The sequence below is a fragment of the Narcine bancroftii genome, chromosome 4 (genome assembly GCF_036971445.1).
Source record: "Narcine bancroftii isolate sNarBan1 chromosome 4, sNarBan1.hap1, whole genome shotgun sequence".
Lineage (NCBI taxonomy): Eukaryota > Metazoa > Chordata > Chondrichthyes > Torpediniformes > Narcinidae > Narcine > Narcine bancroftii.
In genome coordinates, this window is record NC_091472.1 from 40,353,274 (window position 1) to 40,580,447 (window position 227,174).

At 40.9% G+C, this 227,174-nt stretch overlaps 3 protein-coding genes and 1 long non-coding RNA gene across 11 annotated transcripts; 3 read left to right on the top strand and 1 right to left on the bottom strand.

The window, feature by feature from the left end:
• The first annotated feature begins 83,092 nt into the window (after nt 1-83,092).
• On the top strand, nt 83,093-111,774 carry rhoq (ras homolog family member Q). Of its 2 annotated transcripts, XM_069931110.1 has the most exons (5): nt 83,093-83,656; nt 83,975-84,033; nt 89,717-89,881; nt 109,006-109,101; nt 110,591-111,774. In XM_069931110.1, exons 1-5 carry the CDS (start codon nt 83,512-83,514, stop codon nt 110,744-110,746), a joined length of 621 nt encoding a protein of 206 aa, XP_069787211.1. In that variant the 5' UTR covers nt 83,093-83,511; the 3' UTR covers nt 110,747-111,774. The 2 variants fall into 2 exon arrangements, with proteins under 2 accessions (XP_069787211.1, XP_069787212.1); XM_069931111.1 differs by lacking the exon at nt 109,006-109,101.
• pigf (phosphatidylinositol glycan anchor biosynthesis, class F) lies at nt 111,065-213,248 on the bottom strand. 6 transcript variants are annotated; one of them, XR_011355647.1, is made up of 6 exons: nt 212,827-213,248; nt 212,622-212,713; nt 209,223-209,339; nt 172,425-172,533; nt 119,999-120,140; nt 111,238-111,301 (listed from the first exon to the last, which is right to left on the bottom strand). XR_011355647.1 is itself a non-coding variant. In XM_069931105.1 (5 exons), the coding sequence occupies exons 1-5, from the start codon at nt 213,055-213,057 to the stop codon at nt 111,188-111,190; spliced, it is 663 nt and encodes a 220-aa protein (XP_069787206.1). In that variant the 5' UTR covers nt 213,058-213,248; the 3' UTR covers nt 111,065-111,187. The 6 variants fall into 6 exon arrangements, 5 of the variants coding, with proteins under 5 accessions (XP_069787206.1, XP_069787209.1, XP_069787208.1 ...); XM_069931105.1 differs by lacking the exon at nt 119,999-120,140 and having other exon boundaries at nt 111,065-111,301; XM_069931107.1 differs by lacking the exons at nt 111,238-111,301; nt 119,999-120,140 and adding an exon at nt 117,694-117,750.
• Nucleotides 149,292-179,530, top strand: LOC138760486 (uncharacterized). 2 transcript variants are annotated; one of them, XR_011355648.1, is made up of 3 exons: nt 149,292-149,424; nt 175,011-175,120; nt 175,571-179,530. It is a non-coding gene; the product is annotated as an uncharacterized lncRNA (long non-coding RNA). The 2 variants fall into 2 exon arrangements; XR_011355649.1 differs by lacking the exon at nt 149,292-149,424 and adding an exon at nt 171,485-171,711.
• A 3,688-nt stretch (nt 213,249-216,936) lies between the features above and the next one.
• Nucleotides 216,937-222,907, top strand: cript (cysteine-rich PDZ-binding protein). The gene is made up of 5 exons (XM_069931112.1): nt 216,937-217,033; nt 217,248-217,313; nt 217,401-217,455; nt 219,786-219,889; nt 222,187-222,907. The coding sequence occupies exons 1-5, from the start codon at nt 216,940-216,942 to the stop codon at nt 222,249-222,251; spliced, it is 384 nt and encodes a 127-aa protein (XP_069787213.1). The 5' UTR covers nt 216,937-216,939; the 3' UTR covers nt 222,252-222,907.
• The last annotated feature ends 4,267 nt before the right edge of the window (nt 222,908-227,174 follow it).

Below are 227,174 nucleotides of genomic sequence, written 5' to 3' on the forward strand. Positions count from 1 at the left end.
TCTAATTTTGGCAGGACTTGAAGGGAATGGGCTGGTAGGACAAGAAAAATGTTGAGCCCAAGATGAAGGTGTATATAATTTCATCAGGGTGATTAAAAACTGAAGCAAAGGCAAGTTGGCATTGTCGAAATGCATATTAATTACATTGTTAATATATGGAGGCAATGTTAACTAGGGCACCCAGACTTGCCAATCCAGATTTAACAAAAAGAGGGCAAAGGTGGAAAGGTGGGCAGATGTTTACAAGTTCTGACTGATGAAAACTTAGGTTACATCTTCAGACACATTACAAGAATGTAAAACTGGCCTGAAAATTAATAATTTTTTTTTAAAAAAAGCTTAATCCTGATACCGCAAAGGCAGAAGTAGTTCCTGCCTTTGCACACTTATTGCCAGAGTGGCACAATTGGCTAGGAGTTGGCACAACACCTTTACAGCACCAGCTGTCAGGACTGAGCTTCAAGTCCCACACCGTCTATAAGGAGTTTGTACATTCTCCCAGTGTTTATATGGGTTTTCCCCAGGGAGTCCAATTTCCTCCCACTGCTCGAAACACACTGGGGTTGTAGGTTAATCGGATCTAAATTGGATGGCATGGACTCATGGACTGAAAAGGCCTGCTTCCATGTTGTATGTCTAAATTTAAAAACTAAAAAAAAAATTAAAATTAAAAAAAATTAATTTAAGAATATTAAATGAAACGCAGATGGAATCCAGGTATAATCCAGTGTGACATGCATATTACCAATAAGACAAAAATAAATTGCACATGCAAAGCTAAGTGTTCCAAATTCTCAAATTAAATGTAAAAATTGAACGGTATTGAATGAAATTAAAAGTCTGCAATTTTATTGGAAGTTACATTAGTATTGAATATAGCTTACACCCAATCTTAAAAAGGTTCAATGAGCTTAATAAACATACAATGAAAAAAAGTCAAAGATTTCTGACAATATTGCCATTTGAGCATTGGTACAAATGGGAAGATGGAAATTTATGGTCAAGAGACGCAAAAATAACATAACAGAGAAGTCTTTTACTGATTGAAAGATACCTGCCATCTGGTATTTCAGATGGTTAAGTGAGCAGGCAGCCCATTGACTTACCTATTGACACCTGCATTTGAGAGTGTGTGCCAGGAATTGGAATTAGAGTTTTAGAAATGGAACGCAGAGAAGTATTGATTAGGCTCATCGAAGAATTATTATAGAGTAAGCAAACTACTGAAGGAAGTCAACAGTGAAAACAACATAGAACTTTACAACACAGTACAGGTTGTACTGACTTATTTAGCAAACTAAACCTTCCCTACCTCACATCCACAACCCTCTTATTTTTCTTGGATCAATGTGCATTTCTAGGAGTCTTTGAAATATTCATATCTCAATACCATCATTCCTAGCAATGCATTCCAGGCACCCACTACCCTCTGCGTAAATTTTAAAAAAAACACACTTACCCTTGACGTCTCTCCTCATCTTGTACAAATATCCTCTGGTGTTTACTACTCTTGCCTTGGGAAAAAGGTGCCAACTCTTCACCCTATTAATGTCTCTTATAATATTGCACATCTTTAAAAGCCCTAGCTCACTCAATTTTGCCTCATATGTTCTCCAATCCAGGCAACATCCTAGCAAATCTTCTCTGCACCTTCTCCATAGCTTCCACATCCTTCCTGCAACCAGAACTGAACACAATTCTCCAAGTGTGGTCTAACCAGAGTTTTATAGAGCTGCAAAATAACCTCGTGACTCTTGAACTCAATCCCCTGACTCACGAAGGCCAGCATACCGTAAGCCTTTTTAACTAGCCTATAAACATGCAGCAACTTGAAGAAATCCATGCATTTGATCCCTAAAGTCCCTCTGTTCTTCCTCAGTATGAAGAATATCACTTCTTGTTTGTTCAGAATGAACTTCATCTGCCACTTCTCTCCCAGGTCTGCATACTCTCGATAACCTGTTGTAAACTACAACAACTTTCTGCTTCCTCCACAGCACTTGCAACCTTCGTGTCATTTGCAAACTTACTGACCTATCCCTCCATTTACTGTTCAAGTCAATTCTCAAATCGACAATGCCATGGTTCTATGGATCCCATGCTTTGACATGAATGAGTCTACCATGGGGGACCTTGTCACATGCCTTACTAAAATCCATCTACCATTCTACCCTCATCAATGTCTTTTGTTCTTCCTCAAAGATCTCAATTAGGCTTGAGGCATGACCTTCCCTCTCAAAGCCATGTTGACTATGGGAGGAGTCACGCGATGGAGTAGTGGCCGGACGGTGAACTCCAGCCCTCTCCAGAAAAGTCGGGAAAAACGAGAGAAAACACAAAGGCACAGAAATAAAAGTTACAGAAAAGTGAGTATAAAGGTGGAAAGAAGATGGCGACAAAAAAAGAAAAGTCGAAAGCAACGGTAAGAAGAGAGGAAGAGAAGACAAAGGAGGAAAAAGGTGAAGGCCTTACCTGTCCGAAGAGGCCCGCTGCGGAGAGAGAAACCCGCTCCCTCAGGTCGGTAAATAATGGACTACAAAAATGGCTCGCAGAGCCGAGCAAAAGTGCGCAACCGCGCATGCGCGAAGTTTCGCGCATGCGCGATGCGAATGAAAAAAAACACACCGACGGGAGGGGGGACCAGCTGGGGAGTCGATCTCCACAGCCGGCAACGACAGCTGCAGAACACCTGCAGCAAGAAGAGACCACAGAAGACAACAGAAACAAGATAGAAGAGGAGGAAAGGGCAACAAAGAAACAACAGATGGCCAACCCAGAGGAAGAAGAAGAGGAAGAGTATGGTGAAATAGAAGAAGAAAAGAGAGGCAAGGTAAAGGATATACTTGCTCTTATTAGAGGATACATGGAATCATTTAAAGAATGGCAAACACAGGAATTTAAGGATTTAAGAAAAAGAATAAACAACACAGAAGAGAAAATAAATAAAATGGAGATGACCTTAACAGAAATGGGAAAGAAAATGGACAAGATGGAAGAGCGGGCAGTAGCAGCAGAAATGGAGGTAGAAGACTTAAAAAAGAAATTGGAGAAATCTAATAAAAAAACTAAAGAGACACAAGAACTACTAGCTCAAAAAATAGATACAATGGAAAACCATAACAAAAGAAATAACATAAAGATAGTGGGCCTTAAGGAAGATGAAGAAGGCAAGAATATGAGGGAGTTTATAAAAGAGTGGATCCCTAAGACCCTAGGATGTCCAGAACTACAGCAAGAATTGGAAATAGAAAGGGCACATAGAGTATTGGCCTCTAAACCACAACCACAACAAAAACCAAGATCGATTGTAGTAAAATTCCTAAGATATACTACAAGAGAAAAGGTACTGGAGAAGACAATGGAAAAAGTAAGAGAGGGCAACAAACCACTGGAGTATAAAGGGCAAAAAATCTTCATTTATCCAGATATAAGTTTTGAACTCCTAAAGAAGAGAAAAGAGTTCAATACAGCAAAGGCGATTTTATGGAAGAAAGGGTATAAATTCATACTAAAGCATCCAGCGGTATTGAAAATATTTATTCCAGGACAACAAAACAGACTATTCTCGGATCCAGAAGAAGCACGAAAATTTGCAGAACAATTACAAAAATAGACTGAGGGAGGAAGACGGGTAATGAGAGTTAAGATGATCACAATTGATATGTATGTGGGTAAAGACAAAAATAGACTGAGGGATGAAGACGGGTAATGAGAGTAAAAATGATCACGATTGATATGTATGCGGGTAAAGAGGTATAAGAGTGAATAGAGACAAGGAGCATACGTGAATGTATCTGTACTTAGAGGAAAATATAGATAGTATAGACAAGAATTAATAAGGGAAGGTAATGGAATAGAGAGAATAAGGAGGGAATTAAAAGAGTGACCTTTGTGACATATGAAAAGTGAAATCTTTTCTGGGGGAGGCGGGGTGGGGGGAAATAGCGGTCACTGCAAAATCAGTTGACGCTTGCGAGTGGATTCGCAAATCCAAATGGAGAGGGGAGATGTGGTTGTCCGACAAGGGATAAAGGACAACTCAGGAGGTGAATGGGAGATTGGGAATAAATAAGATAGAAATAGGAGAATAAGGAAAATGTTGGATGTTGTAGGAATGTTGTCTTATAAAGAGTTGAAAATAAGAAAACAGAAATGGAAAAGGAGGAAAGGTAATGATGGAAAAACGGAAAGAGAAGATAAACAAAATATAAAAGGGCTACGCTGAACTATATGTCTTTAAATATTAATGGAATACATAACCAAATTAAAAGGAATAAACTACCAAATTTAAATGAATAAATGTATTCCATTAGAAAAAATAACATATTGGTTAAGAAATAATATTGAAATATTCGAACAAGTATAGGAGCCTTACATTAAATACAATAGCGAAAACCTACCGGGGACAAACATTACCTAAGTTGATGGAAGGAGAAGGAAAGAAAAGAATGGACTCAGTAGAATTTCTGGTGTAATTTTGTTGAATGACAACATTGTCTGACTGGATTAATGCAACCTAGATTGTATACCTAAAATGGATGAGAGGGGGGGTGGGGGGGTGGTTTGGGAGGAAAGGGGGGGGGGGGGGAGAAAAAGTCACTGTATATGTGTGAAAAAGAAATTGTGTATATCATGGCTAATGTGATTTATGGTGTGAAAAATAAAAAAAATTAAAAAAAAAAAAAAAAAAAAAAAAAGCCATGTTGACTATCCATAAGACTCTATATGCTCTATATGCTCATAAATCCAGTCCTTAAGAAATTCTCCCCAATAATTTGCCCACCAATGATGCAATGCACACTGGTCTACAATTCCCATGTGACTTTTTATTTAAAAAGGGACTTCCTATTCTCCAATCCTCCAGTATTTCACCTGTGACCAGGGAGGATGTACTCACTTTCTGTAGTAACCTGGTTTACATCTCATCTAGTCCTAAAACATGATGGTGGAGATTAAAAAAAAAGAATTGGCATTTTGGGTTGAGACCCTGCATATCAAACCCCACTCATGTTATTAAACCCACTGAGTGTATTACTCCAGCTTCTCCAACCTCATTTCCTGTGTTATTAATAAATGCTGCTGAAATTTAAGAGGAATGGGATTGTCGGAATAGAACTTGAAAGGAAATTGAATGGACAAGTAAGATCTTACATCCAGCTGAGGGTGAACTTGGAAGAGCCAACACCGCAGAAAAGTTTCCAAAGATCAAACACTAGGTGTGGTAGGCAAGCACAATCGAGGCAAAAGCACGAGATACCAGACCATTCCATCTGCTAACACCAATTAACTCTGTATTTTTTTTTAAAAACTAGTCACCTCAAGATACATTCAAACTTATTTCCCACCCCCACCTCAAGATACATTCAAAGTTATTTCCCCCTCCACAACAAGATACATTCAAACTTATTTCCCCCCCAAGATGCATTCAAACTTATCAAGATACATTCAAACTTATTTCCCACCCCCACCTCAAGATACATTCAAAGTTATTTCCCCCTCCACAACAAGATACATTCAAACTTATTTCCCCCCCAAGATGCATTCAAACTTATTTCCCCCCAAATACATTCAAACTTATTTCCCCCCCAAGATACATTCAAACTTATTTCCCCCAAGATACATTCAAACTTATTTGCCCCTCCACCTCAAGATACATTCAAACTTATTTCCCACCCCCACCTCAAGATACATTCAAAGTTATTTCCCCCTCCACAACAAGATACATTCAAACTTATTTCCCCCCCAAGATGCATTCAAACTTATTTCCCCCCAAATACATTCAAACTTATTTCCCCCCCAAGATACATTCAAACTTATTTCCCCCAAGATACATTCAAACTTATTTGCCCCTCCACCTCAAGATACATTCAAACTTATTTCCCACCCCCACCTCAAGATACATTCAAACTTATTTCCCATCCCCACCTCAAGATACATTCAAACTTATTTCCCACCCCCACCTCAAGATACATTCAAACTTATTTCCCACCCCCACCTCAAGATACATTCAAACTTATTTCCCAGCCCCACCTCAAGATACATTCAACTTATTTCCCCCCCACCCCAAGATACATTCAACTTATTTCCCCCCACCTCAAGATACATTCAAACTTATTTCCCCCTCCACCTCAAGATACATTCAAACTTATTTCCCCCCAAGATACATTCAAACTTATTTCCCCCCAAGATACATTCAAACTTATTTCTCCCCCAAGATACATTCAAACTTATTTCTCCCCCAAGATACATTCAAACTTATTTCCCCCCCAAGATACATTCAAACTTATTTCCCCCCCACCTCAAGATACATTCAAACTTATTTCCCACCCCCACCTCAAGATACATTCAAACTTATTTCCCCCCCAAGATACATTCAAACTTATTTCCCCCCCCAAGATGCATTCAAACTTATTTCCCCCCAAATACATTCAAACTTATTTCCCTCCCAAGATACATTCAAACTTATTTCCCCCAAGATACATTCAAACTTATTTGCCCCTCCACCTCAAGATACATTCAAACTTATTTCCCACCCCCACCTCAAGATACATTCAAACTTATTTCCCATCCCCACCTCAAGATACATTCAAACTTATTTCCCACCCCCACCTCAAGATACATTCAAACTTATTTCCCACCCCCACCTCAAGATACATTCAACTTATTTCCCCCCACCCCAAGATACATTCAACTTATTTCCCCCCACCTCAAGATACATTCAAACTTATTTCCCCCTCCACCTCAAGATACATTCAAACTTATTTCCCCCCAAGATACATTCAAACTTATTTCCCCCCAAGATACATTCAAACTTATTTCTCCCCCAAGATACATTCAAACTTATTTCTCCCCCAAGATACATTCAAACTTATTTCCCCCCCAAGATACATTCAAACTTATTTCCCCCCCCAAGATACATTCAAACTGATTTTCCCCCAAGATACATTCAAACTTATTTCCCCCCCAAGATACATTCAAACTTATTTCTCCCCCCAAGATGCATTCAAACTTATTTCCCCCCAAATACATTCAAACTTATTTCCCTCCCAAGATACATTCAAACTTATTTCCCCCAAGATACATTCAAACTTATTTGCCCCTCCACCTCAAGATACATTCAAACTTATTTCCCACCCCCACCTCAAGATACATTCAAACTTATTTCCCATCCCCACCTCAAGATACATTCAAACTTATTTCCCACCCCCACCTCAAGTTACATTCAAACTTATTTCCCACCCCCACCTCAAGATACATTCAAACTTATTTCCCACCCCCACCTCAAGATACATTCAACTTATTTCCCCCCCACCCCAAGATACATTCAACTTATTTCCCCCCACCTCAAGATACATTCAAACTTATTTCCCCCTCCACCTCAAGATACATTCAAACTTATTTCCCCCAAGATACATTCAAACTTATTTCCCCCCAAGATACATTCAAACTTATTTCTCCCCCAAGATACATTCAAACTTATTTCTCCCCCAAGATACATTCAAACTTATTTCCCCCCCAAGATACATTCAAACTTATTTCCCCCCCCAAGATACATTCAAACTGATTTTCCCCCACGATACATTCAAACTTATTTCCCCCCAAGATAATTTCAAACTTATTTCCCCCCCAAGATAATTTCAAACTTATTTCCCCCCCCAAGATACATTCAAACTTATTTCCCCCCAAGATACATTCAAACTTATTTCCCCCCAAGATACATTCAAACTTATTTCCCCCCAAGATACATTCAAACTTAGTTGCCCCTCCACCTCAAGATACATTCAAACTTATTTCCCACCCCCACCTCAAGATACATTCAAACTTATTTCCCACCCCCAACTCAAGATACATTCAAACTTATTTGTCACCCCCAACTCAAGATACATTCAAACTTATTTCCCACCCCCACCTCAAGATACATTCAAACTTATTTCCCACCCCCACCTCAAGATACATTCAAACTTATTTCCCACCCCCACCTCAAGATACATTCAAACTTATTTCCCACCCCCACCTCAAGATACATTCAAACTTATTTCCCACCCCCACCTCAAGATACATTCAAACTTATTTCCCACCCCCACCTCAAGATACATTCAAACTTATTTCCCCCCACCTCAAGATACATTCAAACTTATTCCCCCCCACCCCAAGATACATTCAACTTATTTCCCCCCAATTCAAGATACATTCAAACTTATTTCCCCCCACCTCAAGATACATTCAAACTTATTTCCCCCCACCTCAAGATACATTCAAACTTATTTCCCCCCCACCTCAAGATACATTCAAACTTATTTCCCCCCACCTCAAGATACATTCAAACTTATTTCCCCCCACCTCAAGATACATTCAAACTTAGTTCCCCCCACCTCAAGATACATTCAAACTTATTTCCCCCTCACCTCAAGATACATTCAAACTTATTTCACACCCCCACCTCAAGATACATTCAAACTTATTTCACACCCCCACCTCAAGATACATTCAAACTTATTTCCCCCCACCTCAAGATACATTCAAACTTATTCCCCCCAAGATACATTCAAACTTATTCCCCCCAAGATACATTCAAACTTATTTCCCCCCACCTCAAGATACATTCAAACTTATTCCCCCCAAGATACATTCAAACTTATTTCCCCCCACCTCAAGATACATTCAAACTTATTTCCCCCCACCTCAAGATACATTCAAACTTATTTCCCCCCACCTCAAGATACATTCAAACTTATTTCCCCCCACCTCAAGATACATTCAAACTTATTTCCCCCCACCTCAAGATACATTCAAACTTATTTCCCCCCACCTCAAGATACATTCAAACTTATTTCCCCCCACCTCAAGATACATTCAAACTTATTTCCCACCCCCACCTCAAGATACATTCAAACTTATTTCCCACCCCACCTCAAGATACATTCAAACTTATTTCCCACCCCCACCTCAAGATACATTCAAACTTATTTCCCCCCACCTCAAGATACATTCAAACTTATTTCCCACCCCCACCTCAAGATACATTCAAACTTATTTCCCCCCCAAGATGCATTCAAACTTATTTCCCCCCAAATACATTCAAACTTATTTCCCCCCCAAGATACATTCAAACTTATTTCCCCCAAGATACATTCAAACTTATTTGCCCCTCCACCTCAAGATACATTCAAACTTATTTCCCACCCCCACCTCAAGATACATTCAAACTTATTTCCCCCTCCACAACAAGATACATTCAAACTTATTTCCCCCCCAAGATGCATTCAAACTTATTTCCCCCCAAATACATTCAAACTTATTTCCCCCCCAAGATACATTCAAACTTATTTCCCCCAAGATACATTCAAACTTATTTGCCCCTCCACCTCAAGATACATTCAAACTTATTTCCCACCCCCACCTCAAGATACATTCAAACTTATTTCCCATCCCCACCTCAAGAAACATTCAAACTTATTTCCCACCCCCACCTCAAGATACATTCAAACTTATTTCCCACCCCCACCTCAAGATACATTCAAACTTATTTCCCAGCCCCACCTCAAGATACATTCAACTTATTTCCCCCCCACCCCAAGATACATTCAACTTATTTCCCCCCACCTCAAGATACATTCAAACTTATTTCCCCCTCCACCTCAAGATACATTCAAACTTATTTCCCCCCAAGATACATTCAAACTTATTTCCCCCCAAGATACATTCAAACTTATTTCCCCCCAAGATACATTCAAACTTATTTCTCCCCCAAGATACATTCAAACTTATTTCTCCCCCAAGATACATTCAAACTTATTTCCCCCCCAAGATACATTCAAACTTATTTCCCCCCCACCTCAAGATACATTCAAACTTATTTCCCACCCCCACCTCAAGATACATTCAAACTTATTTCCCCCCCAAGATACATTCAAACTTATTTCCCCCCCCAAGATGCATTCAAACTTATTTCCCCCCAAATACATTCAAACTTATTTCCCTCCCAAGATACATTCAAACTTATTTCCCCCAAGATACATTCAAACTTATTTGCCCCTCCACCTCAAGATACATTCAAACTTATTTCCCACCCCCACCTCAAGATACATTCAAACTTATTTCCCATCCCCACCTCAAGATACATTCAAACTTATTTCCCACCCCCACCTCAAGATACATTCAAACTTATTTCCCACCCCCACCTCAAGATACATTCAACTTATTTCCCCCCACCCCAAGATACATTCAACTTATTTCCCCCCACCTCAAGATACATTCAAACTTATTTCCCCCTCCACCTCAAGATACATTCAAACTTATTTCCCCCCAAGATACATTCAAACTTATTTCCCCCCAAGATACATTCAAACTTATTTCTCCCCCAAGATACATTCAAACTTATTTCTCCCCCAAGATACATTCAAACTTATTTCCCCCCCAAGATACATTCAAACTTATTTCCCCCCCCAAGATACATTCAAACTGATTTTCCCCCAAGATACATTCAAACTTATTTCCCCCCCAAGATACATTCAAACTTATTTCTCCCCCCAAGATGCATTCAAACTTATTTCCCCCCAAATACATTCAAACTTATTTCCCTCCCAAGATACATTCAAACTTATTTCCCCCAAGATACATTCAAACTTATTTGCCCCTCCACCTCAAGATACATTCAAACTTATTTCCCACCCCCACCTCAAGATACATTCAAACTTATTTCCCATCCCCACCTCAAGATACATTCAAACTTATTTCCCACCCCCACCTCAAGTTACATTCAAACTTATTTCCCACCCCCACCTCAAGATACATTCAAACTTATTTCCCACCCCCACCTCAAGATACATTCAACTTATTTCCCCCCCACCCCAAGATACATTCAACTTATTTCCCCCCACCTCAAGATACATTCAAACTTATTTCCCCCTCCACCTCAAGATACATTCAAACTTATTTCCCCCCAAGATACATTCAAACTTATTTCCCCCCAAGATACATTCAAACTTATTTCTCCCCCAAGATACATTCAAACTTATTTCTCCCCCAAGATACATTCAAACTTATTTCCCCCCCAAGATACATTCAAACTTATTTCCCCCCCAAGATACATTCAAACTGATTTTCCCCCACGATACATTCAAACTTATTTCCCCCCAAGATAATTTCAAACTTATTTCCCCCCCAAGATAATTTCAAACTTATTTCCCCCCCCAAGATACATTCAAACTTATTTCCCCCCAAGATACATTCAAACTTATTTCCCCCCAAGATACATTCAAACTTATTTCCCCCCAAGATACATTCAAACTTAGTTGCCCCTCCACCTCAAGATACATTCAAACTTATTTCCCACCCCCACCTCAAGATACATTCAAACTTATTTCCCACCCCCAACTCAAGATACATTCAAACTTATTTGTCACCCCCAACTCAAGATACATTCAAACTTATTTCCCACCCCCACCTCAAGATACATTCAAACTTATTTCCCACCCCCACCTCAAGATACATTCAAACTTATTTCCCACCCCCACCTCAAGATACATTCAAACTTATTTCCCACCCCCACCTCAAGATACATTCAAACTTATTTCCCACCCCCACCTCAAGATACATTCAAACTTATTTCCCACCCCCACCTCAAGATACATTCAAACTTATTTCCCCCCACCTCAAGATACATTCAAACTTATTTCCCCCCACCCCAAGATACATTCAACTTATTTCCCCCCACCTCAAGATACATTCAAACTTATTTCCCCCTCCACCTCAAGATACATTCAAACTTATTTCCCCCCAAGATACATTCAAACTTATTTCCCCCCAAGATACATTCAAACTTATTTCTCCCCCAAGATACATTCAAACTTATTTCTCCCCCAAGATACATTCAAACTTATTTCCCCCCCAAGATACATTCAAACTTATTTCCCCCCCCAAGATACATTCAAACTGATTTTCCCCCAAGATACATTCAAACTTATTTCCCCCCCAAGATACATTCAAACTTATTTCTCCCCCCAAGATGCATTCAAACTTATTTCCCCCCAAATACATTCAAACTTATTTCCCTCCCAAGATACATTCAAACTTATTTCCCCCAAGATACATTCAAACTTATTTGCCCCTCCACCTCAAGATACATTCAAACTTATTTCCCACCCCCACCTCAAGATACATTCAAACTTATTTCCCATCCCCACCTCAAGATACATTCAAACTTATTTCCCACCCCCACCTCAAGTTACATTCAAACTTATTTCCCACCCCCACCTCAAGATACATTCAAACTTATTTCCCACCCCCACCTCAAGATACATTCAACTTATTTCCCCCCCACCCCAAGATACATTCAACTTATTTCCCCCCACCTCAAGATACATTCAAACTTATTTCCCCCTCCACCTCAAGATACATTCAAACTTATTTCCCCCCAAGATACATTCAAACTTATTTCCCCCCAAGATACATTCAAACTTATTTCTCCCCCAAGATACATTCAAACTTATTTCTCCCCCAAGATACATTCAAACTTATTTCCCCCCCAAGATACATTCAAACTTATTTCCCCCCCAAGATACATTCAAACTGATTTTCCCCCACGATACATTCAAACTTATTTCCCCCCAAGATAATTTCAAACTTATTTCCCCCCCAAGATAATTTCAAACTTATTTCCCCCCCCAAGATACATTCAAACTTATTTCCCCCCAAGATACATTCAAACTTATTTCCCCCCAAGATACATTCAAACTTATTTCCCCCCAAGATACATTCAAACTTAGTTGCCCCTCCACCTCAAGATACATTCAAACTTATTTCCCACCCCCACCTCAAGATACATTCAAACTTATTTCCCACCCCCAACTCAAGATACATTCAAACTTATTTGTCACCCCCAACTCAAGATACATTCAAACTTATTTCCCACCCCCACCTCAAGATACATTCAAACTTATTTCCCACCCCCACCTCAAGATACATTCAAACTTATTTCCCACCCCCACCTCAAGATACATTCAAACTTATTTCCCACCCCCACCTCAAGATACATTCAAACTTATTTCCCACCCCCACCTCAAGATACATTCAAACTTATTTCCCACCCCCACCTCAAGATACATTCAAACTTATTTCCCCCCACCTCAAGATACATTCAAACTTATTCCCCCCCACCCCAAGATACATTCAACTTATTTCCCCCCAATTCAAGATACATTCAAACTTATTTCCCCCCACCTCAAGATACATTCAAACTTATTTCCCCCCACCTCAAGATACATTCAAACTTATTTCCCCCCCACCTCAAGATACATTCAAACTTATTTCCCCCCACCTCAAGATACATTCAAACTTATTTCCCCCCACCTCAAGATACATTCAAACTTAGTTCCCCCCACCTCAAGATACATTCAAACTTATTTCCCCCTCACCTCAAGATACATTCAAACTTATTTCACACCCCCACCTCAAGATACATTCAAACTTATTTCACACCCCCACCTCAAGATACATTCAAACTTATTTCCCCCCACCTCAAGATACATTCAAACTTATTCCCCCCAAGATACATTCAAACTTATTCCCCCCAAGATACATTCAAACTTATTTCCCCCCACCTCAAGATACATTCAAACTTATTCCCCCCAAGATACATTCAAACTTATTTCCCCCCACCTCAAGATACATTCAAACTTATTTCCCCCCACCTCAAGATACATTCAAACTTATTTCCCCCCACCTCAAGATACATTCAAACTTATTTCCCCCCACCTCAAGATACATTCAAACTTATTTCCCCCCACCTCAAGATACATTCAAACTTATTTCCCCCCACCTCAAGATACATTCAAACTTATTTCCCCCCACCTCAAGATACATTCAAACTTATTTCCCACCCCCACCTCAAGATACATTCAAACTTATTTCCCACCCCACCTCAAGATACATTCAAACTTATTTCCCACCCCCACCTCAAGATACATTCAAACTTATTTCCCCCCACCTCAAGATACATTCAAACTTATTTCCCACCCCCACCTCAAGATACATTCAAACTTATTTCCCCCCACCTCAAGATACATTCAAACTTATTCCCCCCCACCCCAAGATACATTCAACTTATTTCCCCCCACCTCAAGATACATTCAAACTTATTTCCCCCCACCTCAAGATACATTCAAACTTATTTCCCCCCCACCTCAAGATACATTCAAACTTATTTCCCCCCACCTCAAGATACATTCAAACTTATTTCCCCCCACCTCAAGATACATTCAAACTTTTTTCCCCCCCACCTCAAGATACATTCAAACTTATTTCCCCCACCTCAAGATACATTCAAACTTATTTCCCCCTCACCTCAAGATACATTCAAACTTATTTCACCCTCACCTCAAGATACATTCAAACTTTTTTCACACCCCCACCTCAAGATACATTCAAACTTATTTCCCCCCACCTCAAGATACATTCAAACTTATTTCCCCCCACCTCAAGATACATTCAATCTTATTTCCCCCCACCTCAAGATACATTCAAACTTATTCCCCCCAAGATACATTCAAACTTATTTCCCACCCGCACCTCAAGATAAATTCAAACTTATTTCCCACCCCCACCTCAAGATACATTCAAACTTATTTCCCACCCCCACCTCAAGATACATTCAAACTTATTTCCCACCCCCACCTCAAGATACATTCAACTTATTTCCCCCCACCCCAAGATACATTCAACTTATTTCCCCCCACCTCAAGATACATTCAAACTTATTTTCCCCTCCACCTCAAGATACATTCAAACTTATTTCCCCCCAAGATACATTCAACTTATTTCCCCCAACCTCAAGATATATTCAAACTTATTTCCCACCCCCACCTCAAGATACATTCAAAGTTATTTCCCCCTCCACCTCAAGATACATTCAAACTTATTTCCCCCCCAAGATGCATTCAAACTTATTTCCCCCCCAAGATGCATTCAAACTTATTTCCCCCCCAAGATGCATTCAAACTTATTTCCCCCCCAAGATGCATTCAAACTTATTTCCCCCCCAAGATGCATTCAAACTTATTTCCCCCCCAAGATGCATTCAAACTTATTTCCCCCCCAAGATGCATTCAAACTTATTTCCCCCCCAAGATGCATTCAAACTTATTTCCCCCCCAAGATACATTCAAACTTATTTCCCCCAAGATACATTCAAACTTATTTGCCCCTCCACCTCAAGATACATTCAAACTTATTTCCCACCCCCACCTCAAGATACATTCTAACTTATTTCCCACCCCCACCTCAAGATACATTCTAACTTATTTCCCACCCCCACCTCAAGATACATTCAAACTTATTTCCCACCCCCACCTCAAGATACATTCAACTTATTTCCCCCCTCACCCCAAGATACATTCAACTTATTTCCCCCCACCTCAAGATACATTCAAACTTATTTCCCCCTCCACCTCAAGATACATTCAAACTTATTTCCCACCCCCACCTCAAGATATATTCAAAGTTATTTCCCCCTCCACCTCAAGATACATTCAAACTTATTTCCCCCCCAAGATACATTCAAACTTATTTCCCCCCAAGATAATTTCAAACTTATTTCCCCCCAAGATACATTCAAACTTATTTCCCCCCAAGATAATTTCAAACTTATTTCCCCCCCAAGATACATTCAAACATATTTGCCCCTCCACCTCAAGATACATTCAAACTTATTTCCCACCCCCACCTCAAGATACATTCAAACTTATTTCCCACCCCCACCTCAAGATACATTCAACTTGTTTCCCCCCACCTCAAGATACATTCAAACTTATTTCTCCCCACCTCAAGATACATTCAAACTTATTTCTCCCCAAGATACATTCAAACTTATTCCCCCCAAGATACATTCAAACTTATTAACCCCCCCACCCGCCCCCCAAATCCCTGAAATCTATGTGGGATTGTTCAACAGGTGAGTTTGATTCCCCCCCCCCCTCATTCTGCCATTGTTTTTTTGGGGGTGGAGGAAGAATTATAAACTTTTTAAAGTATCACATTTGCACGTTCATGGCCATGAAAGAAATTCAATGCACTCTTCACACCCAATGAAGTAGCATTCAGTCGCATTCTAAAATAAATCAAGTCTCAATTCCAAGCAGTGTTCTGAACGACGCCAGGAACACATGCCGAGCGAGCGATCTTACCCATAGGACGAGCACAAGGAGACTCTTCTCCGCTGTGGCACTGGACAACTGTCCCGGCTGCATGCACCCACTTGCCGCTGATTAACCTATCAGACCCCCCTCCTTCCTTCCCCAACAGCAGGCGGCTCCATGCCCTGCTTCTCCTGTCATGATGCTGGAGGAGGGCGCAGGACAAATGACCGCGTCTACGTGCGGTTTCGGAGTGATGTTTTCATTCTTTCGCGAGTACGTGAGCGAATGCAGCTTCCTTGTTGCACGGACGCCTGTAAAAGGTTCTCAACCACAAGTCGAAATAAAGTTTGTGTGTATGTCTGTGGGGGGGAGGGGGATGTATTGACCTGCACGTGTGACCTGGAGCATGTCAAGAAAAAGTCTGTGTGGAAATTGGTCCCATTAAAACATGTCAAGGGCTTGACTTTGTCTCTCCTTTCGGATGTCGTTCAGGTAACAAAAGTTGTCCACAAAAATGCACGAAGCTCCATCTGGTCAAGTGCAGGATCCTGGGGGTCAATGTGGAGGAATGGATGAAAATTCATCTCCCTCCTGCTGTAAATTAATTCCTCACAGTTGAGAACGAACTCCAATCTCACCTAAAACTTTGCATATCATTCATTTACTTGGGCATTCACACCTGCTGATGTACTACCTCCTCTCACTTGAAGTGACCATCGCTCTCCCATGAATCTTCCTGAAAAATTCCATCCACACCATCTAACTGTCAGCCAACTAGCCATTCTTACACACTATTTCCAGCAGGAAGTTGACCAGATGATTTTAAATAAACCCCATATGTTTTAAAAAAAACTTGGTATGAAGTCTGGCTGTATGTGCATCCCTCCTTATTAAAATAAAAGAGTATTTTTAAATTGTTCTTTTTCTCAATGAAAATCAAACCTGTGAAATCTGCTATTTCTAATGATCCCTGATTATGATCTGTGTTAGTATGCAGTATGGAAAACCAACCCTTCAGCTCAACTCCTCTGTGCTGACCGTGTCCCTACCTGAGCTAATCTCATTTGCCTAGATTTGACTAAATGCCTCAAAGCCTTTCCTCTCCATGAACTTACCCAATGTCTTTTAAATGTTAATTGTCCCCATGTCTACCACTTCTTTTGGAGTTCCTTCCATGTACCCACCACCCTCTCTGGGAGAGATTACCTCCTTTAAATGTTTTCTATCTCATTACAGTACAGATCCTTCAGCCACAATGTGGTGCTGACTTACATCAAGCTATCTGATTGTACAATTACAATCTGATGAAACAGCATTCTCTGATCCTTGATGCAAAACATGCAGACACACAACCAGACATAACACATATACAGATAAACAATACATATGCAGGACAGATATTCGCATATGCAAACAAATAAATAAATATTGCTTTGTGAATTTTCGAGTCATTGATAGTGAGTGTGAGCAGTTCCTTTGGTCGTTCAGTATTCTTACTGCCCGTGGAAAGAAGTAGTTTGGTGGTACTGGCTCTGATTCTCCTGTACGCCTTTCCTGATGGAAGCAGCTAATAGATGCTGTTTGCAGGGTGGAAGGGGTCCTCACTGATTTTTGCACACCCTCTTCAGACAAAGATCCCGGTAGATCACATCAATGGGTGGGGAGGGAGGTGGGGGGAGACTCCAGTGATCCTGTCTGCCAATCTTATGGTCCTGTGTATTGACCTCTTCTCCATTTCTCTGCAGCAACTATTCCATACTGATGGAGCTGGCATGGACAGTGTCGATAGAGCTCCTCTAGAAGGTTGACAGGATGGTGACCATTAGCCTTTTCCACTTCAGTCTTCCCAGGAAGTACTTGCGCCTTCCTGACAAGTGAGGAGATGCTGTGTGTCCATGATAGGGCACTAGTTAAGTGGACTTCAAGGACATGGTGATCTCTACTCTCTCCACTACCTAAAGTAAACTAAATCCTCACTACCGCATAACCTTCTATTTTTCTTTCATCCATGTGCTGATGAGTCTCTTAAATGCCCCTATATTTCCAGCTTTCACCACCACGACTGACAATGCATTCGAGACACCAACAACTCTCTGGGGAGTTTAAAAAAAAGCCTACCTCTGATATCCCTCCTGAACCTTTCCACCTTCAGTTTGTACAGATGTCCTCTGGTGTTTGCTGCACCCACCCTGGGAAAAAGGTATTGGGTCTCTACCTTATCTGTGCCTCTCATAATCTTGTATACCTCTATTAAGTCTCATCTCATCCTTCTTTGGTCCAAAGAGAAAAGCCCTGACTCTGCTAACCTTTCCTCACAAGACATGTTTTCCAATCCAGGCAGCATCCTGGTAAATCTCCCCCACACCCTTTCCAGAGCCTCTACACCCTTCCTGTAATAAGATGACCAGAAATGAACACAATAGCTAAGTGTGGGCTCATCAGAGATTTGGAGAACTGTAACATCGCCTCATGACTTCTGAACTCAATCCCTGACTAATGAGGGCCAGCATCACCTTAAATCCATGGGGAATTAGGGAAGTACACATGCATTTATTTATGGCTAATAAGTTTAAGTTTGTTGAAGCTTATTTATTGCATTCTAGAACATAGAAATCTAGAGCACAGTACCAACTCTTCAGCCATCATTGTTGTTCCAATTTAAAAGCCTTCTCCAACAACTGCCTAAATTTCCTTATTGCATAATCCTCCATTCTTCTCAGTTTCATGTACCTATCTAATAGTCTGTTAAAAGATCCTATTTTACCCTCCTCCACCACAGTTGTGGAGGGTTTTAAAAAAAAGTCCCCCAAATTCCCAATGGAATTTTTACCTAAATTGTAATGGTAAGGAGGAAATTAATGGTTTTTTTGGACTGGTGTCATGTGAAATAGAAATTGAAAACTAAATTTACCATTATTAGTGTCACTGGTATTTTTCTGAGAGTTGCTGGAGGTTCTTCTGTTTTGTCATTGTAGAGCTCGTCGAAAGAACCAAAGACTTGTTGATCCAAACCAAGGCTTTTATTAGCAAAAGACAGGAGCTCTTCACAGGTGGCCGACCAGTCCGGAATGATCCGACCTGGCTAGGGACACAACCCTTTAAGGCCCAGACAATAGGCGTGGCTTAGCTCAGCCAATCGCTGTAAGCACAGTCTAGATACAGTAACTATATACACTATGTACATTGGTGATAGATCTGTACTATCACAGTCACATCATCATCTTCATTTGTCGCAGTTGAGATTCACAATTTTCTGGGAACTTGACTCCTTTGAGCCTCATCTGATTTTCATGTGCAGTGAGGCGTATAATTAGAATTTTTATAAAAACTTTTCAGAGTTCTTGGATAGTGAGAAACATGCAGTCACTAAAGGTTTGTCCTGGAGCATCAAATATTCTGTTTCCTGAACTAAAGTCACAATTGACCATTTTTTCTACCATTTCTCTCAATGTTGTTGAAATTTAAATGTTAATCAATGAACCAAACTACATTTTAATTCCTATTTGTGCCAAATTTCTCTATGCCACTAGTGAGGAAAAATTGTTTGTATTGTAAATGGTCTTTCCAAACAAACTCCAACAGTCTATGTAATAACGTCCGAATCAAAATGCCGGTATTTTGGAATATGACAAAACTTGACCATTATCCATGTTAGAAAAGGTCAGGTGGCTTCAAGCTCCTTCTTTTGAGATGCAATCAATTACTAAACAATTTAATCTAGATTTTACATCTTGCATAGCATTTGATCGTATTCTTATTTTATTAGCAATTAATGGATAAAAATTAAATGGGTATATATTGAAATCAAGGAGTCTCATTAAAAGTTGCTTGAAATAGCTGTAAAATTCCAGAATTATGATCAAATAAAGTTTAACTTGTCAAAATATGGAAATGCAAAGGTGCCCTCCTCGAAAAGATGTCTAATTTCTTTCTAAGATTATATGTTGTGTTTGTTAAAATATGGCAATCTTATTTGAATCATACTGGCTTAAGGATATAAAAGGTTTAAATAATATAATTAGGTTAACAGTGTTGAATTCCTAAAGATCAAGACATGCTCAAACACTCCTTTTTTAATGTTAGTAGTTTGGGGGTGGAGGGGGGTGAGATTTGGGCAGTCATATGAGACTGTAATTTTAAAATACTATTTAAGGTGAATGTATGAGTCTTGTACAAATTAAAATAAAATATTCAAAAAATAAAGTTAAATTTGTCAAGATTTTTTGAATATGTGGCCATAAAGTAATCTTTGACACTATAAGTAATAACTCAAAAAACCTGTTGCGAAGAATCTTGTATACAGTACTGCATAGAACAGGTCTTTTGGCTCATGTCTGTGTTGAAGATGATACCTAAATCAAACTAAGGGTCTGCTGCTTGAACGTGATACATACGCGTGAAAGAGTCAGCACAACTCCTTTACAGCGCTAGTGATTAGGACTGAGGTTCGAATTCTGCACTGGCTGTAAGGAGTTTGTACATGTTTGAGTGGGCTTGCCCTAGGGGAACCGGTTTCCTACCACCATTCGAAATGTACCAGGAGTTGTAGGTCAATTGGTTGTAAATTGGGCAGCATGCACTCATGGGCTGAAATGACCTGTTACCGTGCTGTATGTCTAAATTTAAAATTTAAATATTTCTCTATTCCCTCCATATTTGTGTGTCCATCTAGAAGCCTTTAATGGCTACTATTATATCTGCCTCCACTGTAAAAGAAGCTTGCTTCGCACATCTCTGACATTTTTTTTTATCTTGAGAAAGAGATTCTGATCACCTACCCTAATTTTATAAACTTCGGTTAGCTGTTCCCTCAGGCGCTGACACTCCAGATAAAATCAAACCAAGTTGTCCAATCTCTTCTTGTACTTTATACCTTCTAATCCTGGCAGTATTCAAGTTCAGGTTCTATGAGTAGACCAGTGAGACATCTCAGACACAATACAAATAAAACACCTTGTCCACATGCCATTTGCCTTCTTTGCCACCCTTTCAACGTGCACTTTCAAGGAACTACGGACCTGAATCCCTAAAACCTTCTGCATGTGAATGCTTTTATGAGTCCTGCTGTTAATTGTATACGTTCCCCTTGCATTTGGCCTCACCACGTTCAACAATTAACACTTATCTGGATTAAACTCATCTGCTTTTTTTCTGCCCATGATGTGTAAATAAGCTATATCTCTTTATATTCTTGATAGGCCTCGAATCTGTCCAAAATTCCACTAATCTTAGTGTCATCTACAAGCTTACTAACCTACTCACCTTTTCATCCAAGCTATTTATATCTTGTCTGGTCCTGGGAACTTATCAATCATAATGCTTTTAAGTAGAACCAGCACTTCATTTTTCTTAACCTCAACATGCTCCAGCGTATCAGCCAAGTCTCCGTAATGACCACAACATTGTTATTCCACACACTGATTCATGTTCTAAGTTCATCTCCCCAGTGGCGGGTTAACTGCCACTCGTGCCCTTATGCTGAGTTTTCATAAGGCTCCCCAGGGTCAGTGTCATGAGGGGGGGCACTTGCAGGCCATGACCTAACTCAACTCCTTCCATCTCTCTCTCTCTTACACACACAGACACACTTGTGCATGCCACAGCTTGTTTAGTGGAATTTTTCCATACTCTGTAAACTTAAGGACAAATCAGTGCGTTGTGGTGGTAAATTTAATTTTGGATGAAAATAAGGGAGGGCAGGTGAGTGGGAATTATTTTTAATCAGTTGTAGTTCCAACACTTTGTGTGTTTAAAATGGAAGATTCAGCTATTTAAATTGAAGCTTCATAATAACACTCACATCATAAAATGATTTTGTGTGGATGTGGGTCATGTCAGTTTCAATCTTTAAAGCTGTTCTATGCTTTACCACTCTTTTGGGTTAGTATTGTGATTTTGCTGTTCATTTGGAGAGAATGGGTGAATTAATTCTAAATGTACAGTCCCCGCTCTCTTCCCCTCACCCTCTCATTGACGCCATTGTTCTCCGAGGATGCTCCCCGAACCACAAGGCCCCTCCAGGTTTCCCAAGGCAGCTGAACTGCTTGGTTCCCCCTCATCTTGATCGATAGCTTGTCAGCCATTCTGTTTGGACCCACCATGACGAGCTGAGAACCTCTGACCCCGGACAGAACGCCCCCCTCACCCCCCCCCCCACCAGGCTGCCAGTAGAAGTGCAGAAAATCCTCAATGCAAACCGGGGCACAGGGAAGACCCTTCAGCCTGCTGGATTTGTGCTGCTTGAAGACCACGTTCTGTACTGTATGGTCTTCCATCTCATATCAAGAATTTATCGAACACAATGGTTCTCATCCTATGCCATAGAATAGATGGTCTGTGGTTAGTAAGGGATTATCTAAGGTGGTATGTGAGTGAAAAAAATAAAGGTTGAGGACCACTGATCTAATATATCTGACACGGAGAAAGATCCTGCCTCCACCAGCTCCTCCAGAAGCGAACGGTGGAGCACCTTTCAACATAGTTCTCTTATCCACACTGCTAACAATGTCAATGGCCCGGGTGGCAATAGCTCAGTGTGGAGAGGGGTGCATGAGGAGGGGAGGGGTTGGGCTGGTAGTGGAGTGCCTTTTTGCTTTTAGTAGTTTGTAATTGCATGCATGATTAGCCGAGCTTTGCAGCAGGAAGCAGATGCTGCAGACCTCAGGCTCAGACTTGTTTGCGCTTTTTGCAAGTGCGCGGCGTGAGCATTGATTGAGCGACTAGAGGGGAAGTACGACTACACTAATATGTATAATGTTGTACTTAGTACTAGTACATAACATAATGGGCATAATAATATCATGAAGACAAGTTATATGAGTCAATTAAAACAGACCTTTTATTCCATGCGATAGAATCATTAAAACCATAACACGACTACAGCACGTAAAACAGGCATGATAGAATCATAAATAGAACCATTAAACCATAGAACAATCACAAAAGCACAGAAAGACCATGATGGAACCATAGATAGAACCATAAGGACGACAAAAGCATGGGGACACCAGCAGTGGTCAGTGGGCGTTGTCCAACAAGATGCACACAATTTGAATTGAAGTACCCCTGCCTTTCAACTATATAGCAACCATTGGAATTTGCAAACTCTGGTACAATACAATTTCCAGAAGCTACTCTGTTGTTCATAATTTAAACAACATGAATAAAATAATTAAAGTGATCACTTTTCCACTCCCATGGCTGGCAGTCTGGCAGAGACCCAATTGAATCAGTTGTCCCTGACATTTCTGTGAGTGATACTGGCACTGCATGCGTGATTAGTTGAGCTCTGCAGCAGGACGCCAACGCCACAGACCTCAGTCTCAGACTTACGCGTGCTTTTTTCAAATGTGCGATGTGAGCATTGAATGGAAGGTAGCATTGGGACCAGCGGACCGTGAGACCCCGTTGTTGATTGGGTGAATGCTGCTTCCGCGATCACAAGGCGCAAACCTTGAATGAGCGATTAGAGGAGAAGAGTGACTACACTAATATGTATAATAATGTTGTACTTTGTACTGCATAACATAACATGCATATTAAAATATCATGAAGACAAGTTTATATGAATCAATTATAACAGACCTTTTATTCCACGTTATTATCCATCACAACTCAATTCTTTGCTACCCAGATTATTTAGATGGTGTTGAATGTTCACTTGGTTTATGGAAAAGCAAGTGACTTGTTGTTGGGGCAAGGGTGTTGCGCATATGCTGGAATATAACAAACCAAGAGTTTAGGAACCCGGGTGTGCTTGAGTCCTGACGAGCACAACACACGACCCAGGCCGGCAGCAGGCACCAAACTACCTATGTAACCTATCCCAGAAGTGGGACTGGTAGTTTGGTGCCTCAACTACCGGCTTGGGTCATTTCATGCTCATCAGGCCTCTCCTCAATCCTCCACCTTCCCAACCACCAAACTATTAGATTTTTAGTTTGATGGGAAGGTGAGGATGATTGGGGGGTGGGGGTGGGGGGAGGACCTGGGTTGAAAAGCAGTTTGCTATGCCCCAGAGAGTGCCAGGAGGCAGACACTTAAGTAATTAGGGGCACTCTGGTTGGTGCCACTGTGACGGACGGACAGGACACCTCACTGAGATTACAGAAAGGTCACCTCTCAGTATCCCCAGTGACCCAGCCCAGCGATACCACGCCCACAATAAGAGTGCTACTAATTACTTAACTAACTGGCTGACTCAACTCAGGTAAAACTGCTTTAAAAATTTAACCCCCACCGGCATCCAGCACTCACTCCCCAATCCTCTACCTTCCTCAGTTCCTCCCACCACCAAACTATTAGATTTTTAACACCCAATTCGATCAGAGGTCCAACCAATTGGATGTTAAAAATCTAATAGCTTAGTGGAAAGGTGGAGGATTATCTATTTGGCAATCATCGCACACACGGGACAAGTGACACGCTGCAATTCTGCAAAAAACGCAAATCTTCATTATGATGCCGCCAGCCCACCAATGCTGGCTTCCAGAAACTGCCGCACGCACATCACCCCAGCAACAACGCCACACCAACTCTGGCCATGCCCACACTACCGCCAGCTTCTCCTGCACAGATGCAGTAAGTAGAGAGCAGGCGTCTACCCTTATCTGAGTAGGCTTCAGCCTACTCAGCCTAATGGTTAATCCACCACTGCATCTCCCCTCCCTTATTCCTAGTACTTCTTGCATTGAAATAAACACATTTCAAACTCTCCAACTCCAATTCATGCTCCCTCCACTCCTGTCCTTCCTCACAAACTCACTACACATTGCATCAACATTGCACCACCATCTACTCTATTCTCTGCCTTTCATTCCGGTTCCCATCACCCTGGTAAACTAGCTTTAAACCCAGGAACAGCAAATGAAACCTTCCCATAAGGACATTAAACCCCTCCAGTTCAGATGTAAGCAGGTCCCATCTTCCCTGGAAGAGAGCCCAATGATCCAACAATTTGAAGCCCTCCCTCCTGCACTCTCTCTTTGGCTGCACTATCCTCCTATTTCTAAGCTCCCCAACATGTAGCACAGGTAGCAATTCTGAGATCACAACCCTGGAGGTCCTATCCTTCAACTTAGTACCTAATTCCCTGAACTCTCTTTGCATGAAAAACACAGAAACTCAGGAGGTCTCACACACATATATAACTGATGTTTCAAGCCCAAACCCTTCTTCAAGGTATGAGTATAAAACAGGCAGGCACCCAAATTAAAAAGCTGGGGAGGGAAGAATGGGCAGGGGGAAGAATGCAGACCAACAGGCAAAAGTTGGAAATCATCTTACCTGTCAATCAAGGTCACGTCCAACAGAGACACACCTTGCAATTGGCTCTGTTAAGCACCTTGCCTTGTTTGGGCATACATGAACTAGCCCTTCCAGCCATCTGCAGGGTAAAACTCACCACATGAAGAAGCTCTCTTTATTTTACCCTTGGGAATGAATCCTAGCTCCACTTCAGGTTGTGAGTCATGGATAATCCTGGAGAGTCCTGTAAGACGTGTGCCGGTACAAGGTCGGGGACTATTGTGGTGCATTCCTGAGGACTATTGTGCCTTATTCATTATTATTGGTGCAACTACATTCTGTAGTTAATCGCGGTGCCATGCTTTCTAGTGAGCAAGGGGTAGAGGGTACTATTTGTTTCATCCTCTTATTTAGCTACGAAAAAAAGAGATTCATAGCAATCTGCCTGGAATAGTAAATATCGGTTATTTAGCTGCGTCCAATGTGCATGAAGTGTGTGTAGTTTCTTTATCTGTGGGTGTGAATGTGATCCCTGTTGTGACTCCCCCTCCCCCCTCCACTCCCTTGTGTAAATAAAGATCCTTGTTTGTGGTTAATCTGTGTTCAGACTCATCACCTCTTGGACACTTTGATCTCATGTTCTACATCACAGTCACTTCCTCAAAACGTTGAATCAAGTTTTTAAGACATGACTTGCCTTCTGCAAAGCTATGCTGACTGTCCCTAATCTGACCATACCTCTCCAAATATACAAAAATCCTCTCCCTAAGTATCCTCTCCAATAATTTCCCAGCCACTGATGTGAGGGAAATTGTTGAAGAGGAATCTTGGCCACTGTGGTAAAACCACTATTGTATGTAAATGACATGACCTTTTACATTTGACCCTGCTCTCACTGGCCAGCTCGTGGCTCCTCCCCATTCTCCCCACAAGCCCATCCCCAGTTTGAGAACAGGTCAGTGTGAGCCAGCAAATCAAGGGATGTTATCCAACACTTGCTAATAAAAGCCTTCAGTTTCCAATAACTTCTGTCTTTGTGCAATTGATCATTCATCAATTTTATTAGCAAGATTTGGATTCCCCCGGAACATGGACAGATACTTGAAGTTGGATGCCTAGAAATCGACCTGAGAGAATCCGAAGCAGCCTACAAATTCGTTCTCTGGCGCTGCTGCTTCAAAAAGTTCCTCGCAGGCCTCAGCAGCTTAGATCTGGGACGACGAGGACTAGCTCCATCTGGTATTTTCATACATCGGGCACCGAGTCTATTGGATGGCCTGGGACTGCCAGACATACAGAGATGCCATGGATATCCTGAAAGGCCATACAAGGTACAGGTGAATGAAGTCTATGTACAGCACGTACTCCACTCACGCATGCAGCAACCCAGGGAAATTTTCAATGACTTTGGCAGGGCCCTGCAGGAGCTTGCAAAGGACTGCCATAGCCAGGCTGTGAGTGCAGAACAGCACACAGAACTGCTGTTCATAGGCGTCCACTCCAATTACATGAGGCAGAGGCTACTCGAACAGCAACAACTGAGCCTACCTCAAACCATCGAACTGGCGAAAACTCTGGAGGTGGCCATTCACCACACGGAATCATTCTCCAGTGAGCAGGCGGCTGCCTCATGGGGAACATGGGCACCACCATCTTGGGAGGCGGGATCACAAGCCCCCTCCCATGCTGAGCTGACCTCTGCTGCCGTTAGCAACCACCCTGCTACTTCTGCGGGCAGGACAAGCACCTGAGGAAATGCTGCCCTGCCAAGGACGCTGTCTGCTCCAACTCTGTGAAGAAGGGACACTTTGCAAAAGGTCTGTATGTCTAAGCAAATCCCCAAGTCCAGCAGCATTTGTGTGAGTGGAGGGGGCACCATCTTTTATGCAGTCACTTCCGCCAGAGACGCCCTCACACGCGCACCAGGGAGGTCACCAACCACGGTGACTTCACTTCCAACTTCTCCCTCTTCTCTTCTGGCAAACGACAATGGGGCCACGTGCACGCCATGGGGGCTGCCATCTTGACCGCCATCTTACCGGACCACCAACAGCCAATGGCACTCCATGGACGATGAGCTGATGCTGGCATTGGTAACCCTGAATCAACTCTCCGGGTCTATGATGGACTTTCAGGTAAATGGTCGCCCCACCACTTGCCTATTTGACAGTGGGAGGACTGAGAGCTCATTCACCTAGACACTGTACAGCACTACACCCTTGGGGTGAAGCCTGTTAAACACAGTGTCTCTCTAGCATCCCATCCCACTCTACAAAATTTGTGGCAGTTGTACTGTGACACTGACGGTCCAGGGCACGGTCTACCATAACTTTAGGCTCCTAGTAAAGCCACAGCTCTATGGACCCATCCTACTTGGATTAGACTTCCAGTGCAACTTGAAGAGCGTCACCATGGAGTATGATACGCCCCACCCTTGAGCAGTTTTTAAACCGCCTGCCCCTTCCTCACCACATGGCCGATCAGCAGCCCCAAACCCAATCACCGCATCTGACATGCAGCCTCTCCATGCTCTGGATTCCACCCCACCCGCCCCTGTTTGCTAATCTCACCCTTGACTGTCAGCCCATCGTCACTAAAATTCAGTGGTACAGTGTCGACAACAGGGCATTTATTAAGTCAGAGGTGAAACGCCTCCAAGCTGAGGGGTGATAGATCAGACTACAAGCCCCTGTAGAGCCCAGGTAGTGGTGAAGAAGAGAGGGGAGAAACACTGGATGGTCATAGATTACTCCCAGACCATCAACAGGTTCACCCAGCTGGATGCATACCCCCTGCCCCGCAGAGCCGACGTGGTGAACCAGATCACACAATACAGGAGGTTTTCGACCATAGATCTTATGTCCGCATATCACCAGCTCCTCTACCACCCCAAAGACTGCCAGTACATCACCTTTGACGTGGATGGCTGACTGTACCATTTCCTGAGAATGGGGTGTCTGTCTTTCAAAGGGAGATGGATCAGATGGTGAATGAACATGGGCTGTGGGCCACTTTCCCATAACTTGACAATGTTACTCTCTGTGACCAATGATCAGCAGGACTGTGATAGGAACCTCAAAAAATTCCTCCACATCACGAAATGGCTCAACCTCACATATAAAACAGGGAAGTGTGTTTTCAGCACATGTGAGGAATTGTGAGGAATGGAGTCATCAGCCTGACCCCAACGGCATGCGCTCCCTGTTAGAACTTCCACTCCCCCACTGCCTCAAGGCCCTAAAAAGGTGCCTGGGGTTTCTCTCTTATTATACTCAGTGGGTTCCCAGCTATGCGGAGAAGGCCTGACCCCTCATTAGGGCCACCGTATTCCCCCTGTCAGCAAAAGTCCATGAGGCATTCGACCACATCAAAATCGACATTGCAAAGGCCACAATGCACGCAGTGGACGAGTCCAAGAGGAGAGCGATGCATCAGACTTTGCCCTGGCCACCAGGCAGGCAGGCCAGTGGCGTTTTATTCGTGCACCCTCCAGGGCCCTGAGATCCAGCACTCCTCCATCGAGAAAGAGGCCCGGCTATCGCTGAAGCAGTACAGCACTGGAGGCACTACCTTGCCAGTAAGCATTTTACCCTGCACTCAGATGCCCTGTCTCAGGGGACTTGAGCCAATGTGCAGATGGACCAGCTGTATGCACTGCATGATGGCCTTTGCCACCCAGGGATCAGATGTTTTTTCCACTTCATCAAGGCCCGTAATATCTCCTACTCCATTGAGGACATTAGGACGCTGACCAAAAATTGCCAGGTCTGTGCAGAATACAAACCTAGCTGATCAAGGCCACTTGCCCCTTTGAATGTCTGAGTATGGACTTCAAAGGACCACTACCCTCCATGAACCACAACATGTACTTCATCAACATCATCGTTGAGTACTCGCAGTTCCCCTTTGCCATCCCCATGCCCAGACATGACTGCAACTACAGTCATAAAGGCTCTGAACAACCTGTTCACCATTTTCAGATACCCCTGCTATGTCCACAGTGATAGGAATTCGTTCTTCATGAGCGACAAGCTGCATCAACATTTGCTGTCCAAGGGGATCGCCTCTAGCCGGACCACCAGCTATAACCCCAAAGGGAATGGCCAGGGTGGAGTGGGAGAGTGGCACGGTCTGGAAGGCAGTTCTACTAGCCCTAAAGTCCAAAGGCCTCCCTGTCCCCCACTGACAAGAGGTCCTCCCAGAAGCCCTTTATGCTATCCGGTCCCTCCTGTGTATGACCACCAATGAAGCACCTCACAGAAGACTTTACATTCCCCAGGAGATCAGCGTTGGTAAGCACCTTACCTACCTGGCTGACGTTCCCCGGGCTGGTCCTACTTTTCAGGCATGTGAGGACCCATAAGTCTGACCCTCTGGTCAAGAAGATCCAGCTGCTCCATGCAAACCCACAGTACACCTATGTGACACTCCCAGATGGATGCGAAGACACAGTATCCATCGGGGACCTGGCACACCTCTCAACCAGCCGACAGGTATGCCCCCACCAAGCTCTCCAGGGCCTCAGCTCCTCACCCCCACTATCCAGACCAACCCAGCAACCGACACACACACCCCCATCCTCCTGACTCAAGCAAGTACCTCAGCCAGTCCAACTGAGACTGATCAGCCAGAGCGGACAGAGACCGCCATGGACCCCCGGACCGGGGAGCGCCAGTCAGAATGTGAAAGGAGGCTGCCGGGCAGACTAAATTTATGAGGTTGGCTGACCATAGCATGCACCCCATCCCCGGGACTTCTTTTTAAAAGAAGGGGTGAATGTGGTGAATCTGTCACTTACGAGACCTTACAAGCATAAGAGTACAGAAGGAGCGTAAAAGAGAAATCAAAACTATAATAATCACAAAAATAAGCAATAATGAAGCAACCAACGGAGAATAGTGTGGCCCAACCCCCCAAATGTACTAGCTAACCATGAAAAAGGATTCCAACCAAGGCTCAAACTAAACTTGTAGGCCACAATACCCAGACGCTGGAGCTCACGAACAGATTTTGAAACATGCTGAACAATAACAGAAATATAACTGGATACATCAGGAATATACGAGCAACATTCAGGACCGACAATGGCACACGTGCCACCCTGTTTTGCTAACAGAAAATCCAGGGCCATACGATTCTGTAAAGCCACTGTCCTGATGACAGAGAGTTCATCATTAAGTTCATTAAGGCCCTGACTGACAGACAAAAGGGCAAAGGATGTCTCATTGGCAATAGAGCTCATCAGTAGTTTGTTTAAATACTGAACGCTTACGGCACCGTGAGTAACATATGTCAGGCTTCTTTGTTCCAGGTCCTCCGTCGGTGTGGTATCGGTGTGGCTGATAGTGGCTCATGGAGTAGGAGCTCATCAATTTGTAAGCCTTTAGGGAAATGCGAATAACGCCATAACCTGGGATCAAGGCGCCAAAGAAAATCTCAGCACCGGAGAGGGCACGTCTATGCCGAAGGACAGGGGACATATGCATAAGCAAGGGACGGTCCTGTAAATGGGAAAAATGGTGTAGGTAGGGGACGGGGTATGCCAAATAGCAACAACTACCCCAGGTAAGGGGTAGCCAGGCAAAGGCGTGAGACCCACAAACTCAATAGGTCCCATTCACAGGGTGCTTGGAAATAAAAGGGGAATATGCCAGACAATCACTGAATCCCAGTGCATCGGCAGGCTTGTCGGGGAACTTACAAAAGCAGACAGAGCCCTTCACCTGTTGGGAAACAATACAATAGGGGGGTGTCATATTATAAGGCGGGGGGGGGGGAGGAATATGCCATCCTCAAAAAATACCCAAAATATCATTTAGACTAAAGAACTGGGCCTCCTCAGGCACAGGCTTATTAACATCAATGTGAACCCTGCCTTTGGAGGGATCAAAATATTTCCAGGCAGCAACCTCCTTTCGGGTGAAATGAATGAGGATCATGGGAATGCCTGTATGCAAAGGGCCTACGGTACAAATCCAACAATCAGAAATATTCAGTCGGTGAGCGTACACATAGGAAACATGGAGAAAGGAATTGTCGGACAAATCTGAAGGAATGTTTGATGGTGGAGTAGGCCACCAACCCTCCACAGAACCGTAATCCTCCCACCACTTAGCGACAGGAGGTGCAGAGTTATTACAAGATACAAAGCGGGTACAAAAACGACCATCACAGAAGTAGGGAGCGACCCCTTCAGTTGGTCCATCCACAAACAAAATATAGGAACCGACACTGGGAATAACATATCTATATAAGCTGCACTTGAGGCGCGTGACCGAGGACTTCCTTGGTGTAATGCATCGAGCCGTGTTCCCCATGGACAACTCCCTTGGAACGTCCAATTGCTGGGACCAAAGCAGTTGTTAAGCCAGATCAACAGGAGCGCAAGACGGAGGACCTGGAACAAAGAAGCCTGACATATGTCACTCACGGTGCCATAAGCATTCAGTATTTAAACAAACTAAATCATCCTTTCCCTCAATAGCTACCCACCGAGTGTTACCCTGGGCAAGTGTCACTATTTCCCCTTTTACAGGGGGGCCACTACCTGATGGTGCCACCCATACCTTTTGTCCGACATTCTCTGGCTCGGGAATGGGGGACAATGACTGTTTTTCCTCTGGAATAGGGTGTAGTTCAGAAGCGTGAAGAAGTCGGTGGAAAGGTGTACCTCCCTTTAAAGGGCGATGATTCAAATTGTCGACTGCCTGCTGCAGCACATGGCACCACCCCTTCAGGGTCCCCAGTGGTGTTAATAAACGAATTTGTTCCTTCAGTAAGCCGTTCATTAATTCAACTAACCTGGAAGCCTGCGGGTAATAAGGAATATGGTGAACCCATAAGATACCTTTGTCAGTTGCCCAATCACAGATTGCCTTTCCGGAGAAGTGCGAGCCATTATCAGACTGAATTCCTCTGGTACATCATAACAAGAAATTAAATGGATTAGTCCTTGGAGAGTGCTAGCTTGGTCAGCCGTCTTGGTGGGAAAAGCAAAAACCAGGCCTGAAAAGGTGTCAACCATTACTAGGACGTAACGTTTACCCATACAATCTGGCATGGGGCCTATGTAATCAATTTGCCAGACCACAGCTGAGTGAGCTCCCCGTCTTATTCGGCCGTGCGGACCAGGAGGAACGGTGCGGGACTTCACAAGCTGACATGCTGGGCATGTATGCATGATCATGCGGACATCATCCAGATGGACGGGTAAGCCATGTGTACGGGCCCACATAGCTGATCCCTTATCCCGCAAATGGCCACTCTGTTCATGTGCCCATTGAGCCAGGGGGACGGTATTGGTGTGGCTGATAATGGCAAGCTGATCTGCTACTGCATTATGTTGTGCCATGTTCGTCGTCGCATTGGTATGGGCGTCAACATGATATACGGTTATCTCATGATGGTGGGAAGCATCCCACAACAGCTGCCATAACTGTTTGCCCCTTACTGGGCGGTCATGTATCAGCCAGTCGTTCATTTGCCAATCAGGCATCCATACCACAAGTCCATTAGCCACAGCCCAGGAATCAGTAAACAGGCGAAGAGGGTGATCATGGGGGGTCTAGTGGTAAAGTGACTGCCTTCAACTCAGCATTCTGGCTGGGGCCACCATCCCCCTCCTCCGATAAGTGAGTTCCCGACCTGGGATGGTAAGCCACCGCCTTCCACTTCTGCTTTTCTTACACCCACCGGCTGCTACCATCAGTAAACCAGGCGTCCTCTTGTTCTGCTGGAGTGAGCGAATCATATGGTTTACCCCACTGAACTGGTGAAGGGGGTATGGAAGGAGGCAAGGCGGATTCATGTCCTCATGACGAGATGGAAGATCAGCCACCTGTTCGTGTTTGCGGCCCACCCCTTCAGATCCTCTGGTCGCACGACTCTGAATATACCACTTCCATTTAACAGTAGAAGACTGCTGAGCCCGCCCGATCTTTAGATTAGTGTCATTAGCCAGGACCCAGTTCATTATTGGAAGTGCTGGTCGCAACTGAACATCTGCATCACCTGTCATTCTTTCCGTCTCCAGCAGGGCCCAGTAACAAGCCAGTAACTGTTGTTCAAAAGCAGAATAACGAGTGGCAGCCTCGGGCATGGTTCGTGACCAGAAGCCCAGCGGGACTCGGCGGGCCCTCTTGTTTCTGCCAGAGGCTCCAGGAGGCCACATCATCAGTAATGGAGACCTGTAGTTTGTAGTGGGTATCTGGGATGCGGGGAGCAATGGGCAGGGCCTGAAGAATAGCCTGCTTGGCGGACTGGAACACCCTTTCCTGATTGTTACCCCATAAAAAGTCTGCTTTCTTTCGGGTAATCTTGTAAAGAGGATGTAAAAGCAATGCCAAGTGTGGAATATGGCGTTGCCAGTATCCCAATAACCCTAGAGTCTCTTTTTTGTTAGTAGGAGTGGCCAAGACTGTGATCTTACTGCGAACTTTATCGGGAACCACCTGTTATCCAGCATGCCACTGAATTCCAAGGAAGATAATTGTCTAGGACAGGCCCTGTACCTTGGCGGGGTTAATGGGCCACCCTCTTTGCATCAGGGTATCTTGGACACTCTCCATACCTTCCTGCACCATCTCCTCCGTGACCCCTTGGATCATCACATCATCAATATAATGGTGAATTGAGAGAGAAAGCGATACTGGCACCGCCTCCAAATCATGGGCAATTATGCTGTGGGAAATAGTCCTGAGGGAGGCGGGTGAAGGTATACTGGCACCCCTTCAAGGTAAGGGCGAACTGATCCTGTGAGACCTCAGCTATAAGAATACTGAAGAAGGCGTTAGCGAGATCAATGAGAGCACACCATGTTCATGAGTTCCCAGTAGCAATGTTTTCAATAAGGGTAACAATGTCCGAACTGCCGAAGCAAGTGGTGGGGCATGTTTGTTCAAAACACGATAATCAACTGTCATTCTCCATGAGCCATCTGGCTTCTGGACCGGCCAAACAGGGCTATTAAAGGGCGATGTGGCGGGCCTCACTACCTCTTTTGCTTGCAAAGCATCGATGGTGGCAATAATCTCTTCCTGCCCTCCAGGGAGGCGATATTGTGGAATGCATACTGGTTTCGGGGGGCGGGGGGGGGAGGCACCATCACAGGATCCTAATTAGCCCGACCCACCACTAGTCTTTTTGTAATAGTCTGAATTCCAAATGCAAATCCCCCTTGGCTAGTATTAAGGGCCGTACCGGCCAACATATTGATAGCCAGGATACACTCGTCAGTGGCAGTCACCAGGACATGTAACCATACAGGGAAGGACCATCACCCACCGTGATGTGGACTTTTATTTCCTTCCCCAGGGTGATCACTCCTCCCATCCCCTCTATTCAAAATGCCGGTCCAGTCCAGAGGTCGGGGTTACTAGGAATCACCGAGTGCTCCACATCGGTATCGACAAAGGCCAAATATTGGCGGTCATTACCCCCACCCCAATGGATTGTTAATGGTATGTAGGGCCGCAGGTCCCCGTGTATCTGCCGTATCTCAATGGAGTAGACACGGGAATCCCGCCCGCACCCTCATGCCTTAGTAGGGTTCGGGGGCTTCCAGGCCCACATGCCACTATTATCCATTAGAGCCTTTTTAACCAATTGTTGTATCTCATCACAGATATCTGGAGCAGGAGAAGCCAGCTCGATAGAAGCAGCAGTGGGAGCAGAAGGCACAGCTGGGCCAGAAGGACTCAGCAGCTGGGGATGATGTTCCCCTGCCTTCCTCTTATAAAGGGCATAAAGGACTGCGGTAGGTTTCCCATCAATATCACTTTTAGGTACGCCTAACTTTAACAAGGTTAGAAAAAGGTCCTTTCTTGTCGGTCCGTTATTAGCAGCAGGCCCTCTCCTTTCATCCTGCTTGTCTGATTTAACCTGGGTTGTACGTGAGTGGATTTTACCTCCCAACTCTAATTCTCTAAGCCCAGATAAGGCGTGCACCGCCTCAGACACAGGATGCCCAATTAGCGGACTAGTTACGAACAGAACCAGTCCCCGTATAGTGGGTTGGGTGGATCGAACCAATCAGGTATGCATTCCAGCTGTGAATATCTCTTCGTCAGGGCTCCCCCCGATGTACCCACAGTCTCAAACACCCTACATACAAGGCAGAGGCCAGGGCCTGTTGATGAATTACCTCTATACCCTCCTCTGGGGTGCCCCAATTATTCTGCAAATGCAAATCCCAGTTTATTGGTGACGGGTAAACTCGTAACAGGGCATCCCCTACAGTGGTAAATAAGTAATCCACCTCTCTCATTCTACCACGTAGCTCAGCAGTGACCCAGATATCAGTAGTCAACGTTCCTAATCCCAACAATTCCTCAGGGGTTAAAAATACATTACCCCCTCTTTATTCCCAAACATGCAGGAGCCAGGCCACCAAAGTTTCTCCCGTCTTTTGCCTAAATTGATCTCCAATGGCAGCCAGCTCTTTTACAGAGAAGTCACGTATCGTTGATTGCTCCTGACCCGTTTCCACTTTGGCCCACAGGGCCCTCTACCCAATCTATGGGAGGAGGCTGAGGCCATCCCGTAGAGGGGCTGGGCCATAGAGCATAAGCAGGGTTTCGGGTATCTTCCCCTGGGTCCGCTTGGGAGACTGGGGTATCTATCCCTTCAATCTCTAGCCTTACATCATCCCCACTTCCATCTGTTTGGGAAGTCCACTGCCTTACGGAGCGGGCATGAAGAGAGGGTGGAGAGGGGAGTATGTCAGGCACATGGCAAGGTGTATCTGCATTATTACCATTGTCATTATTCCAGATATTCCCTTCCCAATCTTCAATTACATCAGGATCGTCGCCATTCCTTATCATGGCATGAATATGATGTGGATCAGGTTTTACTCCATGCCTTTCCTTATCTGCACAGAGCTGCTGCCAGAGTTTAATATTATGGCAGATCGTTTGGACATGCTTATCCTCTCATTCTTTGGCTCGGTCCTGACTGGTGTGAACAATCTCGCTCATCATGGAATAGCGTTGTCGCATGGCTTCTAGCTCCTCCTCTAGTTGCTCTCTCTTATGCTGGGATTCTACTTCTCTTTGAATTAATTCTGCTTCACACTGAATGGCGCGGTGTAAGGCTGTGGCCAGCAGCCAAAAACCATCCATCAGCGCCCCTTTTTAACAGGAAATGTACTTTCTCGAAGGAGAGTGGCAACCCGCTTTCCCAGAGGCGCACTTGATGGATCTAACTTCTCATCCCAACTAACGGGTGGTCCCAACATGCCAAACCCATCATCTTTAGAAGTCCATCCTGGAATCAAGAACTGCTCAGGGCTCACCTCTTTCTTTCGGCAAAACATCTCGAGACCAATCCTGCCGACTACACCAATTGTCCTGGGTAAACTTGTACCTCTCATTTTGTTTCTTTTAGATTGGTCACAGTGTTTGAGCTACCGAAAGAAAACAAACACACACGCCGAGAGCACTTCAGTTTATACAAATCTTTATTACAAATTCTGAAGCTGATATCAAACTACAATATGCAAGCCCTTCCCAATTATACTTATCAACGCCTGGACTGGTCCCAACTGCCGAAGCGAGGCAACGACCGCACACTTGTAGTATGTTGTCGGGACGCCGGTAGCAGCTTCTCCACCTCCCCTGACCTGGACATTGGCTGGACTCTAGAAGTTCTTCTTCTTGCTGAGAGATGTTGCCACCTCTCGGAGAGTCTCAAACTTCAGCAGCAGGACCATGGCTTATATTACCCAAAACCTGCTTACTCAAGCACCTATTCCCAGCACAAAAAGAAAGATAAGCGAGCAAGCTAGCATGCCTAGGCTTCTATCGAATATCACAACTTTCAGCTTATCAATTTGAATACAATGGTTTATTTTGTGTCAAGGTTAGGTCTCTGCCTGAAAGACTGTGACCAAAACAAGCAGGAAGATTAAATGTTCTTGGTACACAGATGTCTTTTTGTCAGATAACGGCATCTCTCGGCCCCATGGTGGAATTTAGCTCATGTCTGCTGAGTCTCAAGCAGGTTACTGATTCTCAGCCTTGCAGGAGCAAAAAACGCAGTGAGCGTTTAAATCCTCCAATACACCACTATAGTATGTAAATGACATGACCTTTTATGTTTGACTCTGCTCTCACTGGCTGGCTTGTGACTCCTCCCCTCTCTCCCCCATAAAGGCTGTCATGCCACAAACCTGCCTTCAGATCGAGCCCGGGTCAGGGTGAGCCAGCAACGCAAGGGATGCTGTCCATCTCTTGCTAATAAAAGCCTTCAATTTCAATAACTTCAGTCTTTGAGTAATTGATCGTGCATCAGCCATATGCTTTCTTTTTATACTGCAAACTGGTCCGAACCAGTTTAAATTTAAATTTAGACATACAGCAGGGTAATGGACCTTTCGGCCCATGAGCCCATGCTGCCCAATTATACCCAAATGACTTATAATGCCTGTACATTTTGAAGGGTGGGAGGAAACTTGAGCACCTGAAGGTAATCCACGTGGACACAGGGAGAACGTACAAACTCCTTACAGACAGCGTCTGATTCAAACCCTGCTCACTGGTGCTAAAACAGTTCAGCTTCAATCGCAATGCTTACCATGTTGCCTCATGCTAACTGAAACCCGTTGAACAATCTGTTCCTTCCATTGATGCTGTTTGACCAACCGAGTTCCTCCAGCCAATCGTGTTTACCTTCAGATTCCTGTGTACCTCCCATTCTGGCTTATTTGTCCAGCACCATAGCAAACACAATGAAGAATATAGACTTGCCCAGACAATTTTAATCAAATAAGATTTGTCAAGGATTGCACTTGTGTGGCAAGCTGATCATAATTTAAATTCATTAAAAGGTGTACACTGAATTTAGAAAATCAAAACAATCCTGATATGCCATTGATTCTGCAAGATGAATTAGAGATTAAATAGAAAATATAATGGTATCCAATCAGAGAATGTTTCTTACATCACCCTCTAATATGAGTTAAAGCAAAACCAAAGTTTAGCTCAATAACTGAGATGTTATGGAAATGGAAGAAACATACTTTCATCCAGAATAACCCTCATCTGCTCCATGGAAACATCATAAATGTTTCAAAAACCAAGCTGATTAGCCTTTACAACATGGAAGGAAGTTTATGGGCATTACCTGCTCTGGCTGTGTGATTCCAGATTAGATAAGGCCAGCATGAGATGCCATTCACTGAGGGGAAAGAGTTTGAATAATCAGACACCAAAGCCAGTCCCTGATCTGAATTATTTACAGAAGGCATCTCAACACAAGGAGAGGCCCTGGGAATGTTGTATCTACAAAATTGTTAAAATTCACAGGAAGGGTAAGGTAAACCAATTGTCAGTATCCTCTCATAGGCCAATGTTCTCAGCATCTAGGCCCTGGTTACACAGGTGTCTAGGCTAGACAGGCCAGATTGAATATAAAGACATGTGTTTCTGAAGATGACTTGTGGGCTGCCTTCAGGAGAGCATCCAATCAGAACAGAGTACCCGGCCAAGTACTGAAAACCAATGCTGACCAACTTTCCAATGTATTCATGAATATCTTCAACATCTCACTCTGGCAGGGCAAGGTACCCAACTGTTTCAAACAGGCCTCAATCAAACCTATGCCCTATAAGAGTGTGGTAACCTGCCTAAATGATTTCCTACCAGTGCCACTTACATCTTCAATTATGAAATGTTTTAAGAGGCTGGTATTGAAACGTATTAGCACCTGTCTGAACAGTGACATAGATCCATTCCAATTTACCTACCACAACAAGGTCTCCCCCGACAATGGCCGACTGCCACGGGTGAAGAATTGATCAGTTCTCCATGGATATTTTTAATCTGTCTCTGGCCCAGGCAGTTGTTCCCATGAGTTTCAAGATTGCCACTATCGTGCCAGTGCTGAAGCGTCCCACCAGTTGCACTCAGCCCCCATTATTGCAAAGTACTTTGAGAGACTGGTTTTATCACTTTTTAAATTCTGCTTTCCCATCACCCTACACTCTCATCAATTTGCCAATTGTACGGAGCGTGCCACATGATGACGTAGGGCTAGATTTGAATCATCTACTCTTTCTGAAAATGTTTTTAAAAAGCGTTAAGAAGCCTGAACTGACTGCAAGAAAATAGAAGAGGAAGCTATCGAAAGGACTACAGAACTATAAACAATGCCACCTAAGAAAGATAAAATGACTGTTACTTTTCAAGAAAAAAAAGCTGATAAAGAAGAGAGGCCGACCTCGAAGAAGGATCCTGGAACTCTCTGGAAGGCAAGAGCCCATGGTGACAGATCTGGAGCTGGGGAGACATTGGATATCACTGTACAAGGTCTCCCCCGACAATGGCCGACTGCCACGGGTGAAGAAGTGACACTGTGCATGCGCGACTCCTTGCGCATGCGCAGAGCACAAAAAAAACGGAGGTATTTTTTAAAAAGCCTCCAGTTCCAGTGATGAAGTTGGGGAGCAGGAAGAAGGAGGAATGTATGTTGAGCAGAGAAAATAAAGGAGCCTTGTTTATCTACAACTAAAATGAAGAAGTATATGGATTCTTTCCAGCAAACTTATTACAGTTAACAAATGAAGTTAAAAAATGTAATGAGGGTATAATTGAAAATAAGGGTTCTAGAAAGAAGGTGGAGAGAATGTTGTCTCAAATCGAACAAAAATTTGAAGCGATGGTAAATTAAAGGCATGTTAAAGAGCAAATGAAGAAGATTCAAGCTGAGGCGGCTGCAACTAAAGAACAATTAACACAAAAAATTGATATGTTAGAAACTATTAGTAGAAGAAATAATGTAAAAATTGTTGGACTTAAGGAGGTCGACGAAGGGCAAGATATGAAGAGATTTTAACAACGTTGGATTCCGCAAACTTTGGGGGTAACTGAATTTCAAAGAGATATTGAGATTGAAAGAGTTAATTGAGAATTATGACTTAAGCCACAGCCAGATCAGAAGCCACATTCAATTCTGGTCAAGTTACTTCGATATGAAGTGAGGGAGAAGATCTTGGAGCTGGCTGTGAAGCCAGCGAAGGAGATACAATTGCCATTGATTTATAATGATAATAAGATTTTCTTTTACCCTGATATAAGTTTTGATTTGTTGAAAAAAAGAAAAGAATTTAATGCTGTTAAAAATGAGTTATTCTCTTTAATACACCTAAATTTAATAATTGTATTATGAAATATTTAATTAGTATTTTAAATGTAGGAGTGGAGATAGAAAGTTGGACGGTTATTGGATTTTATGAGAATTTAGATGGCTGATAAATTGAATTTTATTAGTATTAATATTAACGGGATTAAAACAGACATAGCTTTTTTGCAGGAAACACATTTGATGGAAAAAGAACATCAACAATTAAAAAGAGATTAGATAGGAACAGTAATAGCATCATCTTTTAATTCTAAGGCTAGAGGTTCAGCAATATTAATTAATAAAAATTTAAGTTAAAATATTGTATATTAATAAAGATGTAGTGGGGAGATACGTTATGGTTAATTGTCAGATTTATTCCGAACAATGGACTTTAATGAATGTATATTCATCAAATGTAGATGATGGCAAATTTATGCAAGATGTTTTTATGAATTTATTAAATGCCAAGGGAAAAGATATATTGGGAGGGGATTTTAATTTTGCTTTAGACCCTAAATTAGACAGATCAGGAGATAAAATGGTAAAAAATAAGGTAGCAAAAATGGTAAAAATTTGATGAAAGATATGGATTTAGTGGATATATGGAGAAAAACACACCCAAATGAAAGAGATTATTCTTTTTATTCTTTTTGATTTAAAACATATTCATAGATAGATATGTTTTTAATTTCTGCACAACTTCAATATAGAGTACAAAGAGTGGAATATAAAGTGTGGGTTTTATCAGATCATTCACCTTTAATTTTGTCTATTTCATTGGAAGAACAAAAGGTACATTATAGATGGAGATTAAATACTATTTTGTTGAAGAAAAGGGAGTTTTGTGATTTTATGAGGCAACAGATAAACTTTTTTCTAGATACTAATAAGGATTCAGTTGCAAGTAAGTTTGTATTATGGGATTCAATGAAGGCATATTTGAGAGGTAAAATAATAAGTCATACTTCAAAAATAAAGAAAGAATATATGAAAGAAGTAACTCAATTAGATAAAGAAATAATTAAATTGGAGAAGGAAATTCAAGTACATAAAGATGAGAAGAGAAAATTGTTAAAGTTGAAGAAAATAAGACTTAATGTTGTGCAGACTTATAGAGTGGAGAGAGATATAATGAGAACACGACAAAAATATTATGAGTTGGGTGAAAGGGCCTATAAAGTTTTAGCTTGGCAATTAAAAACAGAACAGATTTCTTGAACAATAATTGCTACAAAGAAACTATCAGGACAGATAACTTATAAAATGCAGGAAATAAATGATTATTTTAAAGACTTTAAAAACATTATCGTTCAGAGTCTATGAGAGATGATAATAAAACAAGAGATTATTTGAGACAAATTAAATTATCAGTGTTAAAGGAGGACAAAAAGATAAGACTGTCTGAGAAATTTTCAGAAAAAGAAGTTTATGAGACTTTAATGTCTCTACAGAAAATAAGGTGCCAGGTGAAGACAGTTCCCAAAAGAATTTTATGAAGAGTTTAAGGAGCTAGTAATACCTGTATTGATGGAGATATTAGGTCAAATGAAAAAGGTTCATGATCTATCTGAATCTTTTAAAACAGCATTAATAACTGTAATTCCAAAAAAGGGAAAGATTGTTTCCATCCTTCTTCATATAGACCTATATCATTATTGAATACAGACTATAAAATTGTATTGAAATTGTTAGCAAATGGGCTAGTTGAATTTTTGCCAAAATTAATAAATTTAGATCAAACTAGTTTTATTAAAAATAGAAAAGCAGCAGATAATATAGTTAAATTTTTTAATTTGGTAAATATAGCACAAAATAGGAAGATCCCCACAGTAGTGGTAGCATTAGATGCAGAGAAAGCATTTGATTGATTGGCATGGGATATTTTTTTATTTGAGACACTTAATGCTTTTGGTATTCCAAATACTTTAAAAAAACTGGATAAAAGCATTGTATGATCAACCAAAAGCAAAAGTGATTACAAATAAGCAGATCTCACAACCCTTTTTGCTTCATGATGTTATACTATATTTAACGAGACCAGAAATATCTTTAAATAAGTTGACTGAGAGCTTTTAAAAGTATAGGTTAGTATCGGGTTATAAAGTGAATGTTCATAAAAGTGAAATAATGCCTATGGTGGATATGGATTACTCTCAATGTAAAAGATTGACAACATTTATATGGCAAAATGAAGCAATTAAATACTTAGGAATTAAAATTAGTAGAAACAAACAAATTATTTGCCATTGTTAAAAAAAATTGGAAGAGGAGTTGAAAAGATGGAAAGATTTACCAATAATGTTAATAGGATGAGAGAATTGTATTAACATGAATATTTTTCCAAGAATAAAGTATTTGTTTCAATCATTGCCCATTCAAGTACCAGAATATTTCTTTCAAAACTTGAAAAAAAAATACGTGAATTTCTTTGAAAAGGTAAGATGTCAAGAATTGATTTAGAAAAAATGAATGTGGATATTTGATAAGGGTGGACTAAGACTACAAAATTATAAGAATTATTTTAAAGCAGCTCAATTGAAGTTTTTGTCCTCCTGTTATCAACGGGATGAAAAATTATTTTGGATTCAAATAGAAATGAATAAAATTGGTGAAACTATTCCAGAGTTAATTTTATATAAATGGAATAGTGAGTCGTTTAAAGGAACTAAAGATTTTTACGCATTGAAACATATTTTAAACATATGGAATAGAATTCATATTGAGAGAGGAATTAAAAATGATCAATTACCAAAAATGTTGTTAAAACAAAATCAACTTCTTCCTTCTACTTTGAATGTTTCTTTATTTGATAATTGTTATAGTAAAGGTCTACAGAGAATAAAAGATTATTTATTAGGATCTTTTTTCTTTACTTTTGATCAATTAAAAGATAAATACAATATACATAATAATGCAATTTTTGCGTATTATCAATTAAAAATGTATTTGAAAAAGAGACTGGGAGTAGATTTGAAGCTCCCTAAACAAAGTCCATTTGAAGATATAATAACAGATACATCTGTTATTAAGAAATTTATCACTAATGTTATATAAAAGTACAAGAGACTGTAAAGAAAAAAGATTTATATAAATCAAAAATCCAATGGGGGAAAAGATTTTAATATACAAATTCAGACAAAATTATGTTATGAAAGTGTTACAAATACAGTAAATGTTAGATATCAAATGATTCAATATTATTTTCTTCATCAATTCTATTATATTTCACATAAGTTAAATGGATTTAATCCTAATTATTCAAATAAGTGTTTTCGATGTGCAAAAGAAGTAAGGACTTTTTTGCATTCAGTGTGGTCTTGTGAAAAAGTGGATGGGTTTTGGATTGAATTGAGTTTATTATTAGGGCAAATTAGGAAGATAAAGGTACCAAAAGATGCAAGAATATTTTTACTTGGAGATCTATGAAAAAGATATAAAATTGAAATTGGACAAATACCAAGAAAATTTTTTAAGTATTGCCATAGCAACTGCAGAGAAATGTCTAGCAATATCATGGAAAGACGATAGAGAAGTGTTATTAAGTAGATGGTATACTCTTTGGCTTCGCGGACGGAGATTTATGGAGGGGGTAAATGTCCACGTCAGCAGCAGGCTCATTTGTGGCTGACAAGTCCGATGCGGGACAGGCAGACACGGTTGCAGGGGAAAATTTGTTGGTTGGGGTTGGGTGTTGGGTTTTTCCTCCTTTGTCTTTTGTCAGTGAGGTGGGCTCTGCGGTCTTCTTCAAAGGAGGTTGCTGCCCGCCGAACTGTGAGGCACCAAGATGCACGGTTTGAGGCGAGATCAGCCCACTGGTGGTGGTCAATGTGGCAGGCACCAAGAGCTTTCTTTAGGCAGTCTTTGTACCTCTTCTTTGGTGCACCTCTGTCTCGGTGGCCAGTGGAAAGCTCGCCATATAACACGATCTTGGGAAGGCGATGGTCCTCCATTCTGGAGACGTGGCCTACCCAGCGCAGTTGGATCTTCAGCAGCATGGATTCGATGCTGTTGGCCTCTGCCATAACGAGTACTTCAATGTTAGGGATGAAGTCGCTCCAATGAATGTTGAGGATGGAGCGGAGACAACGCTGGTGGAAGCGTTCTAGGAGCCGTAGGTGATGCCGGTAGAGGACCCATGATTCGGAGCCGAACAGGAGTGTGAATATGACAATGGCTCTGTATACACTAATCTTTGTGAGGTTTTTCAGTTGGTTGTTTTTCCAGACTCTTTTGTGTAGTCTTCCAAAGGCGCTATTTGCCTTGGCGAGTCTGTTGTCTATCTCGTGGTCGATCCTTGCATCTGATGAAATGGTGCAGCCGAGATAGGTAAACTGGTTGACCGTTTTGAGTTCAGTGTGCCCGATGGAGATGTGGGGGGGCTGGTAGTCATGGTGTTGAATATCTATATAGTATTTCCCCTCTAACCATATATAGATTTTATGGTTAATTTTTCATCCACCTCTTCTATCTTTTCCACTCCACTTAATTAGTAACTTTTAATAACAATTAATGATTTCTATGCTAATATTACTGTATGTTAAATGGTAGGTGTTTCTTTATTTTCTTACTTTTGGGTGGGAGGGGGATGGGGAGAAGATTATAAAAGTTTTTTTTATCATTGGCGATGGATATTTGATTAATGTTTTATTCTTTTTTTTACCTGTGATGATGCAAACATTTATTTATTTATTTTTAAAATTGCCTATCATGTCAACAGGTCAACAGAGAATGCCATTTCCATGGCGCTTCACTCTGCCTTGACCCACTTATCAGAATGCTGTTCATAGATTTTAGTTCAGCATTCAATACTGTGATTCCCTCCAAAGTGATTGTCAAACTTTGTCAGTTTGGTATCAGCTCATCTCTCTATAATTAGATTTTGGACTTTTTGACTAACAGACACCAATCTGTTAAATTAGGCAATCTCTTCTCTTCCATTCTCACCTTGAACACTGGTGTGCCTCAGGGTTGTGGGCTGAGCCCTCTCCTATATTTCCTTTTTACCTATGACTGCCTTTCTGTATATGATTGTAATTACATGATCAAGTTCGTAGATGACACCACGGTGGTTGGCTTGATCAGAGGGGATATTGAGTCAGTCTATAGGGATGAGGTCATGCACCTGGCCGCATGGTGTGCTGACAACACCTTGGCACTTAACACTCAGAAGACCAAAGAGATCATTGTGGAGTTCAGGCATGCTGGAAACCACAGTCATGTCCCTATTTACATCAAGTTTTAAATTCCTTGGAGTCCACATTTTCATTGATCTTACCTGTCCCTGCACTTCTCCATCCTGATCAAAAAGGTGCAACAGCACCTATAATTTCTGTGGAGAATGAATAAGGTACATCTCTGTCCCAAGATATTGATTGGTTTTTATCGCTGTACCTTTGAGAGCATACTTACCTATTGGCATCTCAATTTGGTATGGCAATTGTCTTGTATTGGACCATAAAGCATTTCAACAGGTGGTGAAAAATGCCCAGCAGATTATCAGCATCCAATTGCCCATCATTGAGAGCATGCATGAGTAATGCTGTCTGAGCATTATCAAGGACGCATCTCACCCAAACTATGGACTTTTTACTCTTCTCCCATCTGGTAGGCACTACAGGAGCCTTCACTCTCAAACCAACAGGCTCAAAAAGAGCTTTTTTTTCCCAGGGCTGTGACCCTGCTGAACCTTAAATCACAGCACTGAGTGGTACTGCACTGTCAGTACTTTTATAATTGTTTGCTTGTGGAATGCACTTGTTTTATTTAAACATAGTTATTTGTATATATCTTTATTTTAACTTCTGGTTGGAGGCTAATTTGTATTTCATTGGCTTTGTATTTTACTTGGCACATTGACAATAAAGTTGAATATAATCTAATGTAAAGAAGGAGATGATTGTGGACTTCAGGAGGGCCGGCAGCATCACAGTGTGGTACATTTGCTGCAGAGAAATTTACAGGATCAAAATAGTGGAAGAGAGGATCACTGGAGTCTCCCTCCCCCTCCCCCCCCCCCCATTGTCATGATCCACCTGGATCGTTCTCTGAAGTGGGTGCACAAAATCATTGTGGACCCCTTCCTCCCAGCTGCTCCCATTGGGCAAGAGATACAGGAGTATCAGAACCAGCACGACCAAGGTGAGGAATAGCTTCTTCCCACGGGCAGTGAGAATGCCTGAACGACCAAAGGTACTGCTCACACTAACCATCTGAGATTCTCATATTCATGAAACAATATTTATTTATCTGTTTATATAGGTGAAATACCTGGACTGCATATGTATTTTTTGTCTGTATGCATGTTATGTCTGCATTTTATTTGCACCGAGGACTGAAGAACATTGTTTCATCAGGTTGTTCTTGTACAATCAGATGAAAATAAACGTGATTTGACTTGCAAACCAGAGGAGTATGATCCAGTGATAATTGGGGGATTAGAGGCGGAGAGGGTGGGCAAATTTAAATTCCAGGGAAACCAGTATTCCAGGTGTAGATTCATTACTCCCCTGTACAGTAGCAGCAGAACCTCCCTGCTCTTAAATTCAACCCCTCTAACAATGAAGTTCAACATCCCATTTATCTTCTTGATTACATGCTGTACCTGCAAAGTAACTTATTGTGATTCATGTACAAGCACTTCCTCGTCTCTCTGCACAACAGCATGTTGCAATTTTTTTGTTTAAATAAAAGCCCAATTTACTATTTTCCCTTCCAAAGTGGATGATCTTGAATTTACCCGTATTGTACGCCACTCACCTAACATTTCTACAGTGTATCTTACTGTATATTTTCTGTGACCTCTACAGAGTTTGCTTTTCCACTCAACATAGTGTCAACAGCAAATTGGGATAAGCTACACTTGGTCCCCTTTTCCACATCATTTATGTATGTTGTGAACAGCTGTGAGGCCATCATCAACTCCTGTAGCACTCCAGTAATTATTGATTGACATCCAGAGAAACTCCAATTTATTCCAACTGTCTGTCTTCTATTAGTTAACCAATCCTCTCTCTGCGCAGATATATTATCCCCCAAATCTGTATATCCTTGTCTCATGTAAAATCTTTTTGCGGCACCTGATCAAACATTTTCTGGAAATCTATTTGACCACATCAACCAGTTTCCCTCTATCCACCATGCTTATTATCTCCTCAAAGAATTCCAGTACACTGGTTACACATGGCCTGAATAAATGCTGTTGGATCTCTCTGATGGGGCAATTTCCATCCAGATGTCTTGTTATTTCTTCCTTAATTATAGCTTCAAGAACTTTCCCAACTATGGACATCAAGCTAAATGGTCCATAGTTATCTGCATTTTTTCTGCCTTATTTTTAGACTGTGCCATTATATTTGCTGTCTTTCAATCCACTGGGACCTGTCAAGCATCCAGAGAATTTGGGTAGATTACCACAAATGTATCTGCTATAACTTCTTTCTTTCAAAACCCAGGGATACAGTTCATCAGGTTGAGGGTACTTATCTCTTTTACTTTGATATCAATTATATTGAGGTCCTCAATATAATTAGCATCAATCTTAGGTATTTTACCTGTGCCTTCCATACTTTCATGCCTGGCATCTGATTCATGGAATAGGCCCTCTACTCTGTGCTCCATCATGAGGAGAGATTAGTGGGCAGGGAGGGAAACATTCATGAATGTACCCAAAACTTACTTGAAAAATGCAGCAGCATGCCTGCTGACTCCAGAGAACCTCTGGACCACAACCACTCAAGATGAAGAAGAATGTGAGACCCTTGCAGCAGCTCTGCATAAATGGTGGAAGGAGCACATTCCTTGAGGCAAGTGGAGAGTATTCCATCAGTTTGTTTTTTTAACCATGCTTTGTAGATGGAAAAAAGGCTGTGAGATATCAAGAGATGTACTAGTTAAAAGGCTCCAGATGGCTGACTTGTTCTTGTAGCTAGAACATTGATGTGGATGGTCCAACTAAATTTTTGGTCAGTGGTGATCCCTATTTGGATATTTATGGAAGTGAATTGGTGATGGTAATGTCTTTGAGTATTGGGGATAGAACCATAGAACATTACAGCACAGATACAGGCACCTTCGGCTCTTCTAGTCTGTGCCGAACTATTTTTATGTTTAGTCCCACTAACCTGCACCCAGTCCATAGCCCTCCATACCTCCCCCATCCACCTACCTGTCCAAATTCTTCTTAAATGATAAAACTGAGTCCACATTCACCTCTTCCGCTGGTAGTTTGTTCCACACTCCCACCAATTTCTGTGTGAATAAGGTTCCCCTTATATTTAAGATTCCCCTTTCACCCTTAACCCATGAACTCTGGTTTGTTTCTCACTTATCCTCAGTAGATAAAGCCTACCTATATTTACTCTGTCTATCCCCCTCATAATTTTAAATACCTCTACCAAATCTTCTCTCATTCTTCTACGCTTCAGGGAATAAAGTCTTAACCTGTTTAACCTTTCCCTGCAACTCAGTCCTTAGTCTGGGTAAGATCCTAGTAAATCTTCTCTGCACTCTTTCTAACTTGTTGATATCTTTCCTACAGTTAGGTGACCAAAACTCAACATAATAGTCCAAATTTGGCCTCACCAATTTCTTATACAACTTTACCAATCCAATACTCCTATACTCTGCTCTGTTACATCACAGACCAGCAACAATAGAAATTCAGCAAGACAGTGTTATTTTTAAAACAATATATTTAACATCTTACTTAAATCTACCCTAACAATCCCCAATTATGCCTAACTGTGTGTGTGTGTGTGTGTGTGTGTGTGTGTGTGTGTGTGGATTACCCAAACTATTACAGCATAGGCTCAATTCTAGAAAGTTAATTCAAAGTTCAGTCTTATAAAACCTGTATTGAAACTTGGACTTTTAAATTAATGATCAGAATAAATTTAAAAGGAGGTGAGGGAATGAGTGATCAGACTGCCAAAAACTCACAAATCCTTGTCGAGTTGCTTCCTGAGTAATGTCCTTTCATACAAATGCTTGTCACAACTCCCCATTTCCTTGCACAGGAGAAATGAAACATGTGACTTCCAGGATGCTTCCAAACCCCAGGCACAGGTCAGGTCTCTCTCTCTCTCTCTCTCTCTCTCTCTCTCTCTCTCTCTCTCTCTCTCTCTCTCTCTCTCTCTCTCTCTCTCTCACACACACACACACACACACACACATCATCTCTTTTTCCTGAATAAACAACCATTGTTCTTTTGTTCTTCCAGAATATCAACTTTTGTTTTAGTCAATACTCAATGGTGCCACTCCATCTGTGAATGTTGTGAAAACTGTGAATTGGTTGCGGCCTGCATCAACCCTCAAAATGATACTCACTAAACAAAACAGGAGCTTTTAATAACTCCTATAACATCCCAACTCCTATACTCAATACTTTGATTTATGAATGTCAATATGCAAAAAGCTCTCTTTACAACCCTAACTACTTGTGACACCATTTTCAGGGAATTATGTATCTGTATTCCCAGATCCTTTTGTTCTATTGCACTCCTGGAAAGATCGACCATTTACTGTGTATGTCCTTTCTTGGTTTGAGGTTGTTGAATTCACTTTTTTTGGAGTTTATCATTGCCTGACACTTTTGTGATATGACTCCTATTTGCCATTTATCAGTCTGGCCCTGGGGTTTGCTGTTTGCAGACATGAAGTGCTTCATTTAATGAGGAGCTGGGAATGGAATTAAATCAGTAAACATTCCCATTTCTGACCTCATGATAGAAGGAGGATAATTGATGGTGCAGATAACTTGGCCTAGGACACTGTTCCAATGAATTCTGTTTTATCAATGATTTAATTTAGACATACAACACAGTAACAGGCCATTTCAGGCCACGATTCCAAGTCGCACATTTTACATCCAATTAACCTACACCTCCAGTATGTTTTGAATGGTGGGAGGAAACCAGAGCCCCCAGGGAAAATCTACATAGACCCAGGGAGAATGTACAAACTTCTTTTTTTTAATATATTTTATTTTTGTTTTCTTTTCATAGATACTGTATACATATCAAAATTTTACATTTTCCAAGAAATATAATATATAACTTTTTCTTATAAAACAAAACACAACAACCCCTCTCACCACCCCTCCCCCCCCCCACCACCCTTCACCGTATAAATCCGTACACCGTCAGGGCTTACTTTTGGATTTAAAAAAGAAAATCCTCATTGGGGAGGTCAATTATATTTTTATAATAAATGCACCCATTGTTTTTTATATCTATCTTTATAATTTTTTATTATATTTGAGCCCCTATATAGTCCAAATATGGTTGCCATATTTTTATAAATACATTGTATTGTTCACGCTACGTGACCATAGAAAAGAACAACATGCACACCAAAGCCTTGGAAAACAGAACTGGTTTATTGCTCTGGCTTTCGCGTTTATATGGGCTCCGGAGCGCTAGCCAGCCTTCCCACCAGAGTTCCCATCTTCCCGCCATGCGGGAGATCACCTGGGAAGACGGCCAGTGTCACCCTTAGGTCTGCACAGTTGTCGCATTCGTCTGCTATTTTGTGCACTGGTCTGCATTTCTGTGCACAGGCCGCTACACAACAACAATCGGGCCATTGTCTGTAGCCTTGGATGTGCTGCCTGCATCATGGGGGAGGAGTGGAGACTGGCTCATTACAGTCCAGATATGCTGGTTTCAGGCAGTTGATGGTAACGCTGATGTCGAGCACGAAGGTGGAGGCCTTGTCCCTGATGACCCTGTATGTCTCTCATAAGGTCGTTATAAGAGTGGCAGGTGTGCACCCCTTCTCACAAATATGTACTGACAAGTCTTTCAGCCGCTGGGGAATGTTGTGCTTGGACTGGCCATGTGGTGGGGGTTGTCACGGGGATCATGGACCCCAGTTTTCACCGCAAGTTCTTGGGGGTGGCTGTGGGATGATCTGGGCATTTGTCGGGGGCAAGGTACACCTCAGGAATGATTAAGGGCGCACTGTAGTGTATCTTCACCACCAAGGCACCGAAGTCCTCCTTTAGCATGATACGAATCCCCCAACAGAACCCAAAGCAGTTCATCCACCTAGTTGGGACCCTTGAGCCGGGCCATCAAGGTTACCTTGAGGTGCCTGTGAAAGTGCTCTCCCAACCAATTAGCCTGAGGGTGATACACTGTGGTGTAGTGGAGCTGTGTCCCCAGAAAGTTAGCCTGCGCTGCCCAGAACCCAGAGGTGAATTATACCTCCCTGTCCCCAAATCTGGACACCCATGTGTCGATCAGTGCCCTGCCACAGGTTTATGTGGTGGTATCAGCCAGCAGGTCCACTCAGGCCACCTTGTGGAGCAGTCAACCATGGTAAAGAGGTATCTCGTCCCACGGGAAACTGGTAATGGGCCACTATTTCAATATGTACATGGCTAAACCTGTGCCATGCTGGTTCAAAGGTCTATGTGGGCTCTCATGTGAACCTGCACTTTGGAAGACTGGCAGGTCTTTGGCCCACTGACTGACCTGTTTACAGAGGCCATACCAGAAAAACCTGCTGGCCACCATTTTGACAGTGGCTCGGATTGCAGGATGTACCAGGTTGTGGATGGCATTAAAAGCTTGGCACCTCCATGCAGCCAGAACAATGGGGTGGGGGCTGTTGGTAGGGATGTCGCAGAGCAGTGTCTGGTTACCTGGGGTGACAGGGATGTCCTCTACCCCTAGGCCAGAGACAGCTCTCCTATACAAGGGGATCTCAGGGTCCTGTTGCTGCACTTTGGCGAGAGCCACTTAATGGACTCCCTAGGACAGGGCATGGACTGACTCGATCGCAGGGCGTGACAGAGCATTGGCTACCACGTTGCTTTTCCCTGTATAATGCTGCATGTCCATGGTAAATTTGGACATGTAGAACAAGTGTCTCTGTTGTTGTTCTGGAAGGCGAAGGTCAGCGGCTTGTGATCGGTGAAGACCTTGAATTGCCGGCCTTCCAAAAAGTAATGGAAATATCTTATCGCCAAGTATAATGGCAGAATATCTCAGTTGAAAGTGCTGTATTTAAGCTCTGGAGGGTGGAGGTGTCTGCTGAAAAAGGCCAGGGGTTGCCACTGACCTTCATTGAGCTGTTCCAGCATGGCCCCTATCACTGTGCTGAAGGAGTCGGCTGTCAGAGCTGCAGGTGCCTCCAGCCTGGGTGGACCAGGAGGGTGGAGTTGGTGTTCTGGAACACCCTTGAAGACTCCCAAGTAATGTCTTTTGATTTGCTCACCTTCAGCGCAAAGAGGGGGCACATGATGCGTGCCACTGCCGATATGAACCTGTAGTAAAGGTTTATCATATCGGTGAATTCCCATAGCCCTTTTACAGTGTGTGGCTTAGTAAAGTGCCGGACCATCTCAACCTTCTTGGGGAGGGGTGTAGTCTGTTAATCCTGTGACCCAAAAGTCAATGGTGTCCAGGCTGAATTGACACTTGATGGGGTTGATCATCAGCCCAAACTCTCTCAAGCGGGTGCATAGTTGTCTCAGGTGGGCAGCATGGTCTTTGCAGCTGCAGCTGGTGTCCAAATAGATGAACGCAAATGGGAGGTCCCGGCCCACTGCGTCCATCCGCCACTGAAAAGTTTGTGCCATGTTCCTTGGACTGAAGGGAATGCAGAGAAATTCAAACAAGCCAAAGTGGGTGAACAGGGTGGTACCCCCAGATAATGTCCACCTTGGAGAATATTCATGCCCCGTGCAGGTTGGCAGCAAAGTCTTGGATGTGGGGCATGGGATATCTGTTGGCCGTGGTGGCCTCGTTGAGGCAGCGGTAGTCACTGCATAGTCTCCAACCCCCCACTGATTTTAGCACTATGTTGAGGGGAGAGGCCCAGGGACTGGAGTGTCACACAATCCCCAGCTCCTCCATTTTCTTAAACTCCTCCTTCGCTAGGCTGAGCTTATTGGGAGGGAGTCGGTGCACCCTGGCATGGAGCGGTAGCCTTCGGTCAGCATGTGGTGCCTTATCCCATGCTTTGGCTCAGCCATGGAGAATTGTGGTGCCATTATCTTGGGAACTCAGGCAGCATGTGGGTGAATTCATTGTCCGAGAATGTAATAGAATCCAGATAGATAGAGATAGAGTCTGAAAAGTTTTGACATGCACCAAGCGACATCCCTTGAGGTTGACAAGCAAGCAGTGGGCCCGAAGAAAGTTGGCCCCCAGGAGCGGTTGTGCACTGCTGCAAGGGTGAAATTCCATGTAAAGCAGCTGTTGCTGAACTGAAGGGGGATGATGCAGGTTCTAAAGGTCCGAATGTAGGTGGTGCTGGCTGCCCTTAGGGCTGGGCCTACTTGCTGTTGTGTGTGTCTAGGCCGGCTGGGGGTAGGGCACTTATCTTGGCACCAGTGTCAACCAGGAAATGCCTGCCGAACAAGGAGTCCCAGACATAGAGGAGGCTATCACATGGGCCAACCACCGCAGCCATCAACGATGAATGGCCAGGGCGTTTCCTGGAAACCCACAGGGAGGGCAGGATCGACGGACCTCCGTAGCCCATTGCTGGAAATAATAGCATAGCTGTCCTGGGGTATTAGCTTGCCTCTCCGCTGGTCTTGGACCCACAGTCGGCTGTTTTTGGGGCTTGCTGATGTAGTCTATGACAGCACTGGTGTCCTTCTTCACTCTCTAGAGCACACATGTCAAACTCTGGCCCGATATAATTATATTTGGCCCGCAAGATCATTTCAAAAATGTATTAGAGGTGGCCCATCCTGCAGCGAGAGCCGATGCTGTTTTTTGGTAATGTCACCCCCACCATCCTCCCCCTTCATTGCACATCCTTCCCCATTGTAACACGAGAAATTGTAACACGAGAAGTCTGTCGATGTCATCAGCCAGCAAGCCAGTTGGAAGGCTCCCCATACAACCAGTCACTTCTCCCACCTGTCGAGCGGTGCGGCGGATTGGCGAGCGCCTGTGATTTCCTGTCGGCGCGACGGGCATGGCAGGCTGCGCACGGCCACCGGGCAGCGCGAGCCCTGCATGACTGGCACCGGATGGCCCTTCCACAGCGCGATCGCACTTCTCCCGGTTGCCACGGCCTTCAGCGCTTGCACCCGTGCGGACCCCAGGGATGGCTGGTTCGGCCCTACACGTGAAGAGAGAGATGGTGGCTGTCCACAAAGGCTGATCGGCAGTGCGCTGGGCCTGAGTGGGTGGGTAAGCAGGGGTGGGCAGAGGGTGTAGGTGAGGATTAATGGGCAGGGGAAGTTATGGTGGTGCGAGGGGCAGTTAGAGGGAGGGATGAGTAGAAGGAGGGGTGGATAGGGAAGAGGTAAAAGGGGAGGGGCAGGGCGAGTAGGGGAGGGGTGATTAGAGGGTGAGAGACGGGTAGAGGGAGGAACAGGTTAAGGGGAGAGGCAGTAGAGGGGCGTGTATAGGATGGGGTGGGTAGAGGCAGAGCGAGTGGAGTGAGGGGTGAGTAGAGGTTGGGTAAAGGACTGGTCAGGTAGAGGGATGGTGGGTCGAGGGTGAATAGAGGCCTAGAGCCTGAGGAGTGAGCAGGAAATGCTGAGTCCTGATGCAGGCCAAAATGGACACAGCCTGTGAATGCTGACTACATCAGGTCAAGCAAAGGGTGAACTTGAGCCACCTACTCCTGACCTGTAACATTATCCTCCTAAAGTTATATCCTAAAGTTTAACATTACATATGTTGAAAGAAGATGTTGAAAATTTTCAAAAAATATTTAGTTCGGCCCTCGACTTAGTCCGAGTTTTTAATTTTGGCCCTCGGTGAATTTGAGTTTGACACCCCTGCTCTAGAGGATATCGGCCCACGTCGTGACCCACTGAGGGTCACTGAAGTCCTCGTCCCTGAGCATGAGTCGGATATTCTTGGGCATTTGCTCCAGAAAGATCTGTTCAAAGAGCAGGCATGGTTTGAAGCCCTCAGTTAGAGCGAGTATCTCGCTCATTAGGGAGGATGGGCCCTGACCCCCATTTGTTCATATGAAGCAATCAGGCAGCGCGCTCATGCCCGGAGAGCCCGGAAGTGCAGGTGAATGGCTCTTTGAGGGTCGTGCATTTGCCTTGCTCCTGAGTTTGCCATAGGAAATCTATGGCCCTTGCCATTGTGTCCTGATCGAGGGAGCTCACGATGTAAAAGTAATAGGTGTCGTCGGTGGTGATGTGTCGAAGCTGGTACTGTGTCTCGGCCTTCTCAAACCACATGTGTGGCTGCAACACTCAAAATGTTGGGAGCCTGAGGGAGACCGTGTGGATGATTGCTGGCTCTGCTTGATCCATCAGGGTCACCAATGTAGCATTCTCTCTATGAGAAAGTGGAGAAGTACGAAATGCACACCAAAGCCTTGGAAAACGAGACTGATTTATTGCTCTGGCCATTGCGTTTATATGGGCTCCAGTCTGACATCAGGGCCCTGTGTCATTGGAGTGCCGGCCTGGGATTGGCCGGCATTTCTGCCAGAGTTCCCCATCTTTCCGCCGTGCATTAGGTCACCTGGGATGATGGCCATTGTCACCCCATGTCTGCGCGGTCGCCGCATTTTTCAGCCATTTTGTGGGCCAGTCCGCATCTCTGTGCGCGGGCCACTATTACATTATATTTGTTCTTTAGATTGTATGTGATTTTCCCAATAGGTGTTCAACTGTTCCTCTCTGTCTTCCACCGTGCTATCTGTAGAGGAGAATCAGATTTCCAAGTAATCGCAATATATTTCTTAGCCACAACAAAAGCTATTTTAACAAATGAAATTTGGAATTTAGTTATTTTGTTACTTATTTCAATAAAGTTGCCGAAAAGATAAAGCTCTGTATCATCCACGAAGGATCTTGCCAAAAAGGTCTCACCTTCACACATGTCCATGTAGCATGTACAAATATTTCTATTTCTGTTCCACATCTAAAACACATCTCCGATTTTGATCTATGTAGTTTCTGTGGCGTGGGGTATAATTGGTGTAAAAAAATTATATTGTACTAATCCGTATCTTGCATTTATAATTGACATCATGCTATCCAAACACCAATCAGACCAGTATCTGTAACTCCTAAATCTGACTCCAATCTCTACATACCAACTACTTACAGACAGCATAGGATTTGAACCCCGGTCCCGATTGCTGACGTTGTAAAAGCATTGCGCTAACCACTACTCCAACTGTCCTGCCCTTGTTAAGGCAGGGGTGGCGAAATTACATTCCTGGGCCAACTGCAGCCTGTTGCCCATTTATAAGTGGCCCATTAAAAAAAAAATGGCAGCGCTGCCAGAGCTGGTGTGGACCCACGAAGTCCACTGCCCAGTCCAACTACCCTCGGTTGTGTACAAGCTTTAAATGGCCTGTTAAAGGGTATAAAAACTGTGGGGCTGAATATCACTTGGCTCCTTATATTTTTCTGTATGTGGCCCATACCAAAAAAAAAATTTGGCCACTCCTGTGTTAAGTGAATTAAAGTGAGACTTGAATGATTGCATAAAACCACACACATTTAGTTTATAAGGATTTATTTTAATTTATCTTGTTTCAGGCAGGCATCAGTAATATATGTTAATAATAATAAAGATAAACTAGAAACAAGGTCCATTCATACATTTGATTTGTTGCCCTTCAGCATCCATTTAGTTCTTGGAGTGAAATCCCATAACATGAATAGCATAACAAAAGAATTCAGTCGAAGTCTGCTTGTTTGAGAATAATTATTCTCAAACATTTACATTGTTGGCTGAGATTCGACACCAATACTTCAGTAATGTTGTGAGTCCCACATCTTCCAGCTAATAATGGGACGATCACACTCCTGTCTGCTTTGGATCATAAAGAGCATTCTTGTACTTAGGGTTTAAAAGGCAATTCCAACTTGCCCATGGGCTGGTCAACTCACAAAGTCACTCATTTTTCCATCTGTGTCCTGCTGTGTAAAGTTATTCTCAGATGTAGTTCACCACTTTGCAGCACACTAGATGGAGCTACTATGCCTTTGCACAGAATTCTCAAAATGTGACATGCAACTTGTTTAAAAACAAAGTTTCTTTTGCTGTGATGGTAAATCATGATCTTGCAATTTCTATAATTTGGGCTCTTGGTATTGGCCACAAGAAATGTTTCAAAATTCTCTTCTCTCCTTTGTTTTAAAGGATGGCTATTACCACTAAAAGGAGCAGAAGGTGGTAAGATATACAGAAGCTTCTCTATCTGTATCACCATTCAGACAGATGAATATCCCCTAACACATTTACAAGATTCACAGCTCTCTGGTTGAAGTAACTTCCCCTTTCTGCCCTGAATAGCTGTTGGGCACAATAATCACAGAGACAAAACTGAGGGGAACGATAGGCTTTATTACACACCAAGACTTGCTGGCCCGGGTCCAAGCTAGGGAAGTGCAGGGAAGGAAGAGGTCACTCGAACTTTATGGCCTGGGTTACAGGGGAGGAATCCATGGAGGAGTCTAGGAGAGGATGTCATCAGGAGGGCGGGCCAGCCTGTGCCTGTACTGGCCAGTACCTATAATAAACCATGTCATTATAATAGCGAACCCTTACTTTGAGATTGTGACTCCGGTCCTAAACACCATAGCCAGGAGATTCATGAATTACCAATTTACCCTGCAAGGTTTTTGTATATTTTATTGAAATCAAACTCTTCTCATTTTTTTTGTGTGTGGGGTAGTCAGCTTAAATTCTCCTCATTCGGAAAACTGACCATCCCACAAATCAATCTGTTGAACCTTTGCTGCACTTGCCAAGTATATTGGGACAGCCCGGTTAGCATAGCATTTAGCAAAATGCAATTACAGAGCCTATAACCTGGGTTCTAATCTGGTCCTGTCTGTAACAGTTTGTGTATTCTCCCCATGTCTGTGTGGATTTCCTCTGGGTTTCTGGTTTCCTCCCACCCTTCATAACATGCCAGGGTTGTAGGTCAATTGGGTGGAATTGGGCGGCATGGGCCAAAAGGGCCTGTTACGGTGCTATATATCTAAATTTAAAATATAGCAGGAGAACAGATCTGTATGGACTCTGGCATAATTGATTGCAGTACAGGTACTTGGGTTGTTGCTTAGCTATTAAAAAGATAGGGAATATTGGTGATTGGCAGTTGTCCTTACTTGTAAAGACTAATTATAATGACAGTACAGAGAGTTGCTCACATGCAAAAGCTGTTTGCAAGTAAGTAGGTTGATGGGAAAGGCTCTTCTTTATTGAGAAAGACAGGCGTATGCTGTAGATATTCAAAACAAAACATAGGGAGAGTCCTTTTGGTGAACTTCCTTGAGAGATCTGTTTGCCTCATTATGTTCTCTGAGGTAAAAGTAATATCCCTAGCAGTTGCTGTCAGTGATTCCTGAGAGCTTTGATGAAACGAAACAAATTCCAATTATCAAATTAATTTTATTTTCATCATATAAAAACATAATTTTAACTTGTTAATTGAGGTGTAATTAAATTTCTAATGATGCCCTAAACATAAATGCCTCCTGACACCAATAAATCAATTTTATGCTTGGACCTCAGTTCCTCCAGAATAATTATTTCAACATTATACGATTTTAAAGTTATGCATGTATTTTGATAAGTCAAAAGGAAAATAATGTGGGGAAGATAAAAGGAAATATAAAGCCAGCTTTACCCAGGAACACTGATTTGTTGAGATCTTGGTTCCAATGTACTAAGATCTGGCACAAGATCTGACAGGCAGATAGAACAGCTCAGGAGAGTCAAGACAGTAATTCCCCCATTTCTCGGTGACAACGTATGGACATTTCCTTCACACACTCTTCTACAGGGAAAACCAGAATAGCCAGGAAGGACAAATAAGACAATTTTTCATCTATATATTAATCTCAGCATGCCTTCTTGAAAGGATTTAAGAAAGTGCCAATTAACAGATTTGTACGTGGGTTTGATCAGCTACAACTATGCCTTTGGCTACTCCATTCCTCCCATCACTTCCTTGCTGCGGTTGGATTATGAATCTATTTCAATTTGGATATTTCTTTTCGAACAATGAAGTTGTGCTGGAAGAAGCTGTCATAAATTGTATGAACAGATTGTATAGGATGTTGAAGAATACAGTTTTTATGCAGATGTACCTCCTCATTGTGATCAATGCAACAATGGAGATCCTTCATTAATTCATATATTCTGGGCATGCCAGAGTCTTGCAGAATATTGGATCGAAGTATTTCAAACTTGCTCTGCACTTTTTGAAGTTAATTTTTAAACCAAATCCCTTATCTGCTATATTTGTTATCATTGGAGAAAATGACATAACTTTAAAGGCATCTGAGCTACACGAATTAGCTTTTTTTTCTCTTATGGGTAGGTGAGCAGTGTTGCTCAGATGGAGGGACATTACCCCACCTAATCGTGCTCAATGGCTACGTGACGTCATGTCACGTTTAAACTTAGAGAGGATTAGATGCTCAATTTCCAATATGAATGTAAATTTTCAAAAAGTGTGGGGACTCTTTTTGAATGACTTTTATAATCTTTGATTTGTTATAAAGGTAGAACTGTTGACTAATGAGGTAATTTATCTCTCTGATAAGAATTCTTTCTTTTTTTGGCTAAACAGCCTCTTCTTGGTAGTTGGTTTAAATTTTCCTTTTTTTAAAATAATAAAATATCAGTGGAATATAATCTGTTTGATTAAAATGTGGAAATATTATGGGTTGAGTGTAATGTATCTTTTTGAATTTTTACATATGTACTCTGTATTTTTGGATGTGAAATTTCAATGTTAATAAAAATATTGCAAAAGAAGAAAACAGTCTCTGGTCAGTCCAAAGAGCAACTGTTCTGCTAAAGCATTGTTATAATTGAGACAAAACATAAATACCTACATTTAATTATGCTTGAAAATTTCTCAGAGGGGTTCATTAGATAATGGGGGAATAATCATAATCTCCTAGCCACCATTTAATTTGTCTAAGCCTTCAGCAGTGTGCACATCATGGATGGTCATTTTATGAAAGCACCACAAGTGCTTCCTCAATAACAAACATTTAATTGTTTTTTTGCTCTGGTGCCAGTTGAGCTGGTGTTTGCTCTAATCCTCCTAAATTGTTTAGGAAGCTCGAGGAATTGAAGCTTGATCTCTCCTTTCAGTTTGTCCTCTTTCTGATTGACTGTGAGCCAATGGATGGGAAGTTTGGGCCAATGACAGAAAAAGATTAGCCTCAGGGTAGAAATTGCCCCAATCAGCACCAGGAAAAAGAGGTATTGTGAAGTGAAGCAGCGAGAAGAAGATACTGGGATAAAAGTTATACGGTCTGTGAGTATGGCCTTCAGATCTTGACTGGTATGGCCACAATGAGTTGGGTATCCATGTCTTCATGGTTTGTTTTCATCAAATTCAAGTTTATCATCTGATTGTGCAAGTGCAACTTGATGAAACTGTGTTCTCCAGTCCTCAATCCAAAACATGCAACATACAATCACACATACAGAGAGCAATGCATACACAGGAAAAATATACATATATAAAAATAAATAAATGTTGTTTAATGAATAGTAGCTTCTCGGATAGTTAGTGTGAGCAGTTCATTTAGTGGTTCAGCATCCTCATTGCCCTTGGCAAAAAGTTGTTTCTCAGCCAGGTGGTGCTGGCTCTGATACTCCTCTATCTATTTCCCAATGGGAGTAGCTAAAACATGAGTGTGCAGTGTGGAAGAGGTCCTCAACGATTTTGTGCACCCTCTTCAGACAACAATCCCAGTAGAACACATCAGTGAGGGGAGGGACACTCTAGTGATCCACTCTGCCACTCTTATCCTCTGATCCACTTCTCTGCAGCAACCAAACCACACCGTCAAGCAGCTGGCCAGGATGCACTCATATAGCCCTTGCAGAAGATTGACGTGATCATGGCCAGTGGCCTTGCCCCCTTCAGTCTTCTCAGGAAATGCAGTCACTGTTGTGCCTTCCTGACAAGTGAGAAGATGTTGTATGTCCACGATAGGTCACTAGTTAGATGGACTCTGAGGAACTTGGTGCTCTCTACCCTCTCCACGAGCAAGTTATTGATGTGTAGTAGTGGATGGTCATTTTTGGTCCTCCTGAAGTCCACGATCATCTCCTTCATCTTATCCAAATTGAGACGCACTATTTAACTTGTGTAGTGCTGGCCAAAATCCAACAGGATTCCCATCCTATAGTATTTCATATGAAGTGCTGTTATGATGTTGTAGTTGTCAGAACATTTTCTTTTTAGTAAAAAGTGGTGTCCCACCCATGCAAAAAATGAAAGGCATATATATTAATATTTATTGGTGAAAATACTACAGCTTTGGAACATTTTTTGCACAGAAATCTAATTTTATGCAGCTTTTTTTTAAATGGAAGACAGCGGAAAGAGTCATTGGCCTACTTAGTGATTGCAAAATAAAATATAATACAACATTTCGTAATTACACATTACAAACACTAGCAATAGTTCATGAGACACATTTCACTCGCCTGCCAGTTTTATTTGTTGTGAAATGCAGCCCCATTTATAAATGCACCAAATATTCCTACTAAAACTCCTCTGAAAATGCTGGAAATACTCAGCATATCAGTCTGCATCCATAGTTGGATGTTGCATTTAGCCATTAAAAACATACCGGAGCTGCTGCAACAGCAGTGCTGCCCCTGATGTGGATCATGAGAAAGTGCTTGTGATCCTCCTGACCACTTGAGGGAGTCAAAGACTAGTTTTTGGGCAGCTTGGGTTGAATTCAAGATGGATACCTCTACATGGTTATGTGTGTACTTTAGCTAATAAACTATAGTTGCTTTAAAAGAACCCAAGTTCTTTAATAAAATGAACACCACATGGTGGAAGAAACACCAGGTGTGTGCAGAGTGTGTATCAGTGGTTATCAGCAGAGATATGGAGAGTGTAAAGAAATCTGATGCTGTAAATTGGACTAGAAATATTGACCACGAGTGGAAGTTGTTCAAACAAAGATTCATGCTGTATCTCCCAGCCATTGAACTCGATAGCAAACCTGATGCACTGGGACATCAAGCACTAGAGGTTTTCAATACATTTGTTTTTGCTAAGGCAGAAGACCAAGGCAAGTTTAACAAGGTTATCGAGATGCTTGATGAACACTGTCCACCAAACAAAAGTGAAATGTTCAAGAGGTACGTGTTTCGCTTATGCACACAGCAGCAGGGAGAGAGCCTTGAATCATTTTTAACAGACTTGAAGTTAAAAGCAAGAACATGCAATTTTGGATCACTACAAGATTTAATGATCCATGATCAAATTGTGTTTGGGATTAGTGATAAGAAAGTGAGAGAGAGGTTGCTGCGAGAGACAGAGCTTACCTTAGCTAGAGCTGTGAAGATATGCCACGGCAGTTAATTAACTCTTCAGTACGCGAAAATGTTTGGTGATAGTGTAAAAACCAGTGAAAACAAAAGCATAGCCATAGCCACAGTGTGTGACCACACATAAGCAAGAAAATGAGATATAGGAAACAACAGAAATTTGGAGAGATATTCAAATGCAAATGATGTAGCAGTCAACATGCACCAAAACAATGCCCAGCCTGTGGAAAAATCTGTAATAAGTGCAAAGGGCAGAATCACTATGCAAAGCAATGTTTTTTTCAAATGAGAAACAAAACAGAAGTGAACACATGCACTCTGTACACATTATTAGAAGAAACTGCCCTCAGTGATAGTCTTTTCGTTCACATGGTAGTGCAGGAAGATTATAAACCAAGACACTGAACAGACAAACATGAACAGAGTAGAGTAGGTTAACTGGACTGTGTCATTGCATACAAATGGAATAAATATTCCTTTCAAGCTAGGCACAGGGTCAAAGGTCAATTTGATCTGTGACCGCGACATCAAGGCATGCAAATTCTGTACAGATCAAAGCCTACAATGGACAGATCATCAACACAAATGGAACATGTAAACTCAAGGTGAAAGTTAAAAATAAAGAACACCACCTCAAGTTCGCAGCAGTCCCAGAGGGACATGAATCACTGCTTGGTGACATTTCAAGGAAAAGGGATGTAATGACAGATTGTTAATCATCCTCCTAACCACTAAAGGGAGTTGGAGACTAGTTTGTTGGCAGTTTGAGTTGGATTCAAGATGGATCCCTCCACAAGGTTGTGTATGGACCTTAGCTAATAAAGTGTAGTTGTTTTAAAAGAACCCAAGTTTCTTTATTAAAATAAAAGAAACATCACAGTGCGGACCCACGGAGAGTGAGGAGAGGAGACACAGTGATCCTTCGCAGGGTTCTAGTCCAGTCTAACTACTGATTGCTTCATACCAGCTTTAAATAACCTGTTAAAGGAGCCAATGGAAATTTATTTTAAAATCCTACGATCATGGCGTCTTGGCCGAAGATGGCAGCATCTATGTTCAGAAGCAGCCTCGAGGGGCTGCAGACTCTGGAGAAGCAGAGGACTGGTGCAGGACACCAGAAAATGGGGAGACCATCCCCTCTTTGAGAAGGAAAAAAGAGGAGATGACCCACTGTACAATGATCACTGCAACAGACCAGTGATCTGTCACTGAACCAGTGAACACACAGGTTCTTGGTTGAGGCTGTTGGTGAGTCAAGGCGAGTAACCCATGCCAGGCTGTGGAATGCTGGAGACTGGCTCAGACTGGCTGAAGTGGTATCAGGTATCGGATCAGGGATGCAAGAGGGTGCTGAAGGCACAGACACTGGGTGACTCTGGGGGGACTCTCTTTTGCTTTTCTTTCTCTGACTATAAAAGGTTCCTGGCAATTTCTGCTAATGGCATACATGTCTGTCTTACAGCAGACTAAAGTAAATTTCATGTAATATTACATCTGTTTCATTACATGACAATAAATCTTGAATCTTAAACTGTTTAGTGGTTACGCTGTACTTTGCCAAGGAGTCACGCTCCATCATGAAAGAAAGGGAAGGAAATAATTAACTGATAAAAGAAGCAACAAAGAAACTGTTACTTACCTTGAGATTGAGTTTCTATGTGGATTCCTTGATTTTCCACCATAACCAATAAAGATCACAGCAAATTTACTAGATATGGTATAAATGCAATCTCTATGCAAATCCATTGTATCTGCATCTGCAAGGATAGTAGGAATTCAGGAGAATCATGGTAAGATCTTGATGTTACTGCATCAATGAAAAGAATAGACTCAAAAACTTCCTTGATTAAGGGTGGCATGATAGGCGTAGCATTTAGCGCAATGCTGTTATAGCACTAGCGGTACGGGTTTGAATCCAGCACTGTCTCTAAGGAGTTTGTACGTTCTTCCCGAGTCTGGTGAGCTTCCTCCAGGTGCCCTGGTTTCCTCCCACCCTTTGAAATATACAAGGCTTGGAGAATGATTGGGTGTAATTGGTCGGCAGGGGCTCATGGCTGGAATAGCCTGTTACTGTGCTGTATATCTACATTTATTAAAAAAAAAATTTTTAAATCTCAGTACCGACGAAGGCAAAATAACCATGCATTAGTTTTCACCAAACGTAGCAATGAAAGAAATAAAGTATCAAAAATATGTAATTCCCAATCCAGTCATTAAACAAACTTTGTGCAATAAAATGGAGTCAGTGTAATGAGACTTCCTGCTCACCCGTTTTTGAAGTATTAATTCTCACAAGTTTTATTTTACAATTTTTAGCAATCTAATACTTTTCACATGTAAAACTGATGTCATCACCTGCAGGTTTATTGTGGGTGCAGTAAGTTATGGCCAGATCTCAATGTGCCATCAATTTATAATGTTTATAGAATATTCAGAAATTTGACCCTGTATTATTTTTGGCAAAGTTTACAAGTGCTACTGCAGTTCTGAAAGAGGGAAGTATATTTCTGAAAAATACAATTTGGAGTCATCGTCTGCTTCAATTGATTCCATCACCTTACTTCCACCATCCTGTTGCAGAAGATTACTGTAGATGTTGTTTCCACTTTTTGGAAACATCCTTAATGCTTTCCTCTATTATTGCGTAAGGTTGAGCCTGAATTCAGATAATATTTAAATGGAACGTTAAGAAGATTGCACTATTTCCATTTTTTAATTGCAGTTGGCAATATTCAACTAGAGATGAAGACATTCTAAGTTGTTTATCAACTCATGAAAGAATGGCTTAGATTTTGCAATTGCAATGATGGTGAAACTGCTGGAAGATCTCAGTAGGTCAAGCATGAAGGCAAAGGATGGTCGGCATTTGAAGCTGAGAACATGCATCAGGACTGAGAGTGTAGAAAAGAGATTGCCAGTATAAAGAGGCAAGAGAAAGCAAGAAGGATCTGGTGGGTGATAGGTGCAACAAGTGAGGTAGAGGATCACGAGCAGATAGCTGCAGAAGGTGGAGGAAGAGTGGGCTTTGAGACAGAGGCTGGAGGGTAATAGGTGAAAACAGATAAGGAACGCATGTTGATGAACATCACCTTCCAGCCTTTGTCTCTACCTTACCCCTATATTTTCAGTCTGGATGCAGAGTCTTGACTCAAAATAATGACCATCCATTTGCCTCCACAGATGCTGCTTTCCTGCTGTTCCTCCATCCACTTGTCCTTTGCTCCAGACTCCAGTATCTGCAGTCTCTTGTGTCACCATGAAACCGTCAGCATTTGGTGTAAGTGACTAAGATTTGAAATGGCAGCACTCCTGGAGCTGCTGTAATGGCAGCCCTGTCACTGCATGTACATAGGAGAGCAGAGAGTCGAGACACAGTGCTGCTCCGCAGGGTCCTACGACCAGATTCTGGTGCTGATAGCTCTGTACTGGCTTTAAATGGCATGCTAAAGTAGCCAACATGATTTTTAAAAATCCAGCAACCATGGAAGTTTGTGCCCAAGATGGCAGCACCTGTGATGGGCAGCAAAACACATGGGCTGCAGACTCTGGGGAGCAGTGGACTGGTGCAGGAAGACTCTCTTTTCTACTTACTTTGAATATCCCCCATTGAGAAAGAGAGGCATAGGACAATCATTCTTAAACATTTTTTGGCTTCAGCCCCCTTAGGACTCTGCTCAAAGTTTATGGGCAACATAAAAGATTTAAAAATATTGTATGATATCAGTTCATGGCCTGCCTTAAATGTCCCGTGGCCCCCAGGGGAGGGGAGGGAGGGAAGTTCGGCTCCCGTTGAGAATGGCTGGAAGAAGAGACGACCCTGAAGGACTGTGACCACAGCAGCAGGCCAGTGAGGGTCTCAGCAGCTAAAAGAACTACACAGGCTGCAGGCTGTTAGTAACTTGTGGTCGAAGGACCCACAGGCTGAGGGCTAGTGGAGACTGGCTCATGAGACCCAGGTATCAGAACTAAGATCTGAGAGGGCACTGAGGGCAAGAAGGACTCAGGGGCTTGGGTTCTGAAGGCTTTCTGTTCCTGATCTGGAGCTCAGGCTGCCAATGGTTTGAGCTGGAATCTGTGTGTTTCAGGGAACTGCGGGAGGTAATTCACAAAACTCAGTGTCGCTGAATGGACTTTCTTTTGCTCCTCTATTGTTAGGGGCACAATCAATGGTCATGGTGACCCCTTGTTTGCCTTACAACAGACAATAGTTGAAATATATCATGAATATGACATTTATCATGTATTATTATGTGACAGTAAAAGGAAACTGAACCTTTGAAGTGCGCTGATTGAACCTGAAAAGCCGGAAGTTGCTGTGAACGATTCTCCACACTTCCAGAGGGTGCATTGATGTTCAGCCCTCTCCAGCATGATCTGAGATTCGTGAATGGATGAGAATTCCTATACTTAGAAATTAATTCTGGTGCTAATGCACAGAAGAGCCAAATTTTGCAAGGTGGCATCTAACAGTAAGCCATGCACATCGAGATGTTGATCCTTCTTCAATTTGTGCCCGTTACTTTTTTGATTCAGTTCAAGGTAGTGCATAGGGCAGATACATCTATGGACAGATTGGCCTGTAGTTTTCCTAATATAAGTTCTATTTGTGATAGGTGTAAATCTGAAGAGGGCACTTTGACTCGTATGTTTGGTCCAGTATAAAGTTAGATCATTTTTGGCATGATGTTTTTGAAACTTTAGCTAAAGTGTGGGACCTAGATTTACAGCCAAACTTGCTCACAGCTATTTTTGGAATCACAGTATTGGGATCAGGCTTTGCAACTGCTTCATCCCAAAGGATAGTAGCCTTTTCAATGTTAAATGCAAGAGAGCTAAATTACTCAAATGGAAAGATTGTAATCCGCCTACTTTACTTCAATGGCTTTCCTCCATTATGTCATGCTTAGATTAAGAAAAAAATTAGAGGTCGAACATTTGATACGATCTTTAACTTTGAAAAAACCTGGCGACCGTTTATTCAATATTCTCGTATGACTCAAACTAATAAACAAAATTGAATCATTTCCAGTTTTTTTTTCCCCCAAGTGCGTTGTGTTTACTCAGGAAGACTCTCTTTTCTACTTACTTTGAAATTACTCTCAGAACAGACTGACCAGTTGTTTTTGTTTTTTGGGGTTTTTTTTTCTTTTTTTCATCAGAATAAGATTTTTTTGGTTTTATCTATTAACTTTTTATTTCCTTACACAATGTAGCTGCCAATATATGGAAATATTGAATTAATTTGAAAGTACTTGATTGTTATTGTTAAGGACAATGTTCACATTTTCAGTATATTATTCTGTTTTTTTTGGTGGATAATTAATAAAAAGATTAAAAAAAGAATGAAAGAGACATTGATTGCAGGATCAATCACTCGGATAGATCATAAACAGTGAAAGATAAAAAGAAAAGCAGACAAAAAATATCCTTGCCCTTTTTCACCAACAAACACATGCTATTGATTGCTTTGATCTGATTTTCATTTTCAGCTCAAGTTCATTGTCACATGTGCCAAGATGCAGTGATAGAGGATGTTTTGCAAGCAGACCAACAGACAGTAACGGCAGCGCTGCTGTTGGTGCGGACCCGGGGAGACCGGAGGGCGGAGACACACCGCTGCTCTGAAGGTTTCATCTACCCGGTCCTAATGTCGGCAGGCTTGAAACGGTCTGTTAACAGTACCCTTGGTGTTTGAAAATAAAATCCTGCAACTGCAAGGTCTGTGCCTGAGATCATGGCGCCTGTGCTCGACAGCGGCCACAAGGGGTTGCAGACACCAGGGGGGCAGCGGGCTGGCGCAGAGCACCAGAAGTATAGGGGGGAAATCCCCACTGACACTGGTATCACTGGGGGGGGAGGGTTGCAGGGGGTGTGGGTGACACTATCGGGTGGGGGGGAGGTGACACCAAAATGACTGTCTATAAAATTTTTGTGCAGTATTTCAGCAGAAATTGATTCTTTTTTTATAAAAATATCCCTGTTGTTAGTTTTAACAACAATAACATTTTTCGTAAGCCTGGCTTATTGTATCAATTGTGCAAAGGCTAAATCTTGATGCTAATTTTTGAACCTTTTAATGCTCTCCGGACAAAGCCATTATTATTACCCAATTACAATGTGCTTCGAATCACGTGGTTTTGTCTTCACGTGCTACAAGAACACACTGTTGTTTTCATTGCTGCTGGTGTTTTATAGTCGCTGCTTTTGGCAAATTTTCTGGTGTTTTAGCTACAATATTGTTGTAATTAAGTACTTGTAAACCTATATCAATAACTTTTTCAGAATGAAGTAGTAATTAAAGGAAAAGGAGAAAAATAAAAACAACTAATAATGTTGTAATTCACTGTAGAAAGATTTTACAAAACAATTTTGTTGTTGGTATTCATATAATCTAAGAAATATTACATTTAAGGAATTCACAACTATATTTATCACATATTATTCTATATTTTTACATCTATAGATTTTTTTCAAAAATCACTCATTTGTATTTTTTTTATTTCAAGGTGTAATTTTAATGTTGCTCGTTGTTTGTCCCACTACTGCTGCCATTACATTCAGTGATATACGAGAATTATGATTTACAAGTCACATTACTACAAAAACATGACTAAGGATTCTGCATGGTATGGTACAGGATGAGGTCCATAGTGGGGGTGGACGACGGACACACTATGATTTACCACACTGGGTGACACTAAACCTAGTGACGCCTCTGCCCATTGAGAAAGATAATTATGAGCGACAACCCTACAGCACAGCAGTGTACCAGCAAGGGGCTCAGTGGCTGAAGGACCCTACAGGGAAGGTGACCACAGCAGCAGACCAGCAAGGGACCCACACAGGCTTAGGACAACTTACGATTGGGGGACTTGTAAGGGGTGTGATCTGCAGGACACTGGCTCACGAGAACCAGGCATTGGAGCCAGGATTCAAGAGGGTGCTGAGGGCAAGAAAGGTTTCCGAAGGGTCTCAAGCGCTGATCATATCGAAAATTTGGATCTAGAGCTCGATTTGCCAATGAGTCTGTGCATTTGCAGAGACTGCAGGAGCACTGAAAGGCAAATCCACCGACACTCAGTGACTTCACTTTTGCTTCACTTTCTTCTATTGTTAGTGGAGCAGGCAATGCTCATGGCGAATCTTTGACATATGGCAGATAAAAGTATATCATGTATGTTATATTCCAATGGATTATTATGTGACAGGAAAAAGGTACCTTGACTTTGACCTTGACATCTCATACATAGTACAAAACAGTGCAAAGTATTGAGCTGCTCAGAGAGATCAGTTGGTATGGAGTAAAGGCAACTTAATGTTTCTATTTTGGGGTTCATTCAGGTGGAAAGATGCTGTCAATGAATCTGGTGGTGCGTGATCTCATAATGGCAAACTTTCATCCTGACAGGAGGGAGCATGAAGAGAGTGAATCCAGAGTGGGAAGAGTCTTTTTAATTGTTGGCTGTTTTTCCAAGATGTTGAGGAGGAGTTACAGCTGGAATTGATGGAGTTGACGGAGGGGAAGAAGGTGTGTGTGTTGGCCTGAGCCATGTTCAAAAGCCTCTGCAGTTTCTTGCAGTCTTAGGTGGCGCAATTGATGTACCACACTTACTGAGAGGATACTTTCAGTGGTGCATCTGAATAAGATTTTTTTTAAATTTAGAGAGGCAGCATGGTAGCAGGCTCTTCCGGCCAATGAGCCCATGACACTCAAATGCACCCATGTGATCAATCACCTACTAACCCTGTAAGTGTTTGAAACATAGGAAATAGGAGCACTCAGGGGAAACCCACTCAGACATTGGGAAAGGGTACAAACTCTTTACAGACAGTGTTAGCTTCAAACCTGTAATGGCATTGCACTAATCATTACATTAATTGTGCCACCTCAAAGTTAAGAGATGCCAAGTTTGCTCAGACTTTTGAAGAAGTGCAGGCACTGATGTACTTCCTTGGTCATTGCGTTGCTGTGGATAGAAAAGGACAAGTCATTGGAGATGTTTACCCCAGGAACTTAAGGCTGTCCACTATCTCCACCTCAGTTGATGCAGATTGTTGAGTGAGCTTTTCCCCTCCTCTGAATACCTCTAACAAGCTCTTTGGTCTTGCTGACTTTGAGGAAGTAGTTATTGTCTCAGCTCCAAGCAACATGTCCTCCAACTCTCTTCTATACTCCGTTTCATCGATGGTAAAGATCCTGCCAAAAACAGTGGTGCGTCCACCAATTTATGTTGGGAGTGGGAGTTGTGTTTGACAATGCAGTCATAGATGTACAGGGAAGGTATGACTGAGTATGAAGCCTTGCAATGCCCCATTGTTGAGGATGATTTTAGAGGAAATGCTGTCACTAATCCTCACTGATTGCACCCTGAGATAGAAAGTCATGGACCTAATTGCAGAGGTCACATAGCTTGGCGATTAGTTTGTTGGGTACTATAGTGTTGAATGCAGAACTGCAGCCAATAGATAGCAGGCTGTTCTAGGTGTCTTTGTTATCTAGGTGTTCCAGGCTTGAGTGTAGGGCCAGGGAGATGGCATCTGCTGTGGACCTGTTCTGGCAGTGTGTGAACTGGAGTGGGTTGACAGTGGCTGGTTGGCTGGAGCTAAAGTGAATCATGACCAACTTTTTGTAGCACTTCTTGATGGAGGATGTCAGAAGCAGCGACCGATAGTCATTTAGGCCTGACACTACATTCTTCTTTAGCATCAGAATGATAATGGCCTTCATAAAGCACCCTGTGGGAAAAAGAAGTTGAGATATCTGTGAAAACAGCCACCAGTCTGTCGGTCTGCACAGAAACAGAGTAAAACTAAATGTAATCTTTTAGTATTTTAGGTTTAGATCATACCAACATTGATAAAATGATAGCATAGGAAACAAAATTAATAAAGTCAATTAAAATACATGGGAGGCATTAAATATAAAGGAGCACATACTATATAATCCAGGCCAACATCTGTTTTCTGTTAAAATGTCCAGCCTCTGCATTATATTTTGTTTCTAATAAAAATATCAACATAGCTTGCTTAAAATGAGAAGATGACAGGGAAGGGGATGCAGCCAATTTCACAACAGCCATCTTACATTAAGTATACCACACCCAAAAGATGCTCCACATTACTCAATCTGCACTAGAGAAATATTAGAGAGAGAGAGCTGGATGCGCTGTGACTGAAAAGGCTCATTTTTCCACAGATTCTGATCATAATCTCACGTCCACTCACTTTGGGAAATGTCCTATATAGCCACTTAAGGAATAAAGTTCTGTCACTCTGCAATTCTGTGAGGATCTATGCTGTGCCTTCCACATGGATAATTAAATCTTGCAAGGTAATGAAGCTTCAGCATTCAATTGAAAAATTATCTGCCTGTCCACTATGGGAAAGCACTATCTTTTTTACAAAAAGCATGTGGATGTGTGGTTATTGGAGCGGGCAATGCATGAACTTATATAACCATATATAACCATATAACCATTTACGGAACGGAAACAAGTCATGTCGGCCCTTCGAGTCCGCACCGGTTCACTAGAACAACTCCACCAGTCCAACCCTCCCACTCTCCGTCAATAACCCTCCAACCCACTCACCTCCATCTACACATCCAACCTTCTCTTAAATTACAGAAGGGACCCTGCCACAACTATCTCATTCAGAAGATCATTCCATTCTGCCACCACTAATAAGCAAACTCTAATATTTCTCCTAAAGTTTTGCCCCCTTACCCTTACCTCATGCCCTCTTGTTCCAACCTCCCCTCCCCTCAGGAGAGTCTGTTTATGTCTTGTCTATCTATTCCTTTCATAATTTTAAATACCTCTATCAAGTCTTCTCTCAGCCGTCTACGTTCCAATGTCCCAGTCTCTTTAATCTCTCCCTTTAATCCAGATGTTGTAAGCCAGACAACATTCTTGTAAACCTTCTCTGCACCCTCTCCACCTTATCTATATCCTTTCTATAATTTGGAGACCAGAACTGAGCACAGTATTCCAAACGAGGCCTCACCAATGCCTTAAACAGCCGCAGCATCACTTCTCAGCTCCTATACTCTATACTATACTATGATTTATGAAGGCCAGCATACCATATGCCTTCTTAACCATCCTGTCTTCATGGGAATCCACCTTTAGTGAACTCTGTACCATAACCCCCAGGTTCCTCTGCTCCTCTGCATGCCTCAATGCCCTCCCCTAAACTGCATATGCCCTATTCTGGTTATTTTTACCGAAATGCAACACCTTGAGGTAACAGTTGCTGGATTTTTTTTTGGTCACAGCCAACAGGACTCTGCATCCCAAGATTATTCATTAGATTGGATCCCTAGGATGGTAGTTTGCTGTCTGAGCAGTGATTGAGGAGGCATAGTGTTGTTCACCAGATTTTAGAGAAAAGAGACATCACCACATTGAAAGTTACAACATTCTTGACAGACTGGGGAGAGGGAGACTGAGCACCTGAGAATCAGTAGTCATGGAAAATGATTAGGTCATTTTGCACTGAGAGGGAGGAAAAAATGTCTTCACACAGAAGTTGATGAATTTTTGGATTTATCAACTGTAGATGGTCAAGGCGATCACTCAATGAATTCATCTAAACAAAAACAGATGAATCACAGGATATTAAGGGAATCAAGGGATGTAGGTAAAATGCAGGAAAATTGTGTTGAGTTAGAAGATGAACCTTGCTATTTATGAATGACAGAGCACAGTTGAAGGGCAAAGTGGCCTATCCTTGCTCCTGTATTTTCATATCTTCATGCTCTTCCAATAGATTAGAAGAAAACTATATTATTTTCCTCCCAGCATTGTACAATGGATTATAACAGCAGTCTTCGGACTTAGAATTTTAAGTCCTTAAACCTTAGGTAAGCATAAGTGTTCACAATATATTTCACAGATCGTACAACTGTGTAGCTATTCTCTTTTATTCAAGAACAGACAGAGAACACTTGCACAATCCTTTGAATGAATCAAATCACACGCGTTAAAATTTAGAGAATCACTTGGCACTTCTGTGGACGTAAGTGTAGCATCTGCTCGTAATTAATCTTGCTCTTCTGATTGTATTTGTTAAATTGGAACCTCTTTTGGAGATGTGCACTGATATAATCTGATCAGATACTATCATCTTAGAGGTGGGTTTATGCAAGTATGAGAAGAAAACTGGAAAAGGTAGGTAATGCATTAAAATGGAACAATGTTCTCCACTTAAATCTGTTTCAGCTGCAAAGTTGGAGCTTTGTCATAAAACAGGGGTGGCCAAACTTGCTTAACATAAGAGCCTCATACTATAAACTTCAGATGTTTGAGAGTCGTAGCAATCACGCAATTACAAGCCACACTCACTAACACTATCGTTAGCCCGAATGTAAAACCGCCCAAAATACCCGAATGCAGTTGTCGGGAGGCCACCTGAAAGCAGAGAACCCGTCCCCAAGGTGTACTTACTCAACCCACCTCGGGGAGGTATATTCTCCACTTCCGAGCGCTCCCCCTAGGCACCTGAAAGCAGCAGCCTGAAAGCGGCTTTCAGGTGCCTAGCAAGGGATAGGCTGATTACAATCAGCCAGCGACCCAACTCCCTGCGCCTGATAGCCCCCCTCCCGCTGCCCGGCGACCCAACTCCCCGCTGTCTGCCAGCCCCCCGACCGGCGCGGGGCATCAGGGCTGGGGTCCCTGCCCTACCCTGACATCCCTGCCCTGCCCTGACATCCCGCACTGGCCACCCCAGCCTGACGTCCAGTGCCGGCTGCCCCAGCCCCAGGAGATGGCGTTTGCTCCGCGGCACCTCTCCCTGCTGCTGTCCCTTCAAGTGGCAGAACAGCGCCTTCAGCGCTGCCGCCTGAAAGGTCCGCACCCACACTCGCAGCCACATTTCCCAGGCAAAACCACCTGAAAGGGTCTCTATTCAATGGCCGTGAGCTGCACATTACATGTCAAAGAGCCGCACGTGGCTCGCGAGCTGTGGTTTGGCCACCCCTGTCATAGAAGGATCACAGACAGTATCCTTTTCCACAAACCTGCAGCTCCCCTTCTGTGGAAAATCTGCGCAAACCCCAAATACTGAAGCAAACATCGCAAATGATAGAAATCTGGACAGAAATGTTCAGCTGGTCAGGCTGCACCTGTAGAAACATAAGTGCAGCAATAGTAGGAAGTCATTTGGCCCCAAATGCCTGCTCACCTCTCAATGAGATCACGGATTTCTTTTTTACTTGAATGCTGCTTTCCTGTACAAACCAAATACCCTTTAATTTCCTTATCATCCAAATATCTAGAAGAGAAATTAATTTTCCATGCCACTTCACTTTCGTCAGGACACCCTGTTCACCTTAATTGCTCTTCATCTTCGATGTATCACCTAACAAAATTTGATTTCACAGCCATATCTCTTTCTTCATTAATGAAGTCTGTCACTTGCTTATTAACAGATTTCTATCAACGCTATAGCGGTCAAAATTAAGAAACTATGAGGAGTTATGCCTCAAACATATTTTAGGTGTTATTCCCTTGCCTTAGTTTAATTGGTTTCCAGTTGGAAAGGAAGCATTCATGATTCACTTGGGTTAAGTAGTTGTGCATTATGAATCTTTCATACCGACAAAGTAATGGATCCACCAATACAATCACCTTATTGTTTAGCAACAATAAATGTGCTTGTTTATCAAATAAATTAAGATGTTCAGGCAAATTAGTGATGATAAATTATTTTCTCTTCGGGCCTCTGTGCATATTTCTTCACTTTAATTCTGTCGAGACAGGAAGCAGTTAACTGGAGTTAGCAGTAAAAGCAAACATCTATGACTTGGAAAATCCCTGGTGAAATATTTTGGACTTTAATGCATTCACTATGACGACTGTCTTCTGCTTCCGCATCCCCAGTCATGTGAGGAGTTATATGGTTAAATGGTTATTTTTTAAAAAGGATGAATTTGAAAATGAAGAAGGGGACTAACTAAGTGCTCAGTTGGGTGCACTAGAAATTAAGCAAAGTTAAAATTGCCTTGCTAAATTAATATAACATTGAATCAACTTGTTCACCAGATGATCCAGGGACCTTAGGAATGCAGTCCACCAAAGGACACGAAGAGCATGATGAAATGGCTCAACTTGTGTCGACTTAAATGTAACGTTTGCTGTGATTGCATTATTTCAAGGAACAGACCAATGAAATCAAGCAGACCAGGAAAGGAAGATGTGGAATTGGTAAAATCAGTATGTGATAAATTCCCAAAATCAATTCACAAACAGAAAATTCACTGACAAAATTCATTGACAAAAAACATCACCAATCATCTAATTCATCGATGGAAAATTCACCACCTCTCCAGCAGGTGAAGCTGCCAGGGTGCTTCCCCACACCAAGACTGAACACAGGATGAAGGAACTAAGCAAGTCCTCCCCAGCTGGTTTCTGGTCTTCAAAAACATCTGCACCATTAAAACTGGGTTAGTGTGGCTCCAGAGGTGCCCCGTCAGTGTCTCCATTCACTCTCTCTCCCTCCTCTGCATCACTCTCCTCTTTCTCTGCTTCTTCCTCCTCCTCTTCCACCTCATTGTCTTCTTCGTTCTCCCATCCGGGTAGTTTCTGCGGATCAGGTTCACAAAGAGGTCACCATTATTGATTGAATCCTCCTCGGGCTTGCCTTCCATTTCCTCCCCCAACTGCAAAGCTCTCTTTTGGGGTGAGTGGTGGAAGAGGGAATAGGGGGAGGGACATCATGAGAGTCCAGGACCACAGCACGAAATTAGCTCAAAATTGGCATCCAGCTCCGCATCCCGGCGAGGATGGGAGCAGGAAAGCCGAACTCCCCCATGGACTTGGGGGTGTGGGGGTGGGGAGGGAGAAAGAACTAGCACAAGTAGCCACGGGTCCAATTACATTTTTTATTCATTTGATTGTTGGTGAATTTTCTTGGGATGAATTTGATGGTCAGTGATTTTTCCATCGGTGAATTAGATAGTTGGTGAATTTTAATTGGTAAATTTTCTGGAAGTAAATTGAATTTGGTGAATTGACCTGTAACCAAATCAGTAGAGAACTCGTGTCTTTCTTTCGGGGAACTGCAAAAGCATTTAAACTAAATTATTTTTACTCAAATATACAAATGAAAATATCTTATACTTTCTTTTAAAGATCTTCTGGCCACTCTAATATTCAATAAATAACTTTTCACACAGTGTTTCCTCACTGAATTACTTGTGGATCAGGTCCCATTAAATTTCACGGCTGTGGTAAAACTATTATTTTGCATGTTAGCTAATTATTACATGCAGCACTGGTTTGGAGATCCTGTAGATTGTTACACAATTTAAAACATAGCAAGTAGCTATAAAAATCACATTTTGCCAAATTTTAATAGGACATAATTATTTTCAAGATCATCTTAGAAATTTGCAAATATAATTACAATGTGGTGTTGTTAAGCAACAATAATTCCTTTAACATCAAGTCTACAGGGTAGCTTAAACAGGATAAAGAATTTTTTTTGTTTGTTTTTTTTTGGTGGGGGCATGGTTTGTTTACATTGGTGATCTAAGTAAATATATTAAACTACTTCAACAGTAGTTTCTCACACTGCTAAATATACAAGTGACATTGTGATTTGATTCTGTCTTCTGACTTGAACAATTGAACCAATTGTCTATTAGGCCTGAGGTGTGTAAATATTTGGAAAGGATCACATATTTAATTGCATGGTTCAGCACCTTTTGCCCAACAAAAAATTAAATGAGCTTTGATCAGTGACAGAATCATAACGAAGTGCTGATTTTACTGCATGTTTATTGTTGCCGATATTCTTACTTGCTGCAGCCAAACAGGTCAATACGATCCTTCAAATGGAACAATGAAAATTAATTACCACAGTATGTCAAGGCAGAAAATAGATAAGAGGTATGAAAGGGTAGATAAATAAATACTCAGTTGCATTTAGTGCAAGAACGAAAATGATGTTTCAGGGGTGCAGACCTATCTGTTGGTGGTCCCAAAGTAGTTTCTGGTTAAGGTAATATGGGAGGCTCAAGAGCCTGATAGCTGTTGGATGAAAACAGTTCTTCAACTTGGAGGTGCTGGACTTATGGCTAGGGTCATGGGCAGGAGATTGGAGTCCAGGATGTACTTGGCTAGGTTTACTGCTTCCTGCAGCCTTTTGTGTTTTAGGGCACTGAAGTTTTCAAACCAGGCTGTGACGCAACCAGTCAGTATACTTTCCATAGTACACCTGTAAAGGTTTGACAGAGTATTTAATGACATGCCCAATTTCCCCAGATTTCATAGAAAGTCAGGGTGTTGCTGTGCCTTCTTCATACTTGTTTCGATATGCTGGCTCCAGGAGAGGTCCTCCAATATTAGACTCCCAGGAACTTGAAGGTACTAACTCTCCCCACCATGGTCCCTCCTGAAAGTCCACAATAAACTCCTTGTTCTTGATAATGTTGAAAGAAGTTTGTTGTTCTGGCACCTTAGAACAAGATTCTTGATCTCCATCTCATATTCTCAGTTATCATTTTCCATTATTTAGTCAACCATCGTTGTGCCATCAGCAAATTTATAGATTGCATTAGGACTGACTTTACTCTGCAATCATGAGTATATGGGAAATAGAGCTGGGAATAAGCACAGCCTTGCAGTGACCTTGTGTTGATGGTCATTAAGGAGGAGATGGAGGTGTTCCCAATTATAACTGACTGGGTTCTGTGATGTGGAAATCGAGCATCCAGTTGCATAGGGATGAACAATGTCCCAATTCTGTTGTTAATCTCTGACCAATAGTCAATGAACAACAGCCTGATGAAGGTGTTCCTGTTGTGATTATGGGTGAATTGAAGTAGGTTCAAGTCCTTCTTGAGACAGGAGTTGAGCTGCTCCATAACCAACCTCTCAAAGCACTTCTGACAAAAAAAGCCACTAGTTGTGGAGGCAGGTCACCTTGACCTTCTTGGGGATGTCCTTTTGAAGCAGGCAGGCATCTTAGACTGCAACAGCAGAAAAAATTGCAGCCTGCTGATCTGCATAGGTTTTAGGGATGTAGCCAGGTAAGCCGTTTGGGTCAGATGCTTTCTGAGGGTACACCTTTCTAAAGATTCTTTTTATGTCAGCCTCAAAAATAGGGAGAACAGAGTTGCTGGGAGCTGTGGGGCCTCATGAGGGTGCATCATCATTTTCCCTCTTGGAACAAGCATAGGGTGTGTCCAAAAGGGATGTTTCGAAGTTAATGATACTACTTTGTTTTTCCTTACAGGGCTTTGATGCCATGAAAGCCCTGCAACAGCTATGGAGCATCAATCTGTGACTCCAGCTTAGTCCAGAATTGTCTTTTTGCATTGGTAATTCCAGATACACCAGCATTTCAGAGAAGAGTTTTCTTCTTATCTTGGTCCTGTCTTATCTTCATCTTGAGACTTTGTTTTCTCAAACCCTACCCCTTGTCTACAATGTTTTTCCACATCATGATGGAAGATTGTCCCCTAGAACTTTAGCTTCATTCCCTCTACACAGCTTCCTGAACTTCTGAGATTTTTCAGTTTTTTTTTTGTTTTTAACACAAATTTACAGAATCTATAGTTTTATTTTATTTTATTTTGGCTTTCAATTACTGTCTTCAACAAATGGAAACAGGCCATATCCATTAAGCATTTGCCATTATATCAAGCACTTTACAACCAGTGAAATGTAGTCGAAGACTGCCATGTAAATAGTGTTGCTTCCCACATTTCTCTTGTAGTTGTCTCTGGTGAAGCTCAAATCCATGATACCTCCAGGTTCATGGAACCTACAATGTAACTTGGAGCAGCTCTTTGAATATTTGGAGGGGGAACCTGGCCATGATTTTTCCTGTGGCAAATGGCAGGGAAACTGTATTTATCTTGCTAACTACATTTCTGAGTCCTCCTGACATATCCACTTCTTCCTAGATGTGGATGATATGTTCATGGATTTGAGTGTGATGGTCTCCAAACTGTGGGAAATAGGTAATTGTTCATCCTGCAATGACCACAATCCAGAACCAAGATCAAATACTTGCTCATTGGCATTTGTCTTGCAGATGTCGAAGTGCATGGCCATGAACTTCCACATCTGCAAGACAAACATCCAAATTCAATTTGATCCCACTGTACAACACTGCACTCTGACAATATAGATCCACATCAAAACCCTCGACAATAAAACCACTTCTCTTATTTTGGGAGTCACTTCTTGGCAAAAGCAATGATGAAATTCACCAACATAACCTTCGGTCAATTGAATGAAAAGGATTGCCTTCGACTTTTAAAGTGCAGTCACCATTCTAATATGTGTAATGTTCCAGCAAGTCAATGTGCAGTAGGTTCCCTCATGTCTCCTTGAAATAATGGTGAATGCCCAGGATGACCGCAAGGTGAATGATCTTGCTCATCTTAGAATAGAGCAATGGGATCTTTATTTTCATCATAAAGGCCGATTAAGCTTTAATTTATGATATGTGAAAAATAGCACCTCTCGCTCTGCATCTCTCCAACATTACTACATTAAGACATCGGATGGGATTAGGTACTCAGGTTTCTAATATTGTGATTTGGAAACACACTTCCTTAATCCGATGCAAGAGTGCTACCATTGAAACTTTGTTCATTCAGTGGCTTTGTTATCAACGTGTCCCAACTCTAACTAAGGCCTCATGATCAACATGTTAGTGGTAGGAGAAAATTATTGAAGAAAGTGCTTATCCTGATCAACTGCATCAACCCCAAAGCTCAAACTAATCAAACTAAATTTTGTCCTGCCTTTAAAACAGGACACAACTCAGGAATGTGATGGAATAGTCACTGCTAAAACTACTCTTACGAAGCTCAGCTCTGTGACATTCTATGTAATGCAGCATTCCAATTGATTCATGCCTATGTATTGAACTTGACATGCAAGTATGTCACTATAACTTCACTGTGGATTTGATTAGATACGATTAAAAGGATCCTGTTTTACCATTCATCACTTATTTTAAGCAGAGGTTTCCCTCTGAAATCAGAATCAGAATCAGGATTTATTGTCATGAACAAGTCATGAAATTTGGTGTTTTGTGGCAGTGTCATAGAGCAAACATAACCATCTTTTAACAATACTATAAAAAATAAAAATAATACTGCATGAAAAGTAAGGCAGTGTCTTTGGTTCATTGATTATTCAGGAATCTGATGGCAACGGAGAAGAAGCTGTCTCCTTGTGCCACTGAGTGCTCATTTTTAGACTCTTGCACCTTTTTCCCGATGGTGGTTGAGTGAAGAGGGCATGGCCTGGGTAGTGTGGGTCTTTGAGGATAGAAGCTGCTTTTTTTAAAAGACAGCACCTCATGTAGATGTCCTCGATGGAATGAAGTCTGGTGCCTGTGATATCGCAGGCCGAGTTAACAACCCTCTGGAGTTTATTCTTGTCTTGAGAGTTGGCGCCTCCATACCATGCAGTGATGCAACCAGCCAGAATACTCTCCACAGTACACCTTCAGAAGTTTTGAGAATCTTTGGTGGCATACCAAATCTTTTCAGACATCTCACAAAGTATAGCTGCGGGCAAGCCTTCTTTGTGATGGCATCATCGTGGACATATCCTTGGAGATGTTGACATTCAGGAATTTGAAGTTCTTGACCCTCTCCACTACTGAGCCCTCAAAGACTGGGTTGTGTTCCCTTGACGTCTTATCATTGGTTACAATAGGATGTAGAGCTTTGCAGAGAAATAGCAGATGGAGTTCAATCTGGATAAGTGTGAAATCATGCAGCTTGGAAGGTCAAAATGAAGGGCAGAGCACATGGTTAATGGCAGAATTCTTAAATGCGGAGGGACAGAGGGAATAATGGTATTGAAGGCTGAGGTGTAGTCTATAAAGAGCAGCCGTATGTATGAATTGTTGTTTTCAAGATGACCCAGAGCTGAGTGGAGAGGCAGCGATGTTGCATCTGGTGTGGAGCGATTGTGACTGTGGGTCCAGGTCTTTGCTTAGGTATGTATTAATTCTGGCCACTCAAAGCATTCTATCACAATAGAAGTTAGTACTACTGGGCTTTGGCAGTCCATGCTACTCTTCTTGGGTACCAGAATGATTGATGCCCGTTGAAGTTGGTGGAACTTCTGACTGCCACAAAGAGAGGTTGAAAAAGTCTGTTAAAACTCCGGCTCGTTGGTTGGCACAGATTTTCAGTACCCTGATGCCTTGTGAGTGTTCACCCTCTTGAATGATGTTCTGACGTCGTCCTCAGAGACAGATATCACAGAGTCCTCAGCCTTTTCAGGGATTCTAGTAGGCACTGTTAGGTTCTTCTTCTCAAAGCAGGCATAGAAAGTGTTCAGCTCATCAGGCAGTGAAGCATCGCAGCCATCTATAGTGTTCACCTTCACTTTGTAGGCTGTAATGGCCTGCATTCTCTGCCATAGCTGTTTATGCTATCAATGAGATTTCTTTTTCAGGGACATTTTCAATTATCTTAATAGATTTATTTAATCCCATATATTTAATCATGTATTTAAACTCTCCGGATGCATTGGCAGGTTCGAAATCATGTCCCCAGATCAAAAGACACCAGCTCCTGAGATTTGACCAACAACCACCACAACACTTCTTTGGAAGAGAAACTTGGAGGGTCCCTGTGTCGAAAGAACTTGTTGATTCAAAGCAAGGCTTTTATTAACTAAAAGACTGGAGCGTATCACAAGTTGGTCGACCAGGTCCAGCTTGGAGCAATCCTTCAAGACCTGCCAGTAGGTGTAGCTACGCTCTCAGCCAATCACAGTCATCCGACACTACCCTCTGTACAGAGACACATTGGTGATAGAATCTATACTTGTTTCAATCCTTTCACTTTTGAGTTTACTCGAGGACAATACAAATATCACACAAATTATAAGGTCGGGCGGACTGGCTCTCTTGGAACACAGTTTTAAAAATGGGTGGTATCTCCCTTTAAAAAAGTCTACCACTGCTGTGAGACACTACGTTGACAGCAATAGGATGATTTGGCATCAACAAAATAAATGATAATGCTAAAAAAAAATGATTTCTCTAACGCTCGCTTTTCCAAAGGAGAGCTCGCAAATTGCACCCTCGCTTTTCCGAGTGGCTGTAAGTGCGTTTTAAATCTCAGCGCTGCTCTGAATCGATGAGGTCACTTTATTGTCACATGATATCTGCAGCAATGATACAATGACTCTCTCGATTTATGCTATGGGAAGCACTCGCCCTCTCTGACCGCCCATTGGCTGGCCGCGGAAACATCTGCTCCGGTGACTGGGCGACGAGTCAGTCAGTCAGCCGGCGTTCCGCCCACCTCCTTGCCCAGGCTAAGTTCGGGGGGGCGGGGGCTTGTCCAATTCTCCCGGAGTGTGGTCCGACTCTGGGACAGCGGGAGAAGTGCAAAGAGCAGTCAGCTGCCGGCGTGTGGAGTTAGAAATTGCGACATTGGTGCGGCTTGTGGCAAGAAGTTCAGACGGGCCAAACTCTGTCTTAAAAAAAACACAGGAGCTCCCCGCTTGTGTGTTGCACCGCTTGCCTCTTGACATATCAGCCGGATTAAGGCAGGGGAGGGAAGGAAGGAGAGAGGGCGGGGGTCCCATACCAGTTATATATTTTATTGGTTGAAGAATAGTTTTGGGGAGGGGGATGCAATTGTTTGAGAAGCGCTGGACGGGTTGAATATGTGGAAAATGGCAGCTTTGACATGTCCCGGTGGAAAGCTGATTGGGAAGCAATGAGTTGCCCTGGCCATGGCCAATGGGACGGGTTCGAAGAGTATGTTAAAGTGTGTGGTGATCGGCGACGGAGCGGTGGGCAAAACTTGTCTCTTGATGAGCTACGCTAACGACGCTTTTCCTGAGGAATATGTGCCAACTGTCTTCGACCATTATGCGGGTATTGTGTGTTTTTTTTTAATGTATCCTCTTTTGTTATCATCCCCCCCCCCTCCCACCCGCTTTCTTCCCCCCCCCCCCCCCCCCCCCCACCTCTCGCTCTCCTCCAGCCCCGCAAGGCTCAACGCGAGCCCTCCAGGAAAGTTTCAATGAAGTTTCGCGGTCTGCTTTGTCTTTTTCAACCAGACGTCTGCTTTTTTTTTTGATGTTCCCTTCGATACTAATTAGAAACATTTGCTGTACTTTTTCCCCCCCTCTGTAAAGCTACGATAATGTTTCATTGAATCTAGTGAAATGTTCTTTTTGTGTGTTTGAACAGTCACTGTCACGGTGGGAGGTAAACAGTATCTCCTTGGACTTTATGATACAGCAGGACAGGTGAGCTGAACGCCACTCTTTAAAACAGCAGCGAAACGAGCATGCTTGTAATTTTTGTGTGTATGGTGTAGGACATATGCATTTTAAAGCAGGGAAGGTTAGCAGACTCTAATAACCATTTGATGACTTCATGACTGCCGCTTCCTTTATATCTGAGAGATCTCTCTGTGCACTGAAGTCCCTGGGGGAGGGATTTATTGCAAGTCAGTAAATCTCTCCCCAAATACTGTTTGGAAAAATAATGGCAAGTTCAAAGCACTTGGGTAGGATTATGCTCCAGTTCCAGCCATCTGTAGCCAAGGAGAGGTTAGCCTCTTGAAAGCCAGATCTCAGCGTTTGCCTCCCCAGGAACTTCAAAATTATTGCTGGATTTGTGCCACAGATACAAATTAAGTTCGTTCTGCAACATTATGGGTGGTATTTCACAGCATAGATTATTTAATGTTGAAGTTGATGTAAGGGTGCATAACTTTAGAGATCCAGAAACAAGAATTGACACTGCAGGCTCACAGTTGAAGGAACTAAAGTGTTCCCTGAGGCCTCTTTAATGTATGTGCTTTAGTATTTCTCTCCCTGTTCTCAATCACTCCAGACTTCTTGTTCTTATTTTATTTCTTGTTTGGATCTAATTTAACACCACTTCTTTGCAAGTCATTCCTGGTCTTGTGCTTTATTCTTCCCTTCATTAAATTTCATTGGTTGCAGACGGTTTGCATATGCCCCATTATTAGCCTGCATCTCCAGCAGTTTGTGGTACACTATCTTTAGCCACTTAATTCAACTTGTGAATGAATGCTGGAAATGACTACTCATTGTGTATAAGAAATTTTGGCAGGTGATTTTAAAACAGTTTTGGTATTGAGACAATTTTTCCTCAGTGTTGAGTAAAGATTTGCCAAAGTTGTGTAATGTTGATGATGGCTGCGCATCATAAACTGTAAATGAGTTTCAATGTTTTTTGTTCAATGTTGTCCTTGTAATTACAAAAATGTTGATATTTTAATTTTAATTATGTATAATGTTAACATTTTCCATCTGTTATCTTGATAGATAATTTGAATAGTAGTGTAAAAGTATAACTTGTATGAACAATATTAACTTTGATTGAAAGTAAATGTTATGCTGACTGACAATTTGAAATGTCAGTCAAGTTGCACATCAGTCGTTTTGTATCATAAAGCAATGGTGTGAGTTATTCCCTGGTATTATCTTTGAACTGACTGCTATGCATGATTCTTCTGTCATTTTTATTCAGTATTATGGTGTACTTTCCCATTTAAAAAAAATTATTTGTACACATTTAGTGTTATCTTGCAACATGCTTGAATCATTCTAAAATTGATTTAAATAACACTTAGTTTTGTACTTAATTTGCCTAATTTAAATTATTTCACTTTGAAATGAGAAAATTAGACTGAACCACTAGACCCAAAACAACTTGAGGAGAGAGGCAGGTAATAATGAAGATCTATCTGGCCTTTCAACAAACAAATCGGCATGGAATTAAATGTCCCAGTGTAATGTTAATCTGGGTATTGAAGCTAATCCATAAATCAACTTTGCGGAAATTTTTGATTGTGTACAATTTTAATAGAGGACAAGAGAGTTTTTCCAGGTGACAGCAATGCCTTTCACTTAGAAAAATGTATTGCTTATTTCACATCACTATGAGCGCTTCCTGTTGTGTTTCCTTTAATGCCCAATATTACCTGGTTTTGATGATTATTTGTTGGATTGCAGTAGTAAATGTATATGGTCATGTAGGTACTCTTTAGCCTGATTGCATCAAACTTCCCACAGGTAATGCAATTGCTTGGTTTCATTTTAAAAGCTTAAATTATTTGGGTATAATGTGGTTTATAATAATCAGAACCTGAGTATCCAAATTAAGTTAAGATAGCCAAGATGAAAATTCTCATTTTTGTTACTTGGAATGAGTCTTTAATAGATTGTACAGTCCTTCAGCTGTGAGGCAGCCATTCAAAAATAATTTTAAAGTTTTGTTGGTGGATGCTATTTTTTAAAATGAGTAAATTAATCGTATTATAACATTTTAAAATGTGAACAATAGAAGAGTTTCTCACAGTGCAATTGGTGAAGTTGTGCTGTTTTGATCTTTTTGGTGTGATCACTTTTTGGAGATAGGGTCTGATTAAACAAATGGAGTCCTCAACTAGCCAAAGTTTTGAAAGCATAAATAGCTTACTGAATCATCTGATCGTGTCTTGGTTATGTTGGTTTAATAATGTAAATAAATTGATTGTTTTTCTCCATCTTTTCCCCCACCTCCACCCCTCCCATTAAAATTGTTCCCGGTCGTGACTGACGGAATTGCAAGTATGGCTACATGCATTTCTTTCAAGGGAATAATTCCTCCTGTAACTGGATCCTGATTCATCAGCATCTGCAGAAAGCTTGATCTCCGTTGGTGTATGTTTGGTTAATAAAATTGCAGACGGGAGCTGCGTAGCTTTCTTTAATTTCTAAATTCTGTTGTTCTGGAAGCATACTCCACAAAGAAAGCATAGGAACTTTTCTAAAACGCTGAACTTTACATTTTATTGGGAGTAAAATATTTATGTATCTACTACTGGTTTTTTTTTTAAATGAAGATGTATATTTGTTTTGAATTTGCAATGATGAATCCCTTTCCATTCAAACATTTTACACTTTTTAAATCTTGTTTTGGTCTTTCCCTCGCCTATCATGAATTGACATTTTTGATATTTGTAGGACACATGCTCTCCATCTATTTTTGTCATGCAGATGGTTTTGATTGACTCACCCTGCCATGATTAAGATTACAAGCATGAAAGCAACAGATGGTCAATTGCTTTACAATTTTAAATTTGTATGTTTTTGGTAGAGTTTTCTCCTGAAGGTAAATAGATTAAATTAGTAATTTCTATGTTGGACCATATTTATATGTTTAACATTCATGCAGTGTATTTCATAGCAACCTTGTCACTATAAATGTTTCATTTTACTTTGTGTTGAAACATCTGAGAAGGATTTTAAATGTCACTTTTTGAATGATACAGCACATGTTTTCCAGGCTTTTAATCTGGAATCTACCTTGTAAGTTAATTAATGTTCCACCCCCCCCCCCCCGCCCCAACAACTTTCACATTAAACACTGCAGCAATTCTGCTTGCTGAAATTCGGAATGTTTTGAATTATGTGGGATGCAAGTTTTAGGTTTTAAGTGTGCCTTGATACATTTAAGTTGCAATGGCTTCAATTACTTATCAAAGATATTGAAGTTATAAGGAGATGTACGTTGTTCATCAACTTTCTTTATCATAGTGTAAATTAATAGACTCTCTTTGAGGGAAATGTGCGTTGGGTTTGCTTTTCTCATGCCTTCTCCTATCTCCAACAGCATTCACATGGAGGAATGGAACATTATACGTCACATCTTTAGTTATTCCACTCCTTCATGCAGTGCAAGCAATTGATGATTAGTATGGTTGATTACTTGTAGCTAATTATGTTGAGTTTTAGGTTTGAGTGGAAAGAGGATTCTCAAGTTTAAAATTCAATATGTCGTGTGCATTGCTCTAACTTTAGACTGGAACATTATAGTTTGTTGTAATCAAAGTTTCCTTTATAAAATATATTCTATTTTTTTTTCATGATAACATTTTGATGCTAAATTTCTTTGTTTTAAATAGCATTTAGTTTTTATCAGAATTGTTTGGTGTTTGTCACTGTAAGAATAAATCTTAAAAATCTCCATCAGTGGAAGAAGTTAGCACGACCATGACCTTTGACATGTCTTCAAATCCATCAGAAAAACTAATTGCATTTTATTTACACTGTCACCAGCAGTTTATTTCTTTATGGAATTCATTTGCCAAACTTGTGAAAAATGGTTAAAGCAATAAAAATAATTGCAGCCGGAATTTAGTTTTTTTTTTAAATGTTTGACATAATAACAAAGCTATTTAGTATGTGGAGCAATACATTAAAACCAATCTTGAGCTTTTTGTGTTAAGAACGTTTGTGTTCCACATCTCCAGACACTTGAGCACTAAGCAACAGGACTATTAAATATGAGTTGGTATTTGGGCAGTAACTACCACTCATGTCTAAATTGTGCATTTCGGCTGGCTAGTTTCTAATTGTGTCACAACATGGAATAATTCTAAAGAATCTTGTTTTTTTTTTGAGGAAAGGTCAACCAAAAGGCTTAGTTACATCTGGAATACAGGAGTGGGTTATTGTTCTAATTTCTGTTGGCCATACACTTGGATTTTAATGCTATGAAATAACTTGTAACCAAACTCGGGGACCTGAGACTCTTTGCAACTGGATCCTCTGCTTCCTCATTGGCAGACCCCAATCAGTGTGGATTGTCAACATCACCACGCCTCAAGGCTGCATGCTTGGTCCCTGGCTCTATTCCCTATACACTCATGGTTGCACATCCAAGTCTGGCTCCAAACCAATCTATAACTTTGCTGATGACACCTCTGTTGTCGGCTGAATAACAGGAAATGATGATTCGAATACAGAATGGAGATCAAGAATCTGGTTGTGTGGTGCCAAAACAACAACCTTGCTCTCAGCGACACCAAGACCAAAGAGCTTGTTGTGGACTTTCAGTTGTCTTCATTGTTGGGATGATAGTGGGGAGGGTTAATACCTGGGAATTTGCATGTAAAGAACTTCTTACAGATCCAGCAGATTGAAGCAACCATGAAGAAAGGACATCATTGTCTCTACCTCCTCTGAGGAAATATGGCATCTCATTGAATACTATCAAATGTCTACAGATATACTGTGCAATAGGTTGCATAATGGCCTGCTTTGAGAACACAAGGCACGGTGGAAAATTGCCAAGTCCATCAGGCACATTAACTTCTCATTCGTCTATTTGAGCTGCGGCCTTAAGAAAACAACCAACATTATAAAGGAACCCTGTCACCTTGGTGACAACTTCTCGCTGCTCCCTTCACACAGAAGGTAGAGGAGCCTAAAGTTCAGCATCTTGAGATTCAAGAATGTTTTTATTTAATCCAACAGCTATCAGGTTCTTGAACCTCCCTGTCTACACTAACCCTGATCATAAATTTGTCTGGGACCACCCAAAGATCTTTACAATTGAAATGTCATTTTTATTTTATTGCACTAACTTGGTGTATAGTGTATCTTGCTTTCTTGTTTGGCTACAGTAGATAAGAATTTTAGTGCATCTGTATGTATATTTGTGTAAATGCCAATAAACTCTGATTACATATTAAAGTATACCATACAATCCTTGTTCAGTCAGCATTTGTGATTGTTGGCCATGAGATAGCACATGTCTGACTATCTTCAGATCATAAATGAATCTGTCCTCAAATAACCTATTTTAATTTGCAATTGTTTTTCATTGCATGAATTTATATGTATTTTCTACTCTGAATAGAAACTATCTTAAAAATGAAGAGCTATGCATAGAGGCAACCTTGTTTATTCTAACATTTCTATTTTATTTTTACTAAATAATTTGCCTGCCTTATTTAAAGTGGATGTTTAATTTTAATAAAGACGGTTTTGTTCACACAGTGTTATGATGAGGTAAGGAAGGATTAACATTGGCAATCTGTCTCCTCTGTCAGGGATGCCAGTAATGATTGTCTACATTTCCAGTTTTCATTTGGGCCTTTTCATTACAGTTTCTAACTTGCTTTCACAGGAAGATTATGACCGTCTGAGACCTTTGTCTTATCCAATGACAGATGTCTTCTTGATCTGCTTCTCGGTTGTCAATCCAGCATCATTTCAGAATGTAAGGGAAGAATGGGTGCCTGAGCTTAAAGAATATGCACCAAATGTTCCATTCCTGTTGGTAGGAACACAGGTACATTAATTTTGCAACGTAATAATTGTCCAATGAAAATTTGTTCAATGTGTCCTCACTATAAATATAGTCAGTAAAATAAGCTTTGTAATATACAGATCAATAGTTATTTCCTGTCTTCACAAAGTAGATCTTGGGTTCCCTTCCCCTGAGTTTGGCGGTCAGATCTTGAAATGTCTTTACATAACAGTCTGACCTCTCATCCAGATGTTTTTGGTTTTAACTGGATTGACTTCATTTAGCACAAAAGAAAATTGGTGTCGTTGAATGTACAGAGCTAGACATTTACTTTTGTGGAGCTGCTGCTCTTTGAGTATGCATTAGTGAAACATGAAGACACATTTGTGGCAGTTGATTAAAACCTGGCAGATCAAAGATTTGGGGGAGGGAATGGAAGACCGTTTAGTTTGCACACCTGTAATTGTATATACTTCTAACCTCATTGCTGAATATTGGAGTACAACATGTAAATTTGGTTATATTAAATTAACACTTTGGATAAAAGAGTAATTCTACAGATTTGAGTATCTAAAATGAACTGGGAGTGAAGGTCAATCAGGTATAATTGGGTGGCATGGGCTTGTGGGACGAAATGGCCATTACCGTGCTATGTCTAATTTTTTTTATTTTAAACTGTCAGCTCTTCGACTGCACTCAAAGTACAGAAGATTTGGGGGTGGGGTGGGTGGAACCTCATAGATGCATTTTGAATGCTGAAAAGCCTGGACAGAGTAGATTTGACAAGGATGTTTCCCATGGAACGGAATTGTAGGACAAGAAGGCATAATTTCTGGCTAAAAGGGCGTCAATTTAAAACAGATGCAGAACATTTCTTTAGTCAGAGGGACGTGAGCATGTGGAACTTGTTGCCACAGGCGGCTGTGGAAGCAAGGTCGTTGGGTATATTTAAGGAAGAGATTGACAGGTTTTTGATTAGTCAGGGCATCAAAGGTTGCGAGGAGAAAGCCGGGGTGTGGGGCTGAGTGGGTGAAAGGATCAGCTCATGCTAAGAATGGCAGAGCAGGCTCGATGGCCCACATCTGCTCCAACATCTTGTGATCTGATGATTTAAGAGACTATGCAGGACAAAAGGGAAATTGATATGATGTCTCTATAAGAATTGACATGTCCTTGCTAGAATGAATGGTTTCCAGTTCTGTAAAAGTTGTGTAAATCAAGAAGTCAAATGAGAAAGGAAGAAAATTCCTTTCAATATATCAACATCAATATTGTTTTATCGATGTTGTATTTGAGATGGTCTGTATTAATGGTGATTTATATTTGGGTAATATCTTCAATGGATATAAGGTACTGTAAGACTTCATATAGAGTATTGTGATCAGTAAGGGGCTGTTTGTTTAAGAAAATATTTGCTGACGTTGAAGTGGTTACAAAGGAGGTTCACTAAGATGATTCTGGGAATATCTTGAGTTTGAGAGCTCTTGGTCTGTATTTGTTAGAAGAATGAGGACGGATCTCATTGAAGGATTTCAAATGTTGAAAGGTGCAGACAGAGTAGATTGAGAAAGGTTAGTCTATGATAAGAGGGCACAACTTCAGGATTGAAGGGTGTTCATTTAGAACAGATGCCAGGGAGTAGTAAATCTGTGGCATTTGTTGCCGCAGACAGTTGTAGAGGCCAGATCATTGAAACTGATTAATCAGTTCTTGATTTGCCAGGACATCATGGGTTAAGGGGAGAAGGCTAGGCTGTAGGGCTAAGTGAGGAAATGGATCAGTTCATGATTAAATGGTGGGGAAGACTTGATGGACTGAATAGCCTATTTCTGATCCTATATCTTGATGGCTATCATAATATTTGATAGCAAATACTTTGAGTAAGAAGACCAAGCACAATATTGGTAGGACAATCCACTCAGGAAATCTTTCTCAATAGGATTTCTACCTCTCAGTTCGAGGCTGACGAGTACCCATTTGTAAAGGAAAAACATCTGGGTTGGCAGGAGGACATTTTTCAGCACAAAATGATAATGCAGGTTGAGTTGTGAGATTTGAATCAAGATGTGTCCCACGGAATCAATATGTACAGAATATATTTCAAATGGTTCAATTCCCTGATGCCTGAAGCCCTTGTCTTTCATGGTGGTGGAGGTTTTGGGCACGGATGTTGCTGCTAGAGTTGTCTGGAGAAATAACTGCAGTGCACACTACACAGTACAGTCACTCAATGCTTGTGGTGGTTTGAACATCAAGCCAACACATTGCTGTGTCCTGTATTGAGCTGAGCCCGTGGAGAGATTTTTATCACACTTCCGATTTGACATGCACACAGTGGAAAGATGTTTGTGTCAGGCAGGCAGTCAGCTGTTGTGAAAATCAGCTTTTAATCTGTTCTTGTATCTACAGTATTTGTGTGGCAGGTCCAGTTGAATTTCTGGTTATCAGCATCCAGGATGTTGTTCAAGGTCATGGTAATTCTGTTGAGCATTTAGGATGGGTGGTTGGGCCCTGTTTCCGATAGAAATGGTCAATATCCGGCCCTGTCTTATCTCATCATGTGCTGCATGTTTTCAAGATCTTGATGCATGATCATGCCCTACGGTGTCCTGTGATGAGTTGTGAATTGAATTGAAACCTCAATTATCAGTCAACATCTTGGCTCTTGACCTTTCTTTTTAAAAAATGGCAGTGCGGTGATGATGCAACTGAAGGTGTCTGAGCCTTGGATACCATCTTGTTATGTCCAGAGACTGGTAAGATACTACAACCATGTACCTTTATGAAAGGTATGACTCCTGTTGTATCTCATTGATGCCCCTTAACTTCAGTGTGATCAAGGCTGCTAGATGCCATGCTTGTATCAAATGTTGTTCTGTGTAATGTGTTAAGTTCAGCCCTTTGGTCCATATTTGGACCAAGTCTGTGATGGTATCCAAAACCTGATGGTGCTGGAAAAATTTAAACAGACTATAGATGAACAAATTATTGGCAAGCCCCACTTGATGGAATGGTTGATGACATCGTCTGTCAGTTTGCTTATTATTGAGTAGTTATTAGCTAGATTTGATTGCTTTGTGAGGAGCAATCGCCTGGGCAATATTTCAAGTTATTGAGATGCCTGTGTCCTTGCTGAATTGGAACAGCGCGATCAGTCTAGAGAGTGCTGCTATGGAAAGGTTGTTCAATCCAGCCATTCTTGCTCTTATTTTTGGCTCTGGCCCCCTTAGGACTCTGCTCAAAGTTTATGGGCCCCCTTCCATGTGAAGCAGTCAAATTTTGATTTCTTCCAGACTTCTCTCCTAACTACATAACAATTTTTGTGAGTTGAAAGGAAAATGAGGGCTTTGCTTAGATGTGCTAAGGCCCATGGGAGGCCTTAGGGGTTCCAATTGAGTGGTTAGTTTAGACCAGTATCCACCACTGTAATCCTACGGCTCCTAGAACGCTTCCACCAGCGTTGTCTCCGCTCCATCCTCAACATTCATTGGAGCACTTTCATCCCTAACGTCGAAGTACTCGAGATGGCAGAGGTCGACAGCATCGAGTCCACGCTGCTGAAGATCCAGCTGCACTGGGTGGGTCACGTCTCCAGAATGGAGGACCATCGCCTTCCCAAGATCGTGTTATATGACGAGCTCTCCACTGGCCACCGTGACAGGGGTGCACCAAAGAAAAGGTACAAGGACTGCCTAAAGAAATCTCTTGGTGCCTGCCACATTGACCACCGCCAGTGGGCTGATATCGCCTCAAACCGTGCATCTTGGCGCCTCACAGTTTGGCGGGCAGCAACCTCCTTTGAAGAAGACCGCAGAGCCCACCTCACTGACAAAAGACAAAGGAGGAAAAACCCAACACCCAACCCCAACCCACCAATTTTCCCCTGCAACCGCTGCAACCGTGTCTGCCTGTCCCGCATCGGACTTGTCAGCCACAAACGAGCCTGCAGCTGACGTGGACATTTACCCCCTCCATAAATCTTCGTCCGCGAAGCCAAGCCAAAGAAGAAAGAAGAAGAAGAATCACTGGTCTCTATTGCTTCTTGATATGTTGATCAATATGTAGTGTAAGATCTGTAGAAGCTTTGACCTTCAGAATTGGTTGGAACTATCATCAACACTTTTGTGCGGGGCTTTACTTGTGGTCAGTAGTTCATCTTCACATGTTGAGTTAGTCTTTTAACAAACTGTGGTTTGAAGGAAGACATTTATGGTGTGTTTATTATTAGTAACTTGTTTGAGCACAGGGAAGGAAAATTGAAATCCACATGGCTCATGGTGACTATTATAGCTTCATGCTGGCTGCCTTGAATGGTATTGGCAGAGGACTGAGAGAACTACAGAGTGACTAAGGAGTGAGCAGTTATGAAAGCTTTAAAAGCTAGGGACTTTATTTCCATCTTCAAACTGCCAATTAGACACTGAGTAGGATGAAATTTAATATTATCTCAGTGTTTGTAACATATAATGTCTGTCTTGAAAGCAACGTTCAAGATATCCTTTTCTAGATATAAATCACTTATTTGTGCACCCTTTTGGAAGAATAAAGTGTGCATGAATTCCTCTTTAATCTATTGTCACTTTATAATGGGGTTAAACCTGCTGGGAGATGCCAGCAGATAGTCGTTGATAATCTTCCAGAATATACCCCTAATAAAAAGCAGCTAGTTCAGAAGAGGAAATTTCACACTTGTTGGCAGTGTCACGCGGCTCTTTCTGCACTCTAATATTGGACTGTTATTAAATCTGGGGTGGAGCACAAACTCGCTCAATTTCTCCGCACTGGGAATTTTCACTGCACCTAAGCTAGATTCAGCTGGTGCTGTAATAATAAGCTAATTAATTTGAATGGCTGCAAGAAAGGGTGGGGGGGGGGGTGGGGGTAGAGAAGAGGTGAACACAAGGAATCTTATTTCATTTAAAATCAAACCAGAAAATGCAGGAATCGGCAAGTGCATTTACCATTTTCTAACTTCCAAAGTCCGCATTTTTAAAAAAAAGTTTAAATTACTTGTTTGATGTTTGAGTGATTTAAAAAAAAAACCAAAAAAAAAAAATTTTTTAACTTTAAATTGTTGAATTGAAGAATGCCAACTCATTGGAAGCATTGAAGATTACTCCAGAGATAGATTTTTCATGGTTACCAGCTTTTTCTTGCTGCTCCATGAGAGGGATATGCCATCCTGCTCAGGTGACCACATTACCTTGTAGCAATGAGACCTTGCCACTTTGGATCGAGAACTTGCAAACAAAGTTGGTCAATATCTGTAAATAAATAAAAGTAAACCCAAATTCTTCCCATGTTGAGCTCGGGCAAGTTGCTATTTGCAGAAAGTTTTGGCTCATTGGTTTTGTGTGAAAATGACATCTTCTTTGGCTTGGCTTCGCGGACGAAGATTCATGGAGGGGTAATGTCCACGTCAGCTGCAGGCTCGTTTGTGGCTGACAAGTCCAATGTGGGACAGACAGACACGGTTGCAAGGGAAAATTGGTGGGTTGGGGTTGGGTGTTGGGTTTTTCCTCCTTTGTCTTTTGTCAGTGAGTTGGGCTCTGCGGTCTTCTTCAAAGGAGGTTGCTGCCTGCCGAACTGTGAGGTGCCAAGATGCACAGTTGGAGGCGAGATCAGCCCACTGGCGGTGGTCAATGTGGCAGGCACCAAGAGATTTCTTTCGGCAGTCCTTGTACCTCTTCTTTGGTGCACCTCTGTAAAAGAAAGTAAAATAGCTTCCCGTCTTCTACCCCCTCCTCCATGCCCAACAAATAATGAAAACCATTATAAAATGAGTCTGCTCATATTTGTGTGTATTCTTGATTGGAAACTTGAGACCGGGTGCAGGCTGTTTTAGCCTTTTGAACCTGCTCCACCGCTCATCAAGGCCTTCAATTCCACTTTCATGCACTATTCTTGTATGCCTTGATTCCTTCATCACACTGAAATCTATTCATCAGTCTGTTTTGAATAAACCATGACTGAGCCTCCATGGACTTTGTGGCAAAGAATTCCAACAATTCACCGAAGTGGAAATAAAGAAACCCCTTAATCCCAAATGCCTATTCTTTATTCTAAGACTGACCCATTTGGCACAGTAAAATATTGACCCCATTGAACCTTTAAGAATAATTGTAAATTTCATTTGGATCTTGCATTCTTCCATGTTCTGGAGCATCCAGGCGGATCTATTCACCTTCTCCCTGTATGGTAAATCTACCATCCTGTATACGTTCATAAAAGCTTCATTGCATTTCTTCCAAGAAAATTGAGATGAAAGCAATATTCTGGATGCAGTTTGGTCCTATTGAATTGCAGCAAAAAACTGCAAATTCCAAGGATCCGTCCTGGAATCTCGACGTTGATGCAATCACAAAGCAGTGAGGTGTCTGAGGAAATTTGTTATGTCACCAAATACTCTCCACAGGTGTACTGTGGAGAGCATTCTGGCTGGTTGCATCACTGCCTGCTATGGAGATACCAACTCTCAGGGCAAGAATAAACACCAGAGGGTTGTTAACTTAACTCCATCAAGAACATTGACATGAGGTGGTGTCTTTGAAGAAAAAAAGCAGCCTTTATCCTCAAAGGCCCCAACCACCCAGGCCAGGCCCTCTTCACTCTGCTGGCACTGGGAAAAAGATACAGGAGCCTAAAGTCGAGCACTCAGTGGCACAAGGACAGCTTCATAATCAACGAATCAAAGACACTGCCTCACTTTTTGTGCTCTAGTACCGTTATTATTATTTCATTTGCAGCAATGTCATAAGATGGTTATAATATGAATGTTTGCCCTAAAGATGCTGCTGCAAAACATTGAATTTCATGACTATTGTGTTCAGCTTTGGTCGCTGTGCTTTTGGAAAGTAGGAAAGGGTGCAAAGAAAATTTGAGCATGTTCCCATGACTTTTGGGGGGGGGGGTGGTGGTGGGCTGAGCCATTGGGAGAGGTTGAGCAGATGGGTCTTTTCCCCCTTGGAGGGGAGGAGGATGAGGAGTGATCTAGAGGTACAAAATGATGTGAAATAGATTGGATGAATGCAGAGTCTTTTGATCAGAGTCGGGGAATCAGTAATGTGAGGAGAGAGAGGGGGAAGATTTAACCAATTTGGGGGGAGGGGAATAGGGTGCTGAAGGTGGTTGAGGCAGGTACTATTCCAATGGTTAAACAATTGGATAGATAAACGGATAGGATGGTTTTGGAGGGATATGGCTTGAATACATTCAGATGAGACTAGTGTGGATGGGACACTGGTTGGCGTGGGCAAGTTAGAAGAAGTTCTCTGTCTCTATGAAATTTGTGTTCCTCATTGCTTGCTGCACCATTCGTGTACCAAAACACGAGTTCCTGTGGAAATCAGCATTTCCTAGTCTTTCACTCTGCATTTCTTGAACATTAATGTGGATGGCCTCGCATTGATCTTTGTATTCTGTTTGGTTCTCATCGACTAAATTGGCCTGCCCTGTTTCTCCCTAATGCTTCCTTGAACCCTCCTGATAGTCCTGCCTGGTTTTGTATTTTGTGTGACATCTAAAGGGTCATTCTGGGTTCAGGCTCCTGGAAAGTTGTTTTCTTAGCTGCAATTTTTCAATGGCAAAGTGAGGATTTTTTTTTTTGCTTACCCTCAAGTCCACTAGAGTGGTTGTACACCCACCTGATCTCTAAAGCAGAAGTAATCATAATGTTGGCAAGGAGTTTCTGAATTTTGACTCACTGATAATAAGGCAACAGGGATATTTTGTATTTATTTCAATTCTTTACTGAAAGCTATTGGGGATGTCAATAGCAACTTGTATTTGAATAGCATCTTTAACATCCCAAGGTAACTTGCAGAATTTGGTATTCGACGACACAAAGGTATAATAGGACAGCTGATTAAATGTTGTTCAAAAGTCACATTTTAAGAAACGCCTAAACGAATGAGAAGAGTAAGAATGATCAAGTGAAACCTCCAGAATTCGGGATTCGGACAAGTGTGGCTGATTCTTTTTATAACTGAAATGCATAAAGGGTCAGAATACAGGAGAGTTATGAATTTGTGACGATTATAAATCAGGAGGAGGATGAGAATAGTTGGCTCTAAAGGAATAAACAGATATTTGGAAGATTTTTTGAGGCGGGGTTGAAACAGGTAAACAGGAAGTGAAAATGTTTGGTCTTTCTGAAAATATGGCTTTGGAGGCCATGTTGAAGGATATAATTGAGATTCCATTATAGAGCCATTGTAACATGAAAAGTCACAATATTAAAAACAAAAACAATGAGAGTAGAGTTGTTTTGTCTGTGAACTTTCAAAAAGGTTTTGGACAAAATCACAGAATGCACTTCTGAATGTTGCCATCCAGACTGCTGTGGAAATGCTACTCTATCAGAGGTACATTTTTGAACCAAGTCCCATCTGATTTATTTATTGGGGTAGGATATGGGATTGGGGGGGGGAGCCCATGTCACTTTCTTTATGTTGAAAAGCAGGTGCATTCCAAATCAAATTGAATTTCTACATTCAGCACGCTAACAGGCCCTCCTGGCCCATGCTGCCCAATTAACCGTGAACCCCCAATACGATTTGAAGGGTGGGAGGAAACTGGAGCACCTGGAGGAACCTTTGCAAACACAAAAGGAGAACGTTTGAACTTCCTTCCAGACAGCGTGGAATCCGTTCCCTAATCGGTTGCATGGTAATAGCATTGTACCAACTGCTATGTTAACCATGCCGCATACAGTATTTCTTCATCAGCGTTATTGAAATTGTTTGGCCGGCTGCTGTCCTAGTGTTTACAGGAAATAGCGCTGTTTGGATTGGCTGCTATGATTCAACAATGCTGATTGCACTATTGTGATAGCCAGAGACCATGGAAGTTGTCTGTGTCCATGCTGTAGTGCCTGGTCTCCATTCATCTTGAATCTCTTTAGCATTGAACCAAAACCTTTCTCTGTCAGTACCTTTGGCATTTGCTGTTTTTAACATCTAACCCATGTTGAGAGAAATAATGCATCAGCATTATCTACTTTTAATAGAAGGAAGTGGTCCTTGATCTCTAGGGACCTTGTGGAGAGTTTTTTTGTTGTAGGATTTAATGACTTTGTGGTGATCTCATTGGTTTGCTGCCCTAAGCAGATTTTTGGTAATTCTGATGTAGTTCAGATGAGCTGCTTCAGTTGTCACGAAGCCAGTGTGATTAATTTGGATGATGGGTGGAGTGTGATATGGTGAGCTGCTTTGTCCTGACCGAACCTTGTTTCAGATGGCAGTTGTCCAGGAAAATGATCATTACTTCACACTTGTGTCTTTTTTAAATGGTGGAACAGCTTTGATGAATATGAAAATAAGTCACAAGCCATGAAATGCACCCCCCCCCACCCGTGTGATCTTGTGGCCAAACAGCCTTCAGTATCATTTCCAGTTAAGCGTCTAGTTGATGGTGACTCGGGAAGATTTGATGACATTGTTATTTAGTTTGAGTTACTTAGCTGTGGTTGAAGATTGATACTGCCTGTTCAGGCTTTACTCTTCATCTTGCTGATAATGTGCATGTAGAATCTGATTTGCTTCATTATCTGAGAAATCGTATAATCTGAGTTTTTTGTAAATCGATCAATTCTGAGGAGAGGGGATTGGGTGTTGTGAAAGGCAGCTCATTTTTAAAGATAGAAAATTGGTACACTAGGGGCTAACTCTGGGCAGAGAGCCCTAAAATAATTGAGATTTATTTGCAGGTTCCCTACATTTATTTTTAACGCTCTTGTAGAAGTTGAGCCTTTAAGTGTTTTATGATCAGCTTGTGCATAGATTCTACACCAAAAAAAAACTTCTGTTTTAAATTGTTTTGGTATTGATCAATGTGGCTCCACAGTCTTCCTGAAGACTGTGCTTGCCTTTGACTCTTGCATTATTTCTGTCCACAAAGTTGTTGCATAATGCCATAAACATTGGGGAGGAAATCAACCCACCACTTGTTATCATTTCTTCTTTGGCTTGGCTTCGCGGACGAAGATTTATGGAGGGGTAATGTCCATGTCAGCTGCAGGCTCATTTGTGGCTGACAAGTCCGATGCGGGACAGACAGACACGGTTGCAGCGGTTGCAAGGGAAAGTTGGGGTTGGGTGTTGGGTTTTTCTTCCTTTGTCTTTTGTCAGTGAGGTGGGCTCTGTGGTCTTCTTCAAAGGAGGTTGCTGCCCGCTGAACTGTGAGGTGCCAAGATGCACGGTTTGAGGCGATATCAGCCCACTGGCGGTGGTCAATGTGGCAGGCACCAAGAGATTTCTTTAGGCAGTCCTTGTACCTCTTCTTTGGTGCACCTCTGTCTCGGTGGCCAGTGGAGAGCTCGCCATATAACATGATCTTGGGAAGGCGATGGTCCTCCATTCTGGAGACGTGACCTACCCAGCGCAGTTGGATCTTCAGCAGCGTGGATTCGATGCTGTCGGCCTCTGCCATCTTGAGTACTTCGATGTTGGTGATGAAATCGCTCCAATGAATGTTGAGGATGGAGCGGAGACAATGCTGGTGCAAGCATTCTAGGGGCCATAGGTGATGCCGGTAGAGGACCCATGATTCGGAGCCGAACAGGAGTGTGGGTATGACAATGGCTCTGTATACGCTAATCTTTGTGAGGTTTTTCAGTTGGTTGTTTTTCCAGACTCTTGTGTAGTCTTCCAAAGGCGCTATTTGCCTTGGCGAGTCTGTTGTCTATCTCGTTGTCGATCCTTGCATCCGATGAAATGGTGCAGCCGAGATAGGTAAACTGGTTGACCATTTTGAGTTTTGTGTGCCCGATGGAGATGTGGGGGAGGGGGGGGGGGCTGGTAGTCATGGTGGGGAGCTGGCTGATGGAGGACCTCAGTTTTCTTCAGGCTGACTTCCAGGCCAAATATTTTGGCAGTTTCCGCAAAACAGGACGTCAAGCGCTGAAGAGCTGGCTCTGAATGAGCAACTAAAGCGGCATCGTCTGCAAAGAGTACTTCATGGACAAGTTGCTCTTGTGTCTTGGTGTGAACTTGCAGGCGCCTCAGATTGAAGAGACTGCCATCCGTGCGGTAATGGATGTAAACAGTGTCTTCATTGTTGAGGTCTTTCATGGATTATCATCACCCTGTACAAAAACAAAGGCGAGAAATCAGACTGCTCAAACTACAGGGGAATCACGCTGCTCTCCATTGCAAGCAAAATCTTCGCTAGGATTCTCCTAAATAGAATAATATCTAGTGTCGCCGAAAATTTTCTCCCAGAATCACAGTGCGGCTTTCGCACAAACAGAGGAACTACTGACATGGTCTTTGCCCTCAGACAGCTCCAAGAAAAGTGCAGAGAACAAAACAAAGGACTCTACATCACCTTTGTTGACCTCACCAAAGCCTTCGATACAGTGTATAAGAGCGCCTCGGATGCCCCCCAGAGTTCCTCAACATGGTTATCCAACTGCACGAAAACCAACAAGGTCGGGTCAGATATAGCAATGAGCTCTTTGAACCCTTCTCCATTAACAATGGCGTGAAGCAAGGCTGCGTTCTCGCACCAACCTCTTTTGTTATCATTTAATGGGTGAGCAAATGTTCATAGCCACTGTCTACTCTAGCACGACCCAATTAATGTTAATGAATCCAGAGCCCTAATTTCTGAATGGTCATGTGCTTCCTGTTTGGACTGTTTTAGATCCAAAAGGACTCAAAAGTATTTTCACTCTGTTTAGCATTTGGTTATTTTTGCCATAAATATTTGCATTCAGTTGGACCAAACTGAAAGGGTATGTAAATACTTATTCTTGCATTGGATGCAAATGATTTTGCCACTGGGAGAATGTAACAAGCAAAGTAGCCCTTTTCTGAGATGGAAAGGATTTTGCTTTTGAGTTGGATTAGTGCAGTGGTTCTCAATGTTTTTTTTCCCCCATTCACCTACCTAAGAGCACCTATTGTATCCTGTGCTAGATACTCTGGTTAGTCAGGGATTACTTAGTGGTATGTGAGTGGAAATAAAAAAAAAAGTTGAGAACCACTGGTCTTGTGTAATAAAGGATCAATTTCCCCAACTGATGAAACAAAGGGTCTGTTCCCATGTTGTAAATGGAACAAGAATTGTTTTCTTTCATGGGTGGCACTGTGGTACAGCTAATAGGTTTGCTGCTTTACTAGAGCCAGAGACCTGAGTTCAATTCTGACCTAGGGTGTTGTCAATGTGGAGTTTACATCTTGTTGTTCTGTGACCATATAGGTTTCCTTTTGAGTAAAACTAAAGTCTGCAGACACTATGATCGAAATAACAATATAAGGCTGGAGAAATTCAGCAGGTTAAACTGTGTACTTTGTATAGGAAAGATAGACGCTGTTACAAACTGCATGTAACGAGCAGCAATAGACAATGAACCAGACAGTGTTTAATTTTAAAACACTAATTTTATTTCTAACTCTTAAACTATAATCTTAACTCTTAAACGATCCCCAATTATATGTGTGTGTACTTATACGATATACCCAGACCATTACAGTCTAGGCCAAAAATCTAGAAAGTTACTTCAAAGTTCAGTCTTTTATATTCAGTGTTTAAGTGCAGGCCTTTGAAATTTGATGCCCACATTTAATGATGAATTGATGGGAAGACTGGAGTTGTGGCTGGTACACACTCTCAAATTCTCCTTGCGTTGCCTTTGAAGAAATGTCCATCCACACGAACTGTGGATATAACACTCCTGCTCCTTTTGTAGGTCAGACTTGAATTGGGTGGCCTCCACGAAGGTTCCAAGACCCTGGTACTGGTCTCTCCACATGACCTTCATTGATGGTCACTCAAAATGAAGCACTTTGCTTCCCAAAAGATCCTCCTGGCACAGGTCAATCCACCAAAAAGGCCCAGTCATTTACAGAGCATGCTTTGCTCTGAATTCTGCAGAAGTGACTGGCCACAAGAGCTGCTTCAAAAAGCTGTTTTCTCTTCAGCCGTCAGAATGGTTCTCCCTTTGCAAAATCACAATGAGTTTGCAAATGTATTGAATCTGAAACAGACTGTGACAAACCTTCCCTCAGTTCTTCCAGTGTATTGAATTGTCACTGGCCTGAGACTTGTGTTGTGATGGTGCTTGTGTGAAGTGTTAAATGTTAACTGTAACCATTCAGTTCCTCTATACTATCCCTTACAGTGATGATCCTATTTTACAAAAACAGGAGCTTGTAATGATACAAAACCAACATTTTCTTTGGGTGCTCTGGTTTCTTCTAACATCCCACAGACTTGATTAATTGGCTATTTTAAATTATCTAAAGTGTGCAGGTGGAATCTGGTAGAGGGCAGTTAAAGAGAATGAGGGAAGAATTTAAAAAGAGAGTAATTAATGTAGAATTAGTGTAAAATGGTGAATGGCATGAAGCCTATGGGCCAATGGTCCAACTTGCGTGTTGTCTATTTCTATGAATGTTTGGTTGAGTGGTTTGTTTTGCCAGATCTCAAATTGGAAATAAAATCTTTGCCAAGCTTTTCAATTACATACTGTAGTGTATCTATTTGCTTAGAAAATATTTTAATGGCAATATTTTTCAAAGTTTCTTAATATTTTTATTGATTGTTCTTTTGCCGATTGGAAATCATTATTTTGCTTTCAGTTCACCAATTAACACATTAGATAACCAACAGCTTGCTAGTATTTGTAAAAATCTTTGTCACAGGTTCACAGAATAACAGATTTAGTCACAAGTTTAGAGAGTTAGAATATTTATCATGGTGAGATTATTTTTTCAGTTTTAAGTCGTGCAAATGAAAATGCTTCAATCAAAATATTGTCTCTAATTTGCACAAATCAAAAACATGAGCATTAACACATTAACAAATTGTGAGAATTTCATTAACAAAACCTGTTTGGGCAATTCCCATGTGAAATTGCCATTTGTAACAGAATTTTTAGTGTTTGTTAACAGACCTGGCATTTTTGGTGGGCTGGGAGAGGAGAGCAATTACTTGTCTTTTCAAGTTTCATTATTCCAAACCTACTCTTTCATGGTCCAGCTCATTTACCATTTTAAGAATTGGGTACAAGAACTTCTATAATGAACTCTCAATTTCTATATGTACTTGAATGAATAAATTGATAAACATCAAATACCAACTTATCTGGAATGCCATCCTTTAGGAAAATGTTGCCTCTATTCATATCTTTTTTAAAATAACGCTGTATTCTAATGAACAACTTGGCTTTATTGGAGAGATTTTGACCCAAGATTATTTGACAAAAAAACACAAACCAATTTTGGTATATTCACCATTGGGAATCCACACTTCAAACAACATTCATTCTCTCACCAAATTCACCAAAATATTCAATTTCCAAAGGGTGTATTTCAGTTGAGGAGGGTATATTTTGTTGGAGATTATGCCCCACACTTATTTGTAAACTGCTTCCTGCTTTTGAGTTTTTAGATTTCAATATTTTTTAACTTGAGTGATTTGTAATTTTCTCTTTTCTAAGGGAAGAAGTAATTGCTTTAGCTCTCAAGCCATGCTTTAGCCCAGCTCAGTTGATGTTTCCTGGTAGCCATCCCAATTCTTTCAAACTCAAATGAATTGGTTTTAAACATTTGTGACGAAGGAACATTTGTTACATCCGTGTAATTTTAATATCCAAAGTTCACATGAACTAAAAAAAAATGTGTATGTTAATTCAATGGTCTTCATAAAAGCTTAAAAAAGTGGTTAATAGTTCACATTCAATTTTATTTCCTTAATGAGTGCCCTAATTGGATTGAAAATAATGCCAACTCCCACGTCTCTTCCATGAATTAAATCTAAGAAATGCAAGCAAACAATAAGAAAAAACTTAGTGATATGTTGGTGATTGTTGTGAGATTCTGGTGAGCTTTAATCATGCAAGTTGGAAAAATGTTTAATTTGCATCACCTGTGTCTGGAAGTGTCCATCAATACAGCAAATTTCAAATATTGCAAAAAGGATTAAAAATACATCCAATATATTTTACAATTCTTGTTCATTTGCTCCTTTGTGATATATCAAGACCATCTTTTAACGTCTTGACCATCAGCTGAGGTGTTGATATTTACCACCTGTGATATTTGGCTGTGCTACATTTTTTTTTACTTTCCATTCCAAAAGAATGGGAATACTACATTTTTGTTAAGTCGCTGTCAAACAATAACCATAAACTTATCACATTAATGACTTGGCAGAAAAATATCAGAAATAATTTTTCTATGTATGGCCATTCTGGTATCAAGTGAACTTTGTTCACATCAGTAAAGGGGTCTCGGTATCTGGAACTACAGGGGAAAAAAAGTTGCATAAATGCCTGCTTATCATCAGATATAAGCTGATATTTGATATTCTGGGAACTGTTCCTGTGTCACATTTCCAAAGATAAAATGGAAATCAATTAGAATCTGGTTTATTGTCATGAATACGTCACGAAACTTGGTTTTGCAACAGCAGTATTATCCCGAAAAGGTGCAAAATTACTATAAATTGCAATTCTGTAAATGCACTATTTTAAAAATGTTGAATGACTTGATTTTAAAATAATTTTGTTAAATTACTTAATGGAGTTACTATCTCTAATAAATGATCTTTTTCAACTATCCATTATTCGAAGACCGATCTGAATGATTTGTTTTTGCTGGCTTGGTGTAGTAAAACCTCAAAATTGATTAGATTTGTTGGTATCTTCAGGACAAGGACTTTGTTTGGTGTGATCTGTGTATTTCTTTGATCTTGTGTTAAAGCTGCTGTTGTCAAGTCTTTAACCATGTTAATAAAGAAACTCTGTCACCTTAATTAATGAAGACGTACTAAGCAGATACCTTTCCAGTTTATAGTGAAATCTGCATGTACTAATGCATTATTAAAACTCTTCAGTGTAATTTAGAGCTGTTTCAGATTTAAGTGGAAGGCTGATTGGGAGTAAATTATTCCAAGATCAACATTTTAATTAGAAAAACAGGGACGTGTATTCCAAACTTTGTGGAGGCATTTAGGATGCATTCCCCTAAGCATTAGAATTGATTATTGGAGTCAGAACTTTGAATTTGTATGTTAAATAAAGCAATTTTATGATAGGTGGTGATTTTTTTTTCCTGCTGAAGTTGTTTCCTCCTGCAAAAAGCTCTTTTGTGTGTCTCAATTTGCAAATGAAGTAATGCGACCCAACTTCAGATTTGTCTGCTTTTTCATAAAGATCTAAACAGGTTCTGAGTATCGAGTGCAATTTTCATTCCATGTGCTTGATTCTTAGTGAAAATGGTTGCAATGAAAATTTAATAGAATTGAATGTTTTCAAGTGAAATTTAAAAAATATATAAATTAAGTATAGAGGCTTAGAAAAGCATGATATGATCAAGAATTGAAATGCCGGGAAGAAAGAATTTGGGATGTTATTTGCAACCATATTGAATTAGGGCATACTGAACAATGATCTCATGAAACTCTCAACACAATTCTTAATTTTAAAGATTTGTGGGACCACTTGTTAAAATCTGATCTGAACCTTCATTTCTATTTCAAATTCATCATCATAACCTTCAGTTTCCTGAAGAGTTCAAAAATAATTGATCTCAGCTTTTTGAATATCTTCAAAAAGAAGAAACCACCATAGCCCCCCTGAGGTATAAAATTCCAAAGATTCACTGCTCCAAAGAGGAAATTTCTTAACTCTGTTCCAAATTTTTCATCCCTTCCATCTGGGGATATGGAATCTGATAGAAGAACCTGGTATAGTACCACACAGGAGTGGGCCTTTTGGCCTTTGATGTCTGTTGTGACCTTGATGCCTAATTACAATAAGACTACTGCTTGCATAGGATGTGCATCCCTCCATTCCTGGTATATTAATGTATCCTACCCTTCCACTTCTGCCCCAGGCACCTACCATCCTCCCTCTCCTCACCCCACTTTAAATTCCTGTCCTCTAGTATGTGGGTTTTTTTTTTACATAGAAAAGATTCTGACAGTCTACCTTTATCCTTGGCTCTCATAATTAATAAAGTCCTGTCAGTTCTTTCTCCCCTTCCACCCCCCCCCCCCCCCCAGCCTTTTTTCCAGAGAAAACAACCTCAGGTTTGTCCAACTTCTCTTTGTAGCTCATACTCTCCACTGCAGGAAGCATTCTGGTAAAATCTCTCCTGTACCCTTTCCAAAGTCTCCATATACTTCCTGTAATGGGGCACTCAGAATTGCATGCAACACTTTAAATGCAGCTTAACCAAAGTTTTGTCTAGTTGCAATGTAACTTTTCCCCAGCCAGTGAAGGCAAGCTTGCCTTTATCACCCTATCCACCTGCATAGCCACTCGTGTGGTTCTTACCCCACTAACCCCACCATTCACTACTTTTTCTGGAGTCAGCAAGAGTGGGAATGCAATGTTTTTCGGTGAGAATTAAACATATTTTAATGCTTAAAAAGCCGTCCCTTGTTATTGTTGTTTAAATGCTGATACAAGTGATTTGCTGTTGCTACAAGGTGTTTTTTAAAAAAAAAAATGACAAGTTATCCAAAAATCTCAATCTTAAATAGGCCCAGTCCTGACCATTTCAGATAATTGGACTTGTACTGAATTTGCAAGTAAATCTGCTATATCAATTGAGAGGTAATTGCCTGTGGCGTTTGTGGTTTTTCATTAACTGCTGCAAATTTGTGCTGTTATCCCTTGAAACCAACCAACAAGACAGTACAGCAGATTAAAAAAAAACTCCATACAGTAGTAGTTCCAATAGAGGCCTTTAATAGTATTAGGTGATTATTTAAGACTACGCTGATATTTCAGCAGATCTCTCATTTCACATCGTAATTGATGCATCTGTATTCCACAAAGATACTGAAATCCCTTGAGCGTGGAAAGCAGAAAGAAGCAATATTCTTCACGTTGTCATTAAAAAATGCTATTCTTCATATTCGTATTCTATAGGGAATTCCGATTATTCCTACCATTTCCTAATCTATCACCATTTGGGGCATTCACTTGATGTGAGTCCCTTTTATAGCTTCGTTTCCTATGTGACTATCATCTTTATAAGCAGCAATTTTAAAAAAAAAACTGGGATTCCAAGAATAATTCTTTTTTTTTAAATTTTTTATTTTTCACACCATAAATCACAATAGCCATGATATACACTTTTTCTTTTCCACACATTTACAGTGACTTTTTCTCCCTCCCCCCTCCCTCCTCCCAAGCCACCCCCCCACCCCCCCCTCTCATCCATTTTAGGTATACAATCTAGGTTGCATTAATTCAGTTAGACAATGTTGTCATTCAACAAAAATACACCAGAAATTCTACTGAGTCCATTCTTTTCTTTTCTTCTCCTTCCATCAACTTAGGTAATGTTTGTTCCCGGTAGGTTTTCGCTATTGTATTTAATGTAAGGCTCAAGAATAATTCTTTATGCTGCCTCATTATGCTGCCTCATTAGTTCCAGGCTGTCAACCTGTAATTTACTCTTCCCTTCCCACTTTTTATTGTTCTTCAACTGATTCTCTGCTCTCATCTCCTTAATCCATGTCCTTGGTTTACAACTTCATTTCATGTATTGATTTGCTTTTTGATGGATCAGACTTGCCATAGCAGCAGACTCCTGTATCTATGCTGGTTACATCCTTAAAGTTGGGCTTGTCATATATGTTTTGATAACTATTTCAAAAATTCAAATAATTTCAGTGGCCAATTACTTAAAATATTGTAGCATTTTCAACAAATATTAGACAAATTGGTGTGCAGTTCTCAATTCTTTCTTTCTATTGTACTTAATTTTATCTTCTCTCTTGCAATCCACTGAATTTCTTCAATCCAGGGAACTCTGAAGATTTTTTTTTTAAACCAGTACTGCCACTGGAGAGCTGATTTGCTTTTAAATTTAATATGAAATTCAATAATTGCAATATCTATTTTTGCCTTGTATCACTGTAGTAAAATATTGTGCTAATTGTATTTGTGGCAAGTGTGGAGTCAAATTCTAGCACCTCTTGGGTTAATCTGATGAAAATTGGTGTAAAATTTGGCTCTGCTTTAAGATTTTGATTTTGATCTATCCTGAGCTCTCTTCAAATTGGCTAGTGCTGAATTCTGTCTGCCGCTAAAAGTCGAGCTCATCAGTAGATTGCACCAAATCCACAAAAAACAGAAATATTACTGTTCAGCACAAACTGAGTTTGACAACTTGCAAATTCAGATTGTATGGATTGTTTTTCAGATCGACCTTCGTGATGACCCAAGAACTTTAACTAGGCTAAATACCTTGAAGGAAAAGCCTGTAACTACAGAACAAGGGGAGAAGTTGGCAAAGGGGGTAGGTAGTGTACTTCAATTAATATTTAGCATGGTTTTTCTTTGGACCATGATCCTAACTTCCTCATTTTTGAGATTCAAACTTTAGGTTTGTTTTTCCAGTACTGGGTAAGGTTATTCTCTAACAGTTTCACTGTTCTTACAATGAATAATAAAAAAATCTTTCATTTATCAATAAATTCCATTTTCATCAAAAATACTCCATAGTTCAAAACCCACGCTCTCTGCAACAGTTCTGGATTCTATAATAGGATTGAGATCTGGTGTTCTCAACCAATAAGCCTCTTGCTCAGCTGGTCATGGTGTGGGATCTGTACCATGAATTGAAAGCTGGTAGATATACATAGGCCATTTAATTTAGAGCACATAACAGCCAGTGCTTGATCCACAATGGATACATGAGACAGCTGAATAGGTATAAAGAAAGGTGTCCTGCATGTGTAGATTAATGCAAGTGTGATCTATAATTTTGCTTATTAGACCTGAAATGATCGTAAATGAACTTTGAACTCGACAATTGCTCTTTCCTCTTGCTTTCCCTATCATCTCCCCCAATATTTCATGGATTCGTTTGCTTTGCGCTTTGGATCTTGTACACGTTTAGTAATAGGGTGGGTGGGGGAGAGAGGGTGGAGTGTGGCGGAAGCAAACCTAATTTTCCTTTTGACCATGGCTGATGTAATGCAGTCCAAGAGCTAGGATAGTCTTCATAGTAATAGTCTCAGGGATGTTTGTTACAAAAGTGTAGGTTGGCTAATACATCACCAACAACCTGTGTTCTAATTGGGCACTGCCTTTAAGGAGTTTGTTCTCCCTGTGTTGGTGTGGGTTTCATCCATGCATTCGCACTTCCTCCCACATTCCAAAGACCTACATGGTTAGTAGGTTAATTGTCATGTGTGTATTTGGGCCACGTGGGCTGGAAGAGGTTGTTACTGTGCTATATCTTTAAACTCTAAAGTGTCCAACTTGAACTGGCTTACACATATTGGCTTGAGGATAGTGGCATATAATTTTTTTTTAGATTTGGACATACAGCATGGTAACAGGTCATTCTGGCACACAAGCCCGTGCCGACCAATTGATCTAAAAACCTGGTATGTTTTGAATGGAGGAAAGCCACACAAACTACTTGCAGTCAGCCCGTGATTTGAATCCTGGCCCCGGTCGCTGATGCCGTCACAGCTACACTAACCATGCCACCCTTTTGTTCAATTATGTGCTGAGTTCTGTCGGTCCAAGCTCCATCATGAATGCAATTTCAGTGCTAAATAGCCCTGTAAGTTATTGAATTAAATTTAGAAATATTGATTGCTTTAGTTAATTATACAGTACTGGACTTTTAATCCGGTAACAAAATGGTCAAAACCACAGGTGATTGAAATTTGAAATAAAAATATAAAGCTGCACAAGTATTTGCTAGATTTGGTTTTATTTAAAATGAGTAACTTTTACAAAGCATAACTCAATTCCTTTTATCTGCCTAACAGATTGGAGCCTATTGCTATGTGGAGTGTTCAGCATTAACACAAAAAGGACTGAAAACTGTTTTTGATGAAGCCATAATAGCTATTCTTACTCCAAAGAAAAATCTTTTGAAAAAAAGACTTGGATCAAGATGTATAAACTGCTGTATGATCACATGAGGGTGCAGAATAAACTGATCCAGTCCACTGTGAAGAACCCTCTAACCATAAAATAAGTGCTTGTATTACATGTGTGCATTACAACTAAAGATGAAAGTAATTTAGATTCATCATCAAACTGCACAAGTTTTGTACTGACCAGAGGGGAGTAAAAACAGAAAATTAATATCATCTGGAGGAATTTCCTTCCCTGGAAGGTACAATGTTAGGATTCTCAGGGGTCATTTCACTTGCAAAACTTACAATTTATTTCCCCTTTTTAAATTGGGAAACAAGTCCTCTAAGGGATTTTTCACAAAAAAATCTCTTGCAACACCCTTGTTCAAGTAAATATTTTATTCGACAAAACTTAGCCCTGGTAGAATGCCTGATGCCCACATATGCAGTTCAATATGGAGCTAGTTTAACCAAATGTTGCTGCATTTTCACCAACTGCAAAAATCATCTGCATTTGTATGTGAGGTGCTTCCTGTTCCAGTATATCCATAAAGGTGCGATGACAAGACTGATGGTGAATCCAAGTGTTGCTCCAAGTGTGCAGGAAATTGGCCACACCTGTAAAAAGTAACAAACACACAATGTTGGGTTAAACGAGGAATCTCTTAAGCACACTTTGTCCTAACCTGGCTCTAATTAAAGCGTAAAATTAAATCTGTTACGAGCAGTCAGATTTGTTCCATGTTGCTGGCACTCGCATGCAAATGAAAAGAATTAAGATTTTGTTGCAGCCATTTACATACACAAATACCACTTTTTTTGCCGGTTTTACCAACTTTGTTATTTAAAAAAATGTTAAACACTAACTACGCCATGCCTGTATTAATCAAGATCTTTCTTGATCTTAAAATATATAGGAAAAATCCTCTTGGTATAGAATGTGAAACACAGCTTCCAAGAGTTTCAAACTACGTCTAAAGTAATGTTTGACTCCCTCTTCCTACTCCCTGCCCTTGAGTGTAAATAAGCTAGATGCTGAGGAATCAACTTTGTAATGTTGTTTGATACAAAAATAAATTTTATTATCTCAATGTGTAGTGGGATACAGTAATTTGTGCTGCAATTAGAAATGTGTTCCTGCCAATTTTGCTTAAATTGGTCACAGTAGACAACTAACAGATTGTAACCAAGTGGAGTAAAACAGCTGTCATAAGCACCAACTTTCAGATTTGTTTTAAATAAAGCAGAGGACATTTGATTTATTTCAGGTTTATGCATTTACGAGTGATGCTGATGTTTTCCAGATTGATCTAAATGAATTGTTGAAACATTTTTTTAAAAATTCAAAGCTATTCCTGATCTTAATGCATCTGCACAGAGGGTGTTAAATGTATAAAAATATCAAATGGATTTAAAGCAAATGCACCTTGTTAAAAGTAGAAGAGTTTTTGCAGCTCTTTCAATTAACATGGGGAAAATCTCAACACAACATTTACATGATGATGTACATTAAATTTTTGGTTTAGAATATTCTGAAAAAGCCATTAGCACCAAAGAAACTGTCTTTAAGTGTTTTGATTTTCTTTGCTTCAATGTAGTGGTTAGTGCAATGTTATTACAGCACCAGTGACACAGGTTTGAATCTGGCGCTGTCTGTAAAGAGTTTGTATGTTCTCCAAGGGTCTGCATGGGTTTCTTCCTACCCTTCAAAAAAATATATCGGGTTTTGGTCAATTGGGCTCTTGGGCCTGTTACTGCTGTATGTCCAAATTTTAGGCACCTGCCCTTATTAACTCATTTTTCCTGGGGTTGGGGGACCATCCGATGATCCTGATGCAATCTCAAGTCTGTTTTATTGGTCTTTAACTTATTCCACAAGTACGTTCCTTCACAATTTAAAACCCATACTTTAATCTCTCCTTGCATTAATAAAACTTGACTAATTTTTCAATCTTGCAATTTTTAAACCTCTGCTACAGTATCTTGACTGACACAAGATTCTGAAACGACTTGACAGTGAGGATATGGGGAGGCCACTTCCTCTTACGGGACAATCTTCGAGAAGTATGAATCAATTTTACAAAACGAGTTCATCCATTTAAAGAGATGATGAGTTTTTTTGAAACTCTTCCTCCTAGGGTGGTAAGAAGCAATCTTTAAATGTTTCTCAGGCAGAGATAAATGGGTTCTTGTGGGTAAATGAGAATGTGAAGTTGAGTTTGCAATCCGATCAGCCACAACCTTTTGAATGTGCAGCTGGATCAAAGGGTAGATAGGTGACCCATCCTAATTTGTATAAAGTTCAGGCAATGCAAAAATTTAACCAATTTATTCACGGGTATTTATTCATCCATCTATCTATATCTCTGCATATATACAGCTGTTCTGAAAAGTTCAACAATTATAAAAAATGTTATTCTTTTGCAGTCACTTTCCAAATTTTATCTTGCCAAATTTTGGTTTAAAAAAATCTGCCCCACTGATTCAGGAGAACACCATGAAAACATTATATTCCCCAAGGGAATATCTATGCTTTGTAAGTACTGTGGATCTGTGTGGGCTTTGGGGAAAGTGTTTTTTTTTATTAAAAGAAAACTGGACCCTACTTTCACTCAAATGACTTTCCTTTAATTTTCTCAGCATTGGTCTGGAATGGAAAAATAAGCAACAATTTGCACTTTGAGTTACCATTAATGCAGCAAAAAAAAAAGTCCTGAAGCACTTCACAGAGCTAAGTTTAGAATAAAAGTTGAAATGTAAAACAGAAAACGAGTTATAAAGACATATGGAGGAAATGAGTTAAAGCTTGGTCAGATATGCTGCGCTGGGTGGGTCACGTCTCCATAATGGAGGACCATCGCCTTCCCAAGATCGTGTTCTATGGCGAGCTCTCCACTGGCCACCGTGACAGAGGTGCACCAAAGAAGAGGTACAAGGACTGCCTAAAGAAATCTCTTGGTGCCTGCCCCATTAACCCCCGCCAGTGGGCTGATCTCGCCTCAAACCGTGCATCTTGGCGCCTCACAGTTCGGCGGGCAGCAACCTCCTTTGAAGAAGACCGCAGAGCCCACCTCACTGAAAAAAGGCAAAGGAGAAAACACCCAACCCCAACCCACCAATTTTCCCCTGCAACCGTGTCTGCCTGTCCCGCATCGGACTTGTCAGCCACAAACGAGCCTGCAGCTGACGTGGACTTTTACCCCCCTCCATAAATCTTCGTCCGCGAAGCCAAGCCAAAGAAAGCAAAGGGAACTGTAATAGGTTTAGTTAGGAAATTACAGAGCAGAGAGATTTGGCAATTGCAGACAGCAACCAAGGGCAGAGTGATTATGTCTGGGAATTCTCAGAGTACAATAAATCAGAGGGCACAATGAGTAAAGATTATGGAGGTAGAGGGAGGAGGAGGTGATGGATCCCAAGACCATATTTTTTAAAGGCAATAAAATCAATTAATTGAAAACCAAGACCTGATTTAATATTAAATATTAGAATACCCAACCATTAAAGTTTTAATGCTCTGAAAATTGGTGGTAAATGGGAGGAGTCTAAGATTACAGAATAATATTGATCAGTTGGTACATTTGATGGAGCAATGGCAGATGGAATTAACCTCCAGCAAGGTGCTGACACTTGGGAAGTTTATCAAGGGGAAGATGTACCCTTTGAACGGTGGGGGCCCTCAGGAGAGTTGAGGAATAGAAAGACAATATGGTGGATCCATAGATCTCTAAAGGTTGCAGCTGGTAAGGTAGTATGGCTGATATGCCATACTGGTCTTCATTAGCATGTTGCAACTTAATAGTCGAGTACTCTGTTGAAGATCGGAAAATATCCAAAAGCTGATTATTTTTTTTAGCACTGACATGACGTCACAAGTGGGGGGACAAAAGTCAATGCCTGATTTTCCCACGTGGGGCTCTGTTGGCGCCAGTTTGATTACAACAGTTTTTTAAAAAAAAACTACAAAATCTTGGCTTCTGCCTGGGAAGATGCCAAATGGAGTTGGGTCCAAGTCTTCAGCATCGGCTGGAGTGGGCAGCGATGACTCCATTCTGAACATCAGGTGCAGTGCTGTTCGCATTGAAGAAGTCACCTCAGGCTCCCGGGCAGGAGCGGGGACTGTAGTCTGGGCCCATCAGTGGTGGTGGGGAGGTGTCGAGGACTGATAGTGGTCAGGGGGATGGTCTTCTTTTGTAAGCAGAGATCAAGGTTTTTTTTTTGATAAGTACTCAACATTATTCCATGTGAATTTTCTGCTTGTGGCATCATGCAACCTGCTGATGCTACTGTGCTGCTTAGTTCCATTGCTTCAAAATCAGAAAAAAATTTAATTAGGCCACAGCTGGGCTATTCAAAGGATGAAAGTGCATTGTGGAATGTATAATGGAGACTCACCAAGATATAACATGGAACATCAACCCACAATGTCTGTATGGAACTTGATGCCCAAATTTATGCTAAAATTCTGTTACCTGCACATGATTCACATCCCTTTTTTCTCCCCCCTGCATATTCAGGTGTCTGTCTAGATTCTAGAATATTGCCATCATATCTGTTTCCACACAACCTCCTGGCAGTCTGTTTCAGGCACCTGCCATTCTCTGTATTAAAAAAAAACTTGTTTGAGCAGAGTCTTGAGTGGCATAGCCCAAAAAGGTTGAAAATCGCTGCTCCACCCTGTCCATAACTCCACCAAGCTTAGAGTCATCTGTAAATTTGCAAATCCACCAACTTACTTTCTCATTCAAAGTATTTATATTCATCACAACCAACAAGGGGTCAAATGTTTCCTAGAATTGAATGATTCAGTTGTGAAGAGGGACTGAATAGGAGGGTAAGGGAAGGCTGAGGACATACCTGATGGAGCAATACAAACTTTTGAAAAGACACAAGGTGTGTGAAGAGAAACTTAAATCCAGAGGACATAAATTTTAGGTAAAGAGTGAAAGGGTTAGAGAGGAACACAAGTAAAACGTTTTGCACCCAAACAGTGGTTGCAATTTGATATGCACTGTCTGGGAAGTGGAAGGAGACTCTCAATAGCATCAAAAAAGTATCTGGACAATGACCTGAATCATCAAGGCATAGAAGACTATGAATAATATGTACAATAAGATTATATCTTTCTTACATCCACTTTATTCATGCATAATTTTAAAAGACTTGGTTAATTCCTCGCTTAAGCTTTTTTTTGTACTGAAAAATAAGATGAACTTCATAAAATTCAAGTTGCATTTTCACCAAAATATTTTCATGAATCCAGCCTCATAGCGAAAGTAAAACTCAAGTAAGGTCTTGAACCAAAAGTGTAAACAGTGAAATTTGCGTTGCCAAAAATACTTATGAGATTTACCATTTTGATGACCAAGTCTCATAAAGTATCCAGGAATCCACTTACACCTGCTGGATTCCATTTTTTTTGTGGAAGGCATAGAAACGAAGAAATTTTGTTCTTTTATTTCTTTGGAGTACAAATTTCATTGACATGGTGACTATAGGCATTAATCAGTTTAGAAAGAGAGATATGGGTGTACATATGAGCACACATACGCTCCTGACCATAGACACGCTTTGTTTAAATCTCAAATCTCTAAATATGGTTATGAAACAGTACAGAAAAAAATATACTGTTATGGGTTATATTATCTATTATAGATATGTCTTTAAAGAGATAGATTATGGGGGTTTAGTGTAGATCACTTCACAAACACAGTAACGCTTCACAAAAGACATCTCACTTAAAATCCAAGAGCTTTGCTGAAGCTGGACATTCAGGCTCCGGTTGGTTTTGCAAAAGACAATGGAACTGCTTTGGAAAGAACTTCAAAAGCAAGTGCAAATGGAAAAGTCTGGGCTCAAGTGCTGATAAGATCTTTCAAAGATTGGGTTTGGAGCCCTGTAAGAAGTCATTTGGTTTTTACAAACAGAGAGAGGAAAGAACAAACAGGATTCTTAGAGAGTAGTCAATTCTACAGTAGCAGTGCTGCAAAATAGCGAGCTGGCAGCATGTTGAAAAACCCCATTTTGAAGATGGGTTGTGAGTTCTGAGTTCAGCCTGTTCAAAACCCTTGTAGTCCTTACAAGAGGAGATGGCTGGCTAGAGTGTTTCACCTGAAATAAGGGAAACAAGAGGAACTCTTGTGACCTGGAAGAAGAGGTTATCATTTGGAAAACCCATGAGGGGGAAAGTTTCTTTGGCAAGACACTGAAGTGACTGATTGGAGGAAAAGAGTTAGTGTGTGTCCAACGGGCAACAAATTGCCCTCTGAAACTAACAAGAACCTTCCTGAGCAGTAACCTATTACTTTTAAGCACCAGAGCCTGGTGGAGATTCATAAATGTTGAATTCTGTGCACAGTATAAGAATTGCCTGATACCGGTGAACTTGGAGGAGTGAGAAGTGTGATTGGACGGTGAATCAAATAACTTTCCTGAACATAAACACATTACATACATGTGTACTTAGAATTAGAAGGGGATTGAGTTAGGTTAAGTTGAGTTAATAGTAAGCTAAAGTTTGATCCTGCTTTTATGTTTAAAGAAAATTAAAAGCAACATTTGTTTAAGTAACCATTGTCTTGGTGAATTTCTATTGCTGCTGGGGTTTGGAGTCCTCTGGGCTCGTAACATTACACATCAAATGAACACTTATTCATCCAGAATAAAAATACAAATTGAAAGTATTTATCATAATTTTTAGAGCATGGTTCAAAAATGCAATCGAACATGTAGCATTTTTGTATAGTTTACATGTAAAGTATACACTAATTGTAATAAAAGTTAACTAACAATAATAACTATAGAATTTTAAAAAGTGTACATTGTAAATTTGTCACACTTATATGATATAGGGAATTGTGAAAATGCCATCTAAATGGTTAAACCAAAACCATAAGCATCAATTTTACTCCCATACAATTATGCAAGCGTAAAATGATACTTAACTTAGTGCAAGTTGATGCACTTATGACCTTAAGGCTGAGCTTTGTCTGGTAAACCCCACCATTCCCAAGTTTACTTGAAAGTTAGGTGTCAGTTTCTTGATCAACTTCATGTCTAGTTATTTCCTGAATATGTTGAAAGGAAGAGCATACCAGATAGCACATAGTTTTCAGCTGCTACAATTGTTTTTATATGATCAACATTGGATGAAAAAACAAAACTGGAATGGTAGGAAGTTTACTTCTTTAAAAAAAAAATGCAATCCTTATAAGAAGTTTTGGTCAATTTAAAAGAAAAACTATGTAATGCATTGATTATGCAAAACAGGCAATTTAGAAGCCCTTGTGAACAGTGGCTTTGATAATGATTTGCTCATGGAAACGTTTTGCTGATATTCAGTGACTAATGGTAATTTCACACATTTTAGAAAACTTAAGACTGCATCCGTGAATATGGGATAGCAGTTCGTTTCCTCTTTAGTATCATGTGCATATTTAATAATAAAATTGGTCAGATTTAAACTTCCTGTTGTGGCTTTCATTTCCAAAAGTCAAACTTCATTTCTTTGCAAAATACAAACCAAGGCATGATTTATAATCTGATCATATTTCTTTACATTTTCCATCACCCTCCCCATCACTAGTCCCACATAAAGTCAATTTACATCTTTGTTCAAAGCCACCTACAGTATTTGCTAGATCATTCAGTTTTAGACCGCTCCATTAGTTTCCACGAAAAACCAAAAACTGTCAATGCTGGAACTCAAAACTCATTCTCTTATGAAACAACTTCTCCTTTTACCACTCACTTCCTTCAATTTAATGTGCAGCTGCGTCCCTGCAAGGGTATAAGTTCTGCAGGACCTTTTGTTTTAAATCTCAGGTACCCTCCCTTGCCCGTGTACTACTTCCTGCTCTTGTGCAGGAACCTGGAAAGATTCATCAGTATCGCTGCCAATTTCCACCACCCTGTTCTCATCTTCACATCTATATCTCTGATTCTTCACTTCCTAGAATTCTTTATTTCTCACACTGGGATTAGGTTAGCAATTAATATCCATCTCAAGCTGTCATTACTAAAACTCTTCCACTCCCCTTTGATAATGACATCTTCTACACCAGTAATTTTCAAACTTTTTCTTTCCACTCACTCATATCACCTTAAGTGATCCCTATGCCATAGGGGGGTCTGTGATTAGTAAGGGATTACTTAAGGTGATATGAGTGAGTGTGGAAAAAAGGTTGAAAATCACTGCTCTCGACCCAATTGTTACTGAAATATTTTGCTTGAGAAAAATTGTCATTGGCCCATTTCCTTTGGAGTTATGAAACCGTGCACATTAGGTACAATTAAAACAGTGGTTTTCAAACTTTTTCTTTTCACTCACGTACAACCTTAAGTTCTTCTTTGGCTTGGCTTCGCGGACGAAGATTTATGGAGGGGGTAAAAAGTCCACGTCAGCTGCAGGCTCGTTTGTGGCTGACCAGTCCGATGCGGGACAGGCAGACACGATTGCAGCGGTTGCAAGGGAAAATTGGTTGGTTGGGGTTGGGTGTTGGGTTTTTCCTCCTTTGCCTTTTGTCAGTGAGGTGGGCTCTGCGGTCTTCTTTAAAACAGTGGTTTTCAAACTTTTTCTTTTCACTCACGTACAACCTTAAGTAGTCCCTTACTAATCACAGAGCACCTCTATGGCACAGGGATTACTTAAAGTGGTATGTGAGTGGAAAGAAAAAATTGAAAACCTCTATTCTACACCAATGCTTCCAAGAACGAGCCAATTGACCAAGCTTGAGTTAATGTGTGGATGGGGTTTATAGTAGTTTGAATATTGATTATTCAAGAACACAATGACAAGTCAAAATGGTGAGACTTGCCATCAGTAGAAAAATTGTGATAGATCCTGGTCAATAATTGATAGAAAATAAAAATGACATCAGCCCCAATATTCCAAAAAGCACCATTATTACATAATAATAATTTGTGAGCCTCGCAGTATTCACCTTGCCCATTTGCTTTGATATTCAGAAAATTGGGGTTAGGAAGTTGTGGGTTTGAGCTTCATGCCAGTAACTTGAGTGCACAAGTTAGGTGGATACTTCAAACCATTAGAGAGTACATATGCTTCAATAGAGGTGTAATTTTTCAATCAAGTTATCAAATTCTTGCTTTGGTCTTCTTTATTACATTGATACCCTCTCAATGTGGAAAAAAAAACCTCCTGATAGTATATGAAGTATGAACCTAGCATTTGTCACTCAGCCATTACAATAAAAATCATTAGTCATTTGCATCATTATTGGTAGTGGTTATTTGCTATTTTATTGAGAGCACCACACAGAAACAGTCCCTTCTGTACAACTTGCCCAGGCTCACCGTGCTGTTCATCCACACAATCCCATTTGTCTGCATCCAGCCTGTAAGCCTCAACTTCTTTTCCATCTAAGTACTTGTCCTTTTAACTGTATCTGCCTCCATCGTATCTGCTGGCAGATTTTTCCAATTTATTCACCATCTTCTGTATTTAAAAGAAAAATTTCCCATCACATCTCCTTTAAACTTCTCCCCTCACCTTAAGCCAATGTTTCTAGTTTTAAACACCTGCATTCTAGGAAAAAATAAATTTAAATTTAAAATTTAAATTTAGGCATAGAGCACAGTAATAGGCCATGAACCCATGCCGCCCAATCACACCCAATTGACCCACAACCCCTATATGTTTTCGAGGATGGGAGGAAACTGAAGCCCCCGGAGAAAACCCATGCAGGCATGGGGAGATCATACAAACTCCTTACAGATTCTAACCCCATCCCGATCACTGGCGCTGTACCAGCATTGCGCTAACCACGATGCTAACTGAGCCATCATACTTTTATAAACCTCAATAAGGTCACCCCTCCGCCTCCAACGTTCCAGTGAGAATAAACCCAGCCTGTCGTTACAAGTTAAGCTCTCCATTCAAGGCAACATCTTGGTGAATCTCTTCTGTACTCTCTTTAATGCTCCCATATCCTTGTTATGGTTGGGGAATCAGAATTGGACACAATATTCCATGTGCGGGCTGAGCAACATTGTTTATGGCAGCAACATTACATCCTGACAAGTGAGAAGATGTTGAGTGTCTACGATAGGTCACTAGTTAAGTGAACTCCAAAGGACTTGGTCCTCTTATTCAAGTGCTCAATGAACACAAACATGATAAATGCCCACTTCATAACCCTATTCACCCACGCTCAAGGTCCCCACGTACATCAATACTCTCTGATTCTTAGGCTAATGTCCTGCTAATATTTGACATCCCAAAATGCATCATCTCACACTCTTTTGCTTTAAATTCCATTTGCCAACACTCTGCCCAATTGTCCAACTGATCGATGTCTTTCTGTATCTATCTACAACCTTCTTTGCCACTGAATACTTCACCAATTTAAGTGTTATCCGCAAACTTACCATCTATGTTCTCATCCAAGTCATTTATACTATGACAAGCTTCAATGGTTCAAGCACTGATTCCTGTTATAGGCTTCCAGTTACACAAACACCTGTCCATCACTACCCTCTCATTCCCATCTCCAAATCAATTTTGGATCCTGTCTGCCAGCACAGCTGGTATCCACATGCTCCAATTTTCTAGACCATTTTATTGTGTGGGACTTTGTCAAAGGCCACATAGAGCAGATTTGTATTCATTACCACAACTATAGTTTAAAATGTCCTACTTTGTTTTGATGTACTTTGTGCTATGCTGAAACCATGCAAGCTCTTACATAGTGTTTTCTTTCAAACTGAAAATCTGATGTTTTATTTAAGATCGAAATTAACAGGCATCGGTGACAACGATTGTAATTCCAGAAGACTGGGGAAACCAACTTCAAAAACTGGACTTCCCCACACCAAAAACCAGGAAGGGATCCTTTGACTTAAATTTGTCCAGGTACTCATCTGCATTCTACATCCTGTTCAGTTTGGTAGCAGGACGTTGAGTACCATCACGGTGAGCACTGGCGCACCTCAAGGCTGTGTGCTCAGCCCATTCCTGTTCACACCAGATCCAGCTCCAGTGCCATCAATCTGCAAATGACACAACAATGAGTCGCATTGCAGAGAAAAGGAAAATCTTGTGAAATGGGGCGAGAGTAACAACCTGAGTCTCCATATGGACAAATATGAAGGAGATGATCGTGGACTTCAGGAGGATAAGGAACTTCCACCTTCCACTACACATCAACAGCTTCATAGTGGAAAGAGTGGAGAGCACCAAGTTCCTTGGAGTTTACTTATCTAGTGACCTATCGTCAACACTCAGCATCTCCTCACTTGTCAGGAAGGCGTAACAGCGATTTAACTTCCTGAGAAGAAAGAAGCGGGCAAGGCAACTGACCACCATTATGTTAACCTTCTACAGGGGCTCTATTGAGAACTCTTCTTCAGAGAAATGGATTGGAGGTCAATCCACAGGCCCATAAGAGCAGCAATGGAGTCTCCCTCCACTCCCCCTCATCAGTGTGATCTACTGGGATTGATGTCTGAAGAGAGCGTGCAAAATTGTTGAGGACTCCTTCCACCCAGCACACAGCATCTTTCACTTGCTCCCATCAGGAAAAAGAGAGAGGAGTATCAGAGCCAGCATCACCAGGCTTAAGATCAGCTTCGACCCACAAGCATTGAGAATGGTGAACAACCAAAGGAACTGCTCACACTAACCATTTGGAAAACCCTGATGGGGCAAGTTTCTTCCACAAGACATTGATCTGAGGGAATAAATTTGCGTGATGTCCAACGAACAACAAATCTCTTTCTGAAAACTGACAAGAACCTTCCTGAGCGGTAACCTTTAAGCACCAGAGCCTGGTGAAAATTCATAAATGTTAAATTCTGTGCACAGTATAAGAATTGCCTGACACCGGTGAACTTGAAGGAGTGAGAAGAGAGATTGGACTGTGAATTAAAGAACTTTCTGAATTTATACACATTACATACATGTACACTTAGAATTAGAAGGGGGTTAAGTTAGATTAAGTTAAGCTAATAGTAATAAGTTAAAGTTTGATCCTGTTTTTATGTTTAAAGAAATTAAAAATGACTTTTGTTTAACTAACCATGTGTCTTGGTAAATTTCTATTGCCGCTGGGTTTGGGGGGCTTTTGGGCTTGTAACAAGTGCCTCTACTTCCTCAGGTGTTGTTGAGGTTTGGTATAACATCAGAAACCATGGCAAATTTCTACAGATGCGTGGTGGAAACTGTGCTGACTGGCTGGTATGGGGAAACTAATATCCCTGAGCATAAAGCCCTGCAAATGGTAGTTTCACAGCCCAGGCCATGATAGGCAAAACCCTCCCCTTCCCATTTACAGGACATTGACATTGGAGAACAGAGCAATCGTCAAGGATCCACAGCACCCAGGACACACTCTGTTTTCGCTGCTTTAATCAGGAAATGGTATAGATGCCACAAGACTTGCACCACCATGTTCAGGAACAGCTGCTACCCCTTCAACACCAGACTCCGCAACAAAACTCAAGAGAGTCATTTAAGGACTCATACTTATGCACTTTTATTGATTTTTAAAATTCTCTCTGCATTGCAGTTTGTTTACATTTATTTCTTTGTTTACATGTGTACATTGGGTACAGTTTTGTTTTGCATTTCAAATAAATGGTAATCCTGCCTTGCCCACAGGATAAAGAATCTCAGGGTTGTATGTGATGTCACGTATGTACTCTGACGATAAATATGAAATTTGAATACTTGTCCTGCATTTGTAATTTTTGTCTGTATGTGTGTTATGTCTGGTTGTGTGTCTGCGTAGTTTGCACTGAGGATTGGAGAATGCTGTTTCAGCGAGTTGACTTGTGCAATCAGATGACAGTAAAGGTGACCTGAGTTGACTAACAATATCATCGACCACCTGTGTCAGCCCTATCCTCACTGAAGCAAACAATTTATTTAACAGCTGAAGTACATGTAGTGGACCAGCAGTTACCAACAAAGAAATTGCCGAGCTCTTGAAATGCGATTAGCAGGTTTTTTGTAAGTCTGTACAGAGCAAGCTCAATCCATATACGAGAGAGGCCGGAGCTCAAATTAACTGGAAAAAAAAGTTATCGATAGGAGAGCACATGTGAACAGTGATCACAATTCTGGAAGACTTAGCACAGCTATGAAAAAAAAGACAAAGACTGACTGGGTATAAATGCTCTAAACTGGTGCACAGCCAATTTCTTCAGGCTGGGATTTAATTTAATAAAAATCCACCAGAAGGGAAATCAATTTCAGAACAGCGCAAAGCCCCAAAACAGTATATATCTATTAAAAAAGGAGTTTCCATGTCTAGACACTCATGGATGCTGAGAAACACACAGGAAGGATAAAGCATGAAGAAATCCTTTGACAACTTCCATGAGCTCAATGCTGCAGACAGCGTGTAGTATAGTAGATGCAGTAGAGAAATAAAAAATAATCAGAGAGGCAATGGTACTGGTGAAAATATGTTTGCAGCGGGAATATAAAAATCGAAGTAAACCCCAAAATATTCCAGAAATATGTGAAGGAGAAAAAAGAGTCAGAAAGGAAAGATTAGGTCCAATCGGAACCAAAAAAACCTTAAGCGTGGAGTTGGAAGATACTTAGACATCTACAGCAATAGTACAAGCCTTTTGGCCCAAAGCACTGTGCCGACCCAATAGCTTACTCAATCTGCTGAGAATATCCCGACTGCACAACGCTAAATTTTCCTCAGTTCTCTTTAAAGATCCTATTGTACCTGCCTCCACCACTGATGGTGGCAGCGCATCCTATGCACCCACCTTTTACATCCACCCCACACCCGGACTCACTCACAAGCACCTTAAAACGATGCCTTCTTGTATTATCCATTTCAGCCCTGGGAAAAAGCCTCTGGACATCCACATGATCATTGTCTCTCATCATCTTATGCACGTCCATCAGTCCATCATTCGTCTTCATTTGCTCCAAGGAGAACGGAACAAATTCACTCAACCTATCCTCATGAGGCATGCCATCCAATCCAGACATATCCTTGCAAATCCCCTTTGCACCCTTTCTACAGCATCCACATCCTTCATGCAGTGAAGTGACCAGAACTGAACACATTATTCCAAGTGGGGTCAAACTAAGCTCTTATACAGCTATAACATTATTTCACAGCTTTTCAAACTCGACCTCACATTTAATGAAGACAACACACTCAATGCCTTCTTAACCAACAGACATTTTCAACCTGTGCAGCAGCTTTGAGTATCCCATGGGCCCAGACCCCAAGATCTCTGTGTTCCACACTGCTCAGACTCTTCCCATTAATATAGTATTCTGCCTTCAAATTTGATTTACTGAAATGAACCATCACACTTTTCTGGGTTAAAATCCATCTGCCACTTCTCAGCCCAGCTTTGGAGCCTATCAACGTCCATCTGTAATCTCAAGCAATTCTCCAGACTATCCACAATACCACCAACATCCATGTCACCTGCAAACTTACTAACCTACCCTTCCACTTCCTAATCAAGGTCATTAAAAATAATCAACTTTTGAAAATTTGGAATCAATTTGGAATTAAGAAAGTATAGGACTGTTTTGAAGTTAGTAAATTTATTACTTTTCAACGAATGAAAAGAAAAATTTAATGTCCAAAATAATATTTTTTTTGTTATCATCAGGTTAGGGCTTTCTTGATTGACAAGTTAGGTCATAATTTGATATTAACTACACAGAATGAATTAGAAATATTGATAAATAAAGGGGTTACTAATGTTTATTTCAGAAATGTATAGATTACTTCAAAAATTTGCTTCCAAGTTAGGAATCCGCAAATCAAGATTAAGATGGGAGGTTGATTCAAATTAACAAATAGATGAAAATGACTGGAAGTAATTGTGTAAAGAAAATATGATGAAAATTATTAATGTTAGACTGGTTCAATATAATTCTTTACATCAATTATATTTAACTCCTCAAAAAAAATTTTTTAAAGTTAAATCCAACATTATCAGATTTATGTTTTAGAATGCTTTTTGCATTCTACTTGGGAGTGTTCAAATATAATTCTTTACATCAATTATATTTAACTCCTCAAAAAAAATTTTTTTAAGTTAAATCCAACATTATCAGATTTATGTTTTAGAATGCTTTTTGCACTCTACTTGGGAGTGTTCAAAAGTAAAACCTTTCTGGTTAGAGGTTAACGTTTGGAGAAAATATTAAGAGTTACACTCTACAGTATCTAATGTTATTTTTGTTGGGTAATATTAAAGTGGTTAGTCCTAAATTACGATGAAATTGTAATCAAATTGAATTTTTACAATTGGCTCTAGTTGTTTGTAGGAAGTGCATAGCCATTACTTGGAAATCAAATATGGATTTAGGGATGGAGAGTTGGCATGCGGAAATGCATTCTTGTATTCACTTGAGAAAATAAAAATTTTCGTAATAAATACCTTGAATTTCTTGAAAATATAGAGCCTATATTTACAATATGTTTGTTTGAAGGTGTAAGGGACTCTTGAAGGCTCTTTCAGCTGGTAACCCTTAACTACATTATTGATTGTATTGAGAATAATAATTCCTTTTGGCATTCTCCATTTTTTGTCCTATGTTTAGTTTAGGCTTCGTGGGTGAGTGGTGGGGTGGGTGGGAGTGTTCAGGGTTTCTTTTAATACATAAACACTTATACCACATGTATACTTTATTTTATTATATAATTTTTTTGAATGTGTATGTATGGATGTGATTTAAATTTTTAAAAATAAAATGTTAAAAAAAGTCATTAAAAAAAACCACAAAGAAGATTCCTGCAGAACACCACTGGTGGGGGAGGCGTGGCAAGATGGGGTAGAGTCTAGACGTGTAATCTCGACCTCTCTGGCCAGACTTTTAAGAACCCACTTTTAACTCTTTGTTTTCAGGTTTAAATTTTTTAAAACTTAGTTTAAAGTATCAAGGAATTGTTATGGATATTAATGGTAAAAAGATTAAACCTCAAGTACAGAAAAAACTACATTTTCGGAGTGTTGAAGATTTAGAGCCTAAACAGTCTGCTACAACTTCAGGTTTGCTTTCTTTCAAGTTTAAACCACAGAGATTGCCTGTGGGAGCTGAAAAAATATCTACGACTCACCAGGAGAAGGACATCCCGTTCTCAGGAGGAAGGTGCGTGTGCCCCCGATGTGGATCCTGATTCTGGCAGCCTGCTGACTTTAATGGTGGGGGCACGCAAAAAGACGACTCCATTGCTTGAAATACCCCAGGATATACTCCAATCTGAATATTTGGGTCTTTTTTTGTGAGTTTTTGAAGCAACAACGGATTGCGGGGGAAGAACAGCGTCGGCCCCCTGAGGAAGTCGGGGTGCCATCGCTGGGACTCCAGACCTGCAGTAAAACTGTTAAATTGCCAGTTGTTGAAATGCAGCAGGAGCTGCAGTTACCTGGTTCTGTCACTACGCAAGAGAAAGCAGGGCTGAGCTTTTCTGAATTACAATGTAAACAGCTAAGCCTCATCATTCAGCCTATGCTGAATGAAATGTCTCAGAGGCTCAGTTTGGAACTGGATACAGTTAAAATACGTGTGGAAGTATTTTGTGCAGATTTTAAACAATTTCAGGCTGCTTTTTTGAAATGTCAACAACAAGTGGCTTCTAATACAGAAAAAGTGTTGGAGGTGGAAGAATCTGTTAAAGAATTGCGAGAACGTGAGAAGGAGTTAGAGAGGAAAGTAGATTATTTGGAGAATCAAAGTAGAAGGAATAATTTGAAGATTGCTGGTTTGCCAGAAGGTATGGAAGAACAAGATCCTCTTCGTTTTTTTTACCGAATGGATTCCACAAATACTGGGGCAGGAATTTTTCACTGGAGGTCTGGTATTGGAAAGAGCTCATACAGCCTTAAGAAGAAGACCTCTGCCTGGTCAACTACCAAGACCCGTGATAATTCGATGTTTGAATTATTTGGACAGAGAAACTATACTTCGTTTAGCAGTGCAAAATGTGAGACAACGACAAGCTCCATTAATGATTCAAAATAGTAGAGTTTTTTCGATCCTGATTTGAGTCAAGAGGTTATTCAGCGTTGGCATCGATTTAATCCAGTTAAAGAAGTTTTGTGGCGTAAAGGTTATAAGTCTACTTTTCGCTATCTGGCAGTGTTGAAGGTGTTTTGTGGAGACTTTCAATCTCGTTTTTTTGAGAATGAGCGTGAAGCAATGAGTTTTGCTGATTTGTTGCCAGATGCAAAAGGACAAAGACGTAGCCCACCATTGTCTCCTGGTTGTTCTGGAAATGGAAGAAACGGCAGAAATGGGAATGGAAAGAGTCCATTTCCTTGAAATGGGGTCACTGAGTCTGGAATTTCTTGGATGAATAGAAGAACTTTTTTATTTTTATTTTCTTTTTATGTCATTATGATTATCTTGTTGTTATTCTTTGTTTGGCTGGGGAGGGAGAAATTTGCTCTATGTTCTACTAGTCATCAGCCACTGGTGGGTGATCCACACCCAACTTTTGTTTAGGAATTACTATCTTTTGGTAGTATTTTTTGGGGGTTTTCTTTTAAATCTTTTTTTTAAATTTTCATTTTATTTAGACTTTAATTTGTGGTTACTTTTTCTCCTATTGGAGGGCCTATTTACGTTGATCTGAGTCTTTATATATTGATATTATTAGTTTTTAGTAATATTAGTGGATATGTCATAGTTGAAGTTTGCTACTTTTAATGTTTGGGGTTTAAACAGTCCGATTAAGCGTAAGCGTATTTTTATCAAGTTCAATCTTTGGTAAAACATGTGTTCAGTAGAGATATGATTTTACTTGAAATGATTAAATTTGAGACTTTTGGCATAATGAGATGAAATATTGTTTAATAATGGAAAAAATTATATATGTTTCACGGATAACTATAGTTTTTTTATTAATAGGTGGTTGTTATATCCAGAATATTTACATTTTGATTTATATTGACTAGATTTTAATAAGTATGCTTTACTTTTCTTTATTTTTTTCTTTTTTCTTTATGGCTCTCCTTAGGAAAGTTGGCTGAAAGGGGGGGGGGGGGGTTTCCTTTTTTTTCTTTCTTTTTTTAAAAATATATATAAAATATAATGTTCATGCTTTGCTTATTGTTATATATGTTACTTATTATCTGTATTTTGAACAAATAAATAAAGTTTTTAAAAAAACACCACTGGTCACCGAACCCCATGCAAAATATGAGCAATTTACAACCAACCTCTGCCTTCTATGGAGAAGACCATTCTGATTCCATACCTCCTTACATTCTGAATAAGCTTGGCATAGGGAACCTTATCAAAGGCCTTACTGAACTCCATATAAACAACATCCACTGCTCTACCTACAGTGTGTTTTGTTACATCCTCTAAGAATTCAATCAGGCTCGTGAGACACGACCTTTCCCTGACGAAGCAATGCTGACTATTACCTACTCAGATTATGCCCCTATAAATGCTTGCAAAATCCTGTCTCTTCAAAAGCTTGACGACCACTGAAGCAGGACTCACTGGTCTATAATTTCCTGAGTTATCTCTATCCCTTTCTAGAAGAAGAGAACAACATTTGCAACCCTCTAATCTGCAGACTTCTCCGTCCACAGTGATGATACAAAGATCATCACCAGTGGTCAACAACCTCCTCCCTCACTTCCCACAGTAGCCTTGGGTAAACCTAGTTTGGTCTGTGATAGATTATGTTATATTTTATATTGTATATAGATATGTTTTAAAGGAGATAAATTGTAGCAGGTTTTTAGTGTAGGTCACAAACAAACACTTCACAAACACAGATCTTATTTGAAATGCCAGAGCTCTGCTCTAATAAATTACCTATCTCCAACCAAAAACGTTTAACCTTAGGACACTGCCAAGTAGAATGCAAAAATGTACCAACTTCCTGTTCACATCTGAAGCATAAATCCGAGAGTCTGATTCAATTTATTTAACTTTTAAGATGTCAAATATAACTGATGAATAAAATTATACTGTACCAACCTATACCTCAGATTTATTCTGCTTTTCGTTCTTTCTCTACACAACTCAATCCAATTGCGCTTATCTATATGCTTATTCAAATCTAGTTCCCATCTTTGTCTTGAATGATGAACCCCTACTTTCTGAACTTTCTTTTGTAACAGCCTATACATTACTGAAATAAATTTCTTTATTTCACCGTTATACAACTTCTGTCGCTGCTGGGAACAACGGATCTTGACCAAAATTCTCATGTAAGAATCTCATAACCTGATAAAAACAAAATCTTGTACTCTCAGGTTCCTTAAACTTCTTCATTCTACTAAAAGTAATTAATTTCCTCATTTCAAAACAATCCTCAATCTTCTTAATACCATGATGTTGCTAAATCTTTAGAAATTTATTTCCCATAGAAAATGGATAAGTCTATCTTGACATCAAATCTCCTCCTCCAATAGCTTTATCAATATTGAAATGTTTCAATATAAAAGTTTCTCTATTCGCTGTTAGCAATCTTGAATTCCATTTGCAAATAACATCTTGTGGGTTTGTTTCCCCTATTTTCCTAAATTCTATATTTACTCAAACTTGTATTACAGGTACACAATCCTTTATCCAAACATCTAAAATCCAGAAAGATCCAAAAAACGGCATTTTCTCTCTGGTACTGGTACAGCAGAGAGAGAGAAAAACAGCAGCGTGACTATGTGGGGGGGGGGGGGGGGGCGGGAAACGGCAGCACATCTAGGTTGGGCAGGGGGGGGAGAGATGGCAGCGTGACTAGGTTGGGCGGGGGGGGAAAGAGACGGCAGCGTGACTCAGGTGGGTGGGGGATAAAGGATTGTGTACCTCCATATCTAAGTCATACATTAATAAAATGCAACTGGGTTGCTTTATAATAAAATTGGGGAGCTGCAAACATCTAAATCATATTTCCATGTTAATTCTTCCAAAGAAACCCTTCCCATTTTCCCTTTCCATAAAAATTTTCTAACACAAGCATTTAATTCCTTAAAACAATTTACTTCTACCTATTAAATCAATGGGTAATGTATTCCATATTTTCAAATCTTCTCTTATTTTCTTCAATAATAATGAATAATTTAATCAAAATAATTTTTAAAATTCTGGTTCCACATGAATGCCTGGATATGTTATTCCAATTTTTGGCCATCTAAAATCAATTGCTCTCTTACATTGTGTATAATCCCCATTTACTAAGGCATAATTTCACTTTTCCCCCCCCAATTGATTTTATAACCAGCTATCTCCCCATATTCTTTTAATCTAACTTTAAGATGGTGCAAGGAATTTAAATGATCTGTTAAATAGATCAAAACATCATCTGCAAATAAATTTATTTTATATTCTTCCTGATTCACTTTAATATCAATTATCTTTGAATTTTGTCTTATTAATTCAGCTAAAGGTTCAATTGCTAAAATAAAACTGGTGACAATGGGCAACCTTGTCTCCTTGATCTAGTTAACTGAAAATGCTGAAACGTGACCATTAGTCACTACTTTTGCACTAGGGTTCTTCTACAGGTACACAATCCTTTATCAGGACATTTAAAATCCGGAAAGCTCCAAAATCCGGCAAGTGGGAAGAGAGACCAGCAACGCGAGTCGGGCGGGCGAGGGGGAGGGACTGGCAGCATGAGTCAGGCGGGCGAGGGACCAGCAACACAAGTCGGAAAGATGAGGGAGAGAGACAGCAGCGTGAGTTGGGCGGGTGAGGGGGTGGAGAGAAACCGGCAGCATGACTGGAAGTGGGTAGGGGTGGATACAGCAGCACAGATCGGGTGGGCTTAAATCTGACTTTCTGAAATCTGGAAAAATCCAAAATTCGGGACACTGTCCCCCAAGGGTTCCGGATAAAGGATTGTGTACCTGTATAACATCTCAACACAATCTATAAATATTGATCCTAACCCACATTTTCCCAAAACTTTAGAGAGGAAATCCCATTCTAATCTAATCAAATGCATTTTCTACATCTAAAGCCACTATAACACTCAAATCTCCTCTCTTTTGAGCTAAATGTATTAAGCTACCTGATTTCTTTCTTGAAGTCTTTCTTGCATTTCTATCCTCAAGTACCTCATTTGCTCTATCTGTTATACAGCTCTCTCCTTTTCTGAACCAGATCCCCAATATCCCTCAAAATCCAAGATTTCCTATGCCTTCTAACCTTGCCTTTGATCCTGACAGGAACATACAAACCCTATACTCTCAATTTCACTTTTGAAAGCCCTCCACTTACCTCGCACATCCTTGTCCGAAAACAATTTATCCCAATCCATGCATTCTAGAACCTTTCTCATTTCCTCAAAATTCTCCTTTTTCCAATTTAGAATCTCAACCCGAGGCCTAGACTTATCTTCCTCCATAATTAACTTGAAACTAATGGCATTATGATCACTGGATCAAAAATGTTCCCCTACACATCCTTCTGTCACCTGTCCTGTCTTGTTCCTCAATAGGAGATCCAGCAATACATTCTCTCTAGCTGGTATCTCTATATACTGATTTAGAAAACTTCTCCTGAACACATTTGACAAACTCCAAGTCATCCAGCCCTTTTACAGTATGTATGTGAGTACCAGTCAATATGTGAAAAATTAAAATATCCTATCACAACCTTATGTTTCCTGCAGCTGTCTGCTGTCTCCCTACAGATTTGCACCTCCAATTCTTAATGACTATTGGGCGGTCTATAATACAACCCCATGAGTGTAGTCATACCTTTCCCGTTCCTCAGCTCCACCCATATAGTCTCAGTAGACGAGCCCTCTGGTGTGTCCTTCCTGAGCACAGCTTGATATTTTCCCTGATGAGCAATGCCACTCCTCCCCCTTTCATCCTCCCCATTCTATTGCATCTCATTCAATGGAAGCCCAGAACATTGAGCTTCCAGCCATTCCCCTCCTGCAACCAAGTTTCACTAATGGCGACAATGTCATAATTCCACATGCCAATCCATGCTCTAAGTTTGTCTGCCTTTCCTATAATACTCCTTGTATTTAAACAGATGGACCTTAGAAACATTTACACCATGAAATATCTGTTGACCTTTAATGATGCAATTCTCACATCATCTTTTCCCTCCTCCACTTCTCTATCTGCTCGAGCACTCTGGTACCCATTCCCCTGCAAATCTAGTTTAAACCTACTGGAGCAGCACTAGTAAACCATCCTGCAAGGATTTTAGACCCCTCCAGTTCAGATGCAATCCGTCCTACTGGAACAGGTCCCACGTTCCATGGAAGAGAGCCCAATGACCCACAAATCTGAAACACTCCCTCTTGCACGATGCCTTTAGCCACATGTTTAAATTGCATTATTCTCCTATTTCTAACCTCACTAGTTCGTGGCATGGGTAGCAATCCTGAGATCACAATCCTGAAGCTCCTGTCCTTCAACCTCATGCCTAACTCCTGAACTCTCCTTGCAGGACCTCCTCACCCTTCCTACCCAAAATATTGGTCCCTACATGGACCGTGACATCTGGGTATTCCCCCTCCCTCCTGAGAATGCCATGAACTTGATCTGAGATATCTTGGACCCTGGCACCAGAGAGGAAACAAACCATTTGGGATACTCTGTGAAAGCTCTCCAAAGGATGCCTACCCTGAAGAAGTTTGCAGGGAGTTTTGTGGGATTCTCTCTCACTGTTCCCCATCTGTCACCCCTGCTGCTCTCAAGTTCTAAAAATAATCCGCCCCCTCCACCTATCATGTCCCACCCTCACCACTCACCTTCCCCCTTTTGTTTGAACACCTCTCATGTTCCCCCACACCTTGATGAAGGGTTCAAGTCCGAAACTGGTGATGTATCTTTACCTTTGCTACATAAAGGCACTGTTTGACCTGCTGAGTTTCTCTAGCATTTGTGTGTTTTTTTCATCTGGGATAATTGATCTCTTCCACAGAACCCCTTATCTGTCCCCCTAACTATGGAATAGGTTACCACTACAGCTTGCCTCTTCTCCTCCCTTCCCTTCTTAGCCACAGGACCAGACTCCATGCCAGAGACCTGATCTCTATGGCTTTTCCCTGGTAGAGTATTGTTCCCCACCCCTCCACACAGGGTTGCCTTGCACTGACTGCCTGCTCCCTTTCCTCTCTTAACTGTCACCCATCTACCCTCCTCTTGCCTCCTTGGTACAACAGCACCCCTGTAACTCTTGTCTATCACCCCCTCTGCCTCGCAAATGATCCGGTGTTCATCCAACTCCAATTCTTTAACTCAGCTTGTCAGGAGCTGCAAATGGATGCAATTCTTGCAGTTGAAGTCGTCAGGGACACTGCTGGCTTCCCTGACAACCCAGCTACTGCAAGAGGAGCATTCCCCTGTCATCATGACATCAGTGCTCTGTGATTAATAAGGGATTATTTCAGGTGGTATGTGAGTGGGAAGGGAAGGCTGAGAATCACTGTTCTAGACTCAATTGTTACTGAAATATTTTGCTTGATAAAAACTGTCATTGGCCCATTTCTTTTGGAGTTATGAAACCATGCACATAGCAAGTCAATGAGGTACGATGAAAACAGTGGTTTTCAAACTTTTTCTTTCCACCCACATATCACCTTAAGCAATCCCTTACTGATCACAGAGCACCTACAGCATAGGGAATACTTAAAGTGGTATGTGAGTGGAAAGAAAAAGGTTGAGAACCACAGCTCTACTTTATTCCGAATGCTTCATGCATTTAAGTACAGTATCCTTAGACCAGTATCTGTTACCAATTTTGCTGTATTTCTACTATACACCAAATTATCTTGTCTTTTCACATTATTTTTGACTTTGTTCTATTTTCCACTTTCTCAACCCTGACTCCCTTCCACTCTAATCTCTGCTCCTCACATTCTGATTCCCACTCCCCTGCCAAACCTGTTTAAACCCTCCCCAACAGCTCTAGCAAACCCCACAGTTCAGGCGCAGCCCGCCATTTTTGTACAGGTCTGACCTTCCCCAGCAGAGATCCAAATGATCCAGAAATCGGAACCCCTGCACCATCTCTTCAGCCACGCAGTCATGTTCCTACCCTCTCTGGCATATGGCACAGGCAGCAATCCTGAGATTACCAACCTTACAAATAAAAAAAGCAAACTTTCAGTGCCTGAGGCCCATCAGGAGCCCTTCATGAGATCATCATCCTCTCAAATCCCACTTCTGATACCTGGTACCCATGAGCCAGTCTCCAGCAGCCCACAAACTGATGCAAGTCACTAACCGCCCAGCACAGCAAGTGTGGGTCCTTCAGCCAAGTGAAACACGCTAGGCTGCAGATGCTGTGATTGTAGTAAAAACACCGAAATGCTAAAGGAACTCAGCTGGTCTATAGGAGACAAGATATATGGCCGATGTTTCAGGCCTGAGCCCTTCTTCAAGGAAAATTTCAGAAAAGGCAGAAGTAGGATGTATCAGAAAGTCTCAGAATTCAAACAGTGGGGGAGGAATCCAGACCAACAAAAGGTGTTAATTAGATGTGATAAGGGGCGAGGTAGAATTGATCATATCCGCGCGAGAGGAGGAGGCAGGGAATGGAAAAACAACAGGGGAAGCAAGGAGTGAGGGTGGGGGGGGGGGGTTAACAAAAGCCAGAATAGTTGCTATCAATGTCATCTGGTTGGATGGTGCCCAGTTGGAAGATGAGCTGATGTTCTTTCAATTTACAGGTGGTCTCAGTCAGGCAGTACATGACACCATGGACAGACACGTCAGCAAGGGAATGAGATGGAGAATTGAAATGTGTGGCCACTGGGAGATCCTTGCTATTGCGGCGGACAGCTGAGGTGCTCAACAAAGCGATCTTCCAGTCTGCTTCCAGTCTTCCGATGTAGATCCCTCGCTGGTCTGCTGCCTTGGTCACCTTCCTGTTGGGTTGTTAACCCTTGTCAACAGGGATGCCCCGTTTCTGGTGCCCTGAACTGGTCTGCAGCTCCCCTGGAGTTTGCAACACCTCATGGTACACTGCTACGCGTAGGCGCCACCAACTTGGGCACAGTCCTCCGCGGTTGCAGGATGTTTAAAAAAAACCCGTTGGCTCCTCTAACAAGCTGTTTAAAGCGTGTACAGAGCCGTCGACATCATGACTGGGAAGTAGGACCACGTAGAGCAGCACTGTATCTCAGTTCCCCATTCTCTTTGGTCCGCACTAGCGGCAACACTGCCATGATACCGTGCCATCATATATATATATATATATATATATATATATATATTTTTTTTTAAATTGAGTCTGGAGAAGTGCAAGGGATTTGAGATCGTGGGGATTAAAAAACCAAGGGATGACATGATAAATGTGAGGTGATTGGAACATCCAGGAGTGCATTTCCATAAATGCCTGATGGTAGCAGGATTAGTAGATGAAATGCTTAATGTGGCATTTAGAATAAGTGTCTTTATAGGCAAGGAATACAAGAACAATGGTAAAACTGTATGAAATCTGATTTTGCCAACAAAAATGGTATTTTGAGTTCTCACCTACATATCCAACATTGCTTTGTGACTCATAGTAGAACAGCCTGGTATCTTAGGACATTAACACCTTTCAAACTCTCATTATTTAAAAATATTAGGTTTCCTCCTTTTTCTACTAAAGTGGATGACTGCAAAATGTTTCCACGTAGAATTCCACCTGCCAGATCTTTACGCATTCACTTAACTGTCTACATCCTGCCACCCACTTTCACATCAGCAGCCAGGCGAGTTAAACTGGGTCTGCTCATTCATATCAATTATATAGATTGTGAACAGTTGAGGCCTCAGCACAGATCCTCAAAACACCACTTATCACAGCCTCCCAACCTGAAAATGAACAGTTATTCCTACTCTCACTTGTGCCCATCAACTAATTCCCAATATCCCATTAAATTTTATTGTCATAAATACGTTTAAAACCCCATCACCATGTACACTAATTTTCTTTATCATCTCTTGTGTGGCACCTTATCAAAGGGTTTTCTGAAAGCACATAAGCTGACTTTCCCTCTGTTAAATGCACTACCAGGCCATCATGCAAACAAATCTCTCTTCCATCAATTGTCTCAGGAAAGCTACCAACATATTTTAGGACCTATCCCACTCCTGCCCCACTCTTCTTCCCTCTTCCATCACGCAGAAGATACTTGAAGACAAGAACTTCTAGATTCAAGTATAGTTACTTTCCAGTGGTTATCAGTCTCATAGATCTCTCATTGGTAAACAATATTGCCCTTGCACAATTTTAATGTTACCTTTCTCTCTGACTTTACAATACCCATAAGCCTTTGATTACAACACTACACTTTTGTTCCATTTTTGCATTACCTGCTGTACATTGGCACACCTCGATAGCATGCAAAATAAAGCTTTTGATTCTATCCAGGTATGCATCACAATGAACAATTCAGTTCCTTTCAGAAAAACATGCTGATTCTGCCCAATCTTTTTTTCTTCAGACACAAATGTTTTGCTTAATTTCCCTGCCATTTCCTTACTCCTAATATAATTTCTCTCAGTTGTAAGACACTTATGTTAACTGTCGCTAATCCTTTTTTCATATGTATGGAATGGTTAAAAGTCTTGTGCTTCTTGCTGGATTACTCTTATATTTCTCATTCCTTAACATCGCGTTTTCCCCTCACCGAATACAGATTTTTTTTCATCCAGATCTCAGGCTTACTTTTCCCTTTGACATTTATTAGCATTTTTCTTTGATTCAATGGTTTTCACCTCTCAATAACTGAAACCTGAACCAATTTTTCTCTTGGAGCTTTTTATGTCTTAAAGGGATAACCATTCTTTAAATATTAGCCATTATTGGCTGACAGTTGCATTTGTTTAAATACAGTTTCACTAGACACCACTGACAATTCATGCTTTTGCAGTTTGCTTTATTCAGTTTTAAGACCTAATTCTTCTAATAATTCTTCAAACTAATTCTTCATATAAAATTCCCTCATATTCTGATAATTTCTCAAATGGCCTTTAACCAGATCATCGTTTTTCATCACACAATAAATCTAACATTTCATTTGCTGAACATACTGATCTAGATATAGATCTCTTTTTATACACCATGAATTTGTACTCCATTCTATTTCTGTTATGCTAATGTGGTCTGCTCAGACTATTTGTGATTAAAGCCCCACGTCATTATTGAATTACATCTTCTCACATGCACCATTCCGTTCCTGATTAATACTATGTCTACTTTACTACTACTTCTTGCAGGACTTGGAACAATTTCTACAAATGTTTTAGCCCTTTGCCATGTTATAGCTCTGCTCAAGCTAAATCTACTTGACTTTCTGAACCTGCCTCAACTGCCTTTAATATCAGCGCTGCACTGCCTCCACTACCACTTTGCTAATCTCTTCAAATGCATGAAGTATTTAATTCTGAAACTTTGTTGTTCTACAATAATGGCAATTAGACAACAGCTATCTACTTTTATTTGGCTGTTAATTCCCCTGCCTTGCTATGAACATCACGTGCATTTAGAGCATCAGTTTGCCATTTCTCCCCGCTTTGACTCTAATTTATGTTTGTATGCACTCTCCCTTCCCCAAGAGACTGATTATCATTACCCATTTTCCTATCTGACACTACGCCTTTATCTTTTCTTTTAACCTTCTTGTTTGATGCTGTTAACAGAAACGTAATCAGTAAAGATCATTTTGGCCACATCAACAAGATCATGAAATACAATAGAGAAATCCTATCATGGACCTCCACCACCTAAAATGACAGAAGGAGAAGACAACGAAATGAACTGACTCAGTATATAAAAATGAAAGACAAAAATTTCTTGTTTATTTTTATTAAGTGACGACATTGTTTAACGGGTTTAATGTATCTTATAGATTGAACTTTGAATAAATGGGAAGGGGGGAGAGGGAGGGAGGGAAGGGAGGGGGGAAAAAGGGGAGAAAATGACACTGTATATATTCAAGAGAAAAATGTCTGTATGTATTTTGGTCAGTTTGGTTTATAGTGTGAAAAATAAAAAAAATTAAAAAAAACAAGATCATGGCCAATCATCACCTAACATTCACTGGTGTAATATCCCTCAATTCCCCTAATCAAAGTTGCAGACGTAGTTACAACGAGAGACTGTTTAGCCTGGGGTTGGTTGGTTGTTGGGGGGGGGGGGGGGGGGGGTTGCAAGAAATGGGCAGATTTAATTGAACTGTATAAAATTGCCATCAATTTATATAGGGAAGTAAAAAGTATTAATTCCTTTACAGAGAAGCAGTAAATGGGTGAAGATTTTACTTAAATCATTTGGGAGGAATTGACAAAAAGAATATGCCACTCAGTGAATGGAGGGTCTGGAACTCACTGCCTAAGAGGAGGAGCAATTAAAGGACAATTATCTCGAGGGTATGGATCCCAGAGCTGGGATAAATTAAAATCAGATTTTGGCCAGCATGGACATGGGAGGCCAAGTGGCTTTGTGTGTTGTAAACTTCTACATTTCAATGCAGAGAATAAGAACACCGGACAACAAAGATTTTGGGGCTGTTGATCATGAAAATAATCTTTAAATTTTCCCATCACATACTTTTTTTTTAGATGCAACCTATTTTTGTGATTTTGTGTCATATTTTTAACATGCTTCAAGCATACAAAACCATGAAGTGCTTACATGTCATTGAAAATTAATTTTCGCCATTCACACTTGGGCTTCTTTCCTGCTGATCCTGGTGCAGTCAGTGACGAACACGATGAAAAGTTTCACCAAGACATTGCAACCATGGAAAAGCAATATCAGGGCAATTGAAATCCATCAATACTGGTCTACTATTGTTGAACACTGGCATGAAAGGTATTAGATGCTGAGCACAGAAGAAAATCAGCGGCAAAACATTTTTAGGTCAGTTGAACTAACACAATGTGGCAGCTGCATCATGCGATTAAACATATTAACTTCAATAAAAGTTAATTTACTGTTTCTCCAACTTCCTATGTGATACAGTAAATCTGAAATTATCTTTGTGTTCAGCTTGAAGATGTCTATCATGATCCCCAATTTTATTTTCAGGAAGCAAACCTTTGAAAAAAAATTGTCCAGTGTTATTGCAGTTACAGGACTTTGATGAGATGTTTATTACCACAGATTGAAACATGCTTTTTTACTTAGTGGCGGGGACAACAGGCTAGTGACACTGGTTTGTGCCTTTATGGCAAACAAAAATCTTTTTTTATGCATCATGGACATGGACAATGAAGGAATCTTGAAGCTTCTGCTTGGAAAAGTTTGTAAATGAGAATGAACCCTGTGTAGCAAAACGTAACCATTGGCAGATGCTGCGATTGCAGTAAAAACACAAAAATGCTGGAGGAACACAGCAGGTTGCAGTGTCCATCGGATGTAAATACATGACTAACCTTTTATGTCTTAGCCCTTCTTTCTTCATGGTATAAGGGCTCAGGCCTGAAACGTTGGCTCTATATCTTTACCTCCTATGGATACCAGTAACATTCTGAGTTCTTCCAACATTTTTATGAATCCTGTATAATATTTTTGTTCTGCGTGGGGAGCTGCTAGATAATGATTACTCTCCACAGGTGAAAAATTCAAACAAACTTGAACCTTACTGAGATTTATCTGTGCCGTGAGCATGGAAGGGATTGTGTTTCTTTTCCTTTGGTGGAGTTCTGCTCAGTGGGAGGGGAGGGTTACATTTGGACGCTCAGTTGTATTTCATGAAACTTGATCAGCAGGGAAGAGGTGAATGCAAGTGCAAGCTGAGAGTTACTTGCTTACTAAACAACTTTTGCTTTAAATCAGCGACTGTTTGAAAACCATGTTTACTCTCCCCCGTAAATTTGTGCGGTGATGGGCCATTTGTTTAATTATTCCTTACCGACTTGGTAGAAACTAATCAATTTAATTGAAAGTGTGTTATAGGGGTTTATGCCCAGGAACAAAACCTTTTTCTGTTTCTCTGTATTTCTGTGGTGGGGACGAGGCCTCCAGACTTCGACGTTGTTTGCTGCCAGTGGCCGAGGAGAAGGCAGGGGTGTGCTGGAGCAGGCTGTATCGTGTGCCTGGCTGGGAGGATCTGGTGTGGAAGTGTCGGGGAGCCTGTAGTGGCCATGTCGAGTGTCTGGTCTGGATGTTCTGGAGGCTGTGCCGTCTTGGAGAATGGAGCCCTGCAGTGGATGGTGGGGTCAGCGAGGAGGTCGTTGGGTCTCTCTATATTGTGGCGAAGTTTGAGTATGTGAACTGTGTGGTGGTTCTTCGCTTCAAGCTACTAAGTCTATGAAAATGTAACTTGTCTCCACTGTGACTACTGTCTAGTTTATTTTCATCTTTTGTTGTGACATTTGTACTGCCATTTTTTATGCACTGTGTAGCTCTGTTCCAGCCTCGTGTCGTTTTTTAAATCTCATTTATTGCTGTGCACTGTTTTACAGTCTGATCTTCAATGACAATAAAGGCATCATATCATATTGATATTTTATCATCCACTTCCAAATCCACTTGTTTTCTGCTGAACGCTTTGTCCTCACATTCACTGGATCTGCCATTTATTTTCAAGTCAAGATTTTAAGAGACTCAAAGGATTCGGTCCCTTGATCCCTAACCAGTGATCGTCATCACACGCAGCCTTTAAAGTCTGGTTTGGACTTCGTTGCCAAGGCCAAACCTTTTCATCAACCACTAGTTGTTCGTTATGCACCAGATATCTGCCTGTACTTGTGCATCCAAACACTAATCATTGCCTCCAGAAAGGAACAAGAATGGAAATAAGAAGCCTATAAAGTAGTCAAAGGTGATAAACTAAATTTCATTTGTTGAATATTTCTATTATTTCTCAGTTGCAAAAAGGACAGTTCATTGAACCATTAAAGTTTAGCACATAGCAAATGCATAGTATTTTTACATTTAATACACAATGCCGAAGAAAATTCTATGAAAGAATATGTTCAGTGCAGCAATTTTGGCGAACGAGTCCAATCAAAATGCTGAACAGACCTGCCATGTTAAAAACTAGTCAATGGCAATCTTCAGTGCTTGGCATCAATGGAATGAACACCAAGTCTTTGCCATTGAGATTGACCGGAAACTTAACTGCACCATTCATATTAAAAGCACAAGCAGATATTCTGTGCTGCCTCATCTCTAAAATAGTTTGGCCAAAGTTATTGGACATGTGAAGAAATCAGACTGGAAAGAGGGGTCAAGAGAAGTAGTCGACTGATAATAATAGGTGCTGCATGGGATTTAAAACCAGAAATGAAGATGGTATCGCTTATGGGAAGCATCTATGTAAATAGGAGGGTGCAAAGGCAAACACTTGGGTGAATGTGGAGAAAATATCAGTTGTAAATAAATGATTAATGAGCAGCAATTGTGAGCCGACATGATTTAAATGAGTTAACGTACCAGAATGTTAGAATCACTGAGCAACAGCACAGAAATGAATCTTCAGCCGACCAAGACCATGCATCTATTTTGTTCTCAACTCCAATTCCATCAACTCAACTCTAGATTCTTTCGTCAATGCACACATTTGGGGCAATTTACAGGGGCGAATCAACCGAAAAAAAAAAAAACATGTTTTTGAGAGGTTGGAGGAACGTGGAGTATTTGGGAGCAAATACACATACTCACAGGGAAATCAAGCACCCTCCACAAAGATAGCACTGGAGGTTAGGATTGAACCCTTGTGGCTGGAGTTGTGAGACAAATTCCCCAAAAGCAGTGCCACACTTCTCAAAGCATTTTTTTAATTACACAACTACACTTTAGAAGCATCTTAATGAAAAAGCCGAAACAGTTTGAGAAGTTTCCTCATCAAAAGCTTCTGAAGAATAGTGAAAAATAAAAACTTAAAAGCACATCTGAATTTATTTGCAACGAAATATCATTTGGAAGAGATCCATCTGACCAATGAAACCTTCACTGGTTTCCTCCTCACGACTAGCTTTATGACGGGTAATAGATACAGCTTATCATACAGAACCATTAAATCACAATGGAAGTCTACATACCAGTCACCTTTCAATCCAATGGTACTAAATAAATGCTAATAGAGCTTTTATGAAGTGGAATTAATCTCTTACAGAAATGTCAATGCATTTCCCATTCAATTTACATATTAACAATGTCTGCCTGCCCAATCGAGACAGCAGTTTATGACTTGCAGACATAACTAACTTTTTGCTCGATAGAACTGCACTTTTCTCAAAGCTCAAATTTCAAATTTATTGTCAGCGTACATACATGACATCACCTACAACCCTGAAAATATTTTTTTCCTGCTGGCCAGGCATAATCTCTAATTACCAGTGATTGAAAACTGAACTCAAGAAGAAAAAAATTGTCAGAAAAGAAAAATGCAAACAGACGACACAAATACAGAAAAATAATATTCATTAATAAATAATGAGAAGAGTCTGAGATTCAGATTTATTGTCAGAGTACATACGTGACATCACATACAACCCTGAGATTCCTTTTTCCTATGGTGTTATGGTCCCCGGACAGTTTTATTTTCAGACTAGGGAGAGGACTGAACCTACGGTGGGGGAGAGAGGATCGTGCGCTGCTGTGAAGCGCTGAAGTAGTGCTGGGAAAACTGATAGCTGCATGAAGAAGCGCTGAAACAGCGCTGGGAGAAATGACAGCTGTCAGAAGCGCAAGAGCCACATGCTGGAAGCCAGTGGACTTTCAGAGAGCACGCCCGCTGTGGTAGTTGAAGAGCCCAGCACGCTGAGTTTTGGTCAGGTTGATCGGAGGGCAGTCAGTTAGACGGTCGGTCTGTGTGTATGTACTCACCTGGCAGTTCTGCAAACCAGAGGCTGAGTTGCTTCGTTCACGGGTGCTAGCACTGCCGTCCGTAACTATCTATCAGTGTGCTCATACAGTAGCTTCATGTGGGAGAAAGGAGACTGAACTACTTTGTCCATGGGTGCCAGCAACCTATTGTCCTGACAGCAGTTTGTGTCACTCTGATACCAAGAGTTTGTGTGTGTCTGACCTGAGCTTCCCCAGTCACCTTCCAAGAGGAGAACTTAGTGTGGCAGGAGTCACTTGATGACCTAAGACAGGGTGTTTAGAGGGGAAGACTTGTGTGACAGAAGGTAACTTGTTAACCCTAAGGTGGGCTTCAGAGGCGTGAACCTTGTGTAGTGACAAGGATGTCACTAGGTGAAAATTCATGTGCCACATTTGAAACTCAGGGAAGTTGTAAGTCTACAGTGATCACATCCAACTAAAAGACCAGCATGCAACCAAACTAAGAATCCCAAGCCTGGAGACCAGACTCTGGGAGCTGCTCCTTTTTGATTGATGGACTTGACCTGACTGGCTTGAGGTTTTGTACTAGGAGTTTTATTTTGGGCATTTTGAGCTTGGATTGTAATGGTCTGGGTTTTTTTTTCCTACATACATGTTATAAATATCCATTGTTAGCATATTGTTTTCATAAAGGCTTATGTTTGAGAGTTTTTATTGAGTTAATTCGATTATTGACAATTAATACATTTTGAGTTAAACTTAACCCATCTGTTCATGCATCTCTCAATTGCTACTGGCGAGGCATAACATAAATTGGGGACTCATGTCCAGGATAGTTAACCAAATTTGGGAAGCTTATTTGTGTATGTACACTAGGAAGAGCACAGAATTTGGAGCTTAATAACCGATTAAATTTTGACTGATTGGTTAAATTCCTCCAGCAGGCTAATTAAGTGTGTGTGGAAATCAGCAGCGAATTTATGGAGTCACATTCTCTGGAAGAGTAGCAGAGGAAGCACAAATTGGTGGTTATTGCCCAAAAATTAGAAATTGCTTCAGTAAAATCACCAATGAAAAAGGTGGAGATTGAAAGGAGGATTGCAAAGTGTTAACGTACATAACGGAAGGACAATTTGAAGAAGGTGTGTGAAAACATTTTTCCAAGAGTCAAACTTCTAGGCAAATACAGTTGGAACTGAAGAGATTGGATATGGAAATGGAACTTAAGAAATTAGAAATAGAAACAGGAGTAACTGAGAGACAAGAGAGATTAGAAATGGAAGAACAGGAGAGAACTAGGCTATATGAGTGAGAGAAAAGCTTTGAATGGAGAAAGAAAGGAGGGAAGTAACAATAGGTCTTGGAGGAGGGTTTATAGCTAGATGAGACATTAGGCTAGCTCCACCATTTGATGAAGCTGCAATAGACAAGTACTTCCAGCATTTTTAAAAGGTAGCTGTGAATTTGAACTGGCCAAAAAGTCAGTGGTCCCTTATGCTGCAGAGTGTGATTAGGGGAAAAGTTGAACAGCCTTATTCTGCCCTTACAATTGCGCAAGCTGTGAATTATTACATGGTAAAAGAGACCATTCTGAAGGCCTATGAACTAGTCCCAAAGGCCGACGGACAAAAGTTCACGAACTCAAGGAAAATATGAGAAAGTTGTGCGCTTTGATCGGTGGTATACTTCCATGAACATAAATAATGATTTAAGATCAGTTGAGGGAATTAATAATAATGGAAGAGATGCGTCCTGATGACATCAAAGTCTATTTGAATGAGAAAGAAACAACAACTTGGCAGGATTCTGTTAAGAGAGCAGATGACTATGACTTAACCCATAAGTTTAGGTGGACGTCAAGTAAAACTTTCCACAAAGGTGAGAGGGATAGTCCGAGTAAGATAACAAGTAAACTTGAGAATAGTAAAAGACCAAAGATGAAGTGAAGGGAAGAAGAGAAAAGCCTTCGGGTCCTCTTTGTTACCACTGCAAAAAGACTGAAACATAGAAACATAGAAGATAGGAGCAGGAGTAGGTCATTCGACCCTTCGAGCCTGCTCCGCCATTCAACGAGATCATGGCTGATCTTAAAGTTCAGTACCCCGTCCGCGCCTTCTCTCCATAACCTTTAATACCCTTATACTGAAGAAATAGATCTAATTCCCTCTTAAATATATTTAATGAACCTGCCTCTACTGCCCTCTGTGGCAATGAATTCCACAGATTCACCACCCTCTGGGTAAAGAAATTCCTCCTCATCTTGGTCCTAAATGGTTTGCCTATTATCCTCGAACCATGGGCCCGGGTTCTGGATTTTCCCATCATTGGAAACATCCCATCTGCATCCATTCTGTCCAGTCCCGCCAGAATTTTATATGTCTCTATGAGATCACCTCTCAATCTTCTAAACTCCAGCGAGTACAATCCCAATTTGCGCAATCTTTCCTCATAAGTCATTCCTGCCATTCCAGGTATCAGCCTGGTGTATCGCCTCTGCACTCCCTCCATTGCAAGAACAATCCTTCCTTAGATAAGGTGACCAAAACTGAACACAATACTCCAGGTGGGGTCTCACCAAGCCCTGTACAGTTGCAGTAAGGTATCCTTGTTCCTATACTCAAACCCTCTTGATATGAAGGCCAACATACCATTTGCCTTTTTAACCGCCTGCTGTACCTGCATTCTCGCCTTCAGAGACTGATGTACAAGTACCCCTAGGTCTCTCTGCACTTCCCCATCTCTTAATCTATTGCCATTCAAATAGTAATCTGCCCTCCAGTTTGTATTATCAAAGTGGATAACCTCACATTTATCCACATTGTAGTGCATTTGCCATGTATCTGCCCAGTCCCTCAATTTATCCAAATCACACTGGAGCTTCCTGACCCCCTCTTCCGTGCACACAACCCCTCCTAGCTTAGTGTCATCTGCAAATTTGGAGATATTACATCCAATCCCCTCATCCAGATCATTAATGTAAATTGTGAACAGCTGGGGTCCCAGTACAGATCCCTGTGGCACCCCACTGGTCACCGCCTGCCACTCAGAAAACGAGCCATTTATCCCAACTCTCTGTCTTCTACCTGCCAGCCAGTTCTCAATCCACATCAATACTTTGCCCCCAATCCCATGAGCCTTGATTTTGGAAGCCAGTCGTTTATGCGGGACCTTATCGAAGGCCTTTTGGAAGTCCAGGTACACCACATCCACTGGCTCTCCGCCATCTATTTTACCTGTCACCACCTCAAAGAATTCCAATAGATTTGTCAAGCACGATTTACCTTTTGTAAATCCATGTCGACTCCGTCCGATCCCTTTTCTGCTAGTCATATGCTCCGCTATTACATTCTTAATAACGGATTCCATCATTTTGCCCACTACTGATGTAAGGCTCACCGGCTGATAATTCCCCGCTTTTTCTCTACCCCCCTTTTTAAATAGTGGGGTAACATTAGCTACCCTCCAATCCATGGGTACTGATCCTGAGTCTATCGAGTTCTGGAAAATAATTCTTAAAGCATCTGCTATCTGAATGGCCCTAGGATGTAGATTATCAGGCCCTTGGGATTTATCTGCCTTCAATCCCATCAATTTCCCCAAGACCATGTCCTTAGAGATACTGATTTCTTTCAGTTCCTCCCTTGCATTAGTCTCTATGTTTCCCAACATCCTTGGGAGGTTATTTGTATCCTCTCTTGTAAAAACAGAACTAAAGTAAGAATTTAATTGGTCTGCCATTTCCTTATTCCCCATTATATATTCCCCTGATTCTGACTGCAAGGGACCTACTCTGGATTTCACCAATCTTTTCCTCTTGACATATTTATAAAAGCTTTTGCAGTCGGTTTTTATATTTGCCGCAAGCTTACTTTCGTAATTTATTTTTGCCCTCTTGATTAATCCCTTTGTCCTCCTTTGCTGCATCTTGAACTGTTCCCAGTCTTCGGTTGTGGTACTTTTTTTGGCCAATTGATATGCTCTCTCTTTGGACCTAATGCTGTCTCTAATTTCCCTTGTTATCCACAGTTGAGTCACCTTTTTTGGTTTATTTTTATGCCAAACCGGTATAAACGATTTTTGCAATTTCTCCATTAGATCTGTGAATGCTTTCCATTGTTTATCCACAGTCAACTCCCCCATAAACACCACCCAATCAATCTTACTCAACTCCCGTCTCATACCATCATAATTCCCTTTATTTAAATTCAGGACCTTAGTCTCGGTTTTAATTTCATCACTCTCCATGTCGAGTGAGAATTCGATCATATTGTGATCGCTCCTACCCAAAGGGCCTCGCACAACAAGATTGCTGATTAGCCCCTTATCATTGCATAATACCCAATCTAAAATGGCCTGCTCCCGAGTTGGTTCCTCGACATATTGGTCTAGATAACCGTCCCGTAAACATTCAAGGAATTCCGCCTCTTGTATTTTTACCAATTTGACTAGTCCAATCTATATGCAAATTAAAGTCTCCCATGATGACAGCTGTTCCCTTATTGCAAGCTTTTCTAATTTCTCTTTTTATGCCTTCCCTCACCTCTACACTACTATTTGGAGGCCTATATACCACCCCCACTAATGTTTTCCGCCCCTTGCTATTCCTCAGATCTACCATATAGATTCCGCATCTTCTGAGTTAATATCCTTCCTGTCAATCGTGTCGGTCCCTTCTCTCACCATCAATACTACCCCACCCTCTTTTCTTTCTTGCCGATCCCTCCTAAATATCGTATACCCTGGGATGTTAAGTTCCCAGGCTTGCCCACCCTGCAGCCATGTTTCTGTAATCCCAATCAAATCATATTTGTTTATCTTAATTTCCACAGCTAATTCATCTACCTTGTTCCGAATGCTTCTTGCATTAAGATATAAAGCCTTCAGATTTGCTTTTTTCACCCTCCTTGCTCTTTCTGATTTTTTACTTTCGCTGCCTAACCTAACTTTTCCTGTTTTATCTTTTCTGTCCTTTGCCCTATCATACAGGTTCCCACCCTCCTGCCAAATTAGTTTAAACCGCACCCGACGTCTGTACCAAACGTAGCTGTCAATATATTGACCCCTTTTGGGTTTAGGTGTAACCCATCCTTCTTGTAAAGGTCATGCCTTCCCCAAAAGAGATCCCAATGATCCAAGAAGCCAAAACCCTGTCCTTTACACCAGCCCCTCAGCCACACATTCATTTTTCTTAACCTTCCATTTTTGTCCTCAGTTCCACTTGGCACAGGTTGCAAACCAGAGATCACCATCCTGGCTGTCCTATTTCTTAGTTTCTGTCCTAGCTCTCTGTAATCCTTTTTCAGTTCTTCCTCCTTTTTATCTATGTCATTGGTACCCACATGTACCAAGACATCACGCTGTTCGCCTTCCCGTTTTAGAATACCCTGGACCCGATATGAGATATCCCGCACCCTTGCACCAGGGAGGTCATGTGATCACCAGTTGCCCTGTTTTGGAGAAAGAAGAAAAGGGAGGTAGCCCCAAATGCTTGCATTCAGAGTGAAAATAGATCTAAAAACAAGGATCCAAAATTATTGATGGGATTAATAGTTAAACCTTTTGTGACAGGTTCTGTGTCAGTCAGAGAAGAGTCGAAGCCAGTGCCAGTTAAAATCTTCAGAGATACAGTAGTGGCTCAGTCACTCATAGTAGTGTTACAGAGTTCTGTGTTGTGTATTGACCTATGTGTTCTGTGGTTTTATGTTAAAAAGTGACAGTTTGCCTTAGAGAGCCAAGGTGAATGTGGACTGCTAAGAGAGTGGGAGACGGACTGAGCATGTGCAGAAAATGATCTAAAAATTTCTGGACTTGCTGTGGAGTGGAAGAAGGCCCAAAGCACGAGTCATTGTCTGGAGGAAAGTTTAGAATGTTGGGATTTCAAAAACTATGAACATTCCGAAGGCAGCCAGAAGGATCCGGACCAAGCCAGTTGTTCCTCTCTCTGCAAGCAACACAAGACAACTTTGAATTTTGTGCTCTTTCTCTCTCTCAAAGATCTTTTGGCTTCAGTTTACAAAACAAACTGAATTTTGTTTATGATCTTTGCTTCAGTTGAGATCGAAGTTTTGTGAGTCTTGTGTCTAAGTTTTTTTGTGGGCTGGTTGGAAGTATAGCTTAGACTTTGATTACGTATGTTACATTTAGGCTGGGGAATTTATTAGTTTTACACTGTTATAGAGATTTGCATAGTAACCAGTGGGCATTGTTATAAAGGGGGGGGATTTTGAATTAAAGTTTGAAGGTGAATTTTTTGTTAATAAAGTAATTGTTCATCTTTACCTCTATGTGATCTGCCTTCTTTGTGGTTGCTGGTTTGATCTTGTAACATAATTTGGGAGTATCGTCCGGGATCAAACCAATTTGGAAGCTCTAGAGGCGGACTGATTTGTGCTTAGTTATCAGTCATTAATTCCAGAGAATTCATAACTGATTCAACCTCCAGCTTGAAATTAAAAATAAATGGTGAGTGCATAAATCACCAGCAGAAAAACCAGCAACTATGAATATTGACCAGTTCATCGCGAACCCTTCAGTGGTTAATTTAAAATGGTTAAAAAGTCAGAACTGATGGTTATAGTTGGCAAGTTAAAACTTCTAACAGTTAAGAACAGGGATGAAAAAAAAGGAAATTGCCTGAAAGATTGTTAAGCACTGTGTAGGAAAGGGGGTATTTGAAGAAGCTGCATTGGAACAGTTTGCAAAGGAGAAAACTTCAGAGTAAGTAAAGTTAGCTTTGAGAAAACTAGAGTTAGAGGAAAAAAGAGAGGCAGAAAGGAAAGCTGAACGGGAAGCAGTAAGGCAGCCAGAAATGGAGGAAAGAGCAGCCGCAAGGGAGGAAAGAGAGAAAGAACAGAAACATGAGCTAGAAGTAGCTAAATTAAGGCTGACCCTAATCCAAGGAGAGGGAGAAGTCCAAAACCCACGTGCTGGTCAGGAGGAAAGGCTTCTGGTCAGTAGAAAAGTGTGGTTAGTTCCTCCATTTGAGGAAGATGAAATGGACCAATATTTTCAGCATTTTGAGAAAATATCTGTAAATTTAAAATGGCCACCAGACCAGTGGTCACTCTTGCTACAAAGTGTTCTTAAAGGGAAAGCCCAACAGGTGTACTCGTGTCTCACGGTACAACAAGCAGATGATTATGAACTTGTAAAGCAGGTTATACTCTGATCTTATGAACTGGTTCCAGAGGTTTATAGACAAAAGTTCAGGAATTTTAAAAAAAGCAGCAACCCAATCTTACCTGGATTTTGCTTATAGGAAGGTTGTGTGTTTTGATCGGTGGTGTGTCGCAATGAAAGTAGAAAATAACTTTGATTTATTAAGGGAAATCATTCTGATTGAGGAGATTAAAAATTGTGTTATTGACGATATTCAAGAGTACTTGGCAGAGAAAAATATAAAAACTTGGCAAGAGTTGGCTAAATTCGCAGAGCAATATGCTTTAACCCACGAGTCTAAGTGGATACCAGGGAAAACCTTTCAAAGGAATACTGCTGATAATCCAAGTAGAGTAGAAAGAAAATCTAGAAGTGAGGTTAAAAGAAGAGAAGAGAAATGGGTGAAGGAAAAATTTTTGAGCGTTATTTGCCACTATTGTAAGAAGCCAGCCCCCCCCACATCTCCATCGGGCACACAAAACTCAAAACGGTCAACCAGTTTACCTATCTCGGCTGCACCATTTCATCAGATGCAAGGATCGACAACGAGATAGACAACAGACTCGCCAAGGCAAATAGCGCCTTTGGAAGACTACACAAAAGAGTCTGGAAAAACAACCAACTGAAAAACCTCACAAAGATAAGCGTATACAGAGCCGTTGTCATACCCACACTCCTGTTCGGCTCCGAATCATGGGTCCTCTACCGGCATCACCTACGGCTCCTAGAACGCTTCCACCAGCATTGTCTCCGCTCCATCCTCAACATTCATTGGAGCGCTTTCATCCCTAACGTCGAAGTACTCGAGATGGCAGAGGTCGACAGCATCGAGTCCACGCTGCTGAAGATCCAGCTGCGCTGGGTGGGTCATGTCTCCAGAATGGAGGACCATCGCCTTCCCAAGATCGTGTTATATGGCGAGCTCTCCACTGGCCACCGTGACAGAGGTGCACCAAAGAAAAGGTACAAGGACTGCCTAAAGAAATCTCTTGGTGTCTGCCACATTGACCACCACCAGTGGGCTGATATCGCCTCAAACCGTGCATCTTGGCGCCTCACAGTTTGGCGGGCAGCAACCTCCTTTGAAGAAGACCGCAGAGCCCACCTCACTGACAAAAGGCAAAGGAGGAAAAACCCAACACCCAACCCCAACCAACCAATTTTCCCCTGCAACCGTGTCTGCCTGTCCCGCATCGGACTTGTCAGCCACAAACGAGCCTGCAGCTGACGTGGACATTTACCCCCTCCATAAATCTTTGTCCGCGAAGCCAAGCCAAAAGAAGAAAAGAAGCCAGGGCACATAATAGCAAATTGTCCTGTACTGTAAAGGAAGAAAGAGAAAGGGGTGGTACCAACTGCCTGTGTTCAGAGTGAGAAAGTTAGGGATATTTTAAAACCATTCATAACTGAAGGTTTCATTTCGGTTAAAGAAGGATCCAATTAAGTGCCAGTTAAAATCCTGCGGGATACTGGAGCAGCCCAGTCGCTTGTATTAAGCAAAGTTTTGAATTTTGGTGAGGAGACCGATACTGGAGATGTGAATTTAATTAAAGGCATTGGTGGTGAAGCAGAGTCTATACCTTTGAAAAGAATAGTGATGAAATCAGACTTAGTTAATGGCCCGGTTACGACAGGGATAAGATCAAGTCTGCCGGTGGATAGAGTTTCTCTTTTGTTAGGAAATGATTTAGCAGAGGGTAAAGTCATACCTGCAGTGAAACTCACAAGTAAGCCATTGGTTTATGAGTCTGAAAAGGATTTGGAAATCTATCCTGCGTGTGGCATTACTGGAGCCACGTCTAGAAAAAAGGTAGAGGTAGAGAAAGTCTGTGATGATCCTGTAGTGGAGGAAAGCATTGAGGACAAACCTAAGGATCCAGCTTTGCGTTGTCAAGAGAAGAATTAATAGCTCGTCAAAAGCATGATCATGATCTTGCTGGGATAAGAGATAAGATTCTGTCTAACCAGGAAATTGAAACTGCCAGTAGGTCACTTTGTTCAAGATGGAATATTGATGAGAAAGCGGAGGCCACAAGTGATACCTGCCAGTGAAAACTGGGCGGAAGTATGACAAGTTGTAATTCCCAAAACTTACAGGAATGAAATATTAAAATTGGCTCATAGTACACCCTTAGGAGGTCATTTTGGAGCGAAGAAGACAGTAGAAAAGATAAGGAAACAAGTTTTATTGGCCAAAATTAAGAAAGGATGTTGTGAACTTTTGTAGAACCTGTCACACTTGTCAACTGGTAGGCAAGCCTAATTAAGGACCACCAGTGGCACCTTTACAACCCATCCCTGCTTTCAGGGAGCCCTTCTCAAAAGTGATAGTGAATTGTGTTGGCCCATTGCCAAAAACCAAAGGGGAAATGAATAGCTGTTAACACTCATGTGCACAGATTCAAGGTTTCCAGAGGCTATTCCCTTGAGAAATATTAAAGCGAAGACGATTGTGAAGGCTATGCTAAACTTTTTAACACTGTTTGGCCTACCAATGGAAATTCAATCGGACCAAGGGAGTAATTTTATGTCTGGAATATTTCAACAGGTGGTGTATGAATTGGGAGCCCATCAAATTCTGTCGTCTGCCTATCCCATCCTGAAAGTCAAGGGGCCTTGGAAAGGTTCCATTTAACTGTGGAAAAGATGATGAGGGTTTATTGCGTGGAAACTAATAAGGATTGGGATGAAGGAATCCATTTGTTATTGTTTGCTGTTAGAGAGGCTTTAGTCCATTTGAGTTGGTGTTTGGTCATGAATCAGGGGTCCATTACTATTGTTGAAGGAACAGTGGATACATAATGATATTCAATCAAATCTGTTGGATTATGTTTTCAAATTTAAAAACAGATTACATCAAGCTTGCAAGATGGCAAGGAAAAATTTAAAAACTGCTCAGGGAAAAATGAATATTCGGTATGATCAAAAAGCAAAAATTAGGGACATTAAACCTGGCAACAAAGTATTGGTTTTGTTTCCAATGCAGTCAAACCCTTTGAGAGCTCAGTTTTCAGGACCATATAAAATGAAATCAAAAATTAACCAGGTCATCTATGTCATTGAGATGCCTGATCGTCGAAGAGAGACACAGGTTTGTCACGTGAACATGCTTAAATCTTACTTTGAGAAAATGACTGAGGAGGAGACTAGGATTTCAACCAAGGTGCTAGTTATAGAGGAAAGTAAGGAGGAGATACGTTTCGTGGAAGGTCATGAAAGTGATAAGCCCCTGGCTTGAAAATTCTACAGTTTTGTAAAACTTAGACACCAAGTTAATGCAATTGACTAAATCAGAAAGGGAAGAAATGAAGACATTACTTATAAAATTTAAGGATATATTCCCAGGTGTTCCTAGAAGAACTACTGTGGCTTGTCATGATGTGGAGGTCAGTGGTGCTAAGCCTATTAAGCAGCATCCTTACAGTTAATCAGGAAAAGAGCAGTTTGTTGGATCAAGAGGTGGATTATATGCTCAAAAATGACATCATCTTAAAATCAAGTTCAAATTGGAGTTCGCCCTGTGTTCTGGTGCCTAAGCCGATGGCTCAATTAGGTTTTGTACAGATTATCGAAAGGTAAACATGGTGACAAAGACTGATGCGTTCCCTATTCCCAAAATAGATGATTGCATAGATAAGGTGGGGAAGGCTAAATTTCTTACAAAGATTGATCTCTTAAAAGGATACTGGTGTGTTCCTTTGACAGAGAAAGCCAGGGAGATTTCTGCATTTGTTACACCTTCGGGATTGTATAAGTATAATGTTATGCCTTTCGGGATGAAAAAGGCACCTGGCACATTTCAGAGAATGATTAATGCAATAATTCAAGGTTTAAAGCACACAGGAGGCTATATCGATGATTTAGTAATTAGTACGGATACATGGGAAGAACACATGCTTGAATTAGAGCAGTTATTTCAGAGGCTGGTGGAAGCACATCTCACAGTGAATTTGCACAAGAGTGAGTTTGGACATGCCACTGTAATTTATCTGGGTTACGTGGTAGGTCAGGGACAGGTGAAAACGGTTGGAGTAAAAGTATTGGTTTTCACTGCGTTCCCTATCCCCGGTAATAAGAAAGCACTTCAGAGATTTCTAGGTATGATTGGCTACTATTGTAGATTTTGTAAAAACTTCGCAGAAATTGCACTTCCATTAACAAAACTATTTGGAAAGAAAGAAAATTTTATCTGGTCAGATGCATGCCAGAAAGCGTTTCTGAAGTTAAAGGCCATTTTATGCCATCAGCCTGTACTTTTGTCCCCTAACTTTGAAAAGCCATTCTTTTTAGCCATTGATGCCAGTGTCGAAGCGGTTGGTGCTGTACTGTTACAGAAGAAGGATGGTGATGGAGTAGAACATCCCATTTCGTACTTCTCAAAAAAGTTTAACGACCATCATCGAAATTACTCGACCATTGTAAAGGAGTTATTAGCGCTTGTTTTAGTGTTCCAACATTTTGATGTGTATATTTGTACTGCTCAAAAAACGTTAATAATATATACTGATCATAATCAATTAGTTTTTCTGTCTCAAATGAAAAATAAGAACAGACGGTTATTGGAGCATACAAGAGTATGATTTAATTATTACACACATAAAGGGGACAGATAATGTAATAGCACATTGTTTGTCAAGATGTTAATCTGGGTAGATATGAATCTAATCACATAGTTATAAAAAAATGGAGTGTTATTTTATTTATGTAATACTTCCATTAATTGTTAAAAATTTGTTCCTGTGGTTAGCAGGGGAATTGTTACAGAGTTCTGTGTTGTGTATTGACCTATGTGTTGTGTGGTTTTATGTTAAAAAGTGACAGTTTGCCTTAGAGAGTGCAGAAACTCAAAAAGAAATTCTGGACTTGGACGATAAACCACCACTGAGGGTGCTGTGGAGTGGAAGAAGGCCCAGAGCATGAGTCATGCTGGAGGACAGTTTAGAATGTTGGGATTTCAAAAAGGATGAACATTCTGAAGGTAGCCAGAAGGATCCGGACCAAGCCAGTTGTTCCTCTCTCTGCAAGCAACACAAGACAACTTTGAATTTTGTGCTATTTCTCTCTCTCAAAGATCTTTTGGCTTCAGTTTACCAAACTAACTGAATTTTATTTATGGTCTTTGCTTCAGTTGAGATTGAAGTTTTGTGAGTCTTGTGTGTTTTGTGTCTAAGTTTTTCTGTGGGCTGGTTTGGAATATAACTTAGACTTTGATTACGTGTTATATTTATGCTGGGGAATTTATTAGTTTTACACTGTTATAGAGATTTGCATAGCAACCAGTGGGCATTTTTATAAAAGTGGGATTTTGCATTAAAGTTTGAAGGTGATTTTTTTTGTTAATAAAGTAATTGTTCATCTTTACCTCTGTGTGATCTGCCTTCTTTGTGGTTGCTGGTTTGATCTTGTAACACTAGATAGCATCTTAGATTTGATGAGGAAATTGACACTGGCGAGATAAACTTAATTTGAAATATCGGAAGTGATAGTGAACCTATTTCTTTACAGTAAATAGGACTAAGATCGGATTTGTCAACAGATTGGTTATCGTAGGCGTTTGGGCCAACCTGCCAGTGGATGGAGTTTCAGTTACTTGGTAATGACTTGGTGGAAGTAAGGTTGATCCTGTAATACAATTGCTAGCTAAGCATGTCAGTGAGGCCTTGGATATTTACCCCGTCTGTGCGATAACGAGAGCAAAGTCTAAAAAGATGCTGAGGCACATAAGGCTGTGGAAAAAAATGTAGCCGGAATGTAGTTCAGAACAGGTTTCGAGTAGAATTGACCTGGTTAAGACTAAGAACTCCTCTTTAGCCAACCCAGTTCTGATAGTAAACTGAAGGGTCCTGAGCTGTCATTGCCTGGTCAAGTGTTGACTATCAGAGAAGAGGAGGATCCAGAAGTCGCAGATGTAAGGGATAAGGCCCTCTCTGATGAAGAGCAAAAGAATCCCATAGGATATTATATTAGTTATGGAGTGCGAGTAAGAGAATGAAGATCACCTGATATCCCTGCCAGTGCAGACTGAGCCGTGGTGCAGCAGGTTGTGGTACCTAGAGCCTACAGAAATTAAATTATGACTTTGGCTCAAAGCACCCCTTTTTGGAGGACACCTTGGGGTGAATAAACAGTAAATATGATCGCCAAATGATTTTATAAGTAAGGATGTTGCATCCTACAATTTTGTAGGGTCTGTCACATCTATCAAATGGTTGATTAAACCCAACCAGAGTACCCCAGTGAAAACCTTACAGCCGATCCTCGCTTTTAGTGAACCATTTTCCAAGGTAATTGTGGACTTTGTGGTCCCATTGCCTCGAACAAAGGCTGGAAATCAGTATTTACTGACAATTATATGTGCCGATACAAGGTTTCCAGATTCCATTCCTCTGAGGAATATTAAAGCCAAGATGACAGCGAAGGCTTTGTTAAGGTTTTTCACTTTAGTTGTCCTGCCTAGGGAAATACAATCAGATCAGGGGAGCAATTTCATGTCAGGCCTAGTCCAATGAATGATTTAAGACTTGAAGGTTGAACAGGTCACGTCTTCTGCCTACCACCCAGAGAGTCAGGGATCATCAGAAAGGTTTCATTCAACCCTGAAAAATATGATGAGAACTTATTGTTCCAAATATGATAGAGATTGTAATGAAAGAGTTCACTTACTTCTATTTGCCGTAAGAGAATCAGTTCAAGAATCACTTCTTGAAGTGTTTATAATGGAAATTATATTTCTCTTGTATTGTAGTTTTACACTTTAGCTGTTAAAATGTTGTTCTTGCAGACCAAATTTTTTTGGAAACATTTTCTTATTAACTTTTGACAGCAAGAAGGCATCTTTAATATTGCTCAGTTTCATCTGAAGTCAGAGAAATAAGGAGACATCTTCAATGAGAAAATTTCTGTTGTGGTGTTCATGCGAGAAGTACAGAATCAGTGGCAATGAAGAAAAGCCACTTTGTCAAAAGGGAGCAGTTCCACTCTGTCCATTTGTAATGGTCACTTCATTTACCCTTTTCCTGAGTTTGTGATATCATTGTGTGAAACACAGATTCCAAAACCTCCATGCAAGAGAGGGGGATTTGTGGGAAATCATTTGTATGAAGAAACTTTTCTCTGAAAACAGATCTACAAAGAATTTGTGAGTTTGAGAACTTTTGAATGGCAGTTTTAAAGACACTGAGTTAAAACACAAAAAATCTGAGATTGAACTTTATAATCACTCTTCAGAATTATGCCTGAACTGTAATGGTTTGGGTTTTTTCCACATACACACATATATAAATTTGTGCATAGTGGGGTTAAGATTAGAGTTAAGTAAGATTTTATATTATTAATAGTTATTAAAAAATTATTGTTTTGAAGATAACATTGTCTTGGTGAATTTCTATTGCTGCTAGTCTAGATTGTAACAAATTGAGATTTAATAAAAATTGGAGCTTATTGATTGATTAATTTTTGATTTGTTTGGTTACATTTTTGTTTAAAAGCCAATTAAATTGTGTGTGTGGAAAAGACTGCAATAATAGATATTAAGAAGTTTTTGGCATCACCGACCTCGACAGAACCGTAGAAGGCGAACAAAGGTGTGATTCAGTGACTATTGCCCAAAAGTTTAAACTTACGTGGGTAAAATAGTTGATAAAAAAAATTGAGATCCAAAGAATTATAGCTAAAAACTATGTAAAAGAGAAGAAATTTAAGGAAGAGGAGATAAAATATTTTACTGAGAGTAAATCTCTTAAGCAGCAGTAGTTGGAACAGTTTGAGCTCGAAAGATGTTAATTTGAGTTAGAGAGAACAAAAGAAGCTTGAGCTACATGCACTGGAGATGGGGTTACAAAAAACAAGGCAGAAAAAGCTGAAAGGGAGAGGCAGTTTGAGAATGAACGAAGGCAGGTTTTGATATAACTAGAAACGTAAAGCTGAGGAAGCTGCAAAATAAAGGGAGTTTGAAAGCAAGAAGAGAGAAAGAAATCAATCTCTTGGTTCTTGTGAGAGTTTTATATCCAGCAGAGGTGAAGTTATTTCCTCCATTGCATGAGGCTGATATTGATAAATATTTTCAGCACTTTGAGAAAGTTGCTGAGAGTTTGAAATGGCCAAGAAACAGAGTACAATTAAAGGGAAAGCTCAGCAGGCTTATTCTGCCTTTACAATCCAACAAGCCGCTGATAATGGTGCTGTAAAGCACTGGCCACCGTGACAGAGGTGCACCAAAGAAGAGGTACAAGGACTGCCTAAAGAAATCTCTTGGTGCCTGCCACATTGACCACCGCCAGTGGGCTGATATCGCCTCAAACCGTGCATCTTGGCGCCTCACAGTTCGGCGGGCAGCAACCTCCTTTGAAGAAGACCGCAGAGCCCACCTCACTGACAAAAGACAAAGGAGGAAAAACCCAACACCCAACCCCAACCAAGCAATTTTCCCTTGCAACCGTTGCAACTGTGTCTGCCTGTCCCGCATCGGACTTGTCAGCCACAAACGAGCCTGCAGCTGACGTGGACATTTTACCCCCTCCATAAATCTTCGTCCACGAAGCCAAGCCAAAGAAGAAAGCAAGCTGTCTTTAAGGCTTATGAATTAGTTCCAGAAGCTTGCAGATTAAAAATTCAGGAATTTAAAAAATTGGTGTTTCAGTTGTTTATGGATTTTGCCCATGAGAAAGGGGTGTGCTTTGACTGATAGTACCCATCAAAATAAATAAATGAATAAATAAAAGAAATATAACAGACTAAAAGAGTTGATGTTAGCTAAGGAAATTTAAAGGTGTATTCCTAATGACATAAAAGCATATTTAGATGAAAAGGGAGCGACAACTTGGCAAGAGTCTTCTAAATTAGCAGATGAGAATGCTATAATTCACAAGGTTAGATTTGCACCCAATAGACCTTTTTAAAAGGGTAATATGGAATATCTATGTGGGATAGAGAAATGGGGAAGTAGTGCTAGAGGTAGAGAAGAAGGGATGCAAGAAAGGGGCCACTGTGCAACTATCTAGTGTAAGAAATCTGGTCACATAATAGCAAACTGTCCTGTGTTAAAGAAAAAGGAAAGAAAAGGAAATAGCATCAGATGCTTGTATTCAAATAGATGAAACATATGGAAGCAGGTCTGGTCTTGCTGGGAAAATTAGGAAGGAATTTAAAACTTTTGTGTCAGATGATAAGGTTTTGTTAAACGAAGGGTCACCACAGGTTAATAGTAAAAATCCTTCAAGATACTGAGGCTGCCCAGTCATTTGGTTCGACGGTGTTTTGGAATTTTGTAACAAGATTGCCACAGATTAAATGAATTTGATTCGAGGTTTGGGGCGTGATTTGGAGTCAATACTTCTGCAAAAGTTAATGCTGAAATCAGCATTAGTTAATGGACTTGTTAAGATAGGGATACAAGTTTACCAGTGGCAGTATTTTGTTATTGATTTGGAAAAGGGTAAAGATATCCCTGAAGTGGTTAACAGATACGCCAGTCATTGATGAGACAAAGACAGATTTGGATATATAGCCAGCTTATGGAGTAACATGAGCGATGATGAAAAGCTTGCCAGTGAAAACAGTGCTGTAAAAAATGATTTAGAAGGTTCAGAAGTCTGTGACAGTGAACAGCAGAAATTTTGATGTAGTGACCTGCCAAAAGATTTGTCATAATCTCAAAAGGAGCTTATAGAGAGGCAGAATAGAGATCCTGATCTTACTGAAGTGAGAGATAAGGCTCTCTCTGTTGATGAAGTTAAAAAAAAGAGCCAGCTGGATATTATTTCAAGGAAGATGTGTTAATGAGGAAATGGAGATCACTAAATATCCCTGCCAATGAAGAATGGGCAGTTGTTCACCAGGTTATAGTTCCTATAGCCGATAGGGATGAGATTTTAACATTGGCTTATAGTACACCTTAGGTGGTCATCTTGGGGTAAAGAACACTATCTATAAAATTACGAAACAATTTTATTGGCTTAGTTTAAAAAAAAGATTTTGTGACATTTTGTTGGACCTGTCACACTTGTCAGGTTGCAGGGAAACCTAATCAAAGTTTTACAGTGGTTCCCTAAAACCTATTCCTGCTTTTGGAGAACCTTTTTCTAAAGTTATTGTGGAAAACTGGGAATGAATATTTGTTAACAATCACGTGTACAGCTTCCAGGTTTCCAGAAGCCATGGCACTTTAGAAATATTATGACTAAAACTGTGTTGAGAGCTCTTGTAAAATTTTTCACCTTATTTGGTTTGTCTAGAGATTCAATCAGACCAGGGGAGTAATTTTCTGTCAAGATCATTTCAGCAGTTAGTTTATAAATTGGGAGTTAAACAGATCATGTCATCTGCATATAATCCAGAATCACAAGTGGCTTTGGAGAGGTTCCATTCGATCCTAAAAACCATGAGGAGGACCTCTTGTGAGAATGAGAAGGACTGAGATGAGGGTATCCATTTGGTCTTGTTTGCAGTCTGTAATAGAATAATTAGATTTTAATCATTTTGAGTTGGTATTTGGACATGAAGTTGTTGTTGAAAGAACAATGGGTTAATAAGGATGTGCAGTTGAATTTATTAGATTATGTTTCAAAGTTTCAAGATCGTTTGCAGAAAGGTTGTAAAATAGTTGAGGAGAATTTGAAAATGGCTCAAGATAAAATGGAAGTCTGTTATGATTTTAAAAAATGCAAGAGAGAATTTTTAAACCTGGGGATAAAGTGCTAATTCTGTTCCTAATAAATTCAAATCCTCTTAGGGCAACATTTTCAAGACTCTATGAGATAGAATCCAAGTTAAATGAAGTCAATTACGTAGTTAAAACACCTGATCGGAGACGCAAAAACACAGTTGCCATGTCAATATATTAAAACCTTATTTTGAGAATTTGGATGTTAGCAGGAAGCAGCCTTCACCGGAGGCAATAGTTATTGACAAAACTGAGGAGGTTAGGGATCATGTGATGATACTAGCTGAATCTTGTGAGGGGCACTTAAAAGAAAACATTGTTCCAATTTGTCTATCTAATTCAAGCATTTTGCAGAATTTGGACAAGAAGTCGGCCCCAGGGAACAAATGAAACAGTTAATTTTAAAATGTAGGAATTTTGTTTCCAGATATCCCTCAGAGAACTTCAATCGTTGAAGTTCAATCAACATCAAACGTTGATGTTGGAGAGGCAAAACGAATCAAACAGCTTCAATATAGAATGAATGTTGAAAAGTGTAAACTGGTAAATCAAGAAATTGAGTATAAAAGAGGTGTAATTTTCTACATAAAAATTTACCATATTAATTCATGTAATAGTTGAGCTTTTTAGACCAATTTTTCAAGTCTTATTTGGGAGGGGGGAGACTACTTTTACATGGGTCATAATTTTAACCGTGGTAAGTACCTGCGTTGTTTGAGGTGTTGGGAGCTCAGATGGCTAGGACTGGGTGGTAAGTCCACGTTCAGGGCACCGGGAATTTGGATGGGTGGTCATCTGGAACCCAGGAGAGAGTCTGTGGCTGGGATGTTGGGAGGTTTGATAATCAGCAGGTGACTGGGGTGAGGATCTGCGGTCGGGGCATCAGGAGATCTGAATGTTGGGTGGCTGGGCTGAGGATACTTGGCTAGGGCATCATGAGCTCCGGTGGGCAGGCTGACGTCCAGGGTAAGGATCCACGGTCGAGGCGTCAGGAGCTGTGGTGGGTGGCCAGGTTGAGGATCACGGGGTAACAGCAGTACCGGTGGGCGGGTGGCCAGGGTGAGGATATGCTGTCATGCATGGCCAGGGTGAGGACCTGCTGTCAGGGCTTCGGGAGGTCTGGTGGGTGGGTTGGCAGCCAGGGCGAGGATCCGCATTCGGGGCATCAGGATCTTTAGTTGGTGGGTGGGTGGCCGGGTTGAGGATTTGCGGTTGGGGCGTTGGGAGCTCGGTGGGGTTGGCGGTTGGGGCCAAAAATGGGGAGGTTGACTTTTACACAGGTTATATGGAAAACACGTGATTTTTGGGCCAAAATAGGGGTTGTGGGGGGAGGGTGTCGACTACTACACTGGATCCACTATTACATGAGTATACATGGTATACAAATAACCTTTATAAAATCTGGGATGTGCACTTTGATTATGTGTAAATTGCTTGATTACAAATTTAAAACTGTAACATGGGGGAAAATAAAGGAAAAAAAACTGTCTTTCTCCAAAACATTATGGAGGACGTTGTATTTCTGTGCGGCATAGAACCCTTTGCTGAATTCATTAGGAAAGACGAGGTCATAAGAGGAGAGATGTTGCCAGGCAATGAAGGCACTCATATAACCATATAACAATTACAGTACGGAAACAAGCCATCTCGCCCTTCTAGTCCACACCGATTTATGTGAAACTCCACTAATTCCACCTACCTGCTCCCTGCCCATAACCCTCCAACCCCCTCACATCCATGTACTCATCCAACCTCCTCTCAAATGACAAAACTGACCCTGCCGCAACAGGTCAAGGCCTCCCTGTACATGGACAACATTGCTGTCTTTTGATCTCGGCACACGATCGGACTGCGCATTGATCAGCATTTGCCACCAGTTTGAGTCTGCATCGGACACCAGGATAAAGCAGAATAGCAAGGCAATGTTCTTCAGTAACTGTTCTGACCATTCCACCATTCCCTTCACAATCAGATCTGAGTACCTGGTGTCACGGATTTGATTTGGAGGGGCCGAGGTGTGAAACAAAAATTAGTCAGAGAAAATGGCAAAGGTCCATCAGAAATTGCGTGTGTGGGTGCAAGGTGCTCTTGGTACTGCTGTATGCTGTGGTGCAGGTATGGACTTTACACTGCACCTCTGCTCTCGCAGTCACCATAGCAGTCTTCTGATTTATATGGCGATCCAAGTTGGAAAGGGTGTGAAGGGTGGCAATGTACAAGCTGTCAGACAGCCAGGGGTGTGGGCATATCCAACAGAGGCCCTCATCCTGATGACCACCTTCATGTGTGGTGTTATGACCTAGACCAGCAGCAATAGAAATTCACCAAGACAATGGTATCTTCAAAACAATAATTTTTATTAATAACCATCAATAATATAAAATCTTACTTAACTCTAATCTAAACCCCACTATACACAAATGTGTGAGTGTGTTACAAAGCCCAAACCATTACAGTTCAGGCATAATTCTGAAGAAGTGATTTTAAAGTTCAATCTCAGAAATCTTTTGTGCTTTACTCAACCCATAGGAACGATGGAGTCCGTCAAGCCCCTCGGGTAATTGACTCTCCTGCTTGCTCTCTTCTAAGATCTCTGTGATAGAGTTCAGGAAGTTTTGGGAGATCATTCTGTCTGTAGCCATTTCTTGTACAGTTCTGCACAAAGGATCTGGTGATCCTCTGAATGCTTGTCTGTGAGGATGTTACTGAGCTGTCCTTTCATCAAGGCAGTGGATAACAGATATCGGAAGACGATCTTGGAGGATTCTGAGATGAATAGCACAGTTTGCCAGGTCTTTCCCTTCAAAGTTCCTTTCTCACCCATCTTGACTAGAGAAGGAGTTGTTGCAGGTCAGTCTGAAGTTGGCTCAGTTCTCTCTGCTCCAGTCTTCCTCTCTGAGAACCCATGAGGAAATAAATTCTCTTGATGCTCTCCTCGGTCACTTCGCACTGGTTCACTAGGAAGTCAAAGAAGGTTTTTCACGGTTCTCAAACCAGCGTACTCCTTCTTTGGTTCCTCTAAGTTCTGACATCAGCAACGTCACCTTCAACTTGCATATTCCCCTGTCCACCTTCTGGTCCTCCTGAAGGTGGCAGGAGGTATAAAGGAGGCAATGGTCAGAGAAGAGCATTAGCATGGTCTCAGAGGTTCTGACCACGACGGCCTTCAACATGAAGGCACAGTCTATCCGAGGCCAGGTTGAGACGTCTGATCTCGACCAGGTGTGCTGCGACTGGGCTCCACTTGTAGGGTTGCTAATGGCTTTGCACAGCTGTGTGTCTTTTACCATCTCCATCAAGATTCTGGAGGAGCTGCCAAGTCTGCTGTCGACACACCTGGATCATCTAGCCATATCAATGATGCAAGAGGTCACTGGCCAAAATGTCTGGCCTGGACATCACCAGCAGTGGCGGGAGCTACGGAAGACTACCAGCATCTTAATCCACACAGGCGAGGCCTATACAAAGATCTGCTGGAACTGGGTATTGCTGTACTTTCAATCCACCATGAGGAAACATATTCCCCTACCACCTCCTTAACCGTGTCAATTAATTGCTTCAAATGTGAATGAAGGTGGCAAGAGAATTATCCCTGGTCTCCTCGCCACTAATTTAACACCGTTTGACAGCTCCTGATTTGTATTCATTGAAATTCAAGAGAATGAGGGGGGATCTCATTGAAGCATTTCGAATGTCGAAAGGCATGGACAAAATAGATGTAGAAAGGTTATTTCCCATTGTAGGAGAATCTAGGACAAGAGGACACAACTTCTGGATTGAAGGGCTTCTGCTCGAACAGAGAAGCATAGGAATTTCTTCCGCCAGAGGGTTGTAAATCTTTGGAATCTGTTGCCACAGGCAGTTGTAGTGGCCACATTATTGGGTGTATTTAAGACAGAGATTGATAGGTTCTTAATTAGCCAAGGCAACAGAGGTTATAGGGAGAAGGCCAGGCAGTGGGGTTGAGTGGAAAAATGGACCAGCTCATGATTAAATGGCATGCAGACTTGATGGGTGAATAGACTATTTCTCCTTCTGTGTCATATAGTTTTATGGTCTTGTGATTATCACTCACTCAGCGCCACAAAAGTAAGATTCTTATCATTGATGAGCATGTTGACTGTTGCCTTTCCTACTTAACAATAATGACTACATTGGCCATTAACTTATAAAGCTGGAACTATGATCAATGCTGGGGCCTGACCACTTATTTAATGACTTGAAAGTACCAGCTGTATAGTAACTAAAATTGATGACAACACAAAGATAAGCAGAAAAGCAAATTGTGAGGAGGGCACAAAGCACAGAATTTAGCAAATGCAACTTAATCAAACCACAAGGCTATCCACTTTAGGCAGAAGGTTTAAAAAGAAATTGTTCAAATGAAGCAAGCCAACAAAACATTGCGGTACATGAAATACAAAGTCAACTTGCAGGACAAATAATTAGGAAGGGAAATGGAACGATGGCATTTGTTGTAACGGAGATGGATTCAAGCAGGGAAGCCTCACCGTACCTGGAATGATTCACATAATTTTCATCTCCTTCATGGTTCAAAATAGGTTCACTAGATTAATTATTGGAATGAATGGATTGAGCAGATTGGAATCGAAAATGAGAGGTGATCTAATTAAATCATATCCAACTCTGATGGGACATGACAGGATATAAGCTAAGAAGATATTTACCCTCCTGGGGAATCTAAAATTCATGACCAAAGATTCAGAAAAAAGTATTCTCCCATTTAACACACAAGGATTTTTTCCCCCCTCAAAGAGTCCTGAATTGCTGGAATTCTCTATCCAAGAAATATATGGAGTTTGAATCGTTGAAGACAGACAGGATTTTGATCTCTAAAGTAGTCAGTTATTGGGAACAGGCAAGGAAAAATAAACCAAGGCCAAGATCAGATTAACTACAATTGAATGGTGGAGCAGACTCATGAGGCCACATGACCTATTTATGTTCCAATTTTTTTCATGACATGAAAGATGAAAGCCTAATCTGAAGAACCATAAAAAATGTGATAGAGAGGTAGAGGAAAAAAAAACAGGAAAAAACAAGTCTTACAATGAAGTGCACTAATTCAATCAATTGTGATTATATTTTTATAGTGAAATGAACAAGAGCCAAGCTTCCAAGGTGACTATGTTTCCCTCTATATTGACATCAAGAATTCACTAGGTGCAGTTGTGAAAGAATACTGCTTGATTCAAATGAGGTGAAGTGCAGATCATCTTTTCTGATGTCCTGTGCAACATTTATCCCTTAATTAAGATAGATAGATCTATTTTTTTAAATCTCCACGCTGTCAGTGGGACCTCACGTTGTGAATTTTGCCTTCACTTAAGCAGCCACTTTGTTTAAAAAAAAATCATTAATCAAATGTTGAGGCTAGAAAAAGCCCATATAAATATGCATTTGTTAGTTTCTGATTGCCAGTGCACAGCAGGTCATCTTGAGGCCAAACAGGAAATGTGGAGAAAAAAGGGACGAGAGTGAACATCAAACTCAAAACCACCCAAACATACAGTATTAAGATGAAAATCCATTTGGAGATTGGAAAGATTTGCAATTTAGAAACTGGCACATCTGGAAAGGCAGATAAAATTTAAAAAAAAGAAAATCAGTCATTTACAGTAAAACCCACAAGTGACTATGCCAGCTCTTCCACACTTTATGGATAACAGTATTAGAGACAGAGAGCAGTTCTGCTTAGGTTTAAAACAAAATCTTGGCAATTCTCTGGAGTCCTCATTTTCCAAAGGAAAATTGGCCAACAATTCTCATCTGTGAAGAATTGGTTTGGGGTTTGGTTGTTATTTAAAATTGCTGGAATGGATATGCCAAAGATATCTACTCACGAAGCAAAATTACACAAATTATAAACAAATTCCAGCTTGCTGATTTCTGAAAGTGATAAATGAGCACACTGGAAGAATTTCTTTTCATCATGACGTGCAACAAGTATTTCACTTTCACAAACTGCCAGATAAAACCACAGAACAGATCCCTTCGTAGAGTAGTAGGTGCATTCAAATTGCAGCACCCCGGTAGCCCTCCTGGGACTCAGGTGCGATTACTGGGTCGCAGGTGCAGGATGTACCTTTCAAATTGCAGCCAGACCTACCTAATAAATCACCAACCCAGCAATTTAAGGGGGATCCTGACCCTGCGATGACATGGTGAGTGACGCGTCATGCAGTGAGTTCTCTTTCGGTTTAAAAATTCTCCTAATCGCCCCCACCCCAGTCAGTGGGGTATTATGGGTAAGGAACACGGCTATTGCTCCCGTACTCCCGCATTGAGGCATCCGCGCAAACTGGAGCGGTGTTTGCATCATGGCTTCCTTCCGATCGTGGCAGAAACCACTACCCTCTCCCCCACCACAGCAGTGGCACATCGCGCCCCCCCACCCCGCATGCTCTGGCAGTGGCACTTCAGCCATGGATTTCCCTGTCACCAGAGTAACTGGGTCGGCCATTTCCCCTTTCAGTTCATTGGAGCAGGACGCCCAGGAAAGTTTTACTGGGTCTTCTGACCACCTCTGAGGTAGGTCAGGGACCCAGTTGGGTTTTGACCGGGTTGACACAGTTGGACTATTTCAAATTGCCATGTACCTAAGTCGTCAACTGAGCAAATTTCCCAGTTAACCCCATTTTACATGGCAATTTCAAAAATTCACTCTTGTTACACATTAAACCTCTCTCAGTTTACTGCTAGGCTCTCTCTAAACCATGATAACATGGACAATGAAGATCTTGCTTTCGACACTTTGAGTGTATTTTATAGATTTTGGGATGCTGATTACAAAAATCATCTTAAAACTTTCCGATCACGTATCACTTTTTTTTTTAGTTATAACTTATTTTTGTGATTTCCGGTCATATTTTAAGTCTACCTCAGGCATACAAAACCATGAAGCGCAGCATGTCACTGAAAATTCAGTTATTGCATTCTAAATTTAAAAAATTTAGCCATACAGTACAGTAACTGGCCATTTCAGCCCATGCCACCCAAATACACCCAATTACCCTTCACACCCAGTATGTTTTGAACAGTGGGAGGAAACCGGAGCTCCTGGGGAAAACCCACGCAGACATGGGGAGAACGTACAAACTCCTTTACAGACAGCACAGGATTCAAACCCTGGTCCTGATCAATGGCACTGTAACAGCATCACGCTAAAAACCGCTATGCTAACCATGCCACTCATTCGTACTTGGACTTCCTTCCTGCTATAGTCAGTGATGAACATGGAAAAATGTTTCACCAGGACATTGTGACCATTAAAAAGCAGTATCAGGGCAACTGGAATCCATCAATGCTCGCCAACTATTGTTGGACACTGACAAGAGAGGCATCAGATGCTGAGTACAAATGAAAAGCAATAGCAAAACATTTTTAAGTCTGTTGAACTAACGCAATGTGTCAGCATCATTATGCAATTCAAATGTTAAACTTGATAAAAATCCATGCCTCTCTACGTTCCTACGTGATACGGCAAATCTGAAATTATCTTTGGGTTCAGCTTGAAGTTGTCTATTACAATCCCCATTTTATTTTCAGAAAGTAAACTTTTTGGAAAAATATTGTAGTCCAGTGTATTCATGAGTTAACAAGATCACAAATGACTGCTGCCAGAAGACGACAAGGAGAAGAATCCCATTAGATTGGGTTCAGAGCCCATTCATTGAAAAATAAATTCAGATATTGATGCAAAAATTGCACATCTACGAATTGGCCAACGAGAAATAACTTGTTCAATTCAAGGATATTCTTTGGCACTATGAGTTGATTTCTTTGTCAACTCTTCTGTTCAGAGCTCTGTAATATATTGGCAATTCACTTGTGGGAGGGATGTAAAATAGAGGAACTAACAGTCAGCTGAACCCAATCACGAGCTGACTTCTAACTTCTAGTGTGCCAGCATCAGTAACATTCACTGGCAAAGTCTGCAGCTAGATTGTGTGCATGTTCTGCAGCTGACTGTATGGAAATAGTTGGAGAACAGAAATAATAGAAAATTGGCATCGAAATTTAAATTCAGTCAGATATTTTATTTTCCTTCCCAAATGGAAAAATATTTGAGACACCAAAAATATGAAACAGAACAAAGGAAATGCCAGGGATACTCAGCAGATTAGCCACCATTTCATCAGAGCAGATTTCCCTCACCTTCGCCAAATACAGAGAAAACTATTACATAATTCTGAATTACCATTTTTTTCATGTTTATCAACAAGTATATTTTGGCGTACAAGTTGAGTCTTGAAACCCTCAAAAATCTCTCAAAAAAATGGGGGTCGCATCTGCCAGATAAGACCCTAAATTCAACTCAAAAAAATCGCTCGATGCCAATTCAGTGTATAAGTAGACGCTTGGAAAAAAAAACCAATTTCAACAAATTTTCATTGACAATTTTATTTAAAAAAAACACATTTAGAGTCTTTCAAAACCACTATCATTGTCTGAGGCAAAAAATGTGGGAAGCACATCCATACTCTCACTGCTAAAACAGTCAACACATGGGTCCCAGTCTGTATCTGATGAGACAGCTTCAGCTTCGTCGTCAGTGTCCCACAATAAATCAACTTCCGTGCCATCAATTGCACAAGATATATCGCATTTTTTAAATGATTTCATTACTTTCAATTTATCCCATGCTTTGAGCACAAGGTCGCACAGCACATCAAGTGATGCAAAACACATTGCCCCGCCTTTTGTGAACTATTTTTCTGCACTCGTCATCCATGTATTCTACTCTTCACACACATGGACTTTGAACGGCTCATTCAAGCAGACATTAAGTGGTTGCACTAGAGACGTCAAACCACCCTGGATAACCACCATGTAAGTATTATGTAGTGCTAATCTACTTTTAGTCTTCTCAGTTAAGGGGCTACAAAACATATCCCAGACCAGCAAACTTTTCCTTGCATAAACTTCCTGGCCGACTGTTCCACATATTGTCTATCCATAGTTTTACACCATTTTCATCCATCCATACTTTTTCATGAAAATGTTCAAATATCCTGTTAGGAATATTTTTAGGTTTAAGCTTGCACTTAAAGATTACCATGGGTCTTAACTACATCCTGTCAGCCATGTCTAGATAATTGGGCTGTAAGATGAGATCGGAGTGATCGGCGTGGTTTAGCTATATCTGTAGGTTTTTTTTTAAGTTGTTTTTTTTTTAAAGTTTTTTTTAATTCAGATTTGTTTTTTCTTCTTTTTTGGGTTTTTTTTTCTCTTTTTTCATATATTGTTATTAATTATATCTTTTTTTTAGAGATAGTTCACACCCTAGACTGATCTAAATTTTTTTTATGATATATTTTTTATTCTGTAATATTATTGTTTAATATCTCTGTATTAATTCATTACTTACTATGTATTTTTTATATCTCTTTGAACTGTATGTGTTTATAAATTATAATAATAAGATTGAAAAAGAAAGAAAGCCATGTCTGATAACATCACTGTAAACCTGGTCCTTTCATGATCTGTTTTTCTGATTTGCAGGGTTTTCACACCTTTCCATTCCACTTTTCTATGGCCTATCATGTCAAAATTAATGCAGTTTTTGTCCAAGTTTCTCATTTTTGCCAATGCAAACTGGTGTTTCTGCCAGTTCTGTATAATAAACTGGTGAAAACTTTACGATCAAGATCTTTTGCAAGTTTCTGAGCAATTTTTGGCTTTTGTCGTAATACCAGATTTTTCCTTTCCATGAAATGGTTGCACCAGCCTGCTGTCGCATCAAAATCTTTACCAAGTTCTGGGTGCGACTTTGCCCACTTCATTGCAAATGATCTTCTTTTATTTCACGTGACTATGCAGCCATTTTGCCTCTGTTCACGTACCCATTTTGCAACATGATTTTCCAACTCTGGCCAATGAACGATTCCTTTTCTCAACAAACATTGCCTTCTTGGTATTTTTCTTTAAGTCTCTTCTTTCTTTCTCCCGTCTCTTATCAACTTCTCATATACAACAGGACAGTTTATTGGTTTTCTTGGCCCATTTCTATTACTCAGAACTTAAAAACTTGCTCCATACTTTCGTCAATTACCTTCAGCCAACGCCCAACTCAGTCATCGCAATTTTTGGGGGTCGATTTATGTGCCAAAACCATTATAATGAGGCTGTAAAAGGAGGGGGGGGGTGAGTTCAACTTACCTGCTGGTCAACTTATACGCCAAAATATACGGTAATTACTATTCCGGACACACTTGTTCATACACCTAACATAAGTCACCCAAAACAGTCTATTCTGATTTCTATCACAGCAGGAAGGCAGACAGAAAAAATATTGAATGCCAATCTCAAAATTTGCTTCAATGCGCTAACCCCTGGGAACCTCTGTCTGTTCCAACTCAAACTGAAGAAGGTACAATAGGAACTGTAACTGAGAATCGCAATGTGTTTTTGGGAATACAGAAGCTCCATGCAAATGACAGAAGGAGCTCACCCCTCACAAGTGATCCAGCCATCTGCCTGCCCCATTGCTAAAAGAGAAGCAGCACCACCTTGGTAGGTTTTAATATGTCAGATGTGCAATACACAAAAGGTATAGAAATAAACTCTTAAAATGTGGATAAAATATTTTCAACTTACTGAGCAAAATCAATAAGGAATTGCTTGTGGGCAAATCTGAATTTGCAACTATATTTTATTTTTAAAATTAATTTTTAAGAGATACAGCCACAGAAATAAATCCTTCCGGCCCACGCCAGCCAAATACACCCATGTGACCATTAATCTACTAACCCTGAACGTCTTTGTAATGTGGAAAGAGACCAGACCACCCATAGGAAACCCACACAGATATGGGGGAAGTGTACAAAATTTTTACCGACAGCAGTATTATCGCTGTACAAACAACTACACTAACTCCACTGCCCTATATATTAAAGAGCCAGACATACAATTTATCCTTTGTTTAGCATAAACTATCTATGCATTAAAAACATTCAAATGCTCACCAGTCTTGCAGACAAAAACATTCATTTTCATGTTCTAACACTACTTGTGCTCTAAGCATTCGGGATTTTGTCTATTCACCAGTTGTTAACCCTTTCACTAATTAAAAAAATTAAAACATGCCCATGTTCATTGTCTATTTTTCTACTTTGGACACAAAAGCTTGTCAAGTTCAGTTGCTTTTCAAACAAAATTGTTTTCATCCCCATAATGCAATGAGATAAGTGGTGCATTTTTCAAGTTTCATATGAGCCAATGCATACCTGCCAAGGTCTGTCCCAGTCCAGTGGAATTGGAAACGCACCAAGCCAAGCTCCAAACAAACTGGAGATTGTGGTGATTTGAAGACTGGTATCCCAAATAGACAAAGCCCTGCAGGAGAATAAGGATATATTATTCACAAGGTCGTTCCTAATGAAGTAAGCTAGAAGGTGGGGCTACGGGCCAAGAAGTAAAACACAAAAGCCTGTAGACACCATTGATCAAGTAAATACACAATGCTGGAGAAACTCAGTAGGTCAAACAGTGTCCTTTATATAGCAAAAGTAAAGATACATCACCAACGTTTCGGGCTTGAACCCTTCATCAAGTTGGGACTACTGGAGGGTACAATCAAATGTGCCAACAAAATGAATGTTGTTTGGGAGAAGGACCGAGGGAAATCAGAAAAAAAAACATGCAACAGAGAATAAACCTGGGGCAATGGAGGAATTTAACAGAGATAGAAAGGGGATGAACACAAACCCACAGATGGGAACAGACAATAAAAGATAAACAAAGGAATTCATTACTAAACACATTCAGCTGGAGGAACTCAACGGGTCCAGGAGTATCCGTGGGGAAAAAAGAATGGTTGACATTGAGAAAGCAACCCTTAAAGAGGACTGGGATGAAGGGAGAAGACAGCTTAAAGAGGACTGGGGATGAAGAGAGAAGACAGCTTAAAGAGGACTGGGGGTGAAGAGAGAAGACAGCTTAAAGAGGACTGGGGTTGAAGAGAGAAGACAGCTTAAAGAGGACTGGGGATGAAGAGAGAAGACAGCTTAAAGAGGACTGGGGATGAAGAGAGAAGACAGCTTAAAGAGGACTGTGGCCCACGTGGGATTAGTGAACCAGGGGGATGTGAAGCATGACAGACAGAGGCAGTGGATTGGAAGATGCCAAAAGGAGAGAGAGAGGCAAGAAAAACAAAGGGGTCAGATGAAGGAGGGCGAGTCGTATGAGATGGAGTGGGTGATTAGAAGACAAGGGCAGCCAGTGCTGGAATCTGATAAGAGAAGGTGACAGTGGTGGCAGAAATTAGGTTATAGGCCCATGTGAATCTTTGCCTCTCGAAGGAGGAGAGTTTACGACCCTGGGTGGTGGTGATGGAGGGGGTGTAAGAGCAAGTGTTACATTTTCCATGGTTGCAGGGGAAAGTACCAGGGTCACAGAGAAGTGGGTGGGGAGGGATGAGAGGACAAAAGAATTATGGAGGAAGCGATCCTGGGAGAACGCGAAAAAATTTGACTAGCAGTGGGGTCTATTAACAGCTAGCAGAAATGACAGGATGACGTGATGAATGCAGAGGCTGGTGGAGTGAAAGGTGAGGACAAGAGGAACCCCACCCCTTTTCCGTTTGGAGGAAGCAGGGTTAAAAGCAAAACTCGGGACAGAGGATAAGCAGGAGACAGCCATCTTAGAGGGGAAGCTGCATTGTTTGATAAAGGACACTTCAAATGTCAAGCAAGGAATGCCCTCACTTTGAAAGTAGAGGTGGTGGAGGTATTAAAAATTGGGAGAAAGTGTTTGCATCCTTACAGGAGACAGGGTGGAAGGAGGTGTAGTCAAGGTAGCTGTGGGAGTCAGTGAAATTGTATAGCTTGACGTACAGAGATCTAGAAATGGGAAACCGGTCTCAGAAATCATCAAAGTGTATTTCAGAGCAGGTTAACAATAATGAGTTTATTGTAACATACATAAAATTCTTACTTTCTGTAGCCAAACAGTAATTTTTATGTAAAAAAACAATTGCATACAGTACCAAAAATGATACAAAAGATAGACAATAAATGTTCATTACAGTTAATGAAAGAAAAGTGATGATTCAATAGTAATTGGGACTCCAGAGTAATATTAGGATAATAAGGAGAGGTTCAAGGGCCTGGTAGTAAGGAGAGGTTCAAGGGCCTGGTAGTAAGGAGAGGTTCAAGGGCCTGGTAGTAAGGAGAGGTTCAAGGGCCTGGTAGTAAGGAGAGGTTCAAGGGCCTGGTAGTAAGGAGAGGTTCAAGGGCCTGGTAGTAAGGAGAGGTTCAAGGGCCTGGTAGTAAGGAGAGGTTCAAGGGCCTGGTAGTAAGGAGAGGTTCAAGGGCCTGGTAGTAAGGAGAGGTTCAAGGGCCTGATAGTAAGGAGAGGTTCAAGGGCCTGATAGTAAGGAGAGGTTCAAGGGCCTGATAGTAAGGAGAGGTTCAAGGGCCTGATAGTAAGGAGAGGTTCAAGGGCCTGATAGTAAGGAGAGGTTCAAGGGCCTGATAGTAAGGAGAGGTTCAAGGGCCTGATAGCCATTGGGGAAAATAAATCTTTTCTTGAACCAAGAGGTTCTGACCATGCTAGTCCTATCAACCTGAATTTGGCTCATACCACTCTAAACCTTTCCTATACATGTACCTAAATGTCTGTGGAATGCCACAAATAACTCCACTTCTACCACATCGTCTGTGCTTGTTCCACAGACAGTGCTCTGTGTGGAGGTGCCCTTCAGGTGCCTTTTAAATAATCCCTCTCATTTTAAATCTTATTTCAAATTCCCCTGGCCTGGAAGTAAGGCAATGGCTATTTACCTTATTTACACCCCTTGTGATTTTTTTTAGAACATTGGTAGACCCCGGCTTCACTTCAAGGACCTCTGCAAGCATGACATGAAAGTCTTAAAAATCAACACAGAGTTCTGGGAGGATACAGCAGATGACCACAACAAATGGTGAGGTACTCTTCATCAACACCTAGAGCAGTGGTTCCCAAATTTTTTCAAGCTGCTGCATCCTTGGCCTCCAGGCCACATCCCGCGCACCTCCCCCATACAAGGGCACGGGGGGGGGGGGGGGGCAGGGGGGTTAGTGGCGCTGAGCGTTGTAGGGGTGGTGGTAGCACTGAGCAGGGTGGGGGTAGTGGTGCCGCTGAGAGGGGTAGGGGTAGCGGCAGCGGTGGCGCTGAGCACGGGGTGTCGATGCCAGTCCAACATGGTGGCCACTGAGACCAGCTCTTGCAAGAACGCCTTGTGGCTGCTTATTTTACTCACTGCTGCCAGTCTGAGTATTGCTAGAAAATTACGGTGCTGGGTTCTTCATTAAACTTTGTAGCAGGCTGAATAATAATAAGACTTAAGGTTCAGAGCACCCCCTTTTCTCTCACCACACTTTTCCCTCACCAGACCCATGGATCTTTCCACCACTGACAGTGGGGCAGCACCACCCATTCTGGGAATCACCAAGCTAGAGCAAGGCGAAGAGTGATCTTGAATCAGTTGAGAAGTGGAGAGCTAAGCGAAGAGCACAGTTAACAACAATTTAACAATGCCCTATTTACTGCAACTGTGGAAGAGCCTGCTGTTCCAAGATCAGCTTCCATAGCCACAGTCCACACTGCTAAACAAACCAGCGACTCGCAGAGGCGCAATACCCATGATCGATCATGACCAGCAGAGGCCTCCTATGCTCCTCCAGAGAGAAAATTCCCAGCATATCCTTATACAGTAGGAACGTAATTATCTGGAATCATTCAACTGGAACAAAAAAATTGAGGAAATAATTTAAAAAAATTAAAATAAATACAACTGAGTGGATGGACCCCGCAGGGAAGTGCTGAGACATCATTGGACACATGCAGGTTGGCCCCACTGAAATAGCAATATCCCTCAATGTGCGCACATTCTTTTCACTGTTGCTACTTGAATGAAGGTGAGCACAGTTGTCAGCACGAGGAGGATGCACTGAGGGCCTGAGCAGGACACTTTTTTTTTGAATATTTTACTTTTAATTTTTTTTTCAAAAATATACAGTAACATTTTAAATAGGCAATATATTGAACTTTTTCTTACAAACAACGAACAAAACAAAAACAGTCCATCCCACATCCACATACAGATCCACACACCGTCAGCTTGCATATATTTTAAACGTATAGAGTATAATTGGGGAAATTACATTTTTGTATGTAATAATAGTTACTTCAATAACTTTTTTTTCGCCTTTTTATAACTGTATCTGGGCCCCTATGTAGTCCAGGTTCGGCTGCCAGACCTTTACAAAAGTGTCATATTTGTTCTTTAAGTTATATGTGATTTTTTTTCCCCCCGTAGGTATACAGTTGTTCATTTCCACAGTCCCTCATGCTATAAGTAGAGGGGAGTTGGACTTCCAAGTGATCACGATATTTTTTTTTCGCTACTACCAGTGCTATTTTTTATAAATGAGATTTGATATTTGGCCAATTTGTTGCTTATTTCCATAGAATTACCTCATAGATATAGCTCCAGGTTGCTCATGAAGGCCATTCTTGTCATCTTGGTTAGTTTGTCTGTGATTACTTGCCAAATTGCCCTCACCTTTACGCACGACCATGCGGCAGGTAGAAAGGTCCTGTCTCAATCCAAGTGAAACACATCTCTGAAATTTTAGCTTTTGATCTATGCAGCTTTTGTGGGGTAAGATATAATTGGTGTAAAAAAATTATACTGAACCAATTCACATCTTGCATTTATAACTGATGTAATGCTGTCCTTACACCAATCTGACCAGCTTCTTTCTGAAATCACCACACCCAAGTCCGACTTCCATCTTTCCCTTGGCCTCTGCGACCCTGGTTTTGCACTTGGGTATATTTCCCATCTAGACCGTTCGTTCAGTTTCACTAATTTTAGGTGGGGACAACGTTGGTCCCCATCTTTCTATTTTAGTTAAGAGTTGGAGAAAACAGAAGGTGGTCCCATTGGCCACTCTGTATTTGTGTTTTAATTGTTCAAAGGATACAAGAGTTCCTTCTGTTCTTAATATACCTTATGCCTTTGTCATACCACAAATTTAATATTCTATTGCCTATGTTTATAGAAAATAACACATTTTTTTCCACACAATGGTGCTTTTATTGATATCCCTACTTTTTTTTCCCCTATACATTTGCTTCCCCCTCCTCCATTGAATACATTCCCATTTGAACCCAAGACTGCGGTTGTCTTCAGTGAAGGCGGCTGCGAGAAATCTAGCCTGTGAAGCCAAGTAATATTTTCTGAAATCTGGAAGTCTAACTCCTCCCAAGCCATAGTCTCATGTTAGATTTTCCAATGCAATTCTTGCTACCTTATTATTCCAAACAAACTGTCTAATATAGTTATTTAGTAGCTTAAAATAACTTCTTGAGTAACAGGATAGGCAGTGATTGAAAAAGGTATTGAAGTTTTGGCATCACTTTAGTTTTGATGCAGTTAACCCTTCCCACTAAAGTAATCAGTAAATCTCTCAATTTTTGTAGGTCTCTTTCCACCTTCTCAAGAGAGCAACACAATTTAAATTGTACAGGTTTTGCAAGTTATTGTCAGTTGCTATCTCAAGATATTTTATTCCATTTATTTCCTTTTTGACATCTTTCATATTCAAAATTTGTTAATGGCATTATTGTGGTGACTGACGCACACAGTTCTAGGGGTGAACTGGCCCCATTTGTCACCCACGGTCAGCAGGGCAGCCGTGGCAAAGATGGTGTCGCAGGACCATCTCTTCCGGTCCAGACCGGAAGGGCATGTGCCCACTTGCATCAGCATGATGCAAGTTCCAGAACATGGGAGGCAGACCCAACATAGCCTTAAAGATTGCAGCACGGAATTCAAAGTAAAACAGTTGTGTTACTTGAGCTCTCCGCCTGCTGTCTCAGTCTTTTTGCTGCGCTCACGCACAACCCACTACACTGGTGATCCCGACGAGATTCCACGTTCTGAAGACTCGGCTCAATGGAATCCGTAGCCGTAGACACTGTTGCACTGAAGCTGCCAACGTTCTGGACAAACAGGCCCCACTCTTGGTTTGGTCAATCAGAGGCCCAGTTCCAGATCAAACAGATAACCTCCGATTCAACGAGATACTTCTACGTCATCAGCTCACTCGACCAAAAAGCCGCCTCACAGGTCGATGACCTCATGCAGGCGCTGCCAGAGGAAGGTAAATACAGGTCCTTAAAAAAGTCTTCATTAGCACGTACGGCCTCTCACGACATGAGAGGGCCACCAGGCTGCTTCACTTGGATGGTCTGGGGATAGGACTCCGTCTGCCCTCGTGGATGAGATCTTCACACCGGCAGAAGGTTATTAATTTCTGCATCCATTGGTATGATAGAGAGAGTGCATTTTCACACCAATCAGCCCGATTTTCCCTGTGCTCAAGGAAGCAAAGACTCAACGTTCTCATTGCACTCGCAGAGAATACTCAGCAAAGCAGACTTATGCCTGCGTTAAGTCTTAGAGAGGGGACCATTTGGGAAAAGCAAGCACAGTCAAGGTTGAATGGCTAAGGGACATAATATCCTGTTTAAATATGGAAAAAATTAGATACGTAATTAATGATTCAAACTTTAGATCCCAATGTTATCGGGCACATTCATAGTCTATTATCATAATCTCTAGGTTCAGTGTTAATACAGAATCTTGGCATAGTGTTGTCCTACTTTGTTTCATCAACACTAATTTTTAACCTTGTTTAGGGTCAGGGATTTGGAAAATTTAAATTTATTACATCCATTTTTTTTATCATCATGGCTATGCTTTGGGAATTCACATGTATGATTATTCTTGCCGTGCTTTTCATTGCCTTTTTTTCTCTGCAGTACATTCCATAATTGTATTGTACAAACTTATTATTACTGAACATCAATAAAAAGTTTTAAAAAGAAATTGTGATACTGGATTGGACATAGCAGGATAACACAGGGAATTTATCAGCATTTAGTATATCCAAAATTAGTAGTTGAGCTTCAGACTCCTTGGGTACCATGGGGATGGTAAAACCAAGAGTCATCTTTGAGGCCAAGTATAAAGTCTGAACCTTGACAGCGAAGTCTCAGCACTACCCTGTGGGGTCCATCCACCCAGTCCAACTGCCGTCAGCCCTGTACAGACTTTAAATGGCCTGTGAATAAGGAGCCAAAGGTGGATTTATTTTAAAAATATGTAAATAACATTTAAACCTTTACTGGGTAATTTGATTTTTAAATATGGTGGCAGCACAATTCCATTGATCAGTGGCATTGTTGGATTTCTTTTTCCTGAATAACAAGAAGTACACAGCAACTCTTAACTAAAATATTTCTCATTCCACATCTTCAGCTACATTAACCAATGAATAAAAGCCGGTTAAATTAGACTGCATGCTACTTTTGGGTTTAATATTCTTTAAGGTACATCCATCTTCAGATTCTATGACAGCATGACCTTTATTACAATGTTATGTGCAATCTGTTAACAAGCAACATTTTAAAATTAAAGGCAATGTTTGACAAGGATTTCAATATCATGCCAACTCAACCTTACTTACAATTAGTGCCAAACAAGTTACTGAGCGAGGATGATACAGTATTATTTGTTACTTTTTACAGTCATGCTTTTGTTGCATCTGATACTTCTGTTGTGGTCTCCATTACATCAGAGATTAGGCGCAGACTGGGAGATTGCTTTCCTGAGTACCTCGGCTCTGTCCGCCACAATAGTGTGGATCTCCCAGTGGCCAACCATTTTAATTTCCTATTCCATTTGTGACAAATAGGCTATGATTAATCTTTAGTCTAATGTTTAAACTATATTTTGTGTGTGTGTGTGTGTGTGTGTGTGTGTGTGTGTGTGTGTGTGTGTGTGTGTGTGCGTGCATTTTAAACACACCATTGATCCCAGAAGCCAATAGACACTGAAAACAATAGGTGTAATTTCAGAAGCACGTGTATAAATGCACCACCATTTTGCTCTCATGCAAGCAGATGTTATGGAGGCACAAGTGGACTTAGATAGTTTTAGCTCATCAGTGTGAAAAGACATTTTGAACTTCAAAGAAAAAAATGATGTCACATACCATGTGACATGAGATTTGCCAGAAATATATTATTGAAACTCAAGTCAAAGGGGACATTTTAAGTAAACTCACCATCATGTGCAGCAATATTTCCTGCAGAGGGCCAGAAAAAGTTGCTTCTGTTTTACTCCTAATAAAAGGGGAACTCAGAATAAGTGGATTTCAAAAGAGAAGCCCATTTCTGACTGCCTCTAAGATAAAGAGGGCAGTTTCATGGTTTGGAACATGGATTTCAAAGTCTTAATTCAAGAGAAGAAAAAAAAATCTTGGAAAACAGGACTTGTATTATCCCATTCATAGGAGATACAACACAAGTAGTTATTGAATAAGGAAGAACACTTCTCATTTGTGCCCAGAAGATAGTCAGTCCTGTTTGAAGAATATCTCTAATTGGGTGTTTAAAGAGGCCTGAAGATATGAGGTTTCTTTTCTTTTTTAAATATTTTTGTTGAGTTCAACATTTGAGCATACATAATAAATAACGATTACATAACAAATCAATTGTATACAAGTAAATACATACAAAAGGGAGAGAAAAAAATAATAGGTAAATAATAAAATATGCATAACTACATTGAGATACTTGTAATAACTCAATCTAGTGATTCACATAATGCATGCAACCATGTCAGACCCATTTATTAGATTGTTATAAAATTAAAAAAAAATTTTAAAAACTAAAACACCAAGCTAAACTAATCTAACACATTTTTTTATATAATTGAGAGGGGGAAAAAAAAAACAATAATGATGTGGAATCCATTGGAAACCCCAGAATGTATAATTCTTGATTCTTCCCATTATAAAAAAAATTCCAAGAATGGGGCCCCATAACTCCATAAATTTAAACTTTCCATCTTTAATATTCAATCTGATTTTCTCTAAACTTAAATAGGACATTACATCATATAATCACTGTATATAAGTGGGGGGGTATATCTCCTTTCTATTTCAATAAAATAGTTTGTCTGGCTATCAATGTAGTAAAAGCTAAGACTTTTCTTGAGAAAAGTTCACCTGAGTCACAAGAAAAACCAATCAGAGCAATTAACGGACAGGATTGCAAATTAGTCCTGAAAATTTTTGATAGAGTTTGAAAAATCTCTCTAAATGTGAGCATTCCCAGAACATATGAATGAGAGAGGCTTCAAAAATTTTACATTTCTCAAAAAAGGTTCAACATATGCATAAAACAGGACCATTTAAGTTTAGACATACGAGTTCTGTGCACCACCTTAAATTGTAATAAGCAATGTCTTGTACAAAATGAGGAATCATTAATCAAGCTCAGGCTATACATCACACCCCAAAAGTTAAATAAATGGGACCCAACAGTATCAGACAGATGTTTTCGCTGTAAAAAGGAAACAGGAACAACAATACATGCAATTTGGACATGTGAGAAAGTGAAAAAATTTTGGGAAGATCGAAACCAGATATTAAATAAAATTACAAAAAGCAATATACCAAAAAACCCAGAGATCTTCCTTCTAAGTAATATAAGAAATAAAGAATTTGGACTCTATTTGGATGGAGCACAAAAATGATTTATTATGATAGCCCTAGCTGTAGCAAAAAAATGTATAATGATAACCTGGAAATTAGAAGACAAATTGAGAATACAACAATGGTACATAGAAATGAATAAATGTATTCCATTAGAAAAAATAACATATAATTTAAGAAATAACATCACAATATTCGAACAAATATGGGAACCGTACATGAAATACAATAGAGAAATCCTACCATGGACCTCCACCACCTAAAATGACAGAAGGAGAAGACAACGAAATGAACTGATTCAGTATATAAAAGTAAAAGACAAAAAATTCTTGTTTATTTTTATTAAGTGACGACATTGTTTAACGGGTTTAATGTATCTTATAGATTGAACTTTGAATAAATGGGAAGGGTGGGAGAGGGAGGAGGGGGGAAAGGGGAGAAAATGACACTGTATATATTCAAGAGAAAAATATCTGTATGTATTTTGGTCAGTATGGTTTATAATGTGAAAAATTAAAAATCAAGCTGAGAGTGGAGAACCAATCTTCATCTTAAAAAATTATATTCAAGTCTCTTTTGATCCAGATGTTGGGTCTGAATTCAAGTCCAGTAATTATTATAAATACATGCTATTAATCCACCATGAAAATAAAATCATATTAAAAAGCAGATCAAGAATCTTAGTATTAGAAACGAATGGAAAATCCGAAAGCTTGTACTGAAGAAAATGTCTAATTGGTAAATATCTAAAAAAAATGCCTATTGAAAAGATTACATTGGGCTGATAATTGTTTGAAAGGGGCAAAATTATTTTGAATAAGAAGATATTCTTGAAACTTTGAATACTTTTTTATGCCATTCCTTGAAACCTGCATCTAACAGTGTCAGTTGAAATATATGGTTATCTATAATTGGACTAGCCAGTGAAAAACCATCAATTCCAAAGGATTTCCTATACTGAGTTATAATGCTTAAAAGTGCTTTATAATCATCTCTGAACTAAAAGGTTAAGACCTTCAAGCACGACCAAAATAGTGAAGTTTTAAAAGGTGACTTTTCAGAGTTTGAGACTTTAACAGATATAGTACAACTCTCAGGACTGGGCCCATTTCAGATAAACTTCTTTTTTCAGAAAACTGGTCATTTTAAAAAAAAAACAGCCCAGTAGCATCAGCAAATCTCTTGTAACAGTGTTTAAATTACAACAAACAACAAGGTAAGGCTTTTTAAGTATTAAAATAATGTTTCATTCTCACCAAAAAAAATGCTGGCCACTGCCGATCACCAACAACTCCCCACAGAGGCCCCACTCATGCTGGCAGCCTAAGGATCCCGCTCTTGTCCAGGAGATTGAGATTTCCAGTGCCGACACCGGGAGCTCGAGGTCCCCGGTCAGTTCTGCTCCCAAAAACTTTGGATATCTTCGTTTATCCGAAATGTTTAAAAAAATTTTGGATAAATGAGGATTTTGGAGAATCCAATTTCGGATAATTGGAGTTGTACTGCATTTAAATTTGCACATAGTGGGGTTAAGTTTAGAGTTTAAGATAGAGATAAGTAAGAAATGTTATTTTAGTTTAATAAAAAAAACTATTATTTTGTATTTACCATTGTCTGGTGATTTTTTTTTCATTGTTGTTCCTTTGATAATGTTAACAAAGTCTCTCTAATCCCTAACAAAATTAAGAGAGTTGTTAATTTGTGACATATTGCCTTGCTGACATGTCTGTGCATGGTCTCAGGCACTGCCAGATTAAGACCACCTGCAAATTGGAGGAATAACACCATCTTCTGTCTGGGGACCCCCCAATCAGATGGCATTCACATCGACTTCTCTGGCTTTCATTAAACCACCACCCACACCCCTCCTCTTCCCCTATCGCCTTCCTTCAGCTCTGTCTCTCTCCCTTTTCTCTGTTTCCTTTCACACAGACAAAAATCAATTCTTACATTTTCCTTTATCATATCCATTTCACACCTTTTGTTGGTCAGGACCTCCCCCAGCCAGCGCTGCCTCTATTCTGAGATTTCTTTTTTTTTGCTTATTCCTTAAAGAAGAGCTCAAGCCTGAAATGTCGGCAATTATCTCCTATGAACACTGCAAGACTGGCTGAGTTTTTAAACTACAATCACAGTGTCTGCAGACTTTAATGTTTCACTCATGATTTTGTTATTGACTACAGTACAGGCCTGGACTATTGATCTGTAAGTACAGATTCCAATCCCAGCACCACCTGGAAAATCCAACTAACAGCATAAAATGACAACCATTCTGCACGAAAGGGCCCTTTGATTTACATATCCATGTACTCATCTATACTAATCCCATTTACCAACACCTGTTCTGTAGGCCATTACACCTTGGTGATTCAAATGCTCATCCGGATATTTCTTCAATATTATGAGAATACCTACCTTAACTACCTGATCAAGCAGTGCATTCAGGACTGCAACCACCCTCTGGCCAAAAACAAATCTTTCTTATATCCCCTTTAAACTTCACACTCCTCACCATGGTCTTGCCATCTCTGCCATGGGGTGGGAAGAAAATTCTACTATGTTATCTGTAATTTTGTACACCTCTCCCAGCTGAACCCTTCAGTCTCCTTTGTTCTAAGGAGAACAAACCCAGTCTCCACAGGAACACTTCAGTGAATCTCCTCTGCAGTGCCATCATATCCTTTCTATGGAAACACAAGAAAATCCAGATACTGCAATCTGAAGCAAACTGTTGAAAGAACTGTTGTTGTTGAAGCAACAATGGAAGCAAAGTGCAGGTCAACATTTCAGGTTGAGATCCTATAGTGGAATTCTCTATGATGGCAAATACAGACAGTATTACATCTATGGTGCAATGAATGGTTTATAAATTTGGACGAAGATTTCCCTCAGAATTAGATGCTCCATCTATGAAGACAAGAATTCTATACATCTTCCTCACCTGTCTATGTACTGGTGTTGGCAACTTTCTTTTGCTCCCCAATATTCATAGTGTTTGTTCTACCCTTAATGACCCACAAAATGCATTCCTTCACATTTACCTGATAAAATTTCATCTCCCATTGCCCGGTCCAATTTATCACTGATCAACATAATTTTGCAATCCAAGACTATCCACTTCAAAACCAACAATATAAATTTTTGCAACAACTGCAAACTTAAATGATCTGGGAAGCTTGTCAAATTCATGGGGAGTGTCCACCGCTGTGTATTGTTGAGTGTGATCTAAATGTCTCAAACAATAAATAATATTTTTGATGATGGCTTTAAAAATCAACAGAATAACTTGCAAAAGTTCTTCTGGAGAAATGGAGAGAAACTTGGAAAGAGAAACTGCCCCAATAACTTATCAAAGTACAAAATTAATCAAGGTTGGAATATGAAGCTACAGATACCTTTTAAGAGATTAATTATGAGAATTCACTAAACCTGATTCTAGCACTTTTGATATTCTTGTACTTTCTTATTCATAGAAACATAGAAGATAGGAGCAGGAGTAGGTCATTCGACCCTTCGAGCCTGCTCCGCCATTCAACGAGATTATGGCTGATCTTAAAGTTCAGTACCCCGTCCCCACCTTCTCTCCGTAACCTTTAATACCCTTATACTGAAGAAATATATCTAATTCCCTCTTAAATGTATTTAATGAACCTGCCTCTACTGCCCTCTGTGGCAATGAATTCCACAGATTCACCACCCTCTGGGTAAAGAAATTCCTCCTCATCTCGGTCCTAAATGGTTTGCCTATTATCCTCAAACCATGGCCCCGGGTTCTGGATTTTCCCATCATTGGAAACATCCCATCTGCATCCACTCTGTCCAGTCCTGCCAGAATTTTATATGTCTCTATGAGATCCCCTCTCAATCTTCTAAACTCCAGCGAGTACAATCCCAATTTGCTCAATCTTTCCTCGTAAGTCATTCCTGCCATTCCAGGTATCAGCCTGGTGAATCGCCTCTGCACTCCCTCCATTGCAAGAACATCCTTCCTTAGATAACGTGACCAAAGCTGCACACAATACTCCAGGTGGGGTCTCACCAAGGCCCTGTACAGCTCCAGTAAGGTATCCTTGTTCCTATACTCAAACCCTCTTGATATGAAGGCCAACATACCATTTGCCTTTTTAACCGCCTGCTGTACCTGCATGCTCGCCTTCAGAGACTGGTGTACAAGTACCCCTAGGTCTCTCTGCACTTCCCCATCTCTTAATCTATTGCCATTCAAATAGTAATCTGCCCTCCGGTTTGTATTACCAAAGTGGATAACCTCGCATTTATCCACAGTGTAGTACATTTGCCATGTATCTGCCCAGTCCCTCAATTTATCCAAATCACACTGGAGCTTCCTGACCCCCTCTTCCATGCACACAACCCCTCCTAGCTTAGTGTCATCTGCAAATTTGGAGATATTATATCCAATCCCCTCATCCAGATCATTAATGTAAATTGTGAACAGCTGGGGTCCCAGTACAGATCCCTGTGGCACCCCACTGGTCACCGCCTGCCACTCAGAAAATGAGCCATTTATCCCAACTCTGTCTTCTACCTGCCAGCCAGTTCTCAATCCACATCAATACTTTGCCCCCAATCCCATGAGCCTTGATTTTGGAAGCCAGTCGTTTATGCGGGACCTTATCGAAGGCCTTTTGGAAGTCCAGGTACACCACATCCACTGGTTCTCCCCCATCTATTTTACCTGTCACCATAACATAAACATAACATAACAATTACAGCACGGAAACAGGCCATTAGGCCCTTCTAGTCCGCACCGAACCAAACACCCCTTTCTAGTCCCACCTCCCTGCACAATGCCCATAACCCTCCATCTTCTTCTCATCAATATACCTGTCCAACCTTTTCTTAAATAATACAATTGACTCCGCTGCCACTATTTCTCCCGGAAGATCATTCCACACGGCTACCACTCTCTGAGTAAAGAAGTTCCCCCTCATGTTACCTCTAAACCTCTGCCCCATAATTCTTAACTCATGTCCTCTTGTTTTAATCTTTCCTCCTCTTAACGGAAATAGTCTATCCACATCCATTCTGTCTATCCCTTTCATAATCTTAAATACTTCTATCAAATCCCCTCTCAACCTTCTACGCTCCAAAGAATAAAGACCTAATCTGTCCAATCTCTCCCTATACTCTAGATGCTTAAACCCAGGTAACATTCTGGTAAACCTTCTCTGCACTCTCTCCACTCTGTTTATATCCTTCCTATAATTAGGCAACCAGAACTGCACACAGAACTCCAAATTAGGCCGCACCAACGTCTTATACAATCTCAACATCACCTCCCAACTCCTATATTCCATGCAATGATTGATAAAGGCCAGCATACTAAAAGCCTTCTTCACCACCCTATTCACGTGAGTTTCTACCTTCAGGGAACGATGTACCGTCACTCCTAAATCTTTCTGCTCTTCTGTATTCCTCAATGCTCTCCCATTTACCACGTATGTCCTATTCTGATTCTTCTTACCAAAATGAAGCACCTCACACTTATCAGCATTAAATTCCATCTGCCATTTTTCAGCCCACTTTTCTAAGCAGCCCAAATCCCTCTGCAATCCTTGAAAACCTTCTTCATTATCCACTATTCCACCTATCTTAGTATCGTCTGCATATTTACTAATCCAATTCACCACCCCATCATCTAGATCATTAATGTATATAACGAACAACAATGGGCCCAATACAGATCCTTGAGGCACACCACTGGTCACCGGCCTCCAACCTGACAGACAATTATCCACTACCACTCTCTGGCCTCTCCCTTTCAGCCAATGTTCAAACCATTTGACTATCTTAAAATTTATACCTAAAGACTGCACCTTCCTAACTAACCTTCCATGTGGTACCTTATCAAAGGCCTTACTGAAGTCCATATAGACAACATCCACTGTGCTACCCTCATCCACATTCCTAGTCACCTCTTCAAAAAATTCAATCAGATTGGTCAAACATGACCTTCCTCCCACAAATCCATGTTGAGTGCTCCTGATCAGACCCTGTCTATCCAGATGTTTATAAGTACTATCTCTAAGAATTTTCTCCATTAATTTACCTACCACAGAAGTCAAACTTACAGGCCGATAGTTGCCAGGCTTCCTCCTTGAACCCTTTTTAAATAACGGAACCACATGCGCAATGCGCCAATCCTCCGGCACTATCCCCATATCTAATGACATTTGGAAAATTACCACCAGAGCCTCTGCTATTTCCTCCTTCACTTCTCTCAATGTCCTGGGGAAGATCCCGTCTGGTCCCGGAGACTTATCCACCTTTATATTCTTCAAAAGCCTTAAAACTACACCTTTTGTAATCTCTTTATTCCCCATATTTACCCAATTTGCTTTTTTTTATCTCACATCTCCCAATATCCTTCTCCTTAGTGAATACCGAAGAAAAGAAACTGTTCAAAGAATTCCAATAGATTTGTCAAGCACGATTTACCTTTAGTAAATCCATGTCGATTCCGTCCGATCCCTTCTCTGCTAGTCATATGCTCCGGTATTACATCCTTAGTAATGGATTCCATCATTTTGCCCACTACTGATGTAAGGCTCACCGGCCTATAATTCCCCACTTTTTCTCTACCCCCCATTTTAAATAGTGGGGTAACATTAGCTACCCTCCAATCCATGGGTACTGATCCTGAGTCTATCGAGTTCTGGAAAATAATTCTTAAAGCATCTGCTATCTGAATGGCCACTTCCTTAAGTATCCTAGGATGTAGATTATCAGGCCCTTGGGATTTATCTGCCTTCAATCCCATCAATTTCCCTAAGACCATGTCCTTAGAGATACTGATTTCTTTCAGTTCCTCCCTTGCATTAGTCTCTATGTTTCCCAACATCCTTGGGAGGTTATTTGTATCCTCTCTTGTAAAAACAGAACTAAAGTAAGAATTTAATTGGTCTGCCATTTCCTTATTCCCCATTATATATTCCCCTGATTCTGACTGCAAGGGACCTACTCTGGATTTCACCAATCTTTTCCTCTTGACATATTTATAAAAGCTTTTGCAGTCAGTTTTTATATTTGCCGCAAGCTTACTTTCGTAATTTATTTTTGCTCTCTTGATTAATCCCTTTGTCCTCCTTTGCTGCATCTTGAACTGCTCCCAGTCTTCGGTTGTGGTACTTTTTTTGGCCAATTGATATGCTCTCTCTTTGGACCTAATGCTGTCTCTAATTTCCCTTGTTATCCACGGTTGAGTCACCTTTTTTGGTTTATTTTTATGCCAAACCGGTATAAACGATTTTTGCAATTTCTCCATTTGATCTGTGAATGCTTTCCATTGTCTATCCACAGTCAACTCCCCCATAAACACCACCCAATCAATCTTACTCAATTCCCGTCTCATACCATCATAATTCCCTTTATTTAAATTCAGGACCTTAGTCTCGGTTTTAATTTCATCACTCTACATGACGAGTGAGAATTCGATCATATTGTGATCGCTCCTACCCAAAGGGCCTCGTACAACAAGATTGTTGATTAGCCTCTTATCATTGCATAATACCCAATCTAAAATGGCCTGCTCCCGAGTTGGTTCCTCGACATATTGGTCTAGATAACTATCCCGTAAACATTCAAGGAATTCCTCCTCCTCAGTAATTTTATCAATTTGACTAGTCCAATCTATATGCAAATTAAAGTCTCCCATGATGACAGCTGTTCCCTTATTGCACGCTTTTCTAATTTCTCTTTTTATGCCTTCCCTCACCTCTACACTACTATTTGGAGGCCTATATACCACCCCCACTAACGTTTTCTGCTCCTTGCTATTCCTCAGTTCTACCCATATAGATTCCGCATCTTCCGAGGTGATATCCTTTCTGTCAATCGTGTCAGTCCCTTCTCTCACCATCAATACTACCCCACCCCCTTTTCTTTCTTGTCGATTCCTCCTAAATATTGTATACCCCGGGATGCTAAGTTCCCAGGCTTGCACACCCTGCAGCCATGTTTCTGTAATCCCAATCAAATCATATTTGTGTATCTTAATTTCCACAGCTAATTCATCTACCTTGTTCCGAATGCTTCTTGCATTAAGATATAAAGCCTTCAGATTTGCTTTTTTCACCCTCCTTGCTCTTTCTGATTTTTTACTTTCGCTGCCTAACCTAACTTTTCCTGTTTTATCTTTTCTGTCCTTTGCCCTATCATACAGGTTCCCACCCCCCTGCCAAATTAGTTTAAACCGCACCCGACGTCTGTACCAAACCTAGCTGTCAATATATTGACTCCTTTTGGGTTTAGGTGTAACCCATCCTTCTTGTAGAGGTCATGCCTTCCCCGAAAGAGATCCCAATGATCCAAGAAGCCAAAACCCTGTCCTTTACACCAGCCCCTCAGCCACACATTCATTTTTCTTAATCTTCCATTTTTGTCCTCAGTTGCATTGGCACAGGTAGCAAACCAGAGATCACCACCCTGGCTATCCTATTTCTTAGTTTCTGTCCTAGCTCTCTGTAATCCTTTTTCAGTACTTCCTCCTTCTTTTTATCTATGTCATTGGTACCCACATGTACCAAGACATCAGGCTGTTCACCTTCCCTTTTTCGAATACCCTGGACCCGATTTGAGATATCCCGCACTCTTGCACCAGGGAGGCAGCACACCATGCGGGCATACCTATCTGGCTCACAGAATCTCCTGTCTTTATTTCTGACAATGGAGTCCCCAATGACCACTGCATTCCTCTTTATCTTTTGGTCCACCATGTCAGGCTCAGTGCCAGCGACCTGGTCACTGCTGCCAGCTTCTGTCAGGTCATCTCCCTCAACAGCATCCAACAAAATATACCTGTTACTGAGAGGGATATTCACAGGTGTGCTCTCCATTTTCCTGGTATTTTTCTTCCCTCCCACCAGAACCTCTAAGTTATCCAATGATGCAAGGCCTTCTGTTTTTAGACTTTTTGGTGTGGGGCAATTAGTGCCTGTTCCATTTCCAGTGGACCTAAATTTCCCATCCCAGAGTTTCAATTTCAAAAATAAATTTCTTCTTATAGTATCTGTACATAAAAATGCTCATCCACAATTTAGTGAAAGCTACAGATCTACCATCTTGTTAAAGGTAGAGATAGATCGGCACTGTACAGAGCTATCATTTCTCCCTTACCATGGCTAATAATTTGTGAAGGTACAGGGATGTAAACTTGTATGTACTTTCATACGGATGTTGAAATGGCCAGAGACAAGTATACTTCAATACATCAGTCAAACTGATATTTTTAATGTAACCAGGTTATATAATTCATTTGTACCAAAGATATATACTTAGTTACCTTCCTCTTAATCTGCAGGTTCCTGCCATTCAGTCAGGAAATTAGCTCTCTCTGTTCATATGCATGCAATTATTAACAATAAGCAGTGAGAATGCTCATCTTGGCTCCATCCCCAAGTAAAGCTTCAATTACTTGGACTAATAGACTACTCTTGCCTTCAGCAAAGAAAGCATGAAAAAAAAGTCTGGGATGAAGGATCACACATGCAGTCAAAATTCCAGCTCCTTTATACTCCACCAAGCACGTTGTTTGCTTTCTAGATTGTGAAATGCAAAGTTTTAATCTGCTTAATTTTTGCAGGATTTTTTTCAATAAGGGGCAATGGTTATGAATGCAAAGTGTACAGAAATATTTCATTATTCAAAATATGGTGGACTGCCGATTCCAGAGTCGGGCGTTGTTCAGAGTTCCCTTTTCAAATAGTTCTATTGAGCCATTAAGTTAGCCAACAAAAATACACATGCACAGAATGATTGTAACACAAGGAGAAAGCATTTATCACCCCTGAGCCTCGTCAATCCATTATTTTTTTCCAAAAACAAGCCAACACCATACAACCTTTCATAACATAACTTGCAATAACTTAGTGGTTTTGTTACTGTACCAACTACCAGATGTTGGAATTAATATATCAAGATGAAGTCAAATCTCCCCATGGCATCTGAAGAAAATAGTTTCATGTAATTATATCTGTTTTTTTTTAAAATGTGTCTCAATGATAGTAACCATGAAGGATGTCTGCCATCTTTATCTGGTCTGACTAATAGGCAAGCAATTGATTCTTAACTACCCCTCAGTTCAGGTTTAATTAAGGAAGGACAAATCGGCTGTGTCTTCATCCAGTAAATTCACAAAAATCAAAAGCAATAATTTTAAAATTTTTTAACAATGCTTGCTGTGCTAACAAATAAGTGATGCATCTATAAAAGCCCAAATCCAAGCAGTTACCTCACAAAGTCCATATTAAACTTAATACTTGTGGCTACACACCCTCTAGTGGCCAAAGCACTCTGAATAAAACCATGACACAGCCAAATAAGGCCAGTGAGAACTCAGTGTGAATAAAATGATTCAAAGGGAAAACTAAATCACTACCATCTGCAAATGGCACTGTATATTCTCAACCTTAAATAGTAAAAGTTATGTATTTTTAAAGGTTTAATTCTAAATGTTCATCTCACTCTCACACTTTCTCTCCTCCCCCTCCCATGCTCAGTTGCCGCGCAAATGCACTTAATTAAATCATTTACTAGGGTGGCTTTCCGGGTCAGTGATTCATGAGCCATTTCCTTGAATGATACAACTATTACCAGCCAACTTTTTAAAATAAAAATAAAAATCCAACAATCCAGTATCCAATTTTTTTAAAAAAAACTTTATTTATTTGTTCAAAATACAGATAAGTAACATATATAACAATAAACAAAGCATGAACATAATATATATATAAAAAAAAGAAAAAAAGGAACAACCCCCCCCCCTTCAGCCTACTCTCCTAAGGAGAGCCATAGAGAGAAAGAAAAGTAAAGCATACATATTAAAATCTAGTCAATATAAATCAAAATGTAAATATTCTGAATATAACAACCACCTATTAATAAAAAAAACTATAGTTATCTGTGAAACATATATAATTTTTTCCATTATTAAACAATATTTCATATCATTATGCCAAAAGTCTCAAATTTAATCATTTCAGGTAAAATCATCTCTCTACTGAACACGTCTTACCAAAGATCGAACTTGATAAAAATACACTTATTTAATCGGACTGTTTAAACCCTGAACATTAAAAGTAGCAAACTTCAACTATGACATATCCACTAATATTACTAAAAACGAATAATATCAATATATAAAGACTCAGATCAACGTAAATAGGCCCTCCAATAGGAGAAAAAGAACCCACAAATTAAAGTCTAAATAAAATGAAAATTAAAAAAAAAGAAAAGAAAAAAGAAACCCCCCCCGCCCAAAAAAAAACTACCAAAAGGTAGTAATCCCTAAACAAAAATTGGGTGTGGATCACCCACCAGTGGCTGATGACTAGTAGAACATAGAGCAAATTTCTCCCTCCCCAGCCAAACAAAGAATAACAACATCATAATGACATAAAAAGAAAAATAAAAGTTCTTCTATTCATCCAAGAAATTCCAGACTCGGTGACCCAGTTTCAAGGAAACGGACTCTTTCCATTCCCATTTCTGCCGTTTCTTCCATTTCCAGAACAACCAGATTTTTCTTTAGGAGACAATGGTGGGCTACGTCTTTGTCCTCTTACATCTGGCAACAAATCAGCAAAACTCATTGCTTCACGCTCATTCTCAAAAAACCGAGATTGAAAGTCTCCACAAAACACCTTCCACACTGCCGGATAGCGAAAAATAGACTTATAACCTTTACGCCACAAAACTTCTTTAACTGGATTAAATCGACGCCGACGCTGAATAACTTCTTGACTCAAATCAGGATAGAAAAAAACTCTACTATTCTGAATCATTAACGGGGTTTGTCGTTGTCTCGTGTTTTGGACTGCTAAACGAAGTATAGTTTCTCTGTCCAAATAATTCAAACATCGAATTATCATGGGTCTTGGTAGTTGACCAGGCAGAGGTCTTCTTCTTAAGGCTGTATGAGCTCTTTCCAATACCAGACCTCCAGTGAAAAATTCCTGCCCCAGTATTTGTGGAATCCATTCGGTAAAAAAAACGAAGAGGATCTTGTTCTTCCATACCTTCTGGCAAACCAACAATCTTCAAATTATTCCTTCTACTTTGATTCTCCAAATAATCTACTTTCCTCTCTAACTCCTTCTCACGTTCTCGCAATTCTTTAACAGATTCTTCCACCTCCAACACTTTTTCTGTATTAGAAACCACTTGTTGTTGACATTTCAAAAAAGCAGCCTGAAATTGTTTAAAATTCTCACAAGATGCTTCCACATGTATTTTAACTGTATCCAGTTCCAAACTGAGCCTCTGAGACATTTCATTCAGCATAGGCTGAATGATAAGGCTTAGCTGTTTACATTGTAATTCAGAAAAGCTTAGCCCTGCTTTCCCTTGCGTAGTGGCAGAACCAGGTAACGGCAGCTCCTGCTACATCTCAACAACAGGCAGTTTAACAGTTTTACTGTGGGTCTGGACTCCCAGCGACAGCACCCCGACTTCCTCAGGGGGCTGATGCTGTTCTCCCTCCACAACCCGTTATTGCTTCAAAAACTCACAAAAAAGACCAAAATATTCAGATTGGAGTATATCCTGGGGTATTTCAAGCAATGGAGTCGTCTTCTTGCGTGCCCCCACCATTAAAGTCGGCAGGCTGCCAGAATCAGGATCCACATCGGGGGCACACGCACCTTCCTCCTGAGAATGGGATGTCCTTCTCCTGGTGAGTAGTAGTCATTTTTTCAGCTCCCACAGGCAATCTCTGTGGTTTAAACTTGAAAGAAAGCAAACATGAAGTTGTAGCAGACTGTTTAGGCCCTAAATCTTCAACACTCTGAAAATGTAGTTTCTTCTGTACTTGAGGTTTTAATCTTTTTACCATTTATAGCCATAACAATTCCTTGATACTTTAAGTTTAAAAAAATTTAAACCTGAAAACAAAGTTAAAAACGGGTTCTTAAAAGTCTGGCCAGAGAGGTCGAGATTACACGTCCAGACTCTACACCAGGGGTGTCAAATTCAAATTCACCGAGGGCCAAAATTAAAAACTTGGACTAAGTCGAGGGCCGAACTAAATATTTATTGAAAATTTTCAACAACATCTGCATGTTTTCTCTCAACATATGTAATGTTAAACTTTTTCTTATTAAAATAAATGTTTAATAATAGTTTTGGTTAAACTCTTTCCATAAGAAGCATTAACAAATAAGAAATAAAATATTCAATAAATAATATTCCTCTCTAACCTTTAAGCCAAGGATCGCACGTTGCCGAGAAGCATGCCAGGGAGCAAAGATCTGCAGGTAGCCCTCCCCAGCCCAGCCAGCAAACCCGAGCGGCATCCCCCCCCGCCCCCTCTCCCTCCTCCGCCCCCGCCTGCCGCAACCGCCGCCAACAACCCAAGGAGTCCCCACTGGTCTCGCCATCTCACCGGGAATACAGTGAAAGCGGTGGAACTCGTCCGCGACCTCCACCCCAGGGAAAGTCCGATGCCCAGCAGCACCTGCCAACAGATGAAGCTCAAGGAGACGCGGAGGTGACCCACCACGTCCAGCCACATGGAACCCGGCGGCGGGTCCGTTGGAGCCCGGCGGCGGGTCCGTTGGAGCCCGGCGGCGGGTCCGTTGGAGCCCGGCGGCGGGTCCGTTGGAGCCCGGCGGCGGGTCCGTTGGAGCCCGGCGGCGGGTCCGTTGTATCGGCGCCGCTGTGAATATCTAATTAACGTTCCCGTTAACTATATCGGTGTACTGCTGTGCCTGCTGTGGAAGTGCTAAAAACTACTATGGTGGTGCCTGCTGCTGTGCATGTGCTATACTTGCGCGGCGGCCAGCGGGCCAACTCTAATTATATATTTAATATGATCTTGCGGGCCAAATATAATTATATCGCGGGCCAAATTTGGCCCGCCGGCCAGAGTTTGACATGTGTGCTCTACGCCATCTTGCCACACCCCCCCAGTATCCAATTTTTTGGAAATCCTCCTGGTTCGTCATTCTGGCACACTGGATGCACCTTCTCCATTCACCAGACTTTGTTCCCATGCTCCCTTTCACCCTCACGGCACCGATACCCACCTCCCTTGAAATTTGTCTGGTCCTGTTTAACATGCTTTCTTGAAAAAAATATTATTTTTCAGTGTAGCATGCTTAAAAATTAAGGGTGTTGCAGCATTAATAGAATAACATCTGATAATCTATAAAATCTGCTGCTCCAAAGTCCAGACTAATAGTTTGACTATAATTCAAGTCCCTTATTTTTGCAACGTTAATTGCATCAATTTTCTAAATTTTTGATCAAAATAACATTTATACATTTTTTTTTAATTGAAAATCATCACTGCTTCAACTTAGACTCCCCCATTATGACTTTTTAAAAAATATTTTTTGTTTATTACTGCACCATGAACCATATCAATAATATATACAAGTTTTCATCATTAAAATACACAGTGATATTTCCTTTTTTTAACCCCTTCCTCCCACCCTCCCTACCCCATAACTTAGAGAATCAAAGAAAAACAATAAAACCTAAAACAGAAAAAAAACATTGTGTCATCCATATTTCAATATTTAAATATTATCGTACTTGTATCATATCACACTAAGAGATGGAGGTCCTAAATGGGCGGTTTCTAACATATTTTATGTATGATTCCCAAATTTGTTCAAATAAAGTATATTTGTCTTTTAGATTGTACGTATTTTTTTCTAATGGAATACACTTGTTTATTTCTATATGCCATTGTTGTATTTTTAAGCTTGCTTCCATTTTCCAAGTTTTTGCTGCTTCAAACGCAATCATAATAAATCTTTTTTGAGCTCTGTCTAATTTTAGGCTTAGCTTTTTTTTGTCTTTTACGTTATTTAACAGAAAGATTTCTGGATCTTTTGGTATCTTATTTTTTTGTAATATTAAGTTTAAATCCTCCCAGAAAGTTTTCACTTTTGTACATGTCCAACTCCCCCATTATAATCTTAAGTGTAACCTAACTAAATCATTTTCAACTATCAAATAGAAGCTTAGTAGTTTTTCCATAACATTATTTTATCCACTTATTTTGTTGACAACAATAACTGAATTTCACCAAAATATAGTAGCGTTTAGTGCCAATGGTAAAATGAATCCATTTTAAAATATGGTCAAAAACTTTTTTTTTTAAAACTCATGGATGTTTTAAATTTATTTTAAATGTAGACATAAAGCACATTTTGGCCCATGAGCCCATGCTGCTCTATTATATTCAATTAACCCACAACCCCCTGTACATTTCAAATGGTGGGAGGAAATCAGAGCCCCCAGAGGAAACCCATACAGACATGGAGAGAATGTACAAACTCCTTACAGAGAGCGTGGGATTCAAACTCCAGTCCCGATCGGTGGTGCAATAACAGCATTACACTAACTACAACGCTAACCATGTTCTTTTCATCAGAGCCTTCTGAGCACTAGATGGTAAAGTTCATTTGCAGAGTTGACCAAAAATAAATAATTACGCCTAATCCTCGATTAGGATATCAGGTAATTTGGATAACAGGCATCCAAACCGATTTTCCCTGAATTAGCCCAAGTTTGAATTGAATTCCTGCTAACTTTGTTTTCAGTCTCTTCTTTTCACTGAAAACATAGCCTCCAAAAGTCCTCACTTTCCTTCTTACTACAGTAAGTTTCCCCTTATCCGAAGTTCCATTAACTGAACTTTTTGCGGCGCTGACAAGATTTCACAAGTTGTAAAAATCTTTATCACCCAACATTCCCACGAGGGGCTTTGATGCTTTGTTTCTTGAATATCTCATTTAAGAATTTTAAAACTGCATCTATGTATAAATATTCATAAAACTAAAGAAAACATTAATTACACATGGGGTGCATGTATATAACGCCACCCCCACCACCACACCCCTTCATCCCTCCCCTAAAATATCAAAAAGAAAAGGAAGAAGAAAAAGTTGGGAGAATATCAAAAAGAAATATTAAGTCTCAATAGAAATAATAATGTAACTGAGGTCACCAACATGATGGGCTTTCAGAGAGTCCTTTAAATTTTCAACTAATGTGTTGTAAATATGGGCACCATATTTTCAAAAAAATTGACACTTATTATTTATATTATTTTCTCGAGTGGAATACAAGTACGCAATTCAGCATGCCACCTCTCCATCCCTAAATCTTTAACTGATTTCCAAGTAATGGCTATGCACTTCCTAGAAACAGCTAAAGCTTGCCATAAAGATTCAATTTGATACATAGTTAACCTTAATTTAGGTCTAATCACTTTAAATATTACCCAACAAAAATAACATTTGGTTCTGTGGAAGTTTAAGCCCTAATATTTTCTGCAAAAAATTTATTACCTCCAACCAAGAAGATTTTTACTTTAGGACTCTTCCAAGTAGAATGCAAAAATGAACCAACTTCCTGACCACATTTAAAACATAGATCTGATAATGTTGGGTTTGATTTTGTTTAATTTTTGAGGAGTTAAATACAATTGATGCAAAAAAATTGTATTAAACCAGCCTATATCTAACATTAACAATTTTTGTCATGTTTTCTTCACACAATTGCATCCAGACATTTTCATCTATTCGTCTATTTAAATCAACATCCCATCTTAATCTTGATTAATAAATTCCTAACTTAGGAGCTTCTTTTTGAAGTAGCATATACATCACTGAAATGAATTTATTGAAGCCACCCTTACACAGCAATAATTCTAATTCATTCTGTCTAGGTAGTATCAAATTAGGACCCAAGATCTGATCCTTTGTTGGTGCCATTTTGATAACAACAGAACTGTACAGCTCCGATGATCCGAAATTGGATTCTCCGAAATCCTCATTTATCTCAATTTTTTTTTAATTGTTAAATGAGGATATCAGAAACAAATCAGTTACCTGAAATCTTTTGGAGCCAAACTGACCTCACAGGTTGAAAAAAAATTCAGCTGACATGAAATTAGAACGACAATTATCCTCATTTCAGCTAACTCCCTCCCTTCTCTTTCCATACCTTCCCCTATTGATTTTTCTCCCCAACTCTCCCTCTCAAATTGCACGCCACTGTCTCCCAGCCACAAGCAATTGATAGAATCCCTTTCCCGGCTTCACCAAGGAGAGCGGCTCCTGGGCAGTGGTGTTCCCTCCCCTCCCCTTTGCTCCTATCTCCTTCCCTCCCTGGAATACCAGAACTCTCTACAACAATCCCTCCCCTTGGCCTACTACCACACATGCACACCCTCCCAGGGGAGGATTCAGAGTCAAGACTCTGGCGTCAGGAGCTCTGGTGTCTGGGGAGACAGAAGCCTGCCAACTCACCAGTGAGTGTTCCACCAGCCCAGTAAGTCTCCCCAGGGATCAGTGCCAGCAGTGGGGACATTTCAGGGATCGGCAGCAGCAGTTGGAAGGGCTTGATGATCAGCAGCAGCATTGCAGCCAGCATTTTTTTGGTGAGAATTAAACATTATTTTAATGCTTAAAAAGCTTTCTCTTGTTGTTTGTTGTTGTTGTTTCAATACTGATACAAGTGATTTGCTGTTGTTACTGGGCTGTTTTTAAAAATTGACCAGTTATCCGGAAAAAATAAGTTTATCCGACATAGGCCAGGTCCCGACCATTTTGGATAATCGGAGTTATACTGTAGTTGCGAAAATGGCAAAAAGGTCTGCAGATAGCACTATGGAGGTGAGTGAAAAGCAAAGGAGGAAGTGTTTGTGTTTGTCTACAGAACAGAAAATCAAGCTGTTCGCAAAACTGGACAGTGGTGCAAGTGTGAGACCTCTTACAAAAGAGTATGGTGTTTGAACAACCACAATCTATGACCTGAAGAAGCCAAAGGATAAACTGTTGAAGTTCTATTCTCAAAGTGATGAACAGAAGTCATTTAAAGATAGATAAACAGTACATAAATGTAAAAGTGAAGACCACAATGGTGAAAATAACTGAAATTGTTCTGCATCAAGGTGAATGCAATTAAGATGACTTAGTTAACACTGGAGAAAAAGTGCCCATAGACAACATCGTGAAAATGTGTGATGGAGTTATTGGAAGACTAGAGCAGTGTGCATTCATAACAGAATAAGAAATCGTGTCAGTTTATAAAATCAAAGAGAGATTTCCAAGACAAAAAAAAACATTGTTAATGAGGCAGATGACACCAGAGGAAACATTTGAAAAAGCCATTGAGGAGAATTTCTAGTGTTTGGTGCTGCATTTATCTTATTCTGTAAGCAGAGATCAAGTTGCTTTTTTTTGATACGTATTAAACATTTTTTCATGCTTGAAAAGCTTGCAGTTGTTTTTTTTTCCTTGTTGTTTAACCACTGATACAAGTATTCTTGCTGATGCTACTGAGCTGCTTGAAGCAGCTTAAAACAAAATAAAAAACCAATTACTGAAAAACATCCAGTTCCAAGCTTTTCAGATATGGGGTAAAGTACTGGACGAGACATTTTCTTTTGTTGATTGAGATTTTTCAGTGTTCACACGTTTATACTTCAAAGAGCCCGGGGCCATGTTTTGAGGATAATAGGCAAACCATTTAGGACCGAGATGAGGAGGAATTTCTTTACCCAGAGGGTGGTGAATCTGTGGAATTCATTGCCACAGAGAGCAGTAGAGGCAGGTTCATTAAATATATTTAAGAGACAATTAGATATATTTCTTCAGTACAAGGGTATTAAAGGTTACGGAGAGAAGGCGGGGACGGGGTACTGAACTTTAAGATCAGCCATGATCTCGTTGAATGGCGGAGCAGGCTCGAAGGGTCGAATGACCTACTCCTGCTCCTATCTTCTATGTTTCTATGTCTTTTCTTTAAGCACCAGACTTGGTTCTCTTCACGCACCTGATTTGACCAGTGGGTATTAAGTACTTTCCAACTTACTACAAATATTACTTCATCTCATTGAATGCGGAAAACCGGAGTATTTACAGTTTAGGAACAAGGTGAAACTTTTTGTCGATAAATAATACTGGACAATGAAGATTTTGTTTCCTGAACACTTGAGGGTGTATTTTATAGATTTTGGGCTTCTGATCACGAATGTTACCATAATATTTTCCCATCAAGTAATGTTCCTCAGATATAACTTATTTTTGTGATTTCTTGTCATATTTTAAATCTACTTTAAACATACAAAACCATGAAGCGCAACATGTCATTGAAAATTCATTTCCTGCATTCTCACTTGGATTTCTTCAGTCAGTGCAGTACCAGAGCAATTGGAATCCATCAATGCTGGCCAACTATTGTTGGTCGTTGACACGAGAGGCATCAGATGCCAAGTACAAATGAAAATCAGCGGCAAAACATTTTTTAGGTCAGTTGAAGTAGTGCAATGTGTCAGCATCGTTATGCGATTAAACCTGTCAAATTCAATACATTGTTTCTCCAACTTCCTATGAGATGAAGCAAATCTGAAATTATCTTTGTGTTCAGCTTGAAGTTGTCTATCATAATCCCGCATTTTTTTCAGGAAGCAAACCTTTTGAAAAAAATTGTTGTCTAATGTAATTGAACAATTGAACCCTCTCATCATTAGTCAATTTCTCACCTTTTCATTGCACAGCACCATTTTTCCTGTGGGGCAGGTAACCCAGAATTACATAACTTATGTCTAAAAAATAGTATTTCACAAGATATAGGAGCAAAAGTAGGCCAATCTGTCCAGTGAGTCTGCGCCACCATTCTAATCACGAGCTGATCCATCCTCCCACTTAGCCCCACTCCCCAGTCTTCTCCCCTCAACTCTTAATGCCCTGACTAATCAAATACCTGTTCAATCTCTACCTTAAATACACCCAACGACCTCGCTGCTTGTGTGCAACAGACTTCCAACATTCTAGCTAAAGAAAATTTTCCATCGGTTTTAAATTGACACCCTTTTATTCTGAAATTGTGCCCTCTTGTCCTAGATGCCCCTGACATGGGAAACATCCTTGCCACATCTGCTCTTCCCCGCCCTTTCACCATTCAAAATGTCTCTGAGGTTCCCCCCTTCGCCCTTCTATGCTCCAATGAAAACAGTTCAAGAGCCAACAAACATTCCTGCTATCATTCTAGTAAATCTTCTCTGAACCCTCTCCAAAGTCAACATGTCATTTCTCAAATAAGGTGCCCAAAACTGCACAGTACACCAAGTGAGCTCGCATCAGTGCCCTATAGAGTGTCAATGTAACAACCCTGCTCTTGTATGCTACTCCTCCAGAAATTAATGTCAACATTGCATTTGTCTTCTTCACCATTGACTCAACCTGGAAGTTAACCTTTAGGGCAGGGGTGTCAAACTCAAATTCACGGAGGGCCAAAATTAAAAACTTGGACTAAGTCGAGGGCCGAACTAAATATTTATTGAAAATTTTCAACAACATCTGCATGTTTTCTCTTCTTTCAACATATGTAATGTTAAACTTTAGGATATAACTTTTGGAGGATAATGTTACAGGTCAGAAGTAGGTGGCTCAAGTTCACCCTTTGCTTGACCGGAGGGAAATATATTTGGTCCCTGTGGAGATGTAGTCAGTATTCACAGGCTATGTCCATTTTGGCCTGCATCAGGGCTCAGCATTTCCTGCTCACTCCTCAGGCTCTAGGCCTCTATTCACCCTCGACCCACCATCCCTCTACCTGACCAGTCCTTTACCCAACCTCTACTTACCCCTCACTCCACTCGCTCTGCCTCTACCCACCCCATCCTATACACGCCCCTCTGCTGCCTCTCCCCTCAACCTGTTCCTCCCTCTACCCATCTCTCACCCTCTAATCACCCCTCCCCTACTTGCCCTGCCCCTCCCCTTTTACCTCTTCCCTATCCACCCCTCCTTCTACTCATCCCTCCCTCTAACTGCCCCTCACACCACTATAACTTCCCCTGCCCATTACTCCTCACCTACACTCTCTGCCCACCCCTGCTTACCCACCCACTCAGGCCCAGCGCGCTGCCGATCAGCCTTTGTGGACAGCCACCATCTCTCTCTTCACATGCAGGGCTGAACCAGCCATCCCTGGGGTCTGCGCGGGTGCAAGCGCTAAAGGCCGTGGCGACCGGGAGAAGTGCGCTCGCGCTGTAGAAGGGCCGTCCAGTGCCAGTCGCGCGGGGCTCGCGCTGCCCGGGGGCCGTGCGCAGCCTGCCATGCCCGTTGCGCCGACAGGAAATCACAGGCACTCGCCAATCTGCCGCACCGCTCGACAGGTGGGAGAAGTGACTGGTTGTGCGGGGAGCCTTCCAACTGGCTTGCCGGCTGATGACATCGACAGACTTCTCGTGTTACAATTTCTCGTGTTACAATGGGGAAGGATGTGCAATGAAGGGGGAGGATGGTGGGGGTGACATTACCAAAAAACAGCATCGGCTCTCGCTGCAGGGCGGGCCACCTCTAATACATTTTTGAAATGATCTTGCGGGCCAAATATAATTATATCGGCCGCGGGCCAGAGTTTGACACGTGTGCTTTAGGGTATCCTACATGAGGTCCCCCAAGTCCCTTTGCACCTCTGAATTTTGAATTTTCTCCCCATCTAAATAGTAATCTGCCTATCTATTTATTCTACCAATGTGTATGGCTGCACACTTTTCATCTGCACCTCTTTGCCTATTCTCCTAATCTATCCTCAACACCACATGCCCTCCCATCTATTTTGGTATCATCTGCAAATTTTGCCACAAATAGATCTATTCCATAATCCAAATAATTTTTATATATTACGTAAGAAGCGCCTCCAACACCGACCCCTGTGGAACACCACTGGCAACCGGTAGCCAACCTGAGTAGGATCCCTTTATTCCTACTCTCCTATTTCCAGCCGACAAGTCGATGCTCTAGCCATGCAAGTGTCGTTCCTATAGTTCCATGGGCTCTCATCTTGTCACTCTCATGTGTGATGCTTTTGAAGGCCTTTTGAAAGTGCAATTACACAACATGCACTGCATCTACCTTGTCTGTCCTACTTGTGATCTCTTCAAAAATTGCAGTACCATTTGTCAGGCATTATTTTCCTTGAAGGAAACCATGCTAACTTGGGTTTATCTTGCCGTGCACCTCTACATGCTCCATAAACCTCATCCTTGATAAATCGACTCCAACAACTTCCCAACCACTGACATCAGGTAATAGTTTTACAATTTTCTTTCTGCTGCCTTCCTCCCTTCTGGAACAGGGTACATGGTCAATGACAGGATTCTTAACAGTGCAGAAGAACAGGGAAAGTTGAAGTCCAAATCCACAGATCTCTCATGTTTGCCACGCAGGTAGATAAGATAGTTAAGAAGGCTTATGGTACGCTGGCCTTCATTAGTGAGGGGATTGAGTTCAAGAGCCGTGAGGTAACGTGGCAGCTTTATAAAACTCTGGTTAAACCACACTTGGAATTATGGTGTTCAATTCTGGTCACCTCATTACAGGAAGGATGTGAAAGATTTAGGGTGCGTGCAGATAAGATTTACCAAGATGTTGCCTGGATTGGAGTATGTGTCTTATGAAGCAAGGTTAACAAGGATTTTCTCTTTGAAGTGAAGGAGGACGAGAGGCAACTGAACAGAAGTTGACAAGATTATGAGAGGAATGGACAGATAGCACCTTTCTTCCTGGGTGAGGACATCTGTACAAGGTGAGTGGAGAAAAGATTTAGGAGCTACGTCAGTGGCAAGTTTTTTTTTTAAATTATTACAAGCTACCATTTTAGTAATATTGGATTCTCACTGTAAGGGATAGTACAGACAGGAGGAACTGAATGGTCAGTTAACATTTCACCCAAGCACAACACAAGTCACAGCCCAGCAATAATTAATTACATTTGAAGAACTGAGGAAGGTTTGTCACAGTCCATTCCACATTCAATACAAAGACATTGTCATTTTGCAAAGGGAGAACCATTCTGACTGCTGAAGCGAAAACAGCTTTTTGAAGCAGCTCTTGTGGCCAGCCATTTGTGTGGAATTCAGAGCAAAGCATGTTCTGTGAATGACTGGGGATTTTCAGTGGATTGACCTGTGCCAGGAGGGCCTTTTTGGGAAGCAAATTGCTTCATTTTGATTGTGACCAATAGTGGATCTCACTTGGAGAGAATGCTTCATTTTAACTGTGTTTAACAGTAAAGTTACTTGAAGAGACCAGTACCAAGGTCTTGGAAGCTTCATGGAGGCCGTTCAGTTCAAGTCTTGCCGACAACAGGACCAGGAGTGTTATGACCACAGCTCGTGGGGATGGACATTTCTTCAAAGGCAACGTAAGGAGAATTCGTGAGTCTGTAGTGGCCACGACTCCAGTCTTCCCATCAGTTTGTCATTAATTCTTGGCATCAAATTCCAAAGGTCTACACTTCAACATTGAAATTAAAAGACTGAACTTTAAAGTAACTTTCTAGATTTTGGCCTGAAATGTAATGGTTTGGGTATATCACACACACAAGTACACCTGCACATAATTGAGGAAAGTTGAAAAGTTAAGACTATAGTTTAAGAGTTAGAAATAAAATTAGTGTTTTAAAATTAAACAGTCTGGTTGTCCATTGCTGCTCATTACACGAGGTTTGTAACATTATACACAGAATGGTCGACGGCTAGGATGCGTTGGCAGGGGTGGTGGTGGAGGCTGGCACAATAGCAACATTTAAGACTCTTGGACAGGTATATAGATGGAAGAAAAATAGAGGGTCATGCGTATGAAGTAGAGGAAGTTTGGATTGTTAAGTAGGCACAACAATGTAGGATGAAGGGCCTGGACTGTGATGTAATGTCCTATCATTAGATGTGCAGCTAACAATTGGAATACATTAGACCTGTAGCATGGATACCATCCGTGGAAGCATGCTGCTGAGTTTTCCAATTTCATGCAGAAATTGTTAGTTCAATTTATTCTGATTATACAGCCTTTTGAAAAATAATGTTATCCAATCTAATTTCAAGGAAAATATTTATAAATTTTCAACAATGCTACACTTCCTTTCATTGCATGACCAATTCTTCTCTGACCTATATAACCTTTGCTAAAACCACCCCAATATGTTTCGCCTTCTATTCGAACAAACATTAAATGCATGGAATCCTCTCCATCTTAACATGAAGTGCCTATTGTTGGAAGCTTTAAAAAGGATAGGAGTCTGGACAGAAGGCACAAGCTTTAAATGAAGGGGAAGGAAAATGAACAAAACCTTTTTACGCAACATGTGGCTGGAATATGGTGGAGGCTGGTCCCATTGCATTTTCATATATATGAGGTAAACGTTTCCAATTTACTCTCGCTTTCTCCTGCCTTATCCCATCATAATTAGCCCTTCCCCATTCTGTCTGTTTTTATTCTTTTACGTGGCTATGCTGAAGTTCAGGGAGTCGTGGACACTCTCACCAAAATGCTCCCCCACCTGACCAGGTTCATTACTTAGAATTAGATCTAGTGTGGCCTCTCCTCTCATCAGCCGGTCCACATACAGTGTTAAGAATCCTTCTTGGACACATCTGACAAATTCAGCCCCATCTATCCCCTTGCAGTAGGTTCCAGTCAATATTAGGGAAGTTGAAATCACCGAAAACTACAACCCTGTATTTCCCACATCATTCCAAAATCTGCCTGATTAGCTGTTCCTTAGTGTGCCAAGCCATGAAAGACCCCAACAATGAAGACGCTGTTTACATCCGGTACCGCACGGATGGCAGTCTCTTCAATCTGAGGCGCCTGCAAGCTCACACCAAGACACAAGAGAAACTTGTCCGTGAACTACTCTTTGCAGACGATGCCGCTTTAGTTGCCCATTCAGAGCCAGCTCTTCAGCGCTTGACGTCCTGCTTTGCGGAAACTGTCAAAATGTTTGGCCTGGAAGTCAGCCTGAAGAAAACTGAGGTCCTCCATCAGCCAGCCCCCCCACATCTCCATCGGGCACACAAAACTCAAAACGGTCAACCAGTTTACCTATCTCGGCTGCACCATTTCATCAGATGCAAGGATCGACAATGAGATAGACAACAGACTCGCCAAGGCAAATAGCGCCTTTGGAAGACTACACAAAAGAGTCTGGAAAAACAACCAACTGAAAAACCTCACAAAGATAAGCGTATACAGAGCCGTTGTCATACCCACACTCCTGTTCGGCTCCGAATCATGGGTCCTCTACCGGCACCACCTACGGCTCCTAGAACGCTTCCACCAGCGTTGTCTCCGCTCCATCCTCAACATCCATTGGAGCGCTTACATACCTAACGTCGAAGTACTCGAGATGGCAGAGGTCGACAGCATCGAGTCCACGCTGCTGAAGATCCAGCTGCGCTGGATGGGTCACGTCTCCAGAATGGAGGACCATCGCCTTCCCAAGATCGTGTTATATGGCGGAGCTCTCCACTGGCCACCGTGACAGAGGTGCACCAAAGAAAAGGTACAAGGACTGCCTAAAGAAATCTCTTGGTGCCTGCCACATTGACCACCGCCAGTGGGCTGATAACGCCTCAAACCGTGCATCTTGGCGCCTCACAGTTTGGCGGGCAGCAACCTCCTTTGAAGAAGACCGCAGAGCCCACCTCACTGACAAAAGGCAAAGGAGGAAAAACCCAACACCCAACCCCAACCAACCAATTTTCCCCTGCAACCGCTGCAATCGTGTCTGCCTGTCCCGCATCGGACTTGTCAGCCACAAACGAGCCTGCAGCTGACGTGGACTTTTTACCCCCTCCATAAATCTTCGTCCGCGAAGCCAAGCCAAAGAAAGAAGAGTGTGCCAAAGGCTATTTGGGGGCCTATGGACTACTCCCCGCATAGTGATTGCTCATTTCCTATTTCTGACTTCCACCACACTGACTCAGTGGACATTCCCTCCACAGCCTCCTCCCTTTCTATCACCATAATGCTATCTCAGACCCATAATGCTACTCCCCTCACTCTCTTACCTCCCATCCTAAACCCCAGTATCTGCATCAGCCAATCCCTGCCCTTCCTCCAGCAGTTTCTGTAATGGCCTCAACATCGAAGTTCCACGCACTGATCCATTCTCTCAGTTCATCCCCTTTATTCTTCATGCACCTATCATTGAGATCGACACATTTCAAATGCTCTAACAGGCTACATTTATGTTTCATCCCCTGCCTGTCTTTCCTCACAAACTCAGAACACATTGCATCATGCTTTTGACTCTCTGCCCTATACTCTGCGCTCACACTCTGGTTCCCACCTCCCTGCCAAACTAGCTGAAATCCTTCCCAACGGCTCCAGAAAACCTGCCCGCCAGGATATTGGTCCTTTTCCAGTTCCAGTGCAGCCCATCCTTTTTGTACAGGTCAGAAGAGATCCCAATGATCCACAAATATGAACCCCTGCCCTCTGCTTCAAATCTTCAGCCACACGTTCCTCTTCCATCAACTTTCTATTCTTAACCTCTCTGGTGCGCAGCACAGGCAGCAATTCTGAGATTATCACCCTCGAGTTTCTGCTTTATAACTTCTTATCCAACTCCCTCTTCCTCTTCAGGACCTCATCACTACTCCTATCTCTGTCATTGGTCCCTATGTGGACCATGACATCAAGCTGCTCACCCTCCACCTCCAGAATGCTGTGAACTCGATCAGACATCCCTGACCCCGGCACTTGAAAGGGAACATACTACCTGGGAGCTTCAATCTCGTTCACACAACCTCATCTAACCAAGGAGTTCCCAATCACCTTAGCTCTCCTCCCCCTTCCCTTCTAAGCCAAGGGGCCAGCCTCTCTGCCGAAGATGTGACCACAACTTGTCCCTGATAGATCATTTCCCTCAACATTATCCAAAACAGTATACTTATTGTTGAGGGCAATGGCCACAGAGATGCTCTACACTGTCTGCTTATTTCTCTTCCCTCTCCTAACAGTCACCCAGTTACCTACCTCCAGACTTTTAGAGGTGACTACCTCCCTGAAGCTCTGCTTCATCCAGCTCCAGAGCTGCAGCTGGATGCACCTCTTGCAGGGGTAGTCATTAGGGACATTTGTGCTGTCCCAGATTTCCCACATCCTGCAATTGGAGCATTCCACTGCCCATCTCCAGTAACTCTTTCTAATTTAACTATCTTATCTGGCCTTACTTCACTGGAATCAAGCTCGTCCTCAGCCTTTGCTCGCCTAAACCTCATGAGCCAAACCCTCGAAATCCCACTGCTATATTGAACCACTCACAGTGGCTGCTCCACTTGAGCTACCCCTCCTTTTATTTGTCACTGCACCTTATCTTTATTGCTCCTCCAACTAATCACCGTTCTGTTTAACCCTCAACTTGCTCTACGCTCCCTTTTAAACTGTACTCGCCTCCAGCTGGTTCCCGACACTCACAACTCTCCCAAGTCCCTCGTTCCTCCTCTTTCAGTGACGGTCCTGAAATTACAACTGTTTACCCAGTGATCTGATTTATCACACTCTTTCCTTAGCTCATAAACCTGAGCTAAGGTCTCTGGGTAAACAGTGCCAGTGGAATGGAAATGATCACAAGCATCTGGTTTTATTACAAAAAGGCCAAGACAATAGCAAATTAAAATCGACACACTTTGCTGCTTACCCATTTTTACTAAAGACACGTATCCATGCCTGAACATTGGGTCCCCGCATGCACAGACATCGAAATGTTGTAAAAGTAGATAAAAGAACAGCAAATAAGAAGGTCTCCTTGATGGACCTGAAAAAACAAAGTATGTGAGAACAACATTGGTTTGCAATTGTTATGAAGTCATATAGTTTATGCTAAAGGTTAAATAGTGAGAACTCAACAAGTTAGATTTTGATTTTGTTATATGCTAATGCTAAACATTACATTTCTTTCACTTCAAATGTCATACCGCGGCAGATCCAATTTAAGAAATCACCCATCCACTTCGATACATCTGTTCCACCTTTCAATAACTAAACCCATAGCCCTTTATTTCCTTAATATATTAAAATTCAGTAACTGGTTTTGAATATGGAACAATTTTCATACCCCCCTCCACCCCCCCCCCCCCCCCGTTTAAGAAAAGAATTTGAAATGTTTATTAAACTCAGTCAAAGAAATTTGTTCTCATTCCAGTCCTGAATGATTGTCCTTTTTTTGAGACAATGCTCACTGGTTCTATGCACTAAAGTTAGGAAATACCCATCTTGCATCCACCTGCCAGATCCCCAATTCATCTGCAAATCTGCAGCTATTATTAGTTTTTTCACAACATCATTGTATGGCAAAGCTGACAATAGTCCTAAAGCCATGTGGTCTCTTGTGTTCCCCTAATAATTGTGATTTGCACAACTTGATGATAAATTTCTCATCAACTCTTAGTCTGTTTCATGTAAAACACTAAAAAATTATATTCCCTTGAATGAGATTTCCTTATTATAAACCTTGTAACTATAGGTCTTTAAAAAAGATAGACTGTGGGGGGGAGGGGGGGTTAGTGTAGGTCACTTCACAAACAGACATTAACATTTCACAATTCACAAAAGGCATCTCATTTGAAATGCAAGAGCTTTGCATAAGCAGAGACTTCATGTCCACAGCACAGTAACTTTACAGAAACTTTGAAGGATGCCTGTGGAGATTTCACAAGAAGGTGTTAATTGGACTGATATTGAGGAATAAATGGACTATTGTCTTTGAAGCAACAGATGTCCTCAGAAACTGATTGTGGTGCCAGCAATCTGTCTAGTTGCAGTTTGCTGTTCTAAGAGGGGTCATGTGGTTTTGCAGAGAGAGAGGAAAAAAAGAGAGAGGGAAAATTCAGTCTAACGGTGGCTTTTGGGAGGCTGCAACATGGCAAGCTGGCAGGCTTGTTGAAAATCCCATTTTGAAGATGGGTTTTGAGTTCTGAGTTCAGCCTGTTGAAAACCCTTGTAGTCTTTACAAGAGGAAATAGCTGGCTAGAGTGTTTCTCGTGAAATAAGGGAAACAAGAGGAACTCTCTGGTGACCTGAAAGAGGTTACCATTTAGAAAACCCATGATGGACAAGTTTCTTCAGCAAGAAACTGAAGTAGCTGATCAGAGGGAATCAGTTTGTGTGTGTCTAACGAGCAAAAAATCTCTCTGAAACCAATAAGAACCTTCCTGAGTGATAACTATTTACATAACAGCACCAGAGCCTAGTGAAAATTCATAAATGTTAAATTCTATGCACAGTATAAGAATTGCTTGATTCCAGTGAACTTGGAGGAGTGAGAAGTGAGATTGGACTGTGAATTAAAGAACTTTCCTGAAATATACACATTTCAAACACATGCACTTAAAATTAGAAGAGGGTTAAGTTAGGTTAATAGTAATAAGTTAAAGATTGATCCTGTTTTTATGTTTAAAGAAAAATCAACTTTTGTTTAAGTAATCATTTGTCTTGGTGAATTTATATTGCTGCTGGGTTTTGGGGTCCTCTGGGCTCATAACTACACACATACACACACAAATTTAGGAAAGATTTATTTCTGTACTGGAAATGTTAGTATATTCTGATGAAAAAATAAATTCTGACATAACCTAGTTACTTTTCTCCTTCCACAAATTATTCCTGACCTGCAAGAATGTTGAACATTCACTTTTGCAAATGCAATATGCATGTCAAATTTTCTGTGAATTCTGGCATTCTTCACATCTTCTCTATCAATGATCACCTTTTACTTACATTTCGTGCAGAAGAGCTGTGATAAACAAACTTTCACCCCCAGTGTCCCCACTGTCATTCAGACTTTTCATCATCCTAACATAGACATGGTTCTCTACACTGTTACGAGCCCAGAGGACCCATAAACCTAGCAGCAAACAGATATTCACCAAGACAAAATGGTTACTTAAACAAAAGTTGTTTTTAATTATCTTTAAACATGAAAATAGAATCACACTTTAATTTAACTCTATTGACTTACTTAACCCCCTTCTAGTTCTAAGCGCACGTGTATGTAATGGGTGTGTAAGTTCAGAAAAGTTATTTGGTTCACAGTCCAATCTCACTTCTCATTCCTCCAAGATCACTGGTTGCAGGCAATTCTTATACTGTGCAGAGTTTAACATTTTTAAAGTTCATCAGGCTTTGGTGCTTGAAAGGTAAACGCTTACCGCTCAGGAAGGTTCTTTGCGGTTTTCAGAGAGAGATTTGTTGTTCCTTTTTAAATCAGCCACTTCAGAGTTTTGCTGTTGCAACTTGCCCCTTCAGGGTTCTCCAGGTGATAACCTCTTTCTTTCAAGTTCCTTTCTGTTTCTCTTAGTCAAAGTGAAACATTAGACAGCCAGTCCTCTCCTCTTGCATGAGCCCACAAGAGCTTTGACCAGGCCGTCTTCCAAAGGGGGGCTTTCCACAAGCTTGGCAGCTTGTCCTGTTCCAGTCCCAGCTGCTGTCTACTGGCTGTAATGCTGCAGAACTGATCTCTGTGTGCGTGTCTCTCTCGAAGAGAAAGCCTGTTTGATTCTCTGCTTGCAAAACCACATGACCCCCTTACAACAACAAGCTCTCCTCCAGACAATATGTGGCTCCAACAAGCTCTTTCCTCTGATGCCTTTTGTAAGCAACAATCCATTAGTGAAGTCTCTTGAGCACTCTTCAAAGGTCTTGCAAAAGCTCTGAAGCCCCAATATGTCTAGCATTGGGCAGAGCTTCAGTATTTCAAATAATATGTTTTAAAGTGTTTGCATGTAACCTACACTAACAAACCTTTCCCAATTTATCTCCCCAAAACATATCTATATACTCCGTCACAACACACCTTCTCATACAACTTAAAGCGTACATGATGTCTGACTTTTCCTACTTCTAATGCAGAAATCAACCTGAGACTTTAGCTGTTTTTTTTTCTCCCCAAGTTTTTGCAACACTTTTTAAATCCCATCTGTGTGGACAATTTGGGATTTTATACAGATAACTTTATTCTTTCCAAATTAATGATGACCAAACATAGCTCCATTTTTACAGTTGCAAATTATGAGAGTTTAAGTCTTAAAAAGCTACTTACACGAAGAGTGGTGCTCCATATAACACTATAACTCCATGAAACAGTAAACAGGAAGTCAAGAATAACCAACAGGACTTGAAGGTCTTTGAGAGCTGGCAAAATAAAATATATGGAGATTTCATATTTTAAAATACAAAATTCACTGCATTCAATGTTTTAAAAAGATGCACGGTTTTCAAATGTGAACCAGACATCACAATCTTACCTTGTGACTTATGGAATTCTTTCTGCTCGATGCAGTGTTCGTTTCCAGTAGTGAATGCAAAACAATACTCACAACCGCCACAGTAGCTGAGCAAATACACAGCCACAGCAGGTGTGTTTCAATGATAGAAAACTTGTCCAAAAACAAGGAAGGTACAAAAGTGGCAAAGAGGACCGAGAGGATGAGAATCATGTGTGCAGAGAACATGCCTCTCAACTCAACGTCCTTCATGTCGATGCCTGCACAGTGTTACAACTATTAAAAAATTAAACCAATGATTAATGCAAAAAAACCTTCTGAGGGTGTGATTTATTCCTGCGACAAATCCACATGGATTATGTTCCTTCTCCCACGTTAGCCATCAGCCTCTCCATTGACGCCATCGTCCATGAAACAATCTGCCCCACGACAGCGGAAACGCAGGGCTCATTGGCAACACGGACTGGCCAATCAGAAACGGAGCTCATTGACTATTCGGTTCATCCTTTCCGTGAGTGGGCGGGATTTCTGACTTTGGTTACATTTGCAAGGTTACCCGTCCAGCCGCGCTTGTCCGCCACCGAGAAGGTGCTATTGAAGCAGTTCGGTGGCATCGAAGGCTGGGGGGAGGGCGGTGCGATGTACCCAAAGCGTGCGAATTCTACCAACCTAGAGAATAGTTAACACGATGACTATTATAGTCTGAGCGACAGCAAAGAGGACCATCAGTGGAGTTTTTGTCATATGCATCGTAGCGTGTGCATATCCAGCGAAAAACTTACTTGCAGCTGAGCAGGTAACTTCATGAAAAAATACAATAGTTTACATTCAATCAAAAATTATAATAAATACAAAAAATGAATAGATAATAAATATTCAGTTACCTTGGGGCAAGAAATAAAAGTGGCATTACAATCGTGCAGACGTCCCTTTTCTGGTGTCCAGGTATTTTATGATTCGTTCAAGAGCCTGATAGCAGTTGGAAAGAAAGCCTGGACGAGCCTTATGCACCTTCTTCCGACAGAGCAGTGAGAGGAGGTTGCATCTAGGATGATAGGAGACCTTGAAGTCACTCATAAAAATCTGTAGGCACCGTGGTTGAAGTGAAAACACAAAATTCTAGTGAAGCTCAGCAGGTCTTTGATGAAGGGCTTAAGGCTGAAACGTCAGCCTTTGCTACATAAAGGACACTGCTTGACCTGCTGAGCTTCTCCAGCATTTTGTGTCCTTGAGGTAGTCTTCAGTGAATGGGAGGTCAGAGTCTGTGATGGACTTCATTACATTTGCTACCTTCTGCAGTTTTCTGTGTTCCTGGGCACTCAACCTGTCAAAATACTTTCCATGATGAACCTGACAACATACCAAATTTCCTCAGACTTCTTAGGACGTACAGGTATTACCTGTAAATATGGTGGCTGATAAATAATCTCCTAGGAACTTGAAGTTACTAACCTCCATTTCAGTCATATCAAGTGGACAGGTGTGTAGCCCCTCAGCCTCTCCTCAAAATCAACAAGAAGCTTCTTGGTCTAGGTGAACTTGATTGTTGTTCTGGTACAACCCAACCAGATTCTTGATCTCTATCATGTATTCTGACTCATCAATCCCAGTTATTTGGCCAACGCTGGTGTCGGCAGCAGATTTATAGATTGTGTTGGAGCCAAACTTGGCTACACAATCATGAGTGTAGCAGGAATAGCGCAGGGAACTAAGCACGCAGATTTGGGATGGCCCTGCACTGATAGTTATCCTAGAGGTGGAGATGCTGCTGATCCTCACTGATTAGTGTCTGCTGACAAAGTCAAAGATCCAGTTGCAGAAGGGCAGGCAAAGTCCCAGTTCATTGAGTTTAATCATAGGTTTTACTGGTATGGTGTTTGATACTGAGCTTTTGTCAATGAACAACAGTCTGACATAGATGTTCTCCTAGTCCAAACGATTTAAGGCCAGTGAGATGACATCTGCTGTGACAATAGGAGAGTTGGAGTGAGTGTAGGACCTTCCTGAGATAGGAGTCAATCTACTCCATAACCAACCTCACAAAGCACATTTTGCATATTGCTAAATATTTTCCTCCATGCATAAGTCCCACCCCCAACCCCCACCACACACACACACACACACACACACACACACACACACACACACACACACACACACACACACCAGTCCATCTAGTTTCCTTACCCTTCCTCCCATTTGTTTCTATCTGCCCATCTTTCCACGTGGTTCCAGCTGTCATCTGTGAGCAAGACCAGTGCTATCATTAGGCCAACTGGGCAGCCGCCTAGGGTGCAGACCTCGGAGGGGTGCTGCTGAAGAGAGATTCCAACAGCTCCTGCACCTCTGCGTCATAAATGATGTGTGTCTGACTAACGTGCTATAAGCACTCGCTCTGCTAAAGCGGAGGGAGTAAGTGGTATGGTGCATGTGATATCAGGTATTACACCCACTGCTCAGCCTGGTTAGCAACCCCCACCCCTCCCATCCTGCTCAGCCCAATGTAGGGCACAAAATAGTCTGGCACCAGCCCTACCTATGAACCTCAAGCCTCGACCTCAAGCCACTTCCTCCCCACCCTCCAACCATATTGCAATATACTAGCAATATTTCCCCCCCTTTCAGGTGTCTCAGACCTGATTCGGGATCTTAAAACCAAAAGGTTGACATATTTGTTCCTCTACATAGATGCTGTTTAACCTGCTAAGTTCTTCAAGTGTTCTGCATTTTGTTATTTATTCAGTGTATTTGACCCAAATTTTCTGAGTTGATTACATTCATAGACTAGCAGTATCCTAGTGCAGTAGTTCTAGTTCCACATCAAAGAACATTTTCCAACCTCAAAAATATAGCTGGAACTAGCGTCAAGTGAACAAACTATTTGAGCCTACTAGAATACCTGAGAAATTCCCTTTTAAGGGATGTAAAAAAAAACCAAGAATGTAATTAGCCAGTAATAAACAATTCAATTAGAACTTTAAACAAGAACATGTAATTGTGATTCTCAAATAATTGTGAATTTTTTTGCCAATTCTTTGTAATATATCCAACATTGATTCAAAAATAAAATCATAAACACAAATTCCCCTTCCATTCCATCAATGAGATAATGGTGCTGTATGCAGACTTCACTCCATCAAGGACACTTACAAGAGGTGGTGTCTCAAGAAAGCAGCCTTTATCCTCAAAAGCCACTTTCAGGGGGCCAGAATACCCGATTGTAAAGCCGCCTATTCAACCCCAATGCGGCTGTCGGGTGACCACCTGAAGATGGAGAATCTGGCCAGGAGGAGCACTTACCTAACGTATATTCTCCGGCTCAGAGAATCCCCCGTTGCTAATAAAAACAGCACCAGGCAAAGGCGGCTAGCAGCTTTCAGGTGCCTAGCAGGGGGGCGGGCTGATGACAGTCAGCTGGCGACCCAACTCCCCTCTGCCCGACAATCCCCCGGCGCGGGACTACGGGCCTGGAGAGGCCGGCACAGGACTGGGGCGGCCAGCACGGGACTGCGGGGCTGGAAGGTCCAGGAGCCTAAAGTCAAGAGGCCTCAGCGGCACAAGGACAGCTTCTTCCTCGCTGCCATCAGTTTCCTGAATAATCAATGTACCAAAGACACCGCCTGACTTTGAGTTTTTGTGCCTTTTTTAAAATTTATCTGCCGCAAAGCGAATTTCATGACAAGAAATTCTGATTCTGAATGATTATTCTCGTGGATAGGTTTAAAGCTGGTGGGTAGAATGTGTTCTCCCAGTAGTGACATTTCACAGACCACAACAAAAACGATGCAAGACTCCTTCAAAATAAAAAATTCAGTCAGAAAATCCCGTTATGTTGGAAATATGACATTAAAACAGCAAAAGGCAGAAATGTTGAGCAGGTTCTGTGGTCAAATTTCACGTGAGGTTAATTGTTTAGTTATTTGCAAATATTCATCCTGCTTCTTCTGTTGCAGATTTTGCTTGGTTTTGTGCGTATTTTCATAGATTCCTGATTTAATGGAATACTTTGGAAGAAAGAGCGTCGCGTTGAGGGTGATGGACCGCGGCGGGCACGAAGGCCCTGAGCCCCGACCCCGCCCCGCTCCTTGGAGGAGGCCCAGAGCCCCGACCCCGCCCTGCTCCTTGGAGGAGCCAATGAGGAGGCGGCTTCCCGGGGCGGAAACGCGGCGTGCGTGTCGCCGGAAGTGGGTGATCCGCGGAGCCGTGGTCAGAATGGTGTGTGAGAAATGTGAGTGTAGGTGGCCCGGTTCCGTCATTGAGGGGTCGAGTGACCTGGAAACCAGTGGCCTGCCCTCCCCGAGGGGCTTTGGTCTCTGGAAGGGGTGTGGGCCACTGCAGCAGTCGCCGTTTTCTCCCACTTCCCCTCCGTCCGGCCAAGAACCCCGCCGGAAGTGCCGTCCTGTATAAATAACTAACATGTTCATCTATTCCTGTTCTTTCAGGTGAAAAGAAATTGGGAAGAGTTATTACTCCGGATACCTGGAAAGATGGATCAAGGAACACGATGGGTAGACAATTTTAGTCACTGCATGGCATTTGAATGTCGCTGATACTTTGCAGGCCTCTTCACCAAAGTTGTAATTTTATTTGCACAGAAAGTGGGGGCCGGAAGATCAATGAAAACAAAGTGTTGACTTCTAAAAAGGCAAGGTTAGTATAAAGTGACCTTTTCAAAAATCCATTTGTCCTTCAGTATGTGATTATATGTATTTGTAAATGTTTAGTACCCAAATTGGTCATTATTTGTTTCATAGGGATATTTATATTGAAATCTTAAAGTATAGTTTGGTATTTTTTTATTTCAGTAGGAATTGAGAGTAAAAAAAAAATAGGAATGAACAGCCTGCCAGATTTATAGAATGCCAGCAATTTTCTATCTGGTGATTTGATTACAATGAACTCCTCATTAATGGATTAGCCATTGACTTGTGCCATGCACAAAGTGCTTGAGGAAATCAGTGGGTCAGGCAGCGTCCAAAGGAGTGGACAGTTGATGCTTCAGGCTGAAAACCCTCAATTAGAAATAGCAAGAACTGGGCAGGTGCCCAAATCAAAAGATCAAGGGAGAGGAGCTCAAGTGATCAGGAATTCAGGTGAGAGGGAGGATTTTTTTTTAAAAAGGAACTAAGAGGTGATGGGAGAATGGGAAGGGGGCTGAGAAAGATTCACTCTGATAGGGGATGGATGGAGGAAGAAGGAATGGGTTTCCTACCTTTTTTTATACAATGTCAATATGATTTTTTTAAAAGTGGACTTTTGAAAAATGTATTAAGAAAGTGGTCTGGGACAATGCTGAAGAACTTTGAAAATACTGAATTTTGGTATAGATTGATGCAGAAATGAATAATTACAGAAAATAAACAGTCAGGGAAATTGACAAATTTGAGTCTCTGGTCATTTTTTTTTCTTTTAAATACCTTGTATTGGCATTGCCCCATCCCCTTCATCATTTCAGTAATTAGTGTGGAATTGATTTCCATCCTGTCAGATTTAGCAATGTAGAATCCAGGCTGCTGAAATCACATTCACTTTTTTACTGATACTGCCTAGTTTTGTTTTTGTGGTCCACCAGTCCTGGTTTAATCCATCTGTTGTTCAAATCCATCAATCATCTTGCATCTCATAACTGATCATAAATACAGAACCACTTATAGCAGTAATCTGTTAGATGTGTAAACTGCTCTGTGAAATTGCACGTTGTCTTTTGTCTCAAAATTAAGACTTCCTTATAGGGAAGCCAGAGTTGAGCAAGCATATAGAATTCAATGTGTTGGAGTTGAGATGATCAGTCATGGAGAGATCTGAAAAGAAAAATGGGAAATTTTAGAGTACTAGAGTTTTGTTGTATTGGAACAGCCACTATGGCCCAATCTGTCTATCCTAAGCAAATTGTCTATCCAAGCTGGTACTATCTTTCAAAACCTTTCCCATCCATGTACCTGCCTAAATGTCTTTGAAATGTTACAGTTGTGCCTCACTCAACCACTTACCATGGCAGCTTGTTCTGTGTGGAGGGGAAAAAATGTATCTATCCGGTCCTTTTTAAATCTGTTCCTTCTCATCTTAAATTTATGCCCTCTGCTTTTCTAAACTTCATTCAGGCCCCCTCATTCTCCTGAGCTCCAAGGTGAAAATTTTCTGCCTCCTAACGCAAGCCCATTAGTCCCAGTAACATTCTGCACAGGTTTTCCAGCTTAATGATAACTTTGTTAAAGCTGGATGTCCAGAACTGCATAACACTCCCAAGTGTGGCCTCACCAAATGTGGGTGTAATCAGGCTAGGAATGCTGTAGGTCAGCAAAGGGGTGAACTTTGAACTTGGATTAATGTTCTGATCCAATGTGCCACTTCTATTCCAGTTTTCTTTTTAATTCTTTCACTAAGCTTAAGTTCTGTAAAAGAAAACCAAGATAAACCTAATTTGTAAAATAAGATCAGAAAATGCTAGAAACATCTGTGGAAAAATAAACCATTTATATTTCAGGCCCAGGGCTTTTGTCAGTTATCCCATTAACTGTTTCTCTTTCCATAGATGCTGCCTGACCTATTGAGTGTTTACAACATTTTCATAATTCCAACAAATTTAATTTTCTATGACTGTTGTATTTTTGTGTTGTCATTTCTTTCTATATATTACTTTGAATTTTAGCCTCTCTTGATTTTATTTCTTCCAATTAAACATTTTTTAAAAACTGCTGAATAATTGCCATATTTGTTTAGCTCTGTTGTAGTTTTATATTTTATGTTTGTTCACTTTCCAGGTTGTGAAGATTAATTCTTTACCCCTTTTGCTCTTCTCACTTAGTGGTATGTTCTGTTCTGTACCATAAAGCACTTTTGAAATTATGCTGGCATCTTTCTTTCATGATTCTCTTTCCAGTCCTATCCAGTATAGTTTCTTCAGCTTCCTTCTAATTTCAATCTTTTGCATTCTTGTTGTCACAAGTAGTTAAATAAAAACTTGATTACCTTTTCCTTAGGTTTGATCCCTATGGAAAGAGCAAATTTTCAGTGTGCCGTATCTGTAAAAGTGCAGTGCATCAGGCCGGTTCTAATTATTGTCAAGGTTGTGCATATAAAAAAGGTATGTGTTGGTGATACTATTCTTGTGCACTTAATTTGTTCTTGATTTCATCAAGCATAAGATCTTGTTGCAAATGTTTGTCATGCTCTCAGTGGAGCTGAAAATATTGTTTGCACTAATTTTAGAATTTTTGTGCAGGTACATAATCTTTTATCCGAAATCTTTGGGACCAGACACTTTCCAGAATTTGGAATTTTTTGGATAATCATAATGACGGTATATTAAATAATTGTGCTGATTTCAGATTTGTGGAAAATAAAGACACACTGCAACTAGAAGGGTCTCTGGACGGACGGATGGGGGTGGGGGGGTGGTGCAGGTGGTGGTAAATGAAGTTTCGTGACAATCAAACCAGTCAGTGGTACGTTCACTTTGTTGTTGAACCTGCTCCGTCAGCACGGATAAGATCTGCATTCTTTGCCCTATGCAATGTTTTCCTATTTTTCACTGTAAAATTTCAACTATTTATCTTTCTGCTTCTTTAATTCATTCATACATGGTGGTAGTTCCCACACCATAATCTTCAGTGAGATGCTGCACAGATGCACCATGATCAAGCTTCTGCAATAACTCTATTTTCTATGCTATCGATAATGACAGGCGCTTCATTTTCTGCTTCTCTCTGTTACCCATAGGGGACTCGGTAGTTCTTTTTGGCATTTTCACAGGCTTCAAAGTTTGTGAACAGCAGAGGCACATCTGACTGGTAAGAGCACTGAGACATGGTGTGAGATGAGGGTGGGTCACGTTGGATCATATTTGGCCCCAAACGTGAGGTTTGGTATGCAGATGACATTCATGGAAAAAACCGTTCCGTTTTCAGAATTTCTGATAAAAGATTATGTACTTGTATTAAGTAGAATTCTTGTCCAATGATTTTGTATGCTAATTTTCATTCTGCATGTAAGAAATGCATTTCTGTCTCGATGACTTTCTATCATGTTTTCTATTCATTTATTCCTAATTAAAGGTCAATATAAAACAAAGTACACATTATCAAAACAAATCAGTTAAATTGCCACTAAAAGAAACCTGTACAAATGGTCTATCTTTAAACAAAGCTATAAAATGTTTGGTCCAAAACTTTGGAAAACTCATTATTCTGAGCCAGAATGACTTTCAGAATTTGCCTAAAGTTAAATTTCATTTGAAGCTTGTGCATAAATTCGATCCATTTATTTAAATGGAAACATTCAGCACGTTAATTTCTGCAGAAGAGATGAGTTGATGTCTGATGAGAGCCTTTCATCACAATTGCAAGATGTGCAGCATATCCAAAGAAGCAAGAGGAAGCTGCTATTAAAAAATCTTCTTCAAAGTGATGTTTAAATGAAGAACAAAGAAAAATAGAAATGTGATGAACATAAAGCAGGAGCTTCAATATGGGACAGGAAGATTTAATATCTTTTCATTTTCTGCTGACTAATATTGTGCCTTTTATCTATAAATTAATACTTTCTCCAGTGTGTTCTTTAACTTCTTTCCTTGTGCTTTTTGTTAGGCTCCTTATCTACTGTGTTCAGTCAACATAGTCACTGAGAAGAAACAGAAATCTGTAAAGGGATGTTGGTAGATTAACAAAGTAAGCTGATAGTTGGAGATCAAAATTTGGGTTTTTGGGTGCATTAAATTGTCTCCTTCAATCACACGGAGATTGGAATACAAAGTTATGCCACAGTTGTTTAGAGCTTTAGTCCTCTATGCACAGTACCAGGCACTACATTGCAAAGGATATATTGGTCTTCGATTAGGGGCAGCAGAGATTTATCATTATTACATTGGCTAAAGGGTTAAATTATGAGACTGCACAGATTAGGTCCATATTGGCTGGAATATGGAAGATACTGTCTTTAAATTAGAGAAGTTGATTGGAAGCTTTTTTTCTGGTACTGTTATTTAGAAAAAAGGGGGAGAACTTTTCAGAGATGGTTTAGGCAAGATCTTCAGATAATGAATACTAAATCTGGAGTACTCAAAGGCTGTTGAGGCAAGGTTAATAAAAAAAATTAAAACTGCTATCTTTATTATGTAAGGTCTATTTAATAAAGCTGTGCACACCTCTTTTATCTAATTGAATGTTATTTAAATATTAACTAATACAGTTTTTCATTTCCAATTAAAAGTTAATTTTCAAAATAATGAACTTGACTATTACATCCACTGATGCCACCTAATCCAATGTGCTTACACTACTTTCTGTTCTTCTCTCACTTTTGCATTATCTGTCATATTTTAAAATTTCTCATCTTGATCAACAGAATTATCAAATGTTTGAACAGATTTTTCTTTTGTTGTAGGCATCTGTGCAATGTGTGGCAAAAAAATCTTGGATACGAAAAACTACAAGCAGACATCTGTGTGAATTGTGTTTGAAACTATGCTTGAGTGTTTTAAATGTTGTTGAAGTATCTGAGCAATGTGCTGTTGTGATATTAACAATTAATGCTCTTTTGAAATATATGTATACTTCTAGAAAAGAAAAAGAAAACAATGCTTCTGAACTAAGTGTCATTGCTTATTAGCATTTATTAGTTCATACATTTTAATTGCAAAGTATATCTTGAATTGCAGTATTGTCAAGACCTTTGACAATTGGCAGTGGAGGTAGAATCACTGAGCTATATATTTAGTATTTACAACAACAATACATTTTATAATCCTTGATGGTGTATATTTTCTGAGTGCTCTAAATGTTCCTGTGGCAGTCAACACTCTGAAGAGCTGCAGAGAATGACTTCTCTTTTTAAATGGAAGTCACAAATGATGGATGTTTGATTGCTGAAAAAACTAGCTTAATAGAAACTCTGGCTATTTGGAAGAATTCAGTTTGTGGTTTGGTTTCTCCTGATTTGGGAAGAGTGAATTCATTGAGTTCTGTAATTCAAACTTTTTTTTCATTCCTGAAGGTGGCTTGTTGAGTTATAGAATTCCTCTGACTTTGTAAAGTTTAATTTTTCTTAATATAACAAATTTTTAATATACATTTTGGGAAATAATAAAAAGTTTTAGATCCCAAGATTCCTGTTTTCTAGCATATTAATCCTTTGAATGTAGCCTTCAGTGCTCATTGTATGGCCATGCACTCTGCTGAATTCAGACAAATCCTTACCATCAAACTCACAGGTGGGGGATGGGGCAGTGCTGTTATAGTTCAGTGCACTGATGTTGGAGCTGGTAGAGGCTAAATAGCAGGTTTCAGTCACCTCACCTTCATCTGGACCAGGCCACTATCTCCCAGACCATTACATATCTCATTACATCAAAATATCTCCCCTCACGTCCTACAGTCTCTTAGTTCCCAAACCCATTCTTCTATTACTTACTGAAGATCCATAAACAGGACTGTCCTGTCCTTTACTGATCTGTCTGACCTCAGCCTTCTTTCATTGCCACGGAGAGGCCAAAAACATACTGGAAGGTCAATATCTCATATTCTGCTTGGGTAACTTGATACCCAATAGTTTGAATATTGAATCTTACAATTTTTGTGAACCCATGACCCCAATGTTCTTCCCCCATAAATAATCACCCATCCACTTGGTTTTCTTCCTTTGTTTACCTTTCCCATTCTCCGCTTCCACCTTCCCATCTAGTTGCACCTCCTACCTATCAGCTTCTATCCCTTCTCCCCTCATACTTGCTATCTTTCGTCTTCCCTCTTCGGCCACGTGCATGATCTAGACCTATTAAGTCAAATTGCAACTTTTACTTCCCCAGATGCTGTTTGACCTATTGATTTCTCCAGCATTTTGTTCAAGATTTCTGACAACTATCTGTTCTCCTTACATTGAAAGTTACCATCAATTTAAAGAGTGTCACAAGTGACCTAAAAATCTTTCACATATAATGCACTCTTTCCAACCAATGATTATTGGACAATACTAAGAAAATATGCTAGTTCATTCCATTCTCCTTTACATGTGCTACAGAGGTCACTTTTAACTGCTGTGCCATATAACTCAACTGAATAGGCATTAAGAGCAGTCTACAGAAAATATTACTACAATCACAGCACCTGCAGACTTACTTGTTTCACAACACAAAATATTGACCCGGATTACCACAAGGTGGCAATCTGTTCATTATAATGTGAATTTTCTGTGTAATTCATCCTTTGTGCCTCAGTTTTATTACTGCCTGGCAAAGTAGAAGTGGATTAGAAGCAAATGCAGCTATAAGTTGATGTTTCTCCTTCAGCAGAATTCTGTAGAATGTTTGGATTTATGCCCACATGATGTCAACATCTCTGAAGACCTATCAGGGGGCCTCCATGTCGATGCAATCACAAACAAGGCTTGCCAGGGGTCATAATCGTGAGGAGATTTGGTATGTAACCAAAGACTTGCAAAATTTTACAGGTGTACAATGGAGGACATTCTGACTGGTTGCATCATTGTCTAGCATGGAAGTACCAATGCCCAGGACAGGAAAAGACTACAGCGAGTTGTAAACTCTGCCGGTGCTATCATAGGCATCAGTCTTCACTCCATTAAAGACATTTACAAGGGGTGGTGTCTCAGGAAAGCAGCCTCTATCATCAAGGACCATCACCTCTTCTCATTGCTACCATCTGGAAGGAGGTACAGGTGAAAGAAGACGAACATCTAACACTACAAAAACCTTCTTCCCATCTTCCATCAGATTTCTGAATGGACAATGAACCACAGACACATCCTCATTTTCTTTTGCACTAATTTATTTTAAAAACATAGTTTATAGCAATTTTGCATCTAAAAACAAAATTGTGACACGTTTATGACAATATGTTCAGATGATACCCCATTAAACTCCAATGCATTTCTTTGTCTTCAGTAATTTTGCAAAGCATTGATCTCCATGAAATGGTAATTGTAAAAGACATGCTTGCTGTAATATGGGATTGTTCCTGCAATGTTAAGTTTAAAAGAAAAGTTTTACAGGAAATTGATTAAGCAGTTGTTAATGATGACTCCATCCTCAACATTCATTGGAGCGACTTCATCCCTAACATCGAAGTACTCGAGATGGCAGAGGCCGACAGCATCGAATCCACGCTGTTGAAGATCCAACTGCGCTGGGTAGGTCACGTCTCCAGAATGGAGGATCATCGCCTCCCCAAGATCGTGTTATATGGTGAGCTCTCCACTGGCCATCGTGTCAGAGTTGCACCAAAGAAGAGGTACAAGGACTGCCTAAAGAAATCTCTTGGTGCCTGCCACATTGACCACCGCCAGTGGGCTGATAGCGCCTCAAACCGTGCATCTTGGCGCCTCACAGTTCGGCGGGCAGCAACCTCCTTTGAAGAAGACCGCAGCGCCCACCTCACTGACAAAAGACAAAGGAGGAAAAACCCAACCCCAACCAACCAATTTTCCCTTGCAACCGCTGCAACCGTGTCTGCCTGTCCCGCATCGGACTTGTCAGCCACAAACGAGCCTGCAGCTGACATGGACATTACCCCTCCGTAAATCTTCGTCCGCGAAGCCAAGCCAAAGAAGAAGAAGAATGATGACTTAGTGATCATTGTAAACTAGCAAATCATGTAGCTACTTCATAAATGTATACAATTTATGTAAATCTGATTGGTGATGCTACAGATGATATGGAGTTGTAGTTCTTTAAATAATACTTTAAATCAAACATTTATTGAAGAAAAAGAGTTAGTTAATAAACATTCCATAAGTTTAATAGCATTTAACATTTAATAGAAGTCTTAAGATGTCAAAGAGGATCCATAAGTTGAAAATGAGCAATTGGGGGGGGGGGGGGGGGGGAATAGCTTTGAATTTATTAGCTTTGGCTTCTTTTTCCAGGGAAAACAAGTGCAAAAATAGATTTTTAACTGGGATCTGTTTTTATAAATTGTCTCCTCGATTACAGTAGTGATTTAATTTGAGATTAGTTTAGGTCTGGCTGTAGCTTCTTATGCATTCTGCAGGCAACTCCTTTAATATTATATTAACAAAGAAATCTGCCACTGATGCATCAAAATCCCAGAAATAACATTCATAATATACTGAGGTAAATTTAAAAGGAGACATTAATCAGGCGATCTATTACCAGATTTCCAGTATCTACAGTTTTTTTTAAACTTTATTAAAATTCTGTATAAAAGTCATTGGAAGATAACACCAATTCACACACAGAATCAAAATACTCTGGATAGTGGAAATACTCAGGCACGTCAAGCAGTATCCATGGAGAGAAACAGTGAATGTTTTGAGTGTTTCAGGTCAATAATTTCTATAATTATATGGTGGTGGGTAAATGGAAAAGATAGTGAAGGAGACAGGAACTGGGTAATGTGAGACTGGGTGGAGTTGGAAAGAAGGGGCAAATGGGAGGACTTTGGTGAGAGGCAGAGAGAGAAAAGAACCGAGTGGGAGCAGGTTGTTTGAAATTGGAAAATACATGTTGGGTTGTAGACTCACCAGGTGGAATATGAGATGCGGTCCTTCAAGTTTGCACTGCCTCGCCCTGGCAATGGAGGAGGCTGAGGACTGACAGGTAAATGTGGAATGGAGAGGGGAATTAAAGTGGCTGGAAACTGGGAACTCTGGTTGGCATTTGAGGCAAGGTGCACCTGCTCAGCAAACCAGCTTCCTAGACTGCACAGCAGTAGTTTATAGCAGAAACTCTTGGCCCCCTGGAATAATCCTCTTGTAATATAGAGAAGATCAGGGAGATTACCGATGTTCCTGATGATCATGAGTTCAGCTCCTGACTGAATACATTGCCCAGCTACATCCTCCTCACTATGCGATGTGTGATATGAAGGACATTATAGATAGAATGTTTAGAGAGAAGGTCACTGCGCATGCAATGTTTGCATGGACAGGAAAGCAATGGTGAACACTCGGCAGAATAGTATGCACAGGCAGGTTGGTGTCCACTGTGGTCACCCTTTTAAACAGCCATACTGCATTGGATGATGTTGGGAGGAATTGCCCCCCGAAGGAAAACAACAACAGTCATTTTGTGGCAGCATGACTGGCTTTCCTTGGGGTGGTTATGGAAAGACTAAGTAAGCTGTAGTGATACGGTATTCAATTGTAAAGGAAGCATGTTAGCGTTTCTTGGCTGCATCTTTTTAACTCCACCTCTGCTGAATGTATTACCCCTCTGGTGCTCATTTTTTAAATGATACAGTACTGTAGAAGACTCTCTGGGCCATAAAACTCGTGGTGCTCAATTACACCTAAACCTACCAAAACCTTGAGTTTTGGAAGATGGGAGTAAACCGGAGCACCTCAAGGAAACCCATGTGGTCATGGGAAGGTCATGCAAACTTCCTTATAGACAGTGC

What these genes read in the sequence shown, in the direction of transcription:
- rhoq (XM_069931110.1), top strand. Translation starts at nt 83,512, where the DNA reads ATGGCCAATGGGACGGGTTCGAAGAGTATGTTAAAGTGTGTGGTGATC. An exon ending in TCCTGTTGGTAGGAACACAG is followed by an intron (nt 89,882 to 109,005) that starts GTACATTAATTT and finishes ATTGTTTTTCAG; the next exon opens with ATCGACCTTCGTGATGACCC. An exon ending in GGGAGAAGTTGGCAAAGGGG is followed by an intron (nt 109,102 to 110,590) that starts GTAGGTAGTGTA and finishes TCTGCCTAACAG; the next exon opens with ATTGGAGCCTATTGCTATGT.
- pigf (XM_069931105.1), bottom strand. Translation starts at nt 213,057, where the DNA reads ATGAAGGACGTTGAGTTGAGAGGCATGTTCTCTGCACACATGATTCTC. An exon ending in TATGGAGCACCACTCTTCGT is followed by an intron (nt 209,340 to 212,621) that starts GTAAGTAGCTTT and finishes TTGTTTTTTCAG; the next exon opens with GTCCATCAAGGAGACCTTCT. An exon ending in ACTGGGACAGACCTTGGCAG is followed by an intron (nt 111,302 to 172,424) that starts GTATGCATTGGC and finishes TACTTTTTACAG; the next exon opens with GTGTGGCCAATTTCCTGCAC.
- cript (XM_069931112.1), top strand. Translation starts at nt 216,940, where the DNA reads ATGAGGAGGCGGCTTCCCGGGGCGGAAACGCGGCGTGCGTGTCGCCGG. An exon ending in CAGAATGGTGTGTGAGAAAT is followed by an intron (nt 217,034 to 217,247) that starts GTGAGTGTAGGT and finishes CTGTTCTTTCAG; the next exon opens with GTGAAAAGAAATTGGGAAGA. An exon ending in AGGTTGTGCATATAAAAAAG is followed by an intron (nt 219,890 to 222,186) that starts GTATGTGTTGGT and finishes CTTTTGTTGTAG; the next exon opens with GCATCTGTGCAATGTGTGGC.